General features: G+C 49.6%; 8 protein-coding genes across 10 annotated transcripts; 6 read left to right on the top strand and 2 right to left on the bottom strand.

The window, feature by feature from the left end:
* The first annotated feature begins 1,538 nt into the window (after positions 1-1,538).
* On the top strand, positions 1,539-7,670 carry C10H3orf33 (chromosome 10 C3orf33 homolog). Its single transcript, XM_053986156.1, has 5 exons — positions 1,539-1,729; positions 1,818-1,877; positions 4,906-5,059; positions 5,748-5,908; positions 6,536-7,670. The coding sequence occupies exons 1-5, from the start codon at positions 1,637-1,639 to the stop codon at positions 6,806-6,808; spliced, it is 741 nt and encodes a 246-aa protein (XP_053842131.1). The 5' UTR covers positions 1,539-1,636; the 3' UTR covers positions 6,809-7,670.
* Positions 7,671-21,722: 14,052 nt separating this feature from the next.
* On the top strand, positions 21,723-65,584 carry LOC128812147 (1-phosphatidylinositol 4,5-bisphosphate phosphodiesterase eta-1-like). 3 transcript variants are annotated; one of them, XM_053986399.1, is made up of 24 exons: positions 21,723-21,801; positions 41,408-41,554; positions 41,908-42,151; positions 43,428-43,557; positions 45,073-45,243; positions 47,123-47,216; positions 48,456-48,659; positions 50,537-50,657; positions 51,561-51,732; positions 53,226-53,333; positions 53,910-54,071; positions 55,175-55,246; positions 58,333-58,427; positions 59,059-59,159; positions 60,030-60,209; positions 60,299-60,406; positions 60,920-61,044; positions 61,467-61,551; positions 62,025-62,171; positions 62,562-62,641; positions 63,894-63,953; positions 64,424-64,784; positions 65,228-65,256; positions 65,559-65,584. In XM_053986399.1, the coding sequence occupies exons 1-23, from the start codon at positions 21,723-21,725 to the stop codon at positions 65,236-65,238; spliced, it is 3,057 nt and encodes a 1,018-aa protein (XP_053842374.1). In that variant the 3' UTR covers positions 65,239-65,256; positions 65,559-65,584. The 3 variants fall into 3 exon arrangements, 1 of the variants encoding a protein (XP_053842374.1); XR_008438617.1 differs by lacking the exons at positions 64,424-64,784; positions 65,228-65,256; positions 65,559-65,584 and having other exon boundaries at positions 62,562-63,717; positions 63,894-63,911; XR_008438618.1 differs by lacking the exons at positions 63,894-63,953; positions 65,228-65,256; positions 65,559-65,584 and having other exon boundaries at positions 62,025-62,641; positions 64,424-64,437.
* Positions 64,903-68,013, top strand: LOC128812148 (1-phosphatidylinositol 4,5-bisphosphate phosphodiesterase eta-1-like). The gene has a single exon (XM_053986400.1). The coding sequence runs from the start codon at positions 65,528-65,530 to the stop codon at positions 67,604-67,606; it is 2,079 nt and encodes a 692-aa protein (XP_053842375.1). The 5' UTR covers positions 64,903-65,527; the 3' UTR covers positions 67,607-68,013.
* Positions 68,014-92,639: 24,626 nt separating this feature from the next.
* On the top strand, positions 92,640-98,617 carry STRIT1 (small transmembrane regulator of ion transport 1). Its single transcript, XM_053986401.1, has 3 exons — positions 92,640-92,687; positions 94,235-94,364; positions 97,166-98,617. The coding sequence occupies exons 1-2, from the start codon at positions 92,675-92,677 to the stop codon at positions 94,327-94,329; spliced, it is 108 nt and encodes a 35-aa protein (XP_053842376.1). The 5' UTR covers positions 92,640-92,674; the 3' UTR covers positions 94,330-94,364; positions 97,166-98,617.
* Positions 98,618-101,732: 3,115 nt separating this feature from the next.
* MME (membrane metalloendopeptidase) lies at positions 101,733-134,107 on the bottom strand. The gene is made up of 23 exons (XM_053986365.1): positions 133,697-134,107; positions 129,766-129,935; positions 128,585-128,620; positions 124,089-124,250; positions 123,142-123,222; positions 122,370-122,465; positions 122,150-122,268; positions 121,376-121,441; positions 118,742-118,876; positions 117,307-117,408; positions 115,619-115,755; positions 115,430-115,523; positions 114,665-114,793; positions 113,941-114,039; positions 113,357-113,437; positions 111,897-112,000; positions 111,672-111,730; positions 109,618-109,737; positions 109,229-109,362; positions 108,210-108,275; positions 106,048-106,143; positions 105,567-105,643; positions 101,733-103,040 (listed from the first exon to the last, which is right to left on the bottom strand). The coding sequence occupies exons 2-23, from the start codon at positions 129,923-129,925 to the stop codon at positions 102,941-102,943; spliced, it is 2,253 nt and encodes a 750-aa protein (XP_053842340.1). The 5' UTR covers positions 129,926-129,935; positions 133,697-134,107; the 3' UTR covers positions 101,733-102,940.
* A 39,496-nt stretch (positions 134,108-173,603) lies between these two features.
* GPR149 (G protein-coupled receptor 149) lies at positions 173,604-185,481 on the top strand. The gene is made up of 5 exons (XM_053986406.1): positions 173,604-173,724; positions 174,946-176,078; positions 177,889-178,081; positions 178,700-179,064; positions 184,642-185,481. Exons 2-5 carry the CDS (start codon positions 175,143-175,145, stop codon positions 185,209-185,211), a joined length of 2,064 nt encoding a protein of 687 aa, XP_053842381.1. The 5' UTR covers positions 173,604-173,724; positions 174,946-175,142; the 3' UTR covers positions 185,212-185,481.
* A 1,167-nt stretch (positions 185,482-186,648) lies between these two features.
* On the top strand, positions 186,649-202,588 carry DHX36 (DEAH-box helicase 36). Its single transcript, XM_053986407.1, has 25 exons — positions 186,649-186,858; positions 187,034-187,155; positions 188,039-188,240; positions 188,905-188,943; positions 190,182-190,352; positions 190,819-190,898; positions 191,776-191,850; positions 191,981-192,147; positions 192,693-192,774; positions 193,224-193,364; positions 193,872-193,974; positions 194,284-194,371; positions 195,244-195,299; positions 195,405-195,469; positions 195,967-196,110; positions 196,599-196,716; positions 197,346-197,444; positions 198,026-198,199; positions 198,489-198,575; positions 199,233-199,316; positions 199,417-199,516; positions 199,602-199,692; positions 200,087-200,207; positions 200,764-200,916; positions 201,550-202,588. The coding sequence occupies exons 1-25, from the start codon at positions 186,649-186,651 to the stop codon at positions 201,733-201,735; spliced, it is 2,958 nt and encodes a 985-aa protein (XP_053842382.1). The 3' UTR covers positions 201,736-202,588.
* A 2,733-nt stretch (positions 202,589-205,321) lies between these two features.
* Positions 205,322-233,964, bottom strand: ARHGEF26 (Rho guanine nucleotide exchange factor 26). The gene is made up of 14 exons (XM_053986408.1): positions 232,978-233,964; positions 231,551-231,587; positions 229,576-229,721; positions 225,077-225,133; positions 223,007-223,167; positions 217,003-217,155; positions 216,608-216,737; positions 215,415-215,489; positions 213,942-214,031; positions 211,101-211,255; positions 209,130-209,339; positions 207,803-207,870; positions 207,526-207,630; positions 205,322-206,747 (listed from the first exon to the last, which is right to left on the bottom strand). Exons 1-14 carry the CDS (start codon positions 233,962-233,964, stop codon positions 206,605-206,607), a joined length of 2,517 nt encoding a protein of 838 aa, XP_053842383.1. The 3' UTR covers positions 205,322-206,604.
* Positions 233,965-240,973: the final 7,009 nt, after the last annotated feature.

Below are 240,973 nucleotides of genomic sequence, written 5' to 3'. Positions count from 1 at the left end.
CCTCTGCATAAGAACAAAATCGACATAAAAATATATCAGCTTTATGGCTGCACCTTTCAGTCCCTGTCCCACCAGCTCCAGTGCATTAACTCTGTGAGGCACTTCAGTTCTGTATCCTCTGTGGAACCATGGGCTGCTTATTTAATTACATCCTGCATACCTACAGGGGTTGTTTTAACTTTTCTGATTGTGAGGAAAAACTTCAAGTGCAGAAGCTGAGAAATTAAATTTGCTGTGTGTTAGATCTGGGTTTTACTTTGCAATTTTTTTTTTCCTGTTTCTAAAGGTCACAGTGAAACCTGTCACCAATAAAGATGAGTTAAGGATTAACTCAATCAATAATTAGATTATCAACAATATCAAAATTGCACATAAACTCCAAATAGGTAGGAAGAGATATGTTACCTGAAATAAATGTGTCCTTTTTCAGACTGGTGAAACAAGTTATGGATTAGTGCTTTTAATTTAAGTAGCTATTTTGTAAATTGGAAATGTTGCTGTGCCAGCCCCTTAGCAGGCTGCTGAAGAGCACCCATAAGATTTTGATTTTGCTGCTTTTTTTCTACCAACTCTGTTCAAAAGGGATTTTTCTTTTTAACATTAGAATTATTACGGACTTAAGCATCTTTAACATTAAAAAAAAACAAACAAAAAGCAAACCCCAAACCAACAAGAATAACAAACCAAACACATTTGAAATGCCAAGAAGAAAGGAGCATCTGAAGGCTCAATGCAGAGTTCAGCCTGGAGAGGAGAAAGCTCCAGGGAGAGCTCAGAGCCCTGCCAGGGCCTGAAGGGGCTCCAGGAGAGCTGGAGAGGGACTGGGGACAAGGGATGGACACAGGGAATGGCTCCCACTGCCAGAGGGCAGGGATGGGTGGGACATTGGGAATTGGGAATTGTTCCCTGTGAGGGTGGGCAGGCCTGGCACAGGTGCCCAGAGCAGCTGTGGCTGCCCCTGTCCCCTGGCAGTGTCCCGGCCGGAGCTGCTCGGGGCCGGTGTCGCTCCCTGTCACGGCGGCACCGGGCGCTGTTCGTTTCCCGGTTCCCTGTCACGGCGGCACCGGGCGCTGTTCGTTTCCCGGTTCCCTGTCACGGCGGCACCGGGCGCTGTTCGTTTCCCGGCTCTATGGCAGGGGTGGCACCGGGCGCTGTTCGTTTCCCGGTTCCGTGGCACGGCGGCACCGGGCGCTGTTCGTTTCCCGGCTCTATGGCAGGGGCGGCACCGGGCGCTGTTCGTTTCCCTGTTCCCCTGTCGCGGCGGCACCGGGCGCTGTTCGTTTCCCGGTTCCCTGTCACGGCGGCACCGGGCGCTGTTCGTTTCCCGGTTCCGTGGCACGGTGACACCGGGCGCTGTTCGTTTCCCGGTTCCCTGTCGCGGCGGCACCAGGCGCTGTTCGTTTCCCTGTTCCCTGTCGCGGCGGCACCGGGCGCTGTTCGTTTCCCGGTTCCCTGTCGCGGCGGCACCGGGCGCTGTTCGTTTCCCGGTTCCCTGTCGCGGCGGCACCGGGCGCTGTTCGTTTCCCGGTTCCGTGGCACGGCGGCACCGGGCGCTGTTCGTTTCCCGGTTCCGTGGCACGGCGGCACCGGGCGCTGTTCGTTTCCCGGCTCCCGCGGGGGCGCTCGGGACGCGGCGATGCCGGAGCGGGGCGGCGGCGGCTCCGAGCGCGCCGCGCTGGCCCTGGCCCGGCTCTCCGAGTGGGCGGACGCGCACCTGGGGCTGCTGCGGGTACCGGGGCTGGGCGGGCACCGGGGCTGGGCGGGCACCGGGCCGGGGGGGCCCGCTGGGCCCGGCTGAGCCCCGTTCTCCTCCGCAGGGCCTGATCGCCGGCGCGGCCGTGGCCGGGGTGCTGCTGCTGGCGCGGAGCCTCCGCGTGGTGAGTGCGGGACCGGGCCCGGGGGATGCGGGAGAGCCCGGCACGGCCGCTCAGAACCGGGAGGAGCCCGGCACGGGCCCGGGGGATGCGGGAGAGCCCGGCACGGCCGCTCGGAAACAGAGGGAGCCCGGCACGGCCTTTCAGAACTGGGGAATGCGGGGGAAGCCCGGCACGGCCGCTCAGAACCGGGGAGTGAGGGGAGAGCCCGGCACGGCCCCTCAGAACCGGGGAGTGAGGGGAGAGCCCGGCACGGCCGCTCAGAACCGGGGAGTGAGCTCGGCACAGGCCCGGGAGGTTCAGGGAGGCCCGGCCTGGCCCCTCAGAACCGGGGGGAGCCCGGCACGGCCTTTCAGAACCGGGGAGTGAGGGGAGAGCCCGGCACGGCACCACAGAACCGGGGGAGCCCGGCACGGGCCCGAGGGATGCGGGGGAGCCCGGCACGGCCGCTCAGAACCGGGGAGTGAGGGGAGAGCCCGGCACGGCCGCTCAGAACCGGGGAGTGAGGGGAGAGTCCAGCACGGCCGCTCAGAACCGGGGAGTGAGGGGAGAGCCCGGCACGGCACCACAGAACCGGGGGAGCCCGGCACGGGCCCGAGGGATGCGGGGGAGCCCGGCACGGCCGCTCAGAACCGGGGAGTGAGGGGAGAGCCCGGCACGGCCGCTCAGAACCGGGGAGTGAGGGGAGAGCCCGGCACGGCCGCTCAGAACCGCGGGCAGCTCGGCACAGGCCCGGGAGGATCAGGGAGGCCCGGCCCGGCCGCTCGGAAGCGGGGGCAGCCCGGCAGGGCCGCTGGGGCCCGCGGCGGAGGGGCCGGGCCTGCCCGGGCTTGTCCCGCTCTGCCTCACGGCCGTGGCTGGCCCGCCCGCGGGCCGTCCCGGCGGCAGCGCCACAGCATTCCCGTGTTCGGTTCTTGTTTGCGCAGAGCGGGAGCTGGTGGTTCCCGCGAAAGGCTGCCCGCTCCTCGGTACTGAACGTTATTTATATATTTTAACAAACCATCAGCATTCACCGCTTACAAATTCCGCGGCTTGTCTGTCAGTTCGCGCTCAGCCCCTCTGTGTCAGCTGTGTCTGTGGCTCCTCACGCTGATCAGCCCGCAGCCCCAGCCCTTCCCCCTGCCCGAGCCCGGGGCCCCTTTGGCCCGGGTGGTCACTAGTCAGTGGTCACTGGTCAGTGGTCACTGGTCACTGGTCAGTGGTCACTGGTCAGTAGTCAGTGGTCACTGGTCAGTGGTCAGTGATCACTGGTCAGTAGTCAGTGGTCACTGGTCACTGGTCAGTGGTCAGTGATCACTGGTCAGTAGTCAGTGGTCACTGGTCACTGGTCACTGGTCGCGCTGTCCCCCTGCTGGAATTGCCATTTTCCAGGGACGGCTCAGCCCGGCTGCCTCCACGGCTGGTGGCTCCCGCCCAGACAGCACATTCATCTTGGCATTGTCTTCCTTTTTCCTTAAAATTAAAGATTAGCCAAGCGTGCAAGGTTCACCGTGCGATTGCTTCATCATAACGGTCCTGCTCCAGCTACTGATTAACAAGTGAAAAAAGCCAGCAAAGCTTGATTCAGGTCTTGAGGGGCTCGATGTCACTGTCCTGTGGCATCTCCGCGGGTCCCTTGTTCTCGCCTGTTCCTGACGCCCCTGGGAAGGGCAATGGCCCCTTTGCCTGTCCCACTGCAGCTGAGCACCCTCCCTTGTCCAAACACAGCTGAAACAGCCTCTTGCCTCGCGTATTCTCTGTCCTTCCACACGCAGAACTGCTTCTGAATGGTTTTAAACATCACCCAAATCTTCCCTCGCTCCCAGGATGGTCAGGGCACGCTGGACTAACACCACGCTGCTCACTCCTGGAGAAGCTGAACCTCCACAGGCAGGAGCCACCGTGCTCCCACAGGTTCCAGCTGCTTAAAAAATCACAGTTACTTTCATCTTCCCCCATTACAATTTCAAATGATACAAGAGAGCATTTGTGTGGAGTTTTTATTTAAAAATCCTACCAGAAAACCTGAACTGCAAATGTTGCCAGAATTCTTTTTCTGTCTTTTGTTTGGTTGGTTTTGACCCAGGGGCCTGTGAATGCATTAACCTGGCTGGTGGAGCAAATGAGATCAGCTTTGAACGACTTTTGTTCCTAAAAACCTCCAGGCTTCCTGCCTGCAAGGTCCCAAATTCCCGTGTTCCCAGTGGGAGGCCCTATGGGCCGCAGAGGGGGAGGTTTGCTGGATAAATAACACCCAGGAGACACAGCTTTAGTTGTGGTGTGTTGGGGGTTTATTTCCCAGCAGTTGTACAGCAGTGCTCAGTGGGTTTCACAGCTCTGTGAGTCAGTGCTCTGCTAAGGCCTCTTACAGTGAGACCTCAGTGTCTTAAATTTTGGGGATCTTAATTTTTTGGGGTCTCACATGTCCTTCTCCCTCACCCCAAACCTGTGGCAGCTCCATTCCTGTGCCACGGCCCAAGTCTTTGCTGCTGCTCAGCTTGGTTTTCCTGTGTGATCACATAACCATCCCCTTTGGATCCTCCCAGGCTGTAGTATCAAATTTAATCTTCTTGTGATCTTCTCAAAGCTGTTCACCTGCCTTTGTCCCTCTCCCGGTTCCCTCCGGCATCAAAGGCGGGGCTGTTTCTGCCCTCCCTGCGCCGCCTTTGTTTTCAGCGTGTCTGTCCTCTGGCTTCCTTTCACCCCTCTCCCAGCCCCATTCAGGCTGCTTCTAAAACACTCTTTTCTGGGGGAATCAAGTGAACTTCAATAGGCATTGCTCAAAAAATGGCAGTTTCTGTTCTTTCTCTAAACCTGGATTTTATGTCTGCGCGGACGTTGCAAGTCCTGTAAAACAGGGAAATGGTAAGGGTGGAGAGGCTGGCACAGCTTCTGCAGCTGGCCACTGTTAAATATATATATTCACTTGCCCATGGTGTCTAATAATACAGGTGGAATTTCCCAAACTATTGTAAGACGTTGGATTTAGTGTGGCTGTAACTGCTCTGTATTTTTTCTTAAAATTTTGTCTTTCTCTTCCTTCCATCAACAGACAACAAAGTTCACAAATCCTTTGGATATACCTGTGGAGTTTGTAGAAAAGAATGTGAAATTGAGAGGGAAATTACATCACATCACAGAGAAGGGCCTGGAAGTTGAGCACATTCCCATCAGCATTCCTTTCATCTCAGCCATCCAGAGAAAATGTGAGTAATGAGGAAAAGAGTGTGAAGAGCAAGGGCAGAAATGAAATGTGCTGCTCTTAGAGTGGCTGCAAGCTTGAGAGGAAGAACTGAGGCACATTTCCAGCTCTGCCTTTTGGTCTTTCTGTGCTTTGCAGGTGGGAAACTGGGGAGTGAAAGACATGAGGAGACAGAGAGTTTGTCACTACAGTGTTTGTTAATCCTTACAGTTACTGTGATGTTTTCCAGCAGCAGAAGTGAGCACTCAGGCAAGCACTTCTGCTTGCACAGCTCATCTCGTTCCTGGCAAAAAGCCTCTGTTGGGATTGTGCTTTTATTTGCAGACACCGATTTTTGGGGACAGTTCTTCTGTCAGAAACAACCTGTCCATCAAGTCTGTGACTCTCACACTGGCTGTGCAAACACCAGCAGGTGCTGATGCTTCTGCCCCTGTGGATGAAGGATAGGGACTGAGAGTGGGAGCAGATCTTTTTCTTTGCATGCAAAATAAACCAGAACTCACTTTGAATTAGGCAATCTTGAACTGATATATTTTTTTCCCTGAAGAAGCGATGAGACCAAATTCCTGTTTGCTTTGAGGAACTAAAAGGGATTCTTTCAGTCCACGGGAATCGATTGATGACCACCAGCTGAGGGTCTGTGCAAAGGCTGAGCTTTGCCCCAGCAGCAGATCTGTCCCTTTCTGTTGCAGGGCAGCCACAGGGGCTCCTGCTGATCCGCCTGGCCGGGGTGGAGCTGGCTGCAGGTGGCACGGCCTGGCTGCAGCGGGAGCTGCTCCCCAAACAGCCCCTGTGGTTCCAGCTCCTGGGGAGGGACAGCTCAGCCCTGGAGTGCCTCGTCCTGGTCCATAAGGTAAAGAGAGACACAAACACTGGCTCTGATCTGCATCTCAGATGTGACTGTAGTCACACAGTTCTCAGTACATTTAACAAATGTTATTGTTTATGATTTATCGTCCTTGGTGTGAATTCTAAATGTTGCATTTGCAAATCTGATTGCAGGAGCAGTAGTTTTTCAGACTGATTCATGGCAGGAATGTGTTGATCTGCCAGTGCCAAAAAGGCATCTGTAGTTCTGATTAGCCTAATGTTTGTTATCCAATGTTCCCTCACAAATGCCTTGAATTATAGAATCACAGCATGGTTTGGGTTGGAAGGGACTTAGAGACCATCCAGTCCCAGCCCATGGACAGGGACACCTCCCACTGTCCCAGGCTGCTCCAAGCCCTGTCCAGCCTGGCCTTGGGCACTTCCAGGGATCCAGGGGCAGCCACAGCTGCTCTGGGTACCTGTGCCAGGGCCTGCCCACCCTCACACTGGAGTTGGGTTTGAAGTCACCTGGATTGCTCTTCACTTTTAACTTCTCCTGCCAAAGTGTAGATACAGCCATGAGTAAACCTTGTACCTCTGAGGGAGTTCACACCAAACCCCAAATAACCCTGTTTCAATGGTGAATCTCTATTTATTGTGGTTTTTCTAGGGTGGATTTTTCAGCATGTGCTTGAACGAAGAGCTCTTGAGCCAAGGGCTGGCCAGAGCAGCCCGGATTGAGGGGCTGCCTCACCACTCCCGCCTCTACTGGAAACTGCACAAAAGGCTCCTCCGGGCTGAGTTAAAGGCTGTGAAGAAAAATAAAGGCATATGGAAAGAGCAGAGCTACTCTGAAAGAGTCCAGGAGCGCATAAGCAGCAATAAATTCCTGCAGAGGCTGAAACAGTTTGTGAGCTGGGTTAGAAGCTCTACTGAGAGGTGAAAAGGTGGGGAACACAGCTCCCCAGGTTGTGGGGAATGTGTATGTTTGTGATCACAAACAGTGCTGTGATGTTGAGGGTCCCTGTCTCAAACACAAACCCCACAGTTCATGGTTACACAGAATATAAACCCCCAGTTCATGGTTATTTAGAATGCATCCCATAGCATAACCCACATGGGATTGTAGCAGTGTGCAGGCCACCAGTGAAAATGTTCTGATGCCAGACTTCTCCACAGTGATGTCCTAGATTAGTTGTCCACTTTCCCCCCTGCTGAACTCCTCCAGGCTGTGCTGCCCAGTGCAGGTGTGAGGGGCAGGGTCCCCTCACACCTCTGCAATGTGCCATTGCTGCCAAGCCCACACTGGACACAAACCCCATGTCAGGCCTTTACAAAGCTCCTGGGATGGGTTCAAACACAACCTTTTTGTTTGAATTCTGTTCTCATGCTACCTTTTGGTGTAATTTGTGGTTTAAAACTCATTCATCTTGAATGATGGGTTGCATTGTTAGTGATATAAAAGGTGATTTGTTATGGTTGATCTCAAAAAGGTGATAAGGCTGTAATAACTAAAGTTCCTCAGGGGAAAAACATCACTTGGTGTATCAAAGAATATAATGTCAGGAATCCAAATATTTCAAAGAGGACTTTCATTTGAAGAGGAAAAACCTGTGTTGTTTTTTTCTGATGGTTCTGTATCTAATGTCAGCTGAATATAAAACTTTAACATGAAATTTGACAAGGAGGATCAGACTGTGCTAAGAACTTGAATTCTTGCTTTATTTTTGATACACATGTGAAGTATATGAGTGTATTACTATTTATATTGTAAATATTCTCTGAATAAAGATTGAATTTCTCAAGTTCATTGTTACATGTTTTATACACCAAGCCCCTGACCCTTGTTTAACCTCCCACAGTCCCAGTATTTATTTAAAGTGAAGTGTTTTACAGATTTTCTTTCCTTCTGTGTGATTGCTTTCCAGTGAAACACTGGGGAGAAGAGTGTGGTACAAAAAAAAACCTTAATAATTGAGCACTGCTTATCTGGCAATTAGTTGCTACATCAGCATTTTCTCTGTTGACTTCAGGGCAAAGTTGTGACTCTTGAGATCCTTAAGAAAGCCCAGTTTCCTTGGGTAAGAATAGATATTAGTGGTTCTTTATTCCTTTTGTTGCTGGTCCTCCCAGGGTGGTGCTAGGCAGCAGCGAGCCATGAAATACCTGCAGTGTGTTGGAACCCAGTGTGGGGGAGAGGGGAGGCAGCTCTGGGGCAGCAAACCAGGGGTCTGTGCCTGTTTGAAAACGGAAAATAAGAGAAGTGAGATCCTGGGTTTATGCATGAGACAGAAAAGGGCTGAGCCAGCCACTACCGTGGTTCTTGGATGTGAAACTCATCAGGCTGTCAGGGATTTGGGATTGGCTGTGGCATCCTCCAGAGCAAAACTCAAAGCTGGGGTTTAACCCCAAAGTTTAACCCCAAACATTCAGGCTCAGCAATAATCCACTTCTGGGGGTTTATAGGTGTTCCTGTTCCGACGACTGGGAAGTAGGAAGAGCTTTTCCAAGCTGGGCATAATTGTACACTTCTGATTTATTTTCTGTAATAATTAAATATAATTCTGGACTTCACACTTCTGTTCTGTAGATGAGTCACAGGAGGATTTATCACAAAAATCCACTGTAAAGCTGAGAGAAAAGTCTCAGGAAGCCACATGCTACATTTCTAGCAAGCAGAGGTGAGGTGTGGGCGAATGTGAACAGAGTGTGTTGTTCCCTCACATGGATTTGGGGTTGCAGTGACAAATGATTTCTTGAGGGTCAGGTCCTGTAATTGTTTGTTAATGCTGTTTTCCTTATCACACAGGGCTTATCTTTAAAAAAAAAAACAAAAAAACCAACCCACCAGCACACCCTCCCCCCTCAGAAAGAGCCCAATTCAGTTCAAAGCTGTGCTTTCCATCTGTGCAGGGCTTGAGAGGTTGCAGATCCTGTCTCTGTGGGAGGCCTGGCTATTGGAAAAGCAGTAATAGGAGCAGAGACAAATATCTCTGCAGCGCCCGGCTGAGCTGGCTGGGGGAGAAGCAGCATTTTCTCCACTACATGAACCCCCACGGCTGCCTCTCAGCAGCTCCATCCCTCCCTTCACCCGCAGCAGTGCCCAGCAGAGGATTTCCAACAGAGGAGGCAGTTCTGTGACTGGGAATAAGGACAAGAATTAAACTGTTCAGCACTTGTGCCTTTGCCCCTGCTACTCTGAATGTGCCGTGAGGGGTGCCACATCTTCAAAAGACCAGAGGGAGTGAAAGGAGAGACACGGCCTCCAAATGGCCCAAGAAAAATACCTCCGACACTGCACAGACTGTTTATTGCTGGTGTGGCATGTCAGGCAAATGGCAATAAACATCCCCCGGCCCCTCGGAGCCCACCGGCAGCGCGGGCACGGGGCTGCTCTTTGCGTCCTTTGGGAACAAACTTCTGAGCGGGGCTATTGTGACAGGAGAACGGGCAACGGCAGTAACTGAAGGGAGATCGGTTTAGATTGGATTTAAGAAAGAATTGTTTTACTCAGAGGGTGGTGAAGCCCTGGCGCAGGTTGCCCAGAGAAGCTGAGGCTGCCGCATCCCTGGCAGTGCCCAAGGCCAGGTTGGACACTGGGGCTCGGAGCAGCCTGGCACAGTGGAAGGTGTCCCTGCCATGGCAGGGCTGGGCTGGGAGGGCCGGGGGTCTCCATGGCACCCGCTGGGCGTGGGGCCGCCCCGAGGGGCCGCTTCTCGCTCTGCTCCCGTCGCGTCCCACCGGCACCGCTCCCCACGGCTCGGCCTGGGGAGCTCGGTGAGTCCGGCCGGGAGGAGACTGCCGGGGCGGGCGGGGGTCGGGCCGGGCGGCGCTGAGGGGAGCGGGGCCGGGGGGCTCAGTCCCGGCGGTGCTGAGGGGAGCGGATCGGGGGGCTCAGTCCCGGCGGTGCTGAGGGGAGCGGGGCCGGGGGGCTCAGTCCTGGCGGTGCTGAGGGGAGCGGATCGGGGGGCTCAGTCCCGGCGATGCTGAGGGGAGCGGGGCCGGGGGGCTCAGTCCTGGCGGTGCTGAGGGGAGCGGGGCCGGGGGGCTCAGTCCTGGCGGTGCTGAGGGGAGCGGATCGGGGGGCTCAGTCCCGGCGGTGCTGAGGGGAGCGGGGCCGGGGGGCTCAGTCCTGGCGGTGCTGAGGGGAGCGGTTCAAGGGGCTCAGTCCCGGCGGTGCTGAGGGGAGCGGATCGGGGGGCTCAGTCCCGGCAGTGCTGAGGGGAGCGGTTCAAGGGGCTCAGTCCCGGCGGTGCTGAGGGGAGCGCTTCAAGGGGCTCAGTCCCGGCGGTGCTGAGGGGAGCGGATCCCACCCGCTCAGTCCCGGCGGTGCTGAGGGGAGCGGTTCAGAGGGTTCAGTCCCCGCGGTGCTGAGGGGAGCGGGGCCGGGGGGCTCAGTCCCGGCAGTGCTGAGGGGAGCGGATCGGGGGGCTCAGTCCCGGCAGTGCTGAGGGGAGCGGTTCAAGGGGCTCAGTCCCGGCGGCGCTGAGGGGAGCGGGGCTGGGGGGCTCAGTCCCGGCGGCGCTGAGGGGAGCGGTTCACAGGGTTCAGTCCCGGCGGCACTGAGGGGAGCGGATCCCACCCGCTCAGTCCCGGCGGTGCTGAGGGGAGCGGTTCAAGGGGCTCAGTCCCGGTGGTGCTGAGGGGAGCGGTTCAAGGGGCTCAGTCCCGGCGGCGCTGAGGGGAGCGGGCGGCGCCGCCCCGCCGCTCGCAGCGCACACACAATGGAGCAATAGAGCAGGTTGAACGGGCTCGGGGCCGCGGCAACACCGGGGCTGGATCTCGGCTCGGGCGGCCGCAGCCGCTCCCGGGCGGCCGGGACGCTCCGCTCCGCCGCGGCCGCTCCGGGTTTCGGCAGGGCCCGCGGCGGGGGCGGGCCGCGCCGGGCCGGGCCGGGCGGGGCGGGCGGCAGCGCTGGGGTTTGAACGGAGCAGGTTGTGCGCCCGCACCGGGCTGGGGCTGTGCGTGCGGCCGTGGTGGCGAGGCACAGCACCGCACCGGAGCGGAGCGGAGCGCACCGAGCCCACCCCGGCGGCCGCGGTGAGTGAGGGCGGACGGGCCCCCCGAGCCCCGTCCCTGTGCGCGGCCCCGCGGGCGCTCCTGGCGGGACGGGACTGTGTCCCTGCGAGCCTCCGCCGGGCTTTCCCATGCGGTTGATGCTGGTTTCTCCCGGGGCTCGCGGCCCAGACTTGAGGTGGGGGTTTGCGAGCCGGAGCTTCTTTTCAGCCCGTTTCACAGGCGTGCCCCGAGCGCTCGCTGTGCGGAGCCGCCGCTCCGGGGCTCTCCCGGCTGCCGCCGCCGCGCCTCGGCCGTGTTTGTGCTGCTGGACACACGGAGGATCGCCGCGATGAGCTCCAGCCGCTCGCCATGTGCCGGGGCGGCGCTGCCCCGCGGCGGTGCCAGGGCAGCACCCGGGCCGCGGGCGGTGAAACCGGAGCGAGCCGCAGCCGCTCGGCTCGCCCCAGACCGAGCCCAGCCCGTGCTCAGTGAGGCTTAGTGGAAAATCCCGACCCCCCTGAGGAGCGCAGGACAGCAGCCAGCAGTGCCGCCGGGTGGGAGCGCGCCTGTGCCCACCTGGAAGGTGCTGGCACGGTGCTGGGAAGACTCAAACCTCTTGCTGGACTGAGTCCTCTCTAAAAACACCTTATTTCTAATTGCCTACTCCATAAAGCATTTTTTTAAAAAATGAAGTACAATGAGGTAGGAATCAAACTCCATGCGCGTTTTGTTGTAATTAAGCGACTCTGTGCAATTCTGGGAACTTCAGCTCCAGCTGGCCAAAAAGTGTTCTAGAAGAAGTGTTATTAAATTCCAGGGAGAAAGATATAAGCCTTATCTGATGGACCAGTCATAGGCTCTTTGTTTAAAGTGTGCTTTAACTCCTGAGTTATAAAACACAATGTTTGCCTGTTTTCAGGGGGCCCTCCTGATTTACTTATCCTTGGGACTTCTGGCCCACATGTTGCAAAACTTAGGAAATGAAAGAAAAGTTAAGGTATTTGTTTTGAAATGTGAAAGAATAATTGCAGGTAACTGAAAAGAGAGGCAGGGTTTAACCCTGCAGTGAGACACCTGAGTTAAAGATAATGTGGGATATGGAAAGAAAATCCAGGCTTTTTGGGAGGTGAGAGGCAGCAGAGTGCATGCACGCTGTTAAAAAGTCTTCCTGGTTCTTTAAGCATCAGCTCCCTGGGATAAGTTTGAGAGTGCTACTTTTCTAAAATCTGTTTTGAACTCTGAAGGATGCTAGTTTCCTACATTTAAAAATGCCCGGAAGCTGTTACAGAAAGAAATGTTAAGTTTTATCAGCTGAAGATGCAGGATTTGTGAGAAATGATCCATTCACGGGTGCTTTCTGGTTCTGTGCTACCTATTGTCTATAAAAATGGGGATCAGCTGGTGGGTTGGGATCAAGTGATGCACAACTCATTATTTTAACAATAGGGGCTCGGCTTGGGAGGTTGCCTAGGGAATTGATTTAATGCTGCTGTCCTTTCAGCCGTTGAGGCGGGTGTCCCGCCATGACTTTGATCAAAATCACCGGTATTTGAGATGGAGAATAAAATTTTCACTCCATAAAAGCAAAGGAGAGGCTACCCGCTATTAACAGCTCCCAGTTTTGCATGGGCTGATCTGTAATTTAAAACACTGTCAAGAAATACCCGTGGCAGTAAAACAGTTTCATGAGCATCAAAATGTAGAATGAAAATTAGTTCTCTGTTCAAGATTTGGCTTCCCCTTATTTCTGGAAAAGGCTTTAAGCTGTGTGTTTCTGCTGGCTCTACAAAATAATCTTTCTATAAACGGAACAGTTTTCCTTTAATGAAATCTGAATAAGCTGAGTTTTTTCTAAGGTGTCACCCAAGATCCATTTCAATTTAAATTGATAACGTTGATGGCACAGCCAGGGCACAGCCACGTGTGGTGGTGTGGAGATTTGTTTTGTTTGTTTGCTCCGGGCTTTTTAGTAAGTTTAAACAAGCCTGAATGTTAAAAAAAAAACCAAAAAAAACCAAAAACAAACTCTCCAAATTGGGAAAGCAAATGTCTGTTTCCAGGTTTGCTGGAGACCTGCTGCACTGCCTGCTGTAGGACAGCATTTTCTGCCCGTGCCTTCAGAGGAGGTGAGACTGTCACACCTAATTGCCCTGGAGGCTCTTAGAGAAACTCTTGGAGGAGTTCTTAGAGGAACTCTGCAGTGCGCTCGGCTGTGTTGCTGTACAAGCACAGTTTTCCTCGCGGCACGGCAGATGCAGAGCGCGCTCGGAGCGGTGGTGCCGGTTGCACTGGGAGGTGTTGGAGGCACTGGCCAGCAGCCAGTGCTTCCCTGGGCAGTGGATTCATTGGTTTGAACCTGTGGCTCTGGGCTGTGCCACGGACAAATGTGCCTTTGATTCCCAGCCCACAAGCAGAAGGTGCTTCTGGTGGAGCCCTGCGGGGCTCAGCTGGTGCCAGACTGATCTAACGGCCAGCAGGGAGCTGTGTGTTCTTGTGTACTCCTTTTGGTTTGTTTTCCTCCTTTCTTGTTTATTTTAGGAAACTGGAACTGTTTTCTGTAACAAAGGTGGCTTTCTTGTTCCAGTCTCCACGGTCACGGCAGGCACTGCTGTTACTCCAGAGGTCTGAGCTTGCCCTCTGCTCTCCTGACTTTGGAGCCTTTTGCTGCTCATCTGACACTACAGAAGGACTGTCCAGGTGTACCTGGGTGGCTGAGAGTGACGTGGAGCACGGATGTGAGGGATGGCAAGGCAGGTTGGGGGATCCACAATGCGAGGAAGTATCCAACACTGCAGATGGGCGCTCGCAAAGGTCCCCCAGGGGCAGTGAGGGGCAGGGAGAGGAGGGCAGAGTTTGGAGCAGACGCCTGTTGCAGGGCTAGAAGAAGTGGGGCACAGGGTGCTGAGGATGCCACGTGCCCTGGTGGAGGCTCAGTCAAGCACTGAGGGATGTAAAACCTCTCCAGGGGCATTTGGCGTGTGTGTTACAGGTCTTGGCATGAGGTGCCCATGTGAGTCTCTTCAGGCTGAAGTAACTCAAGGTTGCTTGCAAGAAACTTCAAGTGGAGGCAGGCTGTGGTGCAGAGTGGTGTGTGCTCTGGTACAGACGTGATTTATTGGAACTGACACGGAGTTCCTGTTCCTTTGCACACCGAGTGTGACCCAGTGTGTGGCTGGGATGGCGTGGGTCACACCAGGCAGTGCTGAGCCTCACGAGCTTCTCCTTCTTTGCTTGGTTGTTGTTCCACCCACAGGTGAAAAAAAAAAAAAGGGAGAATATTAAAAATTACCATCTGTATTAACTGATACTCAGCACAGAGGATCTTATGGAGTGAAATGCCCACTCCTTGGGGGAGCCACACACACACTGGTGAGCAGCCAGGTACACAAGGTGCAGGTTGTCCATGTCCATGCCTCAGACATGGCTGCATTGGCACAAGTCCTTTCCAGGTGTCCTATTTTTATCTCCACAGTTTATCACGTTGTGAGTTGTCTCTGCACATTTTAGATTTTCATTTACAGAAGGACTCCTGCATTCATTTGCAGTTTGAAATTCCCTGTGCAGCGAACCCAAACCAAATTTGGATTGGTGAATGGGTGTACAGAGAGCTGCCAGAGGCAGCAGAAAGGTGTGCAGAGCACTGGAGGTCTGTGTAAGGAAAACATGGATGGACTCTCACTCATATTTACCCATCCCATGTCTGGTGGGATGAGTGTTACCCTGAACAGAGTGTGCAAGGCAGGTGCCAGCTGAAGCTGTGCCTGCTGAACCTTAGAGGCAGCAGCACGCTGCCCTCCTGCAAGTAATTCCTTAAAGAGGAGAAAAACAAATTCCATTTAGGCTTCTCGAGGAATGGGGAGCAAATGCTAATTCCCTTTCAGGGTCCGTTGCCATGGGGAGTCAGTTCAAATCCTTTCTAATGCCTTCCTCAGCAGCAAGTTGTGCTGACACATGCTTTTCATGGCTTCCAGAAGGAGTGGAGAAACGACTGGGAACAAAAGCTGCATGGGAATGAACAGCCCTGGGAGGAGCAGGGGCTGCTGTGGGCTGGCTGGGCTGGCACAGGTGGAGGTGTCCTTTGCACAGGGAGCTCAGCCCCGTGTCCTGCCTGCCTGCCTGGGAGGGGTGGGTGCCAGGGAATTTGTGTGCCAGACCCTGGTCTGGTGCTGTGCAGGGAGCCCAGCCTGTTCCTCTTGCTCCTGAAGAGCAAATCCTGGGAATTTGTCCTCTAGCAGGACTCAAACTGGATGCAGTCAGGGTTGGGCTGAGCCTCTGTCTTCATCTGGTGAGCAGTGCAAGATGTATTTAGTGCTCTACTGGGGGAATAGCCAAAATACCAGATTAAAGCCAGTTAAAATTTCTAAAAATCTGCATTTTCAGTAAGTCTCATCTAGCTAAGAGCATGCAAGTGCAGTGTCTGCATCCCAAACTCTGTTGTGACCTTTCCCCTTTGATTGGACATCCCTGAATTCTGAGTTTGCAGTAGCTCCCAGGGAAATCCACAGGATGTGTTCCTTTGCTCCTGTTCTGGCTTGCCCCTTCAGACACCTTTGCTGCCAGTGTGGTGCCAGCACAGCTGTTCTGGGCTCTTGGCACATTTGATTAGAGAACTCATCTGTCAGAAAAACAAACCAAGCAAAAACCTCTGCTTTTATTCCTCCAGACCAGTTCCTAGAGAAATAAGAAAAGGATCTCATACTGGATGGTTTTGTTTTCTATTGCCAAGCATTGTTGATGTTTTTTCCATGCTGGTAATGTTTATGGTTAAATATTTGCTGTTCAATAGGCAATGTAACTCTGAGGGTATTTTTTAAGCCTTTTGTTTTATACAAGATGCTTTAACTCTTGAAAGTAGCCATACATTAATGACATAGTTAATACCATAGGTAGGTAAAAGAGTGTTTTGTAAGTATGAAAATTATATCAATTTGTTGGAAAAAATATCTTTTTGTGTCAGCAGTGTGGAACTTCCATCTTGTGTGCCTTGCCTATTCTGCCTGGCTCCCATATGTGTAACTTTAGCAATGTTTATGCAAGTTATTTTGAGTGAATGTTGATATTTGATGCTGATTGAAGTGGAGATTTGCACAGATGATGTGTGGAACCCTTAGAGCCTAGCTTGTGTGACAATTAAATCTAAATCTGCATGAATTTAGACCAGCTTAAATGCTTAGCAATATTTGGGTGACTGTTAGTGGCTTAGTGGAATAAGAAGCCCAAGACTGCAGATGGGTGAATGCCCCTTGGAATATTGTCATATTAGGGTTTTATAATCTCTTCAGATTTGTGTTTTGTAGGTCTAACTGTGGCTAAGCTTTTCATCCAAGAACTTCTTTGGTTTGTGGATACTGTTTCAAAAAATCCAGTCCATGTTGTGCAGAACTGGTCTCTGAAAGCTTGAGAGCTGTTCTACCAGAGTTGTCACTTTGGTTAGAAAGTAAAAACATGGACTGGGAAGTTCCTGTTGATGGCTACTGATTAACTAGGACAGAACCTGCAGCGTGTTTTGATATGGTCCAGGGAAAGGAAGTTGGTGAGGGCATGAAGTTTCCTGGTTGCATGTTGTGGTGTGAACAGAAATCCAAATGACTTCTCTCCCTCTGGTCACTACCTGTTATTTCTACTATCAGTGTAACAAAGGGCTGAGCCCTGGGGAGAAGTCCTGGAGAAGTGTCTGTGTGCTCTGCAGTGTGCTTGCCAAGCTGCTGAGTGCTGATGGCACCTTGGGAAATGATGTAGAGCTTGATGGGGAACATTTCTTTATTGAGTAAGAGTCTGTAGAGAAAACCCAGAGATCCCCTGTGGGCAGCTCTTGCTCTGTTCCTGAGGAGAGCAAGTGAATCTCTTGCTTATTCTCAAACTGAAGATAAAGCACTTTGCTTCCTCCCTTCTAATAACACTGAAGGTTTGTTGTGAAGCTGAATTGCTTAGGTTTCCAATACCACTTCAGGATTCTCCAGGGGAAGTTCAAAGTAGTATTTGTCCTTTGGTGTTTATTTTCTGTTTGCAGTGACTGGGAGCTAGCTGCCCACATGAGATGGTGTCATCAGAGATGCTGCATGCCCCCACCACAATCCCAGCTGCCACACTAAAGCCCAGCCTTTCTCTCTGGACTCTATTCCTGCTGCTTAGTGCCAGCCAGATGGTCTGTCCTCCCTCCCATACTGAGATCTCTAAAGCTCATCAGAGGGCTCTGGCCATAGCTGGGCCAATACAGCATCATTTCCATCACAGCATTATTTCCACCACACACTTGGGGTGGCCTTTGTGTGACTCTGGATTGCTCTTCTAATTTCTTACCTTTTTAATAATTAATATTATTATTTTGTTATACTTTTCCTTTATGTCAATTGGAGAGCCCAGTATCTCTGAACTATTTTTCATGCTAAAATTTGTCATTAACGGGCACAAGCTTCCAAAATCAGTAGCCTGCTCAATATTCAGTGTTTTCTGGACTTTCCTTTAATTACCAGGAACATGAACTTTATACACCTTCTGGGGCTAAGGAAAGGAATCAGTTTTTTATAAGTCATACTTCCCACGTGTGTTCACTGGGTAGATCTGAGCTCTGAAAGTGGAGCTGTGGTTTTGTCTGAGGGTGTCCTGCAGATCTGCCCTGCCACCAGAAATGATCCCTGGTCCTGGAGCTGTGGTTTTGTCTGAGGGTGTCCTGCAGATCTGCCCTGCCTTTAGGAGCGATCCCTGGTACCTGAGCTGTGTTTTTGTCTGAGGGAAGTGCCTGTGCCCTGCAGATCTGCCCTGCCATCAGGAATGATCCCTGGTCCTGGAGCTGTGGTTTTGTCTGAGGGAAGTGCCGGTGTCCTGCAGATCTGCCCTGCCTTTAGGAACGATCCCTGGTCCTGGAGCTGTGGTTTTGTCTGAGGGTGTCCTGCAGATCTGCCGTGCCTTTAGGAGTGATCCCTGGTCCTGGAGCTGTGGTTTTGTCTGAGGGAAGTGCCTGTGCCCTGCAGATCTGCCCTGCCTTTAGGAGCGATCCCTGGTGTCTGATGGAGTCGCTGCTGTAACCTGTGCAAGTGCCCCGGGCAGCAGCAGGGCAGAGGGCAGGTGAGAAGGGGCACGATCAGTGGTCTCAGCCCCTGAACTCACTCAGCACGCTGCTCTGAGAGCTGTCACTGGGCTCAAACACCTTCCTGGCCGTGTGCTTGTTCCCTCTTCACGCTGGGCACCTGCTCATTGTCCAGGTTAAACACTGCAGATACGTTTGGATTGTGCTGCTGCTCTCCAGAACAGGTCCGTGCTGAGCCTTTCCAACAGCCTGAGCTGAGAAGATTTTGCTGAGTGCGGTTCAGCCTGCAGCTGCTGGTGACAGCACTGTGATTCCCTGGAATGAGGGAATTCCCTGCTTCCCTGCACAGTGCATGGGCTCTTTCTGTGTGAGAGAGGAAACTGCAGAACACGGTGAGACATGGGGGATCAGATGTTCTTGGTGCTGAGCCTCTTGCTGTGAGAAGCATCTCTCCCAACCTGGCAGGGCATATGCATCCTCTGCTGCATTCAGAATACCTACACATTCATTTCCACAGCTTTTAGAAACAAATAACTTCACAAAGCATGTGTAGAATGAAACATTGCTTGTGAGGAGTTTACCCACCTTCTGATAACAGAGGATCATATTTGTTCATCTCATCTGTCTATATCTGCACTGTTGATTCATGCCTGCACACGTGAATATGTAAGCTAACTTATTCCTTGCATTAAACTTTGGGTAATATCAACTTCTGTTAATAACAAGCAATACCAGTTTACTGCCATTAATAACTTGAGCAGTATCAGTTTCCTTCCATTAATAACTCTCTTGTAAAGTACAGCTCTGTACAACTAATCAAAGCTCTTTGGAAAAGTGTCTCATGGAACACGGTGCTCAAAACACAAAAATAAGGCAGCTGACAGGTGTAATGGAAATGAATCAGCTAAAATAGCAGATGCAGTTCTCTCGAGGTGTGTGTTTCTGCACAGCACATAATGGACACCTTGCTCAACTTCCAGATTAATACACTTTATGCAGATACAAAGTAGGTGGATTCCTGACACGCTGCACTAGCATCTCTGCTCTCAGGTAGTGAAGCACCAGTTGTTTTACCTTTTGGAGTGAATGTGGCAGGCTCAAGGCTGAACCTGCAGGAATTTTGCTTATTGTGAAAATGATACCCCAAGCTGAGAAACCTGCAGAGTGGAAAAGTGAGGAGCGTTTTCAACTCTCTCTGAACTGGCTGCTTTCTCAAGCTGGTTTTGAACTCAGATTTATATCTGGTCAGGATTTTGGTAACCTTTTGCCAAAATAGTTTTGTTATTACAGTCCTAATTAAACCTAATTACATACTTATGGACACTTTTTACTCTAATAGTTTATTCTACATGTATAAAATAAGTAATACAGGTACAGCCTGCATTTTAGGCAGTGGCATAGACAGAATGTACTTTTTCTCCTGTATTGAAATGATGCAAATTTCTGTACAGTTATGTTCCTAAGTGTGTGTTCCTTTGAAATGATGGTATTTGGCCCAAGTGTGGGGTTGGTTGGGATTTTGTTTGCCTTTTTTTTGTACTGTAGGGTAAGGCATGATCTTGGCAGGTCTCTCCTGGAACCCTGTAAAGCAAATAACTTTGAGGACTATCCAAAAAACTGCTGGTGTTTCTTGGGAAGGTTTTCTTGTGGGATGTTTGTGTCAGCTGATGCGACCCCTTCGGGAGTCTGCCTTGGTCGCTGATGTGCCCGGGAGAACCTTTGTTCCGAGGGGCCACCGTGGTGTGGGAGAACCCTTTGTGCAAGAACAAAGGAGGATTGTATCAGCCGCGGCCGTGAGAGGGAGGGGAGGGGGCTCAGGGGCTCTTTCAGAGGCACTGCAGGGCTGTATTGACAGCCACATTTCCCTGTAAATCTCCCCTGTGATACGGGTTCTGTGTGGGAGCCGGGCGGGAGATAAAATCTGCTTTTATTGTGTGCAAATTCTTAATGGTGAATATTTGATATGGTTTCCTTAATTAAAACACAATGCCTCTTGGACTTCTGTAGCCTAAAGCAAAAAGCCTGGCAGTAGGCTGGACTGTGGTGTTATTCCTGTGCTTTAAAAGTAACTAACAGCTTGTGTCTTACTACTTAAGGCAGGGGGGCCTTAGTGCAGGCTATAAGGAAAGCTCGTGGGTAGCGAGGGCGAAAGTGCAGGAAATGTAGAAGATGAAGCCTGGCAGAGGTAGTGGGTATTGCTGCTTGGGCTCCAATGTTTGGCAAAACATGCCTTTAGTGTCAACAATACACGGCCCATACCCAAAACACACCTCCCAGTGGAGCCTGGAGCAAACCTCAGACAGGTGTTTCTGGCTCCCACCTGCAGCAGAGCATCCAGACCATGCCTGCTCCCCTCGGAGAGGGGCAAACCCCACCTGTGCAGCCACAGCCTCCGCGGCAGGAGCAGCACGGGTGTCGCTGGGACTGCCCTGTGGGTCTCTAATGCCTGCAAGTCAGCATCAGCACTGACACTGAGGCTGCATGGGGAAAGGGGGAAAGTTCTCCAGGGAAAAGTTCTGTTCCCTTGTTAGCTGGCTGCACCCCAGGAATTGATTGTAGCTAAATTGGTCGTTAAGGATCAGAGGAGTCCCATTGGCTGGGATTTCAGATTATTTGTTGTCCTTTTTTGTTTTGAATGAAATGGATCTGTGTCCCTCGGCAGAGCTGCAGGCCAAGCCCTTCATGTGCTGTGGTGCTTCATTTGGGGGTGGGTTTGCTACTAATGCCCCTGGCAGTAGTTTTTTTGAGGAGATTTGGGTGGCAGTGTCCTTACATCCTGCTAGAATTGCTTGGATAAAGACAGTTGGAGTTGTTTGTGCCAAGTGTGGGCGAGCAAGCAGCTGGGTTGACCAGAGTGAAGGTGGGAGGGAGATAAAATGGGAGACCAAAGTGGGCTTGTAACAGGAAGGGGTGTCTGGATTGCTGAAACCAGAACCTGAGCTTCATAAAATAGCAAAGGGAGAAGGAGGATCTAGTGAAAGGATTTGGTGTCAGGACAGGAGATTAAGAATTCCATGGCTTCAAAGAAGTATGAAATGCTGGTGTGTCAGCCTGTAAGCGTCAGTGTTAATTTTGGGTGGCTGATGTAACTGCTCCTCCTCGGGCTCAAACTGCCTGTCCATGGGCGATTTCATCCTGAGTGCCACAGGGCAACGTCTGCCAAGGGCACAGGGACCCTGTGTCCTCAAAACTGCTCTGGTCTCAAAATCAGGGGGTGATTACCTTTGAGTCACCTTTTAAATATATATTAATATATTAAATATTATTAATAAATATATTATTTATATATTAATTAATTAATAAATTATAAATATATTATTTATATAATAATTAATATTATTAATAAATATATTATTATATATTAATATAATAATAACCTTCACTTGGGGAGGATTTATAGTTCTGTGGTGTTGCCAGATATGTCTGTAGCCTGTTAAATATGGGACAGCATCACTGAATGGATTAAATTGATTGTGTCTCCAGGCCCCACCGTGGCCTGCGGTGGCTGAGGGGGGTGATGGTGACAGGGGTGACAAGGGTGCCCATTGCTCCCTGCAGCACCCTGGGAGTTGCTGGCTGGTGGCACCAGTGCAGAGCAGCTCTGCCTCCATCCAGGTGATGTGTCTGTGGGGATGGCCACGTTTGGAGAGCAAAGAACTACGCTTGTTGTCATCTTTGTGTGAAGCCGACGGAACATTTTGCATAAAGGGCTCAAATAACTACAGTGCTTGCAGTAGTTGGGGGCATTTTTTGTAAATTAAGTCCCAGTTACCCATTCCCGTTTCCCTTGCAGGGTCAGAGCCTTTGATGGTGAGCGGGAAGCTGCCTCAGGATGAGTTACTGGAGTCTGGATAAGAAGAGCTGCCTGCAGTACTGCCGGCACTTCCTAGCGGACAACGGCGTGTTCCACGGTGAGTTACAGTTACTCTGCATCTGCGGCTCTTGGTGTCTCCTGCTGCCCCTGACATTCTGTATCCACGCGTGTATTTCCTGGGGCCGCCGCTGCGGGGCCGAGCCCCGGCCGTGCCCGCTCCGTGCGGGGGCTCGGCGGGGCGCGCTCGGGCCGTGCGGGACCCCGGGAGCGATGGAGGGGAACGGCGGGGCTGCGGCGGCGCCGCGCGGGGGCGCTCCGGGACCGCCGCCCCCCGCCACCGGCTCCGACCGATCCCCCCGATCCGACCGATGTCCCCCGGTACCGGGTCTGACCGATCCGACCGATGTTCCCTGGTACCGGGTCTGACCGATCCCCCCCGATCCCACCGATGTCCCCCGGTACCGGGTCTGACCGATCCCCCCCGATCCCACCGATGTCCCCCGGTACCGGGTCTGACCGATCCGACCGATGTTCCCTGGTACCGGGTCTGACCGATCCCCCCCGATCCCACCGATGTCCCCCGGTACCGGGTCTGACCGATCCCCCCCGATCCCACCGATGTCCCCCGGTACCGGGTCTGACCGATCCGACCGATGTTCTCCGGTACCGGGTCTGACCGATCCGACCGATGTACCCCGGTACCGGGTCTGACCGATCCCCCCCGATCCCACCGATGTCCCCCGCCACCGGCTCCGACCGATCCCACCGATCCGACCGATGTCCCCCGGTACTGGGTCTGACCGATCCGACCGATGTCCCCCGGTACCGGGTCTGACCGATCCCCCCCGATCCGACCACTGCCCCTGCCACCGGGTCCGACCGATCCCACCGATGTCCCCCGGTACCGGGTCCGACTGATCCGACCGATGTCCCCTGGTACCAAGTCTGACCGATCCCCCCGATCCGACCGATGTCCCCCGGTACCGGGTCTGACCGATGTCCCCCGGTACCGGGTCTGACTGATCCCCCCCTGATCCAACCACCGCCCCCGGTACCGGGTCCGACCAATCCCCCCGATCCCACCGATGTCCCCTGGTACCGTGTCCGGCCGATTCCCCCGGGGCTGCCGGGCTGGATCCGACCAATTCCCCCGGTACCACCGTTCTCCTCCAGTGTGGCCAGGACTGGGTCCCACCGATCCCCCCTCGGTGCTGCCTAGGCTGGACCTGCCAGGGTCGGACCGTGCCCCAGGTCCCCCAGACCTCCCCCCCTCCCAACCCCCGGTGCTACCGGGGCTGGATCCGACCCATTCCCCCGGGGCGGGGACTGACCGATCGCCCCCGGTCCCACCGATCCAGCAGGTCTCATCTAATCCCCCTGGTGCTGCCGGTGCCGGACCCACCGAGGTCTGACTGACCCCGCTGGGGTCGGCCCGTGGCCCGGTGCTCGCCCCTCGTGGCCCGTGCAGCACGGGCAGCCCCGGGCAGGCAGCGGGGGCTGCCCCGGGGGCGGGCAGAGCTGCCGGGCTCCGGTGAAGCAACGAACCCCGCAGAGGAGCTGCAGCTCAGCTGGTGGCAGAGCTGTTTGGGGTCAATGCTCCTTGTGCTTTGGGTGACACAGGCTCGGGGGCTCCAGCAGGTCTGTCATCTAATTAGACAGCTGGACCCGTCTGTCTGCTGAGGGACTGACTTCCTAATGCTCTTCTGAGAGGCCCAGACCTTGTATTCTTTATTCCCTTTGAGATCAGTAATTAAAACCCATCACTTTAGAGCAGACTTATGGCACTATTAATAACAGCAGCATGGAATTGCTATGAATTAAAGACAGAAATACTCATCTCATTCAAAGCAAAGGTGATTTTTTTCCCTAGAGAGCATAAAGCTCCATCTTCAGTGTGTTTGTTAGGTCTGGAGAGGTTTGCAGCCCACTGTAAAACAAACTGTCTGCATTTTTTCTCACTGTGGTTATGTCACCATCTATGAAGTTAATGGCTTAGTGGGAGAATTAATCATTTGTCAGTCTGTGAATCTTCCTAATGGAAGCCAGTTCAGAGGGAGCCCCATTTTTCCCTGTACTGCTTTTTTCCTTGCCCATGAGCACTTCTAATTCTATTTGGGACACCAGAAGAATGTTAATAACTTTCTGTAAGTAAGTCTGACAGTGGTGTTGTCACATTAATTCATGTGTGTGCTGCACTTGGGACTTGCATTAGAGGGAAAGTGCTGTCATCTCCAGGCAGAACCATTCTGCTCCTCCAATGAAATGAATTTGTTCCTGGGATTTATCAGGCCACTCGTGCAGTCCCACTGGTTTTGGTGGGATCATGTTCCTTCAGAATTCCCTCTGACCTTGTGGAAGGGATGTGTTCACCCGGGTGCCCCTGAGCACTGTGGCAGTGTTGTGGCAGATGCCTGTTAATCCCCGTTCTTCCCAGGCAGCTCCCTGCTCTCCTGCACCAGTGTGTGGCTGGAACAGCTACAGGGGTGTGTATTTGCAGCTCTGCCATTCCAGAATAGTGAAGGAGGAGTCTGGTCCATGCTCTGAGACCTGAGGTGAGGTGGTGTTTCAGCACCTCTTTATCCTGCTAATGGTGCAAAGGCTGGGTAATGATCCATCAGCACAGAGTCCAGTATCCATGAACAGCTATTGAGGGATGAGTCTGCACAGAGATAATCATCTACAGCCCAGGGCATAATTAGCAGGAATCCTAGACCAAAAAGATTTCATGGCCTAATTTATCTGTCTTTGATTGATGACCAGATAAGATTAACTATATTTCCCTGACAGAATCCATCAGGGCTTCACATTTGTCTCCTTTAACCTAAGCAAGATGCTGCAGAGACAGTTCCTTTCCCTGTGAGTGTATGGAGGGGCTGAATTCCCTGCAGGCAGTGTCAGAGGTGGCAGTCCCACAGCATGGTGTAAGGATGTGTGCGTGTCCCAGGAACTAGCGTGGTGTTCTGGTGCTCCAGAGAGGCTGGGTTCCTCCAGGGCTGTGCTGGTAATTCATGCTGCTCACATTAACCAAGTGCACCCTCACTGGGAGCAGTGGGGCAGTTCAGTGGCATCAGAGCTGTCTGGAGTGATTGTCTGGAATTGAACCTGTGAGCTGGAGCAACTGCTGCACCTTGGGTGCAGGCCAGGTTAAAAATATCCCACAGGGCCAGTCAGTGTTCTTAAAAAGCATAGGAGTACCTTTAGAAGGACTGGAAGTGTCTGCAGAGGTGGACAAGAGGAATTTTGCTGCCCAGCTGTGCTCATCTCTGGTGTTTTCTTCACACCCTTGTGGCACCTGCATTAGTTTAAGCACCTGAGCAGATGGGGTTCCATTTGTTCACCTCCTGCTAAGGAGCTCAAATGCAAGAACTCATGGACTGCATTAATTAAAATGCTGAAGTTCTGTGTCTATTTGGAGTGGTTTAATTGTTTTTTGTAAAAACAACCAAAAACCCAAAAGATCACCAACAAAACCCCAAACAAAATCAAACCTCCCCAAAGAAACCAAAAGGAAAATAGGCTCAGTTTGCAGCAGAAGCACCCAGCTGAGCCTGCAGCCCTGTTGTAATGCAGTGCCCCTGCAGCAGGAGGACAGCGCCTGCCCCGTGGGTTGCATTAGTGTGGGATGTCACATCCTTGGAAGTGTTCAAGGTTGGAGGGGGCTTGGAGCACCCTGGGATAGTGGAAGGTGTCCCTGCCCATGCAGGGGGTGGAACAAGGTGAGTTTTAAGGTCCCTTCCAACCCACAGCGCTCTGGTTCTGTGATCAGTCAAAGGAAGGTGCAATTTTGGGCGTTCAGGAGTAAGATGAAGGTGTTGGTGCCACAGGGCCCAACACAGGGCAGCAGTGTTTGAGCAGGGGGAGCTCAGGAACAGAGAGAAGGGTACAGAAGTGGGGATGAGATGAGTGAGGTTTGTTTGGTTTGGGAAAGCAAAGAATGAGAGGGGATGTGACTGCTGGCTCTGAGTACATTGCAAAGGGAAAGCTCAGAGAGGAAAAGGCTTATTTGAGCTGATGGGGGAAGTTGGCACAAGAGCAAGTTGAAAGTTGTCCACAAGTATATGAAACAGGCCCAGGAAAAACGAAGGTATTTTTTTGTGGGACATTGACAGGTTTTGGAAAAATTGTCACAGCATTGTTTCTGTGCTCTCGCTCTGAAGTTGTAAATGTGATTAGCAGGTAATGTATTGACTAATGGGAAGTAAGGCTGGAAAACTACCTGTGGTCCCAATTCAATCCCTGTGTCCAGTGAACTTCAAACAGCAGTGCTCCCATTCCATTCAGGAGATGCTGCTGTACGTGGATCAGGCTGCTCTCTGCTGGGTTTTAGTGGTGCTTTGAGACACTTGCAGGTTGTTAGACAAGAAGTATTGATACACAACTGTGGGGCTTTCCACGGGGCTCTGGCAGGTTGTCTTTAAGTAATGACTGAGATTTGTGTGTGTAATGAAGTACTGTGTGCATCCACATTGCCTAAGGCTCTCTCATCATTTTATAATTTTATTAGGAAAACCTGCTAATGGCTGCATTTGCAGGATATTAAAATTCTTATCTATTTATGTCTGAAATTTTTGGTTACAGAAGTGGAGGTTGCTGCTGTGCCTTGTATTCTGGGGAGTCTTATCTGCCCAGAAGCAAAAATGTCAGTTTTCTTCAGCAGCAGCAGCAATGAGATACAGCAGTGTGTGTGCACACAGAGAATAACAGACCAGAGACAGGGGCTGGGGGTGAGCTGTTTTAGCAGTTCCTGCAGAACAGAGAAGACAAGCAATTAGAATGTTTGGAATAGCCTCGAGGATCTGATGAACCCACTTTCATTTCCTTCCTCTTGCAAGCAGTTCCAAAATACAAAGTACAGCATCCCTCTAGGCTTGGAAGAAGAGATTTTTTTTTCTTTTTGCAGGGGTTTTAAGCTGTAAATGTGCATCATGTTTTGTTTGTTTGCTGGCAGTAACAATGTAGGAATGGCTGTGCTGTCAGAGCAAACGTCCATTTAACTTTGCTACTAGATGGTTGGGGCTAGAAGTATAAAGGGGAAAAAAAACCCCAAAGTGTACAGAGCAGCCCTTCCTGTGCCTCCCAGTCAGCAAGGCAAGTACTTCCCCAGCCAAAACTGCATCTAGATAATTGCAGGTTTTATCATTGCATCTGATAGTTTTATTTTTTTTCCATAAGATTTTTGGAATTCATTTATGCTTGTGACCATCTGTGGGAATTAACCCCAAAACTTGTGGTGGTCTGGATGGAGGGAAGCAGGCTGTCAGGGATGGAGCAGGTTGTGTTGCCCTGTTGTTCCACCTTGGAAAGGGAATTGCCTGGAAGGTGTGAGTGGGTCTGAGCCTGACAGGTGACACAGGTCCTTAAGTCATGTTGGGCACATCCTGGTGGCTTTGGCTGTCCAACATCCTGATGAGGAAACCATAGAGAGCCTCTCATTGCTGCAGTGGCCTTAGACTTCTGTGCCCAATGAGAACATAAAATGCCTTCTGTTGTCCTTTTTTATGCAGTCAAATGGTCTATTTTGGTTATTGGAGCACAAGAGTTTTGGGGGAGCAGTCCTGGAGCTTTGCCACATTGCACAAATCCTTCAGGCCTGATGTTTGCTGATGGGCAGTGCTCTATAATTAGCTCTGCTGAAGCCTCCTGCAAGGCTGGGGGCACAGCTACAGATGCCAGCTGTGGGCTGCAGGGTTCAGCCTTTTATCCTGGAGTTTTGTAATGATGCTGGGAAAGCAGAAGGAGTTAGTGCAGGAATTTGTGTTTGGGTTCATGTTCTGATTTATGTGAAACATCCACAATCCATTCCTTGAGACAAACAGATGTACATGGAAATGTGTTTGCAAGAAGAGCATTAAGGAATTAATGTATTGAAGTCCACTTAGATTTAAAAAAGGCCTGAAGAAATTCTCTCTGCTTTGTTCAAGAACTGTGTCTGTCTCTGCATCTGTTAATGAAAGGAAGAGTCTCATGTGGGATCTGTCTCCAGACAATGTTTCAGGTGCTTGTGTTCTAATGCCAAGTATTTTTCCCCTTTCATTTTTGTGTTTCTCAGCTTTCCATAGAACCATGTTTTCATTAACGATAAATGAGTTGATAAAAGCTTTAATCTGATAAAAATGACAAGTTTTCTGTGCAGCTGATACAAGGTTTTATTCATTGCTGGCTGACTTTTCACAAGGAGATTGTCTCACAGTTCAGATGTAAGATTACACTTGGAAGATGATTATGAAGATGTTGTTATCTCCTTATTTCATTATCTATTCCCTGTAAGAGGTGTTAGTTCTCTAATCAGCTTTTCTTGCTCTTTAGCAGAATTAGGCTTTGTGCTGGTTTCCAGCTATTTTGACAGTGATAAAGGAAAACCCAATGAGCTAGAAAATGAACCTTCCTCTGATGCTGTAATTTCCAAACTGTTAGTTAAATCATTATCCATTTTCCAATAAATGAGAATTTTTGCAGTAGAACTTTCAGGGTTGTGTCTCTGTCCAGTAATCTGAGCCTGGTGAGGTGTGGGCAGAAAACCTAAGAGGGCAAGGCTGTGGAGGTGAGGCTGTTACTGTCCTGCCCGACCTTAGCTCGGGACTGTGCAACAGCCACGGGACAGCAGTGATGGCTGCAAAGGTCTTGTCTTACACTGACCATTGATATCAATCAACTACAGGTAAAGGGAAATGAGTTTTTGGTTCAGAAAGCTTGTTTGTCACCATCACCTCTGGGACTGCTGGAACTGTGTGAGCTGTGGCCCTGCAGAGCATTCCCAGCAGGAGCCTGTGAGCCCTGGGGGCGAGGGAAAAGCCAAGCAAACTGACAGGGATTAAATGCAAAACCTGGCTTGACACTGAGGAGTTGTCATGGGGATTGATTTTTTACTTTTTTTTTTTTTTTGAAGTTGAATAAACCTACAGGTCTTCTTATACCATTTGGCACCTGTCAACTGAATTACATAACATCTTCATTTGTTTGCTGTAATGTTCTTCTAACCTATATAACATGCTTGAATTTCTAAAGACATGTAGCATTTAAGCACATCTGGTTTTAAAAGGAAGTTTATTTTGGAGACAAAATAATGCAGAGTGTATTGGTGATTGTGTAAGGTTTCTTACAGAGCAGCTGTGGTGTTGAAGGTGCTTGTGTATAGCTCGTCTTATAATTAACAGAACAGTAGGAGTGTGAGTAATTTGCATGTAACACATTATCAAGTGCAATCTGATATATCAATAATTAAACTGTACAGCAGTGACAGTTTATTTTTTGTTGTTGAACTGCAGATCTAGCACATAATTTCAATGCACAGGCATTGGTAACTGTCTAGAGGCTTCAGAGTGGTGATTTCAGCCAGAGCCGGGGTAACGCCGTGGCCGCCCCATTTCCCTCGCTCTGCCTGGCAATGGGTGACACCCCCTCCTCAGAGTGGGACTTGTGCCACCTCCTGCCATCCCAGCCTGACAGTGCCATTAGAGCCACAGCTGAGCAGCCAAGAGATCTGCAGTGGGTCTAGGGTCTGGTTTCACATTCCAGGGTGCTGGACATAGTCCATGGATACCCCACAGAGTGCTGAGCTCTGTCATGGGGGCTGTGGGAAGGCTCTCTGTGTTAGCAACAGCTAAGAAATAATGATTTCTCAGGAAATAAAACATGTCAGCTCCACTTGGATCTTGTCTCCCATCCCACTGAAGTTCTGCAAGCATGTGAAGCTATGAGGGGTGGTTTTTTTGAGTAGCTTTTCTTTTGTTTTCCTTCTCTGTCATGTTGTCTCTCGTGTAACTTTTTCCTGGCCTGTGCTTGACAAATTCTGTCTCTTTTATTGCTGTCACAATGTTTGGGAATACAGCTAGGAATTCCTTTGGTGTGCTGATGTAAATGTCACAGTGGAAGAGCCAGCTGAAGAAGGAAAGAATTAGAAAATGCAATAAATGAAAGATGTGAAGCATTGTATGTGGAGCTGACTTCATTCTTGCTGTGCTTTCCAGCCCTGTGAGCCCTTGGGCTCCCTTGTAAGGAAGTGCAATTTATGCAAGTCTGAATGCTTCTGCCCATTGTTCCACACTGCCTGTAAAACCCCCTGATTTCAGGAGCGCTGGGATGCCGTAAACCAGCCCAGGGTTTCGCCAGGGACACGGGGGGTTTCTGTAGCTGCTGGCAGAGCTGGTGCTCAGCACCTGCCGGGGCACTCCCGGTCCTTGGTCCTCGCACTGCTCAGGGATGCACAGCCCAAACCGAGTGCATTTGTGCTGCAGCTGGCCTGACCCTGCAGGGTGGCTGTTCCCTGGAGTTAGGGACAGCGGCAGGAGGGGCACAGAGCCAGGGCAAAGGCGCTGGGGGTTTCTCCCCTCCGGCTCGCAGAACCCCCGGCTGCAGATGCCGGGGGTTACTCTGGAGCGGGGTTGGATTTCCCCTCCCGCATTCAGCCTGCGTCACTCCGCCGCTCCTGAGCCGGAGTGTGGTAATTCCTGCCCGCCCAGCCGCCCCGCGGCCCGCGGGACTTCCCTGCGCTCCCCGGCGCCGAGCAGCGCTTCCCGGGGCCGGGCACGCTCGGAGCCCGGAGCGGCTGCGGAGCCCGGAGCGGCTGCGGTGCCCGGAGCCGCTGCGGTGCCCGGAGCGGCTGCGGTGCCCGGAGCGGCTGCGGTGCCCGGAGCGCTGTGTGCGGGGACACGGGAGCAGCGCCGCTCCGCAGCTGCAGCACGAGCAGATGCTGGCGGCTCCCTGGCAGCCCGCGCTCCTCGGGCGCGAGAGAAGTTACCTGCTCTCGCCTCTGGATTTGTGCTGTGGATCACCGGGGTCTCCTCGCTCATCCTGAGCAGCAGTGCTCGGCTGTACTTCCAAGGATTGCTTTCCAAATGTGTTGGCTCTGAAGGCATGAAGATCAAACTGAGCCTTTCCCGAAGGGAGAATTTCCATTCTGCTTGCCAATAATGCCCGAGTTACAAATTTAATGGCAGACCTTGAAGTATATAAAAATTTAAGTCCAGAAAAAGGTAAGGATGTTTGAGTTTGGAAATCCATAGGATGAGCTCGTAGTGTGTCTGGAAACGGTTGTAGAAAAATCAGGTAACTTAACCCTTGGGTTTGGTAAATTGCAGTGTTTATGTGGACATTGTTGGTATAACAGCTGTGCATCTATTCTTAAATGTTTAACAAGAAAACCTGGTAGGTTTGCATTGACTTGAAAGTCAATTTCTCCATGAAACCATGTAGCTTGTGTTTGAGATACTGCTCTTTTGATGAGGACAAACTGCACTTCTGTGTTAGCCTAAATTATTACAAATGTGTTTGCCTTGAATAAAAACATTCTTGACCTTTTCATCTGTTGGGAATTCTGCTGCAGCTTTCAGTGGAGAAGAGTTTGATGGGTTTTTTTAGTAGCACTTATAAATAGCATAACACATTTGCAAGTGGTATGTAAAATTTGAATGAAAGCAATGGATAAAAGATGTCTTTCCAAGAATTGCAGGAGATAGTACAAAAAAGGAAGACATCTTGAATAACTTTCTTCAGTATCTTGTAGTTTATAATGTCTAGTTTTGTTCAATTTAAGTCAGTGCTGAATGGAAAGTGGCAATTAGCTTAAACCTCTAAGTGGATAGAGAGTAAATGCTGTAGAGAGGAGGAGAAATCATGGTAGATTAAAGTTAATTTTTGTATTTTGCTCATCCTTTAGATGTTGGATTATGTTCTTTAAAAAAAAAAACACTTAGAAAATAAATTTAGCATAAGAGCTTTCTTGCCAGAATTGTGTAGCTCAGAAGAAATTTTTGTGACAAGATTATCTGTAATTTAAAATCAAACAAACTAATCTAAAAGCCATCAAAATTCATGGATTATACTTTGAAATATCATCTTGCCTGTTATAAAATGTTAGAGAATTTCAGGGCAGTGTTGGCAGTTGATACTTTTTTTTCCTTTGTATCTGTCATGGTTGATTTTAGTGGATATTTTTTATCAAGTGGAAGTCTCTGGGAATAGGCGCAGCTATTGTATAAAAGCCAGAGCCCATTTTAGGCAAAAGTAAGTGATTTGTGGGTGCCCTGTGGGGAGGGCTGCCTGTGCTGGGGCTGCTGAGCTGCGGTGCCAAAGGCTGCTGCTCCTCTCCCAGGTGTTGGGCACCCAGAGCTCTCCATGGAGCTTTGGTGGCCGTGGCTAAAGCAGGGCAGGTGTTACTCCATCTGCCTTCCCAGGTGCAGCAGGTAATGGATATGGCCCCAGTGAATAATTCACAGCAGCCAGCTCTCCTGGAGGGGCTGGCAACAGGCCTGCAAGGAAAGCATCAAGTTTTGAATCTCATGGCAGCGTATGTGTGGATGAGCACATTCCACAGTGGAGAACTCGGCTGAGGGTGGAGTTCTGCATCCCCTTCCTCACCCAGATGTGACAGCAAGGCCAAATTCCAGTTGGGCATCCTTGGTTGTGGCAGTGCCATCTCTGTGTGGGGAGGCCAGCGAGGGCTGTAGAGCAGTGAGTGGCTGTCCCGGGGTGTCCCAGGGTGTCCCAGGGTGTCCCTGCTGTCCCTGGCACTGAGGTTTGGTCTCTCGGAGGTGGGGTCATGGCCAGGCTCCCCTCTGTACCAGAGACAATGGCAGTGCCCTGTTTAATGTCCTTATTAGTGCTGCTTTGGGACTCCTGTGCCTGCAGCTGTCCAGGCACTGAGTGTAGGCTCTGGAATCCTGATATGTAAGGGAATTAGCCCTTCCATACGGAACAGCAAACTGGTCTGAGTGGAGATGGAAGGCATCAGTCTCCTGGGAAGAACTTGGTCATCCACAGGTTTCATTCCAATACCAGCTTAAATCTGTCTCAGCATTAAATGCACTGACAAGAAGTTAGCACGTGCACATGGCAGCTTTGGCAGGTGGAAAGCCTCCAGATGGTTTGGCATATCCTGAGGAGGTTGCCCAGTGTTGCCCTGAGTGCTGCCTGACCCGAGTGTCACAGTGGGCACCACACAGTGTCCCTGCCATGGCCCTGCAGAGGGCTCAGAGGGTGCTGGAGCTGGGTGCTGATGGCTCCAGGGGCAGTGTCTCATCAGCTCTGCAGAGGATGTGGCTGGCCAGGTAGTAACTAGGTTATGTGCTTGCTAATTACTTAGTGTGAGTGGTTTTGGTGCTTAAGAAATGAAATCCACTTGTTTCAATAAATCCACAGAACACTGTCATGGTGTTAGGGGAAACGTTGTTGTCATTTGCTGAAGAACTGTTGTCTTCCCAAAACCCTGGGGCAGAGATTAGAATTGTTGAGATGCTTTGCTGGAGCCTGAGCTGCCCCAGTGCCACACTGGGGTCAGTGGTGGCACACAGCAGCTTGGGGACACCAGGGCTGTGAGCAGAACGTGCTGACAGAAACCTTCCCAGCTCTGTCCAGCACTGAGCTTGCTGCAAGGGGTGCGTGTGCTGGTTTTTCCTCTTTCCTTCAGCACTGGTGCCTCAGGGAGCATGTGCTGCTCCGTGTCTCCTCACATGACTGAAGTGGGAGCTGTGAGGAGCCCAGGCTGGCTCTTCCCTGGGAGTGCCAGCAAAGCTGGCTGTAGGGCAGGGAGCTCGAGCCTGTGCTGTGGCAGGTTATCGATACAGCAGAGAACGGGCTCACAGGTGTTCCCACGTTACCAATGGAAACATTGATCAGCCTGGAACTCAGATGCACAAAACAGCATCGTTTTCAGTAATAAAATCACTTCGGTGTTTGAGACTGTCAGTTCATTGTTTGCCCACAGATGACTCACTGTCGGTGACTTGCACCGAGGTAATTTAAAATAGAATAGATAAACATGTTTCTTTAGCAAAATTACTATTTCTGAGGAGCGTGAATAAATTAGTTCATATCATCTGTTGCACTGCAGTCTCCATTCATTACTTTTAAAGGTTAATTAACTTCACCTTCCTTTCTCTTCTGCTTTTCTCCCCTCTTCCTAGTCTCTAGCCGAGCCCCAGATGTGGCTTTGTTTGGCAGCCTGGAGGGAAGCAGTGCTGCCTCCAGCCTGGCCCCAGGTCCTGGGGACTGGATCCCTCTTCCAGCTGCTCCTGTGCCCTGTCTTCAGGGCACTCCCCTCCCCAGGCCCTGGTGCTGGACAGGGGCTGAGATGCTGCCACACGTGGCTGTTTGCTGATCAAACTGCAGACATCAGAACTGACTGTTTGTGCTGAGGCTGGGACAGATCATCCTCTGCACGTTTCTGTGTGGGCACAGGAGCAAGCTTTAGGAAGGTGGTGGGGTTTTTTCCTATTTTTTGTTAAATTGGTGAAGTTAAGTGGGAGGTGTGACATACAAGGGACGGTGTGGGAATCTGCCCTAGCACAGTATGTTGTGGTAGGAATTGTATTTGTTGTATCAAACACAGGGAGGCTGAGAACAAGGTCTGGTTCACTGGTGTATGATCCTTATTTATGTCCTTACTGATTTTTTTAGAGGGCAGATAGGGGATTCTGGCAGAGAAAGAGCTCGTGGTTCACTGTTCTCCACCTCTGCATCCACAGGCACGGCTCCTGGGATGCTCAGACTGCTCTCTGCCAGCTGCAGGCCTCGAAGGAGGAGCCCCTTGGCACTGCAGAGGTGGCTCAGCTGCAGTGAGGGAGGGGTTGCCCTCCTGAGCAGAGCTTCCCTGGCCTGGGGAGCCCTGGGCTTTCCTCTGGGCACATGGGCACACACCCTGGGCATGGTGCCTGGTGCTCCGTGTCATGGTCACACAGAGGGAGGGTGCGTGTCCTGAAAGCCACCCTCGATCTGGCACAGTGACACCACACACCTGTGTGCTCGTCCTCCCCTTGGCAGGAGCAGCTGAAACTCTCCTCCTCCATTTCTTCCCACCTCCTGCTTTTTCCACTTTCTGTAGTGTCATAATCAACTGCTGTGCCCTCCCCGCTGAGGGATCCTCGAGGAAGAAAGAGGATTAGGATGTGCAAACTTAACTGTGTTTGCTTAATAAATCTGTGCTCCTTGTTCACCCCATTGATGTGACAATGTGCTTTGGCACTTGGCCATGGCTGTGCTTAAACGATTGTGCTTTTCAGTGTTGACAAAGGATTAATTCCCTAGTCCTAATGGAAAACCTACAGTCCTCAGCCAGCAGTGGCACCGGGGCTCTCACAATGGGCAGCTCTGGTGGAGTTGTTTCTGAAGAAAGGATGAAACCTGGGCTAATTGCTTGAAGATAATAAGTGGAACTTTGCTGAGCTGGCAGAAGGAGGGGTCCTTGGGCAGGGGTGGGAAACATGCATTATTCATGGTGTCCAACGGGCAGCACAGTCCCTGTAAAGGGCCACTGGCCTGGCAGGACATTTCTGCACTGCACAGTGCTCGGTGAAGTCTCAGTGAGGGAACAAAGCTTGTCATTAAGGATCATTCAGGCTCTTTTTGGATTATACTGCAGTGCCAAGCTTTTGTTTGGATGCTTCTGGTTCCTTTCTGATGTCTAAGAGCAAAAGAGGAGGGGGCCTCAGTCTGGGAAGGAGCTCTGGGTTCTCTCATGTCAAGAATAACTAAAGGTTGTCAAGGATCAGCTTGAGAAGGTGAAGAGCAGAGACCTTTCACCTGTAATGTGAAAACAAGATGAGTTATTGGTCATCCTGGAAGCACTGAGCCTGCAGTGTCAATAGGGGAGGCTGAAAGAGCACTTGCTGTGAAACATGTCTTACTCAGACGTGACTTCTGGGAGCTGCTGTTCCCAAGTTTTTGCATTTGTTGTTGTTGTTTTTTTTTTTTTTTTTTTTTTTTTTTAAGAAAAAAAGACACCACCAGACAGTTCTCAGACTTACAAAGAGCTGAAACATGCTGATTGATTTTGGTTGTGCTTGGGGTTGTTTCTCCATTCTGGATAGTGAATGACTTTGCTCTTAAGCTTCACTCCTTTTTTGTTTGCATATTATTTAGTGACTTTACAAGCACGAGCTGCTTCCCAGAGTTAGGGATTTCCTTTGATTAGATGCCATTCAGTTGTTTTAAGTAGTCTCAACTTGTGTTTGGTTACTTGCTTTGGTTCTCTGTATCTGCAGGGCTGAGATGAATTGCCTGTGCCCTTTTCAGCCTCTGGTGTCTCTGCTGGTGCTGTGTGGCTTCCTCAAGGGTTTCTTAAGAAATGCAGAAGTCTGAGAGATTGATTGTCCATCTCATGTCCATGGACTTCCCAGAGATTACCAGTAAAGCCACTGTAAGGAGCTTAATGTGAAATTCCGTGAGCCTAGAAGAGCTGCTGCGGAGCAAATTAAATTCTGGCACAAAATACGAGCGGTGGCTATTTAAACCAAACCCAGTCCTGCCTGGGGCCCTGGAGTGCCCCAGACCTGCATCTGCCCTCTGTGCCCCCCGGGCTCTTTGGCTGTTCTGTAACACCCCAAAGATCAGCACGCTGATGGCATTCGTGCTGTTCTGTGGGATTTAGATCCAATGTGCTCTCGGGGGCACACCTGGGCAGAAAATGGTGTTTAATGGCATTACTGCAAGGGCAACCTTAGTGCTCAGGGCGAGGGAATGATGCAGGACAGGGGGATGAGGAGAGTGCAGACAGCTGAGAACATGGCAGGGTTCTGGGGTTTGCTGTGGGGGTGGGTTGGATCCAGAGTATTTTCACTGCTGGGATGGGATGGTGCAGTTGTGTGCTGGTCTCCAGTGCAGGGGTGGGGGCTTTTGGGGAAGGACCTTTCAGATCATGAAGTCCAACCATCAGCCCAGCACCACCACAGTGTTCAGCACTTAACTGGGTCCTCAACAGCCACATCCTCTCGTTTTTCACGTGCTTCAGGGACCGTGACCCACCACTGCCCTGGGCAGCTGTGCCAGGGCTTCACAACCCTTCACAAAATACATAGGAAACCCCAAAAAACTGAATGCAGGGGAGAAGAGCTGCTGCTGCAATTAGGAAAGTAACTCCTGCATTTTATGGGTTCCTTTTATCTCTTCAAGCTTAATGTTGGCTTAATGCAGTTGATGCCTATCATTTAGAAACCCAGTTTATATCCTCTTTCATAATTATGCTTCTCAGTGTTTGGTAATGCTCTTTATACCTTATTTAATCTTTTTGTTTTGTCAGATGGCTGTTATAGTAAGTCCATAAAAGCAAGATGAGACCAAACCTTTTGTCATTTAGCTGCACTTTGAAATATTAATTTCTTAACATACAGGAAAATAAAAGAACTGTTTGTGGACAGCAATAAGAAATTTGTTTTGATCTTTGACTTTAAAGTAAAATTATCTGTCTCACAACAGTGGTGTAACCTTTTGCTGTAGACTCTTGGCAGTAGAGTTGTGCTGCTAATGCAAAGGTAATAGTGTTTTCTTGAATAACTAAACCCCAAAATATAGTAGCAAAAAATAGCCAGGATATTTATTTAACCTCAGAGAACATGTTTTATGGAAGAGAGTGTTTATTTCACTGCAGGGATGTGCACCATACAGCAAAATGCTCTTCTGTTTGCTGGGAAATGCTGCTCAGTGTAATGTCTTGCTTCCCTAAATAATTTCCTTCTGGTATGGACTGCAGGTCCTGCACACCCTGAAGTCCTTGTGGTGAGGCACACGAGCAGGCAGCAGTGCACTCACCAGTGTGACTGCTGGAATGACATGAACTGTAAACCAGAGGTCTGACCCACACCTTTATTCACAAAGGTGTTCTATATGCAATGCATTGCACAACTTTTTCATGCATATTCAACCTCTGGCCCTGCTGTCCTCGCCTCTCATGCTGAATAAGTCCACGCCCTTCTGGCCACGCGTGGTTTGCTGTGGTGGTCGCACGGGGGTCTCTCAGGGGTCTTCTGAGGCTGAAAATTGTGGTCTTCTTTATGACTGAACTTTTGAACTTCTCTTCTGTGCGTGCGCTTTCAGTCCTTTGGTGCTTATTTGTGTACATCTGTCAGTCTTGGTAGGCTTGGAGACAGCAGAGCTTCTTTACTTGGGTTTTTTGCACCTTTGGTTCCTTCTGGTATTGTTCTTTATGTAAGAGGTTTCAGAAATGTGCATTTTCTTATGCCTTTTGTACTAGGCAGAGGTTTCTTAAGTAAAAGGTTAAAATTCAACATGTAACTCCATAAGCTAAAATATAAATGCTTCATTTACCCAGCTCCTGGGATGCAGGGAACGGCCGTGGCTGTGAGCCACAGAGATTTTGTGGGGATCCTGGGGGGCTGGTGCTGAGCCCATCCCTGGTTATCCAAGCCCGAGTGCACAGAGGGTGGCACAGGGGGTGGCACGGAGGGTGGCACGGGCTGGTTTGGGGGATTGGCACCGCTGGAGCGGCCGCAGCTGCCCAGCAGGGCCGGCTCAGTGGGCAGCCAGAGCGGCGTGGGCAGGGGGCACCCACGGAGCTGCCTGGCACCCCGGCTCTCAGGGACATCCCGGGGCTCCACGGCTCTGCTCCTGGCCTCAGAGACCTGCCACGTGCCAGGCAGCGTGGCCACCCCAGACGAGGGCCAGCTGGCACAGATGGGTTTGTATCTGCTTTACCCTCGGGTACAGAAGCAGCTCCTCCCCTAAGGAGAGGTTTGTGTTGGGAGTGATCCTCATGGCTGAACTAAATCAAAAAGTGCTATTTGAATTCAGGTCTGTATTGCTTTAAAGGGTTATTTCGGGAGGAAGAAAAGTAGACTGGTGTTTCATTATTAAATCCTGTTAAACTCCAGGATGTCTGTTGGGATGATTTTAGACTGTCAAGTCTGCATAACTCTGCAAACAGAAGTGAATGTAGTTTTCAGGGGTTTTTAATTTTAAATTAAAGCTTCAAATATCACAGAATCATGGAATGGGTTTGGGTTGGAAGGGACCTGGAAGACCACCCAGTTCCAACCCCCTGCCCTGGGCAAGGATACCTTCCTTATACATTGCCTAAGCACAGTTTGTTATTTAAACTTCCAGATTAATTTTCTTTGATCTTGTAACATAAACTATATTGTGTTCTAGTTTAACTTAATTAATTTTCAGACTCTGAGCAAAAAATGCACAGCTAGTCCTTGTGTTAGAAGAATATCTTTTAATGGGAATCATGTCTTGCTTCCTCAAATTTTAATCTATGTCTGCATTGAGGAGCTGCTTCATTTACTCTGTATTCCTGGCTTATCTACAGGATTAGATGTTTTTCTGGAACCAGCTTCCCTATTCCTTAGTGAAATCCTTCCTGAACTGCTCTTCTGGAGCTCTATTCTGCCCTGCACTGCTCAATACCTTCCCTGATTCAGATGCTAATGTGTGGTGTCTGGCAAGGGACCGGCATTAGCATACTGAGAATAGATTTGAAAAAGACCTTTTTCATTTGCGTGCTTATATTTTATAAATAGCCTGAAGGGGAGGATGGGGTGCTTTGTAAATGGTTTGCAGAGCTGAGATCCACTGGGCTCTGATTGCTGTGGCATTTCCATTACCCCAGTCCCTTCTTGAACGTGGAGCCTTTCTTATTAACACCTACACAGCAGGAATGATGCCATGAACTCTCTTACATGTTTACTATTCTTTAAATGTTTGAATTCTTACGGTATTTCCTTGCAATTGGGAAAATGCAAGCAGCAAAGATGGTGCTCCCTGGGGCACTGGACCTACTGCAGGTGGGATTTGGGAGGTGGAGGCTGTTGAGATACTGGGCAGGAACTGGGTTTCTTCCACTTTGTGAAAGAAAGTGTTTTAAATTCTGTTCCCTGTAACTGAAGTGTACCTGAAGCATGAATGTGACTGCACCCACAACAATTCCAATCATGATGTAGAAATGTCTAAGCAATTGAAATGGTGAAGAAGGAACTGGATTACATTTGTGGTTTTTATTTTCCCCCACAGTTTTGCTGGCTGCAGTTACCTGACTGTGGCCCATTCTCTGCTTTTCTTGTATTGAATAAATGTGGTCTTTTCCCTTCTGCCTTTTGCTGGCTGTCCTCAAGGGCATCTTGGTGGAACCGGGCTGGGATTTTTTCTCTGACAACTGAGCTGGTCCTAATAGAGAGACTTATTTGAGAAGTAGTTCTTTTTGTAAGACTTTCACCAGTCACTGCTAGCCTTAGGTGCAAAGAAGCAGATTTTCTGTGTTGAGTAGCTTGTTGCTAAACCTCTTACTGAGCTAAAGCCCTGCTGGAAGTGATCTCTATTAGTGAAATCAAAAGGTGCTTGTGGTGTGTGTGCCAGGCTGATGGAGCAGGGCACTTTTGTGTATCCACACTTACAGGGAGGACCTCATTTCTGTGCTGGGACAGGTTTGTTTGTCTTGGTAGGAATCCAAGACAAACCTGGTCTAAACTCAGTTCCACAGGGAAAGGCTGGGTCTGCCAAGAAAAGGCATTTCTGTGTGGATGTACATAGGGAGTTTTAGAGACTATTTTTGCTTCAGTTCACCTTTCTTCTCTCAGGTTCTGAGTTTTCCATCCCTTGTGGTGTAAATGTTTGTCTTCCTGCTACTTTGTGCATCTTCAGATAGATCCAAGTCAATGCTGCCCCAGCCAACATGTGGATATGGTCTAGCATCTCCTTCTGGCTTGATTTATGTCACATTTGTGGTTTATCTTAAAGCCCTTCCAAACTCACCTTCATTCAGTGTGTGCTGATCCAGGGGGTGCCATTATTTATGGACATAATGAAGGACACATTTAGGCTTTCAGAAGAGTGTGGCTCTGTTCAGCTCAACTGCAGTCCCTCCTTCCTCCAAGAAAGAGAACTCAGGACAAAGGCTCCTTCTGATGGGCTTTATTCCATATGGGGTTTGCCTTGGAGCTCCTGGTGAGTGAGGGAGCCAGGGGAGGTTATTCCAGTGCCAAGGGCTCTTCAGCCCTGCTTTGCCCAATGTTTAGATGCTGCTCTGACTGCCTGTGAGTGTGTCAGAGCTGTTGGGAGAATAAATAAATCCCAGCTCTGGCAGAGGAGTGGGAGTGTGGGTTAGTCTTTGCTGTGACACTGAGGAGCACTGGAGAGAGAAGTGCTGGAGAGAGGAAGGGTGATAAGAAATAAAGACAGACCCAGAGAGTTTATTTGGGAGCCAGCCAGAGTGTAAACAAATCACCCGGGGAGATGAATTTGGAGTGATACCAAGTGAGGAGAGGCTGTGAATGGATAAAACCAGAAGGTAATTTAAGAGCATGGATATATACTGAGATCAAGAGGAAATGTTATCTTGATCCTTGTGTTTGGAAGGCCGCAGCAGGGAGGATGTGAGATGAAATGGAAGAAATGGGTTTATTTTAGTCAAAACACAGAGGAGGAAAAAAGCCTTATCATTTAGATGGGATGGGTGGATAAAAGGAAATCATCCCAGTGTGTGTTGGAAGGCTGGTGGCAGCATGGAGAGGGTGTGAATGTGTCTGTGTCATTCTGTGAGCAGCTCTGCCAGTGTCACAGCATGAGGGACAAACTCCAGGGCTACTGAGCCCAAAGGTCTGTGGGGTTTGAATGAGGATCTCACCAGTCCAAGTACATGGAGTGCTGGTGTTCAAAATTACAACACTGTGTGTAGTAATGGAAAAAATGTAAATAAGATGAGCTTGAAACAACTATAAAATGTTTTCCTTCAACATAGATAAAAGTTTTCTTTGCCTCAATTTTGTCGTGAGGGTGTTCAGACAGATGAGCTGTTCTATTTTCCTGTGTGGAGAAGGTGGTAGTGAAGAAGGAATAGTCTCCCAGCACTGCCCACTTTCTGTCACTGGAGGTTCAGGTCACAACTGGTGTGTGCCTGGCAGATTCTGGGGAGCCTGTTGGTCATGTCATTAGTGGATGAGGTGGCTGGTTAGTGGAATTTATTCTGCTCTGCCCCACAGTTGAAAGATGCATGAGTGTGATGCAGTCTGGGACGCAGATGGTGAAGCTGAAGAGTGGAACCAAGGGGCTGGTCAGGCTCTTCTACCTGGACGAGCACAGGACCTGCATCCGATGGAGGCCCTCCCGGAAGAGCGAAAAGGCAAAAAGTAAACTCCTCATATTTCTTCTAATTTCTGGGGCAGTTCAGTATTAGAATGTGACTTACAGAGCTACACAGGTGCTCGTGGGCTGATGGGAGACACTTGGTGTCTGTCTCCCCTGCTCCCTTTCTGTAGCCTCAGCCCTGTGATGTTCTGGGGAGCACTCAGAGCCTCCGGGGCAGCTGGCACGTGGCACAGCCATGGCAGGGAAACCTTCAGTCCAACAGGGCTTTGGGATGTGAAGATGTCACATTAATAAAAGTTTAATGCCTCTGAGCCTGAATGGCTCAGAATTATGAGAAGCAGGAAGAGGCTGGCTGGCTGTCCCAGCGTGTCCTCTGGTTTCCCTTTCCCCCCAGTTGTCATCGACTCCATTTACAAAGTCAGCGAGGGCCGGCAGTCAGAGATCTTCCACCGCCACGCCGAGGGCAGCTTCGACCCCAGCTGCTGCTTCACTATTTACCATGGCAACCACCTGGAGACCCTGGACCTGATCACGTCCAACCCCGAGGAGGCTCGCACCTGGATCACGGGGCTCAAGTACCTCCTGGCCGGGATCAGCGACGAGGACTCGCTCGCCAAGCGCCAGAGAACGCACGACCAGTATCCTTTGAGGAGCCAGGCCTTGCTCCTGGTTCACATTCCTGCCTTGCTTTCCAGTCTCTTCAGCACAGCGTGTCCTTTCTCCTCCTGTTAAGTGACCAAAACCCTTCCACTGATTGCAATGGAAACCTGGGCAATGGGTTTGACATGGACACTTACGTGTGTGATAAACCATGGGCTTTGCCTTGGGGTCTGGATCAAACTGCAGGGGGGTCAGGGGATAGGCTTGCATTTTGTTTATGAATTCCTTTTTGAAGGGGCAGACCAGTTATTTCTAGTTATCTCAATATCTCAGTAACTCCTGGCCATCTCTGTTGCTCTTGTGTAAGTCAGATGCCTGTGTCCTTCCCAGCCTCCATTGTTTGTCAGGAGCACAAATCCTTAAAGCTCCTTAAATGTTTGTTGTAGCCCAGCAGCCAGAGTGAACCTCATGTCCTCTGAATATTTTCTTCATGTGCCTTTTTCTTCACAACAGTTTTTTTCACAACAGTGATGACTAAAATGTTATACACAAAGAGCACTCTTCCCCCCAAAAACCAAACCCCAAGGCCATCTTAAGTAAAATTGTAACCTGTCTGTTCTTCTGCCTCATGGAAATCTCCAATGGTACTCCTGGAGAATACACATATTTCAGGTATTTTTAATTTATATCTCCCGTGTTTGATTCTGATCACAGCAGGCACAGGTCCATTGGGGTTGTATTGCATGCTCTGTTGCACCTGTCCTCAGCTTGCTATATTTAACCATGACTTTTCTGAGCTGCTCCTGTCTGCTGTATCTTCTCTCCTGGTGAAACCTCCCTGCAAGTCCTGTTTGCTTTATCCAGTGTGGCAGCTGGGAGACTGCACACAGAATGGCCCTGTCCCACTCCAAGAACTTAGCAGCAGTTCTGTTCCCTGAACAAGGGAAGTTCCCTGAACTTGTTCCCTGAACAAGTTCTGTTCCCTACCTGTGCAAGGAGGGGTGTAAGGTGCTGGTTGGGAAGTGAAGTTAAATAGAAGGAAGGGACAGGTGGAAGAAGATCCCCGAGTAAGCCCAGCAATATTTAAAAACTTTGGAGCACGTTCTCAGAGGAGGAACCAGCATCAGAAATGGGAGTGCAGAGGGGCTGGAGTTGTGAGCTGAACTGTGAATAATTGCCATAAACCAGTTCTGGTTTTAAGCATTTGTCTGAGCTGTAGTGAGGGCAGGGGCAAAAAGGGCTCTTTCCGGAGCTGCCCTGCCTCCCTTGTCCATGGGGAGATCCCCTGAGTGCCTGTCCTTGACACGCTGGCAGCTGGGTGAAGCAGACCTTCGAGGAGGCTGACAAGAACGGCGACGGGCTGCTGAACATCGAGGAGATCCACCAGCTGATGCACAAGCTGAACGTGAGCCTGCCCCGCAGGAAGGTCCGGCAGATGTTCCAGGTCCGTGCCTGGGGCACCAGGGGCCACTTGAGATCCACTTCTGGGCACATCCAGAGCAGGCTCTGCAGCTTGGGACTAAAAACACAGCACCTCACAGGCTTTTTCAAAGTCCTACCTTTTTGTAGACAAAGAGACACCAGAACATTGTTTAAATGACATGAAGCACACAGAAGAGTTACCAATGTTACTCTTTCTGCTGCATTGTTGCTTTCAGCTCTGTGAACTGAATTATTCAATGCTGGCATTGATGGACAATGAAGTTATTCTGTCACTACTAAAATATTTTTTATTTCCTTTATGGAAAATTATTTAATAGAAACTGGCTTTATGCAAGTAATTAGATTTTCTTTAAAAACTTACTCATATTTAGCCATTCAGATTTGATTGATTTAGAATCAATTTTTTACTTCTGTTGTCTGAAAACAGCTCCCATTTTCCACCAGTCCTTGTGTTTACTGTAGGAAAGGAAAGATAAGCCAAGGACATAATGGAGAGCAAAAAAAGTCATTTTCACTTTTCTAAACCGGTACCAGCTCAAAGCTGGTTTGCTGTATAACATGGGAAAGTTGAAGAATCTTCTATAGCATAAAATCCCCATTAGAGATACATCTTTGGAGTCTGGAGTTACTCCCAAAGACCTGGAAACTGGTGGGGTGGTGTTGCAGAGATTAATTTGGGTTGTACTTGTTCCCACAGATTATAAATGTCATTTAAGCTATGTAATAGATCTAAAATGATTAAAAATCCCATTCAACACCATTTAGCTGAGAATTCCTTTCCTCTCAGCTGACTTGCTGTGATAGGAGTTTGCAGCTCCTTTCTGCATGGAGACCCACACAGTGCCTGCCAGCCGTTCTCCAGAATATATTCTTTGTTTTGAAAATCCAAAGCAATCCTCTTAGGCAGATGTTCACAGGGAAAAAAGCTTGTATTAGTGTGTGTTGAGTACTGTTTTCTTCTCTTCCTACCTCTGAGGAGAAACAGCAAATCAAGCCTGGAGATGCTGGGTGGAATCTCAGTGCTGCTGCAGAGTTGTCCCCTCTGCAGAGTGCTGCTGGGGCTGAGAGTGCTGCAGATGAAATAATGTGCATTTAAGACTCTGATATTGTCCTGAATGTTTTAAGATATCAGACTGTTGTTGGGGGAGCTTTGGGTGATATTGTTATGCCTCTTGCTGTGTTTTAATCCAGGATAACTGCAGGGCATACAGGAGGGCAAGAGATCAGAATAAAGCCCAGGGTGAGCCTCTTTCTGGGGGAAATAAATACGAAATTAAAGAAGGAAATTAGAGTTTCACAGGGAATCTGTGGCTTTAGTTTAGTAACCATTTTCACCAAAAACCCCGGAGATGATGATATAAATTTGCAGGTATTTTCGTCTGTTAGGATTTGTGTCTGAACAGTCTTGCAGACTAGAATTTACTGCATTTCTGTTGGTGTGCACAAGTCCTGCTCTGTTTTATTCCCTGATTTCTCCTGTGCTGAGCATGTTTACCTGAGTGTCATTACCTCTTAGGAAGCAGACACAGATGAGAACCAAGGAACCCTGAACTTTGAGGAATTCTCAGTGTTTTACAAGATGATGTCCTTGCGTCGAGATCTCTACCTGCTGCTCCTAAGCTACAGTGACAAGAAGGATCATCTCACTGCTGAGGAGCTGGCCCAGTTTCTGAGGGTGGAACAGAAGGTAGGGCAATATCTGCATCCATGTCTATGGCCATGCTTTTACATTCAAGCGTAGGGAAAGGATTTTATGGAAAATATTAACTTGGGGTGGAGGGCAAAGCACAGAGGTGACAGAAGGGAGTTCTGGAGCTTTTATTGTTTTTTGAAATGCTTCTAGAAAGAGTTTGAGCTGCTTTGGATGATTTTTGAAGTGCCCAGGATAGTGGTGTGAGAGGGTGCTCAGGGACCTGGAGCAGGAAGAGGAACACGTGGCAGAGGTGGGGGAGCTCCTTTGGGGGTGCAAAGGGCACTGTGGACCTGCTGATGCAGCAGAACCTCGAGCTGACTGTCAGGTCTGGCATTCTGCATCCTCTCAGTGCTCTGAGTGCCCTCCTGAGAACACTGCGTGGGCACAGCTGTCCAGGGAGCTGCTCTGCTCAGCATTGCTCCAGCAGCAAACCAGAAAGAGTGAAGCCAGGAGCTCCTGGAGGTGTCTGGGCACGTTGGAGGCACCTTGAACCCCTGTTCCCCTTCCCAGTGCGGGGCACTGGGAGGACAGGGAGATTCCCCCGAATGTTCCCAGTGCCAGCAACGCCCCGGGGCAGGGCAGCATTGCTCCAAAAGCTGATTGTGCTCCAGCCAGGAGGCAGCTCCCCAGTACCCTCACCCAAACACCATTTTGGTTTTGTTGTTGTCTGGATGCTTGGAAATCTGTGGACAGTCTGTTCTGCTCCATCTGCTACTCGTTTGGCAAGATATGAAATACTCTGCAGCCTGAGGACAGAACAAAAGCGGGTTGGGGTTTTTGTTAGCTTGCTAAACTGGCTTCTTTTTTAGGAGAACTCCCTCTTTAGGAGAACACTCCATATTATTTTTAGTGGAGTACTTTAAAGTGTAACAAAAAAGGGAGTGGCCAAAGTCATCACCTCTCAAGATACAATTAAAAAAAACACAAATGTGTGGACTTTTCCCTGGCAGATGCAGCTTTGGACTAGATTAGACATTTCCATTCCTCAAGCACATGAGAACCCCACACTGGGCCAACAAGGAGCCACGGGGGATAATGGAAAAGTTAATTTGAGCCAGCTTGTACCAGAACAGGGCCTGCTCTGAGCAGTGTTTGCAATCAAACACCAACCTGAGCAAGGATAATTGGTTATTTTTTCTACTGAATTGTTATTTTTTTATTATCCTGTGTAATTCCTGCAGCATTTTAGGATGGTTGGCTTAGCTGGGACAGTACAAAGAGTGAACAGGATGATGGCACAAGTAAGGTGCCAGAGGTTTGAGTGCCAGTATTGTCTTCCTGTGGTGTTGGTAGTGGAGAAATGAAATCCACCCAGTCCTCATTCTTCCTTTGGTTTTCTACATCTCAAGGCAGTAGGGAAAGATGAGATGAGTGATGGGAGCTACTCCTTCCCTTTAGTTCTGAAGGAAAGATAAGTGTCTACTTGTAAGTGCCCCACAAATCAGTTAGAACCTCAGCTGTGGCCTAGCTGAAGCTGTTGACAAAATTCCTATTTGTTTCAGAAAAGCTGCTGTTTTTCATTTCAGAATTTAATTATTTCTCTCCTAGCCTGTGTATTACAGTGAACTCCCTTGGAAGTAATGAAATCATAGGAGTGGAAAACGCATGAAAATGAAATCCAAGCCTGCCAAATCTTTTTGCATGTCTTAGAAGATTATATTAAAGAACATAATGTCATAGTTCTCATTTCAGCAGTATTGGCCAGTACAACTATTAAGGCTGCTAAATAGCTAATTTTAATCTTGAGACTAAAATGACATAGGTTTTAATTGATGGCTACCTTTCACTCCTGTTTGTCTCCTCCAAGTTAAGTAGATTTCCACATGCTGGTGACGTTAAGAATGAGTGTACCTCCGCTGTTGTTTTTGTGCAGATGAATAATGTGACACCAGAATATTGTCTGGACATCATACAGAAGTTTGAAGTGTCAGAAGAAAACAAGAAGCAAAATGTTCTTGGGATTGAAGGTAAAAGTTTTGGTTTCAGAGTGAGTTTTCCCTTGCCACGCTGCAGTGGAGTGGAAGTGCTTTGATGGTGTTTTGGTGAGGCTTTTGCTGTGCCCTGGATCAGCAGCTGGGAGTGTGGGTGTGTTTTGTGAGCCGGGGGGAGATGTGAGTAGGTGTGGTGAGGCAGCAGCTCTCAGCCATCCACCACAGCCACCCTCAGGAGTGGGGCTGGATGCCTGAGGCTGTGGGGATTCATTGCTCACTCTTACAAAACTGTCCTGTTCCATGCAGTTTATCTATAGCCTGCTCCCAGTGAGGTAATGAAAGCCAAGGGTTCATTCTGCCTTGGCTCTGGGGATCTGGGATCCTGCACAATCCATTCTTTTATGCTTCTGTGAAATAAAGTACAGACAGTTGCATTTTCATTGGGTTTTAATACCTGATTCCCATTGTTTGTGAAAGCAATTGTAAATTGTATGTTTATTCAGAATCCAATTTAGTATCAAATCAGCCTCAGAGCTGAGATGAAATAGATTAAAAGCCATGGTGTGCTCCTTTGCCCAGAAGGAAGCTTCTGTGGAGCAGCCTAATGTACATGGGGATTCGGGGAGGGGGGAAGTAGGAATTTTCCTCCACATGGTATTTAAATCCTGGGTATGGCCTCCCCTCAACAAGCTTCTGATGTGACCCAGGGCACTGCGCTCAAACTGAAAAAAGGAAAGTAAAACAAACAAGCTGTGACACTTAAACAATATTTCTGCAAGCATTTCTGCTCCTCTTAACCTGCTGCTGCAGCTGCTTTTATCTCTGAGCTGCTTTCAGGGCTGGTATTGTTTGCACTGTCCTTTGCAAATATTTTACATGTTTCATTCTTAAAGGAGGTATTTTTTAAAACTTTCTCTGTTCAGCGCTGCTCTCATTTAGAGGGTTATAAATGAAGCACCATCTTCTTGACTAAACTTGCAGGAAAAAGAAAATTGTGAAGTGAAGATGATGGGTCAGTGACTTGGCTGCTGACCCACGGTTCTGCTTTGGGTGGCTGCTGCCCCGCGTGCCCATCCCTGCTCAGGGCACTGCCATTCACAGCACAGGAGCTCTGTTAAAAACTGAAAAAACAGGAACCCTGTTAAAAACAGGCATTTCCTTCTGGCCCCCACTGTGCCCCGGAGTCCGTGGCCACCGTCAGACCCTCAGCTCTGGGGGGCGTTCAGAGCCTTCTCCCCGCCCGCGGCCCCGGCTGACGCGTCCCTGTGCCCGCAGGCTTCACCAGCTTCATGCGCAGCCCGGCGTGCGAGGTGTGCAACCCGCTGCACCGCGAGGTGCACCAGGACATGCAGCAGCCCCTGTGCCACTACTTCATCGCCTCGTCCCACAACACCTACCTGAGCGGGGACCAGCTGCTGTCGCAGTCGCGGGCCGACATGTACGCGCGCGTGCTGCAGGCCGGCTGCCGCTGCGTCGAAGGTGGGCTGCACAGGGGGCTGCAGGGGGGGCTGCATGGAGCTGCACAGGGGGCTGCACTGGGGGCTGCACTGGGAGCTGCAAGGGGGGGCTGCATGGAGCTGCATGGGGGGCTGCATGGAGCTGCACAGGGGGCTGCACTGGGAGCTGCAAGGGGGGGCTGCATGGAGCTGCATGGGGGGCTGCAGGGGGGCTGCATGGAGATGCATGGGGGGCTGCACAGGGGGCTGCAGGGGGGCTGCATGGGGGGCTGCATGGAGATGCACAGGGGGCTGCACTGGGGCTGCATGGGGGGGCTGCACTGGGAGCTGCACTGGGGCTGCATGGGGGCCTGCATGGGGGGCTGCACTGGGAGCTGCACTGGGGCTGCAAGGGGGGCTGCATGGAGCTGCATGGGGGGCTGCACTGGGGGATGCATGGGGGGCTGCACAGGGGGCTGCATGGGGAGCCCCACTGGGAGCCGCACTGGGAGCTGCATGGGGGGCTGCATGGGGCTGCACTGGGGGCTGCATGGGGCTGCATGGGGGGCTGCACTGGGGCTGTAAGGGGGGCTGCACTGGGGGATGCATGGGGGGCTGCACAGGGGGCTGCATGGGGGGCTGCATGGGGGGCTGCGGGGGGGGCTGCACTGGGGCTGCAAGGGGGGCTGCATGGGGAGCCACACTGGGGGATGCACGGGCCGCACTGGGAGCTGCACTGGAGCCGCACTGGGAGCTGCACTGGGGCTGCAAGGGGGGCTGCACCGGGGCTGCACCGGGGCTGCACCAGCCAGGGGCTCAGGGCCACGCTCCCAGCAGCGATGCTGGGCTGCCTCAGGCACTGCAGCACTTTCGGACCACTCCAAACTGGATTTTTCTGTTGGGAACGATCACCGTGGGCAAGCGTCACAGGGAATGACAGAGAATGACAGGGAATGACCAGAATGACCAGAGAATGACAGAATGGCTGGGGTGGGAAGGGGTTCTAAAGATCATCCAGCTCCAGCCCCCTGCCACGGGGAAACGTGGGGATCACACTGCATTCTTGTTTAAGCTCTGCATGATTTAAATAGTAGCAAAACATTAGTGTTTTAATATTAGTATTAGTATTTTTCTTTTCCAGCAATAAGTAAAGTCTTTTGGCAAAGTTAGACGCAATATTAATTTTTTATGGCTAGCATTACAACAGGTCATCTGAAAAAAAAAAATATTGTTAATCTCTATTTAAAAATTAATTAGAGAAAATGAACCTGAGAAAACTGGGTGATTGCCTTCTGCAGAACAGCTCCCAAGAACACTCAGCAGTGTTACTTTGCTTGACCTCAAAGCTATTGCAGCTACTTCAGAGCCCAGGGAATAGCTCTGCAGCTTTCTCCTTGGGAAGTTCAACTGCCTATAGAGGCAGCAGCAGTGACAAGATTGGTACAAACTCAGGGTACAGGCATTCATTAGGAAAAGCATTCTTATGCTGCTCCATTCTGCATGTGCTGGATTTGATGTTACTCTTCATACAGTCAGTTATAGAGCTGCAAGTTAAATCGGGAGTGGGAAAAGATAGATTCTTCTAAAATAGTTTGTCTTCAGAAGCAAAAACTGCATTCCCAAGGTAGCTTTGGGAAATATGTCAAATAATATTTTGACCTTTGTAGTTTTATATATGAGGAAAAAACCTCAAATGAATACAAGGGAAAAACCAGTTAGGATGCAGAATTTTCATCTGACCTAGGAAAAGACTGTCCTGTTAGTCTGAGCTCAGCTGGCAGGTCGGGGGAGATGGAATGAGAGGTGCCAAGAGGTGGAGTGAACCTCGTTGGCCCCCGCATGGTTGAGCAGGTGAGCTCTGCTGGCAGCAGGATGAGACTGGGGGCATCTCCTAATGTGTGGCTTTTCTGGTCTTAACAGTGGATTGCTGGGATGGCCCAGATGGGGAGCCAGTGGTGCACCATGGCTACACCCTGACTTCCAAAATCCTCTTCCGGGACGTGGCAGAAACCATCAATAAATACGCCTTCATCAAAAACGAGTAAGTGTGGAGCCAGGTTTGAAGCTACACCTGTTTTCTGTAGTTAATCCCACACTGAAAACAACCATCAAGCCCAGGAAGTGCAACTATTCCTTTAAACACATCAGGGTTGGTTCTGTTCCCCTGTTTATCACCCATGTTGTGTTTATTATTCAGCTGCACAAGCTCTTCCATCAATTGAGGGAGAGAGTTCTGCCTAAGTTGAACCTTTTTATGCTCTTAAACTCAGTAAGGCTTTGGACAGTCTGACACTGCTGATTACTTTTCAATAGAACTTCCCACTCACATCCACAGGGAAATTCTCCTGAAAAATCGATACTGTGATGTTCTCTACCTACTGAAAATACTTCATTTCAGCAGAAGAATTGAAAAGCTGTCATGTATAGTGTGAGGAAATACTGAGGTGTGGGGTATTGTTCTGAATCTGTTTCATTTGCCACGATGCTTTATAACAGTTTATTATGAAAACTGTGGACTTTACCCATATATAAACACACACACACACACAAACACACACACACACACAGAGTAGTCTCAAATCATGAGTGGGTGTAGAGAATTTTGAGTAGTTTAAAGAGAATAAAAGGAAAATACCTCCTTTTCTTTAATAAAAAGCACCCAACAATGGATTTGTGGGAAAAAAAACAACCAAGCCCAAAAGGTTGGTGTTATTGATGAGGAGTGCAAGGTGGTACTTTCAAATCTGAAGGAGGTGGTTGTCATTATTTGGTTGGGGTTAGTGTGGGATTCTTGTTATAGAAGCCTGGGGCTGCCAGGGGTTTAGAAAACAGTGGGGCAAATCTGTGGAAGAACTTGGCTGTTCCATTCCCAGGTGGGGTGGAAAGAGTGCAGGTGTTGTCTCTCCACACACAGCTGTGAGAGTGTCTGGGGCTTTGTTTCCAGGTTTCCAGTGATCCTGTCCATTGAAAACCACTGCAGTATTCAACAGCAAAAGAAGATTGCCCAGTACCTCAAGGAGATATTTGGTGACAAACTGGACTTGTCATCTGTGAGCACTGGAGATCCCAGACAGCTTCCCAGCCCTCAGGATTTAAAAGGGAAAATCCTAGTGAAGGTAACTTGCTGCTGGGCATGTTCAGAATGCAGCAAAAGTCAGCTTGTGATATTTATTGTAGATTTTCTTTGGAGGACCAGTTCATATCCCTTTAGCATCTAAACATTATCTGACAGTCTTTCCTTGGACAAAGTACTTTGGAGTGATAGAAAAGTGAAGCTTTCCTGCCTTTCCCCTCACCCAGCTTGGAGCTGTAGTTCATGGGATGGAACTCTTCATGGTTCACCTGCTGTGTTTATGGGAGAAAAGCAGCTCAGGAGGAGCTGGAGGAGGCCCCGGAGCTCTGTGCAGAATTAATTGTGTGAGCCTCTCACTCCAAACAGATTTGCTCTGAAAGGAATTCCAAAGGCCAGGATGGATAGAACAGGGAAGAAGCACAAGGCAGACCTTTGGGAAGATGATTAAGAGAGTTCTCCCCTATTAGATTGTCTAATTTACTTGGACATAGGGGGGCAATTACTTCTGTGTGAACTCTCAGGATGCTCTGGCTTTCCCCCTGTCCTTGGTATCCGTCTGGCTGCAGGGATTCACAGTTTGTCTGATGTTAGTTTGAACATGCTGCAGTGCACAGTACAGAGCTGACCCTAAACTAGGAGCCCTTTGAGTGCTCAGCCGTGATTTTGCATTTCACTGCATCAGTTTTCTGGGGTGGCTGCTGGTGAATGAACTGTGCACTCACATGGGGCTGGTGTTTAGGGATCCACAGGAAATCGTGTGGAACATCACTCCCGTGAGAAATCCCACAGCACTGCACTAAGGGCAGGAGAGGCTGGGTGCTTGGGGCTCTTACCTGGACTTCTGAGCTGGATTTTCAGCATGCCTGAGGTTGTCATTTCAGCTGATCCTCCAGCTCTCACTGCTGGAGCCCCGTGGGTGCAGACTGCTGTGGAGCTGAGCTCTTTTCAGAATGAGAAATTCTATCTTGAGCATCACAGGATCCCTGCACAAAGCCCTGTCTCCCATCCCCTGCTCAATTTGAGCAGCTCTGTTGGAAAAGATAAAATCAGATTTAGGAATCGGTACCTTGTTGAGAAGTAAGCCAGCTTCTCATCTTTTTGCTATTGTTTTTGCTCTTTTTATACATTTTCCTTTGAAAGGCAGTATTGATTCACTAGCCAAACAATTTCAAATAATGGCATAATTTTCATCCTGTAAGTGTATATAAAGAGCCATTCTAGTAACACTCGGGGATTTAAGCCAGTGTAAAGGTACCAGCATGAAGTGAATTTGACCTACTCATTAGCAGCAGCATTATTAATTTCAAAATGCAGCCTAAAAATCAATCCTCTGCATTTCTGCAGAAATCTTGAGTGTCATTCCTGTCTCCCACTGATGAAGCAGGTAGGCTGAGAACATTTCTGTGCTCAGGAGCAATATCACAGAAGTTTAGTAGGTGATTTATTTAGGAGCAGATGGTAAAGCAAGAAGAGCAGACTGGGTGCGCTAACTAACACTGACCACATTTTATTTGGGGTGTTTTTTCCTCATTTTAGGGTAAGAAATTGCCCTGCAGCCTTGGAGCAGATGCTGAGGAAGGAGAGGTTTCAGAAGAGGACAGTGCTGATGAAATTGAGGACGACTGCAAATTAAAGCCCTGCTTTGTATGTGCACACAGTCAGTTCCCAGAGTGTGACAGCTCTGCATTTCTTACATGCACACTCCCATGTCCTACTTACAGTTGTTAGCAGAGTTTTTCATTCCTAAGTTTTTCATTCCTGTGTCAGGTTCATGCTGTTCTATAGGATTCATTTTTATTTTAAGTGCCTTATGTAAAAGACTGGTTTGAGTCTGTATAGTCTGGATGACTGTTAACAGAAATCACTTCCTTTTTTAACTGGAGCAGGAATCGAAGGCTTAGGATGTCTGTAAGTGCATTAGCTGGGAATTCCTGCTCTTCTGAAAGAGAAGGTGGGGCTTGTGACAGCTGTGAGGCAGAGAGAGCCCTTGGCCAGGTCCTGGGGGATCTGCAGGGGGACTGTGAGCTGAGCTGGGAGGACTCAGGGGAAAAGGAGAAGGGAAATGGCAGGGAAAGCCACAGGTAGAAAGGGCAGAATCAGGCAGGATTGTGCAAGGAGTCTTTTCTTGCAGAGGGAAGGAAATGGGAGCACTGTGTGACCCTCAGTGTAATGGGAGGGCCACAAACACCTACTTGAACTGGGTTTCCTGGTGTCTTCCAGAGCAATGGTGCAACTCAGCACCAGGTGGAATCTTTTATACGAACAAAACTGGAGTCTCTGCTAAAAGAATCCCAGATCAGGGACAAAGAGGATCCTGACAGCTTCACTGTGAGAGCCCTGCTGAAGGCAACTCACCAGAGTTTCAGCATGAACCTGAAGCAGGTACGTGGGCTCTCCCTTCACAGCCCCTGTGAGGACTGGACAGTGCAATGTGTTGCAGACTGTTTCAGATGAGAGAGCCAGGAACTGAGGAACTGGATACAAACTCCAGGCTCATTAAATACAGAGTGAATTTTCTGTGGAGATGTGCCTGCTCTGGAACCAGTGTCACAGAGCTCTTTTCTGGGAGTTACTGTGCAATTGATGGACCAGAAAGGGAGCAGTTGGGATATTTTCCTGTTTTTTTAACTGGTCATTTATTTTTCTTTCATTACTGGTCTGCCTTTGATTTTTCCCAAATAATTGCTATTAAAAGAAGTAAAAATCTGCTAAAGATTCTTTCTACACGTTACAGAGACTTCCAGCCTGAGCTCTGAGCAAATCTCTGAACACGGGTTCTTGATTTTGCTGGGCCCCCAGTGCCCTGATCATCATGGAAGCCCAAAGTGACTCCAGCTCAGCACTGAACAGGGAATAGCTGGAGTTCACAGCACTGAAACACTCACACAGCTGAAATGCTGGGGGAATATTCTTCAGTTTTGTTTTGCTCTTCAGAAGATGAAGGGCTGTGTGTTCCTGACAGAAGAAGTGAGATGCTGCCAGGAGTTATCCAGCTGATGTCTGGGGGCATGGCTGGGAATGTGGAACTCAGCCTGCAGGCTGCCTAGGAGAATTCCACTTTTTTTCTGCTAGGAGATTCTTTTTCCTCTCCCTTTTCCCTTTGTGGCTGCTTTCAAGAACACTCAGATGTCTTGGTTTGTTGTTATTTGCCTGGTTTTGCTAGACTGCTTTTTCTACATGGTTTGTTGTTGTCTTGAGTGCTAATGTTAGTATTTTTCTTTACAGTTAGATGGTTCTAAACTATGAAGCGTACAAAGAAATCAGAGAAGTCCTGTAATGAGATTTTGGATTTCAGTTTGTTCACAGACCAGACTTTAACTCACTTTGTCTCATTTGGAATAATTTTACTTTCCTAATAGTGAACCAGGGTGACATAGAAGAACTTGTATGAGGTTGAAATGCTGCCTTTTGGAGATTGTAGCAGAGTCTTCAAAGACATTTCTGAAGGTATTTAGTTATGCTTTTATTGCACTTTTTCTGCACAGAACTTGGACACAAAAGAAGGTGGAAAAAAGTCTCACGGTCGATCATTAATGGGGAACTTTGTTAAACACAAGGTGAGTGAAATAAATGAGAGCTGAGGTTGCTGTTCTAGGACTGGCAGCATTCCAGAGACCCTGGCAATGTTGTACTGCTCCAGACAAGTGTGGTGGGCATGGAACAGCAAGGAGGGAGCCTGTGTGATTACACTTGGTGTCTTAATTCTGTTCAGAAGGTTGAGAACCTTTAAGATGAACAAAAACCTCTCACATGGCTAAAAGATCACCTTTACTCATGCTGTGGAATTGCTGATTTTCTGATCAAACTTGCAGCAGCAGAAGAGCAGCAGAGACAAATGTCTTGGCATATCTTGTTTTGCAGAGAGCTGACAGTGCCTGGTTCAGTCAGGGCCCGGTTTTGCTGTGTCCCACCCTGGTCAGGGCCATGCTGGGACTGTCCCTGCTCCCAGGGGCTGCTGTGGCCAAGTGCTGGCTCTGTGCAGATGTGTCCTGCCTGATCTCCTCCTGCTTTTCATGTCCTGGTTATGTTTGTGCAGCTGCTGGGTCGGACTGCCTGCTCTGCTGCTGCTCAGTGGTGTCTGCACTGGCCCAGGCAGGAGCTGAGAGCTCTCATTTCACAGCTGGGCACAGAGCAGCCCCCACAAGGGACAGTGCCCACGTTTCCTCCCGCTCCCATATCCTGACAAACGTGCTCCTGGCACCTGGCTCCCCTGTTGCCACACTCCCACGGTGCCCTGAGCCTCAACGTGAGCTGCAGCAGCTGCCAGCTCCCTTCCTGCTGCAGTCAGTGAGAGCTGCAGTGGGTGACTGAGCAGAGAGGCAGGTCTGCAGCCCAGCCAGTCCCTGTGCCACCAGCTGCCCTCTGCCCCAGCCTGCCAGACTCTGCTGCTCTGTGCCCTCCATGGTGAGGGCTGCACCGAGCTTTGGGACTGAGAATCCCAGCAGTTTTTTATGATTAAGAGACATTTCAAAGAGCTTAATCAGCCACCACTCCATCTGCCCTGAAGCCAGCTAGGAGCCATCAACAATCCCCTAAGCAGACAGTTCCAGGACTCAAATTTACACTTCAATTCCAAGCTTGCATCAGTTAAAATGCTCGTGTTTCCTTCAGCACCTTTAGCTCAGTGCAGTTCCCCCCTCAGGCTGGGCAAGAACTCCAGGTACCTGTGGTCCCTGAGAGTGGGCACTGCCCATGGCACCCTGAGCTTGCTGCTGGCCACACAAACGCTGGGAATGACATGTCACAGGAATGTCAGCCACTGGAATCTGCCTGTTCTGCTGAGGGCTGGAAGGTCTGTCAATAATTTAATTACTTCAGCTAGTTATCCGAATGGATGTAGCACGTTGGAAATCTCGTTCATTTCATCTCTGGTGAAAAAAATAAGGGTCTTTATAGATTTCTTTTTTTAATAGTGATTGTATTGTAGACTGAGGCAACAGAGACATCCTGTAACTGCCCCCGATGCCTTTCCAGCTGAAGGGATGCCAGGGAGCACTGGTTACTATTGATATTTTTGCAGATAGAGAATTATCCACCCAACAATATTGACACATGACATTTTTACCCAGCTGTTCTGGTTTGAAAGCAAAACCAGTGAGAGACTCCAGGTCAGAAATACAATTTACTGGGAAAAGGGAAAACAAAAGACAAAAATACACACAATGATACAAAAGGAAGACCACTGGCAAAGTCAGAATACAACCTGACACCCGCTTTGGCCAGTGTGCTGGTAGCAGTCCAAATTGGAGTGGCTGCAGTCCTCTTGGAGTGGCAGATGTGGTTGCTGTGTCTTCTTGGAAACCTGTGGAAAGGCTGCCTTTCTGTCTAGAAATCCCTGGATTTATCCAGGTGGGAATGCCTAGCTTCTCCCCCTGGGTGGAGCATCTCACAATGGGCTGATGTTATTTTGAGTCACAAGGTGTGTCCTTAATCACCTGTTAAACAGAACTGGCTCCTGGAGAGTGTTATCTCTGAGTCATGAGGCAAGACATTGATGGGCTTATTAACAGGAGATAAGGAAAACTGTCCAGATGCAACTGCTACTGGGATGGTAATAGGAAACATCTTGGTGCTCAGTCTTGGACACCAGCTCTTGTGCCAAATGAATAAACTCTTAAAAAGTACCGGGGAGGTACAAAGACACTAAAGCTGGCAATTCCTGAAAGTTAACTGCATGGAACATGCTCAGTGCAGACCTTCAGTCTCCAAAGTGAACCATGCAAATGATTTCCAATATAGCCAACTTCATGTCAGCAGCAAACACAGCGAACTGAATTATGTCCAATATGGGTGTATGACAAGAGGAGGAAAGACATCTGTGCTCAGTGAGCCGGATGCAAAAGGATAAGGAGCTCTCAATTATATTAATTACCTCTTGATGAGAAGGGAATTAAATAACTCTCACTTGAAGCTGTGTTTAGCCTTACATAAGATGTAATGTTGAAATTGGAAACTGTTAAATCATAGGTGCTTATGGAAAAAGGGGATTTTGAAGTTTTAATCTTTTTTATCATAGCTACTTTCTTTATAGTGTAATAATTTAGAATCACTTAAATATTTGTATGTGGCTCAAAATGGAGCAGGAAGATGATGTTTGAACATTTTGCCCAGACTCTGTTCACACCTTCACTAATGAATATGTTTAATTTTCTAAACTGGGGGGAGGCACAGGTGGGTAGAAGCAGTGCTCTGTATATTTAGACCCTGCTGTGTGTTGCTGTTTGTTAAATATGACACAATCCACTGGGATTTCAGCAGGAGCAGTGCCCTGGAGCCAGGGGAGCAGTGTTGTCCTCTGGTGTTGGGAGGGAGCAGGGCAGGTGCAGAGCACAGAGTGGCCTGTGCTGGACAGACCTTGGCAGAAATAACCCCTGAGGCCTGGCTGGGCTGGCAGCACACAGAAATAACCCCTGAGGCCTGGCAGCACACAGAGCTGCTCATGGCCACAGCTGGAATCCCTGCCTTGGGGCACAGTGTGCTCTGTGCTGCCTTTCCTCCTCCACAGCAGGGAACTCTGCTGGCCCAGCCCCGGGGGTCACTCGTGTCCCTGGAGCTGCACAGCCCAGCTCAGCCTCCTGCCCAACCCCAGCAGAGTCACGGGGGAGCCCCCAGTGACTGACCCTGCCTGGCTCTTTCCCCACAGAGAGCTGCCAAGGCAGCAGCCAAAGCCCAGGGTGCCTCGGATGATGAGGATGGCCAGCAGCAGCCTCCGGGCAAGGAGCCAGGGCAGCCCCACAGGTGAGCTGGAGCCCCTCAGGTAAGGGCAGGGCTGTTCGTGCCATCGGCGTGTGAGGCTGTGCCCGCAGCAGGTGCCCTGTGTCTGTGTGTCACCTGTGATGTGTCTGTCACACGTGACAGCTGTCAGGTGGGTTTGCTGTGAGTGCCGTGTTTTGGCTGTGTCACCTGTCACAGGCTGCACGCAGCAATTAACTGCAGAGCAGTGTGACAGTACCACTGCTCAGGCAGAGATGCCAGCCCTATTTCACCCGCTGCAAACACAGCAAACTGGGCAGGTTAAAGAAGGTGCATCACAGCCCAGGCAACTTTATTGCATCTGAGAATGGGGAAAAAAAGCAATCAAAAAAGTGCCACTGAGAATGTGTCTGCTCTCACTGAAATGCTCCTTGGTTTTGCCTAGAACAGCCATGGTGCAGCCATTTCATTATGTTTTAAATGAAAGATTTTGTTTGTGTGGATGGGCTGGGGAGGTAGAGAGGAGCAGTCATCCCACAACCCTCTCCAAGGAAGTTCGCCTCACAGGGCTCCCTGCTCACAATTCTTCATTTCCTTGTTGTTGAAAAGAACAGAAGGGGGGATTGAAACACACCTTCAATCCTGCAAGTGCCCGTTTTTGTTTGCTTTAACCCAGCAGGCTTGCCCGCCGCAGGAAGACAGTGAAGCTGTGCCGGGCCCTGTCTGACCTGGTGGTGTACACCAACTCCATGGCAGCCCAGGACATCGTGGATGATGGTACGGGGCTGGCACAGGGCTGGCACATCCCCTGTCACCCGTGAGAGGAGGGGGCTGAGTGCTGCTGTTGGGGTGGCACAGGGCTGGCACATCCCCTGTCACCCGTGAGAGGAGGGGGCTGAGTGCTGCTGTTGGGGTGGCACAGGGCTGGCACGTCCCTTGTCACCTGTGACAAGAGGGGGCTGAGTGCTGCTGTTGGGGTGGCACAGGGCTGGCATGTCCCTTGTCACCTGTGACAAGAGGGGGCTCAATGCTGCTGTTGGGGTGGCACAGGGCTGGCACGTCCCTTGTCACCCGTGAGAGGAGGGGGCTGAGTGCTGCTGTTGGGGTGGCACAGGGCTGGCATGTCCCTTGTCACCTGTGACAAGAGGGGGCTGAGTGCTGCTGTTAGGGTGGCACAGGGCTGGCATGTCCCTTGTCACCTGTGACAAGAGGGGACTGAGTGCTGCTGTTAGGGTGGCACGAGGGCAAAGCCAGAGCCCAGCAGGGCACTCCCTGCCTGGCAGTGACTCCTCTGCCCCTGCTGCCAGCAGAGGATTTTGCTGCAGGTTCCCCAGAGCTGGGGGTCTGCAGGAGGAAAGGCCCCAGCAGGAGCTCTTGAGCTTGGGCTCTTTAGCTGGAGCTCTCACTTGGCTTTCCTTTCAAGTCTGCAGACTTGAGGGGAGGACAACAGACCCTCCTGGAAGGGGGAGCTGCTGCCCTTCAGTTACCCAGGGTGCATGATTTGTGTAAGACAAGACAATCTATCCTGGAACACTGGACTAAATCTCACACTGCCCTTGGTTAATACCCAGGTAATGAGGTCTGGGCTCAGGCCCCGTGCCCTGGGGTTGTTTGTCACCTGTCTGTTGGTTGTACCGTGGCACACAGGCTCCACAGGGAACGTGCTGTCATTCAGTGAGACCAGAGCCCACCAGGCAGTGCAGCAGAAGGCTGAGCAGTTCATGCTTTACAACCAGAGGCAGCTGACCAGGGTCTATCCCTCAGCCTACCGGATTGACTCCAGCAACTTCAACCCTGTTCCTTACTGGAATGTGGGCTGCCAGTTAGGTAGGAGCTGTGTGAAAGACTTCCTTCCCTTTGGGTGTGTATGTGCCTAGTAATATCTTTATTAATGGCACCTGACTTCTCTCTTTCAGTGGCTCTAAACTACCAGTCTGAGGGACGTGTGATGCAGTTAAATGAAGCAAAATTCAGGGTAAATGGCAACTGTGGTTATGTCCTCAAACCTCAGCAGATGTGCAAAGGTAAGGGTCCAGTGTAGTTATCACTGTAGCTGCCAGGCCTTTCACAAAGTGTCCTTCACAGCGAAGGCACAAGAAAGGAAATGCAAACAAATCTAGAATCTTTCATATTTCCATGCTCTCATAGCTCTTAGACTTGCACCAGTGTGCAATCTCTTACTGTGATCATATACATATATGTATATTTTGAGGTCTTTGCCTTACAAACATGAGTTTAAAAGAAGAAAAAGGGGTCCTAAGATGACCAGCTGCAGGAAAGTAGAACAAGCTCTGCAGTGGCCCAGGAACAAGTACCCAGGGCATGGTCCAGTTCTGCCTTGGAATCACATAACCAAGAGCTTCTCCACTCAGAAAAGGTTGTAAGAGAGAGGAGGAGAAATTTAAAATTACTAAACAGCTGCTCCATACTCATAGTTTTTAATTTCTGACTGAATTTGTCTGTCTGTGTGTGTCTTGGGGGGTGCTATTTGTTATGTGTATCTTTTTCCTTTCGCTCTCATTCTTGCCATCTTTCAGGCACGTTCAACCCCTACTCTGCTGATCCACTTCCTGCCAGTCCTAAGAAGCAGCTTATTCTGAAGATCATCAGTGGGCAGCAGCTCCCCAAGCCTCCTGACTCAATGCTGGGGGACAGAGGAGAGGTGAGATGCTTTGGTCCCAGGGGAGCTCCTGCACTGACATGGCAGTGTGTGACTCAAACCTTCTCCCCATTCAAATACACCAGTACATTTCAGATATTGTCAAGCTTTTGGTCACTACATACTACACTTCCTCCAGCCTGTATTCTACTCGTGATGTTTAAGAAGTGATTTGTTTTGTATTTTAAAGTGTGACTTCTATGAAAATTAGTCACAGCTGTCCATAGCTCTTGATGCAAACCACACATCAACATGGACTTCATGGAGCCAATTCCCATGATAGTGCTGCTTGAAAATTCATGTCAATCAAAAGGGGTTTGAATTCTCATATGAATTTAAATCAGCTCTCTCCATTAATTTTTAAAAAATGCACCTTCATTTGTATGACTGGTTTCCTTTTAAAATATTGTGTTTTTGAAAAACAGATAATAGATCCATTTGTTGAGGTGGAGATTATTGGGTTGCCTGTTGACTGCTGTAAAGATCAGACCAGGGTGGTGGATGACAATGGTAAGATAATCTAAGTGATTTCCTCTTCTTAGAGCAAAATATTAAATAAGTATAAATGAATCCGTGTCTGTTACTGCTTTCTGAATTGCAAAGCATCTTATCTGATGAAATCAAATTATTGTATTTTAACAAATTATTTCTGCTTCCCAGACAGAATTTCTGGTGCGGAGATAAACAAGTTAGAGGTGAAGGGCAGGAGTTGTTCCCCACATTGTTTTTTAACTGAATTGTTCTTTAATCTCCTTCATGCAGATGTTCAAATCTATCTGTATCTATCTCAGAGCTTGCCTGGGTATCCTGCCAGCTCCCAGGCAGACCCATTTTGTTTTTAAAGCAATCCTAAGGCAGATCTGCCACGTCTAATGACTGACATGATGGAGTTGTCATTGCTGCTTGTGTCCTGTGCCTCCTGGAACTGAGGCAAGCACTCGCTATGGACTTGTTTCCCAAAGCATGTCCTGTTTGTCCTGCAGGGTTCAATCCTGTGTGGGAGGAGACCCTCACCTTCACCATCCACATGCCCGAAATTGCCCTGGTGCGGTTCCTTGTCTGGGACCACGATCCCATCGGGAGAGACTTCGTGGGGCAGAGAACTGTGGCCTTCAGCAGCCTCGTGCCTGGTGAGTCCCTCTGTTCTCCTGGGCATGCAAACCCACCCTCAAACTCAAGGAGAATGTTACCAGCATGAGATGATAGATTTTAGAAATCTTTGTCTTTGTGACTTCATGTGAAGCTTGGACAAATCTTCTGTTCTCTTAGGGTGCCTTATGCACCATTCCTCAAAGGAGTTTGGTTGTCTGTGCTTTTGGAAATTACTGCTGGTGTGTTTTTTAGAACTTGGATGAACTCAGAAAACCTGTGGGGACACCAGAGAAGTTTACTAGAGGCACCAGGTGGCTTCCTGTGTATACATCACTTTCTAGGGAGTCATTGCTAGCTGGGCATAAAATGCAAACTGCTGGTTCTTGGTGGAGGTTTGTGTGGGAATATTTCTGCTTCTGTTTCCCCAGGCTATCGCCACGTGTATTTAGAAGGACTGACAGAAGCTTCCATATTTGTTCATATAATCATTAATGAGACCTATGGAAAGGTAGGTACAGCTGGAAATTTACATCTTCCTTCTGATAAAAATGGATTTAAATGTACCCCAGAACCTCCCAGGATTTGTGTTGGAGTGCCCAGGAGGCTCAGAGTGTGTGTGGGGTTTCCTCGCAGGAGATCAGCAAGGAAACTTCACCATACCATGACTCCACCCTTGCTGTGCACATACTTGCAGACGTTCTTACTGTTAGCACCTAACAATTATCTTGTCTAGGTACAGGAGGTACATTTCTTCCATGTGCTAAACTAATCTTATTTTGGAAGTAGTTCTTGAGAACTGTAGCTGCACCAGAACATATTTGACAAACTGGTTTTAGCAGCTAATTTAATTAATTTAAATTAGCCTAGTTTAATTTTATGTTTTAGTGCATAGGTTCTGTTTTTCTGCAAGTTTGCTAATTTTAGTGTCTTTAAAGTGAAAGTGAAAGCACAGTGCTTTTTCTGTGTTTTCAGCTGCCCTTCCTTAGCTGTTTCCATCTGGAGATAAGCGGCACAAAGAAATTAAGGCCATGTTCAGCAGAATGCTAAAGTAAAATGGCACCTTAGCAGCGATTTAAGAAATGAAGATAAACACAAAACCCTGACTTTGAGAGGTTTGAGGTTGCAGAGGACACTCAGCCCCTCAGCTTTGTGCCTTCTGAGAGGGTGCAGAGAATGTCATGACAAACATGAACCCAAAGTTGTGCAGCACCCACAGAAAGCTCCGGGGAACAGAGAGAGAACAGCAGAGAGAAGGGCCCAGGGCTGAGGTTTGCTCTTGTCCAGATCCTCTCCCAGCTCCGCTTCCTTTCTCCTCCCTGATCCCATGGGATCATGGGATGGGATCACACGTATTGGTACGTGCACATCTGGGCATATCTGTGAGATCACATCCCTTGGGGACGGTCTGCAGGGGCCTGTTTGGCTGCTGCCCTTGTAAGAACAAATATGCTCAAGAAAACCAGCAGTGTAACTCGAGGGGAGGCAAGAGGAGCAGGAGGGGACAGCCACTGGGATTCCATCTCTGTCCCTGGGTCTGTTCCCCTGATGCTGCACTGCTGTTTCTCATAGGCTGAGTTGGCATCTGTGAGTGAGGAGATCTGCTCAGTTCCTGGGGGACACATAATTACACTAAGAAATAGCTTTAAATGGTTTGCTGTAAAGTGGTTCTGTTTACAGCTGATGTACTGTTACCTTATTTGCTTGTGTGGCAGTCTTGAAAACATTAGCCAAATGGATTTGCATTTCTTTTTGCCTTTCAGTGGAGCCCTTTAATCCTCAATCCCAGTTACACAATAATGCACTTTCTAGGAGCCACAAAGGTAGAGCTCATGAGCATGCACTTTGCACTTGCTGGGCACAGACTTTCCAGTGGTTCCCAATCGCATGATCTGCAACTGCCAAACTGGAACCATTCTCCATGCAGGCTCTGAAACATCTGAATATTGCTTTGATGAAACCCATGCATAGCAAACTCCACGTTAATGTGCAGCCTGTCACTGCCGAGCGCTTCCTAGAGCCTTGTCAGGTCCCATTAGGAGACTGAGCAAAGCTCTCTGGTAACTGTGGCAGGCTGCCATCCTAATGAGGAGAAAGGCAGGCATGCATGCATCCATGGAGACCTGTGCTGGGAGCTCCTTGCTCAGAGTAGCTGTGAGTGGCTTGGTGTGAATATTTTGCTTTGCTGCGTTTTGAACTTTGTCATCATCACTCATAAGCACTGTGAGAGCAGCTCTTTGCCTTGTGGGCGAGCGTGAGCTCAGGCCAGGCTCTGGTGTTGCTGTCCCTGCAGAGCAAGCAGCTGATGGGGCTCCGAGGGCTGTTCTCCAAGGCGCCCAAGGCGGGCACCGCCGAGGCCGGCGGGCACCACGTGCGCAAACGCTCCATCGGCGAGCGCATCCTGCGGCGCACGGCCAGCGCCCCGGCCAAGGGCAGGAAGAAGAGCAAGATGGGCTTCCTGGAGGCTGCCGAGATTAAGGACAGCGCCTCTGAGCCAACAGACCTGAAGGACAAGGAGGGGGTGGTCCGGCGGCCGAACCGCAGCTTGCAGGCGCGTCCTGCGTCCATGCCCGTGGACAGATTCCTCATGGTAGAGCTGCCCTGCCCAGCAGAGGACACTGCCCAGGAGGCCAAGGGAGAGGAAAACACATCTGGTAAGATGCTTCCAAAATTACTTTTTGTGAATGCTCAGGGCTCCCCTTGCTTCTTCCAAGAGTACCTGTTTTCTAGCAAGTGTTAAAGCCAGAATCTATTACACCAAGTTTACTTCTGTAGTCCCTGCTTCATTAAATCTCCAAAGGAGTGAGTCACGGGGCTCAAATCTGGCATAGAAAGACAAGAGGATTTGTGGAGAAAACATCCAATATGTGTTTTTCGAGGAATTCAAACACTTGCCCTTGTGAATGCTGCTTGCTGGTAGAAGATCCAAGCGAAATCCTTGTACTGTAACACTTTGCAGTAACCACATGTATAAACCAGTCTGGAGTCCATCTCCTTGATGCTTTTGACTCAGCTTGAAGCATGCATCTTGTTTTCAAGTGTTGTGTGTTTTAACAGAGCTGTTTTGTTCTGTCTTTATTGCCACGCTTCTTTATAGTACAAATGTGACTAGGAACACAGCTGAAGGTAATGCCACGTGCAAGCTATGATGTGGTACCTCATTAACATTACTTACAACAAATATTACATCACCTGCTTGATGTAATAGACATTCCAAGGAAATTTCAATGAAGTGCCTGCAGTTGTATTTTTTCCATTTATTCATGTCACTCAGATAATTTGTACTAAACCTGCACAACCCCATGATTAAGTTCTGTCACAACTGAACCTAGTTTTGCGTTCTCCATTTGTCTGTCTAAGGACAAAATAGCTGTTGGTAGACAGAGCAGAGTCTTGTATGCCACTAATATGTTTCTCATTTAATTTAGCCAACAGCGATGACAATACAAATGAGAAGGAAACAAGCTTGAAAGAATTGGGTTTTCCACGTTTGGAGCAAAAGTCAAATGCTTTAAATGTAGCATCTCAGTTCAAGAAGGAGAATGACCAGCGGGATTCTACAGCTGACTGTTTAGTACCACCTCCACAGGAGCAACCTGAACATTTGGTTTTTGCAAATGGTGTAGCTCGACCAAATCACCTTGTGGATTACCAGGAGAATAATCTTTCTGATGGAACTGTCCCCCTAATGCATGACTCTGACTCGGAACTTCCCACAGAAAAATTACACCACAAAAACTGTGCAGATGGTAAAAAGGAAGATGACGCAAAAGGATCTAAGGAAGGGAAGATCAGTCTCATGGGGACTTCTCTTTCTCAGAACGCAGAGGTGGAGAATCACAAATGTGACATGAAGAAAAGCACTGCAGCACCTCTTTCCCTTTCTTCTGCCGTGTGCTCTGAGGGCCCTGACTGTCACTCCACAGTGGCCCTGCAGGACAGTGACATTTCTCACCTCATTGATGAAGTCTCTCTCTCGACTGAGAGCGAGCTGGACAGCGCTGTGTCCACTCTCATCGGGCAGCTCGATGGCACAGATGACCAAACTCCCGTTCCCCCTGTCTCCTGCCCCCAAGGCAGCAGCAGCCAGACCCCCAGGGTGGGGGCTGCAGTTCCACACGTGTTTGCTGCAGACCTGAGCAGCCCCTGTAGGCACAACTTCACTCCCACAAAATCCAACAAATCCTCTTTATTCTCCACTCCGGACACAGCCACGTTCTCCAGCCTGGAGGATGCAGAGTATTCCACATACACAATTATCCACAAGGCATCTCCAGCATCTGAATGTAAGAGCCACGGGGCATTAGTTTGCAAGAAAAGATTAAATCATCTAGAAAGTAACTTGCCTGGCTCTTGTTCTTCATCCCTCTCTTTGCTAAATGCAAATCCCCAAAGGAATTGTGCTACAAAATCTGGACCAAGCTGGGAAGCCCCTGAATATGCCAGTTCTTTTGGTTCCAACAGCCGCATCTTTGAGGAGGCGCTGGGACCCCCTGTCCCTGGGGAGCACTCGGACAGCAGCAGCCTGCTGGAGGTGGACGGGGACTGCCAGGACCTCCTGGTAACCGCCTGTGAGTACAGACGGGAGGACATGAGCCAGCTGGCTTCTCCTGTGAGCCTGAGGCAGAAGCAGGACCCCGGGCACGGTGGTGACAGGACCTCTGGGAGCGGCTCCACCGCCGCGCCCTGTGCCGCCGCCTGGCTCTGCTCCGAGACCTTCGGGGCTGCGGGGAGCCAGCTCGCTTTCCCCGCCTGTGAGAGCGCCGGGCTTTTGTGGCAGCAGCCCTCGGAGAAGCACAAGGCTGCAGCGCGCGCCGCCCAGGCCGGCTCAGCCTGCCCCCTGCTCCCGGGGGCTCTGCCGTTCCCCCCGCACCCGGCCATCCAGCACAGCAGCCCCTGCAAGTCCAAGAGTCTGGGAGACCTGACCTCGGAGGACATTTCCTGCAACTTTGAGAGTAAGTACCAGTACATCAGCAGGAGCTTCATCTCCTCGGGCCTGAGGGACAGGAAGGTGGCTGCCATGCAGGGCGTGAGGCCGCACTCCACGGACGCGCTGACGGAGCAGCTGCGGAGGCTGCTGTCCCCGGAGCAGGAGGACGGCCGGGAGCCCCTGTGCCCCAGGCAGCCGGACGAGGACTGCCCGCGGGCCCTGGTGAGGAAGCTGTCGTCCCGCAGCCAGAGCCGGGTGCGGAACATCGCCAGCCGCGCCCGGGAGCGGCAGGAGGCGGCGGGCAAGCACAGGCCGTGCGGCGCCGCGCCCGCCGTGGTGCTGCGGAGCAAGGCCGCGGGGCCGCCGCCCGCCGCCAACCGGCACTCCACCGGCTCCTACATCGGCCGCTACCTGCACGGCTGCCCCGCGGAGCGCCGCGGCGTGCCCGAGGGAGCCTGCTCCGCCCTGCAGCACGGCTGCGGCGAGCTGCCGCTGCCGCCCGGCGCCCAGGAGCAGCCCGAGATCTATTTCCTGCTCAGGCTGTAGGCCGCGCACGGCCCCGGGCTGGGGCAGCGAGGAGCTGCTGGGAGCGCTTGGGGCGCTTCAAAATGCAGCTTGGAGCGCTTAGGGTGCTTCAGAACGCAGCTTGGAGCGCTTAGGGCGTTTCAAAACGCAGCTTGGAGTGCTTAGGGTGCTTCAAAACGCAGCTTGGAGTGCTTAGGGTGCTTCAAAATGCAGCTTGGAGTGCTTAGGTTGCTTCAAAATGCAGCTTGGAGCGCTTCAGAACACAGCTTGGAGCGCTTAGGGCGTTTCAAAATGCAGCTTAGGGCATTTCAAAACGCAGCTTGGAGTGCTTAGGGTGCTTCAGAACGCAGCTTGGAGCGCTTAGGGCGTTTCAAAACACAGCTTAGGGCGTTTCAAAACGCATCTTGGAGTGCTTAGGTTGCTTCAAAATGCAGCTTGGAGTGCTTCAAAACGCAGCTTGGGGTGCTTAGGGCGTTTCAAAACACAGCTTGGGGTGCTTAGGGCGTTTCAAAACACAGCTTGGAGCACTTCAGAACGCAGCTTGGGGTGCTTAGGGCGTTTCAAAACGCAGCTTGGGGTGCTTAGGGCGTTTCAAAACACAGCTTGGGGTGCTTAGGGCGTTTCAAAACGCAGTTCCGTTCCTGTGAGTCAGGGGTGATTTAACGTGCCCCTCCTGTCAGAGCTGAGGGAAGCAGGAGCCGCCGTCCATCCTTAGGGGTGCTGGCAGAGCCTGTGTGCATTTGTAGCGTTCTGTGTCTCCAATGCTCCAAAGCCTGACGTTGCACTGAAGGCAATACTGGTTTCCTTGTGTCTTGTCCTCCTGCTTGGAAAAAACCACTTTTGGTGATCACTTTTGGCCTCTTGTGAGGATTCTCCAAAGCACTGTGGTGTCTGGAATGCTGGACTGGGGCTTGTTCTGCCCAACAGGCAGCGACCCTTCATTAGCATCACTTGTTCAGAATTGTTACTATAAATTTTACATGTTTTCATGTATGAACTGTGATTCTGCAGCAAATGGTTTGTAGAATTAGGGTTAGTCCAGATTTGTGAGTCCTGTGTAGATTTGTCTTCTGCCCTCTCTACAAAGTATGACAACAGTTGTCTTCCTTTTTGTTTACTGTGTTGATTTGAGACAGAGTGAAATGTGGGAGTAATTCTGCTTTTATGAATGAAAACAATTTCTGCTTATTTTGTATGTATTTTTGCTGTTGGTTGTGTGAGTAGCTTGGGTACAGTAGGTCCATTTTCTGTATATTTGTAATTTTATGGCTAAGTTGTTGACAGTCAGTGGAATATTTAAACTGACATGGTAGAGTGACTATTTTGACTGTTCACCTTTTTTCTATGAAGGCTGAAAGTGAATTGGGTGAAGGAATCTCAGACACCTAAAGCTTCCCTGTAGGGAACAACATAGCTTTATTTTGGTTGGAAGATACTCTTTGCCTTTGCTGTAAGTTTTTCTGATATGTCAAAGACGTACCTTTTACCTCTTTCTTTTGTATTGCAGAGTATTATTATTCTTGAAAATGTCATTAAAATAGATTTTTAAGCACTTGGTTACATGTGTTCTGAAAAAAAAACAATTGTTCAAATAGATTGGTGCTGAATCCAGCAGCACTTAGTGACTGCACACATCTCTCTTGGCTGGAGATGCAAGGAGGGAAGATCCTTCACTTCACAGGGTGGTTCTTGGCTGGAGGTGGCAGCTGAGCTCTGGTCTCCCTTCTGGATCACGAGCCACATTTGAGTTTGTCTGTTCCACTCGGGCTCTAACACAGGAGAGTGGCTGTGGTATCACTTGGGGGAGAACAGTGGATTTTCTAAACAAAAAGCATCTTTCCATGGAGGACCAGAACCAGACACTGGATTACTCCCTTAAGCTTTGGACCTGGGTTTCTGTCTCATAGCCAGGATGCAGTCTGGGAGGTGTGACCGAGGCCTACCAAAAGTGCCTTGCAAGGAAGCAAATGAGAATATCTCCATTGTGGGAGGTGAAAAAACTTGTTTTAAGTGGAATTAATTTAGAAAAATTGTATGGTGCTTGCAGGAGTTAGGACAGATTACTGCAGCAGTGTTTTACCACATAATCTCTTACACTCTTAATTTTAGAAGTTAATCCAGATGGGGACAGTTCTTTGTGTGACAGTGACATTTGGCTAATGGAGCAGGGCAGGGTTTCTGTAGTGCAGCTGAAGCCAAATACACATTACACATCAGCCTTTAAATATATATATACATATACATATATATACATATATACATATACATATATATACATATACATATATATACATACATACATACATACATATATATATATATATATATATATATAAAAATATATATATATATATATAAATATTTCTTCAGTTTTTAGTTTAAATGAACAAGCTTAATTTTCTTTCATGGAGTGGAAGCAATACAAACAAAGGTACCTGCTGCCAATCCAGCTGCTCCCGTGGGGATGTTCCTGCTGTGAAGTGTCCTGGGGTACCTGAAGCACCCTGCTGATCCTCCAGAGCCCAGGTGATGTGGTGTTGCTGGTGAGTACTGTGGTGCCAGCCCCGAGCAGGTGTGGGACGCTCTGGGTCAGAAATGTTTGTGTCCCTGTGAATCGGTGCTGCAGCAGCCACTTGGGGTCCCAGAAAGCCCAGCCTGGGGGTGGCTGCTCTGTGCAGCGACTCCAAAACTCCGTGGGAACGGGGCGCTTCGGGAAAGCCGCACATGCCTCCTTCTCCAGCTTTGTGCCCTGTGGCCCTGGTTATCAAGAGTTTTCTAAACCCTTCTGAGTTGACATTCTTGTAGAGAACTTTCCCACACCACTTTCTGTAAATAACCTATTGTTTTGCATTCTTTCACAGAGGCAGAGAAATTTGATGTACAGGTAGTTTGTCCAGTGTCCTTGGAGAGGTGGCACGTTCACCCTCCAACCCACTGGCACCTTTGGAGAACTATAAAAGATTGGAGTCAGAGGAAATAAATGAGTCTCTTCATCGTGACCAAAGCTGTGGTGCATCATTTTTCCTTGTGTCATCTGGTGACAGTGCCCTGGATCATGAGCTGAAGGGATGCTGAGTTCAGAAATTCGGCACCTCCAGAGCTCAGCCGTGAAACTCTGGGAACAGCTGTGTGTGCATCCCAGCAGCATTGTACAGAGCCAGGGCTTTTAGACTTCTGGATGAGACAGACCAGAAATCTGCACTTCAGACATCTAGATGGCCATTCAATTTTAGTCCTCTCCCAAAATTAATTAAACTGTCTGAAGAAGGCTGCAGCTTGTTGAAAATCCATCTAGTGAAGACTTTTTTGGTGCAGAATCTGCACCAACGCAGAATAAACAATCACTTCAGCTTAGTAAAGGCTAGTGGCTCACATCCTGGGTTAGCAGGCTTAAATTGCTTTGCTAATTCATGAAAGAAGGCATAAATTAAGCTGCTCAAGAATCTGCAGAGAACAGATGGGTTTGGAATATTACTTTTGAGAAATTATATATTTTCTAATTGAAAGCCAGGAAGAGTGTCCAGTTACATTTCTATGATTGCTTACTGGAGTATCAGCAGCCCCTGCTTTAAACAGTTGTACAGAATGTTCCAGGTGTTAGGAGCCATTCCACATCCCCCACTCCTACACAGGAGCCCCTGTTCCAACGCTTTGGTAGGAGGGCTTTCATCCTGAATTTCCCATTTGCATCTTAAATAAGATTAAGGTATGTAAGAATAAAACATTTCGTGAAAGAAGAGCCAGATTTTCACCCAGGAGCATGTTGGGTCAATTTTGTTCTTGGACTGATGCTCATTTGGATTTGTTTTGATGAGATTTTAATGCTGTTCCTTTTTGCAACAGGGAAAATCGTGCAGGACCCTCAGTCACACACGAGGCAGTGGCACAGTGATGACACTGATTACAGATCTGCTTAGACATGCAGGAGGAGAGACAAATTGAATTTCTACCAGAGATTATCTTTTTAAGTCCTGTGTTGGTTGAGACAGAAAGAAATTAAAATGAACAGTGCCTGGCTGGCCTAGCTGAGGTGGGATTTTGTGCGTGTAGAAAGCCGTGGAAGTGGAAATATCTACTTTTGCACGTGACTTCAGTCTGGCTGTGGAGCAGCCAGGAGCGTTTGCAGTCGGGGTTCAGCTGAGTTACCCGGCCTTGCCTTGTCTCTGCTCCCAGTGCTGGCCTGGCAGAAGGGCACGGCTGTGTTTGTGTGTGAGGGGGCCATGGAGGGCATGGAGGGAGGGAGAGAGAGCAGCTGGGTGCCGTGCTTTGTTAGTCCCTGCTTTAGGAACAGCTGGGGTTTCAACATGAAAACCCTCTGCAGCAGAGCCTTGCCCTGCCACTGCTGCAGTCCCAGCAGCATTTGGAGTCCAGCTCCAGCCTGAGGAGCTCTGCAGCCTCTCTGCAGGTGGAGCCACGTGGATTTGCTGCTCTGGTTCCGTGTGTGTGTGCAGTGAAAACACAGAAAAGGGATGCTGAAAAGGGAGTTTGAGGTTCTGAGCAGCTTGAATCTCACTGGTTGCTTGGCTGGGCACTTGCAAATAAAGATAAATCCCATTCTTCCTGGTGGGAGCATTTAAAAGAAATGGCAACTTCCATGTTAGACTTCATAATGACACAGAAATAGTTCCTTTATATTCAAACCAGTCAGGTCTCTTTCCAAACCCCACTATTCTCTGATCTAATCCCAGCAGACAGGGAATGCAGTACCAAGTGACACCAGGGCTGGGAACTCTGGTGTCTGACAGCCCAAAACTTCGGGTGTGGTGCAGCCCTGTAGCTGTGCCCTCCTTCCTTGAGGAGCCACCTCGCTGGCCCCACTGCTCTGTGCGGCTGCACGGGGAGCTGCAGATTCCTGCAGAAACCGGGATAAACGAAACAGAGCTGCAGCACCGCGTGGGATTTGCAGGGTCCCCGTTAGGACCTGCCCTGGGGCACTGAGCTCCCCAAGGCCTGGCTGTGGCAGTGGTTCCAGCTCTGCTGCTCTGCTCCAGCCCCTGCTCTAGGCATGGCTGGGATGGGTAATTAAAGTGCAGCTGGGGCTGCAGTTCACCAGTGCAGCCAGGCAGGATTTATGTGATCCCATTTCAAGGAGTAATAGACTTGAGGAAGCACATTTTTAAGGTAACAGATGTCTGGAAGCAGATGATTAATTTGTGCTGAGTTTTCAAGCACTCATTTAACTTACAAGCTCTTTAAAGTGGATTCTTTAATTTAGTGTTTCATGTCTTAAACATTTATAGTCAAAATCTTATTACAGTTAAAGATGTGTTTGTCTAAAGTGATACTTTTAAATTCAGTGGAGTTCTGCAAATGAACACTGCTCAGAGAACAGAATATGGAGAGTTGCAGAGTGCTGCAAGCCATATTAATTTGACTTTCTTATTTCCAGAGCTGGTAACATTTTTTCAGTAACATGGAAATTCAGCTGCATCCAGGGGGATCCTCTTGCAGTGCAGAGTTCAGCAGGATGAGGGAACACAACTGAGTGCTAAATTTGGGTGCTTGAGGCAGTTTGAATCCAGTGTAACTGGTGCAGTGGGTGGAGTGTGTGCTGGGGTGGGGTCTGTTCCTTGTCTGCTTGTCCAGGCTCCGTCCATCTAAAGCTGTTCCAAAGGCACCAGGGATGGAAGTTTGGTTTAAAGCATGTGTCAGGTTTCTTGTACTATTTCATATTGGATTTCCAAACAGAGGTGATGCTGCGTGAGCAAGATGGTAATTAATATTCTTGTATTTGTTTTGTCTTGGAATTATGATGTTAAATATTTAGAATGTGCCCCTCCTTCTAAGGGTGAAGGTACATGTGCTGTTTGAATTAATTTAAATAAGCAGTGGTGATATTGGCCTGAACCCCACTTTTCTGCTATGGCTTAAGCTCCTGGATGGATTTGGCCTCTGGAGGAGCTGCTCCAGGCTCTGGCTGCGTGCAGAGGGTGTGGAAGGGGACTGTTCTTATTTGGGTGCTCCTTAGCTCTCTAAGGCTAACTGAGAGTTGGAGCTGGAGCGTGGAGCTGTGGGAGCACTGGGGCCATGTGGCCCTGGTTGCAGTGGGATCCTTCCCCACCCAAACTGAGAGAGAAAACTGCAGAGGATTTCATCTTTTGGCATTTCCCAAAGCCACCGTGTGCCTTCATGAGAGAAATTGAGATTTACCAATCAATGCAGTTTTTAATTGGAAAGATAAATCCTCTGGTCTGTGCTCCAGGCACAGAGCTGGGCCAGCCTTGCAGCAGGAGTGCTGCTGGACTGACAGCAGCAGTGAGGGAGAAGGGCTGATGCACACATGTGCAGGAATTGCCCCTTTGATTTCCTTGCAGAAAAGCCCTTGTTTTGACTCAGTGGAGGTGTTTCTCTAGCCAGTAACTCGGGCCCATCCATCACCAGGCCAGCAGGCCCTGCTCTGCTGTAGGTCTGTGCTGGGAGTGGTGCAGAGGGATGCAGTCCAGAGCCAGAGGAAATGGTTCCTGTCTCTGGGATGGTTTTGGCAGCACCTCCTGCTGCACATAATGGAGATGCTGAAAGCTCAGCAGGAGAAATGCACACAGCAGGCCCTGTGCTGCTCTGATGGGAAGCTTTAAACAAGGAGTAACTCCATGTGTTTGGTTTGAGCTATATAATAATCTAAATTAGGCCAAAATTCTGAGCTGGTGGTCATTCACATCCCATACATTTTCATTTGTTACCAAGTGGAAGAATTGTGGGGAGTGATGGCAGTCCTGCAGTGCTGATCCACCACAGCCTTCCCAGGCTCAACAGCCCAGAGGCTGCAGTTGCTGAAAGCATTTCTGTTCATTTTTTATTGAAATGGTTTTAGAGTTAGTCAAACCATTACTGATTGATTGGTGAGAACTGGAATGTGATACCCAGTTTGGATTGCCCAGACACTTTTCCTGAGGCATCTCCTCTGCAGGAGGGACAGGAACATGAACCCTTAGAGCTCACAGTTTTCACCCCCAGCAGAATCCAATGGCAGCCTCCTGCTTTTGCTGAGAAAATCATTCCACCAGCTATTCTCTTGCCCAGCAACTTTCCTTCAACCTCTTAGATGGAACAGGATAAACAATAATGGAATGTTGTTAGGGATAGATATTTGTCCCTTGAAGTTTCTCTAGCATTTGTTAGTTTTTCCATTCCATTTCTACTTCTTCCAAGAAAGTTACTCCAACTACACCAGCAGTGCTTTTTGTGACCAGTGATCAGGTTGATTTGTTGATTTAAAAAAAATATATGTTTAAATTGATACCTTCTTAGAGGCTTTCCTTCTGTGGCTTTTCCCAGCCATGCTCTTGTGCCTCCTGTCCATATCACTTTGTGGTGATCCAAGCTGTGGATAACATTTGATCTGTGCAGGCTGCAACAAATCCTGTTTGTGTGGGGCCAGAGAGACAGAATTTTCACCCCCTCCACCAGAACAAACCCTGGCTGCTCTCAGATGGTCAATTATCTTAATTGACTTCTCACTATTTAGTAACAGATCTTTAATTCATCTTTCACTCTTACCTTCAGATTTCTCCCCAATCTTTCCCCATGTGTGAGACGAGGTGATTTCTATGCACGGGCTGTGCACTGAACAGATGGATCTGACAGCAATGCCATATTCTCCCACCAAAATTGACAGGATAATAAGTGGAGATCTTGTTAAACTTGGCTGTGTTACCATCAGTGCTTGTTTGCTAATATTTCACAGCAAGGCAGACTGGCTGACAGGGCTTTGCTGAATGCATTGGCAGCAGCCTTTCCTGGAGCTTAAAAAGCTTCAGAAAGAAGAAAAGAAGAAAAAAAAAAAGGAGCAGGGATCACTGGAGACCTTACCAAGACCAATCCAGAATATGATGGGGAAGCTCAGGGGCTGATGGAGCCCAGGACTGCTCACCTGACATGGATCTGACACTCCTGCCAAAGGCTTTTCCATCCAGGCAGCTCCTGAGCTACCCAGAATTACACACAGAGCTTTGTTTGGCAAAAGCTGGGAGTCTCTCCAGATCATGTATCTCTTCAGCAAGTGCAGCCTCTCTGCTGAATTGTGGGCCTGGCACACCTGGGCACACCTGGGCACACCTGGGCACACCTGGGCCTGGAGGGCTCAGAGGCAGCAGGAATGGACTGGGGGTGGCAGCAGCAGCAGGGGAGGATTTGACACAAACCCCTTGGGTTTAACTTGGCCCCCTGAGCCACAAAACACCTGCTGGAGCTGGGCACAAGAACCAAATAGCTGCCAGCCAGCCAGCCAGCCAGACAGACAGACAGACAGTCCTTAGAGGTTAATGAATCACTTGGACACTGAGGGTGGATCCAGCTCTGGGACTTGCACACCCCAGTGCTGCCACTGTCCCATCTCTGCTGCCAGCGCTGGCAGGGACCCCGAGTGTCTGCAGAACAGATTTGTCACAGCTGTGGGGTCACCCTGCTGCCCTGTGCTCTGTGTGTGCTGCCTGTCAGTGTCTGAATGACACACAGCTCCTCCAGACTGAAAGGGATCCTGTGCTTTCCAGGGGACAGCTGAAACCTCAGTCTATTCAATAAACCTGTTTGGAGATACCTAGGGGTGTCAGGTTTGTAGGACTCAATGAAGTCATTTATCCTCTGGGGTCAGAATTTGTCTGGAATTTTTCTCCTCCATTTCTCATGCCTGGCTCCCCCTTTTTTTGCTATTCCATGCTATATACAAAAAGTGCTGGGTTTTTTTTTGTCACTGGGCTGCCTTCGTGGCCTCTCCATGTGGCATCCCTGGCATATGTCACTTTTCACTGGTGAATGTCACTTCTCACTTGTCAATTTATTATGTTGTCAAGACTCACTACACCTGTTGATCAGCAGGGACAGCAGCAAAACAAAAATATCTGTTAAAGCAGTCAGCATGTTTAGGAGCCAGAGATGAGTGAGCTCTCCTTGGTGGCACACATGAAGTCAGTGCCCCTCCACCCTGGGGACATTAATCTCTTGCTCATCCTCACCCCAGGTGTGGGCAGGAGGAGCCAGAGAGGGGCTGAACCGTGGCAGTAGAGATGAGCTTTGAGTCACCCCAGGTGTGCAGGGTCAGTCCTTCCCTGCCTCCATCACAGCTGCCACTGCTCCAGGACAGCAGTGAGGGGGGAATTGGGTTCTCTGGGATGTTTGGGGATTTGCTCTGGGCTTTGGAGTTTGTTTCTTCGGGGTTGTGTAATGCGAATCAGAGGCTTTGTTCTTTGCCCTTTTATACATGAAACAAATGCCATCTGTGCTGGAGGAGCTGCGGGGTGGCTCTGCTCTCCAGGCTGTCCTTCCCTTCTGTGTGCTCAGCCTGAGGAGCAGCTCGGGCTCCAGGGCTGGGCCTGACAGAGAGAGACTGGAGCCTTCCCACTGCTGCCCCAGCTGATGGCACTGGGCTGTCCCCTGGGGCTGTCCCCTGGGGCTGGCCTGGGCAGCTCTGGGGGCTCAGACCAAGGAGAGCAAGGGCAGTGCCCAGCAGGGGCAAGGGAGTGCCCAGCAGGAGAAATGGAGTGTCCAGCAGGAGAAAGGGAGTGTCCAGCAGGAGAAATGGAGTGTCCAGCAGGAGAAAGGGAGTGTCCAGCAGGGGCAAGGAAGTGTCCAGCAGGAGAAATGGAGTGTCCAGCAGGAGAAATGGAGTGTCCAGCAGGAGAAAGGGAGTGCCCAGCAGGAGAAAGGGAGTGTCCAGCAGGAGAAATGGAGTGTCCAGCAGGAGAAAGGGAGTGCCCAGCAGGAGAAATGGAGTGTCCAGCAGGAGAAAGGGAGTGCCCAGCAGGAGAAAGGGAGTGTCCAGCAGGAGAAATGGAGTGTCCAGCAGGAGAAAGGGAGTGTCCAGCAGGAGAAATGGAGTGTCCAGCAGGAGAAAGGGAGTGCCCAGCAGGAGAAAGGGAGTGTCCAGCAGGAGAAAGGGAGTGCCCAGCAGGAGAAATGGAGTGCCCAGCAGGAGAAAGGGAGTGTCCAGCAGGAGAAATGGAGTGTCCAGCAGGAGAAAGGGAGTGCCCAGCAGGAGAAAGGGAGTGTCCAGCAGGAGAAATGGAGTGTCCAGCAGGAGAAAGGGAGTGCCCAGCAGGAGAAAGGGAGTGTCCAGCAGGAGAAAGGGAGTGCCCAGCAGGAGAAATGGAGTGTCCAGCAGGAGAAATGGAGTGTCCAGCAGGAGAAAGGGAGTGACCAGCAGGGGCAAGGGAGTGTCCAGCAGCAGCTAGGGCAGTGCCCAGCAGGGGCAAGGAGAGCAAGGGAGTGTCCAGCAGGAGAAAGGGAGTGACCAGCAGGAGAAAGGGAGTGCCCAGCAGGAGAAAGGGAGTGTCCAGCAGGAGAAAGGGAGTGTCCAGCAGGAGAAAGGGAGTGCCCAGCAGGAGAAAGGGAGTGTCCAGCAGGAGAAAGGGAGTGTCCAGCAGGAGAAAGGGAGTGCCCAGCAGCAGCTAGGGCAGTGCCCAGCAGCACCTGGTGCCCAGGGCTGGAGCAGCCCCGGGGGCAGGGTGTGCAGGATGTGGGGTCACGCTCCACTGGGCTGTCAGCACGGGGCATCCTGAGCAGGGTTGTTTTTTTGTGCTGGATGGGAGCATTTAAGGTCAGATTTGATCATTATTTTTCAACTCCTCTGTAACCATGGAGACCAGGAGCTTCCTAAAGCAGAGCAGGAGCTCTCGAGGTGCAGCTGGAACTCACTCAGACATTTCTGCTTCTTTTGGCCCCTTGTCAAGTCCTTTTGCTTTTGGGAAATTGGAACAAAGAATCAGAGCAGCATCTGCAGAATATTACACTTCAATTACAAATTAAAGTTCAGTGGGATAAACGTGAGTGGATCTTCATTTGAAAACAAAGGGTAATTCAAAAGCTCCTCTCCCACAGCCCCTGCTCTGAACATGGAGGTTTCATGCCAAGAAAATGAGCAGGTACAGCAGATCTCTTCCTTCTCTATAAAACAAAACCAAGAGGACCTGTACCTGGAAATGACAGAAACTGAGGAGGTGGAAAAATATGATGGAAAATATCTCATTAGTCATATATATTTGAATCTGTAAACTGTTGGATAGGGTTAGGAAAGTCTCTATCATCTGACTTCCCATGATTAATTGTTCCCACTGTGACAGGATTGCATTGTGCCAGGTCCAGCTGTAAGGCAAAAACTCTGATGGATCAGTGCAGTGAAGCCTGACTTTGTTTAGCATTCCTGCATCTTGAGCTAATTATTTTGCTAGATGTACACATGGTCCTGCCTTCGTTTTGTTAGATGATCAACAACTTTATTGTCATCCTTAGTTCCTTACACTCGTGTTCAGAGAGCAGAATTTATTTCCTCAGCATTTGCTTTGTTGAATTGCAGTTTAATCTTGGGATATGGCAGCAGAGAAAAACGTGTGGTGTTTTATTTCCGTAATTCATAGCAGGAGCTTGGTTTCACTGCTGTCTGTGGCTGATGAGTCCCCTCAGGAGCTGGGATCTGTGGAGTCAGTGATTTCAGCATGCAGGGCACATCCCTGAGGGAGCTGAGCTGCTCTAGCCCAGCTCCCAGCAGGAACTCTCACCTCCCCTTCCTCCGTGGGGGAAAGTAAACTGAAGAGAGAATTCTTCTTGGATGTGGAGCAGGTAGTTCTGTGAAACAGCAGTAAAGCCATCCCTTAAGGAGAGCCCATGGATTCCTGCTCCTCCTGTCCTTAGCTTAACTTGTCCAGCAGCAGCCTCACTCCTCGGACTGGGAATGCCCAGCAGCCTTCCCTGTGCCAGCAGGAAATGGGGGATTCTGCAGCAAAGTGTCTTTTACTGAATCACAAAAGCCCAAGAACGTGCAAGTCAGGCTGGTGTGTGGCAGCTCTGTTCACAGCTCCTTGTGTGTGGCAGCAATCCCTCCCAGCAGGGAGGGAGAAGGGAACAAGCCCTGTGCAAAGATGTGCTGGGAAATGCATTTGTGGCAATGAAAATTCATTGATTTGTGGTGCAATGAGTTGTCACATGTCAGGAGACACGAATAATGGATATGGATGAATTTTAATAGGATTTTTAAAGTTATCTGGAAACGATCCTGAGTCGCACCACAGTTCTGTGAGATTTCAGCCCACACAATCATCATCGTGTTCAGAGAATTGTTATACACAAAGTTTGAGTAGCTATGGGGGAATTGTTTTCTTTTCTCTGTATTATACAGAAGACTGAATTTAATGACAGGAGAGGAACTGTCAGAACTAAATAAATGACTAATTCCTTGCAGCAGTAGAGCTGGTGCCATAAAACATAAGTTAATAAATGACAACTGTTTAGACAGGCTTGAGCCACCCTTACTCTTCCAGGCATTTTAACGGCAGAGGGGGGTTGTGAATGCTTTTCTCTGAAGCCAAGGAGCCGTGGCAGAACCTGGAATTACCTTGGCATGCTGCCCGGGGCATGGGCAGCCACACAGACAGAGGTGCTGCACCTTCCTCTTCTCCCTGGGGAGAGGCTGAAAAATCCCTGCCTTGCCCTGAAAGCCGGCAGTGAGCGTGGGGTCGTGTCTGTCACTGTGTCCTTGCAGCAAAGCACTCCTCTGTTAGCCAAGCAGACCAAGTGAGTGGCCACAGCTGGTGCTCAGCCCTCCACCCTGCCCTCCTCCTGCAGCTGCCCCGTGTCCCTGTCCCCTCCCAGCCCTGGCTCCCTTCCTGCCCCAAACCCCGTGTGCCCACCCTGGGGTGCCTCCACACCTGCCCCTGAGCCAGGAGTGCCAGCTTCCAGGCTTTACATGCTTTCATTAATCTTTAAGATTAGATGATCAGCTTTGCAATGTATTGAGGGGATAAAAAATGGTCCTGTTTTTCTCCTTAAAAAGCCAATGTGCAGGTGTGGCAGGGAAGCAGTGTGAGGCTCAGGATGTACCGATGTCAGCATGTGTAGAGGCATCATTCAGCAACAGGCTGTTTAAAAACCCACAGGACAAGTTGGGAAGGAGATTTGATAAGGAAGGAAATGATCTGTGTTTGTTTTCCTGGAGCAACTGCTGTTCATGAAATTGAGGCACACAGTGTGACATCACAGAGGTAAAAGGGTGGAATAAGCAGAATTCAGAGGCAGGAGGAGCTTTCACTGGGACATGCTTATACTGGGATGTTGTGTTTGCTGGGAGACAGTCCCATAACTTCAGATCTGTAATTAGTTCAAGATCTATATTGTTAGGAAGATATTTTTCCCAAAAGAACCAATATGCAGCTTAATTTCAGTACTAACATGACTTACTAGAGACACCTTAATATTTGTTAAAACTGGCACTGGAGAGTCAAAGAGGCTCTTTGTGGTTCTGGTATCTGCTTCAATGAACTTGGAATCATCTGTTAGCAAATTAGTGAACAGCTGTAATTATGCTAAAAATACAATGCTGAGAGGATTAAGGCAGGCCAGGAAGAGGCTGGGCAGTGGGGTGGCACAAGGCAAAGTGAATCTGCCCAAAGCAGCAGCTCCCAGGCAGCACTGACCCCGTGTGCCAGGCAAGGACAGGCTGCAGGTCCCTGGGTTTGCTGGCTCTTTGCTGGGGGCTGCAGGGGAGCAGCAGCCAAAGGACATGGCACCGGGGAGGCAGCAATGTCCCTCGGGATGCTGCCAGGGAGATCTTTGCTCCAGAGATGAGCTCGTTGTTAATGAGCCTGGGGAGGCACACGTGCCTGGGGCACAGCCCAGTGTCCCTGCAGTGCCCTGGGTCACAGCCCAGTGTCCCTGCAGTGCCCTGGGTCACAGCCCAGTGTCCCTTTACTGCCCTGGGTCACAGCTCAGTGTCCCTTTAGTGCCCTGGGTCACTGCCCAGTGTCCCTGCAGTGCCTGGGTCACATCCCAGTGTCCCTGCAGTGCCCTGGGTCACAGCCCAGTGTCCCTGCAGTGCCTGGGTCACATCCCAGTGTCCCTCCCATGCCCTGGGTCACAGCCCAGTGTCCCTGCAGTGCCCTGGGGCACAGCCCGGTGTCCCTGCAGTGCCCTGGGTCACAGCCCAGTGTCCCTTTAGTGCCCTGGGTCACAGCCCAGTGTCCCTTTAGTGCCCTGGGTCACAGCCCAGTGTCCCTCCCATGCCCTGGGGCACAGCCCAGTGTCCCTGCAGTGCCCTGGGGCACAGCCCAGTGTCCCTTTAGTGCCCTGGGTCACAGCCCAGTGTCCCTCCCATGCCCTGGGTCACAGCCCAGTGTCCCTGCAGTGCCCTGGGTCACAGCCCAGTGTCCCTTTAGTGGTGTGGGTCACTGCCCAGTGTCCCTTTAGTGGTGTGGGTCACAGCCCAGTGTCCCTGCAGTGCCCTGGGTCACAGCCCAGTGTCCCTTTAGTGCCCTGGGTCACAGCTCAGTGTCCCTCCCATGCCCTGGGTCACAGCTCAGTGTCCCTCCCATGCCCTGGGTCACAGCCCAGTGTCCCTGCAGTGCCCTGGGTCACAGCCCAGTGTCCCTCATGGCTGGGTCACAGCCCAGTGTCCCTCGTGGCTGGGTCACATCCCAGTGCCTGCCAGGATGACCACACCTTCAGCCCACCACCTGTGAGGTCTTTCCCACATCATTCTTTGCCTCCCTGCTCCTTCCTGGAGCTGCCCTTTCCCTGCAGGAGTGGAGCTGAGCCCTTCCTGTGGCTGGGCAGGGCAGCAGGGGCCAGGTGCAGGTGTCCCCTCCCGTGTCCATGCACTCCCAGCCTCGCTTTTCCCAGGATCTGTCACAACAAACTGCACCTACAGATGTGGAAAAGCAGCAAAAAAACAATAAATAGTGTCCCCAGTACAAATTTATGAGCAAGGTGAAGGAAGAGGATCATTCTGACAGAAAGGTTATTTATATTTGCCTTTTTAATTTGAAACATTCAGAAGAGTTTGAGTTTTGATGTGTAATAGAACCCTGACCTGTTTTCTGCCAAATTGCAATTGTACAGCCTTGGCTTTGCAATATATTGCCAGCTGGAACTGGGGCAAAGTAAATCCACACACATTATGTAACATGAATTGGTTTATACAAGGAGAAAGGGATATATCTTAAGCCTTTTAAATAAGGGATAAGTGCAATACTGGGAATTTGTTAATATTATCTCCTGCTAAATTTTAAAATGCATTTCCAGGTGCAGCATTTAAAGATGGGGACGTTTCAGTGATGGGATCATTGGCATCCCTGGGTTGAGTGTTGTGCTGTGGTGAGATAATGCTGGGAGGAGCTTGGTGGATGTACCTGGATGGCAGGGAGAGCTTTCCTCACAGCCAGAAAAGCAAGGAAATCAGTCATTTGTCAGAGGGGATAGAAAATGTTGTTGTTTAAGGCCCAGGCTCTCCTGTAATGTTTGTCAAAGTCAGTGAAGAGCTCCAAACCAGCTCCTTCTGTCAGTATTATTGACCAGCCTGGAGAGAACCATCCAAAACTTTTTGTAGGAGAAAATTAATTTATTGACATTTTAAAACATATTGACTACTCTGGGGAGGCTAGAGGATAATACTTTGAAATATCTCCATTGTGTAGGTTTTTTTATGTCATCATTCCAGTGTCAGAGCCCAGGGCAGAGCACAAAGAGACCAAAGCTGTGATCTTAGTGACTCCTGTGTGCACCAGTGTATAATATATAACATATAATATATAATGTATGCCTAACTTCATGCTTCTGGAGTGGCTGGGGGCAAGGGGCAGTGGCACAGGGGCGAGCACTGCACTGGGAAATGCAGTCCAGGGATCTTGCAGCAGTACATGCAGTACAGACAGCACATTAAAAATAAATCAACTAAAAATAGCCTGGACATCAACAGACCTGGAACTGGACACGCTGTCAGCCAGCAGTCCCCAGAGAGCCCCAGGTGCCCTGGCAGTGAGGGGAGGGAGCAGCACTGCTCAGCTGTGCTGCCCGAAATGCCAGAGGCTGGGAATTGGAAATGCCAGGGGCTGGGAATTGTTTCCACGTGAGGCACGGGCTGCTTTGGGAGGAGCTGTCACAAACCCCCCTCTCTCTAGCTGGCAGGGGACAGTTGTCAGGCACAGGACAAAGGCCAAAGAATGGCCTTTTATGACTGTTTTACTCGATTTTCAGCAGGTTTTTTGATGCTGTCACTGCCGTGAGCGTTGGCACGTTGGAGGTTGTGACCTGGTTTGACTAAATGTGAATGCTGAGCTTTGTGCTGCCCTTGTTCTTCCCCCAAGGAGAGCAGGGAACGATTCCTTCCCCATATCCCATGTAACCCTGCCTCTGGCAGTGGGAAGCCATGCCCTGTGTCCTGTCCCTCCAGCTCCTGATGCTCCTTCCCAGGTTCCTGCTGCCCTTTCCTGGCTGTGTGGAGCTGCTGGAAGGACAAGGGTGGCATCCTTGGGACAGCTCCAAATTCCTGGAAGGAGTCACAGAAGGGATGACCTAAAGCTGTGTGAAGGACACTGTTTTAAATGAAGTTCTCTGGGATCAATTTTAACTCAGCTGAGCTTATTTTAGGAGGACAGAGCCACGGCACCAAATCCTGCACTGCCCTGCAAGGCTGTCCCTGTGGGATGAGGGCACCTGGCACTGGCATGGCACAGTCAGTGGCTCAAGGAGCTGCACACACAGAGATCCAGGACATGGTCAGGACAGTACAGATCCTTAACTGAAAACCTGTGCACCACTGAGGATTATATGCTAATGTATCAGTACAGAAAGAAATGACACTGAATATTAACTGTCTCCATTTGAATGTCGCTTAATACATCCGGAATTTAAGGTCAATGTAATTACCTTTGCTACTCATTTAATTAGCATTCATTTAGGAGAAAACATCCTTTGGCATTTGACAGCATTTAAACTTTATGTTGCTTGTTCAGAAATGACTCCTAAGGGAAAAAAGTCATTTAGGGAATGTCTGAAAAATCCCAAACTATTTGGAAATTAAACTGTTGTTTTACTTTCCTTCCCACGTGTCTGCTCAAACAAAAATAAGCCTTGGGGTTTTAGAATCCTCAATTTGCACGAGGGAATGTATCAGGTAATAATAATAGTAATATTCACTGAATATATTTGTATCAGTTACCAGCAGCATCAGTTTCTCTGGAGAGGGGCAGTAAGTGATTCTTGTGCTTCTTTTGGGGTTTTTGTATATTCTAAACTATGGCTGCTGGTTGATGATGATGGTAACTGCTCATGTAACACATGGAATATTTTGACTTCAGTATTTTTGGGGGTTTTTGTGGCCTAGAAAACTCGATGGCAGTTCACAGCACCTGCTGAAGTAGCAAGGGCTGGTGCTCAGGTAAAAATCCATGAAAAGTTCTGACACACATTTAGAAAACAAGAAGATCTTGCTATCTGCTGATAAGATGATCCAGCAGAGATTATCACACCCCCAGGAGGGTGATTTTCCTCCATTTTTTGCTTTAAATCCAAACCTCAAGATAACTTATCAAAAGTGTAATTTTAGAGATTATATCCCTATAAAAATCTTCAAAACTATCTTTTTTTCCCCCAGCCTTCAGGCTTTTCTGCCTGTGCTTTTACTGGCAGCATGACTCTAAAGCTCTTAAGCCCTTACAAAAGATAACATGCTCTTGATGAGGTTTAAAGATAGCTTATTTCAGATTAATTTAAATGAACCCAGAATAAACTGACTCTGAGGAAAGCCTTTTACTGAAATAAGAATTTCAGTATTTTTGCAGCAATTAACTTAAAAGTGGAGTAATTAAAGTGATAAATTTCTGTGTGTGGGGAAGGGCCTGGAAAAGGCATCATTGGCCTTTTATCTTCTGAAGGAGGATTTTATAAACCCATTATTCTTCTTCAAAATATAACACCAATTTGGGGAAATGTCACTTGTGACCTCTCTTGTCGTTTGAGGAGCATTGCAGAACACGCTGATTTTTGAGGAAAGATGGGTGAGTTCAGACATTGTTCTGTGCTCCCTAAAAACAAGGGAAGGGGGTGGAGAGGTGGGGTAACAGAAATGTGGGTCATGGAAATGTTTTCCAGGGCAGGGCTGTTGCAGGAGGAGCTCCCTTCTCTCACGTGGTGGTGATTTTAAATAATTTCCTGGTGGCTCTGGGGTATCATTGAGGTGGCCGAGGGAAGGGGAGAGCTGCCTCAGTGTTTTCTACCTGGGGCTTGCATCCAGAAATCCGAGACAAAATACTATTTATCCTATGTAAACATCACGTAGTGTAATTCATTCTAGAAATGCTTCATTGTTTTTCGTTTTTTAACCACTCAGAAGACTTTTCCCCAGCGGCCGGCCGGCACTGCGGGCAGGGATCGCCGCCTGCCGGCAGCCGGCCCTGCCTGGGGCAGCGGAGCTTCCCGGGGGGATTCCCACTGCGGAGATTCCCACTGCGGAGATTCCTGGAGAGATTCCCACTGCGGAGATTCCCACTGCGGAGCTTCCCACTGCGGAGCTTCCCGGGGAGATTCCCACTGCGGAGATTCCCACTGCGGAGATTCCCACTGCCGAGCTTCCCGGGGGGATTCCCACTGCCGAGCTTCCCGGAGAGATTCCCACTGCGGAGCTTCCCGGGGAAATTGCCACTGCGGAGATTCCTGGAGAGATTCCCACTGCCGAGCTTCCCGGGGGGATTCCCACTGCGGAGCGCCCGGAGGAGCCGCGGGCACCCGGCCGCTCCCTCTGAGCTGGGCAGGGACACGGCCGGAGCCGGGGCAGGGTCTGGGGGTACCCAGAGTGTGCCAGGAGCCAGAGAGCAGTGCTGAGAGCAGGGCACAGCTGGCACTGTGACACTCCTGGGGGTGTTTGACCAGAGAGCAGTGCTGAGAGCAGGGCACAGCTGGCACTGTGACACTCCTGGGGGTGTTTAACCAGAGAGCAGTGCTGAGAGCAGGGCACAGCTGGCACTGTGACACCCATGTGGGTGTTTAACCAGAGAGCAGTGCTGTGAGCAGGGCACAGCTGGCACTGTGACACTCCAGGTGTTTAACCAGAGAGCAGTGCTGAGAGCAGGGCACAGCTGGCACTGTGACACCCATGTGGGTGTTTAACCAGAGAGCAGTGCTGTGAGCAGGGCACAGCTGGCACTGTGACACTCCAGGTGTTTAACCAGAGAGCAGTGCTGTGAGCAGGGCACAGCTGGCACTGTGACACTCCAGGTGTTTGACCAGAGAGCAGTGCTGTGAGCAGGGCACAGCTGGCACTGTGACACTCCAGGTGTTTAACCAGAGAGCAGTGCTGGCTCTGTGAGCAGGGCACAGCTGGCACTGTGACACTCCTGGGGGTGTTTAACCAGAGAGCAGTGCTGAGAGCAGGGCACAGCTGGCACTGTGACACTCCAGGTGTTTAACCAGAGAGCAGTGCTGAGAGCAGGGCACAGCTGGCACTGTGACACTCCAGGTGTTTAACCAGAGAGCAGTGCTGGCTCTGTGAGCAGGGCACAGCTGGCACTGTGACACCCATGTGGATGTTTAACCAGAGAGCAGTGCTGGCTCTGTGAGCAGGGCACAGCTGGCACTGTGACACTCCCTGCCAGGGTTGGACAGGGCTTGGAGCATCCTGGTCTGTGGAAGGTGTCCCTGCCCACGGCAGGGGTGGAACAAGGTCGGCTTTAAGGTCCCTCCCAAACCAAGAACTGGCTTCCAAAAGCTAAACCCAGGCAATTCTGGGGGCTCAGTTTGGGGTGAAATGCAGTGAAAGGACCGGGAGACATGAGAAGGGCAGGGAGAGCTCCTGCTGAGCAAGCAGCCAAGTCTCTGTTCCTGCCTGCCAATCCTGCCCTTGGGTACTCAGGGGATCTGAGCAGCAGGCAGAGTGCCCATGGCTGTCACCTTGAGCATCCTTGCCAGTGCCAGAGGGGCCTCAGGCTGAGGAAGGGGCTTCAGGTCCTTCATTTCCTCTGGCTGTTGTGGGATTAATGTGCACAGGGGCAAAGGCACCCCAGGGTGGGGAAACTCCTTTTCCAAAGCCCCAAAAGAGTGAATGCATCTTCTGTGAGGAATGTCCCGAAACCAGCAGGTTCAGCTAGTTTGGAATCCCCAGCCCACACCTCTTTGTGTGCACAGAGCTGCAGTGGCTCTGCTGACTGAACCTCCTGGTTCCCTGCAAATAGGAATTTGCTCTGGCTGTCACAAGAGGGAACTGCAGCACCAGTTTGGAGCTGCTGTTCTTCACACACCTTTTCTCCAAGGACTCCGTGGTCGCAGTCATCTTCCTCCTAAAACTGCTCCCTTCTTACAAATAAGATTGTCTTGAATTTGTGCATGAAATGGTCCATTTTTATTGCTTTTGAGAACTTTATTTCTGGTCACCTAAAACTTGGTAATATCTTCACGGCTTTTCAAGGCTTGCAAAGCTTTTTTTGAATTAACTGATTTGCCACGGTAAATTTAAAAGTGCATTTTTTCCCAGCACAGAGGGTTCATTTAAAAAGGAATATATAAGCTGTAGGAAAAGCAAGGACAAGGATCCTTCCCATGTTCTCCTTCAGGCAGATGGACTGCTAAAGGAGGGAACATCTCCATGGGGGTATGGAATCAGAGAAGCTGAAGCCAGAATCACCTGGAAAAGGAAAGAGAAGATGACCTGGCTGGTTGTCTGCAAGATGAGTGGAAGTGAGGCAGCTCCTCCAGGAGCACAGTGCCAGGCTGGCACCGAGGTCCCAGGGATCCAGCTGGCATTCCTGGGGTGAGTCTGGGGTGTGTGGAGCTCCCTGGCACTCCCAGGAACTGCTGGGACACACTGGGGGGGTCCCTGCACCTGGGTATGCCTTGGATTTATCAGAGGTTTTCTTCTGCTCTTGAATTTTGTCCCAGCCTTGCTTCTCCCTGTTTTTAAGAGCAGGGAGTCGTCATCTGAGCAGATAAGGATATCTGCAGGTGTCTCTGCTGGGGAAGGTGACTTTAGGGCTGCCTTGTACCCACTTGAGCTGTAGTTTTTTAATACACGATGGTGCTGGGCTGATGGTTGGACTTGGTGATCTTAAATGTCTTTTCCAACATCAACCATTCCCTTATTCTATGAAAATGTAGAATAAGATTCTGAAGGAATCCTTCATTTTGCTCTAAAGAGGACATTGAAATTAGCTTGCTCCATTTTATCCAGTATTTATGGTCAACTGGAATGGTCAAGTCAAGAAATAAATCTTAGACAAACATGGCATTTTAGAAAGTCTTGCACAGATGATGATGATGAAGACACGCTTTTTTCTTCAGCCAGTTTGTGTTTTGCCATTGTGTTCCTTGCTGGCACAAGCCAGTGTTCTTTCAGAGGACACAGTAAGATCAAATAAAGATGTTTCCAGCCCGTGTCTGACTTTGGCCAGCACATGAGCTGAATGATACAGGCCAGTGGTTGTTTGTGAGTGCAGCATCTTCACTCTGGTCAGTTGTTTTCCACCAGGAAACGTGGGGCTGAACCAAGGGCTGGGACACACATCCCAGCTGAGCGCTTCAGCCCCTTGTTTTTCAGGAGTTTGAACAAAGGAGCAGCCAAAACCGTGATCCAGTCTGGCTGTTCCCACCCCTGTGCCCAGCATCAGCCAGAGCACGCTGGTAAAACCCTTGCTGGAGTGCCCCAGGTGGCTCCTGCCTCCTGCTCTGCTGCCTCCCCTCCTCAGCCCCCCTCTGCAGGGTCCCTGCCCACCGAGCCCGCAGTGCCAGGTGAGGGGTGGTGGTCACTTGGCTGCAGGGCACTTTGGGGGCCCTGTGTGTTCTGGGGGTGCCCTGGGGCTCCTCCCAGCTCTGTGCCAGCACCATGGAGCTGTGCAAGAGGTGACTCTGGCTCCTGGCCGGGGCCAAAGCCACCTCCTGTGCCTGCACCACGGAGCCCTCCTCAGACTCTTTGCTGCACACAGAGTGCACTGCAGGTTATTTTTTTTCTCATCCAAAGAAACAGAATGAAGTAATTATTAACTTCATTGTTCTGTCACAGCAGAAAAATCAGATGGAAAATGCAGCGTGGTAAGCCTGGGGTTCTAACTTGGTCCAGGAGTTAGGATTCAGTGCAAATCCAAGTGACACATTAAATTAAATGCCTTTCAGGTCTGAAGAAAATGCCAAGTCGACAGTAAAAGCCACAGCAACAGGTTGCAGTATAAATCATATATAATGTATAAATCATAACTCCCATCCTCCAGAAAGCTGTCATTTCTCAAATCATGAACCCTGGGTATTTACAGTGTGAGGTGGGCTGGGGTCCCTTCCAGAACAATCATCACAGGACGGGGAGCAATGGCTGGAGTCTTTCTGTGAAGAACCTGAAAGCTGGCCCGTGGCTGACCCTGAGCTGGGCAGTTTGGTGGCTGAGCTGTCCCCTGGGGGGGGGCTCAGTGCCCCTTCAGCTCGGGGGACGACTGGCTCTGCTCTGATGACCTGTGGGACACTGGGCTCCGTGGTCAGCTGCTGCCATCCTGGGCTGTGCCCTGGGCTGTGCCCTGGGCTGTGCCCGGCTCCCCTGGTGCTGCTCCTCACCTGGCAGCCACCCCCAGCCCTGCAGGGCCCCAGGGCTCCAGGAGCTGCCCTGGTGAGTGAGCTCTCAGGGAGGTGGGGCCGTGCCCGTGCCAGCCCTGGAGGAATTTCCATCCTCAGCTGCCAGGAACGGGAGCTGTGCAAAGGCAAACCCCACCTCGTTATCGCCGCTGTTCTGATCTCTGCACCGGGCTGCTGCTTCCCCGTCGTGTCTGCTGCTTTTTGCAGGTATCTCAGCACTCGGCTGGGGGATGCTTCTCTCTGCCAGCACAAGTTCTGTGCAGACCCAGAGCCCCAGGAAGCAGCATGTGGAATTAATTATTGAGTCCCTTAATACATGGATTTTTTCAGGTCTTCGCTTGCACGGTTATTAAATAAATCAGCCTTTATTTTCATGATGTAAATGTGAGTAGAAGTAAGGTCTAGCAATTTTTCATGGAGCTTTCAAATGCTAAGACTGGTGTGACTAATAAAATGCGTTTCATTAGACAGATTTTCCACACATAAACCTATTTTGCGAATGCAATAATCTGATATTCTCATATGTTAATCTGCAGGTCACAAGAGAGTATGGGAAAGTCATAAAATAATTCAAGGCACATAAACTTGGCTTTTGATTCGCTAATAAATCAGGTTTTTTTCTTAAAGGAAAAAAAAATCAATTGAAAGAAACATGTTTTAAAAATTAATACCAGTATTACAAAGCTATAAAGATTTTATTACTTGGAGCATTCCCTTTGTGAAGATAAGTTAGTCTGTCCTTCTAATCTCCTCTAAAGCAGCGTAGGCTGCAGTTATTCACAGGGATCATATAGAATTTGTAAAACAAAACATTTCTTTGCCAGCCTCCTGCATATGGGTTCAGATTCCCAGAGGTTAAAAATACAGCAACAAAGACAGAAATGTGACATTGTGTATTTGACCTCTGGCTACTGATGCAGTGATGAAGACTGGGGTGTGCTCTAAACATATTGGGTATTTTAACACTAAAAATGGCCAATTTGCTTTGCAAGGTGGGGGGAGGTCAGTGAGGTTCTGACAGTTCCTGCCCAAACACCAGGCACTAAAAGGATTTTCCCCTTAAAATTGCTTCTCTCACAGAAAGCCTTGCAGCCCTGCTGCCTTACCCTGTTCCCTCTCCTAATGTTGGTCCGAGCTCCCTTAAAGCACTGCAGGCATTTCCAGCATTTGAAGTGATTCCCAGCCTCGAGCAGTTCATGGGAATGAAGTCCTGGAGGCTGCTCCAAAAGTTGCCCTGAGACCAATCTGTTTGAGCACCTGAGTGAGCTGGAGGCTAAAAAGGAATCCCATTTCTGAGCCCAACTGCCCATCCAAGTGTAGCTCTGGGTATTGAGTATTGTCCCAGCACAGAGGGGGAAAAACATAAACCAAGACCACGTAATTGGGAACACAAATAGCAGTGAGGGAATTGTTGTTCTTGTGGATTGTTCTTCAGCAGAAAAGCAGTAGCTGCGTTTTGCCACAGATCATTCTGAGTATTTTCTTAAGCCTTGTGTCCTCTCCTTGTTCTTATGTTTTGAAACTGTCCCTCTGCTTTTTTTTTTTTGGGCTGTTGGACTGAGGTCTATTGTAGAATTGATGTCTGCAGTTCATTCCTCAGTTCCCAACAGAAGATGTGTTGTTTAAAATAATGTCTACATTGTTAATGTGTTCTTTGCTGCAGTTACAACTTTGATCTCCTTTGAGTCCAGCTGTGGACGTGCAGGACAGCACTCGCTGGGGAGCACTACCCAAACTGGTGTGAGCAGCAATGACTCGCTGCCCTTGCTTGTGGCAACTGGGCCTGGAAGGATCCCAATCCCTGAAGGTCAGATGGTCTTGTCAGGAATACATGATTCCTGCTGGAAATTATTTCTATGAGATCAGATGGATAGATATAATTAGCAGAACCAAGCCAGACAGGATTCTTACAGGAACAGCTGTGCAGCCAATGAAGTTATTGTATCAGAGATTTTTTTTTTTCAATAAATATTTTACACAGAGTCATATTTCTTTTCACAACAAATTGGATCTTATCCCAAAAGGATTTGCTTTATGGCAAAGCCAGACAAAGAAAGGGAAGCTGATGGTTTATTCTCGTGTCTCAAAATGCTGTGATGGGCTGAACAGTGCATGGCATGATAAAGTGCTACATTGGCCTGAGGTTTATGTAAGATTGCTCCCATTTTGGAGAAGCAGTAGTGCAGTCCCCTTCCTGAGGGGGTGCCTGGGGAAGGGCTGTCCCTCCCAGCTGTGTTGTAGGTGTGATGCAGGACAGGGATCCCTGCAAAGCAGCCCTTCCTTGGGACTTCCTTCTCCTGCAGGTAGCAGAGGGCTGGTGCTGCTGAGCAGAGAGCTGGTAACTACAGGGCTCCCTGCACAGGAATCCTGAGCAGGGCTTGCTGGGTTTCCACAGGAGAGGGATGGGAGAAGAGTGGACTCAGAGCACAGCAGATCCCTGCCATGCTGGACATACAGGGGTGCTCATGAGAGTTACCTGCATTTACCATGGGGGGCTATAAGGAGACCATCAAGCACTTTTCACCCTTGTTTCCCTCCCTCTTCAAGAAGCTGACCCCTCTACAGTTGCTCTGAAGCAGAGGTGCAGCTGGAGGAACAGGCAGAGGTAACCTTGGACCCCTGAATTCCTGCCTTTTTAGACAATTGAATGCTTATAGCCAACCCCTGGCACCAGTGAGCCAGGCAGCTGCAGCACATTCCAAATATTGCTCTATTTAAAGCATCCCAGGGCTCTCAGAGCAACTGCAGAGGCAAACCTTAACCTGCCATTAAACTAGCAGAGGGGGAATGGCAGAACCAGGTAAGAGGCACAATTAAATGTGAATGTAATAATGTACTGAAATTAATAGATCTGAGCAATGCAGTGTGAATACACTCAGCTACCTGTATTCTTGTCTGATACACTATATATAATTTACTTCTCAGTAAGAAGGTTTAATTCTCTTTAAAAGCTAATTCTATTAACAGCTTGGGTTCCTCCTGTATTTTTGAATCCTACCAGTTTTGTTTTCTTTATGTTTTGTAGTCGTCATTCCAGGTTAGCTGACACAATAGGACAGTGTGTAAAATGAGTTATGTTTGACAGCATTTTTGTTATACTGTGTGGAGCTGAGCTCCAAGTGTGGTGCCAAATGAACACAGAATAATTTTGATTTTAACCCCACAAAGCTCAAGTGGCAGAGCAAAATGAAGTTTTAGTAATGACCTTTCCATTGTAAGCACACTTCACCCTCTCCAAGGAGAAAAGGCAGTTTATTAAAATGCATTTTATATCTATTGTAATTTTTTATTTATTTCACTTCAATTTACAACTGTAGCTGTGGTAAATTTACAACTGTGCTGAGTGCACAGTTACTCAGGTAACACTTGTAAAGGGAACTTTTAATACATCTTCATAGCTACATTCAAAGTTTTTAAAGACTTATTTCCTGTTTTTTGTGCACCACTGACTCTGGTATCTAGAGTGAGTTTCTGCTGAGCTACGAAAGGACACTGAACACTATTTATTTGAGTTTTCATTGATAGCCCCAGGAATTACCCTGACACTGGTTTGAACTGGAGCTCCCCTAACAGAGCCCCAGAGCCAGCAGCATCTCACAAACCCCTCTGTGCCCCCCGGCAGGACCCAGCCCTGCCTTTGTGATCAGACCTTCAGAGAAAGTGCAGGGAAACGATCCCAGCAGCTTCACCTGTGTCACTGCAGTAAAGGGCTCTAAATGAAACAGGAGAGGGGCTCCCCTGGGCCAAAGGGACACCCAGTTTCAGGGCAGGAATTTTTAATGCTTTTAATATTTTCATGGCAGCACGCGCAGGTCTTGTGTCCCTCTGGCAGACACACTCTGGTGAGACAGGTGTGCTGTGCAGAGCTTTAGAAGAACAATGTGGCAATCCTAAAATTAGTAAGCATCCCTCTGAGTCTGCCTGCTTGATCTCAACTGTGCAAGGTGTTGTGGTTAGTTTTACATAATTTCTGTAAAACCTGTAATCCTGTTAGCTGTGTAAAGATGTGCTGTAAGAGGTGTAATATATTGGTAAGTAATAGGATCTCAATATTCTGCTTTCTGGCAAGAGTGTGCTGCTTGCAGGAAACTGGCAGAAGTGTCCTTAAAATTCTGGTGTTGTATGGAGATGTAAAGCCAGTCCTGCTTCCCGTGTGCTCCACAGAGAGCCTGGGCTCCTCTGAGCCTGGCCTAAGCCTGCCCTGGGCTCCTCTGAGCCTGGCCTAAGCCTGCTGAGCAGCTGAGCCATGGCTCAGCACGCTGGGACGTGGCCACCTGCACTCCTGGCCTTGGTGGGATTGGTGCAGCAGGTCCCTGTCAGTGCCACTGACCCTGTTTTCTGTGCCAGCCCGGGCCCCGCTGTCCCGCCTGCTTGTCCCCGTGCTGCTGGCACTGGGCTGGATCCTGGGCTGTGCCCTCGTGGTGTACATTGTCTTCTCCTGACCAGGAAGGGGTGGCAGTGCCACACAGCGCCCTGGGTAAGTGATGGTGTCACACACAGCCCTGCAGTGACAGCAGTGTCACACACACAGCTCCCTGCAGTGACAGCAGTGTCACACAGCCCTGCAGTGACAGCAGTGTCACACACAGCTCCCTGCAGTGACAGCAGTGTCACACACACAGAGCCCTGCAGTGACAGCAGTGTCACACACACAGCCCTGCAGTGACAGCAGTGTCACACACACAGCTCCCTGCAGTGACAGCAGTGTCACACACACAGCCCTGCAGTGACAGCAGTGTCACACAGAGCCCTGCAGTGACAGCAGTGTCACACACACAGCCCTGCAGTGACAGCAGTGTCACACAGCCCTGCAGTGACAGCAGTGTCACACACACAGCCCTGCAGTGACAGCAGTGTCACACAGAGCCCTGCAGTGACAGCAGTGTCACACACACAGCCCTGCAGTGACAGCAGTGTCACACAGCCCTGCAGTGACAGCAGTGTCACACACACAGCCCTGCAGTGACAGCAGTGTCACACACACAGCTCCCTGCAGTGACAGCAGTGTCACACAGCTCCCTGCAGTGACAGCAGTGTCACACACACAGCCCTGCAGTGACAGCAGTGTCACACACAGAGCCCTGCAGTGACAGCAGTGTCACACACAGCCCTGCAGTGACAGCAGTGTCACACACACAGCTCCCTGCAGTGACAGCAGTGTCACACACACAGCCCTGCAGTGACAGCAGTGTCACACACAGAGCCCTGCAGTGACAGCAGTGTCACACACAGCTCCCTGCAGTGACAGCAGTGTCACACACACAGCCCTGCAGTGACAGCAGTGTCACACACACAGCTCCCTGCAGTGACAGCAGTGTCACACACAGCTCCCTGCAGTGACAGCAGTGTCACACACAGAGCCCTGCAGTGACAGCAGTGTCACACACACAGCCCTGCAGTGACAGCAGTGTCACACACAGAGCCCTGCAGTGACAGCAGTGTCACACACACAGCCCTGCAGTGACAGCAGTGTCACACACAGCCCTGCAGTGACAGCAGTGTCACACACACAGCTCCCTGCAGTGACAGCAGTGTCACACACACAGCCCTGCAGTGACAGCAGTGTCACACACAGCCCTGCAGTGACAGCAGTGTCACACACAGCTCCCTGCAGTGACAGCAGTGTCACACACACAGCTCCCTGCAGTGACAGCAGTGTCACACACACAGCCCTGCAGTGACAGCAGTGTCACACAGCCCTGCAGTGACAGCAGTGTCACACACAGCCCTGCAGTGACAGCAGTGTCACACACAGAGCTCCCTGCAGTGACAGCAGTGTCACACACAGCTCCCTGCAGTGACAGCAGTGTCACACACAGAGCTCCCTGCAGTGACAGCAGTGTCACACACAGCCCTGCAGTGACAGCAGTGTCACACACACAGAGCCCTGCAGTGACAGCAGTGTCACACAGCCCTGCAGTGACAGCAGTGTCACACACACAGCTCCCTGCAGTGACAGCAGTGTCACACACACAGAGCCCTGCAGTGACAGCAGTGTCACACAGCCCTGCAGTGACAGCAGTGTCACACACACAGCTCCCTGCAGTGACAGCAGTGTCACACACAGCTCCCTGCAGTGACAGCAGTGTCACACACACAGCCCTGCAGTGACAGCAGTGTCACACACAGCTCCCTGCAGTGACAGCAGTGTCACACACAGAGCCCTGCAGTGACAGCAGTGTCACACACAGCCCTGCAGTGACAGCAGTGTCACACACACAGCTCCCTGCAGTGACAGCAGTGTCACACACAGCTCCCTGCAGTGACAGCAGTGTCACACACAGCCCTGCAGTGACAGCAGTGTCACACACACAGCTCCCTGCAGTGACAGCAGTGTCACACACAGCCCTGCAGTGACAGCAGTGTCACACAGCCCTGCAGTGACAGCAGTGTCACACACAGCCCTGCAGTGACAGCAGTGTCACACAGCCCTGCAGTGACAGCAGTGTCACACAGAGCTCCCTGCAGTGACAGCAGTGTCACACACAGAGCCCTGCAGTGACAGCAGTGTCACACACACAGCTCCCTGCAGTGACAGCAGTGTCACACACAGAGCCCTGCAGTGACAGCAGTGTCACACACACAGCTCCCTGCAGTGACAGCAGTGTCACACAGCTCCCTGCAGTGACAGCAGTATCACACACACAGCCCTGCAGTGACAGCAGTGTCACACACACAGCTCCCTGCAGTGACAGCAGTGTCACACAGAGCCCTGCAGTGACAGCAGTGTCACACAGAGCTCCCTGCAGTGACAGCAGTGTCACACACACACAGCCCTGCAGTGACAGCAGTGTCACACAGAGCCCTGCAGTGACAGCAGTGTCACACACAGCTCCCTGCAGTGACAGCAGTGTCACACACAGCCCTGCAGTGACAGCAGTGTCACACACAGCTCCCTGCAGTGACAGCAGTGTCACACACACAGCCCTGCAGTGACAGCAGTGTCACACACAGAGCCCTGCAGTGACAGCAGTGTCACACACACAGCCCTGCAGTGACAGCAGTGTCACACAGCCCTGCAGTGACAGCAGTGTCACACACACAGCCCTGCAGTGACAGCAGTGTCACACAACCCTGCAGTGACAGCAGTGTCACACACAGCCCTGCAGTGACAGCAGTGTCACACAGAGCCCTGCAGTGACAGCAGTGTCACACACAGCTCCCTGCAGTGACAGCAGTGTCACACACAGCCCTGCAGTGACAGCAGTGTCACACAGCAGCCTCCCCTGCCCTACTTGTCACTGCCACCCTTTTAAATGCAATTTCTGTGTCTTACAGGTCAGAAGAACCTACAGTGATGTTGGATGAGAAGAACACAGAAGTTCAGTTGAGATTTCTAATTACTAAAATACGTATAAAATGAGTTATTTTTAATATCAACAATGTAAATGTTGTGCACACTTTTTATCCATTAGGAAGAGTCACCAAACCAATTTCCCTGTTCTCAGATTATTTGCAATTTAGGGAGTGGTTTTTGGAGTCTTGTAGCTCAGATACCTGCCTGCTTGCTGACCAGCAAACTTTTAAAACAGCTACTACCAGCTAAGGCACTTCAAGCGTGGTAGAAACAGGCAAGGGTTAATTTCTTATGGGGCCTGGGCAATTTTTAGCCTTATTATGGGGAACATCTCTTGGACTCTATTGTTATGAAACAGAAACATTTGCATGTCCTTGGAAAAGAGAAGGCCAGGCTTGCTGAGGGCTGGGGGGGTTGTACAGCTGAGTGTGGCTGAATCCCAGGCTCACCAGGGGCCCTCCGTGTCTTGTACTGGGGGTTTGCCTTTTTAATTAGCATTGGAGATAATTATATTCCCCCAGTCAATAATGAGCCATGTGAACTTCCAGTGACTTTGCCGTTTAAATCACAACTGAGCATCTGATCACTGCATTTTCAATGACAGCTCTGGGCTCTTGAGCATGAAGATTTTTCTACTGGAGAACTGTAGTTCTGAGAAGATGAAATCATTAATAATTCAACCCCCAGTTAAAGCAGAGAATTTATTGTGAGAGGCATGTCTGGAAGATCGCAGCAAGATGTATGTTTAGGGGAATGTGAAAAAACTCTTAGCAACACCTGATGGGGTTAAATAGAGAAACAAACTAATTTTTATACTCCTGCTCACATAATTTGTATAATTTTGAGAATGTGAGGAAGGCACATCAGTTAGACATCCTGTCTCCATCTGTGGGCACTGTCTGTTGAGCTTTAGGAATGGAAACACAAATAGATTTGGCCATAGTGCAGCCACAAACATTCCTGGGCCACGCCAGCAGTCAGCAGGAGCACTGAAGTGTGATATTCCATTTGGGAATTGTCTTAACACCGGGTTTCTTCAGCTGGGAATGAACTGAGGGGGATCCAGTCTGATCGGATGTCCTGAAAGAGAGGGGCTAAACCCCGAGATTCTCGATGCCTGCACGGCTGCTGTGTCCTGCGAGCACCTGAGCAGCACCTCGGGGAGTGCCTGCAGGTGGGAACATCCCCCTCTCCCTGCAAGGGGCTGCCTGAGCCCAGAGCCCACCCTGAGCAGACACCTCAGGGTCTCACCCTCAATTCCTCGGGGTCTGAGCCCACCCAGACTGATCCAGCTGTGACTCCACAGTCACCACGTCTGTGTTTTTACAACTCACTTCATTTACCAGGCACAGAGGGAAATAGTTCTGAAAGGTCCAAACAGCCCTTTGGGTGTCTCGCAACGCTGGAAATTGAATGTTTCCAATTAAAATGTTACAGAGATAAAATGTAAACACTACAATCTGGTTTAGCTTTACCTGATTTTTGAGATCTGATTTGGCAGAGCAAGCCAAAATAACTCTCTGGGCTGGCGTCAATATCATCGAGCTGACTTGCTGTATACAAAGAAGAAGTTTCTGCCAGTTTTATGGGGTAATAAAGAGAGGATTATTCCAAGAAAATATGCATCCCCCACGCTGTTGGAAGATCACTGAGCACTCTGCAGTGACCTTTTGTAACCACCTTCAGACAACCCACTCGGGTGTCTGCTCGTGGTGCAGCTGTACAGCCTTGAAGCTCTCCTTACGTGCGGGGGGAAAAGGGGTAGCAAAAGGTTTGGGGTTTTTCATTCCTGAAAAATAAAAGGAGTGTTTGAGAGCTAGGTTCTTTTCTCTCAGAGAGGTGCTGGTGATTGAGGGGGAAAAACCATGCACGCTCAGATTTTTTGCAAAATGCTGGTGCTACACTATTAAAGCGAGGTGATAACCTCAGTGTCAGGCCACCCCAATTTTGTTACAGTAGGATGCCAAGCTTGCCCCACGGCCTCTGCCTGGCTTTCCCTGTTTCCCCTGAACAGCTCTTGGAGTAGATCAAGTAGAGAGGAGTGTCTGTCCCCCTGTCCCGGGATGTTGCACGTGGCATCCTGGAAACTTCCAGGCGCATGTTTATATTCTTTCAGTGCTTGTAATCCCATTTAAGGGTGTTGGTGTACACAGAGCATGACTGGTGCAGAGCTGAGCTGTGGGGATAACACCTACCTGTGAACCAGAGTTTGGGTGGGACAGGGACAGGGATAACACCTGCATGTGAACCAGAGTTTGGGTGGGACAGGGATAACACCTGCCTGTGAACGAGAGTTTGGGTGGGACAGGGATAACACCTACCTGTGAACCAGAGTTTGGGTGGGACAGGGACAGGGATAACACCTGCATGTGAACCAGAGTTTGGGTGGGACAGGGATAACACCTGCCTGTGAAGCAGAGTTTGAGTGGGACAGGGACAGGGATAACACCTGCCTGTGAAGCAGAGTTTGGGTGGGATGTTCCCAGTCCCACGTCAAGGACAGTGGCTCCAGGGTGCTTTGCCCACCTGCTGCGTCTCTCCTGCCCCAGTGGCTGACACCAGCCCAGGGAAGAGGTTTACCTGCTCCTGGCTGTTCCCGGAGCACCTCACACACCTGGGCTTACCTGTGACCCCGTTATGCCCCCAAACCTCCCCCCGGGGCTGAGGGCCCTGCCTTGCTCTGGGTAGGAGTGCAAAGGGAACAAAGCGCGGCGGGTCCCGGTGCCGGTGGGGCGGGGGGCGCGCCAGGTGCGCTCTGCAGGGGGGGCTGCCTCACCTGCCCCCGCCCTCAGGAGCCCCCGGCCCTCGGAGCCCCGGCCGCGCCCGCTGTGAGCCCCGAACCCGGACCTGCGGGCACCTGGAGCCCCTCACGGCCCCGCTCCGGTGTGAGCCCCGAGCCCGGACCTGCGGGCACCTGGAGCCCCCAGCCCGGACCTGCGGGCACCTGGAGCCCCCAGCCCGGACCTGTGGGCATCTGGAGCTCCCAGCCCGGACCTGCGGGCACCTGGAGCCCCCAGCCCGGACCTGCGGGCACCTGGAGCCCCTCACGGCCCCGCTCCGGTGTGAGCCCCGAGCCCGGACCTGTGGGCACCTGGAGCCCCTCACGGTTCACGGAGGACCCCGGCTCAGGCAGGAGCCCGGCTCAGGTACGAGCCCGGCTCAGGTAAGAGCCCAGCTCAGGTAAAAGCCCCAGCTCAGGTAAGAGCCGGCTCAGGCAGGAGCCCCAGCTCAGGTAAGAGCCCAGCTCAGGTAAAAGCCCCAGCTCAGGTAGGAGCCCGGCTCAGGCAGGAGCCCGGCTCAGGTAAGAACCCGGCTCAGGTAAGAGCCCAGCTCAGGTAAGAACCCGGCTCAGGTAAGAGCCCAGCTCAGGTAAGAGCCCGGCTCAGGTAAGAGCCCAGCTCAGGTAGGAGCCCGGCTCAGGCAGGAGCCCGGCTCAGGTAAGAGCCCAGCTCAGGTAAAAGCCCCGGCTCAGGTAAGAGCCCAGCTCAGGTAGGAGCCTGGCTCAGGCAGGAGCCCGGCTCAGGTAAGAGCTGGCTCAGGTAAGAGCTGGCTCAGGTAAGAGCCCAGCTCAGGTAAGAGCCCAGCTCAGGTAGGAGCCCAGCTCAGGTAAAAGCCCCAGCTCAGGCAGGAGCCCCGGTTCAGGTAAGAGCCCAGCTCAGGTAAGAGCCCAGCTCAGGTAAAAGCCCCAGCTCAGGTAGGAGCCCGGCTCAGGCAGGAGCCTGGCTCAGGCAGGAGCCCCAGCTCAGGTAAAAGCCCCGGCTCAGGTAAAAGCCCCGGCTCAGGTAGGAGCCCGGCTCAGGTAAGAGCCCAGCTCAGGTAAAAGCCCCAGCTCAGGCAGGAGCCCCGGTTCAGGTAAGAGCCCAGCTCAGGTAAGAGCCCAGCTCAGGTAGGAGCCCAGCTCAGGTAAAAGCCCCAGCTCAGGTAAGAGCCCAGCTCAGGTAAAAGCCCCAGCTCAGGTAAGAGCCCAGCTCAGGTAAAAGCCCCAGCTCAGGTAGGAGCCCGGCTCAGGTAAGAGCCCAGCTCAGGTAAAAGCCCCAGCTCAGGTAAAAGCCCCAGCTCAGGTAAGAGCCCAGCTCAGGTAAAAGCCCCAGCTCAGGTAAAAGCCCCAGCTCAGGTAGGAGCCCGGCTCAGGCAGGAGCCCGGGCGGGGTGGGCGGCGGGTGGGGCCCCAGGGCCAGCGGAGCCGGGGGCACAGCGCAGGTGAGGGCGCTCCCCACCTGTGCAGGGCCCGCCCGGCTCCGCTCCCCGTCTCCAGCCCCGTTCCAGCTCCCTCCGGGCACTGGAGGCTTTTTTTGGCCCTTGTTCTGTGCAGAGCTGTGCGGAGTGTCGGTCCCTGTGTGAAATGTTGGTTTCTGTGTGAAAATAGAGGCGCTCTGGGTTTCCCCTCTCTGCGAGAGGCTCGCTCTGCCAAGGGCGATCCTGGGAGCTGTGAGAGGGATTTGTTTGTTGTGGTCAGCGTTTTCTGACCTGTGGGGCTCAGGGGCAAGCACAGACATCTGTTTGCAGAGAATCTGTGTTTTCATAATTCCTATGAAGAACACGCACTGCATTTGGCTCATAAATTCAGTTTATTATCAAAATGTTTTGATCAGATGACAGAAAGCTAAAAGGACATAGGTTTTTAAATAGACCTATTGTAGCAGTCATCTGAGGTATCTGGTACTTGGTTTGGAAATGTCATTGCTTTGATAAACAAAGCAGTAAGTTCCTTTGCAATCTGCATGAGGATGTTTAATAGATATCATTGCAGATTTAAAGCCTTTTACCCTCTTACTTAAAGCTCCTTCAGACTCTTGCAATCAGCTGTGCAGCTTTCTTGATGTGAGGACTGACATTGATCAGAACAAGTACAAGTTATGTGCAGGATCTGAGCCTAAGCACTGACAGCCTGAAAACTCCAATGTTTGTGTCCTCCATTGGAGAAATCAGGTTTGTAGGCTTTATCTTATTGCCCGATACCATGCTTTAGTCCAATTTCCCAGTTCTATGCAGCCACTGATAAAATATGTTACAATACTTCAAGTCAAAAGTGTAGCTCAAGATTTAAATATAAAAACTATGATTTATACATTACTAGAAACTTTAAAAAAGAGCGACTTTAGAGAAAGCAAGATAAAGCTTAGAAAATGGTGAAAGGGTCTTTGATCACAATCTTACAGGTTATAGGTACAGAAATTAATAAATTACCTATGATTTCAGTTGGGCTGGAAAGCTGTAAATTAACTATTGTAAATAGGGACTTCAGGTAATACACGCTGGAGTAATTAGTGAGAAGTTACTGAAGTACAGCAGGTCTTTGGACTCCTCTTGTATAAATGGTTTCAAGTAAAAATGAAAACATTTGGTAGAAGAGATTTCCCGTGCCAGCAGAGGGTACAAAGCCTGGCAGTGGGAAATAAGCTGTCGTCCCTCTGTCGTGCTATGACGGCTGAGATGCGTGTTCCCGAGTCCTTCCTTCCTCCCCCCCGATCAGCAACCTGCATTCCCTGACCGGGGGGAGATGGTGGGTCACAGCTGTTTAAAAATGAATGCCAGAACTGCCCGGGGAGTTCGGTCCTGGGGGGCTCCGGGGAGAAGCAGCCCGGCAGCCCAGCGCCGCTGCGGCGCGTGACGGTCCGGGCTTTGTGTGTTTACCAAGGGTTACAGCCGTGCCTCCAGCACGTCCCGCTCAGCTTTCTTCCCTCCTCCCCTTCTCAAAATCCGCTGGAAAGGCCTCTTTTCCTGGAAAGCTCCTCGAGGTGTGAGGTTTGCAGTCCGTCACCAAACGCGGCACTTCTTGGCGGGATCCATGTTGTCTCTCGTGGTGCACGAAAAGGCTTCTGAAAACTCTGGGGAGTTCTGCAGTGACCCCAGGACCCTTTAAAACAAAGCAACGCGCTGTCATTGCTGCCCGCCTCGGCTGGAAACAAACAACATGACCCATATTTTGTAACTTGTTTTGTTGTGTCACCTCACTGTAGTGTGGGGAACGCCCTGTTGCTGAGCTCTGACTGTTGCTTCATTCCACCTCAAGGGCTGGCTGTGTTTTCTTCTTCAGCTGGTCTTGCCCCTGTTGCAACCCCAAAAACACAGGACCTGTTCCCTCCTCATGGCTGGCTCTCACAAGCCAGTTCTCTCACCTAGAACAGATTTCTTGCTTGTCAGTAGTTTGCACTGAGGGTTTTTTCAGCTACGTTTTGCTGACAAGTTTCTTGGTGAAGGGAAAACAAGACCCCGAGGTCAAGGGCTGTGGTGGTAACTTGTCAGTGAATGTTCATTTACGTTTTTACACCAACCAGGTTTTAACTGAGATCATGCTGCTCCTCTGGGCGTTTTGCACAGATTTTCCAGTGAATGAGTTTTCTGGCAAAAAGTCTCACACAAACAATGGCTTTCAACTCAACATGGGAAGTGAGTATGAGGCCACTCCAGCTAAGGCTGATTTTCTATGTGTAATTGTGAACATGTGTGAATAGATCTGCTAAAACTCACTTGTTCCTTCAGGATTGGGAATAGAGCAGCACATACCTCTGCAGGGAAACAGGTCAAATACAGATACTGATGGACATTGATTGTGGCCCAGAAGTTCTTTAAAGAACTGTTTCCTTGAGTAATTCATGATTATTCTGAGAATTATGTTCATCATTAGAACCAGGGTGTGCCCACAGAAGTTGAGGTGAAGTTCAGCACTGACACCTGCAATACTTCAGTTGTTCTAGAAGGCCAAAAGTGACTCCCTGGTCTTGGGAGCCAGCAGTGGAACAGGAGATGATGGCACGGGAAAAGGGTTATGAAAAACCTCATGCATTTTGGTGATCTAGCTGTGCTTCACTGCTCCAATGAACAAGGACTGCTAAAATGGGATGCTCTGCAATTAACAATTTCTATGAGGAGCTGCCTGTCCCACTTGTAAGGAGAAGCAGCCCACAGTCAGTGTAGCAGGTGTTGAAAAGCCTCATTGCACTCCCCAGTTAATAATCAAAAAAGGCACCTTGGGAACCTTTGTGACACTTGTGCAGTATGTTATTAGGTGTTAATTTTGTGGGTATGTCTCATGAAATGTTTTCTGGTTTAGAGCTCTTAGGGGGCCTCATCCTGTAAATGACTGCCCCTTCTGAGAATGTTGTCTGGTTTCTCATGCACACTTTTATCCTTGCACATGGAGTTTACAGCCTGTCCTGCAGAGGTGCAGACAGCACAGCACGATGTAAGGTATCCAGGGTACACACAAACACAGCTTGTTGTGCTGAGATGCTGAACTAGTCAGCTTCAAAGGCCTTGTACCTCATCCAAATCAGATGTGCTGAGGTTCTGAAGAGCCTCTGGAGCCTCATTAGCACTGAGACCAGACAGGAATGACTGTAGGAGCTGGTGCACAAACTGCCTCTGGGAGAGATCCCAGATAGCACAACCCACCCGCACTGAAACCAGGCGAGAACAGTGAGGGAACAGTCCCTGCTTTCACTAAATAGCTGAGTGTGTGGGATAAACAAGATTTGGTGAAAAGCCGCTGAAAGAAAGCTACTGGAATTAATGTAGTGGATTGTATCAGCACAGGACTTGGCTATTGTGGACAGGGAGCCTGGAGATGACTCAGCCTTCCAGCAGATGCTGTGATGGCTGCACTACCACTGATACCGTGGCATTGGACCAAACAGGTTTATTAGAGCACATTGGTACTCTGCTGATGAATAGGCTGCTCTGACTTCAGATAAAAAGAAAAGATCCTAGACTGGCTCAAAGGCTTGCACCCTGAGCAGCCACATTTCCTGCATGGCCCTACTGAATTGAGCCCAGCTGATCTTGGGAAGGCTGGCTGAGCACACCAGACACAAAGTGCACATCTGCTATTGTACCACAGCACATGGGCTTGTTAAGAGTGAGGGGCAGTGATCTCCCACTCATTCTGCCCGTGACTTCAGTGGAGGATGAAAGTTCATCCGTGCTGCTGGTGTACAAGAACCCAATTAGGAGCTATTGCAGGAGCCAGGGACTTGTGGATGAGCCCTGGATTCCAGACACAGTCACTGGGACTCTGCAGTGACAGTCACACAGTGACAGCCAGGTGATGCTGTGTGTGTCCTGTGCTGGAGACTGTTCAAAGCTGCTCCGTAGGGTGGACAGAACTAAGCTGGATCTTCTCAGGGATGAGACAGCAATCCCACATCCTTCCTTTGCCTGTGGAGCTGCCTGGGAAGGCTTTGCCTGTTTGGGCAGTGCTGGGCTGGAAGGGACAGGGACAGCCCAGCCTGTCTGTCTCTCCTAAGCAGCCCCAGTGTGCTCTGCCTGTAGATGTGTTAAAGCTCCCCTGGGAAGGGCAGGGTCACTTCAGTTCCCCCACAAGCAGCCGTGTGTCAGAGGTGCTACCCCTCGGCACTGCACGGGGCTTGTTGGCTCTGCTGACCTGAATCTGCCTGGGCTGTGCACGTCTGTCTTGATGGAGTTCACTGCATATTCTGGTCTGTACGTTCCACACCACACCTGCACAGGTAACAAAGAAAAGCATCGTTAGCCTGAGATTTTACAGGAAGAGACCTGCTGTCATTTAACTGTGAAACACCGAATGTTCATGAGAATAATTTCCACACTAGAACACAGAGACAAAAGGGTGTATTTTGTTAAAAAAAGCACATCACTGTCCTCAGACAAAGGCACTTGGGCACAAGGCACTTCCTACCAGGCTTATAAGTGGCTGAATTAATTTCTTTAGGGAAGATAAAAATCACCTAACAAGACTTTATTTTCAGTGCTTTGCAGTGAACACTGCTCAGCCCTGCAGCTCTGCCAGCTCTCAGTTAGCCCACGGCAGTCAGCCTGTTCTGACTTGCTGTTAAACTGTACTGCCAAGTGGTTTTCAAAGCCCTCAGGCAAGAAGTAAAGGATACCTGTGCGAAGTTCAGAAAAAACAGCTGTTTGTGGTTCATGTCGAGACCAGGAAGAAGTTTTTCTTTTCCGTGCTTTCTCACAAAGTTTTCATAAGCCTGTAGAATGAAGTGAGTAGAAATGTTACCACTTTCAGCATTTTTCCAGTCGAAATGAAATTATGAAAAGGAGGAATTTTTTGACATAATTAACCATTGCCTCCCTTGGCCATCCATCCCACATGTGCTGCCTTGAAGCAGAAGACAACAGGACCATTTCTTAGTACTTAGTATCAATTATTAAATACTGCACTATGAAAAAGAGATTTTTTTTCCACTGTGGGTTTTTTGGGGTTTGGTTTTTTTAAAGTGAATTGCAGAGGCTTTACAACCTTGCCATAGTAAGAACAGCTGCTCTCATGTTTCTTATGGAAACGTATCAAACAATGTGTTGTTAGTGTATCATCACTGATGAAAGACGCTGGAGAAATGTTCTGCCTGAGGTCAGTGCCAAAGCAACGCATGAGTGAAGCCAATCAACGGCCCAAGCGCAGCTGAGGAATGAGCAGATAGGGGGTCCATGGAAAAGGCTCTGGAAGTTTCCATGGATAACAGCTGAACGAGAGCCACTGCACTGCAAAGAAGGCCGGTGTTGTACTGGGACGTGTAAACAGGAGTGGCTTATACAAAATACATGAAGTAATCCTTCTACTCCACTCGGCGCTGGCCAGGGCTCAGCTGGAGTGCTCTGTCCAGTTTTGGGCACTGCCCTTCAAGAAAGATGTGGACCAACTGGAGAGAGTCCAGAAGAAAGCAGCAAGAATGAGCAGAGGTCCAGCAAACATGACCTATGAGGAAAGATCGAAAGAATTGGGTTTGTTTAGTCTAAAGGAGAGAAGTCTGGGCCTTGAAGCATGTAAGTCTTCAAATATGTGAAAGGTCACAGGAGAGAAAGGAGCAGATTGTTGTGCTTGCAGGGCTGGAGGCAGAGCCGTGGGCACTGGGAGTGCCATGAGGAGGCAGTGGGAATGCTCCTTGGGAGCTTGGAAGGATGCAGAAGGGGTTGATTCTACCTGCATGGAGAGGCCAGTGGGATACTGACCTCTCAAGATTCCTTTTGGACCTTTTTTACTGTTTATATGATGTCATAATCATTTTTAATACTTCTGACCTAATTTTTCTGGCTACTCCCATTCCTTTCGGAAAGCGTATCCCCTTTCATGGCTTTGTACTTTGCACAAATATTCCAGTAACCAAAGATCAGACTCATCTAATAAGGCTGATGCCTCTTTTAGGCTTCCAAATCATTCCTTAAACTCTCATTAGTAATTGTCTTTGCCCTCAAACATGTCCATTTCCAGTGGGAGCTTGGAGAAGTGTGAGTTGCCCCATGCATCCCAGAGCTCTCTGTGACAATGACAGCACTCAGTTGTAAGTGTTGAGTATTTTGCCACAGAAGGTGCTCAGGGAAGGAGGATCACCTTGAGGCTTGCAGCCATCAGATCTGTGAATAACAAGAAAAGCTGACAGAGAGGCTGACTTGCCACTCTCTTCCAGACCATGTCCAAAAAGAACCTGTGTCTCTCTGTCACTCTCAACAGTGGCCAGTCTAGGGAGTCCAGCAGCTGTCTGAGGAAGAGAAGGAAAGCAAAGCCAAAAAGCATCCAGCTGCCATGGAAGGCTTAGTGCAGAGAGTCCAGTGGCTTGGGACACCAGTACAGGGGGCCCAAGTCACCTGTGCAAGATGAAAAGCAAAGTGTTTATGTTTATGGGTCAGAAGAAAGTCATTCTGCCCCTCCTTCCTGGCATGAAAAACCTGGTGAAAAGACAGCCAGAGGCAGACAGCTCCTGGTATCAGCACTTTCTTTAGGTCATGGTCCAAGTGGGAGCCAGTGAATGTTTCCATTCCACACATTCCTTATTCACAAAGGGGAAAAAAATGAAAAAGAGTTCCCTAGGAACAGGTAATCTGTAGCCTGACATGATTAACAGGATGAGAGAAATACCACAGCTGGCCAGTAGATTTAATCAGTAGATTTAATCAGTAGATTTAATCCAGGCCTTGATGGCACAGTAGGTCTGGTCCTGTCCCTAGCACAGAAATTGTTTCTTCTTCCAAGGCTCTGGAACTGATTTTCTTAATCTCTGACAGTTTTGGCTAAAATAGAAAAATGGATATTTCTTACCTTGTATGCTTGTCTCACACCCCCATTATCAGCAATGTTTTCTCCTAGTGTGTTGATTCCACTCAGCTGTAAAAGAGGAAAAGTATTGGTTTCTGAAAAAAAAAAAGCTCATCCAGGACCTGTAATACCAAACTTTGTGCATTTCCCAGTTTCTAAAGGCAAGAATTACCTTAAAATCTGAAGGTTTAGCAGAAGATTATGTTAAAATCTCTGAAAAGTCTTTATGTCCCTTGTCTCAAAATCCATGTTTTGAGATACTATTGTTTTTCTAATCCTCTTCCTTCCCCTCCAGGCAACTTTCTAGGCTCTGTATCTTTTACCCAGATTTTCTGCTACTTAGTCATTGCTCATTTATTCTTCTTCTTTTCTCCTTGTCTTTAATCCTCAGTTTCTTACCACGGTTCCAGTTAGAGGAAGTGGACAGAATGCAGTCTGTAGAAAAAGTTAAAATTCAAACTCCAAACTGCTGAAATTGTCTGTTAACAGACATCAGCAAACCTGCTAGAAGTTATTCTTCTGTATAGTAGGCAAGTTCAGTAGCTTCTTGGTAGCCAAATACATAGGAGATCTCTATTTAGCAGGTATTCCTAAGTCAGTCAAATAGCACCAAAGATGATGAAGCTTTGATAATGGGAAATCTCTAATTTTATTTTTTAAAAAAACCCATATTTTAACCTTCAGTCCAACATACTGATTTATGACAGTCAAAGCTGCAAAATCTAGAATCGTTCTTTGATTGAATTTAATGTGTGAATAAAAGGGCAGCAAAATATGTTGAAATTCTCTTCTCTGTTTTTACTGGCCTCTCTCTGAGTTCCCACACTTCAGCACATGTTTTGGGAAAACCTCAGGGCTGGGAGTTTTATCTTTTCCCTATCCTGTGTGATGGAATATATTGTCAGGCTGTAAAAAGCCAGCCAGTGGAACTGAGAGAAATAACTGCTTGTGCCTTCCATGTAGCACTGCAAGCAGTGCTGTCCCACCAAACCAGCCTGGGGAGCTCCACAGACAGGACCTACGTTCTGTCCACCTGCCAGGTCCCACGAGAAGTTCCCATACTGGTACACCATGCACTGGGACAGCTCCTTGAAATTCCGTGCCGATTCTTCAGTCCACCAGTCCACAAGGTCTCCGTTCTCATTGAAATTCCTGCCTGTAATGATGTTGAGTATGTTAAACAGAATTATTTGTACGGGAACAGAGGGTTTGGTGCAGTGAGGGGGGGAGCGAGCGAGACGTCGGGTTGTGCTCTTGGGAGAGCAATACTGTAATGCCTCAGAAATCCACACTTCATCTTCCACATGGAAATGCATCTCCCTCTCACGTGCTCCCCGGAAGGATTAGGCACCAAGGCATGTCAAACAGCCTGTGCATGGGGCGTGCTGTCAGCAGCAGCTCAGAGCCTCACCGTTGTCGTCAAAGCCGTGCGTGATCTCGTGCCCGATGACCATTCCTATGCCGCCGTAGTTCAGGGATTTGGGCTGCGAGGCACTGAAGAAAGGGGGCTGCAAAATGCCCGCAGGGAAGACTGAAAAAGAAGCCACAGCACAGTTAAGGCCCTGCCCCATTATCCTGCAGGTGCAGTGGGGCCAGACCACTTTTAGGAGCTTCAACCAAAACCACCCTGCTCCCTCGAATCTCCCAGCAGCAAGTGACTGACACGTGGGAATGCTGTGGGACAGGAGCAACAGAGCAGCAGGACCACTCCCCTCTTCAGACACTTCCAAAATCATGACCAGCTTCTGCTTTGTTATTCTTTTGCTCTGCAGGAGAAAGCAGTTTGCTCCAATTTACATCACTTAGCATTCACAGACTTCAGTCTCATCACTGAACAAACCTCACAACATTGTGAGAAGTGGGAGGGTGTCCCCCAAGAAGAATAGACTATTTGATCATTCCATCACAAATCACTCTCAGACAGGAATTTATTCTTCCCTTGAAAATACAAGTAACTCCCACTAGAATCAATAAAAATAGGCCAAGCTGTCAATAAAAGAACTGGAACAAAGCAGTTCCATTTACCCACTTCTCTGCTCATTTTTCTAGGCTTCTTCTACAAAACTATTCATTTAAAAAGAAACCATGTTGCAATTCTGATCTTTTTAATACAGTAAGAGTAATAAAATACTATAAAATATTCAGTTCCACTTAGTGTCTCGTGAAGGCCTTTTCCCATCTCCCTGCTGCTGCTGCAATATGAAGTTTTAATTCTCCCTGGGAAGGAGGTGGATGTAACTCTACACAACTTAAACAGACAGAAGGAACTGGGTGGCAGTTCTCACGCAGCAAAAGGAAGTAGGTTGATACTTCTTGCACTTCAGTGTAAATCCAGTTCAGTTCTAGGATTTTCTTTCAGGAAAGCAGCAGACAGGTTAGGAGTCAGCCAGGTCTGCCGTGGGCGCGGGCTGCTGCCGCAGCAGCGCCGGTGCAGGGCTGGTTTGCTGTGGAATGAATGCCCCACTGTTCTGCCCTGTTATCAGCAAGCACGGGTGCTATCAGCAGCGTGAGGAGCCACCCCTGGAGCTGCTGCCCCTGGAAGCTCTGCCCCGGGATGGGGACGGGGCTGTGCAGCCTCCTCCTGGGGGAACACTGCCCGGCTGCCTTCGGAAGCTGAGCGGGTTCCTCGTGGTCTGAGCTGCTGATGGAGCCCTGCAGGTCAGACCGTACCCAGAGGGAGTAACAGAGCTCCAGGTTCCCTACACACCATGCACAGAACTGCTCCTTAAGAGGGTTTTTTTAGTTCTAAGCTAATTCAGACATCACTCTAAAGATCAGACTGCTTTAATTATCCCGTGCATGCCATAGTTGAAGGATGAGGTAAGAATTTATGACTCACATCAACTGCCAGTCACCAGTTTCAGTCTTCCACATCATGATTCCTTTCCTACAAATTACTGAACAAAGCTATTTTAAACAAAAGCCTTCTGGAAGTTTTTGTGTTAACTGTTCAGTCAAGAGCTTAATGCTCACATCAAGAAATAATCTTGTTGCATTTTTGTGCAGAGCCCTGCAGGACAAGGTTTTTCCATTTTTCTGGACTTGTTTTCAGGAATTACAGGTGGATCACAGTACCTCACTGATGGCCTAGAAAGGACACTGCAGTCTGTGACATTTGCATGACTAAAATTTAAGCACTATTTGCAGAATGGACGTGACAGAAATATCGAGAAGCATAATTAATGTTGTGAAATGTTTCATGACTCTTGTGAGCCTTGCAGCACTGTGAAGGGAGCTGGGATTGCTCACAAGATGAGAAACCTTGGGGCCTCCGTGTGGTTTTCATCTTTAGCCAGAATGGACAGGGATTTTTATTTCCATGGATGGTTTTGGGTAGGCTGACATTAGGAATCTTTATACTCAAATTTGTTATAGCAAGATTGTTTCACTTCCTGATTTTAAAAGTACATACATACATATATAAAAAATAGATAATCCAGGCATCAATAAATAGATAAACCTTACCTATCTGATTCCTGCTTGCTGAGTAAAAAGCATTGACAACAGCAGCTCCACTTATCCACCTGGTAACACCAGAAGAATAAACGTTAGCATTTCAATTGTTAATGGCAAAGTTAATGATTGCTAGAATAAGCCTAGAAACCGTGTCACAGAATATTTGAAGTTGGAAGGTACCTTCTCCTGTGAAAACTGGATAAAAGACTAGACAGAGTATTATTAAATACTTACTCCTCTTTGTCCACCTTTTCTCTAAGCTTTTTCAACCTTTTCTTCTGGGTAAATACTAAATTTTGAATAATGTTTTCGAAGTATTCTTCTTCTTTGTAGTTCAACTAAAAAGAAGGGGAGAAGAGGAGTTAGTGGTGGTGTTACTGACTGGGGATAAAAGACACGTGGACCAGGAAAATCTAGTCTGAAGCAGGATGTGCTAAGCAACACATTTCTAAGAATATTTTTTGATCTACATTTAGACCTTGGTTTGAAGAGTTCTGCTACATCACAGAGTTGATATTGTAGCTGGATCTATGTTAGCAGCTGCTTACTTTTTCCAGAGATCTTCATTCTCTCTTTCTAGACATACTTTGAGTGGAGCTCAGCAATTGTTGGTGCAGCCCTTAACCTCTGGAGCTGCCTGCTGCAAACCAGCAGCTGCCAGTTTGGTAAGGGGCAGTTCCACCTCAGACAAAACACGAGTCAGCTCCTGCACTGCACCAGTGCTGGGCCAGGCTGTGCCAGGTGGAACGCTGCACTGAACACCACTGGCTCCATGCTCGCCCTCACACAAGCCAAGAGAATGTGGACATGTCCTTGGAATGCCACCAGAGCCTGTCACAGCTGTGTGTCACATCTCCTGTCACAGCTGTGTGTCACCTCCTGAGCTGGGCTGGTCCTGGTCACAGCTGTGTGTCACAGCTCCTGTCACAGCTGCATGTCACCTTCTGAGCTGGGCTGGTCCTGGTCACAGCTGTGTGTCACATCTCCTGTCACATCTGTGTCACCTTCTGAGCTGGGCTGGTCACAGCTGTGTGTCACCTTCCGAGCTGATCCTGGTCACAGCTGTGTGTCACATCTCCTGTCACAGCTGCATGTCACCTTCTGGGCTGGTCCTGGTCACAGCTGTGTGTCACATCTGTCACATCTGTGTGTCACCTCCTGAGCTGGTCCTGGTCACAGCTGTGTGTCACATCTCCTGTCACAGCTGTGTGTCACCTCCTGAGCTGGGCTGGTCCTGGTCACAGCTGTGTGTCACCTCCCGGGCTGGTCCTAGTCACAGCTGTGTGTCACATCTCCTGTCACAGCTGTGTGTCACCTCCTGAGCTGATCCTGGTCACAGCTGTGTGTCACATCTCCTGTCACATCTGTGTGTCACCTCCTGAGCTGATCCTGGTCACAGCTGTGTGTCACATCTCCTGTCACATCTGTGTGTCACCTCCTGGGCTGGTCCTGGTCACAGCTGTGTGTCACAGCTCCTGTCACATCTGTGTGTCACCTCCTGAGCTGGTCCTGGTCACAGCTGTGTGTCACATCTGTCACATCTGTGTGTCACCTCCTGAGCTGGGCCAGCCCCACCAGGCTGGCTGGTCACACCCTTCCCCCTGCGGCTGGGCTCGGTGGGGCAAGGAAAGCAAATGACCCTCTTCTTCTCTGAAACCCCTTTTCTAATCCCCCTGCCTATTGTGCAAACTTACCTCCTGGTACTCACTGTTGAGCTTGTCGTTATCTGTCACGATCTCATCGGGATAACCAATCCTCTCTCTAATTGCTGTTGCCTAGGGACAAGGGAATTTGATATCCATAGTCAATCCAGCCATGTTTTTAAATGATAAATTATATAAGAAAGGTGATATGGAAGCCACTGCAGAAACCGCAGGATGTTAATTATATATAGATTTTGTTGAAATTTTTTATTCATTGAAAGCACAAGTTTTTGGGTTTTATCCTGTTCCTCCTAATAGCTGGTCAAATCACCAGAAATCATTCCTTCTCGTTTTCAGTATTGTTTTCCTGTAGATATACATTATCTAGTTCCTTAATCACTGATTTGCCTGAAAGGTCCTAATCTTGTATAGGGATTCTTCCCATTTTGTGTGCCTATCTCCAGAGGCCCTGTCCCTTGGAATCCTGAACTGCTGTGCCTATATGAGCATAACTCTAAATGTGTTTGTATTATAATACAGTGACAGAACTTACTGCTTACTTTTTGTCAGGACAAACAACTGAAACACCGATTTTTATAGAACTACACATTACCAATATCTCAGACAGAACTTACTTTTTGTTCTGCTCTCTTTTTGGTCACTGCATCCATCCAGGGAAGTTCATCTAAGGTTTTTATAAAAACATCACGTATATCTGCAATCATTTCTTCAACCTGGAAAAAACATCAAAACGTTACAAACGCACAGAGCAAGGTGCTGGGCAATGCAGTTCAGTCATTCAGGTTACCAAAACCTGATAGACATTGCCCCGCTGGATGTTGTGCATCTGAGGGAATGTTGTGTTCATGCCAACCCCAAAAATGGGCTGTTTCACACCAGGATTCCAGTGGTGATGGCAGTCAACTAAGGCTTCACTTCAGGTCCATTTTCAGGAACTTTCTGTGTGGCTGATGGTGAATCAATAACCAGAAATAACCAATTGCCCCTGTGCCCAGTGGTGGCAGGATGTGCACTGGTGTCGCTCTCAAAGCACAGCAGTGGCTGCTGGTGCCAGCGAGTGCAGCTCCTGGGATGGGGGGACTGGCTCCTGGGACCTGCAGGGGCTTCCTCCCTCCCTCTGTGCACCTGCAAGCCCCACATTTCGCACCATACCCTGATAAAAACCTGCATTTTTGAACCTCTGTAAAAACCGCCACTGACGCTTGGGCAAAAACCTGAAAGCCAAACCCGCTTCGGCGACGCCGCAGTAAAAAGCGCAGCCAGAGCTGTGTCGGGGCGCGCACGGGGGTGACCGATGCCACTTTGGCAGCGCCCAGGCGGAGGGGCCGGGGGCTTTACCACGTGTTTGCTGTCCCCAGCAAAGGCCTCCTCCACGTAGAGCCGGCCCACGGCGCTCTCCATGTTCCCGTTGACGTAGTTGGCGCAGCGGCGCCACACGGCAGTCTCGGAGGTGGTGCCATAAAGGGCCTGTGGGACACGCAGCAGGGCAAACAGGGCTGTCAGGGCAGCCTCCCCCACCTCCACACACACACCCAGTTCCCCCCAGTTCCCCCCAGTTCCCCCACCCGGGGCACGTCGCTGGACTCGCTCTCTAACGGGAGGATCACTGGAAAGGCTCTTACAGAGCGAGAGGTTTCTGCTGTGGAAGCACAAAGAGCTTCCATGTGCACTTGCTGAAATTGCTCAGCATTTCCTTAAAAGCACTAAGCTATCAGCAGGATGGAGTGACTCAAAACCAAGATTGGGGCCACGATGTTTGCCAATATATTCCTTTGGATGGTGAAGGGTTTCTAACGAGTCAGTCAGAGCTGGAATCCCTTGCAAATAAGTGTGACTGTTCTGATACTAAAATGGGGATTCATTTAGATTCAGAAAAACAAGAGACCAAGTACCAGAGCAGTGCCTTCAAATCCACTCAGCTATCAGGCATAAATCCCATAAATTATAGATACACTCCAGCAGAGGCTTAGCAAACACATCTGGCTTTTGTGTGCAAAATCCCAAATACATTAAATATTTATATACTACACCTACATCCAAAACCTGTCTTCTGTGGCTCACAAAAGACGTCATTAAAACCTAGGGAGAGATGAATTTCTGCACCTTACGGAAAGCGTTCCTCGTGTCCTTGTAGTCCCGGCTGAGGCTGTTGACAAGATCCATCACAAATCGCCAGGCCATGTAATTCTGGAGGTCTCTGTTCAACAAAACAACGATAATGAGCTGGTGATGTTTTGAGGCTTTTTAAGTTTTCTGGAAAGAGAATGCAAATACCATACTGAACACACCTACCTGGGACTGTATTTTACCAGAATAGACCTGAGCTTGAGAAGGTAGTCAGGGTCATAAACAATGACATGTTCCGTGTTGTCAACGTTGATCTGCACAGTTGACATGATGGCATTTATGAATCCTGACCAGTTGAACACCTGGAAAATCAATATGCATTACGATATGGTTCGATCATAAACAGTTTAAATACGTTTGCATGACACATCTGCTCTGCCTTTAGTTTCCCTAATATTTGCACTACCTATAAATGGGGTCATTGTAATACTAGCTGGCCTGAGATCATTTATAGCTCTAAATTGTTGTTAACATTGGGGGGTATTTGGCAGAAAGGGTAGAGAAATTGCTTTGATCTCAAACTAACACTTTTTTTTTTTTTCTTTTAATTTTTAAAGTTTCTGTTCTGCCTATTACTTTAAAAAGTGTTGGTGATTTTTCCCTGCCTGTATCTTTGGGAAGGTTTGTTGGAGGAGGTAATGTCTTCCATCAGACAAGTGGAAGTAGCTGAGGAGAGAAGATAAGCTTTCAGGAACAGTCACTGCAGATCTGGGAGAGAAGCAGCAAACTTCAGGCTAATCTTGGGAATAATTGCTGTTCTATCCTTAGACATTACAACACTACCAACTCCCATCAAGTGTCTTTTGAGCATTTTGGAATAAATTTAAATTAGTGCTGATCTGCAGCACCCCCCAGGAACTAATAATAACCAGGGCAATGCCATTCTGTGACAGGAGTTGTTGTTTTCTGACAGGATGACTGTAATGGTAACCAACTACACCTGTGGGAGATGGTGAATTATGAAACCAATTAAACCAGGCAGGAGGGAACTGTCAGAGAATTAAAGTCAATAAAATTGCAGTGAATATGAAAAAGTGCCAGGAATAACAGTGTTTCATTGCACCTTACTGGCCTCAGAAACCTCAATAAAAGTCATGAGAATAAAAACCACCCGTGTTCAGGACCACATTATGTTCCTGAGGAGACAGAGCTGTGTTAGCAAAGCCCGGGCTGGCTTTCAGCTGCACTCTGGTGCCATGAGCTAAAGGCTGCCCTGCACCAACAGCACATGGCTCAGGGTGGGAGCAGAGCTGACACCTCCCGGGGCAGCTGCAGTGGGAGGGATGTGGAGAGCTGTCCTATTTCCTGGGCTCCTTTCTGCTTGCCTTGGGAGCAATAATTACAGAGGCACTGTTGGGCAAACTGGACTTTTGTTCTGAATCTGCAGCTCTGGATGCAGAGTGGGGCTGGGTAGTCCACTAAACATCCCTGAACCAGCTGGTGGCTACAGGCTGGACTTCTGTCCTGGGCCTGAACCCGTGAGGACAAGGAACAGGATCAGAGAATCACAGAATGGGTTGGGTTGGAAGGGATCTTGAGGATCATCTATTTCCAGCCCCCTGCCACGGGCAGAGACACCTCCCACTGGAAATTTTTTTCCTTTGTACTTTTCTGTCTTTTTATGTTGAGGCAAATGGGAAGATGTGCCTTCAGGTTAGGAGAAGTGTTGGGTACAGAATGTGCATACAGTTCAGTGTCATCAGAAGAGCAGGTAAGACTGTGCACGTCAGGGATCCTGCTCAGTTGCAAATATGTCATGTCTTTAACAGAAAAAAAATAAAAATCCAGGCTTCATTGCTTAATCCCATCAGTGCTAAATTAGAGGTTAAAACACCAGGTTATTGATCACTCACCTTCTTATTGATTTCCAGTGAGAAGTTGTTTTGGAGTTGTGCCAAGGTCATTTTATTGTACAGCAGAAGTGGATCATTTCTGTCTTCAGATTTTGTTGTTGCCTGTCAGAGTTAATCAGGAGGACGTTACTGGGTACACTGAGTACACAAAACTCCCAGGAGTTTTGGTTCTGACCAGGGTGCTCTGCTGCCCTGTGTGCTCTTTGTGACCCACGGTGCTGCTGGGGAGGCACAGCCCCAGCTCACACAGCTCTGGGCTGCTCTGGGCTCTGGCACTTCGCACTGCTGAGCTCGACATCTGCATCCACAGCAGCAGGTCTTACCCTCTTAAAGTGCTTAGGAAAATCAGTTATGCCAAGCCTCCTTTTATCCTTCTCTTCCGCTTCCTCTTTCCTATTCTATTGTGGATTCAGTGGGTTTTTTCTGTGTTTTTGAAACAAATTCCCAAGAGCACAATGCCAGCTCTCTTCAGTCACATTCAGGCTGATACTGAGTTTTGGATGAAAGGTTAAAATCCCAGGCAGTGGCAGCTTCCCCAGCACCAGCTGAACTCCACCAGCAGCAACTGCTGCAGGGACATTGCAGGTCCTCTTTAAAGCCTTTCTCCAGTGAATTCCCTTTTTGACTATAATTGCCCATCTCTGATCCAAGCCCAGAGGTGTGTTTCTCACAAAAATGAAGAAAATCAAAATCAGATGGTTTTAGTTTATATAAATGGTTCTCCCAAGTGTGTGACCTTACTATCAGTGTATCTTCAAAAATAGCTGAAGCTATAAAATATGTATTCAGCCTGTTTCATGGTCATCCTCAGCTTCAGGTCCTGCTGCAATGGTTAATAATAATAAGTCAAAGTTTGCTCATAAATGCCTTTGGTTTTCTCCATGCTCATTCAAACCCTTGCTATTCCTCCAAAGTCAAATTCATGGTATTATTTTTCCTTTGTCCTTTTCTTTTAAGGGAGAACAGTGTTTGGTAAAAAAACGCCCTTGGAACAATCAGCATTGTGGAGCAGCTTGTGCAGCACAAACATGACTTTGTGCTCACAGCAGGCCCAGGGCTGGGAATCTGCTGCTCTGGGATCCAAACAGCCCACAGGGAAACAGGACAAAGGGAGGAGAGACCCCAAAGCATCTCCCAAAACTCACGCTCTAAACCACATGAACCAAATCCCAAGCCTGTCTCTCTCTGCTCTTGCAGGGCTTCTGTGAGCTGATCAGGATAAAACATTTTGGTGTTTGGAAAACAGCTGCCTCAAAGACTTTCCCTGTCTCCTCCCAGGACACAGCTGTTCCTTCAGGTGTAACAGGCTCCATGCATTTCTACTCCACAAAACTGCATTGGCAAGGAAGTTAACCACTCACTTCACAGTCAGCTCTCTTAGGTATTATGAAAAAAGTCAGTTATTTAAAGGATCGTTTAAAGATGTTTTCCTTACATTGGCAATCTCTTTCTCCAGGTCCATAACTCTTCTCATTTGTGCAGAAATCTCACTCTCATTGACAGAAATATTTCTTTCTTGTAGGATTAGTTTAGCTACAGAAATCATGAAATCAACATAGGCAGAACACGCCTGCAAGAAAAAACAGGAACAGTTTAAAGACAAAACTCTTCCAAGTAGAGCATACCTTGATTATCTTCAAGGTTTCATCATTTTTATGAACTACAGTTCTTCATTCCTTATTTAAACAGGTCAGTTTTATTGGAAATACTGTTAGGTCACAGCTATAAATTAACTGTGAGCATTCCCTCATGGAGCTCTGCTGGGTAACTGGAGCACTGTTCAAAGCTGAACGCTCCCAATGGCTGCACTGTTTTCATTATTTAGAATGAGGCATTTGTGTGTCCATATTTAAACCATCACCCATGTTTTTTCTAGCTCACTTTAATTACAACTTCCAAAAATACCATTTCCAAAGAGCTGTGTTCCCAGGAACATAAAACGAGGGAATTGGCTTTGTGGGAAAAGCACTCCCAGGAGCTGTGAACCTCCTCCAGTTCTTCTTGGAACAGTTAGAACTCATGTTGCTGTATGCAAAGTCAGGTATCCTATGGACAATTTATATGAAATCTAACATTAAAGAGGTCAGTAATGATAAGATGCAAATACAGCAGCAAATTCTCTGCAATGTCACACAGCCAAATATCTTAAGGTGTCATTATATTTTATGGAACCTCTGTTTTATTGTAATTCTATTATTATTTGTAATTCTAATTCCTCATTGGTAAGTCACACTCATTTTTCTATCAACAGAAATGCTGTTTTCAATATTCCTTTTCAATGCAAATAAAAAAAAAAAAACATACATGGTGCTGGATCAGCTATCAAATAATAAATCTGGTTTAGGCAATGTAACCTACTAAATGTAACCAGTGATTAAACCTAGGATTAATAAGGCGTGCATGCCATCAGGTTTATTGATAGAAGTGTTTTGGTAGGTTCAGCTCCTGAGGCAGGGGGCACACCTCTGTAAGGAGGTCATTCCCTGTGCCCTCCTGGGCACCAGCGGGGCCAGGCTGTGCCCAGCTGGGGCTGTGGCACCACAGGGCTGGGCAGCTGCCAGCAGGGACAGGGCTGGGCAGCCCACAGGGCTCAGCTCCCAGTGCCACTTACAACAGAGATCATTTCAGAGAGCCCCATGGAACCACTGACAGCTCCAACAAGCCACAAAAGACCGTGCACACCAGCACTGTAAAACCATCATAAAGTTCAATGTGGCTATTACCTCAGACCAGTAAGTTAACAGAGATTTTTAGGTACCAGTCAGTGACTTTATTTTTCTCCTAAGTGCAGCTCTTAAGTCAGGTAGCAAAGAACTAAGTCAGCTACTGTCATCTGGACTGTATAAATAGTCTCAGCAATTTCAGTGGAAACTTAAGACATGGGAGTCACTCCTGTCTGAGCAGAGCCATCCTGTACCTTACCAGAGAAAAAGATTTAAAAATTGTCCTGTTGGCAGGTTCCACCTGTAGCTCTGGGGTGGGAAGTGCTGCTGGGGGCAGAGATGATTTTGCTGCGTGCAGCTCCTGGAGCAGAATAAGAGCAGGAAGCAGAGGCAAGAGCAGGGCTGGGAGGGAACAGCTCTCCTGTGGAGCAGCCGTGCTTGGGAGGACACTGGGAACCTGGGAAGCTGCCTGCCAGTGCTAAAGCTGGTTTTCAGCAGTACTTCCAGCAGTGCAGAGCTGACACTCAGGTAGGTCAGAGCACAGGAGCTGGCTCACAGCACATGGAAGGAGCAGATTGTGCAATGTGAGTCAGCTCCTAAAGGCCATCTCACATGGAGCTGGGCAGTTCAGATGGCAATGATTGTCTTAATGAGCATGTGATCTGCAATTAAAGGTAATCTCTATTAACTGTTGGCACATCAGCAAAATACCTACAAAGCCCAAGCGGCCTGTACACTTTCTCATTGCTTCTGCATTTAATTACACAGAAGGAATGTGGTTAATTAAAGGTCACTGTGGTAGCAGTTTCACTCCATGACTTCAGCACAGACACCCATCAGCTCTCAAGGACTTAAAGCACATCCAAGATTAGCAACAGGCATACAGTGTCAGTGCTAACAGGTTAATGAGACCACAGAAGTAATGAGTAAACAAGAATTAAATGAGACCATACGAGGTTTCAGGTATCTGAGCCATTTCTGTGGTATCACATCCTTTTGCTGCTGTGTTTGTGTTCAGCAGTTGATGTAGGAGACTGTGATCTTTTCAGATCTTTCATGCAGCAAAGTGTCTCTGGTTCTGAATGTTCTGTTTTGCTTTCCAAGCCTATTCCTGGTAGAAGTAGTTCACCTGCAGCATTTGCCAGTTGCTGCCAGTCGGTCACAGCTCAGAAGTGACCTCCTTTTTGCAGTGACAGAACAGGGCTGGTCCTGACCACTTGCATTCTGTTTAAATACAACTCTGACAGTCAGGGGATAGCTCTTGATCCAGCTGTGAAGCTCCACAACAAAGCTAAATTGTTTCCTGTTTATCTCCTTCCAAAAGGTCTTAAAAAGTCAAGTGGCTGCCTTGAAAACAGAGGCCAAAACCCGAGAAGTGTCCCAGTGGAGTGCCAGCTGCCCCTCACCTCTCCGTATGCACCCGTGCACTCGTAGTAGTCCCGAGAAGGCAGGCCCAGCCCCGGCTGGTCGATCTGTAAATGCAAACAAAAACTGAGACCTGCTTAAGGGGAAGTGGCAGAGCACTGTACTGTTCTTTGGGTAACTACAGGTGCTGATGCTTCCCTGGCCAAATCACTTTCTGGCCACGGGGGCCTTCCTCTCTCATCCTGCTGCCCACCTTTCACTATTTCATTCTCGTTAAACTTTTTGTTTTTCTTTTCAATCTTTTTCTTCTCCTGTTGCTGAACGCTGCAAGGCACCGGTAGCCAGTGTGAAAACGGGTGAACCACAGATGACAGAACAGCCCAGAGAGAAGCTAGGCAGCTCCTGCATCTCTGAAATCCCTGCACGGGAGGTGCCCACGGCTCCATCCACCCACTGACAGGAGAGATCGGCCTTTGCTCCTCCAGCTGCTGCATCCCAGCAGTCACCAGCCCTTCTCCTGCCCAGTCGGGATGTTCGGGTTTCAGAGATGACCTTTCTGTGTCTGTCATTCCCGTCTCACTGGCAGTAACAGAGAGTGAGTGCACGGAACAAAGATGTCAGCTTGGAGAACAGACAGGGAGCTGTGAAACCCAGAGTTTCAGCTGAAAACGACATTAATTCGCAAACTCATCTACAAAGTGCTCAGGTCAAATTCAGATCACTGATGTTTCTCCTTGTTAACATTTATGCCTGTGCTTCCAGTTATTTGCTGCACTTTTATGAACAACAAGGCCATGGCACCCAGGCAGACTTACGTGAATGATATGTGCTGTGGAATTTTTATCGTCTGTGCCAACAAAAAAATTAATAAGGACCTTTTTTCCATATCTGGAGTTGAGCTGTGCAATAGCTGTCTCAGCTGTCCAAGTCGTACCTAAGGAAATGGAAGGTAGAGTCAGTCTCTATTTTTAGTAAGCAATAAATTAAATAATTTAGATATTTTAACTAAAAGGGAATAAGCACAGGTTATCTTACCATAGGAAGCATCCCAGTTAGTTGTTGCTACAGGCCACTCAGACACATTTGGCAATAAACTAATTAGAGGCCTTCCACCTCGGATATCAATGGCAGCTTTTGGAAAAAATAAAATGAGTTACCATGACATTTTAAACCCCACAAATGCTATATATTACAATATATATTATAATGAGTTCAGAACAGGGAAGCTGAGAACTGTGTTCCCTCCATCACCACAGCAGCAGTTTGCTCTGATGTATGACTGTGCTTTAACATTTAATGTAAAAATGTTCCAGTCACAAACAGCACATGCAGATCCTTGAGACCATGACATTGAAGTAGTAATTTTTTTTTCCTCTCTCTGCAGATAGCTTGAAATAACAGTTTTGAAAAGTATTCATGCTATTAGAGAAACTATAAAAATATGATTTAGGGAGCACTGCAAACTGCTCTTTGTCCTAGCACCAGAGCCAGGTAGCTTTCACCTCATCCCTGCTAATTTCTACAAAAGAATTAACTGAAAGGATTTGAGTTTATATAATCTGCAGCAAATTAGTAACCGAAGAGTTACCTAAAATACCTAAGGTAGTAAAGCAGGAGGTAGAATACCAGTTTTACTGCTGACATTCTGACTGGACTCTGTAGAACAGACACATTTCAGTGTTCACAAAGGACACAAAGCTGGAAAATGATGCACAGAGCAGGACACACGTGTAGCTCCTGAGGCGGGGCCCTTTGGGTGCTGCAGGTATCCTGTAGGGTGGTGTGAGGTGGCAGTGGGGACACTTACTTTCATTGATGCAGGACCTGTAGAGAGTTTTTGCCTTCTGCACTGCTGGGATGTCGTTGGTGCTGGGGGCGCTGAGGACATCTGAAACACACACAGCGAGTCGTGGTCATTCCTGCTCTGTCCTGGCAGGCTCTGGGGAGCAGGGCTGGGCCAGGAGAGCTCCGTGCCCAGCCCCAGGGAGGCTCTGCCTTTCAGCAGCTGAGGGGAAAAGCTCTGCAGGTGACGTGCCCTGCAGTGGCTGCAGTCTGAGTTGGGCTGTGGAACGTAACAGAGTCAGCAGAGTGTCTGTGGGTCACCCTGGCCGAAGCACAGATGCTCTGACTTCTCAGGGACAGGTTTTAAGCAACCAGGCAATTGTGTGAAAACAGAGCTGGCAAAACCAGGAGATAGGCAAAGTAAATAAAAGGATATTTAGCCAGGAGAGAATGGTTTGCAGAGTGTTACATGAGTACACGCTGCCTTCTTGGACTCTGTTGTGTTCACCTGAGAAAAGGGAAGGTGAAGAATTTGATACTGCTGATATGACAGGCAGGAAAACAGCTTGTCTGCTCTTGGGGCTTTCTGCTGGGACACAGATATGCAGGACGTGGGCTGGCAGAGAGCAGCTGCCAGCATCTCAGCTGATGTGGACACAGACAGACCTCTCCCTCCTCCTCCTCCTCCACCTGCCTGGTGCTGCCGCTGGAGCAGCTCAGGGTGGGGACTGCAGCTGGTCTGATCTGCAGATAGCAGCAAGGGCAGGTGTGCTCAGCTCTGCTCCGGTGTCAGACACAGCAGCACCCTCCCAGAGCCTCCTCCGAGCAAGCACTTCGGGGCAGACTTGTCCTGAACCAAACACAAACCCCTGAAATGTCTGTTAGTATTTTAAGCTTTGCTAGAAAACCACAACTTAGGATAACACAGAAGGCAAAGAAGAAACTTTATTTAGTCCCCCAAACTCCACTGACCTTTTAAAACGACTTCTAGTTCGTCTCTCAAAATGTCAAAGTTGCTGTAACGGGAGCTGGTCTCGGGGATGACGTTCCTCTTGAGCCACCCCCCGCAGGCGAACTGGTAGAAATCCTGGCAGGGCCGGGCGCTGGGGTCCATGTTCTGCAGGATCCGCGCGGCTGCGGCACACACGGGCTTTGCACACACACGGGCTTTGCACGCACGGGCTTTGCACACACGGACACTGCACACACGGGCTTTGCACGCCGGGCTTTGCACACACGGACACTGCACACACGGACACTGCACACACGGACACTGCACACACGGGCTTTGCACGCCGGGCTTTGCACGCACGGGCTTTGCACACACGGACACTGCACACACGGACACTGCACACACGGGCTTTGCACACACGGGCTTTGCACGCACGGACACTGCACACACGGGCTTTGCACACACGGACACTGCACACACGGGCTTTGCACGCACAGACACTTTGCACGCACGGGCTTTGCACGCACGGGCTTTGCACACACGGACACTGCACACACGGACACTGCACACACGGGCTTTGCACGCACGGGCTTTGCACACACAGACTTTGCACACACGGGCACTTTGTACATACAGACACTTTGCACACACACTTTGCACACACAGACACTTTGCACACACACACTTTGCACACACAGACACTTTGCACACATGGACACTTTGCACACACGGACACTTTGCACACATGGACACTTTGCACACACACATGGACACTTTGCACACATGGACACTTTGCACGGACACTTTGCACACACACACACACTTTGCACACACAGGCACTTTGCACACACAGACACTTTGCACACATGGACACTTTGCACACACAGACACTTTGCACACACACACTTTGCACACACACACTTTGCACACGCTCTGCACTGCCCTTGCTTCCTCTCAGAGGGGAAGCCACCCATGTGTTCAGTTTAGAGCAGGCTCAAGCTCGTGGAATGTTCTAGAGCAAGCAGAGTTCTCCTCGGTGGACAGGGAATTTCTGCTCCTGTGCTCACCACAGCTGCCATACTTTCCAGCTGCCTGGGTTTGCTGGTGCTAAACTGACAGAGGTTCCTGCTCCCTGAGAACTGAGCGGTCACTCAGCTCTAAATAAAATGTAGGATTGTTTCATTTACCCTTCACTTGCCCTTCTTTGTACTGAAACATGGTGAGAAGGGACATTAAAAACACAAGACACAGAGGTTCAGTGTCCACTGTGGTGTAATTTTGGTAATTAAGTATGATTTAGACTCAACTGAATCCTGTCTATTTCAATAAAATACTGACTTTGTTGGACTATTTCAGTTCTTGACAGGAAAGGTTTTTCTGTTAATGCCTTCTGGAAGCTACACTCATTATCAGACCTGCTCCACATTTTGCTCTAGAACTGATACTGCCTCTTGCTATCCTTTTGACTGCCTGGAGTGGCTTGTCCAAGACTGGCCAGTCACTGACCAGCCGTGACAGGGATTCTCAGTGAAATCCAATCCCTTGATGGCAGCTTCCCAGCTGCTGTCCATAAACCCTCTGGGCTTCTCCCTATAACTATTCCCATTCCACCCAGACTCCTACCACCAGCATGCCAGAACAGAGTCTCTCACCAAAAAGAGAGATCTCGGGAGTCAGGCAGGAGCTAGGGATACCTCTGAATTTCCCAGAGTATTCTTCCCATTTTTCTGACATTATTTTTAGTAAATTATGAGGCTTGTGATTTCAAGTGTTCATTCCTCCACATGGGCAAGTCAAATATTTATAGTTATTTTTCCAGTACTTTCAATATTTTCCATGTCTCTTGTGCTGGTGGAAATGGAGAGACAGTCTGTGGTGTTTGTGTTGATTTGCCTGCCCCCATTTTTCTGTTGGCTTAGGAGTGTTACATTCTAGGCCAACATCTGATGGTTTTACAATGTTCCAGCGCCTGCAAGATGGAAATAGCCATGGACAGGTGCATTTTCAACCTCAGACTGCTTCTGTAGCATAAAACCCCCTGTGGAAATAGATGCAAAGCCTCCTAGCTGATGGTTTCCCTTCTGAAGCCCATGGCCTCGGGGTGACTTCTATTTGAAGGGACACAGGGTCACACCAACAGCCAGAGACTGGGAAATTCAGTCATGTTTTCACTAAGTGTGACACTTGCTGCAGCCCCAAGAGCTCTGGGATTGTGGAAGCTCTGGTGCTGGTTTCTGTCTGTTTTGCCCCGTTTCAGTTAGGGGAAGGGGAGTGTTTTCAATGCTGGAGTTTATTCCTGTCCTAACTCCACCTATTTGCTGTGAAAGAGGAAAGCTGTAGCTGTTCCTAACATCTCCTGCTTTAAGGGTATCTCTCTGAATCTCTCTGCCAGACTGGGGCAGCACCTGAAGGGCATCACCATCCCTTGGATGACCTTGGCATGTGTCAGTCCAGCAGCAGGAGTGGACACCCCAGCCCTGCCAAACAGTAACAGTAGGAGAGAAACATCTCTGACACCAAGAAAAGATGGCCCTTATCCACTGACTTGTCACTTTGGGAGAAAACTCACAACAAGAGCCAGGAGAAATCCACGTCTTGCTTGAACCTGAGAATCATTAGCAGGGTAATATCAAACGTGGCTTGAGCTGTGCAGTTGGGTTGCTCTGCCTGGAGTCAGCACCTGGGTAATGCTCTGTGCCCGCTCGTGCCACACAGAAATAATCATCTCTCTCAGCTCTCCTGCTCCGAGGTCCAGGCCAGCCAGTATCACCTATCCAACTTTTATCAGAACTTAAAGCCTAAATTCTGCAAAAGTACCAGAAAGAGCCCAGCTGTGGGAACTGTGGTCTTTCATTTGGGCTGCCTGTGAAGTGCATACAGTAAGTTTGACCATGCAGAAAACTCTCCTCAAGAGCCTTATTTGCACACCTGAGCCCCAAGGTAACCATTCATTATTTGGCTGATACCACAGATATATTGTAATCAAGGGAATGTGATTATGTTAGGAATATTTTATTATTTTATCTCTAATCCAGGAGAATTTATACCTACACAAATACAGGTAATACACAGTGCACTCTGCATCAGTGCTCAGTGTTGCTGTGACAAACCAGTGTTTGGCTTTGTTCCTGCTGACACTTGTTTACTCAGTTCCTACCTGGCACCAAGAATGCAGAACTTCATATCAATTACTTCTAATGATTAATCTTATTGTAGCACTCCTGATTGTCAGTTGTTGCTTTAATAGCTTACAAATAAAGTAATATAAGCTGGCAAAGCAACCAGTGACCTGGGGAGGATTCAGGAGCAAAACAATATGCTTACCTAGGTAAGAAACAGAGACCAAAATCCCCTGTTCCATCAGGCTGTGCTGCCTGACCTCAGGGAAGTCATCAGAGTGTGTCAGCTTATCCAAAAAATGCTCAAAGGCACAAATTGTGTTGTATGTTCCTGTGCTGCACTGCAGTGGCCTCACAAATCCATGCTAACAGTGCCATGCAGTTACTGGGATTTACCCTGGGTACAACCAATGAATTCTCATTACATTTTGTCTTCATTATTTGTTCATTATTTATTTTACGACTTCTTTTTTTTTTTTTTTATCTTCTGGTCATTTATTTGCAGCTCTTCTCTCAAATGAACAATCAATTCTGTCAGTATCTTCACTTTATCACTTTCCAGTGGTTAAATGCTCTTAAAGCATTTAACAGAAGCATTTAACAGAAGCATAAAATTGTTCTGATTAATTACTTTAAGCACTTTTTGCTACACTGTGGCTCATTTCTCCAAACTTTTCCTGCTTTTCCTTTTGGAGTTCATTCATCACCACACAGTCTGCCTGAACTCCCTTGCAGCAATGTGTATTCAGCTGAAAACGAGCATCATCAAAGATTAAAAACAATCTGCTGGGGAACTAATAAGTGGATCATTTTCCAAACCACAGCATGAGCTTTGATGCTGGGAGAAGAACACCTTGGAGGTGCAATGAAAAGACAGTGGTGGCCACCTGAAATGAACCTTCTGTCTGGCCCATGCAATCTGCAGCTCCTGGGATGAGGAGCTTGCCCTGCAGGCCTGAGGTGTGAGCACCCACCAAGCTGCTGAAACAAGACCTGGAACCAGCAGTCCCATGGAAGTAAGGGAACCAGTACAGTGACTTTCCTGGGCTCTTTCTGCTGCATCTGCAAGTCTAAATGGTGTCTGGGAAGCAGCACCTTTTGGGAGCCTCCAGGGTGCTGTGCACCTGGGATTCTTTAGCAACTGCACTCGTTACTGAAGGAGGAATGGCTTGCCAGGCTATGCAGAATCACATGGAGGATGCCTTTGTGACATTGACAGTCTCATAGCTCAAGGGTTTACTTTTGCAGAAGAGCTATGCTAAGAAAATCATGTGGGGTAACAGACCCACGCTTCCACGTGCCATACTTGTCTGCAGTTAGATGGGAGAATTCCGTGGTAGTGATTTTGTTTAAAACCACATAAATTAATTTAAAACATATGTATTTTTCATTCTTACCTGATTTGATACAGTCTGGTGTCTTGCAAACCCCATCTAAAAGAGAACACAATCATATTCTTAATTCTTTACTCACTGTCAATATAATAAAACCTACTGTAAATATTTCCACTGATGGTCAATTTAATTGCAGTGTACAGTAAGTTAATATGAATGGACACCTTACAGTCAGTAAGGGAATATTTATAGGATCAGGCTCTAAAAATATCATCTTCTTCAACCCTTTAGGGTCATTCAGTGCTAGTCACTCATCATGTGGAATTTTTGTAGTCATCAGAGGGAAATGTCCCATCAATTGGAGGTGGGCAAAATACTATTTTTATAACAAAGAAGCAATTTAGAGAAAAATAGCTCAAGGACTGGAGAGAATGACAAAGCCAGTTTGAATTTGGCAGTACTTTACAAAGACAAAAGGATTTTCAAGGAATTATATGAAAATTCTGAGACATTCACTCTGAAGCCTTCTGAACAAAATACAGGATTCAGGAATATGAAAATATTTCCTTTTGAGACTTTGAAAATAAAACATTTTTCCCCCCATAATGGTATTTTCCAATCCCATAATTGAACTATACTTCAGTTAAAAGCTTAAAGAAAACTATTAAGTATTTCAAAATTTTAAAAGCCACTTAATTCCCAATATAGGGAAAAATTCTAGTTTGACCCTAGATGGAAATTTTAGCTTCTCTGTATTATCTTTTCCAAAAATTACCAATGTATTTCCCCCTGAATGAAATTATTTTTCTCTGGGTACTGAAGCACAAAACCTCTCAGGATGACTACACTCACTGAGAGTCCTTGCTGCAACAGCCTGAAAAAGGAAAAAACAGGATCTTCAGGAACACAAAGGAAGCCCTGGAGTTTGGTTTTCTTCAGCAATGCTGTAGTTTGTTGGGATCTCTGCTTACTGAGGCATTAATTACAAACAGAAGTTCTCCTAAGCCAGAACACGCAGATGGTTTGTGTTTGCCACGACTTCGCGTGAACAAACGGATTTACCGAGCCCCGGTTGGAAAGACGCAGTTTCTGAGATTTCCCAGCAACAAGACGTGGGTGCAGCTTTGCATTTCAGGTTTCCATTTCAGGTTTCCATTTCAGCCTTGCATTTCAGCTTTGCATTTCATCCAGCACCCCAGCCCCTTCCCCAGTGCCCGTGCCCGCCGCCGGCCCCGCGTTCTCACCGTCGTACGTGGCGTACAGGGCGATCATGGTGATGGCCACGATGGCCAGCAGCAGCACCACCACGGCCAGCCCTATTTCCAGGCCACTCCATCCCAGTCTCTTCTTTGGTTTTGGAGTGTTCATTTCAGTTATATCCATCTGGCTTTCCGACTTGCCCATAACCCAGCGTCTGGAATGGAAAAGGGAATATTCACTGAGCGCTTACCCTGAGTCACAGGCTCGAAACCAGCTCCTCAACTGCACAGCAACAAAGGTGATTTCTAGGTGAGTTTGCCAATTATTTGTAATACCACTGGGCTGTCAGCCAGGAAATGAAGAGTCCTGGCCTCTGCCAGGCCCACGCACACACACACACTCACACACACTCAAAACAGTCTCACACACACGTACCACACACTTCGTGTCATGGATGGAGAGCAGAAGAGTGGAATTCCTTCACGTGGAGGAGCTTCCTTCCAGAAAAGGAGGGCCAGCAAACCAAAACCTATTTTTAAAATGTACCCCGTGAGGTTTAATCTTGTGTGAAGGTACAGGAGTTCACGAGCAGTAAAAAGCAAGTCTCTTTGCTTGAATAAAAATTAACTTAACCTGCCAATTACTTATCTAATGCCAAAGGTCAAAATATGCCATTGTGCTGCGCTGTCACTTCTAAAATATTATGTAAGCAGTTCTTGACTACAGCTTTACAGCTGGCTCTAAAAATAGAAAAAAAAAAAAAAAACAAACAGGCTCTGCTGGGAGCCTGTCAAAGTGACACTGAAGACAGTGAGGCTTCACAGCAATTTTTCAAGAGCTGCGAGCAGGCCTGTCCTTGGAGGTTGGAGCACTGCACACAGGAGTCACGCAACGCCGCGCAGCGAGCTCACGCTCACTCGTGCAGCTCTTGCAGCAGGTTTGGAGATCCTCTCTCTGCTGCCCTTCAGAGGTAGCTGGGCCACCTTTGCAGTGCTGCTGGTGGCAGCTCTGTGCTCTCCCTTCACCTGCTCCTACTTATCCAGGGCCAGATTTTCCTCCTCCAACTGAGATTCCAATCCCTACACACAGAGCAACGTATTGCTCAGTATTTCACAATGAAAATCCCTGCCAGCGTTTCCTGGGGCTCTTTTACATCCACAGGCAGTACACACCCTTTCCATTCAATGGGAAAGAATATGAGAATTTCACTGGGATAAATAATGGGAACACTACATTCACCAGATCCCTCACACAAAGGTCAACCTTCCTTATACCCTCTCCCTCTCCCCATGAGTCCCATAAGTGAGGGACCCTTCTCAGGCTCTGCATCCAGTCAAGTCTAAGACTTGGACCTTCATTATTTTAAACTTGCTTAGCTGTATTGCTGCCTTGTGTTCATCCCAACTCAAACTCTCCTCAAACTGCTGCAAACTCTCAGACCTCCAGTCTTTGTTTTTTCCACTGGACCTCCTGCCTGATTCTTTTCCTTAGTTTTCTGCCTGATTCACATTCTTTAGTTTCCAATAATCTCTTCCTTCCTCTGATGTCCACCTCCCCTAGAATGAGGCTCCTCTGCTGCAAAAACAGGTTCCTAAAGTGTATGTTTATTAATAAACTAAAGTTGTCAAATAACCCTGTACTACAGATGTAAGTAAGAGAGATTTCGTGTTCCATGGGTTTACCAGCACCTGTCTCAGTGACTCACTGGACATTCTCACACTGTTCCTCTACATAAACGAGAGAACATTTTATTTCTGCGTGTCTCATCTGCCCTTCTGTCACTACTCCTGGGACATCAAGCTGCAGGAGGTGGCTGGCAGCGCCAGAACTGCGGCTCTTCCATGGCTCAGGAGGCTGGAATCCTGAGGTCTGCCCAGCCTTTGTCTTTCTGCACCTACAGGGACCAGCAGGACTACTTTCACGTGCCTCATGAGCTGCTGTTTGTCTCTGAAGAACAGGATTTTTGGTCAAATGAGCCAGTGGTCTCTGAGGCACAGGACTGAAATCCCACTGAAACGTGCAGAGGAGTGAGAAATCTGCCCTGCATTAACTATGAGCTAGAAGTTCATAGATAATAAAAAAGCAAATTAATCATTATCCCCTTCTCACTTCCAGTCATATTAAGCAGCAAGAAAAATGTTCTTTGTATGGACTAAATACTGCCGCGTCTCCAGGATCCTCTGAGTACTTGGAGCCTCATTGAAGCAGTGATGCTTATCTCCTGACTCTGGTGGTGACTTTGAGCACTGAAAATACAGTTCCGTAGAGCAGCAGGAAACGCTGCACCTTTCATGTGTAAATATGTTCTTTGCAATCATCTAAGTTTTTTCAAGCGAGCTAATCTTTCTGTTCCTGCAGGAGCAGAAAGGCAGCTGACTAATTTTTACTTCGAGTTATTTAGAGTTGAACGCATCTGCATTACGACCACCAGGTAGAAGCTGCTTTATGTGCTACTGCAAGCGCGGCGAAACTGTAGGAATAATTTATGCAGATACAAGCCTCGGTATTGTGGTTTTCTTATGTGATCCCCTCTGCTGTGCCTACTGAAGCTTAGACACCACAGAGAGCTGAAGCTGTTTCGACCGATCCTGATCTAGATGGCACAAGGAGTTAATGAATGCATTAGCTTTTGGTTTTGGGATGGGTTTGTTAAAATCGGTGTATGGCTTACTTGGTTCCCAGCGTCGCTTCCACAGAAAGTGTAGTACATCACGGGAATACTTTACTATGTTTTCATTAAGTTGTGCAGCCTGTCCCGTGCCAGCCGGGCAGTGCCACGGGGCATCGCCGGGCTCCCTGCGGGGGCTGCAGCTTTTCCGCCGCAGGGAGCCGGGCACATCCCCGGAGACGGGCACATCCCCGGAGCTCAGCACATCCCCGGAGCTCAGCACATCCCCGGAGCCCCGCACATCCCCGGAGCTCAGCACATCCCCGGAGCTCAGCACATCCCCAGAACCGGGCACATCCCCGGAGCGGGGCACATCCCCGGAGCCGGGCACAGCCCCGGAGCTCAGCACATCCCCGGAGCGGGGCACATCCCCAGAGCCCCGAACATCCCCGGAGCTCAGCACATCCCCGGAGCCGGGCACAGCCCCGGAGCCCGGCACAGCCCCGGAGCTCAGCACATCCCCGGAGCCCCGCGCATCCCCGGAGCCGGGCACAGCCCCGGAGCCCAGCACATCCCCGGAGCCCCGCACATCCCCGGAGCCCCGCACATCCCCGGAGCCCGGGACATCCCCGGAGCGGGGCACAGCCCCGGAGCCCGGCACAGCCCCGGAGCTCAGCACATCCCCGGAGCCCCGCGCATCCCCGGAGCCGGGCACAGCCCCGGAGCCCAGCACATCCCCGGAGCCCCGCACATCCCCGGAGCCCCGCACATCCCCGGAGCCCAGCACAGTCCCGGAGCGGGGCACATCCCCAGAGCCGGGCACATCCCCGGAGCCTGGCACATCCCTGGAACCGGGCACAGCCCTGGAACCGGGCACATCCCCGGAGCCCGGCACAGCCCCGGAGCTCAGCACATCCCCAGAGCCCGAGACATCCCCGGAGCCCGGCACAGCCCCGGAGCCGGGCACAGCCCCGGAGCCCCGCGCATCCCCAGAGCCCAGCACAGTCCCGGAGCCCGGCATATCCCAAGAGCCCTCCGAGCGCGGCTCCGGCCCCCGGGGAGGCGCCTAAGGCCGGGCCGGGCCGCCCTGGGCGGGGAGGGCGCTCGGCTCTGCCGCTGCCACTGCCCGGGCCGGTCCCGGCCCCCCGAGGGTGGCTCGGGGCGCTGCTCCCGGGGTGCGACCCTCGGCCGAGCCCGGCTCGCGGCCCCCCGAGGGTGAGCTGGCCCCAGCCCCAGCGTCCCGGCTCAGGGAGCACCGCTGCCGGCTGGCAGCTCCCGGCTTGGGGGGCCGCGCGGGCCCCCGTCCGTCCGTCCGTCCGTCCGTGCGTCCGTGCCGCCCCGCTCCCGCAGCCCCGTCCCGCACTCACCCGCTGGTGCTCGCAGGGCTCCGGCCGCGGGGCCGCCTCGCACATCCCCGGGCGGCGCCGGGCGGAGGCGGCGGGGACGCCCCGAGCCGGCGGGTCCGCGCCCGCGGGGCCCGCGGGGAGGCGGCGCCGGCCGGGGCTGGGGCTCGGACTCGGGCTGGGGCTGAGGCTGGGGCTGGGGCTGGGGCTGGGGCTCGGACTCGGGCTGGGGCTGGGGCTGGGGCTGGGGCTGGGGCTGGGGCTCGGCTTAGGCTGGGGCTGGGGCTGGGGCTGGGGCTGAGGCTGGGGCTCGGACTCGGGCTGGGGCTGGGGCTGGGGCTGGGGCTCGGACTCGGACTCGGGCTGGGGCTCGGGCTCGGGCTCGGACTCGGACTCGGGCTGGGGCTTGGGCTCGGGCTGGGGCTGGGGCTCGGGCTCGGCTTAGGCTGGGGCTGGGGCTGGGGCTCGGACTCGGGCTGGGGCTCGCACTCGGACTCGGGCTGGGGCTCGCACTCGGACTCGGGCTGGGGCTCGGGCTGGGGCTGGGGCTGGGGCTCGGCTTAGGCTGGCGGGGCTGTGCCGGGCAGCCGCCGGCGGGGCTCAGCGCCCGCGGGCAGCGGCGGAGCCGCGGGGCGCCCGCATCGCCGGGACATCAGAGCCCGGGCGCTCCCCGCTGCCCGCGCCCGCCGCTCGCCGCCGCCGATCAAAGGAGCCCTTGTCCGCCGGGCGAGCAGTTCTCCGGCTGACCTGAAGGCTTCTTCCTCTTCGCGATCATAAGAATGGGATGGGGCAGGAAACAAACAAACAAGCCCCCCCGCCCCGGCGGGGCGCGCTGTGCACCTCGCCAAGCCTCCCCCGGCGCCGGGGCAGCGGCGGGGCCGGGCGGGAGCGCCGTGTCCGGTGGAGCGGCCCCTGCACCTGCCCGGCTTCTCATCGCTCAGGAGAAGGAGGGAGGGGATGCACGGGGAAGGGTAGCGGCTGCATGTCTGCGGCTCGGTGCCTGCTTCCATGCACACTCATCGCCTTTGTCAAATTCATGCAGTCGCATACGCTCTGCAAGCTCTTACATCCTCATTCACCCAGTGATTTCTCCTCGGGAGGGAGATAGCTGTGACTTCTTGCACGGAGAGGCAGCTGTGAGCTCTGCCAAAAGATTTCTCAGCCACCTGAGTATCAAAAGATATTTGTTTCATTCTTACAAAGTTTCATTTTCATTAAGTTTCATTTTTACTAGGGGACTGACAAACATCAGCAGCAGCAATGTGAGTTGCAGTCATTCCTCTCATTCAAACCAGACACCACGCTGGTTTCTGCTGCGTTCCTTTAGAGGTTTATTACCTCTGAGGCAGACATGGCAGGAATTTCTGAAATATTTTATTACCAGCTACACACACTAAAATGTCTGTGGCTTGAGAGGGGTAACTTCCTCCTACCAAGAAAGGTGGAAACTGAATCCCCATTTCTTTATGGAACTGCCCAGTGAGCGATCTGCAGGGCAGATGCAATCAAGAGGGGAAGATGAGCATTAGCTGTACAAATGAAGCACTTTTACAAAATGAACTTCTGAAGAAGGAGGTTTTATTCACCACAAAAGCAATAGGAGTGTCAAAAATGGGCAAGAAAAAAAAATTCAAAAGGTCTGGAGAACAAAATTACTGCATTTTCTTACAGAGTGGAGTGGGAAAATACTGATTATATCCTTTCAGGATCAGTGTTCAAATTATTATGAATATCTCACGTTCACCCTTTCCTGCAGTAATTCTTACAGAGTTCCAGTCCGATTCCTGGGACAAGCCATGTGCTCCTGCAGGTCACTCCTGTCATTACCCAATTCTTTAAATAATAGCAAATTTCACCAAGCAATGTAAGAATGGAGGAGGCATTAAAAATACATGTGATTTTGTGACCAGGTGCCTATTGCACAGCCTTCACTGCAACAAAGCTTGGGAAGTGCAGGCTGATGTGTGAACAGACTGAACTAAAATGGCAAAAAAAAAGGGACTTGTTTCAAAAATTTTAGGTGAACAAGAAAAAAAAAAAAAAAAAGTAGAACTGCCTAATTAACCACAAAGAGAGAGAAAAGGAAGAAACTGGTCTGGCAATCTGTAGACAGCCCAAAGAGGACTAACATACCTGGCAGGCAGTGAGAGCGTTTCCTCTCTTGTAGAACCCTCGTGCTTGGAGAGAGAGAGAAGCAGACGCCGGTGGCACAGGCTGTGGGAGCTGTGATCTGTGAGTCAAGCACTGAGATTCCTGCTTGGGCCTTTCCTAGGGAAAACTCCCAGCGAGTCAACAGTGTGATCTGCTTCTTAAGGACAGTGTTATCAGTGCTGCTGTGGCAGCAATCCCAGAGGGTTTGCAGCGGGAGACAGCAGTGAGGTGGGGTCTCTTCTTCTCCCAGATAACAAGTGATAGGACAAAAGGAAATGGACTGAAGTTCTGCCAGGAGAGGTTTAGTTTGCATATTAGAGAGAATTTCTTCCCAGAAATGCTCGTCCAGCCCTGGCACAGCTGCCCAGGGCAGTGGTGGAGTCCCCATCCCTGGAGGGATTTAAAAGTTGTGTGGCTGTGGCACCTGGGGACACGGTCAGTGTGGCCTTGGCAGTGTGGGGGGTGGATAGTCTCAGAGGGCTTTTCCAGCCCTGTCACTATCGGGATGACAGACCTATAGCTTCATTCTGCTAATGGACATGCCCTGCAGATTCCTCAGGGCAAGCCCCCAGTGCCAGGATGACCCAAGGAGCAGGTGACCTTGTCATGGTTCTGGTTTAACACTACGTGTTTGCTTCCCTCTTACTCACCTTCCTCTGCTAGGACTGGGATTTCACCAAGATAAGAAACAAAAAGGCACACCAACAACAGAAGGTTCACCCCACAATTGAAAGAAACAATGGCATCCTCCAATTTAGAGATAAGAGAAAATAGTTTTTCCTTAGCACCTTGCTGAGGTGTGCTGCTCTGATCTTGCTGCTTGCAGGGAGGAGCAGGAGGAAGAGTCTGCAGCTTCATCCTTTAGGCACGAGTTTGGAGGGGTCTGGCACTGCTGCCCACAGACTTCTCTGGACTTCTGGTGGACAACAACCAGGTTGAAACAAATACACAGTAAATTTATAGAGCCAAATAACACTCAACATACCATTTAGAGTCAGAAAATGAAAAACAGGGAGTTAATATGGAAGAGCACACTGTTGGTAAATCCGTGTCCTTGAAAAACAAAGATTTCTGCTCGCTGCTGATTTGAGAAGAGATAGCAATACTTAGCAGTAGTATCCCTTAAAAATGTGGCTAGGGGAGGGAGCTGCTCCAAAATCTGGGCCCACAAGTAGTTCAGAACAACACACAGAAATGCATTCACTGTCCAGCCTTCAGAAAAACGAACTGTATCCCAACAGCTCAACTGGAATTTCTCATGGAGTCAAGAAAAGCCAGTGACCCGTTCAATGTTGTGTTCTCCTGTTGGTCCAAACGGCCACAGCATGACCTCATTCCCCATTTCACCTCTGGATGACATCAGGACTCATTTACACGACTGTGAAACAGCATTATTGACACTTGTATGTATTTCCTTTTGGAAAAGCACACTTTTCAGAGCAGCAAAGCCAGGGTTCAAGGAACAAACAACGTGAATGCTGCCTGTGTGAGTCTGAGCACCCGCCTCAACCCTGCTGATCCCTTCCCATCATGTCCTCTGCTAGAGGAGAGGAGAATGGGGAACGTCCTGCCTTCCCTCCTTAGCCCTGTGCATGTTCAGTGCAGCTGGACTGTGAGAATTTAGGTGGTAAAGTCTTACCACACTGAGTATTTCCTCATTTGCTTCTGGTTTTGTTTCTCAGTAGGTTTCTAATGAATCCAAGCCTGGGTAATTTCTCATTCAGGAAAGCAAACAGTCTTGGTCTCAAAATATTTGTTTCAATGCCTAAATTATTCAGGTCTAATTGTATCGTATTACAAAGCTTTGTCTTTGTTAGGCGGCAGGCTGTGCAGTGCAAGTGATTTGCAGGTGTTTGCAAGCCTGATAAAACACTTGGCTGAAAAGGCTGAAAAGCTTTTTTTTTTTTTTTTTTTTATTCCCCCTCCCCCTTGTTGTTTGTTTGTTTGATTCTTGGTGTTTGTTTTGTTTTGTTTTGGCTGGCTTTGAGCTTGCCTAGGAGCCACACACATTGCTGCAGTTAGCTCTGGCTATCAGGCTCTTCGGGGTCCTGAATCTGCAGCCCTGCCATGTGTTAAATGCTCCTGGGACAACAGTGGGTGATTTTGTGGAAGAGGGTAAAAACCAGGGGATGTCAAACTGCGTGTGCCATATGCAGATGGCGTGAAAACTGATAATGGTGTAAGCACAGAGGAAAAAGAGAGGAGAGAATTGAGGTCCGTTAACCACAGGCTTCCTGTGCGGGGCTAATACAGTTGTGAAGGCTCAGTCACACTTTCCTGGTTAACTTCAAAACCACAGCTCTGGGAAAAAAAAAAAAGAGCACAAGCACAGAGAGGCCTTTACTCCAGCAAAAACTGGAGCAGGAGCTGCTACGGGCACACAGAACCCAGGGAGTGAACACCCTCCGTGTCTCCAGGCAGCTCTCTCACAACAGAGGCTCCAGAGCACTGGGAATCCAACACACCTGGGACTCCAAAACACTGGGGCTGAGGGGCTGCAGGGGGCTGGAGCCCCCAGGCCACACGGGAGCCCCTGGAATGCTGCAGCTGGCAGTGCCCACGTGTTGGTGTGCCCTGGCAGGGGCCGGGTGGTGCTGAGGGGCAGGGGCTGCAGCTCACCCCACCTCAGCAGGAGACAGGAGCTCTCTGAAGGACAGGTCCTGAAGTGTGTGCTCCCTCAGCAGGCTGCAAGAATGTCCAGCCTGCTACAGGCACTAATCAGGTTAGCCCTGCCAAGGGCTGTGACTGTTTCTGGTGTCACAGTCTGTTACGACAGCGAGCCCCTGGTGGGCTGCGAGGCTGATAAACACCCTCAGCACCACAGGCTGATAAACACAGCACCACAGGCTGGCTGCTGGAGTCTGGAGTGCAGGCACAGTCAAGAAGATTGTCAAGGCTGGGAGGTATTCAAAAGAGAGGAAAGAAACATTTAAATTTAGGATGGCAGATTCAAAATATTTGTTAGTAACGTCTAGGTCACTGGAAAACAATCAGCCATAACTTGACAAAGCAGTGGGTAGTGACACCTTGCCTGGCCTAGTGGCAAATAAGTCCCATTTTTCTGTTCTTTCTTGCTGCTGGCATCCTGGATGAGAGTTTCTTTTCACCACCCAAATGACATAAGCAAATAGTCGGCAAGAAAAATAGGTTGTGTTTCAATGTCACAGATTAGCTGGCTCCACAGCCCTGTCCATGAGATCATTTGAATCAAGTCCATGACTTAAATGTCTCTTTCTGGTCTTTTTTTAATCTCAAAGTACAAGGCTTGTATGGTACAAGTACAGTATGGAAAATGGAGAGGAAAAAGTGCTGACTCTGGGCTGTCAGAACACTGGGAGAGTTGTCCTGGTCCAAGCCATCCTTAGGCCATGCTGAGACAGAAGGATCTGGGAGAGAAAACCAAGAGGTTTTCCCGGTGGTTTACGTTAGATTTTCTGTCTTAAAATATGAGAGGGCAAATGTGCTGTATGTGTGAATATGGGAGAACAAATCTCTAGGGTTTGTCTCGGTGAGAACTTGCCCTGCCTTCCCCTGGGCCTGTGTCAGAGCTCCTGGGAGCTCCGTGGGTGACATGAAGAGCCAGGAGGTGGCCGTGCCCTGGGAAGTGCCCTGGGGTAGGTGCTGGTGCCTTGTGAGTTCAGCTGCAGACGTCGGAGCGTTCTCACAGCCAAGCTCATTGCCAGAGCAAACGAATACATTGCATTCTGCTGCCAAGGCATGAGCACACCTGAGCCAGGTGCAGCTCCGCAGGGATCCCTGCTCCTTGCCAAGCCAGAGAGAGCTGCTCCCATTCCTTCGGCACCAGAGAGGTGCCCTGGCATGGCCAGCTCCGTGCCCTGGCTGGGCAGCCCTCACACGGTGCCAGCAGTGCTCTCTTCCCCCTGCAGCTGGAAGTCTTCCCCTTCCCAGAGGGTCATTTCCCTCCCTGCTTGGTCCTCTTCCAGTGCTGTTCACTTGCCTCACGATTTCAGTTTGCCTGCTCTGATCCTGCTCCTGCCTCCCCTCCTGGCTCTGTCTCGTTTTGCCCGTGTCTGTTTCGCTGAAGCTTTTACTGTGAGGAGGATCAAATAATTGCAGGGTTAAAGCAGACCCTTGAACTCGCGGTGTTTAATGGGTTTGTAATTAGGCCATGTATCCCTGTGAGAATGGGCAGTCTGGGAATTTGCCAGGATTTACAGGGGGATTTGGTAGCCGACTAAGAGTTTCCAGACCTATTACATTCCTTAAGAAGTTTCAAAGACACCACAGATTTTGGCAGGGAACTTGGAACTAGGATGTCTCGAAATACGCATAGAACTGAGGGATGAGAATTAGAAAACTACTTATTTTGTAAAGAACAAGGAGAACTTCCAAAGATTTCATCATTTGAAATGCAGAAATAGATGTTTAACGTTATCTTGGTAACACGTCTGGCTTAGAATGTATGATGTGTGTTTTCTCTGAGAATGCACATTTACATATTTGATAAGATATGAATATTAAAACACACGTTAGCCAGGCTCTGTGTATGCATTGTACTGTAGGTATATGTCACTGCTGCTGCTTTCTGATCTTGGACTATGTAATTGTGCTTGGAAAAACTATGAAGTCTTTGCTTTCCTCCATCATACTTGTTTGTCACTTACAAGGTTCTGTGGCGTCACATTTTCTGTGTGTTTTGGGGAGATCAGTGTCTGCTAAATGCCAGGTGATTTTACTATGAAGTCCTAGTTTATTTTTTTATTTTATTTTTTACTCATAACTGAGACAAGCACAAGCTTCTGTCGTTGTTTACTTTCCAGAGAGGAAGGGAAAATTACATCTAACCTAAAAATACCTTCCTCCCCCTACCCCATGTCTCGCTGCTCTGAGCTTGGGCAGGGTGGAGGATAAGAAAAGGCAGAAAACAACTGGGCAGTTTTCTCATAGTAGCACAAAATTGCTGTTTTTTCTTCCAGGTTAAAGAAACCCAAACCATAATTAACTTTCTTCTCTCTGTTCAATAATTACCCTGTAAAAAGACCACAGTGATAAAAACTGCTCTGCTTACCTGTGCAGCAAAGGGAGTGCAGAACTTTCTGGAAATTTGACCCACGCAAGTCTGGTTTTGGATCAGCAATGGCTTTGACTTGTGAAATTGGGCTCTAAACTCAAATTCAGATTTTTTTGGTAAGTGTAATGTGTATCAGGATCTCTCTGAGTGGTTTGGGTCCGTACCCATATCTCCTGACTGCAGCAACCCAAGGGCACTCATTCACTTCAAATTGATTTGCTCCTGTGAAAAGTTTTGGAGTTATGGTGAGTTTAAGTCTTGTTTAAATACAAGACTATAAATTCAGCTCTTTCTGTACCTATTACAGCATAACTTCACTGATGGTATCCTGAGCACTAAAAACACGTGCTTCTAAAAATGCTGACCTTGGGAGGAGCGGGATAAAAGACAAGTGCTGGAATCTTCCTTGGCCTTAAGTAGTTTGTGTTTTATGTATATCAAGGGCTACAGTGAGCTTTTATTGCTGCTCTTACACAGCCTCGGAGTAGCTCTGTCACCTGTGGGCAGGGAAATTCCATGAACGCCCTTGGCATTACACTGGATTTCATTTCTACCCTGGCTCTCCGACTCGAAGCAGAGTTTGGGTTTCTGTGAGTGGCAGCAGCAGCAGGAGCCCACAGTTCAGTGTGTCACGCTGTGAGCTCTTAAAATCCAACCAAAACTATCAACCTGGGGAGCTTCTGGAAAACAAATTTTCAGTTTGAACATCAAGCACAAAGTGTCCCTTCCTCTTTCTTCAGTGAATTGGCTTTTGAAAAAGCCGTGAGCTGCTGCAGAGATAAAAAGGGCTGAAGAGTTCCGAGCAGGCAGCCCCAGGTGGAGCAGCCGGGGCTGCGGGAGGACAGCGACAGCCGCGGCAAAATCCAACGGATGGATGGAGAAACAGCTCAGCTGGCTTAGGTTAGAGCTCCTCGCTGGTGGGGGAGAGCGTGGTGGACACTGCTTCTGCCAAGCAGAGCTCCTGTGGAAGAGCAAATCCCGGAGTTCATTTTTGTAGGGGACAGTAACGCTTACCTACCGTGCACGAAGGTCTAAAAAGCACACTTGCTTTAATTTCTTTTTGTGTGAAAATTGTGGCATGCATTCTTCACTTCTGAGCACTGGAAATAGTAGTATTTGTTCTGTGAGGATTCTTATGAAATACAGTCATGCATTGATGTAATTTCCACATGTTTTCATAGACTTTTAAGTTTTTCTTGTCTTAGACTACTGTTATAGTTACAGTTTGACCTTCAGTCCAGCAAGACTTCCTCTGGAAAATACTCAGAAATGCTCAGGACTAGCAGAATTATTTTCTTTATTTTCATACTTTAAAGAATTATCGCTGACAGCGCTGTTCTTGATTTAGGTGAGGGAATGGTGCAAAACAATGGCTATAAAACACTGCCCACCCCCACCCAGGGCAGTGAGCGTGTCTCACTCCCGTTCTCTTTGCCCCGTGTGTGTGATTTCACAGCACTGTGAATGCTCTGAAGTCTCTCCTTGTAGAAATGCCCCTTTGGGAGCGTTCTGTGCACCCTGTCCGGGGCAGCTCTTTGGGAGCGTGTCCCGCTGGAAGGCAGAGCCCTGCTGCTGGCACTCGCTCTGGTGGCACTCGCTGCTGCTGGCACTCGCTGCTGGTGGCACTCGCTGCTGCTGGCACTCGCTCTGGTGCACTCGCTCTGGTGGCACTCGCTGCTGCTGGCACTCGCTCTGCTGGCACTCGCTCTGGTGCACTCGCTCTGGTGCACTCGCTCTGGTGGCACTCGCTCTGGTGGCACTCACTGCTGCTGGCACTCGCTCTGGTGGCACTCGCTCTGGTGGCACTCGCTCTGGTGGCACTCGCTCTGGTGGCACTCGCTGCTGCTGGCACTCGCTCTGGTGGCACTCGCTCTGCTGGCACTCGCTCTGGTGGCACTCACTCTGGTGGCACTCGCTCTGGTGCACTCGCTCTGGTGGCACTCACTGCTGCTGGCACTCGCTCTGGTGGCACTCACTCTGGTGGCACTCGCTCTGGTGGCACTCGCTCTGGTGGCACTCGCTGCTGCTGGCACTCGCTCTGGTGGCACTCACTCTGGTGGCACTCGCTGCTGGTGGCACTCACTCTGGTGGCACTCGCTCTGGTGGCACTCGCTCACTGCTGGGACACGCCGTGGGACGCGCGTTCCTCCTCCGGGCCCGGCACCGCCTCCCCGGGCTTTTCCCCAGGAGGGCGAAATCCGCCTTTGCCCCGTGCGGGGCTCTGCCTCCGAGCCCACCGGCCCGGGCTGTGCCTCACCTCGTGGTGAGCTGCGGGAGAGCGAGGAGGGATCTCCACACCTGCCTGCAGCCCCCCTGCTCACCTGAGCTCCTGTGTGGGGAGGGATTTCCACACCTGTGCCTGCAGCCCCCCTGCTCACCTGAGCTCCTGTGTGAGAGCGAGGAGGGATCTCCACACCTGCCTGCAGCTCCTCCCGCTCACCTGAGCTCCTGTGTGAGGAGGGATCTCCACACCTGCCTGCAGCCCCCCTGCTCACCTGAGCTCCTGTGTGGGGAGGGATTTCCACACCTGCCTGCAGCTCCTCCCGCTCACCTGAGCTCCTGTGTGAGAGTGAGGAGGGATTTCCACACCTGCCTGCAGCTCCCCTGCTCACCTGAGCTCCTGTGTGAGAGCGAGGAGGAATTTCCACACCTGCCTGCAGCTCCTCCTGCTCACCTGAGCTCCAGTGTGCAGAGGAATCTCCACACCTGCCTGCAGCCCCCCTGCTCACCTGAGCTCCAGTGTGCAGAGGGATTTCCACACCTGTGCCTGCAGCCCCCCTGCTCACCTGAGCTCCCAGAGCAGTGTTTCCCTGGGGTACCTGCACTGTGCCCTTTAACATTCCAAATGTGGCATCAGCTGACTGCTCACACTGTGAAATTTCAGCTCTTTCCATTTACAGTTTACAATTTCTTCATAGAGAGGTTGTTTTGACCTTATATTTTATTCAAGCTTTTCTTGACAGTTTTAGGTAAATACTGTCTTTGCTTATGCATCATTTACAAGTGCTCCTCAGCTCTGGGCACAGCTCACACTGCATGATGTGTGACACTATTCCTCCTTTTTCACGGACTGGGTGCTCTCATGTTTATGAGTTTAATTTGTTTTACCTGAGACAAAAATCCTCTGCCCTCAGCATATATTATCACCCTGATCATTAGTTTTTGTTTGCAGATAGGAGCTTGCTTTTACTATGTAAATAATGTTCTGCTCTGATGGCTGAGCCAAAACAAAATTCACAAGAGTGTTTATAAATATTTATTCCTGTGTCTTCCCAGGTCTTGTGCATCCTGTGCTCTGAAACACTCCTGGAATACTTTGCTGCATCTTGGATCACTTGATGTCAGATATCCTGGATAATCTTCACAGCTGATATGGTAGCAGTAAAGAAAAGGTATTTTACCTTTTATCTCAAGGTTGCTTTTTTACACCGTGGCTGATGCAGATTTTGGTTTCTTAAGAAGCCTTTAACACTGCTGGGCTGATACATGAAAAAGTACTGTATCTTTCATAAAATGAGATTACAATTGGAAGGGTGTGTGAGACAAGACTGAAATGTGACTGCTGGGGTTTTTCTGATGAATCTGGACTCCCCTTGCTGGAGTCAGATCAGCACTGGAACATTCCATCACCACGGTGGCTTGGCTGTGGCTTCCCCCTGGCCAGGACCAAACCTTTGCTGATGCAGTTGTCTTGATGGCACTTCTGAGGAGATTAAAGGATGGCATTTCTCGGATGATTTTGCTAAGAGTGATTAAAACAAAACAATTTTTCATTATCTTTTATATGATTTAGTGAAGATTAGAGGGAATAATCCAAATTTTTGGAGGATTAAAAAATGAACCGTTCTGCTTGCAGCATTTTAGGAGATTAGAAGTTTGAATCTGTGAAGATGTTCACAGCTTTGTTAAGATGCATTCAGAGTTCCCAGTACAAAGATACTGACAAGTGATACTTTATTTTTAATTTTCTTCTCATCTTGTGGTGGAGAAGCACAATCAGATTTTCAAACATAATAATAATTAAGTTTTTTTCTGTATCAGCCTTAAAATAAGATGCACCTGAAGGTCTTGTGTTTATTTTTAGCTGAGGTACACAGAAAGCTTAGAACATGGTGAAGAGGGAAGACAGATCCAGGCTAATGGGACATTTCTGTACTGGTGGTAGGGCTCAGGAGCAGGGGACAGTCAGTGGTGGTTTTCCTTTTCTCTGAGCTCAAACTCAGAAGATTTAAAAGCTCTGAAATTTCAAAAGTTCTGAAGAAGCTTGTTCTGAAGTTCTAAGGTTCACCTGGCTGGATCACCTGCTAAATTTAAAGGGTTTGGGTGCCAGGGGATTGAATAAAGCAGCTGAGGAGGTGACACCAGTGCCTTGCCATGCCCTGGTTTTGCTAGAAGAAAGTGAGTGAATGTGTTTATTACAACTCACCTGCCCCCCAGAAGTGTCAGTCACAACATCTGCTTTGGTTACAGCTGCAGCTGCCCCTGCCTTTGGTTCAGCTCTGACCTGCTCTGGGCCTGTGTCTCTGCTTCCATGGCAAACTGATGGACACCCTGCTGTGAACTCACAGCTTCCCTGGCATAATCAGACAATCTTTGGGAATAACTTAAAAACCCAGTGTTAAAAGGAGCTCCTGGCACTTTTAAACATTAACAGCCTTCCCGGGTGGCAGCCCAAGGAAGATAAGGATGGGAGCAGGGAGCTTTTGGAAAGAGAGTCCCAGTTATCCTTTGTTTGAAACACTGAACTTCCCTCTTGCCAGAAGAGCCTTTCCCCACTGTAACTGGTGGAACTGGGAAGGGCACTGAGGATGAGCTGAGCCCCCCTGAGGGTGGGGAGGTGGCAGAGACACCCCTGGGGTCCCTGGAGGCTGAGTGGCCACAGATACTGAAGCGTTTCTAAGTGTGAAAACATTGCTCTGGTAGGGTTCACTGCTGGCCTCCTGTTCACTGGGACGTGTCTGAAGCTGCTCTGGGTCCCTCTGCCTGTGCTTCTGCCATGCTGTGGGTTGGCCCCAGGTGTTCTCACCTGGGCTCTTTGCTGGTTTACAGTGAGAAGAAGCAGGACAAGAGTGAAATGTTACAGCAGTTTCTAACACAGCACATACTTCCACCATTTGTTTCCAGGTGGTATTTAAGATGATGCAATTTTGCATGCTAGAATTATCCTCTGCCAAAACAAAGATTAACAATTCTGGGTTTTGTATTTTGTAAAGAAGAGTGCTCTGTGGTTACCTACCAAGGTATATTCAGTGAGCATTTCAGTTTTTTAGAGCTGCAGCCATTTATAGTACACATCCCACCTGCTTTCCATTAGAACTTGAATTCATAAATTATTTACGTGCTTTTGGAAGAAACCTAGTCTGTCTTATAAATTCTTTCTTCCCCTTAACTGTACCAGAATAATGGGTTTTATGAAGGCTGGTTCTGTATCAGTCAGCTGCTGTTCTTACCAGGAATTTTTATTTAATTTATTCCACTTCCCGTGTGAGCTGCAGAAATGAAATTCTCATAACTCAATGTGAGCTGCCCATATGTGAGGGAGCAGTGACATGTCATTGTCTGGATGTAATGGAAGATATTTGAAATTGTCTGAGAACAATGCCTGGGATTAAAGGGATGCTGTGGAACATGGAGCACTGCCACAGGAATACAGCTGCCAGCTCCAGGACGTCCTTGGGTGGTAACATTCCAAGTCACTTCGCAGAAGAGGGACACGAAGTGCCCCAGGCCCCTTAAAGGCTTCAAAGCAAGTCTGGGGTGAGGCCCATTAAAGGCAGGGCTTCCAAGCACGTCCTGGCTGGGAGCTCCATCCCCAAATAAAACCCTAATAAATGTTTAAGCAGGAGGGTGGTTTGGGACAGGAGGTGTGTGTGCAGCTCCCCAGCTGAAAGAAGTCAAGGAATACAAACCCAGGAGTTCACTCCTGTGCCTTTGGGGTCCTCATCATAGACGGAGGGGTGAGAAACTGAAGAAGTTGTTGCTCTCTTGGAGTTTCAAGCACAGTTCCTGGTGTCCCCTGCAGTAATCTTGGGAAGATTTAGGGTGGAAATAGGCCCAGTAGAATGTGTGATAGGTTGTACCTGTATCAGCTGAGAAGCTGGTTGGGATTTTCTGTATATGAACACTGAGAGAAAACAAGGTGCAGTCTTGTGTTGCTTGTTTGAGGAATATAAAGAAACACTGAACTTCATACTCTATCCGCATTTCTGTCATTCCTAACGAGCCCACTCTCCCAAATTAAAGGTGCTGTGTATGTAATTTGAATATATCTTATTATAATAGAATCTTCTCCTTACTCTTCTTACGTTTAGCAACTGTAATTTAGATTTCATATTTCCATCTGAAGTTAATTGTTATTCCTCCCAGTTCAGGAAAGCTGCCAGGGGTGCCTAATGAAGAGAACTCAAGGTAAATTATGCCTCTTGTCAGTTAATTTAAATTTTGTGCTGGCATTCAGAAGAGATCTGTCTCATCCCATAAACATTATTAGCATTATTTATTTGGAGAAATTATTGTGTATATGAAATAAGCTTTTTGGAGTGAAGATTTCTTCTGGCCAGACCCCACAGTGCTCTGCTTTGCTCTTACTATTTTAAAATTGTGTACTTTTGGCAGCTGTTTAAATACATGTTCCCAACATAATAATTTTCCATACACACTTTTCCCCTGAATGACAGGGATTTGGCTTAAAAAAGTGTTATTTTAGGACACGGTGCGGGAAGGAAAGAAATACTGACTATGTTATACAGAGGTTAAGCAAAATCCTGGTGCAGCACAACAGGCACAGAGAACAATTCCAATGGTGATAGCCAGAGCTGGCATCATGCAAGGAGCCCAGGGCCCTCTGGAAAGGAGCAGGGCTGGGTTTGCTCTGATAACACAGAGAGAATGAAAGCTGTCAGGCATCACAGCAGCCTGATCTTTCAGGCAGGAGGGAGCATCCTTAAGGGCAAACTGCTCCCGAGTTCCCGGGTAGTGGACTGTGCCAGCTGAAGAAAATGCTGCTGTAAAGAGAAGGTGGGACCAGCCTGCAGGTTCTGTGGGAAGGATGTGTAAACTCAGCTCCTGAGGAGAACCAAGGAAACTCTGAAGAGATGAAAAAGACCAGGAGAGAAACAGCTGAGTCATCCAGTTTTCCAAAATACAGCTGGAACTGCTCCATCGGCTGTGTGTGTGTCCCGAGTCAAGCTCCAGTTAGTTCCCTGGAGTCAGAGGCAGGATCAGTGCAAGGTGGACATGCTTTCACTGAAGTTGACAGACTCACATTCTTTCCCACACAGCTGACTTTAATCCAGCCACTCAAGTGGTTGTAGATGGTTTGTGGAGTTGGTAGCAGGGTAATAAATCCAGGTTAGGAGCCTGGGCTTGCTCGTACAAATTTGGTTTATGGCAGCGATGAAATGGCCCTGCCAGTGCCTTTGTAAGAGAATCCTTTCAGGGCTAATCTAAGGCAGCTGCAGGCTGGAGTTACCTTCTGACTTCACGTGCTGTAGGAACAGAGTGATGGAGCAGAGCAGCTCTTGCCAGCTCTCAGTTGTGTCTGTTTATGTGCTGTGGCCTCTTGATTTGAGTCCCCCCGTGGCTGTGGCACACCTGGCAGGTGCCACACATCCATGTGGCACCGTGCCACGGCCACTGGCCACTGCCCAGGGGCACCGGGGCTGTTGAAAGGGCTGTTCTTGCACCAGCTTTGTCCCCCTGGCTGTGTGTGCTCCGTGTTTGGGGTCAGTGCTGGGGTACAGCCCTCGGGGGTTCCCTGCTCCTGCATGGGTGACCTGCAGCACAGCTGCCAGCCCAGCAGCTCTGCAGGAGAGAGAAGCTCAGGGTCCAGGCTGCCTGCTGAGCTCAGCCTCCACTGCCACAGCCAACACAATGTTTTGGTGTGCAAGGCCTTGAGAAGGCACTGCTGAGGTTTTTGTATGCAGATCTTCTCATTACAGCCCTGCTCTGCGGGCACAGGCACAGCTCTGCACTCTGAAAATCTCCTGGTAGTTTCTCAGCCGATAAGATAAATTCAGCCTAAACAAACAGAGCAAGTCAGATGAAGTTGTCCTTATTAAAATATACATATTGATTATGTTATCTGTAATAATAACAAAATAAATAAAACACACCACTTCAAATAGAACCAAGGGGAAAATCTCACTATGCAGATAAGAGGAAGCAAATCAGAACTGATATTAAAAATACAAAAGAAAAAGCAGAACTGAATGAAGGGTCTGATTATCCCCCAAACATTCTGCAGTACTTTTGCTGCTGCAGAATTGCCCAACGCTGAGCTCAAGGGGCTGCTGTTGTTACTCACCTACTCACTCTTGGTGCACAGGCTGTGAGAACACCAGAACCCAGCGCTGGAGCAGTTTCCAGGCAGTTTTCACTGGGTGCCTTGTTGGGCTCGGTGTCTGACAACAGAAACACAGCTCACAAACCACGACCCTTTTGCACTTGTGTCTGAATAAATGCAGGTGTTTGGCAGCAGGAGCACCACAAACCCCAACCACAGCGTCCCAACAGAGCAGCTTTTGTTGAGCAATAAGGAAACCTTATTCCCTCCCTGTGCAGCAGGGAGCAGCTGCAGCTGGTGCTGGAGCACTGCTGACCAGGGATGTCAGGGGCACAGGGACCAAACCCTCCCTCCCTGTGGTGCCCAGGCCGTGCCCAGGCACCTCTGCTCTGTGCTCGTGCAGAGCCCAGAGCTCTCAGAGCTCCGTGGATGAGGGGAAGTGCTGGGTCCATCCAGCACTCCTCTGGCTGCTCTTCTCAGGAGCTGGGACGGTGCTTCAGCACCCCAAGCATCCGTGCTGGAAGCTCTCCTGGAGCCCTTCCCACTGCCAGCATCATCATCGAATTGGCACTGAGGTTTCAGCTCACTGGGGTATTTTTGTGCTCTTAGTATTTGAAACCCAAGTCCTTGTTGGTCTTCCTCCCTGTGAGGGGGGTGAGCTCCACGGGAGCTCTCATGGGGCTGGGTTGGTTTTATCACCTGGCCGTGAGCTCACGGGCGTGTCACTGGTGGCCATCTGTGGACCACACAGCTCTTCTGTGCTGGACTCCGCTGGGAGAGACTGGGAAACGTTTCCAGCTGGAAAGAAATCTGTGGCTGGATGTCTTGTTCTAAGCTGCAGTGGCCAGCAAACCTCCCCAGTGGGGCAGAACCTCTGAATGCCTGTCCTGAGGGGCCTGGGATAGGTGCTGGTAGCAAAGTTTCACCTTGGATGGAGGTGCTCACAACTCTAACATGAAAATATTCATTTCCTTGAGCTATCACCAAACACACACTTTATCCCTTTCAAACACAACATTGTCAACTTTTTACTGTGTCCAGCTGACAGAAATATATTTCAATTAAATATGGTATCACAACTTACGACTTTCACTGAGTGTTTAAATAAAACCCCAAGAATCTTGCTGCTAATTCAATATTAGTATTTCACTCTGCTCTAATTTATGTTTAACAGTGTTCCATTTGAATCTCATTATTGTTTGTCAGGAGTTGATTCTGATGATCTTGGAGTTCATCTGCTCTTTGTGCTTTGGTCTCAGTAAACACCATCATAGCAGGAAAAGGGTTTGATCCCTGAAGTCTCCTTACACAAGGACACACATCAGTGCTACAGACCTCTCAGCAAATACGTGCTGTGGGTCACATTCTGTCATGCCTGAATTGGTAAAACAGGTGTTTTCTTACACCTGATTATATATGCAAATTGAAAAGAAACTGGTCAGGCAGATGAGGTATAAAATAGAATCAGCACCAGTTATCCAGATGTCCCATTTCTACAGAAGGGTGTGTTTTGATAAGTCCTTCCCAGCTGAAGTGAGCAGAGGTTCTGTGAGTGAACCTTGCAGGGTTTGCAGTCCTGAGTGTTCAGCGTTGGCATAACCTGCCAAGGTCAGTGATAAAACTCCTTTGGAGTCAGGAGTGGGAGAATGAACCAGGATCCAATGCTTCAAAAATCCTCTGGGTTGCAGGATTTTGTCTGTCTCAGTCCCCCCACTCCTTCAGTTTTGAAAGTTTTATGACTCTTTTTTGAAACAGCAGCTATTGGTCTGGTAGAACCAATATGCCCACAAAATACAGCCCTGAGACACAACTGTGTGAAGTCACAGGGACTGACCCCTGAGGAAAGAGACTTTCCCAGATTCTCATTCGGAAACACCTTGTTCCATCAGGAAGTGCACTTTGCTCATTTTAAGAACCAACCTGCTAACAGGCATTTTGGGTTTTATTCAGCCCAGGAGTGAGATTTCTCACTCAATATGGGTCTCTATTTTGTGCTCAGTTTGGTCTGGAAAGCAAAGCCTGTCTGGATTATGAACATTGCTTGGTGACTTGCTGATTAATGTACACGTCAACGTTAGAAACTCTGCCATTGTCTTTTTCATGTTTTCTGCTGAAAAGACAGTTATATTAATAAAGTGGATATGAATGGTTAGTTTGGGATTTTTTAAAACAGGCAGTCCAGCTAGCATGGGACAATCATATTTATGCAGTTTGGGCACTTTGGTTAATAATGGGGGTTTGTTTTTCAAAGGACAAATAGGGTTTAATATATTGGAGTGAATTTCCATAAAGTCAGAAGCCCAAGGCAACACAGAAATATGCTGCATTTTTGTGTGCTCACTGTATTTCCATGCACAAATCAACTTAATTGTGTGCATGTTTTTGCTTGGGGCCTTGTGCTTCTGCTTTAAAATGAGGGAGTCTTTTATTTTGTATTATCTTAAAGCAGCCTTTCTTAGGAATTGGCTCTGCAGCTCGTGGTTGCTGTGGGGCTGTAGCAGAGACAGTGGGAAAAGTCAGGAATGAGACTGTGTTTATGCTCTGGGACTGTAGCAAAGCCCAAAGGTGCAATGGAGACTTGGTTCCACAAATCCACAGTGCCTGCACGGCCAGGCTGAGCTCAGGCTGCCCAAAATCTCAGCAGCTCAGCCTGCACTCCTTCCAAGAACAACTGGGAGAGCATGGAGCAGCGGGGGCAGATGAGAGGTGTCGAAGCAGGGATGGAGCTCCCGAGGCCAGGGTCCCTGGGAATGCAAGCACACATTCCCAAAGCACTGAGGGCTCCCAGGGATTCCCACTCTGGCGTCGGAGGGCAGTCGGTCTCAGAACCAGCAGAGGTGTTTGTGGTTTCTTGGCTTGTCTGAAAACAGCAGCAGAGCCCGTCCCAGCTCGTGTCTGGAGCACAGCCTGGGAAGCTGCTCCCACCCCCTGCTCCAGGCTGGGCTGGTTCACTGTGCACACCTGGAAATGGGAGTGTAAGGCTGGACACTGCTTTGGACTGAGTTCAGCAGTGGGAAGGGCAGACCCTGGGCCTTCTGGAACTGCACTTTGAGTGGTGACACCTCAGCCAGGTGGGACAGGTCCAAAAGATCTCTGTGAGAAAGAGGGAACCTGACCTGCAGACACATGAGTGGGAGGAAAGGCAGGGACAGACCGTCCTGGCTGGGGGTCATGTCAGCCTGGGTGTCCTGCTCAGTAATTCTGGGACCAAAGTTAGGCCATTGCTCTGTGCTCTCAGCCCTGTTATTGGTGTTGCTGTCGCAGCTCCTGTCCCCAGTGCCACACCACATGGCAGCATCCAGCAGGCTCACCCTGCAGCTGAGCCACAGCCCACGCCCAAGGTCTCCACTCTTTGGCCTTTCCTGCTGCCCTTGACCAGCTTGGCAATGACGCTGGCGGGACTTGGCTGTGGAATAGCAGGAGTGTGGAGAAGGAAGGGGTCAGTGCAAACCCACATGTCCCATTATTCCTGATGGCACACGCACAGAGAGGTGGTGCTGTGGCCATAGCTCCGTGGGCTCTGGCAGCCTCTAATCCCCCCAGCTGTTCCCAGGGTCTGTCGGGGCTGGCAGACAGGGGTGGCTCCTGTGGGTTCCCAGTTTGCTCCAGCACTCCCCCAGTGCTGTGCCCTGCAGTGGGTGAGGGTGGCTGAGCTCTGCCTCAGGGAAAGCAGGGCCACCCCCGGGGCTGCTCCAGCCCCATCCCAAAGCAGAGCTTGGCAGGCACTTTTGTGAACTGACAGAGGAAGGTAGAGGCCCTTAAAGCGGTGCTGATACGTGGAGTGTGTTTCAGCAGGAGGGACACATTCTGTTCCCAAGCCTTTGAGACATTGTGGAGAAGGAAAACACACAACTGACTTCTCAGCTTCCAGCCACATGCACCAGCTACGGCAGTGCTGGGATATGGAGGCCAGGTCTGAAATGAGAGCAGGAGCAATCCCGGAGTCGTACCTGCACAGGCTGATACAATCTCTGTCTTTGATCCGACAGGGAAGAACTCGTGCAGATGCTAAAATAAAACGGGCTCTTTCAAAGCTCCAAGAAGCTGTCCCTTGGAAGAGCCAGTGCAGCTGGAGAGCCCCGTGTCCCAGGGCCTCCCGGGCTGGGTGGCTGTGGAACAGCTCCAGTCTCACTGCTGGGCCACAAAGAGCAACAGGGTCCAGCTGAGAGTAGGGCTGCTCCCTCCAGCCCAGGGGCTGTGCTCCGTGGGATTAAGCACCTTGGCAGTGCAAACCTAATGTCCATGTTAGCTGGAGCAAGGGAGAGGAAGGAAAACTCTGCCCACTTTTCTTCCACAGCTCGTAGTTTAGCAACGTTTGGTTGCTGGTATCAGGAAAAAACATGTTTTCCATCAGGAATAGCATTTTTTTTTTCCCTGTAATGAACCACAGTGTCTTTGTTATATGGTTCTGATTAATTAAGTGAGAAGTAAGACCTGTAGGATTCTTTCTTCTTTTTCTTTCTTCTGGTATTCAATATTTGTATAAGAATGGCCAGTTGCCAGCTTAGCTGGTTGTACAAGAGTGAGAACAGTTTGCATGCCGGGTGTGTACTTGTTACATTGGGGTTGGTATTAATCCTGAATTTGCTGTTCATGGAAAGCTCATTGGTGTGGCTGCTAAAATCTGCAATACACTGAGCAGTCACTTACACCCAGTACCCACCTTGGGCTGGCAGCGTGCCTGCATGGATCGAGTCAGAAATGGAGGAATTCCATCAGGACTCGGGGAGAGAATTATTTAAATCATGGAGGGATCGATTTGGGAAGACTGCAAGGCAATTTCTAAATTTGTTCTCAGATTGCAAAATCTAAATTCTTCCCGGAGCCCCACAGGTGATGCCAGGTTATGCTGCTCTGTCTTCCCACTGCCAGTGGGATCTCCAGTGGCTCCAGGGGGCTTTTCATAGCTGGGGGCTGGTGGTCCCACCACCTATGGCTGAGGTGAACGTTCCCCTTCCCGCCCTCTCTCCTTCCCTCCCGTGCTCTCTGACTCCACACACTTTGCTAACTCTCCTTGGCTCCCTCCTTCAGCCTCCTCCAGTGCTGCTTTTCCTCATGTTTTGCTCTCCCTTTCTCTCCACTTCCACGTCCTGAGCAAGCTCCCATCCCTGCTGCTGTTCCTGTTTATACAAGCTGCTTCACGTGAAGGAAATTAAGAGGTTGTTTAGCCAAACTGTCTCACTGCACGTTTTAATTCTCTAGATTTATGATAGAGCAGCTGTGGCTGAATCCCATTTGAAAGCTTTTGGGACTTTTTCCTATAAGTGTGAAATGATATAAAACCTTGGAAGGGGTGAAAGGTTTTATCTAAAGCAATAACAGTAAAATCTGTTTATGTTCGGGCTGTTTGTAATACAAGACTGATGCATTCTTTCACCAGGGAACTTGCACCTAGAGATAATTTTAAGCCCAGTTGCCACATGGATTGGGGTCTCCCTAAAAAGTCCCCACAGTGCTGCTGTTCACCAGAAATGACTATTTTAGAATTGAGGGGCACCACGTGCAGCTTAGCCAACATGCCAAGCAGGTCTGGGTGGGCGTGAACACACATTGCTCACATGCAGAAAGCAATCACACTCTGATCAAGTCACTCAGCGCTGAATTCTGCCCACAGAGGAGAAGGAAAGGAAGGAAATTCCCTGTGGAAGGATTCCAGGAATGACAGTGTGTGGCAGGCACATTCTTCTCTCAAGATTTTTTCATAGAGGAGCACAGAGGGAAGAAAGAGAAAACAATTTCTATTTCTGCTCCTTGTTTTTCCCATGTGGAATGTGTTTGGAGAATTGTTTCCCTGGGGTCATTGCTTGGTTGGATTCTGGTGAGGATTGTTTGGGGCTGGTGGCCAATCCAATCCAATCCAATCCAATCCAACCCAATCCAACCCAACCCAATCCAACCCAACCCAATCCAATCCAATCCAATCCAATCCAATCCAATCCAACCCAATCCAACCCAACCCAATCCAATCCAATCCAATCCAATCCAATCCAATCCAATCCATTCCAATCCAATCCAATCCAATCGGGCACGAGTTGTGAGAAAGTTAGAAAAGCAGGTTTGTAGTTTTAGTATCTCCTTTAAATAGCATATTAATGGTGCATTAATAATACAAATATTAATGTATTATAGTATAGTTATGATAAAGAAATCCTTCAGCCTTCTGCACTGGAGTCACACCTCAGCATTTCTCCCCACCAGGTTCACCTGTGGGTACAATAACAGAGCAGGCAGATTTGCTGTACAGGAGAGTCTGGGTTTGTGTAGTCCCCCCTTGCCTAGGGGAGCACTGGTGGCATCCAAAGTGACTCAGCTCACCAGCTCAGAGACCTGACAGGCCACTGCTTCACTGCTTCCTGTGCCAGCCACAGCACCCATGGGGGGCTGTCCTCTTCGGTGACAACAGGCACTTTATCACTGAGGAGGATCTCGGTTTGTTCTCCTCTGGTCTCTGCTTGTCACCTGGGGGTGAGGCCACAGGGGCTGGAATGGTGTCCCTGATCCTTATCCTCGCCCTGCAGGGATACTCTGTTCGAGCTCAGTACAAAAATGTACTTTTCCTTTCCTCTTTCTTTGCATCCTACAGTGGAATTAGGAAAAGAAAAGCAAAAGGACTGTGTACAAATTGTGGAAAGGTAGTGCGAAAATTAAACAAATTCCCATGGCTTCTTCAATGTGATTTTACAGAAAGTGCAGGAATATTTTCCCACTGGATTTACATCTGATGTATTTCTTCTTTCTACATAAGGAAATGCTAAAAAAACCCCAGAAGCTTTAAATAATAAAAGAGGAAGGCATTCCTAGTGAGGCTGAGCAGAGCAGTCCCAATTTAACTAATGTAACTGTACATTCACTCTGGACCTTTGTCAACACACATTAAAAATACCTCATCAGTTTAACCCATTTCCTCCTCTAGGAGAATCCTGGGAGATCATTGCTGCTGAGTGAATGAGGAGCCTCAGCCAGGCTGGGAAAGGAAGCTCTGAATGTTTCATTTCCCTGGTGCATAATGCCCTGTGTGACTCGGGCTGTCTCAGCACGCCTCTGACCAGGCAGTGGCACCCTGGCAGTGAAGTGGGGGTCCTCTGCTATTGCCAAGAGAATTAATCCTGATTTGCATCAAACTCCCAACTTCCACCATATAGAATTGTGGCTGATGAAGTTGATGCATTTGATGTACCCCTGAACAAAGAAAAGGTTAAAATTAAGTGTATTTTTTTATCCTGCAGTAAGAGACTGTATTTACTGTAGTTTCTATCACTGCAATGGACATTTAAAGAGAATAACTTGGTTTAATGGGCCTTAGTTATCTCATATGTCCATTACTATGAGGAATGGATTTTGATGAAATAGTTTTTTCCTTTTTATAAATCAGGCATTGCAGCAGTGGTCATGTAAGGCCTCACTGTCCCATCTGCTTTTCAATAATCAAAGTTCTTAATTTAGATTTGTTTGCATTGGGTTAAAATTAAGTTTGATTCCTTTAGTGCCTTCACTTTACGCTCAGCATGGTCCAGTAACATGAATGGATTTGCTTGATTCGTGATTCACTTTGGAAGGTCAGGTGTAAACAAGTGAAGGCAGAAATCCCAGGAGGGGTGAGGCTGGAGCACCAGGAGCAGGGGTGGGTTTGTGGGAGCCCCCGAAGCAGCAGCTGATGGAAAGGCTGTGATTAAGTCGAGGCACTGCTATTGTGTCATGAGTGACAGCCCCAGGCTGCTCAGGGTACGGAGGAAGGATTTATTCACAAACTGTGCCCCAGGTGAAGGAGAAGCCTGATCCTTGTGCCAGGAGCTCACCCAGGTGTCAGGGTGCTCTTCAGGGGCTCAGTGTGTCCCAGCACGGCCAGGGCACTGCTTTGGGAATGTGTGCTTGCATTCCCAGGGACCCTGGCCTCAGGAGCTCCATCCCTGCTTCGACACCTCTCATCTGCCCCCGCTGCTCCATGCTCTCCCAGTTGTTCTTGGAAGGAGTGCAGGCTGAGCTGCTGAGATTTTGGGCAGCCTGAGCTCAGCCTGGCCGTGCAGGCACTGTGGATTTGTGGAGCCAAGTCTCCATTGCACCTTTGGGCTTTGCTACAGTCCCAGAGCATAAACACAGTCTCATTCCTGACTTTTCCCACTGTCTCTGCTACAGCCAGGGATGGGGGCTGTGCCAGGGATGGGAGCTCTGCCAGGGTTGGGGGCTCTGCCAGGACACCCTTGGAACCCCCAGCAGCCTTCACCTGGCAGAAGGAAAGACCTGGGCACGGTAAACAGAGGAAATGACTCGGGATGCCTGGAATAGTTCTGTGTGGGGAGGTTTAGGCATCCACCAGGAGCCAGCTGAGCCTGTAGCTCTTCCCAGGAGACAGCTCAGGTCTTCTCCCAGGATCTCCCAGCAGTGTAAGCTGCCCCACACTAAGCCCATGGATCCTTGGTGAGGAGTGCTAAGGGAGAAGTTTTCTTGGTTTTCCTCGTCCTGTGAATCTGTATTTGACCCAGGTTCCTGTGCTGGACCTGGGGACACGTGGGTGGCCCTGAGCTGGCAGAGGTGCTGGTGCCAGCAGGGTTGGGCTGGAGGTTGTGTGGCCTCTCTGCACTCCTTGCCCATTTTCTGGAGGGAGATTGGGATGGAGCCACTAAACCAATCCTGTACACACCAGTGCACGTCAGAATCAGGGATGTGTTCCCACGGCTGGGAAGGTGAAGCGTGTTCCTTGTGAGTGCTCACCAGCAAGAGCTTCACAGCCAGAGGTGACACCCGTGGCTGCTCCTCGGGGAGCTGATGTTCCAGCCCTGCCAGCCCTGGTGGGCTCAGCAGCCAGCACAGGGGCTCAGGGGCCCACAGCTGCCCTGCCAAGCAGCCCAGGATGGGGTGAACTGCTCCTGCACCCTCCTGCAGCACAGGCTTTGCTCCAGTCCTATGCTGGAAGGGCTCCTGGAGCCACTGGTGGGTTCTGTGCTGGCCTTGCTCTTGCACTGTCACAGTTTTCAGCTGCACATTTGCTTAGGGAGGTGCTGTGCTCTCACTGAAAACAATCATCAAAGGCTGGGGAGAGTTTTAATTTCAGGCCATTTATTTTAACAGAATTAGAAGCAGTGTGATTTCTGTGAATTTTAGGGGAACTTATGATACAGTTCTGGGATTGACTCCTGAATTTGATGGACTGTCACACAAGGATCAAATCAAGCTGAAAGAAATTGAAGTTGTAGCTGTCATGTGGAGTATGACAGCTGTAACTGCAGAGAGGGATGATCCAAATGGCTTGCCTTCAAACCCCTTCATTTTCCTGCTCACTTTAATCTGTTTGGACAATCTCAGGTCATCTGCTCTGTTACCTGCCACAATTACCTGTCATGGAGAATCTAGAGTCAATTTTACAGGGGGAGCAGCATTCCCAAAATATCTTAGTGTTGTTCCAGTGTATGTGGAAGAATCCCTGGGGAAAAGAAAAAGATCTTTTTTTTTCTCTTGGCAGTTCTTTATGAAAAGTTTGAGCTTGCTCAGTTACAGGGTTTAAATGATGTCTGTTCATGCAGGATTTGTATCAGAAAGGATTTACACAGAGAATGTCCCCAGGTGGGATGGACACAAATGCCTTTTTGTGCTGGAGTCCACTGTTTAGTCCCTTTCCTTCGAATGCTTTCTCCCTGGATCCCTAACATCCCAGGTCTGTGGGCCAGTGTGCAGCCAGGCTCACTGTGGAGGGGAACATGCAGAATGGATCTGACATCCCTGGGGGATCAGGACTGCAGGGATGCAGCCTCTGTCACCGGGCCCATGCTTGAGGCAGGTCAGTGAACTTGGGCATTGAGATGTCTTGGAGCAATCTTGGGACACTTTGCTTTCTTCCAGCATCATTCCATCCTTGTGAAGGGGGTGGCTGAAGGGGGCAGGAGGATGGAAAAGCAAGGAGAACTTTTGCAGGAATGCTGTTCATGTATTTAGTGGCAGACGAGATTGTCACAGAATGTTCAAAGGCACATTTCTGCCTGATTTTCCTGTTATTAGTGAAGCTAAAATAATTTCTAGTTTCATTTCTAATAATGGTTATAAGAATGGACCGGATTCCTGTTATTGGGGTATTTTTATACCTCCCCAAAACGGAGCTCTAAGTGGGTGCAAATTACCTCTGTAATTCACAGGTGTAAGTATCTGCATCCCATTATCAGAAATATTTAAAAGAAGAGTTGGTGGAGAAGCACTTGCCTAAGCAGGGCTCACTGCAAATTAACTATTCCCAAACTTCTACTTTTTTTTCCTTCTTCCTCCTTCTAGAAAACAGTGGAGAGAAGCTGATGCTACAGAAATGATGATTTCCCAGCCCTGAAGACTTGAACTGTGCTTTGGTGAGTGTTTCCCTCCCAGTTCAGCCCACATGCCTCAGCTGAACTGTGAATCTGGGAGGAATCTCTGCGTAGAGCCCTTAAGTCCTTATTGCTTGTTCTCAACACTTCCTGGAACAGGTTAAGACCAAATCGAGCTGAAATTGCCTTGGTTAATGTGTGAGTGAAACCTTGAGCAGCCCGTGCTGTGACACACGGGGTTTGTGAGCACGCAGGGCTGCTGTGCCCATGCCAGGGACACGCTGGCAGCGTCAGGGTGGCAGCTCTGCCCAGGGACAGCCAATCCTGGCACGCTGTCACCAGCCAGAACTCACAGGTCAGCCTGTGTTCAAACCAGGCACATTCTCCTGCTCCAGCTCCCACGTGTGTACACATTCCTGGAGGATTCTCTGGCCGGGGGAGAATTACTTTGCAGCGGCGTGGCATCTTAAATCCAAGGCAGTGCCACGTAAGTGGGTCAGGCTGCAGCCTGAGTGGCCTTCCCTGAGCCTGAGCCCTGTGCAGAGCTGTGCCTGGCGTGGGTGGGTGCTGGGGGGGCCCTGCACTGCTCCTGGCACGGTGTGGGGTAGCTCCAGCCTTGCCAGAGGGTGCTGGGGGGGCCCTGCACTGCTCCTGGCACGGTGTGGGGTAGCTCCAGCCTTGCCCACGGGTGCTGGGGGGGCCCTGCACTGCTCCTGGCACGGTGTGGGGTAGCTCCAGCCTTGCCCATGGGTGCTGGGGGGGCCCTGCACTGCTCCTGGCACGGTGTGGGGTAGCTCCAGCCTTGCCCATGGGTGCTGGGGGGGCCCTGCACTGCTCCTGGCACGGTGTGGGGTAGCTCCAGCCTTGCCCATGGGTGCTGGGGGGGCCCTGCACTGCTCCTGGCACGGTGTGGGGTAGCTCCAGCCTTGCCAGAGGGTTTCCTTTGCAAGGGCTGCCTGCCCAGGAGGGGAGCCAGAGGGGCACAGTGCAGGCTTGTGGCTGTTCCCAGGTGGGCTGGACTCGAGCACTGAGCTGGGCTCCCAGCAGAAAGCAGCTCAGAGACACGGTCTGTGCTGGGCTGTGGGCAGGGCTGGCTGAGGTCGTCGAGCCTCCTGTGTGCCCCCTTTGATGCTGGTCAGAATGTGAGAGAACAGCAAATAACACACGATTGTCATCTGCAATTTTCCAGTCTTTGTCAGTGGACAGCTCAAAATGAGGAAGGCTGACTAGCACTGCTCTCATTCCCAGTGGAGAAAAAACTCAGGTAGCCAAGATGGTCATGGGGGGGAAGAAAAGAGATCCCTCACAATTCTTGTCTTCCCTATCCCCGGTACAGAAATGCACATCCAGCTGTTCCAGATGGCAATATTCCCACTTAGAAGTGTTCGTTGGCAACAGCAGTGGGGCAGTGCTAAAAGAATGATGGATTATTGAATTATAATAAAAGGATTACAGAGCTTTCTCTTCCTTACAGCCAGGAAGGAATTAATGCCTGTAAGTTCTGCTAGCCAGGGATGATAAAGGTACAGAACCACAGATCTTCATTAGTGCTGCTGTACACAGAAGTTGCCCATCTGAGCTTGTAATATCCCAGCTGCTGTGTCCAGACAGCTAGAGAGAAGGGGCAAACAGAGTCAGTTCTGCTCTGTGAAAGATGACCAGAACCTGAGCTGTGTTACAGACAGGCTTGAAAGACCAAGTTCTAGAAATATCAGGAAGGTGAGAAAAGCTACTCCAGCGAGTCAGTCCTGTGAGCTTCCACTGCAAACTGACTTTTTTTCACTCTGGGATTAACTCTGCATCTTAAGTGTCCAGTGAACCAGGTCCTGAGGTTTTGATTCAGCCCTTGTTCATGTCTGATTCAGTCAGACTCCCACGGAATTCTGTGAGAAAAAATGAGTGATAATCTGTCATGAAAACTCCTGCAGTGTGCATGCACCACAGACAGAGGTCTGCTCTGCCTGAGCCGGACTGCACAAGTCCCTGTAACTTCTGAGACACTCTGGAGCAGTGTGGGGGGATTTCAGGGAATATTGACCAGGTGGTTTACATTGCTTTTATTCTTCACACACCAGGGCTTGACACTCAGATGAAAGGCAGGTAGAATCTGCCTTTGGAGGGGCCAAAAAGAGAACTCAGTCCTACCTTCTGGCGGGTGCAGCAAAGGTCTGTGGAAGAGAGGGACTGCAATCCTGTCAGCTGGCCTTCAGGGCCTCCTGCAGGTACCCTTAAGGGCTGTGGGAATGAATGCAGGGAGCTGGATGACACTGTCCAGCCAGAGCATTTATGTCTGAATTGATTTCCACATGGAAATTTGCCTGAGTTCCTTTTTTCCAAGGCTGCTCTTCTGGGAAAACTCACTCCAGTGTCTGATCATGCTGACCTGACCTTCTGCAGCCTTCATCCTGCAGCCCCTCCTGTTGTGACAGCAGTGGGAAAGGGCTTCGAGAGGTCTTTTCTCCTCAAGTGTCACTCTCCTGCTTTTATCCTTTCCCCTTGCTGGGGGCAGTGAGACATGGAGGGGCACTGGGCCATGCCCTTAGGGAGAGGAGTTCAATAAGCTGGCTCCTGCCTGGAATCAGGGCTGTGCAGCTCCTCTCCCCCACGTTCTGCCCGTGCTCTTTACTTCTGCTTGCAGGGTTTCTGCTCAGCAGCTTTTTCTGAGTCTCCTGTGCTGGTTTCAGCTCCAGCTGCTCCCATCTGCACAGGGGGATACAATTCTGTGTGTGCTGCTTCTCCTGAAACAGCAAATTTTAGTGTAAATAAATTCCCACGTGAGAAACACACAAGAGAGAAGGACTTGGAGCAAGTACAAGTAGGGAGGTTTTAAGTGTTCCCAAAAATTCCCAAAAGCTCTCAGGGATTGCCTTTTTACAGCAAACACTGCTGAAAAATGGGAATACTTGGCAGGAACAACTCCAGGAGCCCCTGGAAGTGCCCGTGAACCACTGATGCTCGACCAAGAATTCAGAGAACTTCACTGGGTGGGGATTACTGCAAATGAGGAGGGATTATCTATTATTGCCTCAGAGTCTGGGTGAACTTTAATTACTTAGCACAGAATGCACAGTTTAAAAGAGAAGTTCTAGGAGATGCTTTCAATCTATACATTAACCTTGCTCCAATTAGAGCATTTCATATATTTGACATTTAAATTAGACTTAATTTAATAACACAGCTTAGAATATCATTTGAGATCAAAGATGCAGAGTCTTTGAATCTTTTATCATCCTTTTAAATCTCTTCAAGCCCTTGTCAATGCTGTAGCATTCTTTTAGGACTAGGTAGAAGCACATACAGAAATTTACAATGTTTTATTACAAATGATTGCTTGTTTCAGTAATGAAATATAAAAAAGATAACACAGTGGCCTAAAAGTAGGTGAGAGACTGTAATATTCCCTGTTAAAAATAATAACCACACTGAGTCATTAAGGGCTATGTGAGTTCGTCATGTGGAGTTTAGACCAGAAAAATGCTGACTGAACTCCAGTGGCAGGTACTCCAGTTCTCCAGAGGGCAGAGGTATTTTAAAAAGAGGGTTTTTTCTTACTTATGAAGGCCTTTGTCTGTGTTACTGCTTCTGCTGAGTCCTTTCCCTGCAGTATAAAACGATGATGTGCTGTGGAACAGACAAGAAGCACACAGGAAATGTGGATTTTAAAGAAGTCTCTGGCTTATTTCAGTTCTTGTTCATACTTGATTTTGCCACAAAACACCTTCTGTTCTGGGTTCCCGACCGGGGGGAAGAGCTTCTGGCAGCTGTGCTGAGGAAGACACGAGAGGGCTCAGGGGCATCTCTGGCACACCTGCCTTGGGATGTGCATCCATCCCCTGCCCCGAGAGGCTGCTGCCCCTGGTCAGAGCCCTGGGCCCTGGGGAGGGAAGGGAGATCCTTCAGGACATTGTTCTCCTGAAACAAAGGGGAGTGCATTGAAAACAAACACTTTTTTATATGGCTGAACCCCCCCAGCTGCCCCCAGGCCTTGCACAATACAGGCATCTCTGACTTGCCTGAGAGGGTTTTTTAAGAATCGACTTCACAAACTGGTTTTGTTTTGCTCTTGCTGTGGGGGATCAGTAGGAATGCCACGATGGAACAAAAGGAAACACTCCTCCAGCCAAACTTTGCTCTCCCAGCCCTGCAAACCCACTCAGGCCAATGCACAAGCAGCAGCAGAACTGAGAGAAAATGTTTTAACTCCAGAGATCCCTGAAGTACTGATCTGTGGGCAGGTTAGGGAGACAGAAAGTGGCTCACTGATGAAAGCACAGGTCAGTGCTCCACTTCAGGTGCTGCAGTTCAAAGCACACCTGAGTGAGCAGGTTCCCAGCAGTGCCACCCCATCCCACAGCCATGGGCACAGCCAGCCTGGCTCTGCTTCAGAAACAGGGCAAGGGAAAACATCATGAGACCCATTACTCGACAGAACCTGCAATCCAAGAAAACGTGTCACAGCAGGTGTGTCACACACTGATACACAGGGGATAGCAAGGAACTCGGCCTTTCCTCTTGGTTCTCAGGGCTGAACTGGAACCTCAGTAAATGATCTCCTTATCTGGGGATGAGTGTCACATTTTTACTGATAAAGGGAAGGGTATACCTTCCCTTTTACTGAAAGGGAACGTATAGGCACTGTATCTTCCAGGTACCCATCCTTCCTATAAGAACATGAAAAAAACCAACTTTGATTAAGCTCTTCAGCATCTGTGTGCAGTCCTTAATTTTCCCATTCCATTCTTAGGTATTTTCCCTTTACCTAACTTTGTATAATGAGGCTCTGAGGAATTAGATCATTTGCTCGCCCTATACCAATCCTGAATAAGTTTGATTTTTGTTACTTTGAATATTCAGGTACAGAAGACTTGGGGTAAAGTTCAGGTCCTGCCTGAATGTCATCAAGCTATCAGGGAAGACACCGAGTGTACAGGCTTGTGCAAACCACACGTGGTGGTGGCAAAACCCCTCGGGGTGAGCCACGGGAGAACAGCTGGAGCCAGGTGCTGAGAGAGGTGTTCAAGTTCCTGCCTTTGCACTCACTCACGTTTGGCCACCACAGAAGGTCTCACAGGGCAGAGCAGCCGCCCTTGGAAGCAGCCCTAGTGAAGCAGGGGCCGTCCTGACGTGTTCCGGCTCCGTGAGCTGCGTGCCCGTGTCCCTGTCAGTCTCCGTGTTCATGTCTGTGTCCGTGTTTGTGTCCATGTCCATGTCCGTGCCCATGTCCGTGTCCGTGTCCCTGTCAGTGTCCGTGCCCATGTCCGTGCCCATGTCCGTGTCCGTGTCAGTGTCCATGTCCGTGCCCGTGTATGTGTCCATGACCGTGCCCGTGTCCGTGTTTGTGTCCCTGTCCATGTCCATGCCCGTGTCCGTGTCTGTGTTTGTGTCTGTGTCTGTGCCCGTGTCCGTGTCCGTGTCCATGTCCGTGTCTGTGTCCATGTTCATGTCCGTGACCGTGTCCGTGCCCGTGTCCCTGTCAGTGTCCGTGTCCGTGTCCATGTCCGTGCCTGTGCCCGTGCCCGTGCCCATGTCCGTGTCCGTGTTTGTGTCCGTGTCTGTGTCCGTGCCTGTGCCCATGTCCGTGTCCGTGCCCGTGTCCATGTCCCTGTCCCTGTCCGTGTCCGTGTCCGTGTCCATGTCCGTGCCTGTGCCCGTGCCCGTGCCCGTGTCCGTGTCCCTGTCCCTGTCCGTGCCTGTGTCCATGTCCCTGTCCCTGTCAGTGTCCATGCCTGTGCCCGTGCCCGTGTCTGTGTCCCTGTCCGTGCCCATGTCCGTGCCCGTGTCCGTGTCCATGTCTGTGTCCCTGTCCCTGTCTGTGTCCCTGTCCCTGTCGGTGTCCGTGCCCGTGTCCCTGTCTGTGCCCATGCCCGTGCCCGTGTCCGTGTCCATGTCTGTGTCCCTGTCCCTGTCGGTGTCCGTGTCCGGCGCCCCCGGGCAGCGGCCGCTGTCCCCGCTGCGGGCTCGGGGCTGGGCTGATCGGGGCTCCTGGGCTGCGACACGGGGGGCAGAAATCTGTCCCAGAAGGGAGAGCTACAGAAAGCGGGAGTTAGGAAGGTGCCGCTGGAGATGTTTGCCAGTAAATCGGTGGCCGCTTTCTCCACGTTTTGCCAGTGCGGTGTCCCCTGGCAGCGCTGCCCTGGGACCCCGAGGGTACCCCCGGCTCACTGCCGGACCAGGAGCGCCCCGAGCGAGGGAAAACCCGGCTTTCACCCTCCTAGAGCCTCCTTCGGCTCAGAGGCACGGCGCTGTGCCTGGCCCGGCTCACCTGGCCCGGCACCGGGGGCTGTGCCGGGATGTCCCGGCTGCCCGCCCGCCTGCCGGGGCCGGCAGGGTGGGAAGGCGGTGGGAACGCGGGGCTGCAGCTCCCTCTGCTGCAGGAAAGCCTCTCCGGAGCCGCGAGCAGCGGCGGCTGCCCCGTCCGGGCTCCACCGGCCGCGCCCGGAGCTCCCTGCCCGCTCCCGGCACTGCCTGCAGGCGCTGGACGGGGCAGAGCCCCCGAGCGGCACCAGCCGCGCCGCGACAAAACCCTGCCGTGCCTTTTGTGCTGTTTGCCCCGGCTCCCCCGGCGGTTTTAGCGCCGCATCCTGCAGAGGGGACCAGCACGGTTCTGCTCGTTTCTCACTCGGTGTGTTGCTTGGGCTAAAACTGCCTGTAGTTTTATAAATAAAGTAATAATAAAACTGCCCATTTTCCACGGAGCACAAGCCTAGTCTGGACTCTTAGGAAAGCCACAAAACCTTTGAGGACTCGGTGCTGAAGGCACTGGGCATTCCACGTGCTTCCAGCAAAGCTGCCAGAGGCTGATTAATAATAATTATTATTAAAATAATAACAATAATGGACAGAACAGAGTTCTTACCTCCAAAATAAGTTTCCCCTTATTCACAGGGAAAGAACCTGGTTCTCCGTAAAATTCCCTTTAATGTTGACATTTAGGGGCCTCTCCAAGGCTTCAAAAGCAATTTGCACAGTAGATTTCCCCATTTATATTTCAAGCTGACATCAATGCACTTGTATGGAATATGTAGGTTTTTGCTTTGATGTTATATCTTTTTTTTTTCTTATTTGCTTGTGTTTTTCTGCTCTCAGTCATAGTATGAACTTAATTGTTATAGAAAGCATATTCACTCCATGAAATTTTCCATTTACACGTACAGATGAAAATGATTTTATGAGAAACACTTGTATGCTTCCAGGCCCTTTCTCTGGCTCCTGTCGTGGACACTGGGGGCATATCTTGAAAAAATGGGTGCCTAAAACCCAGAGGAGCTGGTCTGTCCTTAGTGCAGTTCCTTTGGTTCAAAGCAGGTTTTCGCACCGTGTATATTTAGCAGCAGTCCTTTAAAACACCAGTGGTCTTTGCTGTGATTGCTGCTCCCCTTTCCGTGGCACTCCAGCTGCTGATTCACTGCTGAAGAGCAGGAAAATGTGCAGGAAAGTCATGATCAAACACCCCCTCGGGAAAATACACAGAGGAAATGCTCGAACTGAGCAGACACTGAGCAAGAAGGTATTCCACTTCACACTGTGCCAGAATGTCATTTTCATTTCATTGCATGAAGCTGAGCGTGAGAAGTGTGTGGTGAAGTGATGAAGCCACTTGCCATTAGCCATGCTGCTACCCGCCCCAGTTCCGGAGGAAGCTCTTCAGTCATTCCCTGGGGTTTAATAGGCTGGATATCAGCAGGGCTCGCGGCTCGGTCCGCAGAGGAGCGGCCCGGATTTGTTGGGGTGCCGGCAGAGGGAAGGTGCCCGTGCTCTGTCGGGCTGGGCAGCGTGTGGCAGCGAGTCAGTCACTGACTGAGCTGCGGAGTGCAGCCTGGGGCTCTGCTGCCAGCGCCTCCCTTCCTCCCGCGGCCCCTGCAGCGCTCACGGCTGGCAGGTGAGGTTCTGTGCTCTCCCATCGAGGGCTGCCGCAGCTCCGGGTGACGCTCGCTCTTTCCGTGTCCCTGGATTGGCGTGGGTGGGAATGGCAGCCTGCTTGGGCCAGCCGGCTGGTGGGAGCAGCTTTTGTAGCTCAATTCCTACTCGTCGTTTTTCAGCCATTCCTGCACTCCAGGCCTTTGGAGTGAAGCTTCTTCACGGAACATCCATATTTTACCACTTCATCATGAAAATGGATGTGAACTCCATCATCTCCAGTGGTGGTGTGTCTGAACCTCAGCTGTCATTTCTTCATCCCTTTGAAGGGGTGACTGAAGGCAGACCTTGGCTCTTTTAGTGCAGGCACGTGAGCAAGAGCTGTGCTTTTTGTGACTCATATGTATTTATTTTTCTTTGTACATGCAGTTTTCTTGCATATTTCTGGTGCCGGGCTTTCTGCTCAAAGCAGCTGAGCAAGAACAGAGACATTTAGAGTGGATAAGCTTATCACCAGTATAAATTTACAGGTAATTAAGCGAGATGAAAAAAACCAACCAGAAATGCAAGTTGGAAAATTGACAGGACCCCTATTTTGTGCCAGGGGTCCTGCAATGCATAAAGACAAGGACAGATGCTGCAATAACCTGATGCTCATCAGCCACCAAACTGGGACAGGAATCCAAACAAAGGGGAAATGGTTTGTGGTGGTTCTTGTCACACCTGATCCACTTTCCTGGATGTCCATTCTCCTGTGTCCCTCCCCTGGGAGAGCCCCGCAGTGCCAGAGCCTGGGACCAGGTCATGCACCAAGAGCAACTCCACAGGAGTTCAAGGCTGCAATTTCAGAAGGGAAAATCCTTCCGTAGTCCCAATTACAACTTGCTTTGTCCTTAATTTTTGGGGGTTTATTTATTGTTTCCTAAATAAATTCAGTTAAGTAGTAAGGATTTCCCTACTTTGGAAAATCTCATAGCCTCTTCCTCTATAAATTCTGTTGTAATTAGTTCAAGACTATCTCCAGCTGTTTTCCTGAGAGGAAGCCTTTCCTTGGCTGCAGGAATGTTGGCTCCACTTGCCTGCAATCTTTTAGCAGTGTGATATCTCCTGACAGGATGCAGGTTTCAGAGTGATTGCTCCAGGCTTTAGCAGAGCAAGACACAGGTCTGGGAGCTATTTCTGGCACTGCTGCATGTTCTGGGAGCTTTGTCAGAGATTGAGTTCCCTGATTCTAGGGGGTGAACTTTGGCTCCAGAAGTAGTTTTGATGTTCTCACTCTGCTTTCAGGGACATTATCCTATGTTTGAGGAGGTAAAAATAGAACAAAAGCTGCTCAGGATTGTCAGGAAGGACTAAACTCGATCCATCAGGACTGAACAAGGCAGAAGAGCAGCACAGTCCTGTCTCCCCAGCCCTCACTGATCCCAGCTTTTGGCAGAGGTGACTGTTTGTGATGAGATCAATGTTTCTTTAATTGTTCTCTTTAACCTTTAGACGTGCCAGGCTGCCCTGAACCTGTGACATCAGCCTCGCTTTCTGAACTCAGAGAAATTTTACACAGGTGAAAACAAGGAGCCATGAACTGGGCAGTCATAAAAACAGCAAATGAGGTGCATGTGGGCAGAATGAAAGTTCAGATTCTTCAATGTCTCATGTGAGACCCTGTAAAGCTTTGATTTTCTTCCTTTGATCATACCAGAACCTCCTCTCACACACTGCAAATTCTTCTGTAATTTTGTCTGAACAATCCCACTTGAAATCCCAACAAGCACAGATGTTCAGGCAGATTTCAGAGTGAGAATGATTAATGAAAGTTCATTATGTTCTACAATGTCCCATTTAGAGCAGTCAGCTTGTTCTGAGCACTAGTTTGAGCTGTAGTGGGCTCTGGGGCTTTCTGAATGGGTTATGGTACAGGAGACAACGTTCTGCTGGTTGTGATTGACAGGGAAAGGTTGGGAAGGTGCTCTGAGGCCTCCCCGCATTCAGCAGGAGGCTGTGGCTGCCAGAGGTGGCAGAAGATCTTTAAAACTTCTCATGCAGTGGCCTGAGGTGGGAATGCTGATTTCTGAGGGCAGTTTCCTGTTCCAGGGGATTCCATACAGAAGCTGTGGCTCCAGGCAGCCCCTGTCACTGGCATCAGTGCCCTCCTGTGCCCATGGCAGCTCTGCCACCGAGTGCATCTGATCTGGAAACAGATCAGGAAAAACGATCCATTATGGGAAAGTGAGTGTGGAGGGAGTTAAGAAGAGGTAAAAATCTCCCCCTGTATTGTTCCTCCCCTAATCCACGCCCTCCTTGGGGCGTTGTGGTGATGTAGGGAGAGACTCCCTTGCCTGCTCCCATCCCGCATGTGAGCAGTGAGGAAAGAAGGAAATATCCATGGAAATGACTTCATTGTTTCCTCTCCACGATGTAAGGACAGTCACTTTATTGTCGAGCTTGGAGGATGCAGTTTATAAAGGCAGGGAGGGTTTTCTCCTGGGAGCACAGCGAATGAGTGAAGGATCTTTCTTGCAGTTTTTCTTAGCACGTTGTGGAAAATGGAATTTTCCTGCCGTAGGTTTTGCTGGGCAGGGAGGTGGAGGGGAGCAGGCTGAGGGTGGTGGGGAGCAGGGCTGGGCAGCAGCTCCCTCCCCGTGTGCAGTCCTTGGAGGGCAGCTGGGGGCAGTGAATTTCCCACTGCTGTCAGGCCCTGGACATTGGGCTGACGTGGCTGCTGGCCATTCACCACTCGGGAGGGATCACTGCTCTTCCAGCAGGGAAGGCTTTGCTCTTAGCCCTGAGCCCGAAGGGTTTGCTCCTTGCACTGCAGATGTTCCTGCTGTTGTTTCACCTGCAGCTTGTTTTGCAACTTGCCGTTGTGCTGGGACAACTTGTGCCATTTTCTGTGCCTTTGGGGAGCCACTGACTCGGTTTTTTTTTGGATTCTGATATAATTTCCACTGGAATTTGGCTTAGTAATTCTGTTTCCTTTTTCTACTTCAATGTCTTTTCCCTTAAACGTCTTCCTAACGTTGATACAGACCAATATTTATTGTCTGCTCGTGGCTGCAGTGCTGCACCTGCATCAAGTGCCCAAGGTACCCACAGGGTACTGATCATGATCATGATTTGCTGTTTGATTGAAATGTTTTCAGTGGAAGATAAGCATGCATTTAGGATTCCTACTACATCTGTAAGTGGCCTTGGCAATGCTCAGGGATAAATCCATCCTGTGCTTAAGCAGTTCACGGTTACCATTGTCATGGTGACCTTTGCTGTTGTTCTCATTCAAATCTGGCAGGAGATAAAGGGTGGAACAGTTCTGGGAAGCAGAGGAGAGTAAAAAAAAAGCTCATTAATATTTCACTGAAGAGTGGTGAATGAAATCACACAGTTACTCCCATGAATTTTCTTATCAGCAGACAAAACGGAGTGGAGGGGTCCTGGCACTGGCAGACGTTCTTGTAGGAAGAATTCAGTAGTGCCTTCTGTTTGAACAGATTTGGGGGGTTGGAGAGACGTGTTCTCATTGAGCAAAGAGCTGTGCCAGGCTCCACCAGCTCCCAGTTTCCCCAGTGCCTGCTGCTGAAGGTTAGAGATACCCAGTGAGTGATACCAGCACACTGCCTTAAGATCTTTGTTCTCTTTTAATTGAAATTGAGGACTGAAGGGAGGCTGGGCATTGTCAAAGAAATGGGAAATTTACTGTCTCAAAATAGGATAGCAGTTAGGGGCTCAAAGACCAGTGATATCTTCACTGTGAAAAGGCTTCTGGCAGGTCTTTCAGAGGCAGTGATATATGAGACATTAAAATAATAACAGAATCTGATTCAGGAGCCAGCTCAATTTCAGAACACTGTGCTACTGGATGCTGTCAGGCCCTGGTGGAGTGCTGGCACAGGAGTGAATAATACAAAATCTGTAATAAAAGCACTGGTAAAATGGCTGGGAAAACAAAATTACTGCACCTTTACCTATGAACTAAGTCTCTTTTCTATCCCCTAGGGTTTGTTTTCTGCCATTTATGAGAAAGAAAGGCCCATTTTGCCATTGAATGCAGCTTACTCCAAATGAGTTCCAATTTTCTCTAGACTATGAAATTTTTTTGCAGATCCTAACAACTTCACAATTCTAGTAGTAAAGGCTTTTGATGGGATACTGAAAATGGGGTTATCTAACTTAGGCTCAGGGTCTAACATTTCCAGGCCCAATGCATCTGGCAGCATCTGGGCATGTAATCCTGGGGAAAAAGGGTTCCTGGTGATTGAAAATAATGCCAGCACCCCAGCACCCAGCCCAGAAATAAAGTCATCGTTTTGGGTTTGGACTTAACAGATTATCTCTCAGGTTAATAACTGTAAGCTAAAGAAAGCTGCATATTTGCATCCATTTTTGCACACATAGCAGTGAAGTTAAATATAGTTTGTAAAAAAGACTCACAAAAACACTATGCAAGCATACAAATCAGGCTGTTTTGTGAAGCTCAGTAAACATGAAGGGAGCAGCATTTTAATCCAAATGAGGAATCGCATCCTAATCACCTCTCAGCACATTTCATAAGTGCCCGTTCTGCAAAGCAAACGCTGTGTAAGGGGCTGCTGGTGCTCAGCTCTCACCTCCCCAGCAATCCCAGCACAAGCCAGGCTGGCTCTGCATAAGCCCAGCCTAATGGAGCCATGCTTCTCCTGGCTCTGGGGAGTATTTGGTGAAATAAAACAGAGCAGCAGCCACGCCGTGCTGAGCAGCACAGAGCACTGCTGCCAGAGCAGCCGCTGCTCCCTGCCTCTGCACTTTGCAGGGCAGGAGCTCTTGGGCCCCTCTCTGTCCCCACATGATGCTCACATGGGGGGCTGGGGGTGTCCCCAGGGCGCAGGGCTGGCTGTCCCAGTGGTGGCTGTTTTACAGCAGTGACACTGATGGAGACTCCACTTCCCTGTGAACGCAGAGTCCAGCCTGTCATCAGCCCCAGGGAATAAGATAAACACATGAATTGAAAAGATTCAGTGTTTGAAAATACTCTGGCTTCTTCTCAAGCATTATTTCTTTTATCTTTCTTTGAAACCTTCATCTCCGAGGCAGTGAGCCATGGTTTCCATCTAGGCTGATGGAGGGAGATGTTTATGGCAAGGCTTTCCATAGTCCCTGGTGTCCTGCTGACACACTCTGTCCAGCCTGTGCTGGCACTGAGCCTGGCTTCTGCAGTCCCTGCCACAGTCTGAGAAAGCACAGATCAGAGAGGCTGGAACCACCACTGCAGCTGAAAGGCTGTTTGCTAAGTGTGATTTGATGGTGTTTGGGAGGTTTTCCCCTCACAATCTCATTAAAATATTCATGAGTTCACTCTCTTGGCTGGAATCATTAATAAATAGTTGATGTCAGTGGCATCGCTCTGCACTTCCTTTCTGGATGGATCTTTCAGTATTCCACACGTTCCCAATCTGACACCTCCTAATCAGGAGGCAGAGCTTTGTCAGGTGTTCATCCCCTGAGCATCCCTTCCTCAGACACACTGGGGACTCTGCACAGGGGAGACACCGACCCTGCCAGGGCACTTCCCAAGGCACAGATTCCCAGGAACTACAGCTGGTGGCAGCCCTGGAGCCCGGGCTGAAGGTTCCCCATCAAAAGCAGGGTGTGGGTAAGAGCAGCGCTAACCAGCACTGTTCTTACACAAGTTCCTGGTCCTCTAGGGGCAGAATTTGGTTCCAGAGCTTTCAATCTGTCATTAAAACTCAGTTTGATCACAGCTCCTGGGGCTGAATTTCCCAATCTGCTCCCTCTGCCTTCCTTGGAGCTGAGTGGGAGAGAAGGTGATGGGGAAGTAAAGATGGAGCAATGAAGGGCTGAGACAGCTCATGGCAGAGCTCTTGGGAGTACAGCAGGCAGGGAAATGTGCAGTTTTACACATGGCTCTTGCAGCCATTAAATTTATCATTATTGGAGAAAGTCCCATCTACACAGCTGATTTTCTGCTGCTTCCAGATGGGGTCACAGCTGGGTCACTCCAAGCATATGCCATCTTCTTTTTTTATTCCCTCCCTTCAGAAAGGGATAGCTGTTTCTTCACCAGTTTGGATTCTACGTTTAACCCTCCCCGTGCAGTTTCCCACGGTGGTGTGGTGTTACAGACTGCACAACGTTGGCTTTTTCTCCAACGTGCCACAGACACTTTGGAGCCTCCAAAGCAGGAGAGGCTCCCGAGCAGCGTGGCATGGCTGGCTTTGCTCAGTGACGGGTGTGACCTCACTGGCACTCTGGGTTGCAGGTGTTCTACTGCTGCTGCAGCGACACAGCAAGCCCAGAATCACTCACCTCATGCTGTTCCGTGAGCTGCACTCCCAGCCTGCTGGGCTCTGTGTGAAGCGAGGCCAGAGGGGAGGTCCCATCTCAATGGATCTTCTCTTTGGGACCATTCCTGAGCGAGGAGAATTCACAGCAGGATAAGGAATAAATCCAGGTACAGTGAAGGGCAGCTGTGGTGTAGGGACCTCCCACCATGCAGGGGGCTGATGGCAGAGAAGGAAATGCAGGCACTAAGGAGTCTCCAGCTCCCTGCCTCCTGGCACAGTCCTGCCAAGGACACACACAGAGCTGCCTCCTCCTGTCTCCAGGCTTCTGCACCAGCATCACCTGTGCCTTCTTGGCAGAGCTGTGTTATTCCTTTCTCCCTGTTTCTTTAGAAAATTCGGGACACGGGGGGCAGTGATAGATAACTGGAGGGAATCTGACCATAGTGTACATTATGATAAAAGCTGCCACAGAGGGTAGCAAGGTGCAGTTCAGATCATAGATACACTGTGTGAGAAGACAAACTGGACTGTTAAATCACCCGGCTTGAATGGGCAAGGCAATCAAAAGCAGCTTTCTTCCCAAGATGAACATTTCCTGGCACACACAAACGGGAGCACAGGATGGACTTCCCTGCCCGCAGAGCCAGAGAGCTGCGGAGGGGCAGAGGAGGAAAGCGAGCAGGGGCAGGACGTGGGTGAGGAGGAAGATCCTGGGGCACCCTGCAGGAAGCTCCTTGCTCTCTGCCCTCGGGGCAGGCTGCCCATGAGGGTACGGCGGAGCAGTTTTCCAGCTCCTGGAGAGGCTCGGCTTGGGGTCGGGCGAGGAACGAAAGTTTTCAGAGCCCAGGCTGAGCTGAGCGGCCACGGGCAGATGCCAGCGGGCTGCCTCGCTCACACAGCTCCCTGCTGTCCCCGAAAGGTGTCCGGGAGCATCCGTGTGCCCGAGAGGGAGCGGGGATGCTGCCCGGAGGGCAGAGCCCGTCCCGCATCCCGCTCATCCTGCCCGGAGCCAGGGAACGCGAGCGTTGCAGCCGGTGTGCGAGCCCCGGAGCAGCTGGGCACTGCCGGGAATGACATCCTGGGCTGACATCAGCGCTCGCAGCGGAGGTGTGGCTTAGCGGGGACCCTGCTCCGGGCTGGCAGCATCCCCGCTGCCATCCTGCCGGCGCGGCTCCTCCCTGCTGCGGCTCCGGCAGCAGCCCGGGGCCAGCAGCCGCTCCTGGTGCTCGCCACAGCCCGGGCACGGCTGTGCCCTGCCCGCCTCCAGCCCCAGTGCCTGCCGTCCGGCAGGGGGAATGCCGTGTGGGCACCTGAGCAGCCCGAATTCACCACCCGACAGCACGGGAACGGTTCTGAAGAATTCCTTTTTTTTTTTTTTTTTTCCCCAGCACCTTTGTCGCTTCATTGTTGCCTGGCTTTTCGAGAGCATGAGTTTGGTCATTAGGGGTGCTGCCACCTGAATATTTCTTCATCAGATGCCACAGAAGAGAGTCTAGGAGAACAAAGAAACTTGTGATGTGGAGCTGACAGTTCTGGTTTCAGCTGGTGAAAACTTGCAGAATCAGTGAGAAGGCAAAGGAAAAAAATGCCCAGGACAATGTCGGTAACTCCTGGTAATTTGTCACTCAATGGGACGAGCTTCTCGACTGACAATCACAGCATTATGGACAAGCCCAGTGAGCAGAGAACTTGGAATGTCCTTCTGTTCTGCTTGACTTTTGCCATTGCACTCCCAGCCCTTCTGGGCAGCATTTATTCACTCGTTTCCCTGCTGAAACTGCAGAACAAAACCCCGGTTTCGATGATTGTGACCTCTTGGGCAGCAGATGATCTGATCAGCATCGTGCCAGTGATTATTTTCATGCTCATGCAGTGGTCAAGCGAAGTCCTCCCCCAGCCTCTGTGCACCACCTCAGCGTTTATGTATTTATTCCAGGGCATTTCTAGCAGCCTGAAAGGGTCTCTTATAGTTTCTTACAACTTCTACACCCTCGACACGACCGGGCCACCGAGCTGCAGCTCCTCCGAGCGCCGTGTGAGTGTGGTGTGGGCCATCCTCACCATCTGGACCGTCAGTCTGCTGATGTGCATCTTGCCTCTCTGTGGCTGGGGCAGCTACATCCCCACGTCCTGGGGCTGCTTTGCCGACTGTGGCAGCTCCTACGTCCTCTTTGTGCTCGTTGTGTACTCGCTGTGCTTCTCCCTCCTGGCAGTGCTGGCTGTTCCCCTGACGCTGCAGCTGCTGTGCTCAGGTGAGCCCCAGCTGCTGCACACCGAGCACCTGCAGGGCTCTGGAGGCTCCATCTCCCCCGGGACACCATGGGGCTGCAGTGCTGCTGCCCCTCCACTGCTGGACCCTGGGGATAAAACCCGGGAGCCTTTCCAAAGCTCAGAGGCAGTTTTTGGGAAGGGTGTGGCTGAGAGCAGCACACAGAGCAGGAGCTTCACGGTGGGCTTTGCCCAGAAACGGTTCTCGCTGATCCTGGCACTGACCAAAGTCCTTCTCTGGCTGCCAATGATGGTAAATTCTCAGATGGCTTCACTTTCCAATGCTCACTTACATTTCAGTGGGACGTCACCCGTGGGCCATGGATTGAAACAGATGAACAGTGGCCATTGCAGTTGCTCCTCGTAGCGTAGTTGTGCCAGCAGAAGTCCTCTCCAGCAGGTCTGTGTCACTGCATGAGCTTAACTGGTGCCCCGTGGGTTTGGCAGAGCCTGGCTCATCGCTCTCCACTCTGCCATCACACCATTCATGCCACGTGAACACCAGGGGCAGTGAGGTCTCCCTTGGGTACTGCCAGCTGTGGGACAGGGTTTGCTCAGCATTCTGGGGCTGGGAACTAAGAGCCCCTCCGTCCTGTCCTCTGAGACACATCCTTTGGGTTAAAAAAAAATAGGAGTTTGGTAGAAAAACCCAGTTTGGTCGCACCTTTGTAAACCCTGCAGTGCTGGGGCAGGAGGGAGTGCTGCTGTGGGCACGTGTGTGTGTTTGGGAACAGGGACCTGAGAAAGGATCTGCTGGGAACAGGGAGCACGGCTCGGGGGCAGGTACCCCTGCCCTCGGGTACCCCTGCCCTCAGGTACCCCTGCCCTTGGGTGTGTGTACCCCTGCCCTCGGGTACCCCTGCCCTCGGGTACCTCTGCCCTCGGGTACCCCTGCCCTCAGGTACCCCTGTCCTTGGGTACCCCTGTCCTTGGGTACCTCTGCCCTCAGGTACCACTGCCCTTGGGTACCCCTGCCCTTGGGTACCCCTGCCCTTGGGTACCCCTGCCCTCGGGTACCCCTGTCCTTGGGTACCCCTGCCCTCGGGTACCCCTGCCCTTGGGTACCCCTGCCCTTGGGTACCCCTGCCCTCGGGTACCCCTGTCCTTGGGTACCCCTGCCCTCGGGTACCCCTGCCCTTGGGTACCCCTGCCCTCAGGTACCCCTGCCCTTGGGTACCCCTGTCCTTGGGTACCCCTGCCCTCAGGTACCCCTGCCCTTGGGTACCCCTGCCCTCGGGTACCGCTGCCCTTGGGTACCCCTGCCCTTGGGTGTGTGTACCCCTGCCCTCAGGTACCCCTGCCCTTGGGTACCCCTGCCCTTGGGTACCCCTGCCCTTGGGTACCCCTGCCCTTGGGTACCTCTGCCCTCAGGTACCCCTGCCCTTGGGTACCCCTGCCCTCAGGTACCCCTGCCCTTGGGTACCCCTGCCCTTGGGTACCCCTGTCCTCGGGTACCCCTGCCCTCAGGTACCTCTGCCCTTGGGTACCCCTGTCCTTGGGTACCTCTGCCCTCGGGTACCCCTGCCCTTGGGTACCCCTGCCCTTGGGTACCCCTGCCCTCGGGTACCCCTGCCCTCGGGTACCCCTGTCCTCGGGTACCCCTGCCCTTGGGTACCTCTGCCCTTGGGTACCCCTGCCCTTGGGTGTGTGTACCCCTGCCCTCAGGTACCGCTGCCCTTGGGTACCCCTGCCCTTGGGTACCCCTGCCCTTGGGTACCCCTGCCCTCGGGTACCCCTGCCCTCGGGTACCCCTGCCCTTGGCTGTGCGAGGCTGGGGCTCCTCGGTACCACACGGGACTGGCTGGATTTAGGAGCTGTTCAGTGGTGCCCAGCCTCCATATTTAGCTTCAGTGAGGGTTTTTCTGAGAAATGCAGCATGAGAGGAGAGCAGTCAGCGTGTTTCCTGCGCTGTCTGTTAGAGCCACTGCTGTTGTCCTCAGCAAACACTAATGACAGTCTGTGTCTTACAGTGGTGTCACATTCATAGCGAGATGTTCTCCTTGTTCCTGGAAGCATCTCATGTGCCCAAAGTGATTTGAATTTCAAAATGCTCTGCCTTTCAGATACAGATGGCTGTCCAGTACATCACTGGGCTGCAGAGCCTTTCTTTTGAGACACTGAGCTTCCTGCTGACCGCGCTGGCTGCCACGGTCACCCCGCTGTTTGTCCTGTCACAGCACTGGCTCCACCTGCCCTGTGGCTGCATCATCAATTGCAGGAGGAACTCCTATGCAGTGTCTTCACAAGATGCCAAAAGTAAGTGTGGAAGGGTTGCCTTGGTGTGACAGAGGTTGCCAGACCTTCCCTGGCAACCTTCTTGGCATCTTCTAGAGCCCTGTTTTGCCTTGGGCTTTGTGTAAAGATAGCTGGAGGAACAGAGTGGGTCAGGTGGAAGAGGCTCACAGGGATCATGTGGTCTCAACTGCAAATGTTAAGGGCTAAATATTTGTGAGGATGTGGGAGTTGTTTCCCATTCTCTGGAGTGAAAATCTTGTACCACCAATGGATGAATTCCTGACATTCCCTGCTTGTTCAGGGAGAAAGAACTCCTGAATCTTAGAGAAAAGCCATCCTCAGTGCATGGCTTTCACTTGCTTTAAACACATCATCCAGGTGCAGAATGGCTTGTGCTGCTCCTGCTGCCCTTGTAGCCACTTTCCCAGAGAGAACGACTGCAGTTCATCTAGCTGGCAGTTCCTTCTCAGAAGTCTTTCTTCTCAACAATTCATTTATTCAATGCAGGGAAAATTGCCTGTTTCCAGCAGGAGCTGGATAATTTATTCCATGTTTCAGCATGTCATCTGCATTGTGTTTGTAATCTCCTTTTTCTTTTTGGTCTCAGCTCCTAACACAGCTTCTTTCCTTCCTGCTCAGCCAAGCGCAGCGGTTTTGAGTTCAACCTGTCGTTCCAGCAAGGCTGTGGAATCTACAGGATATCCCTGGAGAACCCTGCCCACCCCAGCAGCCACGGCAAGCCCTCGTCCTGCCGCGGGCTGGCGAGCTCTGCCTGCGGGGAGCCTGGCAGGGGCAGTGCCAGCGGGAGCAGGGCACGGGGGAGCGGCTCCCGGGGCAGCCCTGCCGCTAGCCCAGGGCCCTGCCAGGGCCAGCAGGGCACCACCGCTGGCCCCTCAGCATTCCCTGCAGGCCCAGAGTGGAGGCTGTCCCACGAGGAGAGCCACGCACACGGCCTCTCGGACCGGGAGTGGTGCCGGAGTAAATCCGAGAGGAACCCTCGGCAGGTAAAGCAGGAGTTTATTCTCTTCTCACAGTAGGAGTTTCCTTATGAAACAGGAATGATTTTGACTGACGTTGATACTTCCATTAGTCCCATTTTTTTTCAGTAAAACTCACACACGGCATTGTGTAATGTTTACTAACCGCAGACCTGTTTGCAGGTGTTGATCCTGCAATGATTTCTCACTTGTCTTCTTAATAATGGGGTTTTCATATTTTGTGTGCACCTGCATGATTTGTATATGGTAAGAAGTAAGTATGAATTATCTTACTTTATCTTAATGAATAGGAAGTTTCTCTCCAAAAGATGACATTTGCCAGAGAATTCCGCTGTGGAATTCAGTGGCTGTTGGGCATTGCAGTAGGTGGGAGTGGGGTAAGAGCCCACATGAAGTCTGTGGGACAGGAGCTCTGGAAGGCTTCGTGTAGGAAGGGCTCTCTGGAAGTCACCTAATCCAACCTCCTGGTCCGAGCAGGGTGACTTCAGGGCCAGATCAGCTCGTGCTGGGCTCTGCACACGCACAGGAGATGATAGGATGTGTTGTGTGCTCAAATATGGGCTTCTCTCTCATCTGATAAACACAAGTTTATCATCTGAGTCACAGTAGGAGTTGGGCTGATATTTCAAATGTGACTGATCATCCCTTTCATAAAAAACCAATGCTCACTCTATTGCATTGTGCAGAGATGAATTCCTGCCTTTGGGGGCAAAAGGGAGTGATGACTCAGCCTGGCTTTAATCTACCAGTTCTTGCCAAGGCCTCATGTGCCATGTACAGCTTGGTTCATAAAATCACTGTATCAGGTTTATAACTGCAGCTCTCCTTGCAGGAGTTTCCAGATGATATTTAAAAAAAAATAAAAAATTCTTTTCCCCATGTCCCCTGGTGCCAGTTCAGCTGCAGCCTTGGGACTGCAGCAGGTGTGAGCAGCTCTTTGTGAGCAGCTGGCAGTGACTGCCTGGGGGTGTTTCATGTGCCCTGGGGCCTTGAATGGCACTTTTGGACATACTCTTCCCTTCTTGCACTACAAAGAATCACAGCTCATCCACCCCTGACACCTTCCCAGGAATAAGCCAGTGCCAGGCACTAAAGCTCCTATGGGGTAAAAGTTCCAGGCTTTGCAGTCACAGCTCTGCCTGGTTCTGACGTTCAGCAGGGGCTGCCAGAGTTCACAGCTGGGATTTGCTTTGCAGCTGGGGAAGGGCAGAGCGTGAATCCCCTGCAAGCCTTGTAAAAATAACCTTAATGCATTGCTCAGGTTCATGTCAGATGAAAGATCAGTTTGGGCCGTACATTAATAAGCTGAAAACCATCTCCTTTATTCATCCTCTCTGGAAGTCCCAAAGTCTGAGAAAAGTCACTCTGTTCTCATCACTCTGCATTTCCCACTTGTGTTAAAGAAGGAGACTCCACCTGGCTCTGATTGGCCACATCCTTCTGCAGGAAATGCAGGGGTTCTTCTGAGAGCCCATAAACACAGGGGCTCTCGTTGGAGTGCTGCTGATTTTCTCGTCAAGAGGAGAAGCTGTAAGAACTGACAGTAGGAGGGAGAGCAGCCATCCCCACGGATGTGGGATCAGGGAGTCTGGTGGAGCTGTTTGAAGAGCAGGTTCCAGACAGGACCCGGGATGCCTTTGGCTCCCTCTGGAAGCTGAGGGCTTGCAGAGTGGCACTTCCTTGGGGTGACAGTAATGACTGTGGAGCTGGTTGTCTCTTCATTGTCTGTTCTGTGAGTAAAGAGTTGCTCCATCAAAGTGTTTTCTCTGGAACAAAAGTGGCATGAGAGAATGAGGCAGCAGGGTTTATTGAATATATGATAGGATGGCTGTAATCGAGAGGGAGAGAGAAAATTGTGCTTGTCATTTCTAACTCCTGCTCAGCTGCATTTTTGAAAAATACCTTTAACATCTCATAAAATACCCGTGTATCTCCCTTCCTAAAGAGATTGAGTGTAAATATGTCATGTTTTATTTTGTCTATGCTTCAGTGCCCTCAGGCAACAGAAATCTCCCAGGCTGGCAGTTTGTTCCAGGCTTGCTGATTATTTTTCTCTACCTCATCTGCCTCAAGGAAACTCTTTGAAGAGACTGCACAGGACCTATTAATGTGCCCTGCAAGGAAAGAGAGGGGGAGGCTGTGCAAGTGGCTTCACTGAGCAGCAGCCAGCGCAGGCAGGAGTATCTAACATGAGAAATACACAGCATCTCACTCGCTGCAGGAAGGTTGTGAGCAGCCCCTTGAACACCAGGCACAGCACAGAAGCTGAGTTAGGAATGGCCTTGGAGGTTCTCATTGCTTCCCACTGGCTGGTGGGAATCTGCACCACCTACACCCCTGCTGATGTGCTGAGCTCTTCCCAACGGGGCTTTTCCTGAACTTGTGCTTGGAACTTGTTCCTGATTTCCAAAGAGGTTCCCGTGGCTGGGAAAATCAGTGTAACATCTCCCCTTCCTCCTCTCACCCTGCTCCCAGAGGCACGTGTACTCTGTGGTGCTCCCTGCTGCACTTCCACCTCCACTGGCTCTCTGGAGCTGCAGAGGGATGGTGAGAGGGGAAACATTGCCCAGGAGGGCAAGGCTGGACAGAGCTCCCACTGCCCTTCCCTCCACGGTGTCCTCACCTCGGGTGCTCTGTTGCATCTCCTGGTACTGATAAATACAAATCCAGGTCTGCCTGCATCGGGCAGGCCAGCGGCGAGTGCTGGGCTCAGGCCACCTGAGGGGAGCTTGCCTCTCCCTGTCATACCCCCTTGGCTCTGCATTTACTGCAGGCAGCCTCAGAAAAAGGCAAATCATTGCAGTAATTAATTTCACTGCAGCTAATTTGCACTCTTAGGGAAGTAGAAGACTAAGCCTCTATTTTAAAACAAACAGAAAACTCATTGTCTCTGGAAAGAAAAAGCCAGGATCCTTACTGGAAACATTCTAAAAATAGACCTTTTCATCTCAAGCTGTGTTTGACCAAAGTAATTAGGAATGCAAACTGCTCAGAGGTGTTTTGGAGTGCTGGTTTTGTGTCTGGGAAGGCAGCATGGCCCAGCAGAGCCACACGCACACGCACAGGCTGCGTGTGCCCCCGTGCAGAGCCCTGTCCCAGGCAGGAGGAGCAGAGCCCAGGGCACCTGTGCTTCCCTGGGACACTGCTGGCACACCTGGCTGCCAATTCCAGGGCCTGGGGAACCAGGGATTGTGAGGGAGGGTCTACAAAGGGCTTTGTGCTGGAGGCTGTCCCCAGACACTGCAGAACCAGTGTCCCCGTGTCCCACTCAGCCCCCAGCTGCTGCTTTGACCATTTCCAAGTGGAAATCTGTCTGCCAGAGCCTGCTGCAGCTGCTGTGGGCCTCAGAGACACCCAAGCCTTCCTTTGGACAATATCCTCCCTGGGGAGGCCAGCCCAGACCCCGCTCCGGCAGCGGGAGCAGGACAGGGAACCTGCTCCCGACCCCCAGGGATGGTGGGGAGGTTTTGCCTCGTGGCAACCACAGCTGCTCCCTGTCTTCTGTGAACTCTGGAAGGTGGATGTATAATTAAATAATGAATTATTGCAGGGGATTTGCCTGGTCGATTCTGCAGAGATGTCTCTGCTCGGAATGCATCAGCATCCCGTAAGGAACAAGGACAGTTGTGATTTCTTTCACTGGGATTTTTTGGTCGTTGCTTTTTAAAAATGCCTGTGCTGGTACGTGGGGTTCTCCAGTCAAATCCCTGTCCCAGATTCCAACAGGCAGAACATTCTCCAGGCACTGTGGGCAGGGGCTGCATGGGGGATGCCCTGACGTGGGGAATCCTCTCCACAAACAGTGGAACTTGGCGAGGGAAGGGCCGGGAGCTGAAGGCAAAGACTGAACTGCAGGGAACCGTGGGAGGCAAAATACTTCACAGGATGTGCCAGTAGAGTCTGGTTTGCTGGTGGATTCCTATTTACTGCCATGGATGTGTCATGAAAAGCAAAAATGGACAAGATAAAGGTCACTTTCTGTTCTCATTAGTAATAATTTATACTGAAAGTAATTCCAGTAATAATCAGTGCTACTTGGCTGTACCTAAAGCAAGGATAAATGCATTTATCCCTCCCTTGGGCCCCATAACCATGGATTTAGTCCCAGCACTTGTATCCACAGTGCTCCCCAGAGCACAGCATTGTGGTTTCCAGTGACAAATGGATTCTGTACGTTAGAAGCAGGTAAAGGTGTCTGGAATTGAACATTTCCACTGGAACTGTTCAAGTGGGAAATGACAGCATTCAGTGTCTCCCTGGTTACTGCCTGGGCAGTGACACAGGAGGCTTGATGGATCTTTTTCACTTCAACAGTAAATACTGATTTCTCAAGAGAAAGCTTGAGAAGACTTTCAGAAAGAGGCAGTTTCAGAAAGTGATTGGGAAATGTCTCATTCTCCAGACCTGGAGTGCTCATTCCAGTAAATGGAGATTGCTCATTCTCCCTCCAGGTGCCTCATGTTCAGTCTGGCAAATCAGAGTTTGATTAAACGGGACATAACCTTGCACTGAAGGAATCAGCTTTTATTTAAAGTCTGGTTTTCATATTCTGTAGATTTCACAGTGAGTCACAGCCACTTGGGACTTCATTCACTAAGGTGTACAGTAACACAAAAAAACTTCTTGCTACTCTTTCAAGTCATAAATACCAGGTGTGTGAAATTCTGCAAGGAGCAGGCAGTAAGAGGAGTTAACAACGGGGCATACGTGGTTGATTTGTTGATTTGTGCTGGTTTTTTTGGCCAATTTGTGCTGGATTTTTTGGCTGATTTGTGCCAGTTTTTCTTGCCGATTTGTGCTGGATTTTTTGGCCGTTTTGTACCGGTTTTTCTGGCCGATTTGTGCTGGATTTTTTTACCTATTTGCGCTAGTTTTTTTTGCCGATTTGTGCTGGATTTTTTTACCTATTTGTGCTGGTTTTTTGGCCAATTTATGCTAGATTTTTTTACCTATTTGTGCTGGTTTTTTTTGGCCAATTTGTGCTGGATTTTTTTACCTATTTGTGCTAGTTTTTTTGACCTATTTGTGCTGGTTTTTTTGGCCGATTTGTGCCGGTTTTTCTGGCCGATTTGTGCTGGATTTTTTTACCTATTTGTGCTAGTTTTTTTTACCTATTTGCACTAGGTTTTTTTGGCCGGTTTGTGCTGGATTTTTTTACCTATTTGCGCTAGTTTTTTTGGCCGGTTTGTGCTGGATTTTTTTACCTATTTGTGCTGGATTTTTTTACCTATTTGCGCTAGGTTTTTTTGACCGGTTTGTGCCAGTTTTTTTGGCTGACTTGTGCTGGTTTTTTGGCCGATTTATGGTGGGTTTTTTTTTACCTATTTATGTTGGAATTTTTTACCTATTTGCGCTAGTTTTTTTGGCCGGTTTGTGCCAGTTTTTTTGGCCGGTTTGTGCTGGATTTTTTTACCTGTTTGTGCTGGATTTTTTGACCTATTTGCGCTAGTTTTTTTGGCCGGTTTGTGCTGGATTTTTTTACCTATTTGTGCTTTTTTTTTTTACCTATTTGCGCTAGTTTTTTTGGCCGGTTCGTGCCGGTTTTTTGGCAATCTCAGCTCTAACGGTGCTGTTCCCCTGCAGCGCACGGGCGCGGCCCTGGCCGTGCCTCTCCGCGCCTTCCAGGGCACCGTGTCCCTGCAGGCCCCCACCGGCAAAACGCTCTCCTTGTCCACCTACGAGGTGAGCTCCGAGGGGCAGAAGATAACGCCGGTGGCCAAGAAAATCGAGGTGTACCGCTCCAAAAGCGTCGGGCACGAGCCGAGCGCGGGCGAGCCTCGGGACGCGTTTGCCGACACGAGCGTGAAGATTCACGTGGAGGTGCTGGAGATCTGCGACAGCGAAGAGGCCCTGGACACCGTGTCCATCATCAGCAGCATCAGCCAGTCCTCGGCGCAGGCACGCTCGCCCTCGCTGCGCTACTCGCGCAAGGAGAACAGGTTCGTGTGCTGCGAGCTGGGCGAAAGCGCCTCTTACTCGCTGCTCATCCCCTCGCACAGCCCCGGCTGCGACCTCAGCATCTCCATCCCGGACACCGTGGAGGCTCACCGGCGCAACAGCCAGCAGCAGCTGGCGGCCAGGGCTGGCTACCAGGAGGAGATACAGCTGCTGAACAAAGCCTACCGAGAGCGGGAGGAGCAGGGCGACAGCTAGAAAAGGCGTTTAATCCGCACGCCGCCACTGCTCTGGCAGACTGCTGCCCCTGGCCCGAGTTACCCGAGCAAACACAGTGTCAGCTGGTTTTTTTGTTTTTTTTTTTTTTTTCCTATCGTGCAAATGTTATTTGGGTGCACTGTTGAATCAATTCAAACTGTTAGTGCTGTATCAAGGGGATAACAAATACTCAAGTGCTTTACAGCTTTCCATAGTGGATTTTAAGTTATTTATTTCTATAGCTATTTATTTGAGGCACGCGCGTGTCTAAAGGGAATCCTAAATAAAATGTGAAAGCCCAGCTTTGGTGTTTGTTGGCACTGGGTGGCGTGTCTGCCTGTGGAAGCGAGGGAGCAGCTCCACATGAGGGAAGTTACAGCAGTTTTGATTCACTTGCAGTCCTTGTCAACATCGAAACCGACACGATACTAGAAATGCTTTTCTAACACCTGGACATCACTTAAAGCTCGTTGGCTGCTCTTTGTTTCACGGATTAAATCTCTCTTCTTGTTGATTAGGCCTGAAAGTATACGAAGATCAAACATTAAGAAGACGATACAAATTCCCCATTCTGCCACACACACACACACATTCTGCCGGTCGGGGATTCGAACCCGGGTCCAGAGGGGCGGGTCAGGGTGAGGACTCGAACCCGGGCCCGGCGAGACGCGAACCCGGGTTTGGCGGGTGGGTTCGGTCGGGCGGGATTCGAACCCGGGTTTGGCGGGTGGGTTCGGTCGGGCGGGATTCGAACCGGGATCTGGGGGGTGGGTGAAGTCGGGCGGGATTCGAACCCGGATCAGGCGGGTGGGTTCGGTCGGGCGGGACTCGAACCCGGGTTTGGCGGGTGGGTCCGGTCGGGCGGGATTCGAACCCGCGTCCAGCGGGTGGGTCCGGTCGGACCGGGACTCGAACCCGGATCTTAGGGGTGGGTGAAGTCGGGCGGGATTCAAACCCGGATCAGGCGGGTGGGTTCGGTCGGGCGGGACTCGAACCCGGGTCCGGCGGGTGGGTTCGGTCGGGCGGGATTCAAACCCAGATCTGGTGGGTGGGTTCGGTCGGACCGGGACTCGAACCGGGATCTGGGGGGTGGGTGAAGTCGGGCGGGATTCAAACCCGGGTTTGGCGGGTGGGTTCGATCGGGTGGGACTCGAACCCGCGTCCGGCGGATGGGTTCGATCGGGCAGGATTCAAACCCGGGTCCGGCGGGTGGGTTCGGTCGGACCGGGACTCGAACCCAGGTCCCGTGGGGCCGGGACTCGAACCCGGGTCCATCGCGGGACTCGAACCCGGGCCCAGCGCGCCGCGGGGCGGGCGGGCGGCAGGGAGGAAGTGCGGCGGCGGATGAGGCGGGCGGTGCGGGCGGATGAGGCGGGGCCGCGCCGGGCCGGGCTGAGCCGCGCCGGGCCGGGCTGAGCCGCGCCGGCAGCCGCGGCCATGAGCTACGAGCAGCGCCGCGACTGGGGCCGCGGCCGCGGCCGGGGCCGGGGCCGTGGCGGCGATGGCGGCGCCGCCTCCGCCGCCCCCTCCGCGGCGGGCGGGCCCGGCGGGCGGGGACGGCACCCCGGGCACCTGAAGGGCCGCGAGATCGGGCTGTGGTACGCCCGCAGGCAGGGCCAGAAGAACCGGGACGCCGACCGGCAGCAGGTGAGGGACGCGGGGAGGCGGTCTGGGGCAGGCTGCATGCCTGTGGCACTGCGCGGGCAGGAGCGGAGGTGCCGGGCCGTGCCGAACAGCCTCTGGCCGTAGCAGAAGGCCTTGTGAGGGTCGCCGAGGTGGTTTTGGGGCTCCGCGCTGATGGACGCTGTGCTTTCTGCCCTAGAGAGCCGTGGTGCGCATGGACGAGCGCAGGGAAGAGCAAATCGTGCAGCTGCTGAATTCTGTCCAGACTAAGAACGACAAAGAGCAAGAAGCCATGTCCTGGTGGTCCGGGGATGAAGAAGGGTAAAGAGATATAATTGCCAGTTCTTTTGTTTATTTTGAATTGCACAAATGTTCCATAAGCTGGCAGGAAGATGTGTCAGAAGTGATTTACCTTTATTGAGTGCGCTGGCTCAACAAATATCCTCCAGTTTCTCCACATGTATTGTCACACTGAAATGGTTGTAGTCATTGCTGTAAAACTCTTTCATTATTGCTGAGTTTGGGGTGTTAAATTTATGCTTAAGCTTATAAAAGCTCTAACTCATCTCTAGGCCTATTAGAGTAGATATAGGGGATTTTTCAGCTCCCTTGGCCTCTGGAATTACTCTTCCAGAGGTGGGTTTTGGTTCCTGTTTTCAGTTACTGTGCAGTCTTGGAACATTTTCGCAGGGTCTGTTCTGGAGTCGTTAAGGATTTGCAGGAGTAGCTGGATTGGCTGGTGTGCTGAAATTGGGGCTCCTTCTGGCTGAGGGATCCAGTTATGGGGCAGTGGATCAAGCAGCAGTTCTCTGCTGATGTTTTGTTGCTTTGTGGCTTCGTTTGGTACAAAAGAACGTGATGTTCTTTAGATGCTGAGGTCAGGGTTTTGGTAGTTTGAGACCTTATTTGGTTTAATGGTTTTCACTGCAGAGACAGACCCAGAGCAGCTGGGGCTGCCCCTGGATCCCTGGCAGTGTCCCAGGCCAGGCTGGACAGGGCTGGGAGCACCTGGGACACTGGGAGGTGTCCCTGCCACGGCAGGGCTGGCACTGGGTGGGCTTTGAGGTCCTTCCAACCCAAACCCTTCCCTGGTTCTGTGTTCCCATGGACTGTTGGTTCATTAACTGCTGGCTGTAATTACCTGCACTCTGCATGTGGCCAGGCACAGCTGGGGGAATCTGAAGTTCTTGTTCTGTGATTCCAGCCCTGCTCCAGAGCAGCCTGCCAAAGTGAAACCAGATGCTGAGAAAGCTCCTGTAAGACAGACACCAGCCTGGAAAAAAACATCCCTGGATTTGGATGTGGAATTCCTCTGTGAAAAAACCGAGCAAGATGCTGATTTAGATGAGCAACTTAAAGAAGACTTAATGAAGAAGAGATCTGATCCTAGATATATTGAAATGCAGGTACTTTTCCCTGTGTTAAGTTAAAAACTTCTAATTGGATTTTTTTTTTAAATTAAGCTAACCTCAAAATGTGATATCTTGTAATTTACTAGAAAGTTGTCGTAATGTAACTTTTGCTAAAATTATCTTTAGAATTCATAAAATTCATATCTATTGATAGAACAGTGATTAAAAATCGGAAATGACAAATTTTAGAAGTAGTTACAATCTGAAATTTGAGGCTGACATGTTGTTTTATTGGGTGGGTTTCTCTTTCTCTTTTATGGATTGTGTCCCTGCAGTTATATCTGAAATGAAAGCACAACACTGGGCTCTGAAGGAGTGGCCTCCTGAAAACAGAGGTTTTGTTTTGAACAGCCTCGCATAGAAAATTGTCTTACCCTGAGCACCAGTTCTCTGTTCCATACCAGGCCCTGCTCTTGCACCTGTATATACCTACCTCATCATGTGCTGAATTGCTGGGCTGAAATTGTTTTTTATAAATTGAACGAAACTGTAACAACACCTGGAATTAAAGTTATTTCCCACGGGCCTGTGTTTAAACAAGCGTTGCTGAGCAGTTTGCAATTACTTTACAGTTTAGCCCAGGTTAGAGGTGAAATCCATTCTATTGCCTCAGTGCTGAAAAGGTGTTTAAAGAGAAACATCTTTTCTTTTTCCCCAGAGGTTCCGAGAGAAGCTCCCCTCGTACGGGATGAGAGAGGTGAGTGTGCAGTGACAGAGCCTCTGTGGTGCAGTGCTCCAAAACGGGGCAGAGCAGTTGTGCCTGTGACTGGCAGCAATCCCTCGTGGCCTTCAGGAAGGGCAGAAGCCTCCCAGGTTCTGACAGTTCAGTACTGCTCCTTTCCAGACAGTACCAGGGGCTCACTGATTGTGGTGTGGGGCTCAGTACAGCGTTCTCATGGGAATATCATGGCAATTCATGGCTGCTGCATGCATTTAATGTTAGGTCTTCTTTTTCTGCCAGTTAAACTTCTGGAAAGTTCCTGGTTACTCAGATTGTTGTGCTTTCTTCTGTGTATAAAACTGTGCCCTTTGCTGAACAATTAGCCACTTTAGAATTGAGTATAATGCCAATTAAGCCTTTTTAGCTTTAACCACAGACTTAGTGGCTGCACTGCTGGCCCTCAGTGCCATTAGTTTCCCAGTCACAGGATAAGGTCAGTGACAGTAGGGGCTGTTATTAATTGTTTTAATTCTTAGGCTGATATCCCCTGCATGCAGTAGAAATGGAGTATTCTGATCTGTTTGCTTTTGTAGGCTCAGTGGGTGATCAGTGAGCTCCTTCCTGCAGTCCCTGTGCTGTAATGTCCTTTCTGTTAGCATTTGTTTCTTAAAATAGTCACACTCCCCTCAACAGTCCTTGGGGTGGGGAGGACGAGGCTGGGAAACTGTGCCTGTTGGTACAAGGAATGTTAAAACATTGTGCTGAAAACCTTTGGTTTGTGCAGGCTTGGAGTCCAGCAGGGCAAGCTCTTGTGTTCAGCCTCCAAAGATCTACAGGAGCCAAGCAGGAAGCAGAAAAGGGTTAAAAATGTATTTCAGGCTTCCATTTTAGTTCTTCTATGTTGTTTTCGTACAGGATCTGAAGTATTTAAAGCTAGTGTTGAGGTTGGGCATGCTTTAAACCCTACACATGGGAAGTGCAGATGTGCAGAAGTGGCTTCTGTGCAGATCTGAAGTATTTAAAGCTAGTGTTGGGGTTGGGTGTGCTTTAAACCCTACACATGGGAAGCGCAGATGTGCAGAAGTGGCTTCTGTGAGGTCTAAGCTAAACTTCTTTGGTAGCATTACAAGAAGCAGCCGAGCGTTTCTTCAGCTGTCGATACTTTGCTCAGAGCTCATCCCACAGGAGCGGAGAATTCCCAAAATCCCCCACGACCTGTTAGCAGCAGCAGCAGCAGCAGCAGCGCAGTGACTGCTGTGTCTTTGCGCGGGCAGGAGCTCGTGAGGCTGATCAACGGCAGCCGCGTGACGGTGATCAGCGGCGAGACGGGCTGCGGGAAGACCACGCAGGTGACGCAGTTCATCCTGGACGATCACATCGAGCGCGGGCTGGGCTCCACGTGCCGCGTCGTGTGCACGCAGCCGCGCAGGATCAGCGCCATCTCCGTGAGTGCCTGCCCTGGGCTGCGCCCCAGCCTGCTGCCAGTGCCGCTTCTGCCAACGTGCGCCGCCTGGCTAGTCACAGTTCGGTGTGGAGCGCTGGCACCGCAGCCTCGCGCTTCCCTGACTTCACTCGTGGGTTCTGTCTGTGGTTTTAATGGATTTGGGCAGTGCAGCTGGCGACCAATGCTGTGTCAGGCCCTCTAGAGGTGTGTTAATGAGCAGGAAAGAATCTGGCTTTCAAATGCTCAGTAGTTACTCTCCTTGATGGTTCAGTGTCAGATGGCCAAGCTCACCCTGCTCAAAGGGGAACTGCCCGAGTGGCTGTGTTCCTCTAGAGTCTTGTTGCTGCTCTCAGGGGAGGAGAAAAGGGGCTCTTCAGGGCATTTCTCTATTAACAGCTCAGTGCCAAGTGTTCCTACTGGTGAGCAGCTGAGTCACAGATGAGCCTGATGTTCTTTGTCCCCCTCAGGTGGCTGAGAGAGTGGCTGCTGAGAGGGCAGAGAGCTGTGGCAATGGCAGGAGCACGGGGTACCAGATCCGCCTGCAGAGGTGAGCGGCTCCGTGGCAAGGGCCTGCTGTGATCCAAAGGAGACAATTTGAAAAGTAGTTCTAAAAAGAAATAACTGATTTCCTGCTGATATTTTCCCCTGAGGGAATTCCTGCAAGGAAGGAATGAGGTTTTTTTTGAATTTTAGGAAAATGTTTGAGTGCATTTACTGTGTTTTATGCCCCATGTGACAATGGCTAATCTAAGTTAGACTTTGTCTAGTTAGTCCTGTTTTCAGCTCTAGTAAAAGGTTCTGCTGTAGGCAGAAATAAAACTGATGTCCTTAATCAATGAATTTCAAGGAAAAGTGAAAATGCTAAAGGGGAGAATGCTCCAAACCATATTTCTGTGGAAAGCTGTGCATTTGCTACACATATTTATGGACTAATTCCCTGGGACTGTGTAATAGGTGCAGTGACAGGGGCTTGCAGAGCAAAAGCTTTTACATTTGTAGTTGGCTATAATTTAAAAATCGGAAGTGGTACCAGCACGTAAAGGAACCCTTTTGTTGGAGCAAAACTGCTGGTGAGAGAGGAGAGCTGAGCCCTCCCACATTTTAACTGGGGTTCATACAGTCTCTCTGCTATTTCTCTTTGCTCCCAGTGCTGTGCCCTGTGGCAGGAGCTGGGGGCAGCACCTCAGTGTGCAGGAGATGGCAAAGGGTGCCTGGGAAGTCAGGGCCTCTCCCTGCTCCATTCCCCAGCCACAAAAGTGATGCAACAGTGGCCTAATTCCTTGTTCCTGCCCTTGTGCTGTGAGTGAGGGATGCAGAGTGAGGTACCTCTGCATCATGTCTGCAATGGCTTTAAGGTTTTAAGGTTTTAAAGCATTTTGTTAAATACAGAGGAAAACTGAGGCGTTCTTATTTGTCTCTTTCAGTCGCCTGCCGAGGAAGCAAGGTTCAATTTTGTACTGTACCACGGGAATTGTCCTGCAGTGGCTCCAGTCAGATAAGTAAGAGCTCCTGTTTAATGAGACACTGAATGCAATTATGAAATGAGTAAGAGCAGTTCCAAACAGTCGTGGCTCTGCTTTTTATTTTTTTCTAAAAGCAAAAGTTTAATTCCTTCCCCTTCTATTTTAGGCACTTGTCCAGCATCAGTCACGTAGTTCTTGATGAAATCCATGAAAGAAATCTTCAGTCAGATGTTTTAATGAGCATTATTAAAGATCTCCTGAATGTTCGGCTGGATCTGAAGGTCATACTGATGAGTGCTACTTTAAATGCAGAGAAGTTTTCCGAGTACTTTGGTAGGTGAAATGCTTCCTAGAAGTGTTCTTCTTAAGTAATTTAGGCTTCTATAGTATAGTGCAGTTCTCGAATTATAGAATTGATTTGTATCAAGAGAAGAAATTACTTCAGTTTTACAAATATCTGCCAGCTGCTGGAGATGCTGTTTCTCTCTGTTTTATCTCATTATTGTGACCTGATACTGCTTCTGGTTTTGCTTTTCAGACATATTATGGAAACACAATCCACAGAGTGCTTTCTTAGTAAATATTTACCATGTTTCAGCATTCTTGCTGCGAGGGGGCAAGCAGATTGAACTTTGAGTTGTTCAGTCTCCCAGCTTTTTCCAGTGGCTGGAACCAGTTGAACTGGTGTGCAGAATACTGCCTGCTGCCTGTCCTTTTTTTATTCAGCAGCCTTATTTGGGGGTGAATTTGACAATTGGAAATGTCCTGTAGACACAGCAGCTGTATTGCAGAAGTAGTGAGGAATGTTTATTGCTTCTATTCTTCCAGTGCAGTATTTCATCAGTAGTTTTAAAACCGAGTTCTGCCTCCCTCCACAGACCATTGCCCAATGATTCACATCCCTGGGTTCACTTTCCCAGTGGTGGAATATCTGCTCGAAGATGTCATTGAGAAGTTGAGGCAAGTGTTTTTTCTGAACATCATTTCAGAGAGTGTTTGGGGGGGGGCTTAGCTTAGTGTATGTGTGCTCAAAGATTAACTTGGCATAAAGAAGAATTGCCTGTATTTTTCAACAGAAAACCTCCTAAGGGGGGCCTTGTACAGTAATTACAGGTGGCACTCAGTTACCTGGGAATATTGGCTTGAGGAGGAGAACAGTTTCTCTGTTGCTGTGATGAATTTTCAGGTCTCTAAATCAAACTAGTGTTTCTTGCTCTTTTTTTTTTGCTACATTTTCTCATGCTTGGCTGGTCCTTGCTTTTGTAAGATTTCTGTCGGAAGAGAAACTGAAGATTCTTGCAGATGATCTAGCTAAAGCACACCATATTGTCCATGGTGTGGAAAACTTTGCAGCTGCTCTAAATTCCCTCAGTTTCGAATGGAATTGTGTTTGCTCCTCCTGTGCAAAGGTACACCCCGGAAAAGACGGACCGCCGGCTGCACTGGAGGAAGGGCTTCATGCAGGGCCACATGAGCAGGCCAGAGAAGGAGGAGAAGGAGGAGATCTACAGGCAGCAGTGGCCAGGCTACCTAAGGCAGCTGCAGGACAGGTTGGGCCCAAGTTTCTCTTCTGCTTTCAGTTTTCAGGCAGCTCTGAAGTGACCACCATAAATTAGTGCTGTATTGTGTTGCTGGGCTTTAGTAACAGTGGGGCAGTGGCTGCTGTGGAAAATGGTGGTGAATTGCCTGTACAGTTGGCTGGCAGCTAGTGAGGTGCTTTAGAGACAGCAGGATTAGCTCCCTTTGCCTCTGAGTTGTTCAAGTTTAAATTTCAGTTCATTACCTAAATACAAATTGTCAGTCCCTGGCTCATCGATGAGAAAGAGAGAGGTCGTGCAGGTGCTTCAGAAAGGTTCAGTCATGACATGGTAATTCTTCAGCTGTTCTGAACTGACAACAATCACACTGAACTAAATGTGGAGAGTACTTTGGAGGTGCAGGAATTGCTCAAAGTACTGAGCTGATTGCAGGTGGGTTCATGGCTGGGTGGCTCACTCGGAGCCAGGCAGCAGGAGCAGGAGCCCTGGCTTTGCATGTCTGTGCTTTCCCTGCTGCAGGTATTCAGCAAGTACAATCAGTGCCCTGGAAATGATGGATGATGACAAGGTGGACCTGGACCTTATAGCAGCACTGATCAGACACATTGTGCTGGAAGAGGAGGTACAGTGGGACTGAGCTGGGGGCAGTGCCAGAGCTGGCAATGACTATGGCTGGTCACACAGAAACAAGAGAAACTTTTGTTTGCTCTTCTAAGTAATTGGACAGTTTTGAATTACTCTTATATTCAGATAAATACATGGAGGTAGCTCTTTTATAGAAAAAAAACCCTTGACAGACTGTACCAGGCTGGGTCAGTGAGGTTTCAGATCTCACATGCCCACCGTATATCAGTGTGCAAGGAGCTGGCTCTCTGTGCAGTGTGTGATGTGTTCTGATCTCTCTTCCCTTCACTGCCTCTTTTCCCTGTAGGATGGTGCAATTCTGGTGTTTCTGCCAGGCTGGGATAACATCAGCACTTTGCATGAGCTCTTGATGTCTCAAGTCATGTTTAAGTCAGGTAAAACCCAAACTCTCTGTGGGACTTCTGGCAGTGCCGTTGGGGGCAGACTCCTTTTGCATGGGGTTGCTGCAGTTGTGCTGGATTCATTGTTTCCCTTGTCTCCTCTCCAAAGTGTTCAGCAGTTTTTGTGTGTGTGTGATACCCTTTCTTCTGCTAACAACAACTCCTTTTTCTCAGTGTGGGAGTGACAATCTGAAAAACAGCCTGACCTGCATCTTCTTCCTCTTGTCCTTTCCTGCAGCTGGGAGAGCTCCCATCCAGAACTAAACTCCGTTCTGTGTGCGCTTCCTCTGCGCTTCATCCTTGAGCAGCTTCCCCTGCTTTGCTGATAGTTCCCTTAAATCCTGTGGAGTTGAGAATTTCTTACAGACTCTCGAGTACTCTGTGCCTGTCTGACTCACTTTAACTTGTCCTTCTGCATCTCCCATATTTCCCTCTCACCTGTCTCACCTGTCTTAGCTGTCTCACCTGTCTTAGCTGTCTCAGCTGGGTGCTTGGCTGTTCAGGTAGTGACTTGCAGTGTGGTTGTGCAGAATTCCAGTTCATTGAAAGATTGAGTGTCAGTTTGTGTATTAAACTTGACCAATTATTTAATAACTTCAGAATTTAAAAAGGAAGTCAGAATTACTATACATAACTTCATATATTGTCTTAACTCGTCATGTTATCACATCATAAAAAAGGCCTTTATACCTTTTTACTTTAGAATTTGCTGTTATGATACAAATACCTGTGATCTCAGAGCAAGAAGCAGTAGCCTGACTTGCAGCCTATTTTCTCTGTTCTGCATAGTTGATTTAATAGATTTTCCTGTAAAATTGGACGTTTCTGTGCTTACACCATATCTTTTACTGATTTTTAACTTTCAGATAGGTTTATTATCATACCTTTGCATTCACTGATGCCTACTGTTAACCAGACTCAGGTATGCTTCTCTTTTATTGCAATATTTCACAACTACAAAAAAAAAAAAAAATGAAGCACATGTTTGGTTTTGGCAAAGACATAAACGAGCCTTGGATAATTACAGGTGTTCAAGAAGACCCCGCCAGGAGTGAGGAAAATTGTGATTGCAACCAACATTGCAGAAACCAGGTAAGTGCCTGGCTGCCCAGAGCCAGGAAAGCTGTGTGTTTAACTAAAGAAATGGAAGTGATAATTCAAAGTGTAAACCTGTATGATGTTCCCAAAACTATGTTTCTGTGTTTGTGCCATTAGCTTGTAACGCTTTATCTTTAGAAATATTTATAGACTAAACAGAGTTTTCCTAGAATTGTTTTAAACAATTCAACCAGCTACGTTGTTTTAAACAGTTAAACTGCAGGAATACTAAACAATTGCTTGAATGATTTATACAGGATAATCTGAGCTGCTGTCCTCTGTTCAGAATCCAAGTGGGGCCTTCTGCCAGGCCAAGGAGAATAAATCAGCCCTTACTTGAACTGTTCAGTAGCATAGTTCTTAATGAAATCCCAAAGGCTGATTTTTTAAATTGCTTACTCTGGGAGGAAATAAAGAAAGGCCAAACCCAATCCTAGGTCACACTGGCAAAGGTGAAAAGTTGCTTTTTCTTGCTCTTTTTTTTCCTACAGCATCACAATTGATGACGTCGTGTTCGTTATAGATGGGGGGAAAATAAAGGAGACTCACTTTGACACCCAGAACAACATCAGCACCATGGCAGCAGAGTGGGTCAGCAAAGCCAATGCCAAGCAGAGGAAGGGTCGAGCAGGAAGGTGGGAGCAGTGGGGTGCTGAGGGAAGTTTGGGGATGTTGAGTTTCCAACAGTGCTGAAGGTTCTTTATTGTTTGCATGTGCTGGCACTGCTGGCTCCTGTTCTGGGCAGAGAATGATTTCCTTGCCTTCCTAGGAAGCTGAATTGACTTGTGCTGTGTTTAACTCCAGAGTTTCCCTCCTGTAGCAGAAGGTCCTGCATTTTGTTGTAATTTTTGTCACGGCCCTCAGACCTGATTTATGAGGCTGATACAGTAAAGTGGCAATGGTGTAAAAATTAATTTCTGTGTTCTCTGTGCCTCTTTCCTGCTGATGGGTCTTCAGAAGACTGAAGTGGCTTTTACAATTGAATACACTTCAGTTCTAATTCCTTGAGGAGTTTTGGGAAGCTCTTTGTAAGAAACAGAACCATAATGTCACAGTTTCATTGGGAAATAAAACCCCAACAAATGACCAAACCCAAAGGAATAGTTTCTTTAAATCATTGCAGAGTTCAGCCAGGCCACTGTTACCATCTGTACAACGGACTGCGTGCCAGCCTTCTGGATGATTATCAGTTACCAGAGATCCTGAGGACACCCTTGGAGGAGCTCTGCTTGCAAATCAAGGTAAGTGGAGGAATCTTCAAATATATTTATTAGCTACTTTTCCATTGGGATAAGTGGTTGAGAGAATAAGTTAATGCAACTGTGAGCCTAGGGTTGTTAATCCAAAATTCTGTTACACCAGAAATGCAGTGTATTTAGCCAATAATTGCAGCAACTTTGTAAATGCACACTTTACATCAAACCCAGGGGAAACAGAATTGTCTGGTATCAATAAAAGGTGAACTCGACTAACAAAAATTTGGGCTGTGCTGTCCCCCGAATATCACATGTCATTCAATCAGAGAAGCTTCAGTGAGAATGCCAGTGAGTCAATTTATATAATCTCTTAAAAGAATTTTACTACAAAGTAGTTTTAGAACTGGTGTGAATTTCCCTTTTTGGCAGTTTGCATTGAATCCTTATGAAAGCAGAAGGATTGCCATGTGCATGTGAAGTGAATGAAGAATAGATCCTTCTGCTGCAAATTCCATCCCTAATACATTTCTTTGCCCTTAGTTCTTAACTAAAGAGATTCTAACTCGGGCTGTGAATCACTCACACTATTTCCATGAGTGTGGGTACTGCTGACCAGTTTGAGACAAGTGTCTTTCTCCAGTTGCTGTAGGCTTTTGTTGTGGTTTTTCTTTCAGATCCTGAGGCTTGGTGGAATTGCCTATTTTCTGAGCAAACTGATGGACCCCCCATCTCGTGATGCTGTGATGTTGGCCATAAATCACCTCATGGAGCTGGTAAAGTGTTGCTTCATCTGTTCAGAGCCGTGGTGCTGTGGGTGCCACCAGGCAGGTGTGACTGCACAGCTCTGGGCATTGCAGCCCCCTGCCCTTTGTGCAGAGCCTCGATGGACCCTCACTGCACAGAGGGGCACTCCACACAATCCTTGATGCTTAGGGGCTCTGCACAGTGGTTCTGAGGGGCTTTGTAAATGACTTCAAACTTTATAAATGACTCCAAAATGACCCTGCACTTAATTTCCTTGCGGGTGTTGATTTAACTCCCTCCTCTGTACCCCTGCTGCCTCCCCACCTTGCTGTTGCAGGTGGGTGAGTGAGGAGTTGGAGACAAATGAGGCAGTGGGAGAAGCACCTTGTATCATTGTTCCCTTGGGTGCTGGGGAAGGGGAGGCTCATGGCACGTTTGTTCTGCTGACTCCTTGCTCTGGTGATATTTGCACAAATGAGTGTGGCCATAAATAGAAACACTTGGTTTGGATATTAGTGGGTGATATCTGTGTACCAGTGGCTTTTCCAGGGAAATCCTCCCCGTTTCACATGACGTGTTTGTTGTTTCCTTTCTGCCCTTGCCCTGGCAGAATGCTCTGGACAGGCAGGAGGAGCTGACTCCCCTGGGCGTGCACCTGGCCCGGCTGCCCGTGGAGCCACACATTGGGAAGATGATCCTGTTTGGAGCCTTGTTCTGCTGCCTGGACCCCGTGCTGACCATTGCAGCCAGCCTCAGCTTCAAGGACCCTTTTGTCATCCCTCTGGTAAAGTCTACAGATGACAGTTACATCTGGGAATTTAAGAATCTCAGGAGGGTGCTGGGACTCAGTGAGGTGTTACAGTTCAAGAGCACTTTCATTAATGTCACAATAATTACATTTTTACTAGTGAGATTGCTTTCACATACTATGAATTACAGTTTTTCCTGTGGAATATTTGAAATAACTCTAATTTTCATGTGTTACATACAAAGTACTGCTGTACAGATGTACCTGAATTTGGAGAAGAGAACTGTCATGTCAGTCTAGGTATTATGTAGGTTCTAATTTTTAGGGCAAAGAGAAAATCGCAGATGCAAGAAGAAAGGAGCTGTCAAAGAACTCGAAAAGCGACCATCTGACTGTGGTGAATGCTTTCACTGTAAGCATGTTTTCATGTGGTTTTTTTCCTTCTAGAATTTTAATTTGAGTAATATAGATGATCCTAAGGAAAAAGCTGATCAGTTTATGTTCTGTAGGCTTTCTTGTTTGGCTTCTACAGAAACATAAAACCAAACTGATTTTCACCCTTCTGGTGTTGCATAATCTTGTCTCCAGGCTCAGTAACCTGATTTCTGGTGGACAAGTCTGAAGAAGACAAAGGAAATGTAGTATTATAGTTACCTTGCTGAAGTTGTTCATTCTTGTCCTTCTGGCCTCTACAAGAGGCTGAAGCCAACTTCAGAAGGGTTGGATGCTGTGCTGTATTGTGTTGTGGTGAGGAGAGGAGGAAATAAACGGCCTGGAAAATGCAGTTACTGCCCAGAACTTTAACTTTGTTAATTAGAACAAAGGGTGGCTGCTCTGGCAAACACAGCCAGGTATCACTGCCCGCCAGGGAGAAAGGAAGGTTGTGATTCAGCACGTTGTGAAGCTGGGTTTTTCTGCACTGTGGTGTGTGCACATGTACAGAGAGATCAAAGGATTTACTTTCTCCCTGGCAGGGAACATGTGACTGTTTGTTGACCCCCAGGTCTGGCTGTCCTTAAGTTTGTAGCGTTCACTTGTGAGCGCCTCACGACTCCGGTTTCATTCCTAGGGCTGGGAAGAGGCTCGGAGCTGTGGTCTCAGGAATGAGAAGGACTATTGCTGGGAGTATTTCCTGTCCTCAAATACCATGCAGGTAACAGCTCCCTGCCAGGTTCAGACAGGATCCTGTGTGTGGGGAAGAGGAGGAGCCTTTGGCACAGCATCATTCTGGGGCAATTTTCGTTGTTTCCTAGATGCTGCATAACATGAAAGGGCAGTTTGCTGAGCATCTCCTTGCAGCTGGATTTGTGAATAGTAGAAACCCCAAGGATCCCAAATCTAACACCAACTCAGGTAATCGTGGGGGGAAAGGAAGAATTTATCCCAGCTGAAATCTCAGCTTGCAGAACTGCCTCGCTTACTTTGCTGTCTCCTGCAGGTAATGAGAAGCTGCTCAAAGCAGTCATCTGTGCTGGCCTCTATCCCAAAGTGGCAAAGATCCGGCCCAGCTTCAGCAAAAAGAGAAAAATGTGAGGCTTTGGTTTAACGTTGGTTTGTATTCAAGGTGTTTTCTACATGGCATAATTTGGCACAGTGATGCAGTGGCTTGAGTGCATGAATGAACCTCACTTTAGAGTTGTGGTTGTGCATTACTTCCTCTGAGAAGGGTGGGATTGTTGATTTCTTAACATCTGGATTCCTGCTAACACCTGAAGTAACTTGTGTGACCTTATCATGCCGTGGGTAATGTTACAACATCTCAGTAGCACTGCTCTAAAGGGGTTCTAGAGCAGCAGTTCAAACACTGTCACTTCTGGTTATTTGGGAAAAGAGACCCCAGGGATCCTGGCCTGTTGTTTTATCACTTCCTGTATTATCAGACTCTTTCTTTTGTTGGTTTTTTTTTTTTTTTTTTCTTTGAAGGGTGAAAGTTTGCACCAAGACAGATGGATCAGTTAATATCCACCCCAAATCAGTGAATGTGGAGGAAACCGAGTTCCATTATAACTGGCTCGTGTACCATTTGAAGATGAGGACCAGCAGTGTGAGTTGGAGCTGTGCTTGTGGGGTTCATTTGTGTTATTATCCCCTCCTGAATGAGGCTGGATCAGGGTTCAGAGGGGACGTGAACAGCCTTTGTTCTGGGGCCTTCCTGTCCTAGGCCATTCCTTGTACACACCATCAGATGAAATCCTTTGTGATACTGGGGTGTTGTACCACAAATAAGGAACTTCTTGGTTTAGTTCTTGGGGTTTTTTGGGTTTCTTCAATGTCTGGTAGTAACAGGTGTAAATTGTTTTAGTTTATTTTTTTTTTTTCTTAACACTTCTCAATATGCTGACATTTTTTCCTCTCATTGTGATGGAGCATCTCATTTGATTTCACCACTGTGTGAAAGACTGAAAGACTTGGGACCATTTTTGCCCTTGTGCAATGTGATTTCATGTAACTTTTGTTGAACTGAGTTGCATCATGCATTTCTTCAGAACTTGTGAGTAACTGAGTAGGGATCTTCTGGAATTCTGTAGGAGTCTCGTTAAGGATTACTGGTGGCACTTGAGGTATTTTGAGGGTGACTGGACAATTCTGTTGTTGTGCAGATTTACCTGTACGATTGTACAGAGGTGTCTCCATACTGCCTCTTGTTCTTTGGAGGGGATATATCCATTCAGAAGGATAAGGACCAGGACACCATCGCTGTGGATGAGTGGATTGTTTTCCAGTCTCCAGAAAAAATAGCTAACTTGGTCAAGGTAACTGGTTCAAAATAATCTACCTGGAAGGCTCAGTGTAACACTGGTCCTGCTTAGGGATTTCTGGGTTTGATATTCCTGTGGGCCTGTGGATTTATCACTCAGGGAGATGATGTTTGAAATGCACTCCCAGCAAGCAGTTCTAGCACACAAAGTGAGCAAAAGAGATCTGATTTTGCACAGATGCTGTAGGATGACTTGGTCAGTACAGGAGATATCCACATGGGTATGGAAACATGAGAGTGGGGCTCCTCAGTGAACAGGAATGGGTTCCATTCCCACACCCACACTGTTTAGTGCTAGATCCCAGAAATCATACCTGACTCTTCTTGAAATTTTATTTTTATTTTAAACTGGTCTTTTTAATCCTGAGGTAGTTAGCTAAGTGCTGTGTGGGCTCTTAGAGGCATCACATCCAGAGATGGTCATTCCTCATCAAAGAGACTGGGTTTTGAGGGACAGTGTTTGATCCTGAAAATAGCAATGTGGAAATGAACTGAGGGGAGAAGAGCAGGGGTAAAGGTTGGGAGAACAGAGGGCAGGCACTGGAACCTCTCTGTTGATGCTATGTGTAGCTCTAACTACCCACCTCCTTCCTTTTTCCTTCTTTTCCTTTATTACAACGCTTTCCAGAAACTGAGAAAAGAACTTGATGATCTTCTACAAGAAAAAATAGAAAACCCTCATCCCGTGGACTGGAACGATGTTAAATGCAGGGACACAGCAGTGCTGACAGCTATTATAGACTTGATCACCACGCAGGAGAACGAGGGCGTCAGGAACTTCGCGCCGCGCTTCCAGGGCGAGCGCTACAGCTGACACCTCCGCCCAGCCAGCCCAGCCTCCTTCTTTTTTATGGCCTTTCTTTAGCTAGAGGAACAACTTCTGTAGGGTAAGCTGGTGATTTCCTCATCCTGAGGAGCAGTTACTCGGAGCTAGTTGGCAGTTTGTGTACGTGCATGTGTTCTGTGCTCGGTGTCGCTTTGTGAGGAGGGACAGAAAGGCAGCTCTTGGATGGTGTAAGGTTCTTGTCCTGCTGTAGCTGTTTTCTTGGGGTTTTTTACCCATCAGGTAACAGATATTTAAAAAAAACCTGCTAAAATACTGCTTAGTAATACCTAAACTGTTTTTTTTTTTTTTTTTCTTTTAATGAGGTGTGGTGAGTAATTGTACTTGCTGTGTTATTCCAGCTGTGCAGCAGTCTGCTCACCAGCACTTCCACAGAAGGTAATTACAGCTTAATTTAACCAAACGTGAAAACACTTGTTGAATTTTTATGGTGGGAGGAAACAGTCTTCAGAAATTCTTCTCCTTTTCTGCACTTCATCCCATTCAATTAATCTTCCTTTGCTTTCTGTCCCCATCCATCATCAGTAGTGACTGAAATTGCAGACTGCAGAAAGCATGGTTAGATGAAATTCATGTTGGATTATGTGTTACTATTTCATTGCATTCAAGGCTTTTTTTTTTTTTTAAGAAGTTCATGTATGGGTTATAGTATTCCATTCAGAGTCTTTTTTTGCAAGTCTTATTTCAACTATTCTCAATGTTTTGAATGTTCTGTTTTGAATGATCTCCAGCTATGGAAGGTTATTTGAATAACAAAGTTTGTTAAGGATTTTGAGGTTTATCCTTGAGAAAAAAGGCCTGGAAATATAACTTTTCTCCCTTCTTCGGTGTTTTGTTGGTTTTTTTTCCTTTGCAAAAACGACCTTAATCATCAGGTTCAGGAGGGTTTATGCTTTACTCTGAGGAAAGCAGAACAGCTCAGGTGAAACAAGTCGGAGTACTGGCTGGCCTGTGCTTTGCCTTGGGTTAACGAGGGATGGAGGCTGCCAGGCTCCTCCTGCCACTGCCAGCTGCACAAAACACATCGTTTAACCTCCCTCCCCACCACCAATTGACTGCTTCACCTTCAGGTGTTCTACATGAGGAGGAGGAGAATCACCCTGCAGCATTCTCCTTTTTCATGGTCTTTGCAGTACTTAGAAGAAATTATGGCTAATTTTTAAATAATTAATGCAACACGAAGGCAAAGGGAGATGGAGCCAGGGTGAGAATGGCAGTTTTGGTTGAAGTTGAGTTCCCTCAAACCCCACATGGTGGAGGCTCAGGGTCAGCACCCTCAGAAGAAACGCTCAGGGGGTCACAGATGCTAGGAGGTGACTGAAGTGTAAATAGTGATATTGCTGTACTTTCTCACAGTGCTTAAAGCACACAGGCTAACATACAGACAGGTGCCAGATGTTAGGGGTGCTGCATTAGAGTTCCTTTCCCGTGCTAGAGCGTGCACTGTTGGATTTGTGCTGTGATTGGTGTTACTCCAGCTTTGGCTGAGCGAGCCCAGGTCTGAGGTGGTTCTGGCCTTGCCAGCAAGGGGGCCAGGGGTGTGCAGGGGCTGGGGCCACAGCCAGCACAGCTGACCCCCACTGCCCCCAGGGATGGCCAGGCCACGTGCTCAGGACAAAGCAGGGAAGGAGGGGGTGTTTGGGATGATGTAATTTGTCCTCTCAGGTCCCCATTCTGTGCACGGAGCCCGTCTGTCCCGGGGCTGGCTGAACATCCACCTGCTTTTGGGAAGTGGGGAATGAATTCCTTGGTTTGCTTTGCTTGCACATGCAGCTGTTGTTTTAAACTATCCCAACCCATGACTTCTCTCACTTTGCCCCTGGGTCTCTCCCCCATCCCACGGTGGGGATGAGCTGCAAACCAGGCTGAAACCACGGCATCAGGTTAGTAAGATGTTGAAGAGGTAATGCTGATGGCAGGTTTGTAACTTAGTTTTTAAATGGCCAGCCCGAGACAGAGAGTGGTCAATGTTGCAGTTAATGAGGTCTGCTTCTGTCTTAGTTTCCAGCACCTTCTAGAACTCTGGGTTATGGAATGTAGCAATTCAGTGATGTAGTAAATTCTGCGTGTTATCTTAGTTTGGCTGAAAGATGAAGTTTTGATACAGCTGTTGAAAATCATTTGCAGATCACAGAGATAAAGCCTTGGAGTTCCTCAACCTTGGTGCCAAGATTTACTGTTTATTTCCAACACTTCTGTTCTATCCACTTAGATTGGCCTATGTGTCCTACTTTAGAAACAAAATATACCTGGGAAAGCCAAGAACTTTTGTGAATATATTTTGTTGATCCAGGATTTAAGGTATGTGCATGGGTGTGATGCTGAGCAGATGGTGCATTCTGAGCATGTGTAGGGGGACTAAAGTTGTCCTTTTTTTTTTCACTTTTATTTTCAGCAAATTAGCTTTGCATGGTGGAAACAAATGTACTCTTTGCCATGGAAGTCAAAACCAACACTGCATTACAGCTTTTGTTGAAGTTAGATGTAGATGATGTGTTTGGCATGTTGCAGGGCTGGTATACAGCAGCAAAGACATTCCCAAAAACTGTTCTTAGGTGTGCAGCCACTGCGGAGATGCCGGGCAGGTTCAGCTCAGGTGGGCACAGGATTTCTGAACAGGTGCCCCTGTGGAGCCACCAGGCACACAGAGGACCTCAGCTCACCTGGAGATTTCGTTTGGGCAACTGAGAGCCTTTTATTGGCAACTTGCTTCCTGATCAGGGAAGTTGTAGAAGGAAGGGGACACACATTCCATGCCCTGCAGAAATGAGAGCTGCTGTCACAGTAGCAAACTCCCAGCTGACTTCTGTCACTGCTGGGCTTTTAATTAGAAAGGAGGTGCTGGTGTAAAGCAAAGCCCACCTCCCCTGAAGAAGGAGAGTGTGTGTCTGGCTGTGTTCAAAGTGCACAGGGGCTGATGGAGGCCTTGAGTTTTCAGATTATTTCCTTTGCAATAGCAGTGCTAATAGAGAAGTCAGTGTTAAAATGACCTTTTTTATGCTATAGTGTGGAGTGGCTGAGCTCCCTGCCCTGGGCTCCAGGGACAGGAGGCTGTGAGTTAAGAGTTAAAGCTGAGTTTGGACTGGGCACAAGGCAGCAGAGCTTCACTGGGGAGTGGGCAGAGCCTGGAACAGGCCCTGGAGAGGTGGTGATGCCCCAGCTCCGAGGGTGTTAAGAACACCCAGGAACAGGAATTAACAGCGGGTCAGCCCTGAGGGGGTTGCACTGCACGGGGCTGTAGGTCCCTTCCAGCTGAACTGTGCCAAACTACGAGAAGCAGAGGGAACTGAAGGCTTTTCCCATCTCCCTCTTAAAGGTGTCTCAGCAATGAGATTGTCCCAGGCCATTGCTCCAAGTCCAACAGGTAAATGGGATCTCTGACAGATGAGGCAGGACACAGGAGGGTGCTATTTATCTTTACAGAACAGGAAAAGCTACAAGGCCAGTGTTAACTGAAGAGATTTACTTTCTCTGACAAAAATGACATTATCAATGGGCAGCTTTATGGCATTTAAAACAAAATCAAAACCTTTTTTAGTAAGGATTTAAAAGCACTTTATTGATTGTTGTCCTATAAAATCATAGAAGTCTTTTAATTCCTGAAGAACTGTGTCCAACAATAGGAAAAATGAAAAATGTCTTTATAAAACATTACAGCATTTTTGGAAAAACTAGGTATGAAAAATATATACAGTGTATTAAAAAAATCTGAATAAAATTAATGCCTGGATTTATACATTCAGTTATGTGATAAACATCCACTATACAGTAAAATTTGTTAAAACAGTAGCAGTGTTTTTACTATGTTAAATAAGACTTTGTTCATTTACAGTTTCTCTCATTACTATCTTATCAGTCCACTTATAAATTAATTTGTAAGGCTGTATAACCACTGTCACACTGTCCAGGTAAGTATTTTTGTACAAAATTACTGCCTTCCTAGTGTAAATTATTAGAGCCATACATCTTTACAAACACCCAATTCACACACCACTCAAATCAGCATCCTGCAGGATAAAAACCAGCAGAGGTTTGGGGAAGGGAACAGGGAGAAAGCCTTGGTACTACAAGTTGTCCCCTCATTTCTACACTGCTGAGGCAGCAGCTGGTCCTTAAAAAGGAGGGTTTTTATCATACACACTCACACCTCTCTCCAGACACCTGCCCTGGACTCTGCTCAGCCTTGAGAGCGTTTGTTCCCAGAGCAGTGAGTGCATTCATGTTCTGGAGCACTGAGTGAAGTGCAAGACCTCAGAAACAACTGCCCCCACTTCCAGCAGTTACTCTGCAGTAAAATACCTGTGCTGAGGTGGAGCAGCAGCACCGTGCAGAGGGTGGTACCCGTTTCTGGCTTTCAGAAATCCTCTGCCCACGGCAGAAGTTGGAGCCAGTCTGGGCAGCCTCAGGGAGGCGCAGCTGCAGGGCCCTGGGCAGCTCTGGTGGTGCTCAAAGTGTGTGGAGAGGTAGCTCAGCCTTTACAGAGTCCAGCTGCTCACTCGGGTTCAGGTGCCACACGGCTGCTGGCACGAGGGGAAGGCTCCTGTAGTGCAGGCTCTGGGGCTGCAGCTCCTCAGGAGCAGGACACCCACACTGCTGCCAGCGCCGGGGCAGGGGGCCAGGCCCCTACAGAGTTCTGCTGTGCAAACAGCTTCAGATGCTCGAGAGCAGATGGAGCGAGAGCGTAAGGAGGCAGCGAGGCAGGAGCTGCAGGAGCTGCCCGAGACACGGCTGTGAGGTGCTGCTGCTCTGCTGGGGCCAGGCCTCGGGGGCAGCTGCCAGGCTCTGGTGCTGCTGGGCTGTGGCTCTGCTGTCCCTGTCCCAGCCAGGCCGATGACGTGGCTACACGTTGGTTTCCAGCCCCAGCAGGCGCCCCATGCGCTCCATGTTCTTGTCCAGGGTGGCCCTGCAGGTGATCTCCTTGGCACACTCCGAGGGGAACCAGCCCCTCTGGCCGTCCCGCAGCCGCTCCCCCTCGTGCCAGCCTGCAGGGAAGGGACAAAGTGACACCTCTGCAGCTGACCCCACCCCGGGCTGCTGGCACTGAGGTACACGCTGCATTTGCCTTCACTGGGAATCAAGTACCAGTCTAGGACAGCGTTGGCAGATGTTTTTAATCCAGCCAGACTAGGTAAAAAATAGTATGTGCAAAGTATGGCACAATTTCGCTATCTTTTTTGTCATTCAAATATAGTTTGAAGTAATGCTGCAGTACAATAATGGAGCACGAGTGACAGGATCTCTGATTTCACAGGTAATTGAGCAACAGCAAGTTAAAGAGTTTAGTCCCTCAAGTACTGGCAGTGTCCTGCATCCCTGAGCCAGCACTTGGTGCTATCAGTGCAGCTGTGGGCAGCTCTGGGCAGGAATCACAGTGATCTTGGGATACTGGATCCTGTGGCAAACCTCAGCAACCGCCCTGGGCCAGAGCTGTAGCAGGAAAGCCCAGGCCATGGCACGACACACTGGGGCTGTTTTTCTTGGATAACCCTGGCACTCACTAGAATGTCTGAGCTCCCTGGTTTTAGACAAATTCAATTTCCTATTTGTGGACACCTCCCATGCCAAAACTGGCCAGCAGCCATGTTCTACAGCTGGTTGCATCTGCTGCTTCCTTTAGAAACCTGAACCCAAATGCTCACGTTTTCCTTGGGAGCTGAACTTTTACTCACTGCAGCCCTGTGCTAATAGGAAACAAGTTTTTGTAGCTGGATCCCCCTGCAGACATGACAAATGGTTACTGACAGCAAAATCCTCACTCACCATCATTCACTTTTTGATAAACCAAAACGACATCAGCGACTTGGAGAGAGAGCTCATCAGCCTGCTTGGCTGTGTACGTTCTGATGATCTCCACCTGAGCCAGCGCTGGGGAAGGAGTGAGCCAGGCTCAGTTAAAGCAGTCCAGGGCAGGGGCTTTTGTTGCAACCCATCACCATTGATTTAAAAATCTCCACTTTACACCTTCCCCCACCAGCCCCACTGCAGGCAGTGTGCTTGCCCTGCAGAGCAGGCACGAGTCCCAGCACTTGTGACTTACTGGTCCTGTCCGTGTGGTGCCCGTCGCTGTCCTGGCCCAGCGCCGTGATCCAGCGGGCTCTGTCACTCCTGCAAAGCAGAACCCCGTGTCCCAACTCATGCCCTGGATAATGGTCAGCTCAGAGACTGCCCCTACTTCTTCCAGTGCCAGCATCTCTCCCTTCAGCACCTGTGAGTAACCCCTGTGTATCACCACCTCTGTGTATTCTCTGCCTTCTTCACAGGGTGATAGAAAGTTCTCACCTAACACTGGTACTTTTCTCCTTGGGACCCACGTGCCACAGAAGGTGGTGAAATACAGTTAAACTGTGCTGGAAATCTCTGGGTCAGAGAAAACATTTCAGTTTTACCTGCACAAAACTATTCCGAAGGCACACGCAACTCTGAACTGTCTGGCCTTGGAAATTCCTTCCCATCCTTCTCAAAAGACTATAAAAATAGGTAACTTAAAATACAGGAATTCTTTTCCGACTCTTGCTCTGATGATCAGCTAGACTGCTATTTATACTGCAAACAGCACAGAACAAATCAATAATAAGTCTGCAGAACAAAATGTCTTTTCATACAAAGCCCAGACAACTAAAAATGTCCCGCATTTTTTCCCCAATAAAATTGCATTTCCAAACAAGTCTGAATCATCTCCTGCTTTCATAATGAGATCTTTAATAGAAAGCACTGATGATCTTCAGTTCCTTTCACGGATATTCCAAACTTTGAAAGCCAACCTAAAACTATCGATTTTTCCAGGCAGGGACATGTCTGGAGCACTCCCTTTCATGTCTCTGTCCTGCCTCCAGCTTCCCCCAGAACAAATGAACTCTTTCAGTGCTGGGAGGCCGTGTGGAAGTTGATGGCAACGTCCATCCCAGGCAGGCACTGGCTGCTGCTGCTGCTTTCTAAGGCAGGACACTCCTGAGGGTGCCCGGGAGAGCAAGGAGCAGAGCTCCTCCTGCTCTGACCCTGCTCTGCTGCCACTGCTGTGCCATGCAGCCATCAGCACCAGCCCAGAGCGCCCTGGGTGTGCCTGGGACACGCCCGTGCCACGCCCTGGTGCTGTGCCCGCACAGCCCCACGGTGCCACCACCTGGCAGCACTGACCTCGGGTGAGGGACCCCGCACAGGGCTGGCCCCACACTGGAACCCGCCCGAGGCACAGCCACGCTGCTCTCTGCAGGCAGGGTCATCGAGGCCTTGCCCAGCAGTTTGAACTAACAAAGCAGAATAACCAACAGAAATAAATAAATAAACATTCACTACTTTGGGCAGGGCGGGAGGAGCTGCCCGTGGAGACAACCAGGTGAGGAAATCCCTTAGGTAGCTGCACTCACTGAGTCTCTGCTCCCAGGAGCATCTCCACCCTGTCGCCGGCGTGGTTGCTGAGCAGCAGGAGCCTGAAGAGGTGGGACGCGGCGCTGCGGCCCGAGTGGAGCATCCCGGCCGCGCTCCTGGCGGGAGAGGAGCCGGGCTCCTCCCCGGCACAGGGCAGCACCAGCAGCTGCTCCCGCAGCGAGTACTCGGTGACGTTGTAGCTCTCCTCACTGCAGGGCACGCCGGGGAGGAAGAACACACCCGTTACGCTTTAGATTCCCGCTCTGCTCGTCTGGAAGCAACCCCAGCCACAGACACATCCGACACCGCGGTAGGGACAGCTCTTCCAGCACCTCCCAGCTCCACACGGGGTAACCAACTTCTGCCAGAGGTCTGGTGTAACACAAAGCCCTAGTTCAGCTCCCAGGGGACATTTCCACCGGTGCTCTGGGAAATAAACACTGAGATGGCTTTGGGTTCTTTCTGCAGAATGACTTTGTGCACTCCCAAATGATGGGCACAGAACACGCTTCTAATGCAACCAGTCCTGCTCAGATGCTCTGAACCCCACAAAGGGCTGGTTGGGGCTTGGTTTTCTGGGGTAAGTTTGGGGATTTTGGGGGGTGTATTTTTTTTTTTTAAGAAGTCAGTTTGGTATTTTAGTCTAAATAACTCCTAAGCCAAGGGAAGAACTGGCAATCCCAGCTGGGAGTGCTGCCATCACTACATGGGAATCTTGTGTCTGAAAAAGAAGTGTGTCTATGCATTTGGGCAATGAATAATAAATGCATTTCTTATGAACTAATCAACTAGTCTGTACATGTGCACAGCTAATCATAACACCAGTTCGTACTAATTAAGCAACAGATAAACCTCTACAAACCCTTCCTACTCCTCACTTCCATCCCACAAACCCACTGGATCAGACTCCTGCTGAAGGGAATCCAAACTGATGTAAGAGCAGTCAGAGCATTTCCCACGAGCCCCCTGGGGTCAGTAGTGCACTGATTTCCCTGCTCCCTTTGCCTCATGCCCTAACCCAGCCCACAGCATCCCCACACCTGCTGGCACTGACTGCTCCCCTCAGGACACTGCATTCGTGCTTGGCAAGCATTATGTCATTTTTAACATTAAAAAAAAAAAAAAATCAGACTGTGTCTACACACAGCAGGGGCTCCAAGGACAACTGTCAGAAGAAACATTCCAAATAAAGTAGAAGCTGGACAGTAGGGAAAAGTGGACTTTTATCCCTCTTCAAAGCCTTGTACACATTGCAAATCCCCTCCTGCCCAGTCTCGGGGAGCAGCCCTGTGGCTGGAGAGCCCTCTGGCTCCCTCCTCTGCAGCACCTCCAGCAGGTCAGAGCCTCAGTTCCCCCCCAGTTCCAGCACATGGGCACGGGGCAGAGCCGGGCAGAGGCTGCTGAGCCAGGGCTGGAGATGGACTCTGGGTAAAGCCCCAAGTGCAGCCCCAGAAATGGCCATTTTTAGCACAAAGTGAGGAGAGGTCTTAGTGCAATGTTAAGAATCTCCTGAGATTCAGCTGCTCAAGGAAAACCACAGACATTCAACCCCAACTAGCAGCAAACATTTCTGTCAGCTGCTGTGGTGCCATGGCAACTCTGGGGGTGGGAGCAGGGCTCACCCCAGCTCCAGCACCATCACTGAGCTCTGGCACTTGGGCAGAGGGAGCTTCCTGCTCCTGCAATCCTGGGAAGTGTGCAGGGAAAAGGACATTCCCAATGCTTTATCCTTCCCAAACTTGTCTTTGCTAGGGCATAAAAAATCATCTTGTTGATTCGTCTGACAATTTGGGATCTTAACTGTGTTTGCCAAAAGTAAATCCTGTTTTACAAGCAGTTACTTGTTATTTGTAACCCATGGTAAAGGCTCAAATAACTCCTGAACTCATTCCACAGCCAGGATCGTGTTAAAAGTCGCTGTGATTCAAGGACTGAACACAAAAGTAATTTTATACTGGTGAAACTCTTACCTCTTCTTCTTGGTGATGATGAGGACATCATTGAAGAGGAAGAAGTACACCTGCTGCTTAGAGGTTCTTTTGGAAAAAAGTCCAGTGTCTTCTACATAAGCTGTTAATTCACCCCTTTTCACCAACCAGCGTGAAGAGGAAACCAATGGAAATGGCTGCAAGGCAAGAGAATCGCATTGTAATCCTTCCAAATTAGAGAATTTGTGAAAAACAGACAACAGAGTACAATCCATTTGGGAAAAATGCTTGAATAAACTCAAAGCTCAGAGATGACAAACACAAAGAGGTTACCAAAGTTTGAGGGACTGCATCATTGCTACAGCACACAGGTAACAGCTGCAAATACCTGGGAATCACTGGGGCACCTGTCATCAGTGCTCACTGCAAAGAGAAATGAACAGACCTGGCTGATCCCACGGGCTTTGGAACAGGCTGTGAGAGCTCCTGAGGGCACCGAGCAAAGCCTGACTTCAGGAGTGTGTCTGCAGGGTGAGAGCTGCTCCCGAGGCACGTGGGGACACCAGAGTGTCCTGGGTACCTCAGGGCAGCAGAGGTGACATCCCTGTGCCACCCGGGAAAGGGGGGCAGGGCTGTACAAAGCCTCCTGGCCCCAGGAGGTGCAGGGACAACCTCCTTCCTTCCACACCTCTGACGTGCTGCCCCTCAGCAGCAGGACGGGAAGGTTTCCATGGCCTTGCTGTTCTCCTGGGGCTCCTGCAGTGCCCCAGCTCCCTGCCAGGCTTTACTGGAAATAAAGGCTCATTAGGGATCCTACAGCTCCTCTTCATCCAGCTCGTGTGCATGGAGCAGGAGCTCCCTTTCTCCCGAGGTGAGGGCCAGCACCTGCAGCAGCTGCACCACAGCCCCAGAGGATCTGAGCTGCCTGATGTGAAGACTTGCCTTTATTAATCCAAATTATTGCCAGCTGCAGGAGACACAGAGCCCACAGGAAGCCCTTTTGTTCCTCTGGGCCAGGAAGATGGAGGGGATGTGGGACTTGTCCTGCTCACACAGACCCCTCTGAGGCTGCCCTGAGATGCTCCAGGCCACACTAATGAACACAAGAGCCTGTTTCCCCCTCATTTAAGCACCTTTCACATACTTTTCAAAAGCATCCCTTGATGCAGTTTGTCAGCTGCCTTCCCCATTCTGCATGAGTTGGCTTTTTGTATCCCTTAATCCCTGGCCAAGCCAACTGCAGCCTGCCTGTACCTGCTGAGCCAAACCCAAACCCAGCGCTGGGACTGGGACCTCTCTGCTGGAGAACAAACACTGACTCCCTAAAACAAACCCCACAACTTCTCTCCTGCAAAAGATGTAAAATTTAAGAACAAAAACTGCTGAAACTTCATTAAAAATTGAATTCCACAGCTGAGCCGTGTACACAAGCAACATGAGATTTGAGTCACTTCCCTTGGGCTCCCATGAAGCTCTCCACAGTTACATCTAACAAAATAATAAACAAATCTCCAAAACTCTGTGAGGCTGGGCAAGAACAGAAATACTTTAACTGATTTATAATGGCTATAAAACAGAATTACAGTCCCATGATGATTGGTTTACAAGCAAAAAATACTTTTAAAAGTTCTATTTGAGGATGAACAAAAAAATTCCTCTAATCTGTACTCCAAATGAGTTCATTTTCCTAATTGACTCTCTTCCAGAGGCAGCTTGGTTTTACTTTGATTTTTCCTTAATTGCCAAAGGAGCAAATCACGTGCACCGTGTCCCTGCAGCAGAAAAGGGGCTCTCAGAAGGGAAAAAATGCATTTAACCAGAGCAGGACTTCCCTGCCCTGGGGCCTGAGGGGCTGCAGGGCTGGGGCTTGGATGCACAAAAGGAAATCTCACACAAAAGCACGGAAGGACAAAGCCCCAGGGCAAGGTGGGGTCACCCAGGAGCCACCGAGAGGGATGGGCAGGGACAGAGGGACCCCGAGCCTGCAGATCCCGAGGGACTCCTGGGATCTGAGGGAACCACGGAGCAGCTCAGCCCCTCACTGGGGCTGCAGACTTGAGTCTGGTACCACCCCTCAGGAAATGCTCTGGTGTCACTTGCCCAGAACTGTTGTATTTGTTGTTGCTGTTGCTATAAGCAAATATTATTACTATGAATTTTTAGACAAAATTTGAGAATAAAAATACTTTCACAAATTGAAAATGTCTTTTTGGAGGCAGCATTTGCCCCAGCCTGACCCAGAGCATTTCAAGAGCTGTACTTTTAAAACCATGAACCAACCTCCACTCACTACATGCCTGATAATGAAAAAATCTTCTCCCAGAAGAATCCTCATTGTGTAATGGGAGCAGACATCAACCATAGAAATGGGATCGTAGCAAACACAATACAAACAATAAATGTACTTGAAGAAAATCCAATAAACCTCCCCTACCTATGACTGGCTCTGCTGCTGTTTCCTACAAAAGGCTGATTGTACAGGAAGTTCTTAATATTAACCTGTGATATCCCACCCTTGAGGGGAAGGACAAACACCCCCTGCATCCTTCCCTGGCCTGGAAGTGTTTTCCCAGGCACACCTCTCCCATCAGGTGCATAAGCAAATCTGAGCAGTGAGCAGCAGCCTTTGGCCGCTCTCCTAATGCCAAAATCTTCACAGCAGCTTTATCTTTACAGTAAAGAATACTCTACACTCAGTATTTATTCAAAATCCCTTGTGCTGTGGCAGCACCTTCTACTAAAATTAAAATACTTGACCAGAAGTTTTAATTTCTGTTGTGCCACAACAGACCACTTTGCAAGAACCACTGTTGGATATGACCGTGCTGATGAAGTTGCACTGCTCACTGTCCTGGCTGGTCAGGAACACGACCCTCATCCTACCTTGATTTTGAATTCCAGCTGGGAGTTAATGGTGTACATCATCTCCGTCCGCTCCATCTTGCGCGCGCCCTCGTTGCACAGACGCACGAGCTGCAAAGGGAGAGGGGCTGAGCAGGGCTGGGGCCCTGAGCCTGCAGCAAACTGCTGCTCCCTTGGGAAGGCACTTCTGGGGCACAGACCAGCAGGGCACAGACCCAGCAGGGGCACAGGCCAGCAGGGCACAAAGGCACTTCTGGGGCACAGACCAGCAGGGCACAGACCCAGCAGGGGCACAGACCCAGCAGGGCACAGACCCAGCAGGGGCACAGACCCAGCAGGGCACAAAGGCACTCCTGGGGCACAGACCCAGCAGGACACAGACCCAGCAGGGCACAGACCAGCAGGGCACAGACCCAGCAGGGCACAAAGGCACTTCTGGGGCACAGACCCAGCAGGGCACAGACCCAGCAGGGCACAGACCCAGCAGGGCACAAAGGCACTTCTGGGGCACAGACCCAGCAGGGGCACAGACCCAGCAGGGCACAAAGGCACTTCTGGGGCACAGACCAGCAGGGCACAGACCAGCAGGGCACAGACCCAGCAGGGGCACAGACCCAGCAGGGCACAGACCCAGCAGGGCACAGACCCAGCAGGGCACAAAGGCACTTCTGGGGCACAGACCCAGCAGGACACAGACCCAGCAGGGCACAAAGACATTTCTGGGGCACAGACCCAGCAGGGCACAGACCCCAGCAGGGCACAAAGGCACTCCTGGGGCACAGACCCAGCAGGACACAGACCAGCAGGGCACAGACCAGCAGGGCACAAAGGCACTCCTGGGGCACAGACCAGCAGGGCACAGACCCAGCAGGGCACAGACCCAGCAGGGCACAGACCAGCAGGGCACAGACCCAGCAGGGCACAGACCCAGCAGGGCACAGACCAGCAGGGCACAGACCAGCAGGGCACAAAGGCACTCCTGGGGCACAGACCCAGCAGGGCACAGACCCAGCAGGGCACAGACCCAGCAGGGCACAGACCCAGCAGGGGCACGTCCACCTCCACGTGGTGTTTGCAGGCCCACAGTGACCAGGGCTGGCCCCACGGCTGCACCGCTCCCAGCTCCCCCTCACCCCTGTGATCCCACAGTCTGTGATTCTCCAGGGGGAACAAAGGTTCAGCCCAAGCTCTGGCTGAGCAGGGCCACTGCTCTGACCCAGGCTGGTGATCAGCTCCAAACACATCCTCCTGCCAGCTGGATTAACTTCCCACACTGCTCCCCCACACAAACCCAGAATCACCACAGGATCATCCAGTTTGGGATCTTTTCCCAAGTAGGAGCCAGTCATTCTGCACAAACCCAATCCCAGTGCCTTTCCTTAAATGCAACAATGCAGAGTCCTTATGCTTCAGTGCTCTTCCTGCCTGCATTACTTATGCATGGAAAACACCCATTTTGCACTGGAAGTACACAGGAATTAACTGAGAATGTACCTTGCTGACTTCTTTCAGAGCCTGCTTGCAGTTCTCGTATTTTGCTGAATCCTTGGGGGTTTTCTGGCAAATAGTCTGAAAGAAAACATCAGTTACTTCAGAGGACCAAGCAGCACAGACTGCAACCCACAGAGATTTCACATCTTAACTGAAATCCAGGAGCTGAACCTCGGCTGTGGACTGAGATCAAGAGGGAGCACTGGTCACTTGGTCACACTAAGGAATGCCTCCCTGGAAAGTTTGGGAACAGAGTGATGCTTTGTACCTCTCAAGACAAGGTTTATGCAACCATCTCCAAACAAAAAACAACTGAAAGAGTGGGAAATAAAATGCTTGATTGGATTGCTTAGATCATTTCACCCAAAGAGGGGAAGGAGGTATAGGAGAAATAAACCCAAGAAGGGAAAGGCACCCCCAGTGACACTCTGCAGGAACACTGGATTATTATTCCATTTTTTTACCTAGAAATGTACTGCAGAGAAGAGAGAATTCAGTGTCTGTGAATGAACTAACTGTCCAGGTGATCAAATTCATCAGTGCTCAATTAAAAAAATATACAGAACAAAATTATCAGTTCTGTTTCTGGCTCCTACCAGTGCTGGAATCTGAGCCTGATCACAATCTGCACTCCTGCTGGTGCTCCAGCTCCTCACTTAGTCCTGGCACCTTAACTGAAATCCCCCAGCTCCTGGTGTGAATTCTGCCTGACAAACACTGCCTGGCACTTCCATCACTCTCTCTGAGTCCCTGCACAGGGAGGGAGAGCTCAGTGGCACTCACACACAGCTCCCTTGGGAACGGAGTCCATCCTTCAGGTTCCCAAGAGTATTCCCTGCCTAAGGGCCCTCACCCATCCTACAGGACAGCAGGTCTTGTTTTTCAGCTGCAGGGTTCATTTCTATCCTAGCACTGCATACAATTCCTGTGCTGGTTCCTGCTGAGTTTCAGAACCATTTTGACCCTTTACTGTACAATTTTCCTACTAGAACATCCAAGTATTTAACTTGTGAATGGGGAGCAGGAGGGCCCAGTCCCAGTCAGCAAACAAATGCAGCAGGAATCCATAATCCACAGCCCAGGAGTGGCGAAAGGGAGAAGGCACGAAGAGACTGGAGAGAACCAGAACTGAGCATGAGAGAATGTTAACACTGTGAGAACAAGCAGCAAGGAGAGAGGGAAGCAGGTGCTCTCACATCCATCAGTAAGGGGAGACGAGTGACTCTCTGCATGGGGAGGATGAGGAAGGAGATCATGGGCAAGTTCCGGCAATCCTCGTGGGCCTCGATCCGGGACAGCACCTCCTTAAACGCTGGGTTTGTGGCTCTGGGGGGAGAGAGGATGCAAGAATTCAACGGGATGTTTCACCAAACCATTTTACATTTTAAATAAACCATTATTTTATAAAAAGGAAGCGTGATTTGCAGGAGTCAGACCACGCCAGCCTTCAGCTTTATTCCCTCAGATCCGCCAGCCCCAGCACCGACATTAAACCTCAGGAGCTGCCACCCCTGAGTGCCAGGGCAGACCCAGGTGTGCCCACAGGGCCTCTGTCGCCCTGCTGGGCCCGCGGGAGCCCTGCCCTGCTCACAGCAGTCTCTGCAGGGTGCGCTGCTGGTACACCTCGTTGCTGCAGTACTTCACGTAGGGGTCGAAGGAGGAGCCCGCGTGCCTCGCCACGATGTCGCTGATGTCGTCGATGAAAATGTTGTTCTGGTGCCTTGCCTCGAGTTCTTCAAAGAACCTGGGGGGGTGAAACCAACTGCTCACTTCTACATGCAAACAGCATCTTCCTCTCACAGCACTCCCCTGACACAACCCACTCACCAACCGATGCCAGCTGGGCTGGCTGGTGACAGGGCGAGGCCATCCCTCCTTTGGCAGGGCAGGGAGGGCAGTGCTGGCAGGACACAGGCCCAGGACACAGGACTGGGACACAGGACTGGGACACAGGCCCAGGACACAGGCCCAGGACACGGGCCCGGGGCTGCTGCTGGCCCCTGGCAGCCCAGCAGCAGCCCTGGCACAGGCACTTCCCACTCTCCCACTGCCACAACCCAACAGCATCACTGAGCTGGTCAGACCAGAATTTCCAGAAACGGGGTTGGAAAAGAAATGAAACTACTCCATACACACATTAACACATTTCCTCTTGCAATTAAAGGCAGCACAGCACCAGAAGTGCTCAGTGGAGTACAGCTACGTGTGGCTGTCGAGCCAAGGACAAAGCCACGTGGTGGTGGAGCAGGACAGGCTTCACATCCTGCAGTCCTCCACTGGAACCAAACACAGACTGGAAACACTGAAAATGGGCACAGAACCCGAAATCCTGAGCTGGCTCTTCCCCAGCCATGCTTGTTCTGACAATTTCCCTGTTGTCTGTCTCTGTCCCACTGCTTTCTGCACTCCCAGCGTTCCCAAAGCACAAGCCTTGATCTCCATGATGCTCACTGGAAATCCCCCACTGGCTGGGGTGGAACAGCTCACAGATCAGCTCTGCACATCACCCCTCACACATGAGAAGCTGTCCTGGCTGCAGCCTTTGTACATCAGCATTCACTGCAAGAATCCTCAGCTCCCTGGAGTAAACAAGTTCATAAAAGAATTCTCATACAGCACAGAAAACGTTAAGGAAATACTCAGAACACATGAGCTCACATTAAGCTCTAATATTTTGAAATCTGCTTTTTTTAAATTTCAGCCCTTTATTCAATTTTTTTATCACTAACAGTGGCTCTTGAAATCTGCCACCTTTTTCAAGTGATGCTCTCCAGTTTGCTTTATGAACACACCTCAAACCTGCGAGAGCAGCAGAACAGGGTGAACAGCAGCTGATGGTGTGCAGCAGCAGGGCTGAACTAAATCAAGGCACTCTCCAGGTGTTCTTACGAGCAGCTGCTGCACTGAGTGGCTGCCAGGCTCTCCCTGGGTCAGCCAGAGCCACGACAATCAGTGGATTTTGGTCTGGTTTTGGGTTTTGTTTTTGTGAAGCTCTGACACAGTAACTGCAGAGGGACTGGCTGATAAGCAGGGCTGCTTATCACTGCAAGAGCTGAGCAGGATTTGTTACAGCCCTGCCACTGCTGCAGGCACAGCCCTCAGCACCTTCTGTCCCCCACGCAGCCCCTCCAAGGCACAGCACATCCTGAGCAGTCACAGACCTGTCCTGTGCTGTGCATCTGGGTTTAGTGCCAGCACCAGCCCCAAGGGACACACAAATAATAAAATTACAGAAAAAAGAGCTGGTAAGTATGGAGTCTGCAGTGTCTCAGGAGGCACGGCAGAGCCCCATCCCACACTGGGATTTGTTTCTCTCTGCTCAGACATGTTTATGGCTGGGAGAAGCTCCCACTGTTGCCAATTCCCTTTGCTCAGGACATGAGGAAATCCAGCATTTCCTGCTGTGTTATGGCACACTGACAAGGTGTTGGACCCTGCTGGGCACAACTTCCACCTTTAGAATTTATCTGGTGCTTCATCAGTGACATCATCAGAGACAGTCACTGCAAGAATGGTAAAGATCTCGGAGAGTAAAGACAGAAAAGAAAAAAGGGAAAAGAGGGACAAAGAGGAGCAGTATATCAAAGCCCCATCTCCCAGTATGTCCCATAAGGAAAGCCTGCATCAAAGTTTGAATCAAAAGCTGTAGTTTTCCATATCTAATCTGCTAATTATTAGATACAATCAGTGAACCAGACACATCATAAACCCTTTCACTTACAATTTTAGGATAGATTCTGCCATAAAGCTCAGGACTGAGGGATGGAATGATTCCATTCAATTTAACCAACAAGGAATTTGCTGTGATGTGTGCAGCTATTTTTGCTGAATGTCAGAAGGATTTACTTCAAACATCTCTTTGTTAAATCCAGGACTTTTCTGGTTAAAGTTAGATCCAATTCAGAGAAAGTCAAACAGCATTTTAGGACAGAATTTGATTTCCCTCATCTTGCCCTTCCACTGTTTAAAAGAACCATCCACTCTGCAACACTCCTGAGGGCCAAATTCAGAAATGCAGGTTTAGCTCCAGAGTGCTGCTGGCACCACCAGGGACAGAAACCCCTGGAGGGGCAGCAAGCAGAATTCAGCCTCCTGCCCCTGGACACAGGGGCACTGAAGTAACAACTGCCACCCTGAGAAAACTTCAGCTAGAAGTAACAAAGATTTCTGATTAACCTCTCCAAATCTGAACCTTCTCATCAGGAACAGAAGCTGAACATCTGCAACATTATTGTTATTTAGGGAAGGGAAGGGGGGATTTAAAACAGTAAAAATAGGGGAAAATAGTGTTTATTTCCATAGAATTTTTATGCTGAATCAAAATCAGTTTTTATTAAAAAAACAAAAAGGCTGGAGAGAGGGTGATTAAAGTGCAGAACTGAGATCAGTTTGTTTGGTGAATTCCCAGTCTCAGAATGGAAACCAACACACAGCTACACACACAAATATGACTCCTAACCCTGCAGACCCACAGCCCATAATCACCTTTTCCTGGGCATACCCAGGAGCAGGCAGAGCCCAGCAAGGAGAAGCTGGCCCTGCAGCCCCTGTGCTCCCTCTGTCACCAGCCTGGGCCAGCCCACGCCCCAGGCCTGTCCCCTGGGGAGCCACTGGCACTATTTACAGTGCCCTGGCACAAATCCACAGCAGCCCTGCTGTTATAAGATATCCTGCTCCAGAGAGACTCCTGAGACAGCAGGAAGGTGCCCTCAGCACCTGGTCACAGGTGGGACCTGCAGGACAACAAACACACCCAGAGACACCGGGGCAAGGAAATGGGAATGTCTTTGACAAGCCATGAACCCATCACAACCAGAGTGCTCACAGCCTGTGATCCTGTGACTAAGACAGAGTTTAAAGCAGACAGGATCTGTTAAAATGCTTTTGTTAGGATCTTTTTCTGCTAATGCTGCTCTGGTATCACAAAAGCATTTGCCCTCCGCTGGCCTAACAGCAGAGAAGGCACAAATGCTAAAGCTGTCCTTCCTCCTCTAAACCTGGGGATCTGACCCTGCAGACCAACTCCTGAACACACTTCCCTGGTTTCCCTGGGACTCCTCTTTCCCCAGAGAGGCTCCTGGGGAGCTGTCTGACCCTGGCACTGGTTTCTCAGGCTGCATTCCTGACTCATGCCTGACTGAGCTGCTCCCTGGCATCCCCACAGCCCAGTCCAACAGCTCCTGCCCAGGGCTGGACCGGTGAGAGTCTGGGCTCAGCACTTGTGACCTGCACATCACACAGGGGCCAGTGAGCTCCAGCTCTCTGCAGCCACCTTCCAGGAGGTTCCCATGAACACACACAGCTTGTGCTGCACAGGTTATTCATCTGCACTCCCCTCTGTCACAGGCATTCCAGGGAGCTCCCAAAAGCAGAGACAGTCTCTGCTCGCTGCATTCTGCTCCCAACAAAGGCAGCTTTGTTCCCCCAGGAATGGCCCTGTCAGCCACTGCAGGCCTGTCCTGGTGGTACTGGACAGTTTCCATTGAACGTGTTCCGAGTCCAAGTTCCTAGACAGAGGCTTCAAGTTTCAACTAAAGGTTTTTATAAAGTATTTTTATCAACTCAGGTTCTTCAGCTCACCAAACTTTTGTCCAAGCAACCAAAACCGCTGGCAACTCCACTCAAACTCAGGTTTTGTACTAAGCAAAGGCTGCTTAAAACAACAGCAGAATGGGACAGATGCTCCCCTTTATAACAAAAGGGTGGATTTTGCTACTTTGAAACACCTTGAAAATAGAAAGCAACAGCTTGGAGATACCAAGCTGGTATCTGATTTAAAACTGCTTCCATTGTTAACACAAATGACATTGCTCAAAGCCAGCACAAAGTTTTGTTTTAGTTTAACAGTAGTGCAAAACTTGGGAAATAAATTATGTTTTAAGTTTAAAAAGGAGTTATGACTTCTGATTTTACCCCAAGTAATAAAAACCCAAGTTCTTAAACCATGAGACTTCACAGACAAGAAAGAATAAGATTATAATTCTAGGCTAGTGTGGTATTTTTCGATTCTTCTTTTTCCTCTCCCTCCCACTTCCTTTGAAGACTATTAATCAAAAGGGATGTTAGAGCTCCCCTAAGAGTACTGCTCTCCTCACCCCCATTGTCCTTTACCTTTACACCTCATGCTTTGTGTAAGGAGCACCTGAAAAAGGAACTTTTCCTTGAAAATAAAGCCTTTGATAAGCTGCACTCCCTGACACCAGTGCCACCAGACTGGGGTGGCTCTGGGCCACTCAACTCAACCTCGGGCAACAGCAAGAGACAAAGAAAGGGCAATGGGAGGGAGAAAGGAAGGGTCCCCAGCCCAACCCAAATGTTCTCCTGCTCTGTAGCTCCTAAACTGGGTTTGCACTTGACACAGCACATCAGCCTCCAAAAAACAAGATCTTGTTGCTGCGTGAACTTCAGAGGACAAAAGTCAAACTGCTGCACAACACATGTCAAATCCCACAGATTTTGTGGTGTTTCAGAGAAAAAAAAACAAGAAATGACTTTACTGTGACTGGGAACATGGAACCTTCACGAGTTCCACCAAAGGTAAATGAGGGTTTCATGCTAAAAAATTGACAACTTTGCAATTTCTACAGAGGGGACAAAAGAAGGGGGAACAAAATAAAAAACCATTCAGAATCCTGCCTCCCTTCTGAAAGGAGGCCAGTATTTCTCTGTTCCACGGGTAAAGAGATCCATGTGAAGCTGTACAGAGCCACAGCTGTGACCACTCAGTACCTTCACTAGGCCACCAGCATCCTGCAGCCACTGTGCTCACTTCAGACTGCAAATCAGGGAAGAGAAAAGCAGCACAGACACTGTGATGCTTTAGTAAAGTGGAACACATAATCCACCTGCTGCAGAGCAAACTGCAAGGAAGCAAAGCCACATCCAGCACCTTTTGAAAAGGAGTGTGAAGTACTCTGAGAGCACATACATATGCATGTCCTGGATTAAATAACACTGGCAGTAATTACCGGCAGGAACTAGACTGTTCTGCACTTGTATCATGTGAGATCTGCCATTTCCTCCTCTTCAGGCACTATCTGGATGTGTCTGCTTCCCCTGCTCCAGCTCCAGACTGACGGAATGTGCCCAAAGGCAGCAGCAGAGCAGAGCAGCTGACCCCTGTGGCAGCAGAGCCTGGTGCTCACACAGGGGTGACAGTCCCAGAGCACAGCGAGGCCCCAGCACAGCACCCTCTGCATCACCTGGCACCAGCCAGCTCTCCAGGGCAAGTATGAAACTCCAGCTCAAATTTAACAGCTCAGCAGGGCAGACTGAGCCTTATCTGATGCCCTGCAAGGACCAGGTCTGGATGCCTGATCAGCACTTAGCCCAGAACTGTTTAGCTTTGATGGATGCTGATTTCCACTACGATTCACTCTGTGCTTTCCCTCCCTCTCCATTTTCAGAGACAAATCCCAGGCCAGCCCCTCACACTCCTGTGCACATCTCTGCCACTTGTACTTTCCATCTTCAAACCAGCAGGAGTTTTGGAAGAGATGCTCACCACTAAAATGGTTAACTCAGCATCCAAAAAGAAACCTGCTGCTGTGTTTAAGGATGAGCAGTTCTGTTAAATACAGAAATGCCACACTCACTTTTTGCTTGCTTCATAAACATCCGTGATGTTGGAGAAGAGGTGGTGGCTCTCTGTTTTGGTCATTGTGAGGCTCAGCTCCCTGGAATTTTTAAACATCCGGACCAGAATCTCCAAGCTCAGCAAATAGGAGTGCTCAGAAGATATCACCTCAAATATTGCCTGCAAAGCAAAGGGGGAAGAGACTTACTAGTGATTGGGTTTTTTTCCTTAAAAACAAAAAGAAAATGTTGAGCAGGGGTGCAAAGCAAAGTTTTGGATGTAAGCTAGAGATTATGACTTAAATATTCATCTCTATAATAGTTGCATCATTAATTAGAAATGGTGATCTAATACTAGAAAAAAAAGTCTTTTTAAAGTCTATATTCAGAGTTTTCAATGCAATTGCAAACCAGGAGAGTGAAGAGAATTCAACAACAGGTGTGACCCCAAGAGCACAGTGAGATTGGAGGGAGCAGGCTGAGGTCCCTGCTGGAGCTCTTCCCAGACTGGGAACAAAATCATCAGCACAGGCAGGAGTGGGGCAGACACTTTGCTTCTGATGTGCAAGGAAGGGAGAATCATGTCAGCGTGACCCAAACACATTCTGGAGAAGAAAACCCAGAGAAGGGTGCCTGACACACACCCAGGGGCTGGGGCAGCTCCCTGCTGCTTGCTGGGCACTCCTGGAGGGCACCTGAAGCTACTCTGGGGTTCACCTGCACAGGACCAGGGCCAGGGGATGTGTGAGCCCCAAGGGCAGCTCACTCTCAGGGGGCCAGGTGCACCTGCAGCTGGTACACACATACACAGGTATGCTAGGCTTGACAGGAAACATCTTCTGAAAATAATTTTAGCTCAAACCAGTCCGTGACCCATTTTCTTTAGCCAAAATATGCACAGAGATCCATTTCACTAACAGATTCTGAAAGATGGGGCATGTGTGAGGACAGGACATGGACATTAATCAAGGCAGAAGACAAATATTTTTCTGCAATGACAATGTATATAACCATAAAATAATCTAATAGGGTCTAAAAAGCAATTTAAAGAACAGCTAAAGAACAAACAATAAAAGGTAGTTTAAAGGAAATACAGAAAAAGCATGAATTGGTAATTTAACTACAGCTTAAAGATATTTATTTAGGCTCCCACTGAAAGAACAGGCCTCTAAAACTCAAATTAAAAACCCTCAGGCATGAAAGCAGTTTTGGTAACATTGAAGACTTTATATGTAAAATGAATCCAAAGAACTTGTTCTTTTTGAAAGGATGCAAGTATGGCTCCAGGAAACACAGACTAATGGCTCCTAAAGGACATCACTGATATATACACTGAGATGTATGCCTTGTCTCAAAACTTCCCAGCAGGAGGAGGCTGAGCTGTGCCTGAAGAGGAAGGAAGGAAGATAGTGGGACAATTCCCATGCAGGTGATGCTGCAGGCTCCCAGGCAAGCCCTGCCTGCTGAGCAAGGACACACCTCGGGAGGAGCAGCAGGGACACAGCTGCCCTGGCCAGGCCACCCTTGGCAAGCCCTCCTTCCCTGTGACACTGCCCCTGCAGTCAGGGGCTACAGCAGCAGAAGTGGACACCAGAGCACGGGGAAAAGGGAAGTGGAGGAGGAGGACACAAGGAGCAAAGGGCAAAGAGAGAACAGACAAGCAGCAGGTGCTGCCAGCAGGGAGGGCCCTGCTCTGCCCCAGGGCTCGGGGGCTCCAGCAGGCACACCACGTGCCCAGCACTGCTCACAGGGGCAGGTACAGCCCAGGGGCTCTGTAAAAGCTGCTCTTTGCTCCTCACTGCTTTAAAAGCTCCTGTGCCTCGTCCCCCTCTGTGAGCTGCAGGCTAATGTCACCTCTTCCCTGGCACAGCAGCAACCCTGGTGCTGCCAGGCTGGAGCACCCCAGGAGCCCCTGGCATGGACAGGCACCTCAGCACAGACTGGGTTCATTTTTTCTCCCTGGGGAGAGAGGACACTTCACTGGAGGGCAGGAAGCCAAGCAATGAACCCTTATCAACGTCTCCTTATCAAGAACCAGAGCACTGAGGCAGGCGTGCAGTGCAGCCCTGAGCAGCCAAAGCACAGAGTACCTCCTGTCTCTTCCTTTCCTCCTGGCTGATGGCTTCTGACAGGCCATTCTTCTTCACCTACAAAGACAAATCAATGGATATTTTTAATGCCTTTTGTGGGGAAATGTCATTAAAAAGAGACACAGGACTATCAAAACCTGGAAAGCAAAGCACCAAGGAGGGCCTGGCCCTACAGGAGCTCTAAACACAGGACCCAGATCAGGAGGGACACCAGGGCAAGGGAGGGGAAAGGGCCACAGCACCACACACGTGGAAGGCCCCGTTCTCTTCGTGGAGCAGAGGCAACCACAGACACAAGACCTCCCACCCATTTCTGTCAGTCTTCTCCAAAAGCTCCTAACATGCTATCACCAAAGCTTTCTCTTCTTGCTCCACCTGCTCCCTGGAATTTTAAAGGATGTATTATTCCTCATTTGATTCCTGCACAGCAGGCCCAAAATGCTGGACAGCAGGAACAAAGAGGTGCCACACTCTGCTCTGCACACCAAAGTGCAGACTCACAGGAAAATGCCTGTGGAAGTTACATCAGCATTCCAGTGTGGGAGTCACTAGCCTTTGGAACACAACTCCCACATCCCCACTGCACCCCAAGCAGACACTTCTGGATGCTGAGCAAGATCTAATTAGATGTCTTTTTATTAAACAATTAAAGTACATTTTGATCAGGAGCCCGAAAGCTTCAGAGCATTCCCGAGGAAGTGCAATGGCACTGAAAGGTGCAATGTGACTTTTTTTTCTGGATGCAGTGGAAGAGTTTTCTAAAAATAAGGCAACACAGGAAATACCTACAAACACATCCCAGATTTCAGTGCTCCCTGTTAACACAGACCCTGCCAGAGTGCAGGGAGGTCCAGGGGCACCTGCTGAAGTCATGCTCCACACGGAGCTGTCACACACGGGTGTGTCCCACAAAGTACACATGAACTCGTGGCACATGAAGTCACAGGCCAAGGGCCCAGCCTTGCACTCCCCACCAACAGCAACTTCCAAAAGACAGAGGCCCAGGTATGGAGACTGCTTCGGCCATTTCTGCCAAAGAATATTCAATACCTAATTTTGACATGTCCAAAATGTTTAAGCTGAAATAATCTAAAAAAAGGTCACATGTGTGATAGCAACAAAGCAAACAAAAACTTCATTTAAGCTAAGAACATGACCAGAAGGAATGGAAGAGGCCCAACATCTCTGCCACTGGACTGGCTTTTCCCCAGCAATGACCGATTCAGCCATGGAGGTGAGAAGCAAAGGATGAAAGGAAGACAGGTGAACTCTGTCAGGGACAAAAAGTTCCTTCAAAACAAGGAGGTGCTGAAGGGGGGGAGCTCACCAGGAATCTACGAAGTGGCTGCACCATAGCCAAAGTGACCACAAGCATGTTGATACAGGAGAAAGGGGAGCCAGTGCAGACATCAGCCCTGGAGGCCCCAGACAGTGACACCAGGGGTCTGGGCTGCTACCACAGAGGAGAGGCAGCCCTGGACAGTGACCCTGTGAGTGACCCTGGACAGTGACCCTGTGAGTGACCCTGGACAGTGACCCCGTGAGTGACCCTGGACAGGGACCCTGTGAATGACCCTGGACAGTGACCCTGGACAGTGACCCTGTGAGTGACCCTGGACAGTGACCCTGTGAGTGACCCTGTGAGTGGCCCTGGACAGTGATCCTGTGAGTGACCCTGGACAGTGACCCCGTGAGTGACCCTGGACAGTGACCCTGTGAGTGGCCCTGGACAGTGACCCTGTGAGTGACCCTGGACAGTGACCCCGTGAGTGACCCTGGACAGTGATCCTGGACAGTGACCCTGTGAGTGACCCTGTGAGTGGCCCTGGACAGTGATCCTGGACAGTGACCCTGTGAGTGGCCCTGTGAGTGGCCCTGGACAGTGATCCTGGACAGTGACCCTGTGAGTGGCCCTGGACAGTGATCCTGGACAGTGACCCTGTGAGTGACCCTGTGAGTGGCCCTGGACAGTGATCCTGGACAGTGACCCTGTGAGTGGCCCTGGACAGTGACCCTGTGAGTGGCCCTGGACAGTGACCCTGGACAGTGACCCTGTGAGTGACCCTGGACAGTGACCCTGTGAGTGACCCTGGACAGTGACCCTGTGAGTGACCCTGGACAGTGATCCTGGACAGTGACCCTGGACAGTGACCCTGTGAGTGACCCTGGACAGTGACCCTGTGAGTGACCCTGGACAGTGATCCTGGACAGTGACCCTGGACAGTGACCCTGTGAGTGGCCCTGGACAGGGACCCTGTGAATGACCCTGGACAGTGACCCTGGACAGTGACCCCGTGAGTGGCCCTGGACAGTGATCCTGGACAGTGACCCTGTGAGTGTCCTGGACAGTGACCCTGGACAGTGGCCCTGGACAGTGACCCCGTGAGTGGCTCTGGACAGTGACCCTGTGAGTGGCCCTGGACAGTGACCCTGGACAATGACCTCGTGAGTGTCCTGGACAGTGACCCTGTGAGTGACCCTGGACAGTGGCCCTGGACAGTGACCCTGGACAGTGACCCTGGACAGTGACCCTGGACAGTGACCCTGTGAGTGTCCTGGACAGTGACCCTGGACAGTGGCCCTGGACAGTGACCCTGTGAGTGGCCCTGGACAGTGACCCTGGACAGTGACCCTGGACAGTGACCCTGGACAGTGACCCCGTGAGTGGCCCCCTAAAGCCACTCACAGCAGCTGATTTTTACATGAATGAGCAACCAGCCGCAACCAGGATCAACACGTGTGAGTACACTTCAGGAAGACAGAAACACCCCTTGTTATTACTGTTCTCATGAAGAATTTGACAGCTCCAGACCTGAAGGGCACTGCCCTCGAGCACAGCGTGGTCAGAGCTGCAGCAGCTGCCAGGGAAGGCTCCTGCAGGGAGAGGGGATCCCCCTGCCTCTGCCCTCGCTTTCCCAGCACAGGCACTGCTCATGAACACCAGACACATTCTCCTCCTCCTTTCCTAGCACATGCTGAAACCCAGGACTGACATTTTCCAGCTGACTTCCTGCAACAACTCCAGACTCACTTTTTAACTTCTTAATACATGTTGACAGCATGTAATTTTTCCAGAGTTATAAACACAGTCACTATGAGTCCCACATTCCCAGATTTTGTTTTCTCCACGCACCTTCTCCCATATACTCCCCACTTCCAATTTTGCAAATCAAATACAGACAGTGCACAAGTTTCTGTGAGAGGAGCAGTAAAGAACAAGTTGGTTTCTGTAAGTGAAGCACAGCACAGAACAGCTCTCCTCCTGAGATGGTCTTCATGCTATTTTTGTCTCAAAGCAAATGAGTGTTTTGAAATTATCATTACTATTACTAAATAGCATTCCTTCCCAAATACCTCAGTTGTTGAACATTTAACTGCTAATTTGCCCAGAAGGCAGAAAAAACAATTTGACTTCATTATAAACATTTTTTTTTTGCAACATGAAGCCAATGAACTGTATTTTAAGTACTTGATTGTTGGAAAAATAAAATTAAAGCACATCTTTACAAAACCACATTGTCTTGCCTTCTTTATATTTACTGAATCAGATTCATCTTTCAATACTTTAAACTGCAAAGGGTCATCAGCATCTGTAAGACAGCTCTGCTAATCAGACCATCTAAGCAGCCCTTGGGGATCTCCCTGAGGCTTAATCCCTCATTTGCTGGGATATAGAGAGCTGATGGTCAAACACTCCAGGTGATCTTGTCAGGCAGAATCTCTCTAATGCCCGAGACGAGCCTCTACAAGCTACATTAACAAAAAACAACCCCAAACCCTCTACAAGCTACATTAACAAAAAACAACCCCAAACTCTTCATGACAGGGATATCCCTCTGGAAGCCACAGAAATTATCCAAGAACAACCACGAAAACACAGAATTTCAATGGTTCCTTCAGTCCCAAAATCACATGTAGGAGGAGGAGCTGTGGCAGTACCAGCTGTTAGCAGTAATTTGTCAGGTTATGAGCAGGGAAGGCAGTGAGACTGCAGCCCTGACCAGAACAGCTGAGTTTACTTTGTTTAGCCGTGCTGCTCTGCCAAACCCTGCAGACACTTCCCAGCCTGTGCAAGGGACAGCACAGCACCACCAGCTCTGCTCTCCACTTCTCAAAATGCTTTCCATTAAATATCTGCACTCGAGTCAGCCTAAGAGCTGGAGTGCAGTGACTCAGAACAATTCAGCAGCAACTTGTTTGTAACTAACTGGAGCCTTTCTTTAGTATAATTCACCCTTTTAGTGAACTCACACAACGCTTTTTTTAATGAATCGGTAAAGTTGTGTCTTTGCCAAATACAGGACACTAAAATGAACTTGGTTTCATTGTTTGTTATGTGAAACAAAGAGCAGTAACTGACTGGGACCTCCATGTCGTTCTTATGAGATGAAAAAGACGATGACAAATTTCAGCCAAAAACTCCAGCAGCGAGCAAGGGAAGACTTTGCTTCCACCCACCCTGAGATCCTGTCTCTGGCCATACAAGGATCACAACTCACCACAGAGAGCTGGCTCCACGTCGACCTCAGGGGCTTATAGTGAAAAACAACCTTGTCATCCAGCTTCTGCTCTTGGGGCTCAGACTCTTCATCAGAATCTATGTCCAGAGCTTTTTCCTTATAGTTCTGATATAATACAGCATTTTCTGTCAAATAACAACACTATGTCAGTCATTGCTAGAAAGTTAGTTTAATCGCTCTCATAAAAATTTAAAGTAGCATTTAAACAATGAAAGAAACCAAAGTGTCACTGTGCTGCTCACACTCCACGAGACAAAGATAGCAACTGATTTGGGCTGGACAATGGTGCAGTACCGTGACAATGGATCACTGTACCCAAAGATCCTCCCAGACCGAATTAAAGAACAGATGTGGCCTTTGTCAAGAAAAAAAAATAGCAAACAATTTTTTCTTCCTTGGTTTGCTGTACCCAGTTCTGTAATTAACCAGCAATTAAAAAACAGGATTGTGTGTCAGTGGAGCAGTCACTGATCTGCAGGTCTCACTATTTTCATGTCCAGGAAAAGCATACTGCCCACGCAACCCTTCTCCTGTCAACTCTGAATACTGTCTTCACATTTCACTGTTTCCCAGTTTCAGACATCTGAGGTCAGAACTATTCCACACAGAAAGTTAAAAGCCTGAGTAAGCACGAGGCCCAAGAACCTTAAGACCAAACCCACTCATGGTACTATCAGTGGCAGAGGAACACAGGCGTGGAGCACTCCTGCTTTCCCCAACCTCCCTGGCCACACAGCCCTGGCAACAGCAGTGAGCAAGGACAGAAATCCAACACCACAAAAACCCACAGACCAATTAAGCCACTAAGCAGGCAGGCTCTGAAAGGTACTTTTAGATGGGCCAGGCTTTGGATAACATCCAGTCTTGCCCTACAAGAGAAAGGGGAACTGAAGTGCAAGTTTGGCTGCTCCAGGCAGGGCCTCAACTCACCTGGCTGGGTGGGTCTGTCCCACCTGCTCAGACCTACAGCCCTGCCCCAGTGCTAGACCAGGTGTGGCCTTTGGAGCAGCTCTTGGGGAAGGGCCTGTCGAGTTATTCACTTTTAACAGAGGAAACTGTCACAGCAACTGAATTGTGGGAGGCATTCCAGAAAAAGTTATTAGCTGGGATCATCCAAGACAGAAGGGACCATTGGAAGAGAATCCAGAAGACATCATGAGGAGACAGTGTGAGAAGAGATAAAAATAAAGAGTAGGAAAGGGATGATACAAAGAGAACACAGTGGGAAACTCTGAAAACAGAAACAGAGGAAGCTGAGATGACCTTAAACAGGCATTAAGCAGAGAAAAGCCAAGAGAGTAGCAGTTGTTATAACATCTATGATAGGCCCACAGAAGTTCTGTTTTCTTGTTGAAATACTGGGAAAAGCAGCAAACTTGGCAAAACCCGGAATTACCAAGTAACACAAAAATAAAGCTCCACAGAAGTGTTTTCCTGACACATATACTTGAAGCCTAGGTAGCAAGAAAAGAAAATGCTTACAGATCCCAAGGGTTCAGCACCCTCAGCTGATGAGAAGGCACAAAGAGCTGTGTGAACCCCAGCCCAGAGTAACAACTCCGGTGTGTGCTGCAGGGATGGCCCCAAACCCCAGCGGGCCACATGTCCTGCACCTGGGCAGAGTCCCAGAACAGGCAGGAAGGCAGTCCCACGTGGAGGAGCCCTCTATGGAACTGTCAGGGCTGAGGCAAACACAGCCAACAGCTCACCTCTTGGGAGGGACAGCAGCTTACGTGGAAAAGAAGCCCTTGACACACCTTTTTAGCCTGCCACTGCATAGTCTTTAAAATAGCCCTAAGGTAGGTCTAGTGCTAAAATTATAGTCCCACATCTCAGCTGCATTACTGAAAAATGAGGTACTGAGTCTGAGACTCCATACAAAGGAAGTGCAAAACGATCCTCAAGTTCATTTCCCTTGGGAGTTGTTGGCAAGTCTGGACAGAACAGGGCTCACCTTCCCCATCGAACGTCCCCTGTCCTTTCAGCATCTTCTGCAGATAATTTTAACAGAAAAGAGAGGTATGTTAGGAGGAGGAGAACGCAAAATAATCACAGTAACAAGAATGTCTGTTTTATTCAAGACTGGGGCACCAAACCAACAGGCCCTCATCTGTAAACTTGTTATGTTGGACAAGAGTTCACTAAGAACAATTGTGTCATCAGTGAAAAGTCACCCTAGTTCCATTTCTCTCGTACCCTGTTTAGATGTATTTTCCCTGTGTTTCAAAAACACACTACACTGGCTTGAGAGGGGCTCAGTGAATTTACAGCTCATCCCTCTGTCCCAGGGCTGTCTGTGGAGGCACAGCTCTGAGAGGCTGCCCTTCCACTCTGCAAACAAAACCACCCCGAGCACTTTGTAAAGGAGCCTCCTGAGAGCACAACAAACCTCTGAAATACAACAGCTCTTCTGGTGCAACAAGTCCCAGGGCCCGAGAGTCTATTTAATAAAACACTTCTTGCAGAGATCTCTGCAAGGACAGCACAGTTTCATGTCCTCCCACCTTAAACGTAACTCACTGTTTTAAGTCTACTACCAAACCACACTCTGCAGCTGTTCACAATTTCACCAATTTCTATTTCACCACTTGCAGTGTTTTCACAGAAGCATCCACTACCTTAATTTCAAAATGGCAGAAAACTGCCATAAAGCTGATAATTTTTTTAAAAGCTACAGCATCAGCTCTTGGCCTGATGTACTTTATTACACAGAAATCTATGAATACATTTCACACAGCAACAAGTTATAGCTAAAATAAGGAAATACAATAGTACAGTATGATAAGTAAAAGAATGCTATCAGTATGTCTTTACAATTTAATACATTAACATTCAACGTGACTCTACTACAGGATTCTAAGGGATTACAACCAAGATGTAAAAACAGGCATGCTGCTTTTACTTTCAGGCATTAAAAAACCTGAAGTGATTTCTATCAATTTAAAAATCACTCCGAGATTTTTAAAAATACTTTAAAAGTAATGTCTCAGAGAAGTGAGGGAGAAGTTAATTTTTCTGTCTCTATTCTATCACACAGACTTTATTAAAACAATGTCCCTTTTTTTTTTTTTTTTTTTCCTGTTTATTGCTTTCTGGGACACAGGTTTTAAGCCCGTGGTTCGGTTGTGAAAGCTGGAGAATCCAGCAGGAAAGGCGAGCAGGAGGCAGCCAGCAAAGGCTCTGAACCTCCTGGATTTCAACAGAGCCCGCCATCTCCAACACCTCACCTGGAAAACAGCACTTTTAAAGCTCACAGTCACTATGAAAAGTTTTGCAATCGCAAAAAAAGCAAACTGAAAACTCCCAGCATTTATGGAAAATGCAGGATCAGCAGGCCACGCTCCCACGGAGCCAGCACCTTCACCTATCAGCGCACCGTACCTTTATCCTCCCCAGGCTCGAGAACTTCTCTTTATCTTCAACCACCGCTTTCAGGATGGGCTGGGACATTCTGTTTTTCTTCTTGCAGTTGGCGGAGCCGTCCAGGTCCACGCCGCTGACCACGGCCCGGCGGTAGGACGTGGAGCGCAGCCCGCGCCGCAGCGCGCCCGGGCCGGCCTCGGGCTCGTCCTCGGGGTCGCTGCCCGGGGGCGGCCGGGGGGTCTCCACCAGGCTGCGCACCTTGAGGCCCCGCTCGTGGCCCTGGGCGCGGCCCGCGGGCCGGCTCTCGGCCAGGCTGCGGGGGATCAGCTGCTGCGAGCCCACCCTGCGCGCCGCGGGGCTGTGCGTGCTCAGCAGCGCGGGGGGCTCCGCGCCCGGCACCGCCGGCAGCCCGCTCCCGGGGGACCCTGCCGGCTCCTCCGGGGGCCCGGCAGCCCGGCCGCTCCCGGGGGACCCTCCCGGCTCCTCCGGGGGCCCGGCAGCCCGGCCGCTCCCGGGGGACCCTCCCGGCTCCTCCGGGCGCTCGGCAGCCCGGGGGCACGGTGCGGGCTGAGCGCTGGCTCCGAACACGATGCGCTCCTGCAGCGGGGCCAGCCCCGCGGTCCTGGGCGGCCGCGGCCGGCGGCCCTGCCCGCTGCCCGGCGGGGAGATGGTGCCGTTGGCGGTCGAACCGACGGGGCTGTCCGGAGCCAGGGCGAGCAGCCGGGAACGCCGCTCCGGGGACAGCGCGGGGGAGCCCGGCGGCCGCACGGTCCCGTTGGACACCGATCCCATGGCGGGGCCGCCGGGCGAGGGGGCGCCGGCGCCGGCGGGCTGAGTCACGGCGAAGGCGCACCTGTCCTCCACGGGGAAGTCGGTGACGAGCACTCCGCTGGGGCTCTGGTACGACTGCGGCCGCGGCTTGCTCCAGGCGAGGGGCTGCGGCCGGGGGGTCGCTCGCCGCCTCCAGCGCGGCGCGGCGGGGCCCGCCGGGGGCTGCCCGTCCATCGCCGCCCGCCCGGCGCCGCTCGCCAGGGAGGCGGGCGCGGAGCGCGGCTCGTCCGCCGCCACAGCCCCGCCGGGCGCGGGGCCAGCGCGGGCCGGGCCGGGCGGAGCCGCTCCCGCCCCACCTGCGGCTCGGCTGGGGGCGGGCGGAGCGGCGCTTCCGCCGCCGGCGCGGCCCCTGCCCCGCTCGGTGGCGGGGACGGCCTGACCGCCGCCAGCCCTCCCTGCCCCGCTCGGTGGCGGGGACGGCCTGACCGCCGCCAGCCCTCCCTGCCCCGCTCGGTGGCCGGGACGGCCTGACCGCCGCCAGCCCTCCCTGCCCCGCTCGGTGGCCGGGAGGGCCTGACCGCCGCCAGCCCTCCCTGCCCCGCTCGGTGGCGGCGGCTCCCGGCCGTGCCCGGGCCGCGGGGCGAGCTCTCGGCAGGAGCCGGGCCGCGCTACCGCGGCTTGCGTGGGGAGAGCCGCGGGCGGCGCTTCCCGGCCCCGCGGGTCGCTGCAGCGGCAGCCCCGGGCCGCGTGTGGGGATCGGCTCCTGCCGGGGAACGTGTCTGATCGCACGCTTGGCACGGCAGTGCCACCACCCGTGCCTCAGCTGTGCCCCTCCACTGCCCGTTCTTCAGAGGCACCTGGCCGGCTGGGGCTGCCCGAGTGCTGCCAGCGGGCTGGGAGAAAGCTGGGAAAAATCGGACGTCGACAATGTATCTGCTGGGAATTCTGAGAAACTACATCACCCTGAAAAACCTGTAAAAATGGTGAAACTTGGCTGTGACTTTGGGACAACATATAGCTTGAACATACACCAATGGAGAACGGAGTAGATTTTAAAAAGAAAAACAAAATATATGCTCATTTCTGTGCCAGGACATGAGTTCTGCCATATCTAGCAGCCCAGCCAAGGGTCCCTGCACTCCCAGGAGGGGAGAGCTTCAGCACAGAGTCCTGAAATAAAGTGACACGGGCGTTTTTCTGCTCTGTTACATTCACTAGTAATTACAACATACCCTGATTTTGCTATCTGCTCCTCTACAATTAAAATCTGCCGCTGCTTCCACTGGAAAAAAATAAGGAGTCCCGTGTTTTAAAAGCCATCTTGTCACAGCACAGGGAGCATTTACGTGAGAAATTAGCTCCACTATTAAATGCCACATTGGCTAGGAATGTGAAATACATTATAGAATGCTTCCCTAGTACTGAATCACGAAGCTGAATTATTTGTCTGGTTTCTCTCAAATGAATGAAAAGCAAAATCTAGGTGTGATTCTGTCCCTGTGGAATTGGCAGAGCAGAAATGGCTGGAATGTTTGGAGATGCTGGAGGCCAGGCCCTGCCTGCACAGTGAGAGCTCTGCCGTGCAGGGGGTGCTCACAGTGACTTGCTGATTTACAGATGGGCACCCACTTAGGCTCCTGGCTAAACTTGAATGGAGAAGGGACAGAAAAAACCTTGTTAGATTTGTAATTGTCTTCTCCATACTTGCAAGACTTGAATTTGCCAGATTTCATATATCACTGAATAAGAAAAAACATTGGAGTAGATTGAAAGTGCTTTCTTCTCTTTTTAAATATATGAAAATTTAATTTATACTGAGTCTGTTTAACAATCAGAAAAAAATATAGAGGAAAATGTAAGGACCAGACAACTCTGTGTACATGTACTTAAACTTCAGATGTATTATTAATTCTTCTGCCAGGAGAACCCAGTAAAACAAAAAATCTTGCTAAGAATCAAATTAAGCAATGCACAAAGAAATTAAAATGAACAAATGTGCATGTCCACAAATGAGACAAGACTGCAAATCGCCACTCCAGCTTCAAACAGCCAGAGCTGAAGGGAAAAGCCACAGGCAGAACCTAAGATGCTGGTTTAGTGTCACTTGGGATTTCCCAATGGATTATTTCTAAAATGATGTCTTAACTTTCCACATTAAATTGCCAAGCTATTGGATATAGTTGCAGCATATTACTTAACTCATAAATCCTAATTATTAATGACTGAGGTAATCAGCTTTTACAAGATCATTCTCTTGCACATACTTATTCACTGTGCTACAATTACAGGAGTAATTTTGATTCCTGAGCAGCCACCTCACTGTTCCATTTCATGCACAGTGAAAGAGAAATAAAACCTTACAATAAAATTGCCATCATCAGGAAAGTAAAATCAACTCTGTAATTTAAGAGAAGAAAGAAATGTAAGCGTGGCTGTGAAGCCTTCTGACAAAGGCAGGGCACTGGAATCCCCGAGGCTGCTGGGCAGCAGTGCCCAGGTGAGCACAAGGTGAGCTGCTCAGGGCAGGGCAGCGAGTCCTTCCCTGGGGCCAGGAGCCTGCCCAGCCCTGGGGATGGGGGCAGAACCTGCAGGGAAGCTTTCCACCCATCTCCACAGCACTCCAGTTAACCCAGATACGGACCCTGAGCATTTACGAGGGCGAGTTTTAAGTGAACCTCCCATTTCCCAGCCACAAGACCTAAAGGCTGGTGTCAGGAATCGGCACCAAACCAGAAGCATTTCCATACCTGCCTGCGGTATATCTGGGATATCCACGTTTATCATGACCAGCATGGGGCAGGTGTGCACAGATATGTTCAGTGGGGAACATTTTTATTGCCTGAAAATCTACCAAGGAAAATGGAGGATTATTCTTCTGCTCCCTACATCCACATCAAAAGCACACTTTGCCTCTCTGTGCAATCAAAGAGCAAAACCAGCAGTGAGACCTGGCTTTATTTATGACCCAAATGCTTCATGTCTCAAACACAGTGCTCCCTGCTCGTGTCCTGTAGGATGGTCCTGGCCATGCCCTGCAGCTCCAGAGCTGTGCAGGTGACCCTGGCTGCTGGCTGGAGCCCCAGCCCTGCTGCCTCTGGCCTCCCCAGGGGCATTCCCAGCACCATGTCCCCTCTGTGCCCCCAGAGAGGGGAGGGCTGGAGCGGCTCCAGGACAAGTGCCCAGCTGCTGTTAATGCCCAGAGGAGCCAACTGCATGTCCCATCTGTATTAGCTGCCAGCTAGGGAGCAGCAGTATAAATAACATTCTTCTGAAACTCTTCTGTTTCCTTGGTCTGTTCACAGGCAGCTGAAGAAGAGCCAGCCGTGCTCTGCTCAGAGCAAGTCTCTGTCCCAGGATTAGCATGCAGGGCAGCTAAGGCTCCCTCTGTCCCACAAAGGCCCTTCCCAAGCACAGGAGTGAAGGGGTCAGCACAAGCACAGACAAGACGAGGTGTCAGTGTGCCGGAGCCGGGCACTGGGGACACCCTCTGTCACTGGTTTCTCTGCTTTTCCAGGGCCATGAACCAAGGGAGTGGAGCCTCTTTCCAATGCCAGTAGCAGGATTTTCCCAGGGAGGACACGGTTACTCCAGCAACACAGGCAATCCCACAGCACTGCCAGAACTCAGGAAGGGTCGAGCCTTCTGACCTCCTGACCCCTCCTTTTTTTCTCTGCAACTGTACATAGGCTGTGAGAGACTTTACTCTCAACACTGCCCAGCCAAATTTTAGCTGTAAATCAATCCAAGATGGCAGAAGACATTTAATTATTCCTATTTTCCTCTTAATTGCTTTTTTTGGTGTTGCTAAAACACTCAGCAATAATAGAAAGCTTTGCAGCATTCACTAAAAGCTTCAGGGGAAAACCACATCTCATTGTACTGCAGGAATAAAGGACCTGGTAATGCCCATGGAGCACCAAAGTTGAAACAAGATGCTGTTTTGCTGCTCAACTGGGATGAAAAGAAAGAGAGTAAGAATGAATGTGTACCCAAGAAACACAACTGAGGACAGAGGTGCTGCTGCCTCTGTTACTCCTGTCATGGAGGTTACAAATTCTTCTCTGTGACTGTAAAATGAACTTTGTATTTGCTAATATCCAGACTGATATTACTTGTTTCCCAGCCGATTTCCCAGCACTATTTCCTGATCACGTCTCGTCCTTTGCTGCCTCAGAGGTGGGTGCAGAGATTGTCTCCTCTGTGAGAGAAGGAGGGTATCTGGCAGCTCCATCATTTATAGAGCTGACTGGGAATTTTCCAGCTGGAAGTATTTGAGATTTCAATATGGTAATCGTATTTTGTGTGTGCATAATTCATATTTTGATGTGAAAAACATTTCCCACCTTGCTTGAATTATATGTTCTTCTTTGGTTTTGCTTTTAATTTCCCAACACAGTTTATATCTCCCAATCCTTTCACTAGTAAAACTCCCACAGGCTTCAAGGTAGGTAATCGTGCCCAGTAAGATTAGGTCAGTCTAATATTAAAGTAGGTCATTTCTGTCAAAGATTATAAAATTTCCCAAAAGTTACACCTATTTCTAATTTTTGTTCAGTGAATATGAAATGAATCTGAATATTAAAGGAGAATTGTGAAACTGGGAAGTGTGTCCCTTCACCTCCAGTTTAGTTATATACATTCTTTTTTCCAGTATTACAATTCCATTTTAAAATTCTGACAGTGAATTTCCCCTCAGTAATTCAAAGACCATTCTTTCCATAGGAGAACAGTTAAGAGAAAGTCCTAGAAAAAGTAGATAAAAGCTCTTTAATCTGATGAGTGTATTTCATGAGATGTTGCTATTTAAAGAGTTTGGAGGATTTCAAACATGACCTAACAAAAGGACGGAGGCACTGCTTGCCATAGCTGAAGAGTTTTTGTGGTTGCCATTAGAAACTCAGGCAAGCTGGGAGCCTGCACGGGCAGTGAGTGCAGCTCAGGGCTGGGTTGCTGGCTCTGCTTTGTTCTCCCTTTGTCAGCTGTGCACAGAAATGCCTGAGCAAGTGACAGGGGGACCGGGGCAGGTCCCAAAGAGCTGCTGCTTATTCCCTACGTGGTTTTTATTTCTTTTTAAGGAATGAACATTCTGCCCATAGAGAAATTAAAACCAAACCAAAACACACACAAAAAAAGGAGAACCCCAATGTTTTTTTTTTTATTTGTTTCCTTGTTGATAGCTAGTGATTTCTGGGTGTGATACATCCCTGCCACTCTGCAGTGGGAGCAGGGGTCACCTCTCCTCAGCCCTTCCAGGCCCCCAGTGCTGACTGGACGTGCTGGGGGCTCCACAGGCCCCTGTGGCTCTGCAGCCAGGGCAGCTGCTGTGAACAGAGGCTGAGACTTCCCAAGGCTGACTCTCAGGTGAGCCCCAGGGAATGGCTTGCCTTGACTGCACGGCTCACCTCAGTTCTAGCTGACGAGGCACAGGCTGCTCAGGGGTTGGACTCATCATCTTAGAGGTCTTTTCCAACCTAACCGGTCTTGTGATTCTGTAATTGGGGTGATTTTAGAAATGCTGAACCTGATTTCGTTTCAAACAACTGATTAACCTGCAGTTATGTGCCAGATTTCCCCTTTGCTGCATTGAAATGCTGGAATTTTGTGAATGCCATAGCAACAGCATCAGAAAGTGAGGAAATCTGGAGTGCGAGGCAGGGAAGCTTGTGTCTGTTTTTCTCTAATGAGCTGAAGCTCTGAAGCATGCCTTTCCCCCTTGAATTCCAGCTTCCCATTCGTACTCCCCACAGCCAGGCTCCACGCCTGGCTTGGCTGCAGTCCTCCAGTGGAAACTATGCATGGATGGATGCAGAGCCTGCGCCTGCCAGGGGCTGGGGACCTTTGTTACTCAGGCAGCAAGCCCGGCCTTGGGCTGAGCTCGGCCTAATTGCACCCAAATAACCACGAGTTTGAGCAAATTCCCTGATCTGCTGACAGGGGCCTCTCTCACCCTTCCCATCCCCCTGCGCCTTTCCTAAACATTTTGAAAAATTGGCACTTCTCTTATTATCTTTCCTCTCCAAGCTATTAAAAATGTTCCTAATTTAACTCTGATCCTACTAATTAGCTCAAGTACATTTTAATTAGTGGGATTTATTCTGCTGTTGGACGTGCCAAAATTCAATTCTAAGGTTTCTCTAAGCTCAGTTTCTTGATTGTCTCTTTTCCAGTCAGATCCAAGCTCTAATTTTCTAGCAGTCACTTCAGTGTTCTTCTCATTTGGAAATAATTTCTGTCGTATTATCTAAGTCCTTTTTTCATCCTTCACCTTACTGTGACTTATTTCCTGGCCTGTGACCACACAGAACAGAGTTGATATTCTAGACCTGATAGGTGCAGTCCTGAGGAGGACAAAAGGAGAGTGGGTGTGTAAACTGGGATATTGCAGAAGAGGAAAGCCCTTCAGCTGGAACAGCAGCAGGTCAGGAGCAGTGAGAGTCTGAGAATTCATACAGCGCTTCTAACAAGACTGAAAAGGGAGAGACAAGGGGGTAGAGACACGCACTGAGCCAAAAACAGATTCCCAAAAGAAAGGAACTCTGGTTTCAAAAGGAAGGGGAAAAAGGAGTGGATGGAGCAAGCCCTGCTTTGCCAAGGCCTCTGATGCAGCAGCATGGCCAGTGCACTCTGCCTGTGCAGCAAATCTGGCTGAGACCATTCATTTTATCAGTGAAACAAGTCCCCACAGACAAAACAATTTCATTGCTTTTTAGTTGGTTTCAAAATTAGTCACAGACTGATTTCATTCCTTAAATCAAACTGAAGGTGATCAAGACCTTGCAAAAGGCTTTCTTCCAGAGAGGCAGGGTTGGACCCAAAATAAGCAGAAGCCTTGCCCAGCATCACTGCCATGGAGAATAAACTGGTTTATAAATGCTAATAAGGAGTTTAAATGCTTTTCAAGTTACTCTGACAAAACTTGGCACGAGAGCCATGCAAAATGATTTCTTCCAGCAGGTCAGCTGGCCAGCATGGGCCCGGCACAGAGCAGAGGCTGGGCAGGATCCTTCCACATACTTTACCTAGTTGGGAAGAGCTGGAACAGGCACGAGCCTCTCTCAGAGCATGAGGACACAGTGCTCCGAGATGCACCGGCTTTGCAAGGACCTTACAAGTACCCGGAACGCGAAGGGAATGTGGCCTCCCCGAGGTGGCCATGGAAACAAAGGAGGAGCTGTCCTGGAGGGCTGGGACAGCACCTCCGTGTGTGCAGGGTCCAGCTGAGCTGTGTCCTCTGGGGACAGCA

The sequence above is a fragment of the Vidua macroura genome, chromosome 10 (genome assembly GCF_024509145.1).
Source record: "Vidua macroura isolate BioBank_ID:100142 chromosome 10, ASM2450914v1, whole genome shotgun sequence".
Taxonomy (NCBI): Eukaryota; Metazoa; Chordata; class Aves; order Passeriformes; family Viduidae; genus Vidua; species Vidua macroura.
Note: the sequence above shows the minus strand (reverse complement) of the source record. Positions and strands in the feature narration are given on the sequence as shown.

Bases quoted from the DNA above. Each gene is read 5' to 3' on its own strand.
- C10H3orf33 (XM_053986156.1), top strand. From the start codon at position 1,637: ATGCCGGAGCGGGGCGGCGGCGGCTCCGAGCGCGCCGCGCTGGCCCTG. The intron at 1,730-1,817 runs GTACCGGGGCTG...TCTCCTCCGCAG, and splicing joins CGCACCTGGGGCTGCTGCGG to GGCCTGATCGCCGGCGCGGC. The intron at 5,060-5,747 runs GTGAGTAATGAG...TTTCTGTTGCAG, and splicing joins CTCAGCCATCCAGAGAAAAT to GGCAGCCACAGGGGCTCCTG.
- LOC128812147 (XM_053986399.1), top strand. From the start codon at position 21,723: ATGAGTTACTGGAGTCTGGATAAGAAGAGCTGCCTGCAGTACTGCCGG. The intron at 54,072-55,174 runs GTACGTGGGCTC...TTTTCTGCACAG, and splicing joins TCAGCATGAACCTGAAGCAG to AACTTGGACACAAAAGAAGG. The intron at 62,642-63,893 runs GTAGGTACAGCT...TTTGCCTTTCAG, and splicing joins TTAATGAGACCTATGGAAAG to TGGAGCCCTTTAATCCTCAA.
- LOC128812148 (XM_053986400.1), top strand. From the start codon at position 65,528: ATGCCACTAATATGTTTCTCATTTAATTTAGCCAACAGCGATGACAAT.
- MME (XM_053986365.1), bottom strand. From the start codon at position 129,925: ATGGGCAAGTCGGAAAGCCAGATGGATATAACTGAAATGAACACTCCA. The intron at 128,621-129,765 runs GTGAGAACGCGG...GTTCTCTTTTAG, and splicing joins CCTGTACGCCACGTACGACG to ATGGGGTTTGCAAGACACCA. The intron at 114,040-114,664 runs GTAAAGCCCCCG...TGTTTTTTCCAG, and splicing joins CTGGGGACAGCAAACACGTG to GTTGAAGAAATGATTGCAGA.
- GPR149 (XM_053986406.1), top strand. From the start codon at position 175,143: ATGCCCAGGACAATGTCGGTAACTCCTGGTAATTTGTCACTCAATGGG. The intron at 176,079-177,888 runs GTAAATTCTCAG...TCTGCCTTTCAG, and splicing joins TTCTCTGGCTGCCAATGATG to ATACAGATGGCTGTCCAGTA. The intron at 178,082-178,699 runs GTAAGTGTGGAA...CTTCCTGCTCAG, and splicing joins GTCTTCACAAGATGCCAAAA to CCAAGCGCAGCGGTTTTGAG.
- DHX36 (XM_053986407.1), top strand. From the start codon at position 186,649: ATGAGCTACGAGCAGCGCCGCGACTGGGGCCGCGGCCGCGGCCGGGGC. The intron at 188,241-188,904 runs GTACTTTTCCCT...CTTTTTCCCCAG, and splicing joins CTAGATATATTGAAATGCAG to AGGTTCCGAGAGAAGCTCCC. The intron at 188,944-190,181 runs GTGAGTGTGCAG...TTGCGCGGGCAG, and splicing joins CCTCGTACGGGATGAGAGAG to GAGCTCGTGAGGCTGATCAA.
- ARHGEF26 (XM_053986408.1), bottom strand. From the start codon at position 233,964: ATGGACGGGCAGCCCCCGGCGGGCCCCGCCGCGCCGCGCTGGAGGCGG. The intron at 217,156-223,006 runs GTGAGTGTGGCA...TCACCCCCCCAG, and splicing joins GTTTATGAAGCAAGCAAAAA to GTTCTTTGAAGAACTCGAGG. The intron at 209,340-211,100 runs GTAAGAGTTTCA...CGTGCCCTGCAG, and splicing joins ATCATCACCAAGAAGAAGAG to TGAGGAGAGCTACAACGTCA.